Consider the following 272,017-nt stretch of genomic DNA (forward strand, 5'->3'; position numbering starts at 1 on the left):
TAAATCACTCATTCATTATCGGAATAACTAGTAGTAAAACTTTTAGTTTATTTAATATTTTATTATTTATTCACGACAAGAAACTGAAAACTTGTTTAAAATGGTAAATTTGTAGAGCAGTATAGGAGATAAAATTTACCATTTTAAGCATGTTTTCAGTCTTGGAAAATCCGCAGTTACGTGGTTTTTTGTTTATTTGATTTGTCACTTTTTTGTGTAGTTTTTTGTACTTATTTTTGAATTAGAATTTTTTAGAGGCATTTTTTGTGTCCTTTTGGTGTCAGGAAAGATTTTTAATTTTTCGACTCTTCAATTTTCGATTTCTCGATTTTTTAATTTCGATTTCTTAATTTTCCGATATTTCAGTTTCACGATTTTTTCCACATTTCGATTCGTCAATTTTTCAATTTTTTTACTTTTCGATTTTTAACTTTTAGGTTTTTAAATTTTTTTATTTTTAGATGTTTCGATTTCTCAGGTCATCAATTTTTAGATATTTTAATTTTTCAATTTTTTGAATTTTAGTTTTTTTGATTTTAAATTTTTAGTTTTTTGGGGTTGCGATTTCCCGATCTTTTGATTTTTTACGTCTCGGTTTTAGATTTTTCGATTGTTTAATTTCCCGATTTTTCTATTTCTTTGAATTTAAAATTTTTTAATTTCTCGATTTTTCGGTTTTTCGATTCGTCAATTTTTACATTTTTTGACGCTTCGATTTTCCGATCTTTAAATTTTTGATAATTAGTTTTTCGATTTCTTGGTAGTTTGAGATTTGGTTTTTAAAATTTTTCCATTTTTCAGTTTTTCGATTTTTCGCAGCCTGGATTTACCCAGATTTCCACTGTTCAATTTGCCGAGTTTTATCAGTTCAATTTTTGTTTAATTTTTCAGTCTTTTGATTTTTAATTTTTCGATTTTTGAAATTTTTCGACTTTTCGATTTTTAGATTTCTCGATTTTTCAATTTAAACATTTCAGTTTTGGGAAATTTTCAATTTTTCTGTTTATTAAATTCTCGATTGCCCGACCTTTCGATTTTTCGGTTTATCAATTTTACGATGTTTAAAATTTTTGATTTTTCGATTTTTAGTTTTTTTTTTCATTTTTCAATTTATCAATATTTTTTAACTTTAAAATTTTCAGTATTTAACTTTTTCGATACTTCGATTTTCAGCAATTTCGATTTCTCGGTTTTCCGATTTTCCAATTTATCGATTTTCAGCTTTTCGAGTCTTGAATTTTCCGATTTTCCAATAATTCGCTTTAAATTTTGGATTTTTTGATTTTTTATTTTTGGAGTTTCCGATTTTTTCATTTATCTATTTCTGAATTTGATGTTTCAATTTCTCGATTTTTTGGATTTTTCAATATTCCGATTCTTCAATTTTTGTTCAATTTTTCAATTTTTCGATTTCCCGATTTTTCACTTTTTTGATTTTTGAAATTTCAAATTTTTCAATTTTTTGAATTTTAGATTTTTTGACTTCTTGGTTTTAGATTCTTCTGTTTTTAAATTGTTCGATTTTTTAGTTTTTCGAATTTTCGTGCTCCCGATTTGCCGAGATTCGATGTTCCAATTTTTGAATTTTACGATTTTTGAATATTTCCTCAATGTTTTAGTTTTTCAATTTTTCGATATTTCGATTTGCCAATTTTTCAGATTTTCGATTCTTCAATTTTTCAGTTTCGAATTTTTAATTTTTCAATTTTTCAATGTTTGAATTTTTGGCGTTTCTGAATATTCGATTTCTCAACTTCTTGATTAATCGATTTTTTGATTTTTCGATTTTCTAATTTTTGGGCTTTTCAGAAGCGAGGGAATTTCTGTCGAAATAATTTTGACCTGAGACTCAAGTCACCATCTCAAAAATTTAAGCTTCGTTAAAACAGGTAAAAGGGACACAAGTTGGATCAACCCCTTTCTATTTCTGTCCTCGTCAGACACAAGAAAAAATACTAACCAAAATTTTTCAGGTCAACACGAAAGTCACCTCCAAATATTTAATAACCTACAGGTGTTGTTTATGAATCCGTCTTGATTTTGTAACCTAGCATCCAGATTTTTGGGGAAAAAGTTATAGTTGTTATAACATCATTTTGCAATTTAATTTTGAAACTCCAAAACCGAATGCTCCGAAATATATCAAATTTTTAGAAGGAATCAATATGTCAGTAATAGTTAAAGATTGTCCAGAATTATATGAATTTTATGGACTCCCAAAGTTAATTTGTTTTACAGCCCTGTTATCAGTTTTATTGTTTAGCTGAAGAGCGGGGCGAACTCAGGTATAGAAAAGATCGGCTTTCCCCTGACAGGCTCTTTACCTGTACAATAGAATTGACGCCTGAGCTGTGAAACAAATTAACGTTGGGAGTCCATAAAATTCATATAATTCTGGACAATCTTTACTAAACTATGCTTATAGATAACCTTAAAGCCTGAGCAAAGTTTAATTCTTTCTACTTGTCCTTGAATGGACTCAATTAAAATACTTGTCAAGGTCACGTCTACAATTTTCTGTTGTAAACTATTAATAATACTTGGTTAAAAATATGATTTACGACATTTTTGAAAGGATCTCATATCAAAAACAAAATTGCTTTGGAAAGCGTGCCGGTCACTATTTTTAATAGCCGTCCCTAATAGCCGACACCTTGGTGCCTTGGTGTTCCGCTCCAAAACAATAACGGATCTTATTATATACTTCCCTACTCTGAGCAGTGGCGGCTCGTCAGATGAGGCAAGTGAGGCGGCGCCTCACAGCACATATCTTAAGAACAGATTGACTTAATTGGTAATTAAAAAAGAGCTTTCAATGCATTTTTAGTTACAAAAATATGTTGAAATGGCAAATCTGTAGATGATTTTTTATTTTTTACGTTTCTGCTGACATTTTCGGTTGAATACCGTACGATTTATGCCCCTAGTTCTTTAACTGAAGCGGTCAGAACGTCGGTTCACTTGAACCAACGAAGCCCAATCACAGACACGGATTTCCATGACTCAGCCTGGCTCAGCTCCTATACTCCTATACATGCGTTCGCTCGGAACTGAGGCGATATCTTCGGTGCTTCTCGACCATTTTCGGCGTACTCATTAAACCATTTTCCCATTTATTGTACAGAACGGAAGGGTTGCGGGGTGCGTGTGTAATTAGCATGAACGTGAGTAAAAACCCACGTGTTGATGTTTCGTGTTTTTGTCTCTTTCATAGGTACAGGTGAGTGAAAAATGAATCCCGAGTACCATATCGTCATGTTCCATTTTGAAACGCCGTTTTCACGACGAACCGAGCTAGAACGTTGGCAAATTTTGCTAAATATCGAGCAGTCAAAACCGTTAATTCATTTAACTTCCATTAATAAGAGACAGAAACGTTAGTACTCAAGTCTTTTAAATCAACTTGGTGCGAAACATATAAATGGTTCTGCCGTAATATTCGTACGACGTCCCGGGATATAACGATTTAAATAATTTCATCCGAAGTGCAAAGTTACATGAAAGTTCCAAAGTACACATTAAAAATTTTATGGGTCTAAAATCTTTGGAAAGGAACACAACAACTATTCCCGAATCCCTCCAAGAAAGTGCTAGTTTAAACAAAATTTTGATTTATAAAAACATTGTTGATTAAATGTGTTATGGGTGTTATTAATATTATTATTATTATTATTATTATTATTATTATTGGACCTACCACTGACCCGGAAATGACCGCTATTGGGGCAGGACTTCTATCATAATTAATTTGATTAATAATATTATTATTAATATTATTATTGTCAAACTTCTATCATCGCCTCACCACATCAGACAGTCACGAGCCGCCACTGACTCTGAGTGATAATTTATGGTCACCTCTAAGTCGTAATCAAGGATTTATAAAGAGAAGAAAGTTTTGCAAATTGCTCGGTACATTTATAAAGCACAAGTAATTGCTTTTCAAGGCCAAAGCACAATATGTAAATAAATCAGACTTATCGAGGATATTAAGCCACTCCACCCACGTGATAAGTTAATCCTTCCTAGCTCACGTGTGTTTTTAATTTTCTTGTGCTAGTTTTTTTCAGAATGGTTTCCACATTCTTAAAAATTAATTCTTAAACTAAAATTAAACAAAGAAATGCGTTAAATCAAATTTACCAAGTCTGTTACTAACGTGAAAAATGCAATAGATTTTTATTATACAGGGTGTAATTCCCAAAGAACTAGTTGAAAATGTTAGGGTATTAAAAATCAGCAAAATGTTTATGGAAAATCTTAAAGTACCTTTATGTTTCTTGGTATTTAGATATTATTGTTTGGCTGTCTGGTGGTCATCCTTGTTTCCAAAACCGTTTAGACACACAATGGACAATTAATTTAAGCCTTTGATAATATTGTGAAACTTTCTTGGAAAAGGATTTCAACCCCACACCTGGCGGTAATTAGTTAGGGCTTATCATTTTTGACATAAATTTGAAAATGGGGAAAATTGTCTATATAAACCAGCAGAGTGTGCACATCGGCATATTTAACTGGTGACCGACGTAGTGACTAGAGCTAAAATCACTGTGTGAAATAAAAATGGGCGTCCTAGTAAGGCAAATTAGGCCTAAACGAACTTTGCCATTTAAAAAACGACACAAAATGACATGGATAGGGTAAGTAGTTTTTTTTTTTTTTTGTAGCTGTTGTTAGAACTATACTAAATCTGTTCATCTTTTTTAGGGACAACGATAAACAAAAATCTTTAAAGTTGGACGATCTAAAGGTAATCACTACTTTGGGTACTGGAGGATTCGGCCGAGTCAATTTGGTGCAAATTGGAGACGACTGTAGCCGTTCCTTCGCCCTAAAGAAACTGAAGAAATCCCACATCGTTGCAACTAAGAACGAAAAAAATGTTAAAGAGGAACTCAGAATTTTAAGTCAACTGAATTCTGACTTCATCGTTGAATTTTATCAGACGTTTAGGGATGACCACAATGTGTATATGTTGATGGAGTGTTGCTTAGGGGGCGATTTGTGGACGATCTTGCAAAAAGAGGGCTCATTTAGCAATACTACGACCCAATTTTACACCGCCTGTGCAATAGAGGCTCTGGAATATCTACATTCCAGAAATATAGTGTTTAGGTAAGAGTGACAAGTTATTGACATTATTTTTTTAATTTAATCTACTTTGTAGAGATTTGAAGCCCGAGAATCTTATTTTGGATGCCCAAGGGTACGTGAAGCTGATAGATTTCGGATTTGCCAAGAAGCTAGGTATTGACGGTCGAACTACGACTTTGTGCGGCACGGTACACTACATGGCGCCCGAGATCATCCGAAATGAAGGCCACGACATAAGGGTGGATAGCTGGACTCTAGGAATAGTAATGTTCGAATTCCTGACTGGTGACCTCCCGTTTGGCGGAGAAAACAGCTACGCGATTTTTAAGAATATATTAGCAGGCATTGACACCGTGGACTTTCCAGAAAACGTTACCACAAGTGCCATAAGCATAATAAAAAGCTTTTGCCAAGAAGATCCCTGCAAACGTCTGGCGGGAATCAGTGCCATAAGACAACACAAGTAAGTTATAAATAGATTTTTGAAATAATACCTAATATATTTTGTATTACTTTGTGAAATTTTTATAAAGACAGTCGTAAAAACGAATCAATTTTCTCTTTTTTTGTAGATATTTTAACGATTTTGACTGGGATGCACTGGTCGCTAGAACACATATCCCACCGGTTGTACCCAAGATCAAGAACGCAACCGACAGCAGCAATTTTGTCGATTGCTCTTCCGACGAAGACGAAACCCCGTCCGAAGGCATGAGTGGCGACATGGACTGGGACGCTGATTTCTAGCCCTACATAAAAAAGTAGCAGTGAACTAATATGATGTCTGTGATAAGAAGACTTTTTTCTTTTTACTTTATAATATTTAAAAATAAATAATTTAAAACTAAACTTTAAATTGTATTTTTCTTGGTGAATTGTCTATAGCCATTTCGTTGTTCTAATAAATATCTTATTAACAAGTTTGTACTCATTATTTAGTTGCACGTACACATATATTATTTTTGAATGGATAATAAAGAAGATTCCATCATAATTTGCGTGGAATCCATCTACCAACTAATTTTTTTGGGGACGAATGATTAATTACGATTAATACAAAAACTGGATTCAAGAAAGTTTTCTTTTGTCACAGATTACGGATATCCGTAATCTGTGCTTTTGTAAATTGATGCAACCAACATTAGACGCCTGTTGGTTTAATTCCATAATCTGAAAAGCAACCGAAATCTAGAAGACGTACGTTCAAAATCGCACAGCATTCTTTGATCTAAATAATTAATGAACACATTATTTTTTTATTTTTTGCATTGCAAAGATTGTCATGGGCTTTTTTAATTTTGCGTTGAACTTTTCTGCATTGCTTTTGATACTTATTATGTTCTATAAGAGGATACATGCCATACAATTAGCTATATACACTGGGAACGCTAGACGAGAGACAAGTTTGAATTGGGCCCCATTTGTTGCCTTAAAAGCAACCAGCAATTCACCTTTTAATCTACCTGACGCGCTGGGATAGACGACTACCGGACGTGGGTCATAAAAACATCCTAAGCCGATAATGCAGAATAATGATAATTTATGACAGGCGGCCCACAACATACCTTCAGCACAGAAATATCATTACTCGTATTCTTTTGACATATTAATTTTAATATTCCAGATAATTAGTATATTATTCAAACACAATTTAGACTGTAGAGCAAACAAGGCTTATCAAACCCGTCTATTAGTTTATTCGCCTAAATGTATTATTAATACCGTTTTCAAATTACACCAAAATTGAAAAATCGAAAAGTTAATAATTGAAAAATTGAAACATTTTAAATGAAAAAAATCGGTAAACCGAAAAATTGAAAAATCTATAAATCGAGAAATTGAACAATCAAAAATTAAACAATTTAAAAATCGAAGAATTGGAAAACCAAAAAATCTAAACTGAGAACTTAAAAAATCGAATAATCGAGAAATCAAAACATCAAGGAAAACAAAAAAATTAACGGAAAATCTAGAACTTAAAAATTGAAACATTAAAATACCTACCGAAAAATTGAAAAACCGAGAAATCGAAACATCAAAAATTGAAAAATTGAAGAACCGAAACATTGCAAAATCTCAGAACTGAAATACTGAAAAATTGAAAAATAGAAGGAAATTTGAAAAATCGAGAAAGTGAAAAAATTCAAAACTGAAATCTTGAAAAACTGAAAAATGGAAAGAAAATTGAAGAATCGGAAAAGTGAAAAAATCCAGAAATCGAAAAATTGAAAAATCACAATTGAAGAAAGAATTGAAAAATCAAGAAATAGAGAAATGGGAAAATCAAAAAATCAGTTAATCGAAAAATTGAAAAATCGAAAAATTTAGAAACGTCAAAAATTGAAAACTGAAAAATAAAAAAAAATTAAAATCGTAAAACTGAAATATCGTAAAGTTAATATATTGAAAAACTGAAAATTTTTGAAAAAAAAATCGTATCAAAAACTAAAAATTAAAAAAATCGAGAAATTGAACAATCAAAAAATCAAAACAATCCCAGTAAGTTGATAAATAGGAAAATTAAAAAAACAAAAATTTTAAAAATCCAAGAATTGAACAACAAAAAAAATCTAAGCCTGAAAACTCAGAAAATTGAATGACCGAGAACAAAAAATCTAAAATTTAAAAATTCGACAAATTGAAAAATCATGGAACTGAAAAATCGAAAAGTGGAGATAGTGAGAAATCTAAAAACCTAAAACTTTAAAAACTGTAAAATTAAACTATCGAAAAATTTAAAAACCGAGAAAATACAATATCAAAAATTTGAAAAATTGAAGAAACGTAATATTGCAAAATTCCAAAGCTGAAAGATTGAAAAACCCAAAAACGAAAGGAAAATTAAAGAATCGAAACAGTGAAAAATTCACAAACTGAAACATTGAAAAATTGAGAAATGGAAAAATGGGAAAATCAAAAAAATTGGTCTAAAGAGTTTAGACAGTACTTCCCTCGCTATCGGAAACGTGACGACTGTATGCCTATTATGTTTTTTTTCACTTTAGATTTCAATGCATTCGGTTTTGTGGTTTCTGATTAAATTAATAAAATAAATTTGCGCATTCATTAAATTTTTTGAGTCACCCTGTATATCCGAATCCAAAAAATATGAATAGAATGATAAATTACAAGAAGAGACTCATCATATTTTGTAAACTTTAAACAGGATTATACAGCAAACTTTTGAGCTGACGTCATCAATTTTTTGGAGGGGATAACCAAATATATTTTTACTAAAAATTAATTATGCTCTTTATAACCTTAAAACATTTGCAAGATTTTAAAGCATTGGGTTCTGTAGCTCCTGATTAAATCAATAAAATAAATTTACGCATTCATTAATTTTTGGGGTCATCCTGTATATGCAAATCCAAAAAACATGAATGGAATGATAAATCATAACAAGAGACTCATCATATTTTATACAAGATAGGATTTATTCAGCAAAATTTTGAGGTGACATCATCAATTTTTTAGAGGGGATAAGTAAATATATTGTGATTAAAATGGTCCTGGTTTAATAACAAAAAAATATTGTTCGTCTATGTAACAAGCTCGTCTTAGACAAAGTATTCGTAAAAAAAATATGTCGTAAAAAAATTTACGTATGCTGGTCCCGACTGCGATTATGGTTTAAATATTTTTTAGATAATCCTGACATTGATGTAGAAACATTAATGACAACCAAAGAGGTTTTTTTGAGAAAATTATCTTTTAATTTAGACCAAATTGAAATAGACACTAGGCAACAGGCACATTTGGGCAAAATAAAGAGAAATTAGGGTTACGGCTTCAAATTTTGGACGTATTTACAAACTTAGACCGACTACAGCAATAGCTAAAACTGTGGAGTCTCTGTTGTACAGTACATTTAGAGGTAATAGTCATACATATTATGGACAGCAAAGTGAGGAAGAAGCTGTCAAGTGTTTTGAAATAAATAAAAATATAAAAACTGAACGATGTGGCTTGTTTATTTCAAAACAATTTCCTTACTTGGCTGCTAGTCCAGACAGGGTTCTAGAGGATAGGAGTGCAGTAGTCGAAATTAAATGCCCTTCAAAATCGCAAGTTTGTCTCCCGAAGAAGCGGTTAGAAAAAAAATAATCAAATTTTGTACATTGACAGACAGAGAATTGAAACTAAAAAAAAAACATGATTAGTACTTTCAGGTCCAGGGACAAATGCTTGTTGCGGGTATTTCACAAGTTTATTTTGTTGTGTGGACACCCAAAGGAATTAATATAGAAGAAAACGAAGAAATGTGTAAAAAGATGGCAGATAAACTTGGCAAATTTTACTTTGGCACATTATTGCCCGAAATAATTGATTTAAGAAGAAAAAGGAACCTGCTTTTGCGTGAGATTTTTTTAAAATAAATAAAATTTGTTTCTATTTCTATGTATTTTAAGAATTTATTAGGAGTACATTTTTCATCACCAAGGCGTGCATATTTTTATCATAAATATATTTAGAAAATGATCTCTCGGCAAATGAAAACATATACGAGCACTTTTTTCGAGTAAACAATGAAGGGAGAAGTTACTGGTCGTAGGGCTTTTTTAAAACACCTCCTTTCTGGGATAAGTAGTAGATACACTTAGCTACTTATACGTGTTAAACAAAAGCTGTATTTTATATATTTTTTATTATTATTATAAATATGCTTATTAGTTTTATTAATTAACAAAGCAAAATATATATTAACAATAAAATTACAATGAATTTTTAGTAATCATGTGTATTGAATTCAGGATCCTGATTGGAGTAAAAATATTATAGTTCCCCAGTTTTAATTCGGTTTTATGATAGGACCTCATTGCGTAAAGGTTAATTTCCTTAACAATAAATTACTACGGCCGGTCCTGGCTGCTTGTTATAAAACTGAGTTCCTTGCCATAAATTAGAAAAATCAGCCGAGAACGCTAACAATCAGCTTATGGTAGAGCAGACGATAAGGGTTTTACCTGGAAAGTCGCTTCCGTAAATTTTAGCGGCGCTCCTATCGGCAAAGTACTGAACTAACGGCTCAAAATCTGTCGAATTGATACCCATTTTTTTCAATAATTGTTAGTTTTTGTTAAAAACTCTGCTAACCAATAGATCATTAATTTTCCTCTGATATTCCTGTTAAAATTATTCTATGTATTTTGCATTAATTTGTGGTATATTTTGATTTGAATAAACACATTATTATTTAAACAAATTGTACCACTAACAAACATTTAATGACTCTGCGCCCTGTAAAAAGTGATGTTTTATCCATGTGCGAATTTTCAAGCGATTCTATGATGGTTATGACTCAAAAAACTTGAAAAGAAAACATACAATGGTGCTTTTTTTACGATATTTCTCAGCCATATTTTTTTAATTGATTGAACTGGTCTCTGCGCTCTGGAATATGAAAAAAGCTGCAGTTTGATGTATGATACATCTATATTAATATCATTTTTTCGTACAAACAACCAAAAAAATGTTATACCTCGTCTAGCGAGTCCCCTTAAACTAGGTCAACAGAATAGACTAATGAATAACTAAATAAAAAAATACTCCTAATTATTATTTCTAAATATTTCTAAGTGTCGTTAAACGTGTAAATATGAAAACGTTTAATAATTGTAAAATTCTTGTGATTTTACGTTTTCGGGAGCTCGTTAAGTAACATTTTTAGACCAAAAATATTTTTTATGTCAATCTAAATATTATTTTAAACGCATTTGGTCAAAGTTTACTCCATTGTTGATAACCTATTATGAAACACATTACCCACTTATTACACAAAGGAACAAAGGACGTTCTAGGATAACCGATGAATAAAATAAATACTGCAACACAAAAGAGCGAATTTGTAGAATTTTATTTAGGTATATATTTTATCAGATGAGTAACACTTTGAACATTAAGATAATAATAATAGTACTATATATTCAGAAGGCTCGAAAGAACTCGAAAAAAATATTTGAAAATATTAAACTTCAATTTTAATGTGAATTTAATTGAAAATCTAAAATTCTAATAAAATTATTATCAAAAATTTGTAGTGTTCATTTTGAATACAAATAAAATGAATACACTATAAATTTTTTACAAATTTTTATGTTTCTTGTATAAACCTGATAAAAAAATGAGCCACCAACAAAAAATACAATTCTAACATGACCTTCACAGGGACGAGTTTACAATTTTTATAGGTAAAACAAACATATAACAAACTTTACATTACTAGTCACATAATACCGAGTATTTATTCACTAGACACGAATAGTGTTGTAGTACTAGGTCATTTTGTCAATTAAAACGACCTAGTACTACCTGCACCACTATTTAACAAAAGACATTACAAAACTGACGATTGATACTCAATTTTTCTTTTAATTAGCTAAAAACATAAAAAAACCACTCAACAAAAAACGAACATTTTTTGTCGTCGTATTTCTAAAGTCGTTTCTTGCAGATTCCATGTACTAAACCCTCATACATAGCAGTTAGAAGTAACAAGAGATTATCTTCTAGCGCGTTCACAGCCTGACTGACCCTCTTCGTACAGACACCGAAAACGCGTTCTTCCGAAGGTGGAGCTGCTTGTCTGTCGGCAAAAAAAAAATGGAATCAGTAGTCTGGTATCTACGTAGTCATGATTACCTATTTCTTATTCAAGTTGTATCATTGATTTTCAAAAATTATCAAAAATTGATTCATTTTTCCCCAATAATGAATATTGAGGAAGATTTGCCTCCAGATGTGGCCGAAAAGGCACAAATAGTGATTGCAGATCTTACTTCCGACCAAATCGCGTGAAATCTATGAGTTTGCCTCCAAGCGCTTCATGAGATGGTACAGATATAGAAAAATTTTCAAAACTAGAGCGTTTTTGAAAAAATAAGCGGAAGGTTACAAGTTAATGAAATCAAGCGTTTTAACAAATGACCAAATAGAAGATTTTTTAAGCCATGCTCCAGATGAAAAATATTCATTTACGAAAGTAAGTTTACAACTTAAATTAATGAAATGATTGCACTTTATAAGTTGTCCTTCAGGTAGTTGTAATCTTCGGAGTGAGTGGCGCATGCCGTTGTCAGGAATTGGTGGAATTAAGGATAGACAATATTGAAAATGTTAAATCAGGTTTACTTGCCAAAATCATTTACCGTTATGGGGGAAAATATTTTAATATTTACCAGAAATATACAACCTGTTACAGAAAAAAGTACATTAAATTTAACCACGAACAGAACTCGTCAACAGAAAACATTTTTCTATTTGGCATTTTTTCAAAAACGAATTTTTTTGTCACAGTTTTACCCCCCCCCCCATTATTTAACGAGCCGGCCATACATTTCTTCAATTGTTGACCGTGAATTTCACTTTCAATGCATCAGGTGGAAAGTGTTTGTCTTGACCAAATTTTTTGGCGAGTTGGTTAGCGATAACGTTTTATCAGCTTCAAAACAGTTAGTTCCTTTTCGGCTTTCCTTTGCGGTGTTTTCACTTTTCGTCGTGTGAAGTTATGCCCCGATATTCGAACAGTGAATACACGAACATGGTGCTGGTGCATGGAGAATAAGTTTTTGGCGGTTTCAAGGTAGGTCTCCATTAACTATTAGGTACAGCCTTGCATTCAAATGTTTACATTTTTTGTTTCGTGTCGTGTTCATTTCTTATCCCTCTCCGCAAGAAACTGCTTTGTTAGCCATGGGCGGGTAGGTGAATTTGTATTAAATCTTTGACTAATTTTAACTCAATCACGAAAGGGTTTACGATGAAATGTTATTTACAAATTTAATTTGGATTAGTTCTATTATCAGTTAAAATTAATGTACTTTTTTCTGTAACAGGCTGTATAGCTCTTCCGCCAAAACATTGTCATGAACGTCGATTTTTCGTTAAATACCTAAATGGAAAGTGTCAGCGACAAGTAGTTGGGATTCACAAGATTAGCGATGTTCCACGAGAAGTAGCTAAATTTTTAAAATTGGAAAATCCAAATGAATATAGCGGACACTGCTTACGTCGCACGTCTGCCACTCTCCTTGTATAAGGAATTCACGTTCGGTAGATGTAACTAGATTTGGTAACTTTTTTTTTAAGCTGTGTAACTGCGGACATAATTGTTCTAGTGTATAATGTATTACTGGAATGTCAGAAAGTAGCTATCAAAAATGTGACATGTATGTAAGTAAAAGTCAAATATCGAAAATGTGATGGTTTTGTGGTAATCTGGTGAATCTATTTTTGAACCAAGGAGAAAATCGCATCCCTCTAAAAGCCCAAAGAGCAACCCGCATGTAAAATTTTGAATCTTTTCCCTTCACTAGTTTTTTTAGGAGGACAAGCTTTGATGTCATCATCATGGATCCACAATTTCACCATGGATCCGTTCTGGTATATCCATGTCTCATTCAAGAAAATGAAAAGTAAATCTTCACCACAATCACGCAATTGGAGATAGGTACCGCCTTAGAAATTTGATTCTGGCAGCTATAACGTGTTTAAAATGTGAAAAACTTCGCCTTCGGAAACCTAAATTTATACGTGTATTATGTACAATTATTTTCAAAGCCAAGTGTTTTACCTCTTACAAAACAATAACGATTATATAAAACTTAAAAACCAATTGTAGAACGGAACCAACAAAGCATGTAGGTATATAAATCTGCGCAGTCGTCTTTCTGATTCTGATTATAATATTAACGGCACAAGCGCCGCTGTATCTGTATTATTTTAAAATTCGAAAAACACTCGACAACACTAGCGAACTTTACGGAGAATATTTCTGCCACCAGTTTAACTGTTTCCGTTTTACCCAATTTTTTGAAAACCACGAAATATTTCTTGTTTCTTTTCCTTTAAAATGAGCTTTCTCGTGATTACTTTTATGGAAACTGTTTCCACGCTGTATTTAAGGATTTTCTAGAAACGAAGCGTGTTCAAATTAGAAAAACTTCGTTTTTTTCCACACAATTCAGATTTGACATTTGAATTAGAAAATTAGACAGTTGATGCCAACCTTAAATTTCTAGTGATCTTAAGATTGCAACTTAACCACAGAAAAGTTTCTGTCAGTTACTTCTACCGAACGTGAATGCTTATTAGATGCTGGAGGTGACATTATATTACAAATTATGTAATGTGTTTAATTATTAATAAAATTATAAAATATTAAAGAGAACATTATTAATATTTTCAAAATTGACGAAAAAGTATAGTTTAAGATTAATTATTATTTGTTTTTAATTCTAACATTTAAACGATTTTTAATTCCTAGGATTAAAAGTGAATGTTGATTTAGTAACGCAAGTTTTTTTTCCTAATTACAAAAACGTCTACTTTTAGTGTTGAAATTGTCATTAAAAGTGTCATGTTTTAAGACGGCTGAAGACTTTTGTAGACTTACCTTACCATTATGTACTCCAGGAGAATTTCCGTATATAACCTGCTTGGTACTTCTGGAAGCTGTAAAGAGTACATGGAAAGCTTTTGGCTGGTGGTTCTTGCACAAAGTGGTGGTGTGCAAAAATGGAAATATTTTAAAACTAAATCAGTCTCATTTTCCGAAAGTCCACCAAAAATAATTCATTCATTCATTAGTCCTTTCCAAAAGCCTCTGTAACACATTTAAAAAATAAAAATAAGTTTTTCCAAAGCACAAGTGACGTTTGTCGAGTACGTTTTCTGTACAGTTCATTTAACTAAATAAAAAAAAAAAATGAACCAACCTTTTTTAGAGGAAAAAAAATATAAGGAAGGAGGATTTCTTGCATTGTTTGAAAAAGATCTTTTCTTTCTTGGTCTCTTAAATGTTTGCTTTATTTTATGCAACTGACCTACCACTAGAAAAATTTAAGTGAAAATACTTCATCATTTTTGAAAGGTCAGTATTAATTTCTAGATCCATATTTACAACATCACATGAGCTAGTTCTTCCTTGTGCACAACTTTGCTAGAATATTTACTCAAATGAAAACACAAATAACGAGAACATTTTTTCCTTACCTTCACTATACAGCTTCACTTGTACTTCAGTTAAATTTACAATAAATTATACCTTTTTGTTAGAATTTGTGACTGATGAGGTAGTTGAAGAGTCGATTCTGAAAGACAATTTCTGCATTTTGTTTTAATCATATGGTACAGATTTACCTAAATTATTTCTTGGTAGTTCCTTTTCCATCTTACATTCTTAAAATGTCGTAAAAATCAATTGGAAAAAAGACAAACAAACTTTTTGCTGAAAATGTCTTATTTCCATTTTTTCCTTCGTTAGAACTGATCTCCCTTGCTAATATCGCAAAATTTAAATAAAACTTTTATTAAATATTACTGGAGTACTGGACAGCTCAGCTAGCCCCGCCCACCCGCCCTCTATTTTCTTGGAAGGTATGTCATTTGCCAAAAATCATTCGTATGTTAACTAAAAGTTTTATTACTGTATTTATTGTGATAATGGACGTGTGAACCAACATTAAGATCATTATAATTGGACCAAAATGTGAGAAGGATTTTTTTCATACTTTTTCACCAACTGATTGTTAAAGGCGGCGCGAAGAGTTAATCCGCCAATTTCGAGACACCCGGTATATTGCACCAAAGCCGATTAGTCATACGAGTTCACTAGGAACAAAGTTCAGTGAAGCTAACTATATCTGAAGTCTTCTCAATAAAAGCAGCATGACAATATTCAAGTTTCTAATGACATTTTCCTCAAAAAAGGCTCTTTTTGGTATATCATGTAAAATGTATTAAAAAATCAATTTAGTACAAAATTTTATAAATCAGGTCTAATGTATATTTTTTGATGTTAATCACCTTCTTTAATAGAATTTTGCTATTATATTATTCGGCTATTGTAACCTAGGATTAATACTTTTGTTAACATTTTGAAAGCAATAAAGCAAAAAAAAACGTAATAAACAAAAAAAAATTGAATTTGTTGCACTGTGTAATCGGTCACATTATAAATTGATTATTATTATTAAAACACTCTTTTAAGAGAAATAATTTATGGGTCGATATTTTGTCAGAAAAGCATGGGGAAAAGTTAAGATGTTCACAAAACATTGGAGAAACTATAACAATAATAGTAGTTTATTGTCAAACAGAACTATTCCAATAGAGACAATAAAAATAACAGAATCGATGGCTACATTTGCCTTAAATATAAATTAAATGTACTCTCCTTACAATTAAAAATATCTAAATTAACTGACAGATTGTTTATAGCAGTCACAATTTTATTAACAAAAGAGCTATTTAAACCAAAATTAGTTTTTCTAAAGGGACAAACAAATATATCGCGGTTTCTGGTATTAACTAAAGGCGCTTTGAAATTTAAAAGCAACAAAAGCTGTGGACAATTTATTTCATTATGCAACAGTTTAAACCCAAACCGTAGTTTAAATTTCAAAACGCGTTTCAACAGTGCTTCCAATTCCGTTAGATTAAGTCTCTGATCATAATTATATTGCGATTTATTAAGCCCCATCTTGAAAATTTAAAAGTTACACATTTTTCTCTGCACTCTTTCTAGTCTTGTTACGTGGACTTTATAAAAAGGAAACCAAATAATTATGCCGTACTCTAAGATAGGTCTAACTAGTGTAATAAAAAGCTTACGAACAGCAGCAATGCAGTGAAAATTTCTAGTCATCCTTTTTATGAAGCCACTTACACGATATGAGTTATCAATAATATAATCCATGTGGTTATTAACAGGTTTAGCGCCAAGGTAATTCGAACAGAAAGTCACCCTGGACCAAACCGTTTTTTTGACAATTTCTCAGATATAGTTTTATTTTTTATCAAAAAAAATACTTTTCAATTTTTTTTGTTTGCCAATTGACAAAAAACAGACAGCGGACACCGGTGTCCGCTGTGGCCCGTTTACAATCTTAGCGGACACCGGTGTCCGCTGTGGAACGTGACTACCGAGCGGACACGAGACGACCCGAAGTGTCCGCCATTGCAATTTTACAGGTTTTGTCTTAAAATCTGCTATTTATTTGGGTGTTATTAGTGGCGTTGTGTTAATTTTTGTAGAAAAAATGAACAGTCGTGGAAAACGAATTGTAAAACTAGCTTTAGAACAAAAACAGCATTCTGGTGGTAAGTGTCCGAAAATTAGATGTTATATGAAATATCACACTGATAATTTTCAATAGACGAAGATTCACTAAGTGAACCGTACTCAGCAGATTCTGACGTAGATCCAGGTTTTGTTTTACCTGATAGTTCAAACTCAGACAATTATTCTACTGATAGTGATTGCGAAATTCCTGTAAAAAAGACGAAGAATATTTCTTCTTTATCGGTAGGAAATGAAAATATGCCAGGTCCTTCTAACATCTTTCGTGGTAAACGCACCACAAAAGAAATAGAAAGCAAATATCAAGATATAACAAGTGAATCTGAAGAAGATATAGAACGAGAACAGGTGAAAGATAGTTCTGCAGTTTTTATGACTCAAAACACTCGGAACGCAAATGCAGGTTCTACTCATTTTGGAGACGATAATATAGCACATGAAGAATGGATTGAAACAGAAAATGATGCTGATCAAACGCTACATGATTTGACACAATCAGTCTGGGGTCCTCCTGTAGGAAATCATCTTCAATTTGAAGAAAATTTTGAAAGTGGAATAAAACAGGAATGGCAGGCCGCATTGATGGGACACCACCCAATTGACTATTATTTTGCTTTTGTTGATTTTGATATAATTGATGCAATTGTGGATCAAACCAACATTTATGCAACGCAGTTTGTTATGTGTAATAACAATATTTCAAACAAATCTCGTGTGCACAATTGGGAACCAACCACTCGGGCAGAAATCATACATTTGATAGGTCTGCTTTCTTATATGGGAATGGTTCGTATGAACAGCCTTCGCGATTATTGGTCTCAGAAATGGCTTCTAAAATCAGACGTTGCTCGCAACGTCATGAGTCGTAACAGATTTGAAATATTGCTAAAGATGCTACACTTCTCCGATAACGAACAGTGTCCTGAAGGAGATCGTCTATATAAGATTCAACCGCTTATCGATATGCTCACCAAAAATTATCAAACTGTATACACACCTGGTAAGACATTTTGTATCGACGAAACGATGGTACCTTTTCAAGGAAGACTAGTGTTCAAACAATACAATCCACAGAAAACACATAAGTACGGAATAAAAGTTTTCAAACTTTGTTGCAACAACGGGTACACCTGGAACATCAGTATTTATGCAGGAAAAGAGAAAACGACAGATAATCCACTGGCCGTTTCAACACAAATTGTGCTCAAGTTGGCGAAAGATCTCTTAGGTAGCGGTAGACTGTGTATTACAGATAACTGGTACACAAGTCTTCAACTTGCGCACATACTGTTAGATCATAAAACACATTGCTTAGGTACATTGCGGGCGAACCGGAAAGGAAACCCGCCAGAAGTAATAAAAAAGAAACTGAAAAAAGGTGAGGTATTTTCCCAAGAAAACGAAAGAGGAATATGTCTAGTCAAATGGCGAGACAAACGGGATGTCTTGGTTTTGTCCACATGTCATACAGACCAAATGGTAGAAATTCAACGCCGAGGAAAATCTATTCAAAAGCCCACAGCTATCGTGCATTATAATTCAGGCAAAAGTTCGATTGATCTTTCTGATCAAATGGCAAGCTACAGTTCAGCTTTACGGAAGTCCATCCGCTGGTACAAAAAACTGGCAATTGAAGTACTGTTGGGTAAGAAATCATTTAATTTTTTTGTAAATGTTGCGACTTTTATGTATGTTTGATTAGGTACTTCAATGGTAAATGCTCACATCATTTACAAGGATATTGAACAAAGCAACATTCCAATAAACGATTTTCGCTTATTGGTAACTGAAGACTTGTTGAAATTCGAAGATAAACGCGATGTTGCGCAAACTCGTCAGCCAAGACATCAAATTCTTAAAACACATCAATTTACCAGACTAGACTGTAAAGCTCGAGAAAATCGTCGATACTGCAAAGGATGCTACCAAAAAAAGGTGGATGGCATTATCGAAAAGAATAAAGTGAAGAAAGTTACTACCTATTGTCAACAATGCGATGGAAATCCAAGATATTGCCTCGAGTGCTTTAACTTATACCACAATAAATAATTTGTACTAATCATACATTGTATAAATACAAAAATATTCAATATACTATTCAATAAATTTCTTTAAACATAAAAAAATTATGACATTATTATTTTCTAAATAAATTTTGCTATAAAAAACCTGGAACCAGGATGCAGTTTCGCAGGGCCACAGCGGTCACACCACTACGTTAAATAGCTCAAAAGTGCGTCCGCTTGGCCAGGAATGATCAACAAAGTTTAGAAACCAGAGCGGACACCGGTGTCCGCCATGGCCATAGTGGCAAACCATATAGCGGACACCGGTGTCCGCCATGGCGCTAAACCTGTTAAAGCGTAGTTCAGAATCAAAAACTATTCCTAGATCTAATTTCATTCACTCTTTCCAAAAGCTTATTATTTGTAGCGTAGGCGAATACATAGTTACATAATTTTCTAGAGAATGTTATAATCTTGCACTTGTTATTGTTGAGCATCATATTATTATTAATACACCACTTCGTAGCAACATTCAGGGCTGCTTGGAGCCGATAACAATCTTCAAAGGAATTTATCTTGGAAAAAATTTTTAAGTCATCAGCAAAAAGCAGTAGATTCGATGTAGAGAGGGATACTGCAAGATCATTAATAAATAGTAGGAAGAGTATTGGACCAAGATGACTGCCCTGAGGAACTCCGGAAGGTATTAAGAGAGGATCGGATAGAAATCCCTTTAACGAAATTATTTGAATACGATTGGTAATATAAGAGAAAATCCATGTGTGAAGTTGACCACAAATACCGAGATACCAAAGTTTTTTCATTAGAAGAGCATGGTTAAAACGATCAAACGCCTTACTAAAATCTAAATAGACCGAGTCAACCTGGCATCCATCTTCAAAAGCATCGATAATAAATTCATTGTATATAGCAAGATTGGTCACTGTACTTCTGCTAGGAAGGAATCCATGTTGATACGGTGAAAGGATGTTTCTGTACAGTCGAATAAGTTGTTCACTAATAATTGATTCTAAACCCTTACATAAAGCAGAAATAATCGATATAGGTCGGTAGTTAGTAACTTCAGATTTGTCTCCAGTTTTATGCAGGGGAATCACATGAGATTGTTTCCAAATACTGGGACAAATACCAGTGTCGATAGATTTTCTGTAGAGTAAAAAGACAGGCCAGGCTAAGCTACTAGCACACTGATTTAGGAAATAAGGAGGAATTCCATCTGGTCCTGGATTTAAACTAGGTTTTAGAATTGATAGTTTGTTTAGAATCAAGTCAGGATTTAAGTCAATATCATGTAAATTAACGTTATTCAGAAACAAAGAGGGATTTAATTCAGGGTTATGGTTGTTTATGTTTGAATCATATACAGACTTAAAATACTTAGCAAACATATTGGCAATCGTTTGGGTATCAGAGGAGTGTAAATCTTGGTAGTGCATATTTTTCGGTACACTAGATTTAGAATTGCGACTTTTGGAATTTACGCAGTTAAAGAAGACTTTAGTATTATTATGAACGTTATTTTCAACGAAGCATATATAGTTATCGTGGTCTTCTTTTATTGCAGCCTTAGCTAGTCTACGAACCCCTTTAAAATGATTATAATGGGTTACATTCAATGTAGATCTGTATAATGAGAATAATCTACGCTTTTTATTTACAAGTTTAACAGTATTTGGCTTCAACCATATTGGAAAATGAATATTGGGCTTACTAGTTTTAGGAGTAGAGATATCAATAGCCTCATGAACAATGGAGTAGAAAGTTTCAATTGTAGCTTCAATATCTGAATATTGCAAAAGAGAACCCCAGTTTATAGATGAAAAATAGTTATTTAAAAAGTGATAATTGGTTTTTTAGAAGTTATAGTACCAACTGATTGAAGGCACAATATTGGAAGTTGCATGATTTGTGGGGAGAATTATACAGAGTGGAGGATGATGGTCATCCACGGTAACTAATCCAAAATCTTCACTATGAACTTCTGTCGACGAAGACGATGTTAATATTAAGTCAAGAATAACACCGTTTTTATTAATCTCATGATTATGCTGAAATAACTCCAATGAGGAGAAACCATCACAGATAATTTTTTCTTTGTCGCTGACCCCTGCCATACAATTTCTTGAATCATTTGTGAAAAATAAATTTGGTAAGTTGTAATCACCTGCGATGCAAAGGTTAGCATAAGGATATGTTGTTCGGATGAAGTCCATCGATGAAATATTGTCCAAGCAAGAGTTTAAATCGGAGTTAGGTGGAATATAGACCGCACCGCATACTATAAAACTTTGACTAAAACTAATTGATACATATAGTTCTTCACATATTGAGTCAGGAAAGCTTAGTTTACTAGATGACAGATCAGCTCGCACCTCCACCCCTAGTTTTTTTAGTAGACAATGGATTACGATCATGACGAAAAACTGTAAATTTTGAATCAAATATTTCAGTGTCTGTTATATCACAACCAAGTTTCGGTGAGAACAATTATATCATAGTCCATATTTAATGACGATAGAAATGCTGATGATGTTTTAGTTCGAAGTCCGCGTGCATTTTGATAAAAGAGTCGTAGTCCGGAGTTAGAAATTACCTTTTTGGCGATTTTAGGCATGCCATTGTAATACCGTAGACTAAGGTCAGCTTCTCCATTGTCTCGCCGTGTTCGAAATTCGTGTCTAATGTTATAAGCTTGAGTTTGTTGCATCGGGGTGAAATCAGCATTGAGGTAGATGGAGTCTGTCCTACGTTTGGACCGGAGAAGAGAGTTAGCAACACTAGAGTTGTTAAAGATAACTTTAATAAAGCGTGTTCTAGATTCATTGAATTTGCCAAGTCGATTAAGAGAAACTAGAAGGATAGAAGGAATAGTAAAAATGCAGCTTTGGTTTCTATATCTACACCAAGATCACACTAAAAGAGATAATAGTAGGTTTGTTGTCCTAAATGAAGTACTGCATAGATTAGGGTTTAATTTAAAATGTAGATGCCAAAACTGGTAAGGAAGCAAAAAAAAATTTTTATTTCGTAGAATTCCCTCTAGGGTTAGTACACCCATGACGCACTGATTTTACTACATTAAACTACAATGAAACCGTTTAGAGAAGTTCTCAACTCTGGGATTCCTTCTAGAAGCACTGCTTTTATCTAAATGCTCGACAACCTTTTGGTGTTCGTTTTGAGAAGCTATGTGAACTGGTGTACAACTGTCATCGTCATTAGCGCAAATGATCTCGGCACCAACTGTGGCCAAGTATTCAACAACCCTCTCGTGACCCATCTCGGAAGCTACCTGAAGTGGCGTCGAACCGTCATTCATAGCGTAATTGACATCGGCACCGACTCCCGCCAAGTATTCAACAACCCTTTCGTGGCCGTTTTGGGACGCTACATAAATTGGTGTCGCACCGTTACTTCTACCGCGATTGATTTCTGCGCCGACGGCCACCAAATATTCAACAACTTTCTCGTGGCCGTTTTGAGAAGCTACGTAAAGTGGTGTGGCACCCTCTTCAAGAGCGTGGTTGATTTCGGCTCCTGCCGTCGCCAAGTATTCAACAACCTTCTCGTGGCCGTTTTGTGAAGCTATGAAAAGTGGTGTCGCACCGTTTTTATTAGCGCGATTGATGTCGGCACCAACTGACGCCAAGTATTCAACAACTTTTTCGTAACCCATTTGGGAAGCTATGTAAAGTGGTGTCGAACCGTCATTCTGAGGGCGATTGATTTCGGCGCCGACTGAAGCCAAGTATTCAACAATTCTTTCGTGACCGTTCTGGGACGCTACGTAAATTGGTGTCGCACCGGTATTTCTAGCGCGACTGATGTCAGCACCAACTGTCGCCAGGTAATCGACAAGTTTTTCGTGTCCCATTTGGGAAGCTACGCAAAGTGGTGTCCGATTATGCTTATCAGCCTGATTGATTTCGGCGCCTTTTGTCACCAGGTATTCAACAACTGTTTTGTGGCCCATTTGCGAAGCTATGTAAAGTGGTGTGGCACCTTCTTTAGTAACCCGATTGATGTCGGCACTGGATGTCGCCAAGTATTCAACAACTTTTTTGTGGCCATTTTGGGAAGCTATGTAAAGTGGTGTTGCACCTTCTTTAGTTGCGCGATTGATTTCGGCTCCGGCTGTCGCCAAGTATTCGACAACTCTTTGGTGGCCGTTTTGGGAAGCTACGAAAAGTGGTGTTACACCGTTTTGATTAGGACGATTGATTTCGGCTCCGATTGTCACCAAGTATTCGACAACTTGTTCATGACCATTTCGAGAAGCTATGTAAAGTGGTGTGGCACCGTTTTTATTAGGACGATTGATTTCGGCATCGGGTTTTTGTAACAAGTACTTAACGATTTTTAGATGACCACGGTCACACGCCAATAGAAGAGATGTTTCACCATTTTCCGCAGTTACAAATTTTGTTTCGTACCAACGGTTTCGTCTCTTCTTCCCTTCAACTGTAAAAAGTTCACACACTTCGTCGTATCCGAGTAAAGAAGAATAATAGAAAATATTAATTACATCATCAACAGTACTTAATTGATGATTCAAGTCATTTCGTTTAGTTTGAAGTAACTTTATTTCCGCCCCTAAGCTCTCACTTTTCCTGGCATAAGCCAACGGTGTCATGTCTAGCAAGATATCGTGTTCGTCAACAGTACTCTTGTTTTGTAAGCACCCTACAATTTCGAAATATGCCTGAGTTTCTGCTTTTTTATCAAAATTGTTGTCTTCGTGCACTACATGCTCTCTACTTTTACCGGTTACTTTCACACGAGGATGTCTTTGTCCCCATGACGAAATCACGTGTAAAGCACTTCTACCACCTTCATCTTTACGTGTTAAAGTTTCGTCATTATAGGTTTTAAGCAATTCATAATTTTTGTATAACACTGAGACGTGAGCCTCAGAGTTTTTGGCTAACAACAAGTCGAAAAAAAACCGAACATTATTATACTTTGCGTCAAATATTATGTCCCCGAGTGTGTCTCTAATTACATTAAAATTTTTCGAAAAATATGTAGCAACTAAGTATTCGGCAAAAGAACCATGAACAAAATGTGGCACATCATTTTCGAATTCATTTACAAGACCAACTGACGCATATTTTCGTAAAATTTTGTCTCTGTGTTTGTCACAGTCAATATTTAATCGTTTCAAAACGTCTTCTGGAAAGATTACCTTAAACGCCACTCTTTCATAATGATCTAAAGCTTTCCGTTTTTCCTCGCAAATTCTATGTTTCATGTGAGGGTTTGCGTAGTCAAGACTTAATTTACCTTCGTAAAAATTGTTAAATTTTTCTTCGATAAAATATTCGTACAAGTCAGTCAACACAAACATATTTTCCATTAGTTTCAAATATTTGTCTTTGTTTTGACGAAACAGTTCGGTAACCATGAAGATCTGGAGTGGAATTCCTAATATATTAACGTGCTCGATAATCGCGAACGATGATTTAATTTTGTCGATGGCGATCTCAATTTCGTCTACAGAAATGAAAGAAGCTAAACGTTTTCTTACATAATTTTGTTGTTCTTGGTCGTCAAACTGATTTATACTAAGTGCCAAGACACTGAATTTTTTTTCTAGAAGTGGTTTCAAATGTCTTCTACTTGTTACCCACTGAAGGAAACCTTTAGTTGAGAAATTTAGGATTATTTTCAAAATGACTTCTAAGTATTCGCTTACAATTTCGTCAAGCGCGTCCCACACGAAAACAATATTATTTTTCTCTATACACAATTCGCAAAATCTTTGATCTACTGTAGTCAGTGCTTGACATTTTTCGTTTACGATAAATTTTTTAAATAAGTCTGTATAGTTAGTTCCTTCCGAAAACTTACAACTATAAAAAAATGAGTGAACATCTTTAGGAAGAATTATCATTGTCCAATATCTTGGTGAACATTTATTTTTGAAGCTTTTCATTAACTCAGATTTACCCATTCCCGGATCGCCAGTGATTAGATTTATCTTATTGTCCAACCGAGAAAACCATAGCACATTTTCGTTTGTAGAATATTTGCCATGGAACTTATAAACGTCTAAATCACTAACATCACCTTTGCTTTTAATCCATTCTAAGTTACAATCACTGGAAAGTTTAAAATAGTGAAATTGTTTGGCTTCTCTATTTTCATTGTAAATTTGTTCTAGTTCTAAATCACTAAAATCGCTATTACTAACATAAACTACATTAGTAAAATTTGATTTATCATATGGAGGTGATTGATTTAAGGAGTTATTGATATCAATTAGTTTACACTGCTTAAGTTTATCTCTAACTTTATCAAAATTATCGGCGCAATTTAAAATATTAATTGTGTTTTCCCAGAATTTTTCTATATATGTAAGGTTAATAATGTTTCGTGAAAAATAGCGGTCTATGTATGGTTCAGGAAGAACTTCTTTTTCTCCACCTATATGACATGGACCGTTTAGCATTTGCACTAAGTTGTCCGTTGTAACATTTTCTAAAACTTCTTCATTACTCCCGAAAACTGTTATCAGATCAATTTCTTCTTTTCCTTGCACCGATAAGTTAAATTTTTGCATAACTTTTAGGCGCAAATCGGGTTTTCGATTCAAGTTTGATAAATTTTGGAAGACGGAATAATTTTTCATCCACTCCTCATTTTTGACTTCACCAATCAAAATGAACTTTTTGTCTGGACACAGCTGCAGGGCTTTTTTGACATTTTCGCACTCATGTAATATTAGTGGACATTTGTTCATGAGCCACATCACTTGAGAAAATGTCTTTAAATCTACGTTGTTAATATCACCACCATCGACAAAACTGGAAGTAAGTTGATAATATTTTCCCATTCTTTTTAATTTATTAACATCGATGTCTTCTTTTCCAAGATCACCCCACAATCGTTTAACCGTTTCGCATGATTTTTGATCAAATAATGTGACGCCGAAACAGGAAATAGCTTCCCGAAATAATTTCATTTTGTCGTTAACTGTACCAAAAGACAACGGCTCGATTTGGGACGACACAAGCTGGAGAACAATTACACGTTGAATCCACTTTTTATTCAATTTTTTTTTAGTCCCTTCTTGGACGTTCCACTCCGATATTATTTTAAAGAATTTGTCAAAAATTTCGGCACTCGATGAATATGTTGTCGCAAATGTATTAACCGTTGTATTTCGGAGTCTATCAAAATTTTCTTGATCTGCGTAGAGATAGAAATTATCAAAAAATGTCTTATACTCTTGAATTTTCGACGGGTTTTGTACATTTGACAGATCTACTAGTTGGAATTGGTACACGCAATTTTCTTTCCCGGAAATTTTTAAAGTATCTTCTGCTTTAACAAGTTTAATGTAAAACCCTTCGTCTTCGAGTTGGAATTTTTCCTTGTCAATACAGTTAAAGGGTCTGTTAGTAAATAATATAAATTCATCCGCTGACCTCTCTAGTTCTTGGTAACTTTTGAAATATTTTGTTAAGCTGAAGTCCCCCTTTTTTGCTTTTAAATTTTCCGTGGACAACGTTTTTCTCTCGCTATGCTTTAACTGAAATGCTTTCACTACGCTTCCGCTTTTGGTTTCAATTTTGATAACTAAATCGTCAAAGGTGCCGTATGCGTTGTCGTTTGAGGATATGTGAAAATTTATGATGTTAGTGTCGCTGGCTAATTGTAAAGCGATATTAGCAATGACCAAGTCTTCATATCCTTTACCCTTATCAGTTGTACCGGGCCGTTTTTTAAAACTCTGGAAACGAATACATACACACTGTTTTGAAAAGGTGCTGTGAAATTTAATCTATGTATGTGTGATTTAAGTACCACAGATTTTAATGGTGATTAAGTATGTATATTTTTAATTTACCACCAAAATTTTTCTTATACTTGACAGAGCACTATCAAAATACATAACTATATGAACAAACACTCACCTCGACTTCCTCCATTTTTTAATAAAATCACACTGATGTTAACGATTACTTGACATTGACTAAAGTCTTGACCGGAATGTTCTATCTCATGGTAACATGCGCATACGCGTATTAATTAAATTCATTATCACAAATGACCTCACGTAAGGCAACGGTGGAAGTCGAAACTAATCATAAACCATTTTTCAAAACACCGGAGATATTTTGCTATAAAATTTCGTACAGAGTGGAGAGGAGTCTGTCATAAAATTTTAATACAATACAAATGCAGACCACAATGCGTTTCGTGTATAAAATTAAGTTCTGCGGTAAACGATAAAAAAAGAAAAAGAAAATATAACAAAATAAAAGGAAAAATAATTTACGGGCGATCTGAGGTCGGGAAGTGGAAGTGAGTTTTTAAGGGTAGAAAACGGTTCATTACGATTTCCGGCAAAACTACAAGTCCGATCGAAAACAGTTACATAGCAAAGTTGTAGGTAATAAAAAGATCTACAACTTTTGGTTTTACACTTTTTTAACGAAAAGTCAAAATTTATGCGAAAAATGCAAATAACCGAGTTTTTGGTTTTTTATTTTAATCTCCCACAAAAAAAAATCACAAAATTTGATGAAAACTTATCTATTTACGTGCCAAACTCACTGTAATTTTTTTGATTCAAAATATTTATTTTTTCCCCTTATTTTGATTTAATATCCAAAAAGGACCCCAATTTTCAATCGAAAATTCTCACGTCAAAATATCTGCTTTTGTAAAAAATCGGTGTGCTTTTTGTTAGTTGAAATCTCTGCTTTCACACAGGAAATGCAAAAAAAAAACAAAAAAACTCGAATTCAAATTTTTTTTTATGATTATGTAAAATTTGGAGCTATTTATTACAATTTATACTTTAATTACACGAAAAACGTAATATTGTATGTTACATTGATAAACTAAAAAATTGCAAATCGAAATATACTACTATAACTAACAACCAAATAAGTTAATAAACTCCTTCGGAAGGTGGAATTGATTTTGTGTCGATAAATTTCTTATTGTTTTCAGCAGATTTGTGTAATTTTTTGCCCAACTTCCGATGGAGGTTTTTTCTTGTTTCACGAAATGATGCTCGGGATAACCACTCTGGCGGGGTCTCTGGATGTCCTACAAAAAATATAAAAACTAACATTCATAGATTACGAGATAAACAGTTTTTTTAAAAACTATACGTTAACTCAAAGAGTAAATTGTGTGTTTGAAATTAAAACTTGATCGTTTCTTTTACATCCTACATTTTTAAATTTCCATAAAAATCGATCAGGAAAATATTGCGGAAGATTCTAAACGCATTGTGTTTGCTAATAACAAATGTCACCATTTAAACACTTAGCAAAAACAAAAGACAATTCGAAACAGGCGGAATAAATCATTTCTAAAAACTCCATACGCTTTTTGAATATCTAAATACTTTTGTTGAAAAAAATGAATGAAATTGAAAAATTAAGATAAAATATACGATAAAATAAATTCTCTCTAGAACTTCTGTGAGAAAAATGCACTTCACTATACCTTAGGAAAAAATGAAAAAACTGTTTCTTGTAGACTTACCGGTATGCACTCATGGAACAAACCCATAGTACAAGGAGCCGTTTTCATCACTTGAGTCACTTGATGTTTTCTAGAAGATTGGACGTATTTCATAATTTCTTTTTGTTTGTGTGCACCTTTGCTACAATATTAAAGTCAAAGTAAAACTAACAAGGATATCTTTATCTTACCTTCGGTACAGATACGTATACAGCTTTACTTGTAGTCCAATCTATAACAGGGCTAAATTTACGATAAATTGCACCTTTTTGTTACAATTTGTGACTGGTGAGGCAATTCTGGAAGAAACTTTTTGAATTTTGTTTGCGCGATATAGAACATATTTACCTAAATTATTTCTTATTTTTAACTTAAATATTCTTTTCTTGGTTGTTTCTTTTGCGTCTTTAAATTGTCGTCAAAATCACTCAGGAAAATATTGAGGAAGATGCTAAACGGTCTAATGCGTTGCTTTTTGTTCAGTTAATAAAAGAGAAAACACAATTCTATTTTACCTCAAAGACTTATTTTATTCGTAATAGTGTGTGTACGGTTATTAATAATTTTTAATTTTTGCTCAAACTCAATAATACTAGTTGCGAAAAACGTATACAATTGAGTACACTTCTCAGTCGTGAATATCAAAGAAAAAGCAGAGGCGAGGTAAAGGAATTTTTAAGTTCTTTTTTTCCTAATTTTTTCTTTGTTCTGGTATTTATACGCTGACAATACGTTTTCATTGATTTCAGGCTAAAGTAGATTATTATTTTTGCGTTTGGTTTTGGAAAAAACGTTTTTCATTCCAACTCAGAACAAAAGTGTTTGTTATGAGTGTTGCTGTGGTACCGAGTATTTTACTAACATTACCTATCAGTGTGGTCAGTGCTGAGTGAAGTTTTTTGAAGCTAAAATCGATAAAAAATTACTTACGCTTAATAATGCCTGAAACAAGACTTGGCGATTATTTTGATTGAACACGCGACTTAAATTCGGGGGTCCACAAATTAGGTTTTTAAAAACTAAAAAGCTTTATTACGACCGTTACACAAGTGCGACTAAGAGTGTGCTACAATGTAGAAAATACATATTTATATTATTAAGAAATGCTGAGTCCGCCCGCCGTCTCGTCCTTGCATATAGGCCGGATGACCTAACTCGCGTAAGGACAAAACATAGATTATAAAAAACTGGTGAGGGAATTTTCTGCAATTAAAGCACAAAAAGTTTCCTTTTAAATTTTGTGTCAACAGCGCGACTGTGTAAATAACTATAAAGTGTGTACATATGTAATTATCTACAAATAACATTTCAATTTTCTCTTGTGACGATCATCAGTGTATATCTAAAAGTATGTAGTTAAGATACATATATATTATATACGTAGGTATATCTATAAAAAATATAATTCACAAAGTGGAGGGGCGGTATAGATTCACTTTGTCCCGTGCGGTAAAATACCTAGCGCCAGCTCTGATTGTATCTAAGAATATTAACATTATCTATTGGATAAAATCGATCACGTGATACATGAATTATATCTTTTGTAAAATAACCAGCGCTGACTGAAGATTAAAAAAAATTGCAAACACTTTTTGCTACATTCAAACTTTTGAAAAAGTTCTCGTTCGTAGGATTCCTTCTAGAAGGCCCGACCTTCTTTAAAAGCTCGACAACTTTTCTGTGACCGTTTTGTGAAGCTATGTGAAGTGGTGTCCAACCGTCATTCCGAGGGCATTGCAATTGATTTCGGCGCCGACTGACGCCAAGTATTCGAAAACATTTTGGTGGCCCATTTGTGAAGCTAGGTAAAGTGCGGTCACCCCGTCATTCACTGCGCGATTGATTTCTGCGCCGACTGTCACCAAGTATTCGACAACTTCTTCGTGACCGTGGAGAGAAGCTGTGTGAAGTGGTGTCAAACCGTCATTCCGAGCGTGATTGATTTCGGCGCCGATTGTCGCCAGGTATTCGACAACTTTTTGATGACCGTTTTGGGAAGCTAGGAAAAGTGGTGTCGAACCGTTATTATTAGCACGATTGATTTCGGCACCGACTGTGGACAAGCATTCGACAACTTTTTGATGACCGTTTTGGGAAGCTATGTGAAGTGGTGTCCAACCGTCATTCTCAGCGCGATTGATTTCGGCGCCGACTGTCGCCAAATATTCGACAACTCTATCGTGGCCGTTTTGTGAAGCTATGTAAAGTGATGTCACACCGTCATTCATTGCGCGATTAATTTCGGCGCCAACTGTCGCCAAGTATTCGACAACGTTTTTGTGACCGTTTTGTGAAGCTAGGAATATTGATGTCGCATCGTCATTCATTGCGCGATTGATTTCGGCACCGACTGTCACCAAGTATTCAACAACTTTTTCATGACCTTTGAAGGAAGCTGCGTGAAGTGGTGTCCAACCGTTATTCCTAGCGCGATTGATTTCGGCGCCGACTGTGGACAAGTATTTGACAACTTTTTCATGACCCTTGAAGGAAGCTGCGTGAAGTGGTGTCCAACCGTTATTCGTAGCGCGATTGATTTCGGCGCCGACTGTGAACAAATATTCGACAACTTTGTCGTGACCATTTTGTGAGGCTATGTGAAGTGGTGTCCAGCCGTCATTCGTAGCGCGATTGATTTCGGCACCGACTGTCGCCAAGTAATCGACAACTTTCTCGTGACCGTTTCCTGAAGCTACGTAAAGTGGTGTCACAGCGTTTTCATCAGCGTGATTGATTTCGGCGCCAACTGTCACCAAGTATTTGACCACTTTCTCGTGACCGCTTTGTGAAGCTACGTAAAGTGGTGTCACACTGCCATTTTTAGCGCGATTGATTTCGGCGCCGACTGACGCCAAGTATTCGACAACTTTTTGGTGACCGTTTTGGCAAGCTAGTAAAAGTGATGTGGCACCTTCATGCATTGCGCGATTTATTTCGGCGCCTGCTGTCACCAAGTATTCGACAACGTTTCGGTGACCGTTGAATGACGCTATGTGAAGTGGTGTCGTACCGTCAATCCTAGCGCGATTGATTTCAGCGCCGACTGTCACCAAGTATTCGACAATTTCTTCGTGACCCATTTCAGAAGAAACGAAAAGTGGTGTCGCCCCATGTATATTACCTTGATTAATTTCAGCGCCTGCCGCCACTAAGCACTCCAAAGAGCCATCAACAATGCTGTGATTGATTTCTTCACCGACATTCAGAAAATATTCTAAAGCCTTTTTGTGGCTGTTTTCGGACGCAGCGTGAAGTGGTGTTTCACAAAATTTATTGGATTTGTTAATTTTGTCATTTAAATGTAACAAGTATTTAACAATTTTCAGGTGACCACTTTTACTCGCTAATAATAGAGGTGTTTCAGCATGTTCCTCAGTAACAAATGTGGTTTCGTACCCGCGATTTTTCCTTGTTTTATTTTCTTGGACAGTAAACAGCTCGCACACTTGATCGTATCCAAGTAAAGAAGAATAATATAAAATATTAATTATATCGTTAAGAGAAAATGACTGACAATTCGGTACATTTTTTTTTGCTTGAAGTAATATTATTTCCGCCCCTAAACTCTCACTTTTTCTGGCATAAGACAACGGTGTCGTATCTAGCAAACTATCGTGTTCTTCAATATTATTCTTGCCCTGCAAAAATATAACTGTTTCAAAATATGCTTTGGTTTCCGCTTCTTTATCAAAATTGCTATCTTCATGAACAATACATTTTCCACTTTCAACCGTTATTTTTAAACGCGGATGTCTTTGTCCCCATGAAGAAATCAGATGTAAAGCACTTCTACCGCCTTTATCCTTGCATGTTAAAGTTTCTTCATCATAAGTTTTAAGCAGTTCATATTTCTTATACAAGACAGCAATGTGAGCTTTACAATTTTTGACTAACAACATGTCGAAAAAAAAACGAACATTATTATACTTTGCGTCGAATATTAGGTCACCAAGTATATCACAAAAGGTATTTAAATTTTTTGAAAAAAATGTCGCAACTAAGTATTCAGTAAAAGAACCATGAATAAAATGTGGCACATCATTTTGGAATTCACTTACAAGACCAATAGACACATATTTTTGTAAATTTTTTTCTTGATGTTGTTCAAAGTCGAGATTTAATCGTTTCAGTATCTCTTCCGAAAATATTACTTTAAGTGCCACTCTCTCGTAATTACATAAAATTTCCTGTTTTTCGTCGCGAATTCTATTAACCATGTGAGGATTTTTAAAATCAAACGCCAATTTATCTTTGTAAAAATTATTAAATTTTTCTTCAATGAAGTATTCGTATAAATCAGTCAAGAGAAATATATTTTCCATTAGTTTCAAATATTTATCTTTGTTTTGACGAAATAGTTCAGTAACCATAAAGATTTGCAGCGGAATTCCCAATATATTAACGTGTTCGATAATCGCGAACGATGATTTAATTTTTTCGATGGTGATCTCAATTTCGTCTTCAGAAATGAAAGAAGCTAAACGTTTTCTTACATAATTTTGTTGTTCTTGTTCGTCAAACTGATTTATACTATGTGCCAACACATTGAACTTTTTTTCCAGAAATGGTTTTAAATGTCTTCTACTGGTAACCCACTGAAGGAACCCTTTTATTGAGAATCTAAGTATTATTTGATACACGGCTTCTAAGTGTTCTCCTATAATTTCATCGAGCGCATCCCACACGTAAACAACATTATTTTTCTCTACACACATTTCGAAAAATCTTCGTTCGAATTTTTTGAGCGACCGACATTTTTCATTTACGATAAATTTTTCAAATAAATCTGTATATTTAGTTGTTTTAGAAAACTGAGGATTGTAAAAAAATGAGTGCACATCGGTAGGATTAATTATAATTGTCCAATATTGCAGTGAACATTTATTTTTGCAGCTTTTCATTAACTCGGATTTTCCCATGCCTGGATCGCCACATATTAAATTTATGTTATTTTCTAACCGAGAACACCACAGTTCATTTTCGTTCGTACAGTATTTATCATAATATAACTTATAAATTTCTAAATCACCAACATCGCCTCTGCTTTTAATCCATTCTAAATTACAATCATTGGAAAGTTTAAAATAGTGAATTTGTTTGGCTTCTCTATTTTCATTGTAAATTTGTTCTAGTTCTAAATCACTAAAATTTCTGTTACTTATATAAACTGTATTGCTAAAATTTGATTTATCCGGATTAAATTTATTTTTATACTGAGTTGGATTAGATTCAGACACAGAAAATTCATTTGTTTGATTTTCAAAATTCTGATTTTTGATCTGTAAGAAGTAACTGATATCAATTAATTTACATTGCTTGAGTTTGTCTTTAACTTTATCAAAATTATCGGCGCAATTTAAAATGATAATTGTGTTTTCCCAAAATTTTTCTAGGTATTTAATGTTAATAATATTTCGGGAAAGACTACGTTCAATATAGGGTTCAGGAAGAATCTCTTTCTCTCCGCCTATATAACACGTACCGTTTAGCATTTCCACCAAGTTGTCCGTTGTCACACTTTCTAAAACTTCATCGCTGTTTCCAAAAGCTGTTGCAAGATTAAGTTCCCCCTTTTCTTGGATCGATATGGTAAAATTTTGCATGATTCTTTCGCATAAATCGGGTTTCCGAATCAAGTTTGATAGATTTTGGAACACGGAATAAATTTTCATCCATTCCTTATTCTTGGCTTCGCCAATTAGGATGAACTTTTTATCGGGACAGAGCTGGATGGCCTTTTCGACGTTCTCATGTTGACGTATTATTAATGGGCACTTGTCTGTTAACCATAATAGTTGAATAAATATCCTTGGATCTATTTTGTCGATGTTTTTATTATCAATATAACTGAGTGCTGGGAAGTATCTTTTTCTCACTTTATTTAATTCTGTAAAGTCAAAGTTGTTTTCTTTTTTAATGTCATTCCACACTGGATTAAGCTTTTCGTACGATTCTTTTTCCAGTAGTGTAATGTCGAAGAGGGAAACGGCTTCTCGAAATAGTTTCACTTTATCGTTACCGGAGTTGATATTAACTGAGCCAAAATATAGGGGCTCAATATGGGAAGATAGAAGCAGTAGAGCGATTACACGTTCCGTCCACTTCTTATTTAACTTTACTTTGTTACCTTCTTGGATATTCCACTCAGACAGTCTCTTGAAGAATTTTTCGAATATTTCCTGATCCGAATAATACGTTGTTTTGAAGTTTTCAGCCACACTGTTTTTTAGAATTTCAACTTTCTTTTGATCGGTATACAGATAAAATTTATTAAAAAACCTCTGATATTCTCGAATTTTGAGAAGCATTTCAACATTCCAATCTTCTTCTATTATTTTAAACTGATATGCACAATCTATCTCAGCAAGTTCCGAAGCAGCTTTTACTTTAACAGGAACAATAGAAAATTCTTCTTCTTCCAGGTGAAATGATGCATTGTCGTCACACTTAAGTGTTCTATTAGTAAATAATATGCATTCGTCTGCGTCTTTCTTAATTTCTTGGAATGTTTTGAAATATTTCCCAATGCTGAAGTCTCCTGTTTTGGACATCAAATTTTTTGTGGACAATATTCTATTTTCGGTGTGTTTTAGCTGTACTGCTTTTATTTCGTTTCCCTTAACCGACTCAGTTTTAATAACTATGTCATCAAAAGCTCCGAACCCTTCTTCATTCGACGAAACATGAAAGTTTTTTGTTGTGGCGTCTTTTACTAGTTCTAGGATAACAAAAGCGAGAACCACATCCTCATACTCCCTGCCCCTATCCGTGGTTCCGCTTCTTTTTTTAAAACTCTGGAAAAGAATAAAGAATTGGACCATGCCATGCCGGACTCCATAAAACAGCATGAATTTAAATGCGGAAGTAAGTAAAAACCGCATAAAAAATAAATGATAACAAGAGTGTGTATTATTGAACTGAACAACTTTGAATTTTAAATCATCTGTATGATGATGAGTTAGTTTATGATTACTTTCAGTACAATGTTGCTACTATTCATACAAAAATAGATTTTTTGGCTGAATTTTATGACAATAGGATTGTTAGCTGCAATACACTAAACAACTGGCCACCTAGAAGATGTGCTCTCTTTGGGAATTCAGTTTATGCAACACCCATAGGATAACAAATAAAATTAATGAAATTAATGACAATGCAGATGTTTTAGAAATGTGGCCAATGCAGGAAGGCGAAGGGATAGATTTTCTTTACAAAGGGGGGGGGGGGAGTTCGCACTACCAGAATTTGTTGTAATTTAATGTTAAATTGTTTAATAATTTAAAATATAACAGATATCAGTATGTCCGACTGATTTATGCAGATTTTTTTTTAATATTGAAAATTTCCATAAAGTAACGTATTCTTATCGTTTCTTTTACGTTCTAAAAAAACAAATATTTGCATGACGGAACTGTTATAAAGAAGTGACCATTCCAATAACCATTATGATTTTGATTGCTTCCATTTATTTTTTATTTCAAAAGTAACTTGTCAACTATTTTTTTTAAATAAATGAATTTTGAAGCAATGCTAACTAACCAAAAATGCCATTTTCAGTAACCGTCAGTTTTTGACTGACTTTTTCTACATATTAAAGAAGCTACAATCTGGTTTAAATCTAGTTTTTAATTATTATGTAAATTTATAAAAATATAAATATATATAAATTTATAAAAATATAATTTTTTTTTTATACGCGACAATGCAAGTGACCTGGAGACTCCGCGTCGCTCACTATCAAAATACATATTTGTGTGAACAAACTCACCTCGACTTCTTCCATTTTTTAATAAAATCACACTGATGTCAACGACTGCTTGACTTTGACTAAAGTCTAGACCGGAACGTTCTATCTTATGATAACATGCGCATACGCTGAATAGTTAAATACATTATCAATCATGTTGTGAAAAAAAGCCAGCACATATTAAAACAAAAAGGCAAAATGTAAGCCCACCCACCCGCCCTATCCCAATTGTGATGATTTTTTTTTATTCGCTTTGAACCAAGGTGACGGAGGTTAACTGCAAAATACTTATTTCTTTACAAGAAGTTAAAAACATGTATTTGAGTATCGTGTTGTTCAAAGAATACTATCTATATTAAGAAAAAAAGCCAAAATATAATTAATTTCTCGTTGAGACTGTGAATAAAAAAATCATCACAATTGATATAGGGCGGGTGGGCGGGGCTACATTTTGCCTTTTTTTCTTAGTATGTGTAGACTCATTTCGAAAAAAATATTGGTAGTATTCAACTTATTAAATCCTACAATTTTCTTCTACAATCCCTATAAATACGACAAAAATTGAACATCAAAATTACTATCAACTGCAACTTGGCAACGGAGTTTATAAATGACAATTTTCAGCTTTAAAAGCAACGTCAGCGGGAACAGTAACTGCAACGGGAACTTCAACGTCAACAGTAAGTTTATAAATCCCACTGCTAACGTCAACCTAAAAAGATGTTCATAGAATGGTTACAAATCTCACAAAAATCTACGTTAAATTTTTAGAGTTGCAGACAACATAATTTTGGAAATTTTACGACTGAGGGAGCACTTGAAAGCCGACAGCATTTCTTCCCAAGAAGCGGTTCAATGGACTACACTGCAGCTTTTCAGATTCATCGTAAAATGGGGCTATTCGGAGTCTGTTCTGAGTCTAGCGCTATGTCTAAAACTTTTTTAACCATTTTAATCATAGACCTTTTTTCAAAACACCATAGTTTTTTTTTGCTATAAAATTTTGCAGTTGGACGTCAGAATGATCATTGGTTATATGTATATGTACAACATAATTAACGAAAAATAATAATCAAAATTTCGTCCAGAGTGAAAGGAAACTGATTGGATTCACATTTATATGAAACTATTAAACATGGTTGACTACAGAAATGGAGAAATTTCTTTTTGCAATTTTTTTTCCTCTTGGATTATCAGATGCCATTTACTTGCTTATCATCGCCTTATTATGTTATCGTTTTTTAATTTGTCTTTGTTATGAATTGATTTTTTTAATTAATATTTCTGGAAGAATTGGATTAGGTTAAATCCTATAAATATGAATTATTTTATTAATTTAGCAATATTTTCATAAATTTCCATTACATAAAATATGGAATACAAAACCAAACCAGGATAACAAAAGAACGAGTTCCGTGTATAAAATTAAATTCTGCGGTAACCATGGTAAAATGATAAAACGGAAAAAGAAATCTAATCTTATGTGGTATTCATTTTCCTCATGGATAACACTGAAACGGGAAATGAAATTTTTATTTTGAATAGATAAATTTGGTTGAGGATATTCCATTCCAAAAATAGACAAATCTTTGCGGGTTATTTTAATTTTATAATTTTTCAAAGAGGCTGAATCTGTTGGACTGTACTTCAGGAGGTTTAAATAACCTTGCAACAATTTTTTTGTTTTAGGAAAATTCCGTTTTTCTTTAATTATTATAAAATACATTTCTTGCATTACAAAAATTAGGCAAGGTATCAAACAAGAAGAAACAATAGGAAATTATGGCCGTAGACCGTCTCCACTTCCTGTTCTGAGTTTCTGGTTTCTGAGAATAATATTAGTAATAAAATCGTGTCCTCGATAGCAGGCGAGCCGTTAACACTCTACTATTTTCTGTGATATATATTTCTATTATATGTTGTTGTGAGTGACATCTTATTTAGAATAGCTTATGAAAAAAATTGGTCTAAAGAGTTTAGACAGTACTTCCCTCGCTGTCGGAAACTTGACGACTGCATGCCTATTGTGTTTTTTTTCTCATTACATTTTTGTAGTGGGAATTTAAAAAAAAATTGCGATGACGTCATCAACATTTTTGCAAGGACACGTATATCAGTTGGGATAGATGTAGTGTAATACTAAGAATAAAATTATTATATTCTCAAATTTTCGGGAAAATGAATTGGGTCGTTTGAATATTGATTTGTAATAATCAATAAAATAACGAAACAATTTACTCACGTATACCTACGTATCAGAGGCAACTGAAAATCGTGTATGTATAAACATTGTTAATTTAAGATGACAGGCGTAACAGCATACGTGAGAGCCAAACACAGAAACTGTAAACAAAACGACCGTCGGTTTTATTGCTTCGACTTCCGCTTATTATATAAAACATTGGGTTTTATTTTAATTCTTGACGGTGAAATTCACAATTGGTTGATTATAAACATGTCTATTTCACATTCGCGGAATCAAGTGAACGCATAAAACAAATGCAGGTCTGTAATGTTAAAGTCGATGTAAATAAGCGTGCTACCCTTATGTTTCAACCGAGTTTTTCCTTTAACAAATTTTGTGTCTACCAAATTGGGTTGGTTGGGGTGTAATACTAATAATAAGTGTTGCCTTTAATTTAATCAATAAAATAAATTGACTTCATTAATTCTTTTGAACCACCCCTTAAGAAAATCTAAAAAATATGAATGGAATGATAAATCACAAGTACAAACTCATCATATTTTTTGCATTTTAGATAGGATTTATTCAGCAAAATTTAAGGGTGACGTCATCAATTTTTTTAGGAGGGATGAACAAATACATTTTGAACAAAAGTTTACCATGCTTATAATAACTTTAAAATATTCCCAAGATTTCAAAGCATTCGGTTTTGTAATTCCTGATTAAATCGATAAAATAAATTCACGCCTTCATTAATTTTTTTGAGTCACCCTGCATATGCAAATCCAAAAATATGAATGGAATGATAAATCACAAGTACAGACTCATCATATTTTGTACATTTTAGATACGATTTATTCGGAAAACTTTTGAGCTGACGTCATCAGTTTTTTATAGAAGATAACCAAATATATTTTGACTAAAAATTTATTATGCTCTTTATAACCTTAAAACATCTGCAAGATTTCAAAGCATTCGGTTTTGTAGTTCCTGATTAAATCAATAAAATAAATTTACGCATTCATTAATTTTTTTGAGTCACTCTGTATATGCAAATCCAAAAATCCAAAAAATATGAATGGAGTGATAAATGACAAGTACAGGCTCATCATATTTTGTACATTTTAGATATGATTTATTCGGCAAACTTTCGAGCTGACGTCATCAAGTTTTTGGAGGGGATAAGCAAATATATTTTGACTAAACATTTATTATGCTCTTTATGACCTTAAAACATCTGCAAGATTTCAGAGCATTCGGTTTTGTAGTTCCTGATTAAATCAATAAAATATATTTACGCATTCATTAATTTTTTTTGAGTCACCCTGTATATGCAAATCCAAAAAATATGAATGGAGTGATAGATCACAAGTACAGACTCATCATATTTTGTACATTTTAGATATGATTTATTCCACAAACTTTTGAGCTGACGTCATCAAGTTTTTGGAGGGGGTAAGCAAATATTTTTTGACTAAAGATTTATGATGCTCTTTATAGCCTTAAAACATCTGCAACATTTCAAAGCATTCTGGTTAGCAGATTAAAAATTAAATTTCAAAATGTTGTTTTATAATTTTGATTTTTTTTCCAAAAATCTGGACGTTTCGGGTGAAAAGTCGATTCAGAGTTGTAAACTACATGTGTAGGACTATGTTATTTTATACAATTGAAAACCCATTTACTATGTACAATTTTGAAGTGACGTCATCGCTTTAGTGGTGGGGATGATTCGACAAATTTTGGTTAGCGTTTTACCATCTACATGATATTCTTAATATAAGTACAAAATTTCACAACAATCGGTCGAGTACTTTCGGAGATTATCTGTCTAATAAAAATCCGGGACAACAGACGGACAGACGGACAGACGGACAGACGGACGGACAGACGGACAGACAGACGGAAATGGGAGGCCTATTTCTTCGTCTTCTAGGGGTCATGAAAGATCGAGAAAACGTAAAAGTAGAGAGTCGGCCGACGGACTCGATTACAATACTTCCTTTGCTTACGCTCGGGAAGTAAAAACGAAAAAAAAAATGAAATACCGTTATTTTAACACATAGAGATTTTTGGAAAAGTTGGATAAGTTGTACTGTACCTCAAGGGCGAGGCAAGTTCTGTGGAAGTAACCTTCGATCAATTTTTTGAAAAATATACTAGTAGTACAAAACACAAAAACGTAAGCTTTGTTATGCACAAGTTTTCAATTTTTAAACACAAACCAAGCACAATAAATTTTTCTTAAAATTGTGGCTGTTCGTTTTCTAGACGTGAAATTTCTCATATTTTGTTTTTCTCGAAACAACAATACAAAACAAACGCTTCGTACGCTAAGATTTTTTTAAAACTGGCTACAAAAACATATTACCCTTTAACGCCCGAATTTTTCAAAATAGTGCTAAGTTATATTCTTTTGCTTCCTGTGTTTGTTTTGGACGCTTATACTAAAAACTAGTTTTACTTTTTTTCCGTGCTTTGTTTTTGAGAATTCAGCACAACGACGCCGGTTGGAGAATTCTAGTGGTGTCCCATTCCATTCAAACGTATTTCGTAGGAACCTCTACTGCCGATGGTACTCTTTCGTGACACACAAGGACGGCCAGCACTTTTTTGGCAAGCATTGATTTTGCCGCAAAAGACATAACGCAATTTCTCTTCTAAATTCCTAGACCACCACTTTTTTTAACTGATTGAAACCCTATAATAAGATATATTTTCGTCCATACGATCAGCACCAAGAAAAAAAGTGTTGTAATTTGCAAAAAATGTGGGTCTCTCAGTTCGAATATTTTTTCTTTCTTTTTAAGACTACTTCCAGCTTTCAAATTAGTTTCACTTATCATCATTTGTTTAGAAGACACTAGTTGCTCTATGTCTTCATCGCAGTTCCCAGTATCTGAAGTTCGTCCTTACTTATTATCCTCAACAGAAGATTTCTTCTTCAAATTACTTCAACCCCTGCCCTAAGTTGATTGCTACTTAAATTGTCTTTGTCCCTAGAATCTGCGTCTCCTGAACTCCAGGTTCTAGGAGTTCTGTATAAATACAGTTTACTTTTTGAAAATCGTCGTCCTCGATCATAGCTAAGGCTTCGGTCAAGGTTTATTGATGTTAGAAAAAAATACTAAGTTAAAAATATAATAAAACAAATTAGAAACCAAAAACTCTGGAAATAAATTGACATCATGTTCATAACATAAATAAAGAAGCAATATTTTCATATTCATGCTAAGTGTTCATACGATCACAGCAATAATTTACTTCTAATTACAAAAAGTGTTATACTAGCCATAATGCAAGAGAGTTATGTAAACCAATGTAAAATAAGAAGAAGAAGAAAACTTAATCAAACATTGGATAATGATGCATCCTTGTTAAGTCCTGGAGATAGTAGATATGGTGAGAAAAGTACGGTCTGAACTCTTCATACTAATTTTTGGGTTAAATTAACATCGAAAAACTGAGTCTTGTACAAATTAACATTATATTCTTTAAATATATTGACAAAATTTTAGCAACACTACAAAATAGACGATTGATATACGAACATTTTTTAAAAAATAGCTAAAAAAATACAACGTTTGTTGCTGCTTCTACGTATATACTAACAATAATACGACGTTATATAAGTAACGAGAAATTTCTGCTAGCAACCATTATTTTTTGTGGAATCGCGGTCTAATTGGTCCTCTTCGTCCACAACCTCTTCCTGACGATGTGACGTAAGTTTTTCTGCAACTTGGTGATATTTTCTTGTTGAAGGTCCAGTTCATCTGTGGGGATGTTAAAATCGGCCAGTTTTCCGTGCAAGCTTTGCATGTACAAGTAAACATGAAGATCTTTCGAAGTCTTCCTCACCGGGATTGTTGCTCAAGTTCCGAAAAAATGATGCTCTAAAACAAAACAAAAAATCAGTCATAATGTGCCATTTAATCGACAAATTTAGTTTCTAATGGTTTTTAGACAACTAGGATTTCTTCAATTTTGATATCTCTAGTGATTATTATGTGCCTACCGTATTTTTCGTTGGTTTGTAGCTCGATTGAGTTTCTTGTTGATTGAATTAGGTCGTTTTTGTCAGACGGTGGAATTTCGTAGGCTCTAACTGTTCGTGCTGAACCATCTAGGGCTTCTTACGCTCGGGATAACCGCTATAGACAGCTCTTTCAGTGTCCTAGGAAAAAAAAAATAAGTACTGACATTAATAGATTAATTACGATACGATAACGGGAACATTACGTTAAATCACAAAGTCATTTGTGTATTTGAAATTAAAATATTCCAATGTACCTACTCGAGTTGTGTTTTGGTAATATCAAGTGTCTGTTCTTTAGATTTTTTTATGCTAGTATCGTAATGAAGCATTCCAGAATGATAATTTAGGATCTTTAATGTCTGTTGTATGATTGAACAAAAATGTTTGCAACCGAGCATAGACGAACTGTATAAGGAAGAATTTCGTTCAGATTATTAAAAAAAAAGACTTATATAAGCCTCAGAATTTCCGCCGCGTTCCTCTCATCATATCATCAGATTTTTCGCAATTTCGCTATTTAAATCTTTAAACAAAAATTTCATAATTTAGCACTATAGAGTGAAATTTGACATCCCTGTCCTTACGTGAATGAATAACAATTATGAAACACTTAAAATTCAATAAAAAAAGAGTGCGAATGCGTTTAGAAAAAAGACATAACTTTTTCAACATTTTTTAATGTGCTATTTTTTAATAAAATTGTTTTTTTTTATATACCTATAAATAGAAACATAATGTTAAAGCAAATAAAGAATTTATCATATCATTTTAAGTGGATATCTTGTCCTTTAATTTTATATGATTAAAATTGTTCGTTTTCAAGTGAGTATCCTGCAGTTTACGCAACCATTTAAACACTTCGCAAAAGCAAAAGACAATTCGAACGAGGCGGATTAAATCAATGATTTCTTGGACGAATAAATTACATATGAAAGCCTTCTACACTTTTTGGACACCTAAATACATTTGTTGAAAAATATAATAAAATGAAAGTCTTCACGAGGAAGAAAAATCAAAAGGCTTATTAAAGTGAATGAAAAGAAAACTCCATTTCCAAAATTAACAAAGTTAAGTAAGTTAAAAGGACACACATGTTGACGTCGTCATATCATCGATATAGAATATATTACTGAATTTATTCACAACAGCACTTAATATGAAACCGTAACGTTTATCAAGTATGTTTCCTATACAGTTTACTTAACAAAAATGTGTACCAACCTTTCTTACAGGAAGAAAAAAGAAACATTTCTTGAAGTGTTCGAAAAAGATCTCTGGTTTCTAAGGTGATCCTCCATTGCCTAAGCCTATTGTCTAATTTGAGTACTTAGTCCACCACTGAAACACATAGATTATGTTGTTATACACTTAATAATACAAATAAATTTATAATCAATAAAAAAGTTACAGAAAAATGTGAAAATACTAAACATAATTATTACTGATTAGATTTTACTTACACCACGGCGCGAGGTAACAAAATGACACAAAGAAGAATGGCTCATTTTGGAGAGTTCAACTTTTTTACTTGAGTCAGTCGTTGTTTTGTAGAAGATTGGAAGTATTTCATAATTTCTTCTTTCTTGTGTACACCTTTGCTAGAAAGGTAAAGTCAAAGTAAAAATAACGAGAGTATGTATTTCTTACCTTCGTTATAGATATGTATACAGCTTCACTTGTACTGCATTTTACAATAGGGCTAAATTTACTATAAATTACACCTTTTTGTTAGAATTTGTGACTGATGAGGCGATTCTGGAACATAATTTTTGAATTTTATGTTCACGATATGTAAACATATTTACCAAAATTATTTCTTCATTTTCTGGGTTGTTCCTTTGCATCTTTAAATTGTTGTAAAAATCAATCAGGAAAATATGGAGGAATATGCTAAACGGTCTCATGCATTGCTTTTTGTTTATTTAATATTTAAAAGAGAAAACACAATTCTATTTTATCTCAAGGTCTTATTTTATTCGTAATAGTGTGTGTACATTTACTAGTAATTTTTAATTTTTGATCAAACTCAATAATACTAGTTGCGAAAAAAATACACAATTGAGTACTCTTCCAAGTCATGAATATCAAAGAAAAAGCAGAGGCGATGAGGTGATGTAAAGAAATTTTGAAGTGCTGCTTTTCATTGATTTTAGACCTAGGTTGATTGTTATTTTTGCGAATGGTTTCGGAAAAAGCGTTGTACATTCCAACGAAGAACAAAAAGTATAATGAATTGGACTTAAAAATAAAGGATAATACAACTGAATCGGCAGATTACTCGTACATTAACTGCATTTATGAGCAGCATCGAAGGACAGCATATATCTTTAGGGCACATCAAGATTACCAAATGAAGTTTTCAAAGCAACAAAAACAACAAATATATTCCTAATAGTTATTTACCGTATTAGTGTCTCATTTATTAGGCATTCCTCAGTCGTTCACTGTACATTAAGAATTCTCGATCAAATAAAGCTGAAACAGAAGAACTGATTCAAGGACAGGAGATTCTGCAATTAAAGCACGAAAAGTCCCCTTTTAAATTTTGTGTCATTAGTGCGACCTTGTAAATAAGTATAAAGTATGTATAGATTAATATAGATGCGAGATGGAGGTTGATTTTGCAAAACCACCCTCATTAACATTGGAGTCCTCAACCGTTTTGGGTAAGTGCGAAATTTAAATAGTCGATGCCAATAAAAACATTGTTGCACTATAATTGTAATTCGTGTGATTTAAATGAAAGTGAAGGAAACAGTAAGCAGCTTGTAATATTCTGATTAACCTAGTGCCAATTTGTCGAAAATAAAACGCGTCGTTAAAAATATTGTGACATTTCTTCTAGTTAATTTTATTCCTAATTAGAAACAAGCACTGCTACTAACAGAAACTGATGTGTTCTTAACTGTCATTTGATTTAAACTATGACGTTTTTCTATGTCCTCTGGTGTACCTCATCAAGGTATTTCTGAAGTATTTAGGTATATGTATAAAAAATATATTTAACAAAGCGGTATAATATTAGCGCCCGTTCTCAGTGAATTTACAGATATTAACATCTTCTATTGCATGAAATCGCAAGACGTGATACATGAATTATATCCTCTGTAAAATAACCAGCACTGACTTAGTGATACTAAACCTACGCTTTGTTCATGGAGGTGAAAAAATTGCTACATTAAACTACAACCAGACCCTTCGGAGAAGTTCTCGTTAGTAGGATTCCTTCTAGAAGCGCCGACTTTCTTTAAATACTCGACAACTTTTTTATGGCCGTTTTGGGAAGCTATGTAAAGTGGTGTCCAACCGTTTTTATTGGCGCGATTGATTTCGGCGCCGACTGTCACCAAGTATTCGACAATTCTTTCGTGACCGTTTTGTGAAGCTATATGTAGTGGTGTCCAGCCGTTATTTGTAGCGCGATTGATTTCGGCGCCGACAGTCCCCAAATATTCGACAACTTTTTCGTGACCGTTCCAAGAAGCTATGTGAAGTGGTGTCGCACCGATTTTTTGAGCGCGATTGATTTCGGCGCCGGCTGTCGCCAAGTATTCGACAACTTTTTCGTGACCGTTTTGTGAAGCTACGTAAAGTGGTGTCGCACCGGTTTTATTAGCACGATTGATTTCGGCGCCGACTGTCACCAAGTATTCAACAACTTTTTTGTGACCGTTTTGTGAAGCTGTGTAAAGTGGTGTTGCCCCGTTTCTTTTAGCGCGATTGATTTCGGCGCCGGCTGTCGCCAAGTATTCAACAACTTTTTCATGACCGTTTTGTGAAGCTATGTAAAGTGGTGTCGCACCGTTTCTTTTAGTGCGATTGATTTCGGCGCCGGCTGTCGTCAAGTATTCGACAACTTTTTCGTGACCGTTTTGTGAACCTAAGTAAAGTGGTGTCACACCGTCATTTTCAGCGTGATTGATTACGCCGCCGACTGTCGCCAAGGATTCGACAACTTTTTCGTGACCATTATAGGAAGCTGTGTGAAGTGGTGTCCAACCGTCATTCATAGTGGAATTGATTTCGGCGCCGAATGTCGCCAAGTATTCAACAACTTTTTCGTGACCGTTTTGTGAAGCTATGAAAAGTGGTGTCATACCGTCATTAGTAGCGCAATTGATTTCGGCGCCGACTGTCGCCAAGTATTGGACAACTTTTTCGTTACCGTTTTGTGAAGCTATGTAAAGTGGTGTCACACCGTTATTGGTAGGGCGATTGATTTCAGCGCCGATTGCCAGCAAGTAATCGACAACTTTTTCGTGACCGTTGTGTGAAGCTATGAAAAGTGGTGTCATACCGTCATTCGTATCGCAATTGATTTCGGCGCCGACTGTCGCCAAGTATTGGACAACTTTTTCGTTACCGTTTTGTGAAGCTATGAAAAGTGGTGTCATACCGTCATTCGTATCGCAATTGATTTCGGCGCCGACTGTCGCCAAGTATTCGACAATTTTTTCGTTACCGTTTTGTGAAGCTATGTAAAGTGGTGTCACACCGTTATTGGTAGCGCGATTGATTTCAGCGCCGATTGCCAGCAAGTAATCGACAACTTTTTCGTGACCGTTTTGTGAAGCTATGAAAAGTGGTGTCATACCGTCATTAGTAGCGCAATTGATTTCGGCGCCGACTGTCGCCAAGTATTCGACAACTTTTTCGTGACCGTTGAAGGAAGCTACGTAAAGTGGTGTCACACCGTCATTCGTAGCGCGATTGATTTCGGCGCCGACTGTCGCCAAGTATTCGACAACTTTTTCGTGACCGTTTTGTGAAGCTATGTAAAGTGGTGTCGCACCGTCATTCATAGCGCGATTGATTTCGGCGCCAATTGTCACCAAATATGCGACAACATTTTCGTGACCGTTTTGTGAAGCTATGAAAAGTGGTGTCGCACCGTTTTTATTAGTGTTATTGATTTCAGCTCCGACTGTCGCCAAGTATTCGACAACGCTTTCGTGGCCCTTCTGTGAAGCTATGTAAAGTGGTGTCACACCGTCATTCGTAGCGCCATTAATTTCGGCGCCGACTGTCGCCAAGTATTCGACAACTTTTTCGTGACCGTTGAAGGAAGCTACGTAAAGTGGTGTCACACCGTCATTCGTGGCGCGATTGATTTCGGCGCCGACTGTCACCAAGTATTCGACAACTTCTTCGTGACCTTTTTGTGAAGCTATGTAAAGTGGTGTCGCACCGCCATTCATAGCGCGATTGATTTCGGCGCCGACTGTTGCTAAGTATTCTACAACTTTTTCGTGACCGTTTTGTGAAGCTACGTAAAGTGGTGTCGCACCGTCATTCTTAGCGCGATTGATTTCGGCGCCGACTGTCACCAAGTATTCAACAACTTTTTTGTGACCGTTTTGTGAAGCTATATAAAGTGATGTCACACCGTTTTTATTAGCGCTATTGATTTCGGCGCCGACTGTCGCCAAGTATTCGACAACTTTTTCGTGACCGTTGAAGGAAGCTATGTGAAGTGGTATCCAGCCGCTATTCTGAGCCCTGTTGATTTCGGCACCGGCTATTGCCAAGCATTCCACCACTTTTTCGTGACCCATTTCAGAAGCTACGAAGAGTGGTGTCTCACCGTGTTTATTACCTCGATTAATTTCAGGGCCTGGCTTCACTAAGCCACCGAAAGGGCTGTCAAAAGTCCTACAACTGATTTCTTCACCGACATTTAGAAAATATTCTAAAGTATTTTTGTAGCCGTTTTGGGGCGCAAAGTGAAACGGTGTCTCACGAAGTTTCGTGGGTTTGTTCATTTCGTCATTTAAATATAACAAGTATTTAACAATTTTTATATGACCACTTTTACTCGCTAATAATAGAGGTGTTTCAGCATTTTCTGCAGTAACAAATTTGGTGTCGTACCCACGATTTTCTCTGGTTTTCATCTCTTGGGTAATAAGAAGTTCACACACTTGATCGTATCCAAGTAAAGAAGAATAATATAAAATATTAACGTTATCATTAAGAGAATTTGCTTGACGATTCAATTCTTTATTTTTTGCTTGAAGTAATATTATTTCCGCCCCTAAACTCTCACTTTTTTTGGCATAAGACAACGGAGTCGCATCTAGCAAACTATCGTGTTCTTCAACGTTATTCTTGCTCTGCAAAAAGATTACCGTTTCAAAATATGCTTCGTTTTCTGCTTGTCTATCGAAATTGCTGTCTTCGTGCACAATACACTTCCCATTTTCAACCGTTATTTTTATACGCGAATGTCTTTGTCCCCATGAAGAAATCACATGTAAAGCACTTCTACCACCTTTATCTTTGCGTGTTAAAGTTTCGTCATCATAAGTTTTAAGTAATTCATACTTCTTATACAAGACAGCAATGTGAGCTTTACAATTTTTGACTAACAACATGTCAAAAAAGAAACGAACATTATTATACTTTGGATTAAACATTAAGTCACCAAGTATATCATAAAAGATATTTAAATTTTTTGAAAAATATGTTGCAGCTAAGTATTCAGCAAAAGAACCATGAACAAAATGTGGCACATCATTTTCGAATTCACTTACAAGACCAATAGACACACATTTTTCTAAAATTTTTTCTTTGTGTTGTTCACAGTCAACATTTAATCGTTTCAGTACTTCTTCCGAAAATATCACTTTAAGTGCCACTCTCTCGTAATTACCTAAAATTTCCTGTTTTTCTTCGCGACTTCTACTAACCATGTGAGGATTTTTAAAATTAAACACCAATTTATCTCTGTAAAAATTATTAAATTTTTCATCAATGAAGTATTCGTATAAATCAGTCAAGAGAAATATATTTTCCATAAGTTTCAAATATTTGTCACTGTTTTGACGGAACAGTTCGGTAACCATAAAGATTTGAAGTGGAATTCCCAATATATTAACGTGTTCGATAATCGCGAACGATGATTTGATTTTTTCAATGACGATTTCAATTTCGTCTACAGAAATGAAAGACGACAAACGTTTTCTTACATAATTTTGTTGTTCTTGTTCGTCAAACTGATTTATACTAAGTGCCAATACATTGAATTTTTTTTCTAGAAATGGTTTTAGATGTTTTCTACTAGTAACCCATTGAAGGAATCTTTTTGCTGAGAAACCGATGATTATTTTTGTCACAGCTTCTAAACATTCTCCTACAATTTCATCCAACGCGTCCCAGACGTAAACAACATTATTTTTCTCTACACACATTTCGAAAAACCTTCGTTCGAAACCCTTGAGGGACCGAGAATTTTTATTTACGATAAATTTTTCAAATAAATCTGTATATTTAGAAGTTTTGGAAAACTTAGAATTGTAAAAAAAAGAGTGCACATCGTTAGGACTAATTATAATTGTCCAATGTTTCGGTGAACATTTATTTTTGCAGCTTTTCATTAATTCGGTCTTGCCCATGCCCGGATCGCCACATATTAGATTTATGTTATTATCTAATCGAGAACACCACAGTTTATTTTCGTTCGTACAGTATTTTTCATGTAACTTATAAACCTCTAAATCACTAACATCGCCTTTGCTTTTAACCCATTCTAAGTTACAATCACTGGAAAGTTTAAAGTAGTGAAATTGTTTGGCTTCTCTATTTTCATTGTAAATTTGTTCCAGTTCTAATTCACTAAAATTGCTATTACTTATATAAACTGAATTGGTAAAATTTGATTTATCCGAATGAAAGTTATTTTTATATTGAGTTGGATTGCATATATAAAGTTTATTTTTTTGATTTTCAAAATTCTGATTTTTTTTCTGTAAGAAATTATTTACAACAATTAATTTGCATTGTTTGACTTTGTCTTTAACTTTATCAAAATTATCGGCGCAATTTAAAATGATAATTGTGTTTTCCCAAAATTTGTCTAGGTATTTAATGTTAATAATATTTCGGGAAAGACTCCGCTCAACATAAGGTTCAGGAAGAATCTCTTTTTGTCCCCCTATGTAACACGGACCATGTAGCATTTCCACCAGCTTGTCCGTTGTGACGCTTTCTAAGAATTCTTCGCTATTGTCAAAAGCTGTTGCAAGATTAAGTTCTCCCTTTCCTTGGATGGATATGGTAAAATTGTGCATCAATATTTCGCGTAAGCCGTGTTTCTGTTTCAAGTTTGATAGATCTTGGAAAACGGTATAGTTTTCCATCCACTCCTCATTCTTGCCTTCTCCAATTAGGATGAACTTTTTACCGGAACAAAGCTGGATGGCCTTTTCGACGTTCTCATGTTGACGTATTATTAATGGGCACTTGTCTGTTAACCATAATAGTTGAATAAATATCCTTGGATCTATTTTGTCGATGTTTTTATTATCAATATAACTGACTGCTGGGAAGTACCTTTTTCTTACTTTATTTAATTCTCTAAAGTCAAATTTTTTTTCTTTTATAATGTCATCCCACACTGGTTTAAGCTTTTCGTACGATTCTCTTTCAAGTAGTGTAATGTCGAATAAGGAAACGGCTTCTCGAAATATTTTCATTTTATCGTTAACGGAATTGACATTAATTGAGCCAGAATATAAAGGCTCGATATAGGAACATAAAAGCAGTAGCGCGATCACTCGTTCCACCCACTCTTTGTTTAGCTTTTCTTTGTTGCCTTCTTTGATTTTCCACTCAATTAGTCTTTTGAGGAATTTTTCAAATATTTCCTCATCCGAATAGTACGTTGTTTTAAAGTTTTCAGCTACATTGTTTTTTAGGTTTTCAACTTTTTTTTGATCGGTATACAGATAAAATTTACTAAAAAACTTTTGATATTCTCTTATTTTGAGAAGCATTTCAACATTCCAATCTTCTTCTATTATCTTAAACTGATACGCACAATCTATGTCTGCAAGTTCCGAAGCAGCTTTTACTTTAACAGGAATAATAGAAAATTCTTCTTCTTCCAGTTGAATTGTTGTATTGTCGTCACACTTGAAAGGTCCGTTAGTAAATAGTATTAATTCGTCAACCTCTTTCTTTATTTCTTGAAAACATTTGAAATATTTGAGAATGCTGAAGTCTCCTGTTTTGGACATCAAACTTCTTGTGGACAATATCTTATTTTTGTTGTGTTTTAGCTGAACTGCTTTTATTTTGTTTCCCTTATTTGATTCAGTTTTAATAACTATGTCATCAAAAGCTCCGAACCCTTCTTCATTTGACGAAACATGAAAATTCTTTGTTTCGACGTCTTTTATTAGTTTTAGGATAACGAAAGCGCGAACCACATCCTCATACTCCCCACCTCTATCCGTGGTTCCGCTTCTTTTTTTAAAATACTGAAAAGAAGTAAAAATCATGTGAATGTAAATGCGGAAGTACAAACCGCACAAAAATGAAATGCTAACAAGATTGTTTACAATTGAATTGAACAACTTTGAAATAAAGATAGAAACAATAAAATCCGAAAAAGAATTTATATAAATTGTAACCAAAAATTGGTGGAAAATACACTCTCTCTCTTCTCGGGTAGGTGTTCTACTAGGTGTTCTGACTTCTGAATTATCCGACGCCGTAGTTATTTCTTCTCACTTTCCACGTTATGTTATACCACCACAAAACCATAAGGGACAAAGCAAAGCAAAAAAAGTTTATGCAAATACAGCTTAAGGTTAACTACTAAAACATCACAATTAATGGCAAAGAATGGAGGTGGAATAACTAGAATAAGAGTTTAGAAGAAAGGTTGTTAACAAAAGATTAAATGAAGATAATTTCGAAATAATAAAATCAAACCCTCGTCTTTACTTTAACTGAACAATCTTTACTACGATCCCTTTATTCGTTTCAGGTTGCTTGCAGAACTATAGCTCCTCTATTATAAAAATTGTAATTGTACATGAATTTCCTCGAACTGATTTTGCTCAAAGAGTTCAATGGTTTCTAAATATTCGATTAGAATGACTATCTCGAAAAAACGTTTTAGTTGCAATTAGCCAAAACAAAATTATTGGTATAGTTTTTTTATGGTAAAAATTAACCCGTAGTTACTTTCATTTATTTTTTTATTTCAAAAATATCTGGTCAATACAAAACACTTGTCACGTTTTTTTAATAAATGAATTTTGAACCAGTGCTTGCTAACCAAAAATGCCATTTCAATAACCGTCAGTTTTTGACTGACTTTTTCTACACTCTAAAGAAGCCGCCATCTGGTTCAAATCTATTTTTTTATTATACACCCGTTAAAATTTTAGATTCATTTTCTGCATACAGCTTGAAAAAGTTAAGCAACCACAGTGCACAGTGTTATTTATGTTCATAAAAATACATATACTCGGTTTTAGTTTTCCTCATACTTAATTTTTATGATTGATATTAGATATGAATATTCTTGATGTTTTTTTTAATATTTTCTTTTTTATAAAGTGGCATTTAGTCAAGAACGTTCAAACGACCTTTTTGGTATAAGAAACATTTTCCATTTGTGAGAGATATCAAAAATTTTATCTGCGCAATTTTATAAATGACGGAAAGATGTAAAATTAAAATAAATATTTTTTTTAAATACATTTTATGCAAATAAAAATATCATAAAAGAAAAGAAAAACATCTGTAGAATGTTAATTGATCCATACTTTTAGCGTCATACGTTAACACTTAACTTTAGTTTTAATAATCGATATTTTTGTTGTACGAATAAAATAATAAAATGAAAGTAAAATATGTGTGGACAGTTAAATGAAAAGAAATACTCACCTCGATGTTCTCCATTTCTAGAGTTGAAATCACTAGTGCAAAAAAAAACTGTAGCCAGAAAACTTTACTACTGAACTGATATCATCTAAAAACGTTCGCTTACTTATAGGCTGCACTAAATGATGACTTTTTGATAACATAAACACACCTTTAAAGTCACGTAAAATATTCAATAAATATTTGTTTAAAACTAAAATATTTTAGTGGGCACGACATTTCAAATAAAAAAAAAACTTGTTTTTAGATACTGAAAACAAATAAGAACAGAAATAACTAAATGAACATTTTATTTTTTACTTATTCAATTTAATATTAATAATAATAAATAATAAATAATAAATAATAATAATAAATTAATTTTCCAACAGAAAATGAAAATGTCTATAGTGGATACATAGTACAAAATCACATAATATAACAATAAAATAATTATATTTATATGCAACCATTGATACTAAGTCCAAAAATTTAAATTTAAATGTTAACGATATTCTACTTTCAACAATTCTTTCTTGACAACAGGAGTATTGAAATTTTTATGGAAAATATCGAACTGATTATTATTAGTAGAAATACTATCTATATCCGTTTCTAATTCAAACCATCGGGTTTTTAAGTTTTCCAAAATTATTATTGTTTTCTGTGGCTGTTCAAAACATTTGTCATAAAATATGACTTTAGTTGATTCCATTTTTAAGTGAAGACGCCTTTGGGGAATACGCTAGGAAAATTATACGTAATTTTTATTTTTTTTGCTATTTTCGATAACGTACAGCAAATATGACGTAAGTATCGGGTGTTATTTTTATTAAATGTTAGAGGCTATTTAATTTAAGATACTATTTAAGATTAGGTACCTACCTACTTTACGGTTTCGTGTACTTTATCAACATAAAAAAAATTGGGCGTTATTTTTATGTGTATTTTATAAAATTTACTGATAACACTGATTTAATATATGACCACGAGCAAACAAAATGAGCCGTCATTATATGTTTACTATCATTATCATGCTTAAAAAATACATTTTAGGATACTTGTGTCCTGTTCAAAAATAGCTATTAATAAACGAAAAAGTAGAACGCTGAGTGTATAATAGGTACATAAATTGAGTATTATTTGGTACTAAGTAATATTTACTAATGACTCTTGCGAGTAAAAGTGTACAAAACAATGATATAATATTGAGGTATTGTAGATTATAAAAATTGTCGTGACCTTATATGGAAAAGCAAATATACAGTAGGTATGTTAAAATAAACAACTTAGACAAACACAGATAACATTTACATAAATGGTACATTATTTCCCAGTAAATTTTGGGATTTATTGATAACTTTCGATAGTTTTACCCGACGGTTCGCTACTTTTATGTTTTCTTGTCGTTCTAGCAATCACTCATTTTGTCATTTACCCATTTCATTCTTAATTTTGTCGGTCGTTATTTTAGTACTGACAATTGAAATTGAGTTCAAAATGCCAAAATTTCTGCAAATGTCCACGGCTGGCTAAAATAGTATCCCGAACTAGTGTTAGATGAAAATTCTCAATCTGTTTTTTGTAGACTATGCTGTAAAAAGGTAAGTAAGGTATCCAGATTTTTGTTAATGCTATATTTTTGAATTTGTCACTTTTACTTTTATTAGTTCCAATTTCAAACAATTGCTTTAATTTATTGATATCTTATTGCTTTCAATTAAACGCGAGAAGTAAGACATGGAATTGCTTGTTTGTCAGTAAGTTTTTCTGCAACTTGGTGATATTTTCTTCGTCGAAGGTCCTCTTCATCTGTGGGGATGTTAAAATCGGCCAGTTTTCCGTGCAAGTTTTGCATGTACAAGTAAACATGAAGATCATTTGAAGTCTTTCTTACCGCGATTATTGCTCATGTTTCGAAAAAATGATGCTCTAAAACAAACAAAAAAATCAGTCATAATGTGCCATTTACTATACTAAACGTGATATTCCTAAGAGAATAATGTTTCCATTTGCGGAAAATTATTTAAACTATGACGTCATAAACACAGTTCAAGCTGAGCTTACCCGTAGGAAATGAAGCACTGTGCTGCTTTCTTAATGGGCGAACAATCTCCAATAATAATTGTAGATCCGCAATAAATCCACGTGGAATTAGGAAAATACCAATTATTATTAAACACGCTGAATAGAGCATATAGTCCAGTTCCGTACATACATAGGTCTCCCATATTTGGGGCAGGTTGCAGAAATATAATTCTTTAAACCTTTCATCACGTCTGCTGATCTCCTGGAATAGGCTTTTCTCTTAACAAAAGGAAAAGTTTCGCAGAGAACAAAGGCAATAGATACAGTTTTTCCAATATATATTCAAAGCTGTGAGCCTGCAATTTTGCAACTTCCCGAACCATAATCAGGTTCAGTCTCATTTTCGTCATTCGTTGCCCCAAGCGTGATTTTTAAAGCAAGCAGCCAGTAGTCAGTGAGACACATGAAGTGATCTAAGAAGGGCTCCTCTGATGTCCTAAAAAAAATATAAGAACTAATAGTCATAGATTACGAGGCAAACGGTTTTTTAAAAAACTCTACTGGGAACATTACGTTAATTCAAAGAGTAATTTGTGTGTTTGAATTTAAAACATTCCCGCTTACTCGAGTTGTGTGTTTGGTAATAACAAGTGTCTGTTCTTTAGAAGAAGACACATTTATTTATGTAATTATCGTAATGAAGCATTCTAGAATGATAATTTAGGATTTTAATTTCCACAATGTTCCTCCAATGATATCATTAGATTTTTCACTATTTCGCTATTTAAGTGGTCAAATCTTCAAACAAGAATTTAATAATTTAGAAGAAATACAAAGTGAAAAAACATTTTCAGTCCTGTTTTTTAATAAATTGATATATATATATATATAATCATAATAAATCAGTGGCCTCCTGGACGTATAAATCACATGTGAAAACCCTACGGACATTTGGAATATCTAAATACCTACTAGGAAGTAAAATCAAAAGGGGCCAATTCAAAAATTATAAAAAAAGCTTTGGTCTACAGGAGTTTGGGGAGAAAACTGACTTCTTTTTTTATACGAAACAGTAATGTTTATCAAGTATGTTTTCTGTACAGTTTATTTAAAACAAAACAAAAAAAGTTTTATGAACCAACCTTTCTTACAGGAGCAAAAATATAACTATGCAGAACCGTTTCTGGAAGGAGAATTTCTTAAAGTGTTCTAAGAAATCTTTGGTTTCTTGGACATGGTCCGCCATTGTCTAAGTCTCTTAAATGTTTTGTTTATTTTGGGCACTTAGCTTGCCACTGAAACATGTAGACTATGTTGTAGGTACACTTATAACACAAATAAATTTATAATCATTGAAAAAAGTTACAGAGAAACGTGAAAATACTAAACATAATAATTATGTATTAGATTTTACTTACACCACGAAGCGGCGTAACAAAATGACATCAAGAAGAATGGATCAACGTTAATGTCCAACTCCATATTCACATCACTTGAGCCAGTTGTTGTTTTCTAGAAGACTGGAAGTATTTCATAATTTCTTCTTTCTTGTGTACACCTTTGCTAAAATGCTAAAGTCAAAGTAAAAATAACGAGAATATTTTTTTCTTACCTTCGCTATAGATGTGTATACAGTTTCACTTCTACTGTATTTTATAATAAATGCACCTTTATGTTATAATTTGTGACTGATGAGGCGACGTTGGAAAATACTTTTTAAATTTTATTTTCACGATATATGTAGTACATATTTACCAAAATTACATCTTTAAATTGTCGTAAAAATCAATCAGGCAAATATGGAGGAAGATGCTAAACGGTCTCATGCATTGCTTTGTGTTTATTTAATATTTAAAAGAGAAAATACAATTCTATTTTATCTCAAGGTCTTATTTTATTCGTAATATTATGTGTCCTGTTACTAATAATTTTTAATTTTTGATCAAACTCAATAATACTAGTTGCGAAAAAAATATACAGTCGAGTATCCTTCCAAGTCATGAATATCAAAGAAAAAACAGAGGCGATGTGGTGGTGTAAAGAAATTGCGATTGGTTTCGCAAGAAACGTCGTGCATTCCAACACGAATAAAAGCAAGCAATAGGTATGCAATAAGATTTCATCGAAGACCAAAAAGTATAATAAGCTGGACTTAAAAATTAAGCATAATGCATCTAAATCGACATATTACTCGTACAATGTGTTTAAGTGTAGAACTGCGTTTATTGGAAAATTCATTGACATAATTTAATGTCGTGACTACATTCAATAAGTTTTCTTTTCAGAAACATCTGACGGAAACTAACTACCAGTCGAAAAATAAGGACTAATTGCGACTACATGGACAGCATCGAAGGACAGCGTATATCTTTAGCGAGCATCAAGATTACCAAGTGAAATTTTCAAAGCAACAAATAAGTACAACAACTTGAATAGTTATTTATTGTGTGAGTGTCTTATTTATTAGGCATTGCTCGGCCGTTTATTGTACATAAAGGATTCTCGATCAAATAAAACTGAAACAGAGAAACTGATTTAAGGACACAATGTTGAACAAGTCGAAATTCCTCATGCTGATGAAACTGCCCATGAAACTTCAATTCAAGAATGCCGATGTTTTGAACTTTTAACGTAAATATTAATGTAAATGTTAGAAAGCAAATCTTAATAATTCTAACTTATTATTTATATAAGACACGATACAAGACACTAGTGTTTTATCAATTATCAAGCCTATAAAACGTCTCAAAACGGTAATGTTATGGCCTCAAAATCTATCAGTTGTGGATAGATGCTTTTAAAAAGATATAAATTAAGAGAATATTTAGTTGTATAGGAGCATTTTTAAGCCCTAATTAAATGTTAAGATTTGTGTTAATTTATGTTATATTTATATATTTGTTTGTTCTTATAATTGTAATAAATAAATAATAATTTAGAAATTGATCAACAAATAGGTACTCATCACAATTCATGAAACAAGATAAATGGGAGAAGGATAAAAATATTGCGAAGCAGACGACGAATTAATAAAAGATACAAGATTAAAATTAAAAGTTGTTTTTTTTTAAACTCTAGACGTTTCTATTAATTCTGCAAAAGAAAGATTTGAGAAAACAAACTCTAAAACACTGATAAAAATTACTTGCTCAATGATGACCGAAACAAGAGTAGAATACTAGGCGATTATTTCTACTGAGCACCAGTTAGGAGAAAACATAGATTATAAAGAAATTGTGAGAAAATTTGCTGCAATTAAGGAACGAAAAGCTTCCTCTTAAATTTTGTTCAATTAGCTCGAATAAGTGTGAAGAGTGTATATAACTATCCATGAATAATTTTAAAATTTTTTCTTGTGATGGTCACGAATGTATTTCTAAAGGTTGTATCTGTACTTAAAATACATACTTACGTATATATACAAAAAATGTATTTGGCAAAATGGAGAGGTGACATACATTTACTTTTTACCAGGCGAGATAATACTTAGGTTCTGAGTGTATCTAAGGATATTAACATCTTCTATTGGATGAAATCGTATCACATGATACATGAATTATTTTCTCTGTAAACTAACCAGCATTGACTCAACAATACTAAACCTGCTCATTGCTAATGAAGGCAAAAGATTACACACTGTTTTTGCTATATTAATCTACAATCAAAACGTTTGGAAACGCTCTCATTTGTAGGATTCCTTCTCGAAGCGCTGGTTTTCTTTAAAAACTCGACAATGTCTCTGTGGCCGTTTTGGGAAACTATGTATAGTGGGGTCAAACCGTTGTTAAGTAACAGTTATTAGTTCGGACGTTAGCTTTTGGTCACGTGGTAAAAAGATACATGAATCCAACTATATTGCGAAAAGGTGCAGCCGATGGATGGCTCCTTTCGTGTTTTCTCGACGTTTCATGCCCCTAGAGTACGACAAAGTAGCTCTCTGGTTTCCGTCTGTCTGTTATCTGTCATCTGTGTCAATTTGTATTGGACAGATAATTTCTAAAACTACTGGTATTGAAAATTGTGTACTTTTAGTCGCATGTATTGATAAAGAAAGTACTGCCTGGACCGTACTGACACTAATACACAACAAATATTATATAAGTAACAAGAGATTACTCCTAGCAGCAAATATTTTCTTGTGGGATCGCAGCCTAATTGGCCCTCTTCGTCGAGATACGCAAAAATCTTCCTGACGATGTAACGTAGGAGTAGCGTTTCTCCCAAAAGTGAAATTGTTTGCTTGTCGATAAGTTTTCCTGTGTTTTCGTGCAACTTGGTAATACTTTCTTCTGTAAAGATGTTAAAACCGGTCAGTTTTCCTCGCAAGCTTTTCATGTACAAGTAAACCTGAACGTTTAAAGTTTTTCTTGCCTGGATGTTAGGTCGAAAAAGTGATGCTATAAAACAAAAAAAAATCATTAATAATGTGCCATTTAATCGACCAATTTAGTTTAAAAAACAAAGAAGTAGTGTGTAATTATTACTATGTTTGTTGATATTGCTGAGGGAATAAATTTTTCATTCGGGGAAAAATGATTTAAAGTATGACGTCATAAACACATAATTCAAGTTCTGCTTACCAGTAGGAAAGGAAGCATTGTTCTTTTGGACTTTTTCCTTTCGCGTGAAGTTTTTCGCGCAAACGCGCGGGATGACCAGTGTAGAGAGCGCTCTCGATGTCCTAGAAAAAATATATAGGAACCAACATTCATAGATTACAAGACAAACCGTTTTTTAAAAAATTAAATTAGTAACATACTCGTGTGTTAATCCGCAGAGCAATTTGTGTTTTGGTAACAACAACTATCTGTTCTTTAGAAAAAGACACATTTATTTATGTTATTATTAGGGATGTACCGACTAGTGGCCGACCGGTCGGATAAGCCGACTATTCGGCCGTTTTTCATCGTCGGCTGGCAGTCGGCGACTGGTCGGCTAAACAGCCGATCGGTCGGCTTTTTTTATTAAAATTAAAATAGTATATAATACAAGTAAACTCGGTTTACAGAACCTCAATTAAATATGTAATTGCGATTTAATTTTTAACACGGCGTTAAAGTACCATGTGATCGACTCTACGCCAATCAGAAGTCGCTAATGGCCTTGTTAAACGCGCGATCAATTAATCTCAGTTAAAATATTGTATAAACTGGCCCTAAATTGTGTTATTCTTTATTTTTGTACTGAGTTATTAAAAAAAATTAAATGTTAAAATTATCCAAACAAATTTAACACATTCTTTTGGAAAATAAAGGAACTTTGGTTATTCCTTTTATTAAAATAAAACAAATTTTTAAGGTAGTCAGAAAAATAGGAAAAAAAAACACACTGTCTGTTGCATTTATAAACCGGTTTTAGCAAAGCCGAACAGTCGGCCGACTAGTCGGTTTTTACTGGCCGAACAATCGGCTAGTCGGTTAGTCGGCCAGACCTATAGTCGGTACATCCCTAGTTATTATCGTAATGAAACATTCCAGAATGATAATTTAGAAGTTTCAGTGACTCAAGAATGATTGAACAAAAATGTTAGTAATCGAGGATACACGAAATGGACAATGAAGAAGTTCGTTCAAATTATTTCCTTAGAGCATAGCAAGCATCCAAAATGAGAGCTATAACCACGCTCATTAAGTACGAAGAGACCGAGTACAGAATATTTTTAACTTTTCATGTTTAATTATATTCTTTACCGACCTGATTCTAAATCAGAAAGAGGAGGTGTACGCATTTATTTACACCATTATGCGCTCCTAGAACAAACCCATAGCAAAAAGAACCGCAGTCCTGTTATTTTGACGCCTTGTTTGCACACTCCATCCCTATTTTTCTAACAGTGACTTATTAAAGTTACCAAAACAGAGCTCAATTTCCTAAATTAACAAAGTGAAATTAGTTAAAAGGACACACATGTTGACGTTGTAATATCATCGATATAGAATATATTACTGAATTTATTCACAACAGCACTTGATATGAAACAGTAACATTTATCAAGTGTGTTTTCTATACAATTTACTTAAAAAAAAATATATATGAACCAACCTTTCTTGCAGGAACAAAAATATAACTTTGCAGAACGAGTTCTGGAAAGGAAATTTCTTGAAGTGTTCGAAAAAGATCTTTGGTTTCTCGAAGATGATCCTCCATTGCCTAACCCTAAGCCTATTAAAAGTATTGCTGAATTTGGGCACTTAGTATATGTACCACTAAAAAAAAGATGTTGTTGGTAAACTTAATAACACACACAAATTCATAATCATTAAAAAAAAAGAGAAAAATGCGAAAATACTAAACATAATAATTACATTAGTTCACAAGGTTTTGTATCCAAAGACAAAAATGGTTGAATCTAAAGGATTTGGGTTCGGGAAATTCAAATCTGAAAGCAGAAAAAATCCATGACGTCAGGTTTTTGAGATATTTATATAAACATACCCCGTATTTCTTTTCTTTTATACAACTCTTGTAATTTTTTTATTTTTAAATATACATATATGAACATATAGTTCTTTGAGCAAATTTGTATCATTTTAAAAGATCATTTACGTAAATAAATAACATGAGTCAATTTTTCAAGCTACTAGATTGTCATCAATGTTTATTTAAAATTTTTCAAGTATTGATTTTAGAATAATTGGTTCCTTTTGATTTTTCTACAGGAAGTGATAATAAAAATTTGAGGTTGGCCTCACAAAGATTTTTTAAAATGATACAAATTTGCTCAAAGAAATACAGGTTTATCTTTAAGAATAAGGAAGTTACAGGGGTTGTATCAAATAAAAGCAACACCCAGCATATATTATACACATTATGACTGAAAATTAAAAATGATTAACACTAGCGTTTTCTTTATTGGCAGTACTGTCAGTTTCCCTTGTAATAGACCAACAGTAACACATTTTCGTCCCAAAAACCTTGATACCTTCTTTTTAAGCATATTTGAACAGGTCTTCCCGCTTTAGGTACTATAATTTTACCACAAACGTAACAAAACTGATTTGCACTTACTTTGCACGATCTCGAAGACATTTTTTATGCGACAATAATGCATTAACATGAATCAGTTTAACACTAACGTGAAGGTAAAGCAAAGTTCATTATTTTGGATTTATGAAAAAACCTGACGTGATAAGGATTATCCGTTTTTGGATTTGTTATCAGTAAGTAATTTAGACGTAGAAAATATTTTTCTTATTTTTGGATATGAAAAAAAGTTTAAATTTGTAAACTAGTGTTATTTATTAGAATTGATGGAGTTTTACTTACACCACGGCGAGGAGTAATAAAGTAACATAACCACAAACGCATCATTTTGGAGACTTCAGCGTCAATTTCCAACCCCACATTCACAACAATACTTGAGTCAGTCTTGTTTTCTAGAAGATTGGAAGTATTTCATAATTTCTTCTTGCTTGTGTACGTCTTTGCTAGAACGCTTAACTCAAAGTAAAAATAACGATGATATTTTTTTCTTACCTTCGCTATATATATGTATACAGCTTCACTTGTAGTCCAGTTCGTAATAACGCTAAATTTTTGTTACAATTTGTGACTGATGAGGTAACTGAAGAAGCGATTCTGGAAGATACTTTTTTCATTTTGTTTTCACGATATAGAACGTATTTACCTAAATTATTTCTTCAATTTGTTGGTTGTTGTTTTGCATGGTTACATTTTTAACTTGTTGTAAAAATCAGTCAGGAAAGTATTTAGGAAGATGCTAAACGATCTCATGCATTGCTTTCTGTTTATTGAATAAAGGAGAAAACACAAAACTATTTTATCTGAAGGTCTTGTTTCATTCAAAATAGTGCGTCCACTGTTACTAACGAATTTTAATTTTTGCTCAAACTTATAATAACTAAAAAAAAAAACAGAGGCGATGTGGTGATTTCAGACCTAGGTAGACGTTTTATTTTCCAACACGGATAAAAGCAAACAATATCAGATTCCAACGAAGAACGAAAGTGTAATGAACTGGACTCCAAAAAGTATAGTACAACTGAGTAGACTTAGATTACCCATACATTAACAATTTACGTGTTGAACTGGGTTTATTGTAAAATTCACTAATATAATTTACGAATTAATTAACAGAAGACGGTAAATATTTGTATCGGAACATTTTTAAGCACTAATTAAACGTTAATAGATGGCGAAATCGTTTCGTTATCGGTTATGAATTATTACTTTAGTCAAAGTTTCTTATTCCTGTGAATCGACTATACTTTAGTAGGTGCAATCTTTATTCAAAATACAGTGAAACACTGGATACACGTTGAAAGATTAAAATAGAGAAAGAGAAATTCTTCCTTCTATTTCTCTGAAGACGTTCATTAAACGAAACTATTTGAGAAACTTGCATAAAATAGGGACAGCAAATCCTCTCTTGCTTAAAATGTGTAACTGTTCCACAATGAATTCACTTAATTTTATTACGACAATTAAAACAAAATACCAAACGCTATATTTTCTGAAAGATAACTGATTTACTTAATAACACTGACGTACACCGTCTTTGCTACACTAAACTACTACGAAACCGTTTGGAGAAGTTATCTTTGCACCGTCATTGTTAGCACACATTTTAGAAGAAAGAGTATTCTTAAAGGAGCTTGGTCAATACCAGGAAGTGATAAAACCAATCAGATCGAACACATTCTGGTACAAGAAGAGGATGCAAAGATAGTTGCTAAAGTTAAAACTTCCAGAAGTGCCGAAATAGATTCAGATAATTTTCTAGTAGGAATAAAACGGAAAGATTGTTTCAAGCAAGAAAACAAAGTAAAACAGAAACAAGATCCTAAATCCAGTATAGACGAATTAAAAAACCTCGAGATGATGCAGAACTATCAAAAGTATATTCGTGAGGCCTATAGAAACGAAGTAGCGCCTAACGCAAAATCGCTAGTTGAAAAGTGGAACAATTTAACAAATACCATAAAAGAAGCAACAAGGAAAATTCTGCCAAGAAGACTTGCCCTAGAATAGCAGGAAACGAAATTGAAGACTCAACGAAAGAGGAAGTTGAGATTTTGTCCCATTCGACTTTCAATTTGTCTTCACTATATTTCCACATTATTACGGTACGTGAAGACCTGGTTATAATTATTGCATATTTTTCGAAATCACCCTATATACTCTGAAAAAATGGTATATATTACTCTTATATTTATTAAACTACAACGATACCGTTTGAAAAAGTTCTCGACTCTAGGATTCCTTCAAGAAGGGCCGAGTTCTTCTAACTCCTCGGCAAATTTTTCGTGGTCTTTGTCGTAAGCTATATGTTGAACCGTCATTGATATTTCGGCGCCGGCTGTCGCCAAGTAATTGACAACTTTTTCGTGGCCCATTAGACACGCTATGAAAAGCGGTGTACCGCCCATTTTAGTATCGCTATTGATATCGGCGCCGATTGTCACCAAGTAATCGACAATTATTTCGTGGCCCATTTGGGAAGCTATGTAAAGTGGTGTCACACCGTCATTCGTAGCGCAATTGATTTCGGCGCTGGCAGACACCAGGTATTCGACAACTTTTCTGTGGCCGTTTTGTGAAGCTATGTGAAGTGGTGTCGAAGAGTCATTTACAGTGCGATTAATTTCAGCGCCAGCTGTCGCCAAGTATTCGACAACTTTTTCATGGCCCATTTGGGAAGCTATGTAAAGTGGTGTCGCACCCTCTTCAGTAGCGCGATTGATTTCCGCGCCGACTGTCGTCAAATATTCAACAACTTTTTCGTGGCCCATATGGGAAGCTATATACAGTGGTGTCGAACCGTCGTTCATTGTGCGATTGATTTCGGCACCGACTGTCGCCAAATATTCAACAACCATTTCATGGCCATTTAGGGAAGCTATGTAAAGTGGGGTCGCACCCTCTTTGGTAGCGCGATTGATTCGTGCGCCGACCGTCGCCAAGTATTCGACAACTTTTTCGTGACCCCTTTGTGAAGCTACGTAAAGTGGTGTCGCACCCTCATTCGTAACGCAATTGATTTCGGCGCCGACGGTCGACAATAATTCGACAACTGTGGCGTGACCGTTGAGGGAAGCTATGTGAAGTGGTGTGACACCGTTTTCAGTGGCGCGATTGACTTCTACGCCGACTGTCGCCAAGAATTCGACAACTTTTTCGTGACCCCTTTGTGAAGCTGTGTAAAGTGTTGTCGCACCGTCATTCGTAGCGCGATTGATTTCGGCGCCGACTGTCGTCAAGCATTCGACAATTTTTTCGTGACCCCTTTGTGAAGCTACGTAAAGTGGTGTCGCACCCTCATTCGTAACGCGATTGATTTCGGCGCCGACGGTCGCCAAGTATTCGACAACTTTCTCGTGACCCTTTTCTGAAGCCATGTAAAGTGGTGTCATACCGTTATTCGTAGCGCGATTGATTTCGGCGCCGACTGTTGCCAAGTATTTGACAACTTTCTCGTGACCATGGAAGGAAGCTACGTGAAGTGGTGTCACACCGTTTTCCAAAGCGCGATTGATTTCAGCGCCGACTGTCGCCAAGATTTCGACAATTTTTTCGTGACCCTCTTTTGAAGCTACGTAAAGTGGTGTCATACCGTCATTCGTAGCGCGATTGATTTCGGCGCCGACTGTAGCCAAGTATTCGACAACTTTTTCGTGACCGTTGTATGAAGCTATGTGAAGTGGTGTCACATTGTCTTCATTAGCGCGATTGATTTCGGCGCCCACTGTCGCCAAGTATTCGACAACTTTTTCGTGACCGTTGAAGGAAGCTATGTGAAGTGGAGTCACGTTGTTTTCATTAGCGCGATTGATTTCAGCGCCGACTGTTGCCAAGTATTCGACAATTTTTTCGTAACCGTTTTGTGAAGCCATGAGGAGAGGTGTACAGCCGTCATTCGTAGCGCGATTGATTTCGGCACCGACTGTCGTCAAGTATTCGACAACTTTTGCGTAACCGTTGAAGGAAGCAATGTGAAGTGGTGTCAGACCGTCAATCCTAGCGCGATTGATTTCAGCGCCGACTGTCGCCAAATATTCGACAACTTTTTCGTGACCCATTTCAGAAGATACGAAAAGTGGTGTCGCCCCATGTTTATTACAACAATTAATTTCAGCGCCTGCCTCCGCTAAGCAATCGAAAGAGCTGTCAACAGTGCTGTGATTGATTTCACCGACGTTCAGAACATATTCTAAAGTATTTTTGTGCCTGCTTTCGGTTTCACAAACTTTGTTGGATTTGTTAATTTCGTCATTTAAATGTAACAAGTATTTAACAATTTTCAGGTGACCACTTCTACTCGCTAATAATAGAGGTGTTTCAGCATTTCCGGCAGTAACAAATTTGGTTTCATACCAGCGATTTTTCCTGCTCTTCTCCTCTTGGACGGTGAAAAGCTCACACACTTGATCATATCCAAGTAAAGAAGAATAATATAAAATATTAATTATATCGTTAAGAGAACTTGAGTGACGATACAGTTCATTTTTTTTTGCTTGAAGTAATATTATTTCCGCACCTAAACTCTCACTTTTTCTGGCATAGGACAAGGGTGTCGTATCTAGCAAACTATCGTGTTCTTCAACATCATTCTTGCTCTGCAAAAATATTACCGTTTCAAAATACGTCTCGGTTTCTGCTTGTTTATCGAAATTGCTGTCTTCATGCACAACACACTTCCCATTTTCAACCGTTACTTTTACACGCGGATGTCTTTGTCCCCATGAAGAAATCAGATGTAAAGCACTTCTACCACCTTTATCTTTGCATGTTAAAGTTTCTTCATCATAAGTTTTAAGTAGTTCATATTTCTTATACAAGACAGCAATGTGAACTTTACAATTTTTGACTAACAACATGTCGAAAAAAAAACGAACATTATTATACTTTGCGTTGAATATTAAGTCCCCAAGTGTATCACGCAAGGTATTTAAATTTTTTGAAAAATATATCGCGACTAAGTATTCAGCAAAAGAACCATGAATAAAATGTGCCACATCATTTTGGAATTCACTTACAAGACCAACAGACACACATTTTTGTGAATTTTTTTCTTTATGTTTTTCACAGTCGACATTTAATCGTTTCAGAATGTCTTCCGAAAATATTAATTTAAGTGCCACTCTCTCGTAATTACCTAAAATCTCCTTTTTTTCTTCGCGAATTCTACTAACCATGTGAGGATTTTTAAAATCAAACGCCAATTTATCTTTGAAAAAATTATTAAATTTTTCATCAATGAAGTATTCGTATAAATCAGTCAAGAGAAATATATTTTCCATTAGTTTCAAATATTTGTCTTTGTTTTGACGAAATAGTTCAGTAACCATGAAGATTTGGAGCGGAATTCCCAATATATTAACGTGTTCGATAATCGCGAACGATGATTTAATTTTTTCGATCGTGATCTCAATTTCGTCTACAGAAGTGAAAGAAACTAAACGTTTTCTTACATAATTTTCTTGTTCTTGTTCGTCAAACTGATTTATACTATGTGCCAACACATTGAATTTTTTTTCCAGAAATGGTTTTAAATGTCTTCTACTGGTAATCCACTGAAGGAAACCTTTTGTTGAGAATCCAAGTATTATTTGATACACAGCTTCTAAGTGTTCTCCTATAATTTCATCGAGCGCGTCCCACACGTAAACAACATTATTTTTCTGTACACACATTTCGAAAAATCTTCGTTCGAATTTTTTGAGCGACCGACATTTTTCATTTACGATAAATTTTTCAAATGAATCTGTATATTTAGTTGTTTTAGAAAACTTAGGATTGTAAAAAAATGAGTGCACATCGGTAGGATTAATTATAATTGTCCAATATTGCGGTGAACATTTATTTTTGCAGCTTTTCATTAACTCGGATTTCCCCATGCCGGGATCGCCACATATTAGATTGATGTTATTATCTAACCGAGAACACCATAGTTCATTTTCGTTCGTACAGTATTTGTCATATAACTTATAAACCTCTAAATCACCAACATCGCCTCTGCTTTTAATCCATTCTAAATTACAATCTTCGGAGAGTTTAAAATAGTGAATTTGTTTGGCTTCTCTATTTTCATCGTAAATTTGTTCTAGTTCTAAATCACTAACATTTCTATTACTTGTATAAACTGTATTGGTAAAATTTGATTTATCCGGATTAAATTTGTGTTTAAACTGAGTTGGATTAGATTTAGCCACATAAAATTCATTTCTTTGATTTTCAAAATTCTGATTTGTTATCTCTAAGAAGTAACTGATATCAATTAATTTAGACTGCTTGAGTTTGTCTTTAACTTTATCAAAATTATCGGCGCAATTTAAAATAATAATTGTGTTTTCCCAAAATTTTTCTAGGTATTTAATGTTAATAATATTTCGGGAAAGACTCCGCTCAATATAAGGTTCAGGAAGAATCTCTTTTTCTCCGCCTATATAACACGGACCGTCTAGCATTTCCACTAAGTTATCCGTTGTGACACTTTCTAAGAATTCATCGCTATTTCCAAAAGCTGTTGCAAGATTAATTTCTCCCTTTCCTTGGATCGATATGGTAAAATTTTGCATGATTCTTTCGCATAAATCAGGTTTCCAAATCAAGTTTGATAGATTTTGGAACACGGAATAGATTTTCATCCACTCCTCTTTCTTGCCTTCGCCAATTAGGATGAACTTTTTATCGGGACAGAGCTGGATGGCCTTTTCGACGTTCTCATGTTGACGTATTATTAATGGACACTTGTCTGTTAACCATAATAGTTGAATAAATATCCTTGGATCTATTTTGTCTATGTTTTTATGATCAATATATTTGATTGCTGGGAAGTACATTTTTCTCACTTTATTTAATTCTGTAAAATCAAAGTTGTTTTCTTTTTTAGTGTCATTCCACACTGGGTTAAGCTTTTCGTACGATTCTTTTTTAAGTAGTGTAATGTCGAAGAGGGAAACGGTTTCTCGAAATATTTTCACTTTATCGTTACCAGAGTTGACAATAACTGAGCCAGAAGATAGGGGCTCAATATGGGAAGATAGAAGCAGTAGAGCGATTACGCGTTTTATCCACCTCTTATTTAACTTTTCTTTATTACCTTCTTGGATATTCCACTCAGATAGTCTCCTGAAGAATTTTTCGAATTTTTCCTGATCCGAATAATACGTTGTTTTGAAGTTTTCAGCCACACTGTTTTTTAGGATTTCAACTTTTTTTTGATCGGTATACAGATAAAATTTACTAAAAAACCTCTGATATTCTCGAATTTTGAGAAGCATTTCAACATTCCAATCTTCTTCTATTATTTTAAACTGATACGCAGAATCTATCTCTGCAACTTCTGAAGCAGCTTTTACTTTAACAAGAATAATAGAAAATTCCTCTTCTTCTAGTTGAAATGTTGTATTGTCGTCACACTTAAATGGTCTGTTAGTATATAATATAAATTCATTTGCGTCTTTCTTAATTTCTTGAAATGTTTTGAAATATTTTCCAATGCTGAAGTCTCCTGTTTTGGACATCAAATTTTTTGTGGACAATATTCTATTTTCGGTGTGTTTTAGCTGCACTGCTTTTATTTCGTTTCCCTTATCCGACTCAGTTTTAATAACTATGTCATCAAAAGCTCCGAACCCTTCTTCATTCGACGAAACATGAAAGTTTTTTGTTGCGGCGTCTTTTACTAGTTCTAGGATAACAAAAGCGAGAACCACATCCTCATACTCCTTCCCCCTATCCGTGGTTCCGCTTCTTTTTTTAAAACTCTAGAAAAGAATAAAGAATTGGAACATGCAATAATTGTTTATTATTGAATTGAACAACTTTGAAACAAAGATAGAAATTATAAAAACCGAGGGAAAATGGCGGTATTTTAAAGAGAAATAATTTATGGAAATTGTAACTTTACCAAAAATGTGTGTCGGGTCGCTGTTCTGACCCCTGAATTATCCGATGCCATAACTATTTCTCCTCATTTTCCACATTATATTATGCCACGACAAGACCATAAGGAACAAAATGAAGACAGAAAAAGATAATGAAAATGCAGTTAAGATTGAATACTGAAATATAACAATTAATAGCAAAGAATGGAATTGGAATAACTAGAACGAAAGATTCGAAGAAATTGTGATTCATGTGGTCGCAGATCATCGGCATACCTATAGCTCCTCTATTGTAGAAATAATACCTCTGTACATGAATTACTTCGAAATACTGTCAATGGTTTCTAAATAGTCGATTCGGATGACTGTCTCAAAAAAACGTTTTTATTAACTGCAGAGTTATCGGTGGGGTTATTTTATAGTAAAGAGGTCCTTACAGTTTTAACAATAAGATAAGTGATGTTTTCAAAAAACACAAATCCTGCAAGATCCTCAGACAAAATTTTAACTACAATTTTAAATCATCTGTTAAATTGTTTAATAATTCAAAATATAACAGATATCTACAGAATGTCCAATTGATTTATGCAGAATATTTTTTTATTATTAGAATGTATAGAAAATTTCCATAACGTAACGTATTCTTATCGTTTCATTTACTTTCAAAAAAAATAAACATTTGCCTGACGAAACTGTTATAAGGAAGTGATCATACCAATAACCATTACCATTTTGATTACTTCCATTTATTTTTTATTTCTTGTCAATACAAAATCAATGAATTTTGAAGCAGTCAGTTTTTTGACTGACTTTTTCTATACACTACAGAAGCTACCATCTGATTTAAATCTAGTTTTTAATTATTATGTCAATTTATAAAAATATAGGTATTTGTAAATTTATAAAATTATAAAATTTTTCTTATACGCGACGATGCAAGTGATTTGTAGACTCCACTTCGCTCACTATCAAAATACGTATCTGTATGAACAAACTCACCTCGACTTCCTCCATTTTTTAACAAAACCACACTGATGTCAACGATTACTTGACTCTGACTAAACTCTGGACCGGAACGTTCTATCTTATACTCCAAGAGCCCATGACACATGTTTTATGAAGATAGTATATACGAATAAATAATGAACGGTCTGAACCGTGGGACACCAGGTAGTGTGCATAGGGGACAGGTGCAAAGTATGATGAGTCTATAATTGTGATTTATCACTGCATAAATATCTTTTAGATTTGCTTATACGGGGTGTGTGAAAAAAATTATTGACTGAGTCAGTTTATTTTATTGATTAAATCAAGAATTGCAAAACTGAATACTCTGAAATCTTGACATTTTGAAGTTATTGTAAGCGTGGTAACTTTTTAATGAAAATGTATCTGTTTATCAACCCCAAAAAATTGATTACGGCATTTCAAAATTTTGCCGAATAAATTCTTTCCCAAATGTGCAAAATATGAACAGACTTTTGATCATTGCATTCATATTTTTTATTCAATTTATTATAGATTAAATTAAGAACGAGCCACCCATTTCTGGAAAATGTGAGAATACGCTCGTTTTTATAACAATAAAGTAATGATAAGGTAAGAATTATAATAACATTCAGAATATTTTGTTTAATTGAGGCTTATGAATAATTTTAGTCATCTGTTTTGGGGCGTAAACTCATTCAAATCAAACAACTGTCTATGTGACATTCTTCCGATGTAATCTATTCCCGTTGATAATGTGCTGTAAATAACTTTTTTGCACTCATAAACTTTTTTGATGACATTGGAGCATTCAACAGTATGCGGGACGTCGAACATCACGCACAAATGCGTTTTGCTATGACGTCGTTGTTTATAAATAATGCTGCCTTACTCGCTCCTCGCTTTCCAATTGTGCATAATTTTTAATAATTTACAAAAATAGTTTTATTTTCAGCGAGACCGACACTTGAAAATTATTAAAAATATTATTATTATTATGTCGTGGATATGGATTTTAAAATCATCAGCTGACGTTCAGTCGAGCGACTGGTCTGCCGTGGTCCATACGTAGCGCATAAATTTCAACCCCCTAGCCCAATTTTTTTAGTATTGTTACACTACATCTATCCAAACTGATATACTTGTCCTTGCAAAAATGTTGATGACGTCATCGCAAAAATTTTTTAAAATGCTCCGCTACAAAAATGTAATGAGAAAAAAAAAACATAATAGGCATGGCGTCGTTACTTTTCTGACAGCAAGGGAATACGGTCTAAACTCTTTGGACCATTTTTTTTATTAATATCTCTCGAAAAATAGGATTAGGTTAAATCCCGTAAATATGAATTATTTTGTTAAAATGGCAATATTTTCATAAATTTCCATTACATAAAATGCGGAATATATAACCAAACCACGATAACAAATGAACGAGTTTCGTGTATAAAATTAAATTCTGCGGTAATCATGGTAAAATGATAAAACGGAAAACGAAATCTAATCTTATCTGGTATCCATTTTCCTCATGAATAACAATAACACAGGAAATAAAATTTTTAATTTCAGTAGATATATTTGCTTAAGGATATTCGATTCCAAAAATAGGCAAATCTTTAAGGGTTATTTTAGTTTTATAATTTTTCAGAAAGGCTGAATCTGTTGGACTGTACTTCAGGGGGTGTAAATAACCTTGTAACAATATTTTTGTTTTAGGAAAATTTCAATTTTGTTTAATTACAAAATGGCAAGAAATTTTTTGCATTACAAAAATTAGGCAAGATGTTAAACAGGTAGAAACAATTATGACCGTAGGCGGTCTCCGCTTCCTGTTCTGAGTTTATGGTTTCTGAGAGTAATGCAACAATCACAACAATACAAAACAAACGCTATGTACGCTAACATTTTTTCTTGTTTCTTGCAGCTGGGTAATACTTTCTTCGTTGAAGGTCCAGTTCATCCATGGGAATGTTAAAACCGACAGTTTTTCTCGCAAAATTTTCATGTTCAAGTAAACATGAAGATCGTTTGAAGTCTTTCTTGCCGGGATGTTAGGTAGAAAAAGTGATGCTATAAAACAAAAAAAAATCAGTCATAATGTGACATTTAATCGACCAATTTAGTTTTCAAAAAAAAAAAGAAGTTGTGTGTAATTATACTTCTACGTTAAACGTGATATTGCTGAGGAAATAATTTTTTCATTCGGGGAAAAATTATTTAAAATATGACGTCACAAACACATAATTCAAGTTCTGCTTACCAGTAGGAAACGAAGCATTGTTCTTTTGGACTTCTTCCTTTTGCGTGAAGAGTTTATCCGGCAAAAGCTCGGAATAACCAGACTAGAGAGCTCTCTCGATGCCCTAGAAAAAATATATAAGAACTAACATTCACAGATTACAACACAAACAGTTTTTCAGAGCAATTTGTGTTTTGGTAACAAGAATTTTTTCTTTAGAAAAAAACACATTTATTTATGTTATTATCGTAATGAAACATTCCAGAATGACAATTTAGAAGTTTCCGTGACTCAAGAATGATTTAACAAACATGTTAGTAATCGAGGATACACGAACTGGACAATGAAGAAGTTCGTTCAAATTATTTCCTTAGAGCAAGCCACGCTCATTAAGTACGAAGAGACTAAGAGGTCTATTTTGTAACAACTATCGTCTCGTTAGATAGCGATCGCATCGTTAGAATGTCATCGTTCCGGAACGATAGGTTTCAGTTGACCGTTAAAAGTGTCAGAACACGTTAGAAAAATATTTATACAATGGAGAGGAACGTTTTGGTGCAAATATTGGTAGAAGTAGAGAGAAGGTAAGTGTAATTAATGTATTTTTGGATTAGGTTATTATATATTTTTTTTTACTGCAGGGACAGAATGAGAAATTTGTCTCGGTTTTTAAGAGATGTAAACGACCCCTTCTTCGTTCCAGAAGAATCCTTTAGGAAGACCTACCGACTGTCAAGGCAAGCGGCAAGGGATGTATTTCAAGAAATACTGCCCCGAATGGAACGAGGAAGGAGGGCAACAAGAACTCCGTCAGTTGTAAGATTTATGGTTTCCTTACATTTCTTTGCCCAAGGAAGTTACCAAAAATCTGTGGGCAAAGATCAACACTGCGCCGTCTCGCAAAGTGTAGTCAGCAAATCTCTGAAGGAGGTAACAAACCTTTTAGTGGAAATTGCTCCAAGATACATACAGTTTCCCAGAGATATGCAAGAGGCTGTCGCCGTGAAAGCGGGATTTTACGAAAAATTTGGGTTTCCCGGTATAGAGGAATGCATTGACGGAACTCATATTCTTATTTTTCCCCCTCCTGCAGAACATCCTGTTCATCCTGGCAGAGTGTATGTGAACAGAAAGAACAGTCATTCCATAAACTGTCAGCTAATATGCGACTCTAATTTGAAAATTTTAAATATCAATGCTCGTTTTCCCGGGTCAGTTCACGACAGTGCCGTTTGGATGATGAGTAATGTTAAGGAAATTATGAGAAACAACCATATGCAGGCCGATAGAACAACATGGCTTTTAGGAGATTCAGGGTATCCTTTAGCACCGTTTCTTTTGAACCCTATCATTGGAGCCGAAGATAATACACCAGAGGGCCGTTACAACAAAGCACATACTCGTGCGAGGAACTGTGTTGAACGTTGTATTGGTCTGCTGAAATCATATTTTAGGTGTTTGCTCAAAGACAGAGTTCTGCACTATTCACCCGAAGTTGCAGGAAAAATTATATACTCATGTGCTGTTTTACACAATATCTTACGGATAAGAAATTTTGAAAATGACGAAATCAACATTGTCTATGACAATGAGAACTACAATAATGAAGAACTGGAATATGAAGAACACAATTTACTGCATGAAGGGCGCATCACAAGAAATAATTTAATACTACAACATTTTCAATAATATATTTATTTTTTTAAAACAAAATAATTAAACTATTAAACAGAATTGTCCAAAACATCAAAATTTACACTAGGATATTTTAATTTCAATTTCATTTCTTTTAAGAACACTTCACGCTTTTTTAACTCAACCAATTTTTTTAAGTTATTATTAATTTCTTCTAAAGTTCCGTCATTTTTTTTCCAGGACTGAGCAGCAGGAGGTGTATCGTAGGCAGGTATGGGAAAAGTATCTGTTTCAATGGGATCACCAGTATTAAGTTCCTATCTGCAAAGTGTAGCTTTAGTTAAATAAATACCTTATTATTATTATTATTACTTTTTCTAAACTCTTTAAAATTTTAGATGCATTTTCTGTATACGGTTTTTAATGAAAAGGTAAACCATACCCAGTGTCTCGTTGTTCAGAAAAGCTTACTAGTAGATAGAAAAATAGTAAGAGAAAACACAAATTGGGCTTTAGTTTTAGGAAAAATTTTATCGACAAAGTTTATTGACTACGAACACAACAGGAAAAGTTGCATAAGAGGAATTAAAAAAAATTAAATGTTTTGTGAAAATAAAGGATGTCGACAATCAAGGAAAGACATCAAAATATGGATACAAAATGACACTTTAATAACTTGCCGTTGTTAAAAATGTCAAAAAAGTACACGAGAATTTTTTAAGTAACATTCACTTTTAACAATCCAATTAATAAATAAAATATATGTAGTCAGATGTATGAAAAGAAACACTTACCTCGATGTTCTCCATTTCTAGAGTTGGAATCACAAGTACAAGAAAAAATTTTAGCTAGAAAATGTTTCCACTAAACTGATATCAGGCAAAACTGCTCATTTGTTTTTAGTTCGCACTAAATGAGGATTTTTAGATAAGATAAGCACACCTTCAAAGTGACACAATATCCAGTAAATGTTTGTTTAAAACTGAAATATCTATGTGGGAATGATATTTCGAAACAAAAAGAAAAACTTATTTTAGGCTCTCGTATTGAAAACATTTAAGTATATTATAGTACACAAATAACTAGGTTGACAAGTATTTTTTTATAAAATTTACTGAGAAATTGAATTAATCTGTAATCACGAGCAAACAAAATGAACTGTGAGTCATATTTACCATTTATTCTGGTAAAAAATACATTTCAGTGTATCTGTATTCTAGCTAAGAAACTACTGTAATAGGGTCTATCCGACGAATGTCGTCTGTATCGATTTTTATTAGACAGATAATCTCCGAAACTACTGAACCGATTGTTGTCAAATTTTGACGTGTATTAGAAATCTCATAAACAAAATTTTACTAATCCTCTGCTTAATTCAAATTGTCTAAGTTTTACGAAATAATATACTCCGGTATTTGTACGAATCTACTGCGATTTGTTTATTTTCATCATTATATTTGTTTATTATTTACTCTGTCTTGTTCTTTCCACTCCTTTTGCTTGGATGTGTAATTTCAGTTGCAAGCATTGATGAGTGAAGTACTGTCTGAACCTTTCAGACTAATTTTTGAGTTAAAATAACAATGAAAACTGGATCTTGTCCATAAAACATTATATTGTTTAAATACCTTGACAAAATTCTTGTTCTTTGTACATGAACTTACTTATTCCTTAACCTATACAGAAATGATAGAAAAATGAGTTAGCAATACAAAATACATACAAATCTAACATGAACTTTACTGTAGTCAGTTCTTTGCAACACTACAAAAGACACGATTGACACTCAATTTTTTTTTAACTATCTACAAAAAAAATACATACAACAAACGAATGTTTTTTGGTCGTCCTATTTCCTGAAGTCGTTTTTTGCTAATTCTACTACTAACACTATTACAAAACAGTTATACCTAAGTAACGAGAGATTTCTGTTCGCAACCATTATTTCCTTGTGGGATCGCATCCTAATTGAATAAAAATCTTCCTGACGAAGTCTTTCCTTCCGCGATTGTTGCTCATGTTCCGAAAAAGTGATGCTATAAAACAAAAACAAAAAATCAGTCTTATTTTGCCATCTAATGGACAAATTTAGTTTTCAAAGAAGAAGAACCAGTTTGTGATTATATCGCGGTATTAAACGTGATACTCCTGAGGGAGTAATTTTTTCACTTGGGGAAAAATACTTAATTTGAAGTATGACGTCAAAAACACATAATTCAAGTTTTGCTTACCCGTAAGATTTGAAGCATTGTTCTCCTTTCTTAATGGGCGAAAAAGCTCTGATAATCATTGCAGATCCATAATGAATCCACAAATATGCTGAATAGAGGATATAGCCCAGTTCCATACATAGGACTCTCATATTTATGGTGACTATACTAATCGTCCATCCCGATATAGTTGACCTTACACATCTACAGGTTCCAGAAATACAGTTCTTTAAACCTTTCCTCACATCCACTGATCTCCTTCAATAACGTAGACTTTTCTCTTAACAAAACGAAAAATTTCGCAGAAAACAAAGACAATAGTTAGAGTTTGCTGTGAATCAGAAATTCTGCAACTTCCTTGTATCTGTCAGAACGATACAATCGGGTTCGGTGTCATTTTCGTCATTCCTTGCCACAAGCGTGATTTTTAAAGCAAGCAGCCAGTAGTCAGTGAGATACATGGACTGACTAAGAATTTGAAAATCCTTTCCTTTGCACGTTTCGCTAAAATACAACCATCTGTGCCACTTGGTGCATGGTGTCGGATTATGGCAAAGCACCAGGCATCCATAACAGAAGCAACAATCATGGTATCACTTCGTATGGTTTTTCGATAACTAGGATTTTTCCGATTTTGACATCTGTACCGTACTTTTCGTTGGTTTGTAGCTCGATGCTGTTTCTCGTTGACTGAATTAGGTCGTTTTTCTCAGACGGTCGAATTTCGTAGACTCTGACTCTTCGTGCTGAACCGGTTAGGGCTTCTAGGGCTTTTTCCTTTCGCGTGAAGAGTTTTTCGTGCAGACGGTCGGCGTAACACCTCTAGAGAGCTCTCTCGATGTCCTAGAAAACAAAAATAAGAACAAACATTCATAGATTAATTACGATACAAACAGTTTTTTTTTTAACTAAACAATTGGAACATTAAGTTAAATCACAAAGTCATTTGTGTGTTTGAAATTACAACATTCCAAGGTGCTCCAGTTGTGTTTTGGTAATTGTTCTTTAGAAGACACACATTTATTTAAGAAAACTCTATTTCCTAAATTAACAAGTTAAGTAATTTGGGATTGTTTTCCGCCTCTTGAACGTGTTACGATTGGTAACTAACTGTGGTAACTAAAACACTTGAACAGAATGGATCTCCAAAAATTAAAGTTAAGTGAGTTAAAAGCACACACATACTGACGTTGTAATATCATCGATATAGAATATATTACTGAATTTATTCATAACTACAACACTTGGCATGAAAAAGCAACGTTTATCAAGTACGTTTTCTATACAGTTTACTTAAAACAAAAAAAAATGTCTACCAACCTATCTTACAGGAAGAAAAAAAAATTCTTGAAGGTGATCCTCCATTGCCTAAGCCTATTGTCTAATTTGGGCACTTAGTCCACCACTGAAACATATAAATTATGTTGGTGGTATACACTTAATAACACAAATAAATTTATAATCAATAAAAAAAGTTATAAAAAAACCTCAAAATACTAAAGGTAATTATTACTGACTAAATTTTACTTACACCACGGTGTAGCGTAACAAAATGTCATGGATCATTTTGGAGAGTTTAACGTTATTACTTGAGTCAGTTGTTGTTTTCTAGAAGATTGGAAGTATTTCATAATTTCTTCTTTCTTCTATACACCTTTACTAGAAAATTAAACTCAAAGTGAAAATAACGAGAACATGTTTTTCTTACCTTTGCTACAGATATGTATTTATCTTCACTTGTACTGCATTTTACAATAGGGCTAAATTTACGATAAATTACATCTTTTTGTTAGAATTTGTGACTGATGAGGCGAAGCTGGAAGATACTTTTTGAATTTTATTTTCAGGATATAAGTAGAACATATTTACCAAAATTATTTCTTCATATTCTTGGTTGATCCTTTTGCATCTTTAAATTGTTGCAAAAATCAATCAGGAAAATATGGAGGTATATGCTAAACGGTCTCAGGCATTGCTTTTTGTTTATTTAATAAAAGGGAAAACACAATTATTCTATTTTATCTCGAGGTCTTATTTTATTCGTAATAGTGTTTGAACACTTACCAATAATTTTAAATTTTTGATCAAACTCAGTAATACTAGTTGCCAAAAAAATATACAATTTAGTACCCTTCCAAGTCATGAATATCAAAGAAGAAGCAGAGGCGATGTGGTGATGTAAAGAAATTTTGAAGTGATGGTTTTCATTGATTTCAGACCTAAGTAGATTATTATTTTTGCGAATGGTATCGAAACACAAAAAGTATAATGAGCTGGAATAAAAAATTAAGGATTCTACATTTACATTTAGGATTCTCGATCAAATAAAACTGAAACAGAGAAAGTGATTCCAGGACAAGATGTTGAACAAGTCGAAATTCAGCGTGTTGATGAAACTGCCCGTGAAACTTCAATTCGAGCTACGTTTGATGTTATTGGTTTCTCACCAACAAAAAAAGAAAGTGAATATTAATGTAAATGTTAAAAAGTAGATCTAAATAATTCTAACTTATTATTTATATAAGACACGATATAAGACACTAATGTTTTATCAAGCCCATAAAACATCTCACAACAGTAATGTTATGGCCACAAAATATTTCAGTTGTGGATAAAAGATTTTAAGAATAAATTAAGGGAATATTTATTTGTATAAGAGCATTTTTAAGCACCAACTAACCGTGAATATTTGTGTTAATCTGTTATGTATATTTTATAGACCAATTGTCTTATTTTATGTTATATTCGTATACTTGTCTGCTCTTATAATAGTAATAAATTGTTTAATAATTTAGGAATTTGATCAACAAATACTCATTACAATTCATGAAACAAGACAAATGGGAGAAGGATTATTAAAATTCAACGTTGACTTTTTTTTCAAACTCTAGACGTTTCTGTTAAATAAAACAATTCATTATTTGATTTCTCCAGTCTGTTCCTAAAATGGAAATTTTAGAAAAATGTAAAATCCTAGAATATATCCTAACCAGTGAGCAAACAAACTCTAAAGATTTTGACGCCATACAACTTTCTGATGAACTGGAAGTTTTTGCTAGTTCTGTTAAAAAAATACGTCACCGAGGATGTCTTTTACAACATATTATTGAACACATTTTTTCCTAATGTTGATGCACTGAGAATTTTATTATCATTACCTATCAGTGTGGCCAGTGCTGAGCGAAGTTTTTCGAAGCTAAAACTGATAAAAAATTACTTTCGCTGAATAATGCCTGACACAAGACTTGTAGACTTGGCGATTACTTCCAATCAAGCAACGGTTAGGACAAAACTAGTTATATTACAAACACCTTGTGAGAGAATTTTCTGCAATTAAAGCAGGAAAAGTTCCCTTTTAAATTTTGTGTCATCAGCGCGACCGTGTAAATAAGTATAAAGTGTGTGACTATCTACGATTAACTTTTCAATTTTCTCTTGTGAGGATCATCAATGTATTTCTAAAGTATTTACGTATTTGTATAAAAAATATTTTTAACAAAGTGGAAAGGCGGTACATATTTACTTTGTCCCGGGCGGTATAATACCTATTGCCAGTTCTGAGTGTATCTCAGGATATTAACATTTTCTATTGGATCAAATCACAACACGTGATACATGAATTATATCCTCTGTAAAATAACCAGCACTGACTTAGTAACTCTAAACCTATGCTTTGTCCATTAAGGTGAAAAATTTGCTACATTAAACTACAACAAAACCGTTTGGAAACTTTCTGGTTTGTAGAATTCCTTTTACAAGCGGCGGCTTTCTTTAAATTCTCGACAACTTTTTTGTGGCCGTTTTGGGAAGCTGAATAAAGTGGTGTCACACCGTTTTTATTAGCGCCATTGATTTCGGCGCCGGTTGTCACCAAGTAGTCGACAACTTTTTCGTGACCGTTTTGTGAAGCTATGAAAAGTGGTGTCACACCGTCATTCGTGGCGCGATTGATTTCGGCGCCGGCTGTCACCAAGTATTCGACAACTTTTTCGTGACCGTTTTGTGAAACCATGAAAAGTGGTATCGCACCGTTTTTATTAGCGCCATTGATTTCGGCGCCGGCTGTCGCCAAGTATTCGACAACTTTTTCGTGACCGTTTTGTGAAGCTATGTAAAGTGGTGTCGAACCGTTTTTATTAGCGCAATTGATTTCGGCGCCGGCTGTCGCCAAGTATTCGACAACTTTTTCGTGACCGTTTTGTGAAGCTACGTAAAGTGGTGTCGCATCGTCATTCTTGGCGCGATTGATTTCGGCGCCGGCTGCCGCCAAGTATTCGACAACTTTTTCGTGACCGTTTTGTGAAGCTATGTAAAGTGGTGTCGAACCGTTTTTATTAGCGCAATTGACTTCGGCGCCGGCTGTCGCCAAGTATTCGACAACTTTTTCGTGACCAAATTGTGAAGCTATCAAAAGTGGTGTCCAACCGTTTTTATTAGCGCAATTGATTTCGGCGCCGGCTGTCGCCAAGTATTCGACAACTTTTTCGTGACCGTTTTGTGAAGCTACGTAAAGTGGTGTCGCATCGTCATTCTTGGCGCGATTGATTTCGGCGCCGGCTGTCGCCAAGTATTCGACAACTTTTCCGTGACCGTTTTGTGAAGCTATGTAAAGTGGTGTCGAACCGTTTTTATTAGCGCAATTGATTTCGGCGCCGTTTGTCGCCAAGTATTCGACAACTTTTTCGTGACCAAATTGTGAAGCTATCAAAAGTGGTGTCCAACCGTTTTTATTAGCGCGATTGATTTCGGCGCCGGCTGTCGTCAAGTATTCGACAACTTTTTCGTGACCGATTTGTGAAGCCATCAAAAGTGGTGTCCAACCGTCATTACTAGCGCGATTGATTTCGGCGCCGGCTGTCGCCAAGTATTCGACAACTTTTTCGTAACCGTTTTGTGAAGCTACGAAAAGTGGTGTCGCACCGTCTTTAAATGCACGATTGATTTCGGCGCCGGCTGTTGCCAAGTATTCGACAACTTTTTCGTAACCGTTTTGTGAAGCTACGAAAAGTGGTGTCGCACCGTCTTTAAATGCGCGATTGATTTCGGCGCCGGCTGTCGCCAAGTATTCGACAACTTTTTCGTGACCAAATTGTGAAGCTATGAAAAGTGGTGTCCAACCATCATTCCTAGCACGATTGATTTCGGCGCCGGCTGTTGCCAAGTATTCGACAACTTTTTCGTGACCGTTTTGTGAAGCTATGAAAAGTGGTGTCGCACCGTCATTAAATGCGCGATTGATTTCGGCGCCGGCTGTCGCCAAGTATTCGACGACTTTTTCGTAACCGTTTTGTGAAGCTGTGAAAAGTGGTGTTGCACCATTATTCCTAGCGCGATTGATTTCGGCGCCGGCTGTCGCCAAGTATTCGACAACTTTTTCGTGACCGTTTTGTGAAGCTATCAAAAGTGGTGTCCAACCGTCATTACTAGCGCGATTGATTTCGGCGCCGACTGTCACCAAGTATTCGACAATTTTATCGTGACCGTTTTGTGAAGCTATCAAAAGTGGTGTTGCACCATCATTCCTAGCGCGATTGATTTCGGCGCCGTCTGTCATCAAGTATTCTACAAGTTTTTCGTGACCCATTTTAGAAGCTACGTAAAGTGGTGTCTCACCTTGTTTATTACCTCGATTTATTTCAGCGCCTGCCTCCACTAAGCATTCGAAAGAGCTGTCAACACTGCCGCGATTGATTTCTTCACCGACATTCAAAAAATATTGCAAATAATTTTTGTGGCTGTTCTCGGACGCAACGTGAAACGGTGTCTCTCCAAATTTCTTGGGTTTGTTAATTTCGTCATTTAAATGTAATAAATACTTAACAATTTTCAGATGACCACTTTTACTCGCTAATAATAAAGGTGTTTCAGCATTTTCCGCAGTAACAAATTTGGTTTCGTACTCGCGATTTTTCCTGTTTTTCTTCTCTTGGACAGTAAAAAGCTCACATACTTTATCGTATCCAAGTAAAGAAGAATAATATAAAATATTAATCATATCGTTAGGAGAATTTGACTGATGATTGAGTTCATTTTTTTTTGCTTGAAGTAATATTATTTCCGCCCCTAAACTCTCACTTTTTCTAGCATAAGACAACGGTGTCGCATGTAGCAAACTATCGTGTTCTTCAACGTTATTTTTGCTCTGCAAAAAGATTACCGTTTCAAAATATGCTTCGGTTTCTGCTTGTTTATCGAAATTGCTGTCTTCATGCACAATACACTTGTCATTTTCAACCGTTATTTTTATACGCGGATGTCTTTGACCCCATGAAGAAATCACATGTAAAGCACTTCTGCCACCTTTGTCTTTCCGTGTTAAAGTTTTGTCATCATAACTTTTAAGTAATTCATATTTTTTATATAAAACAGCAATATGAGCTTCACAATTTTTAACTAACAACATGTCGAAAAAAAAACGAACATTATTATACTTTGCATTGAACATTAAGTCACCAAGTATATCATAAAAGATATTTAAATTTTTTGAAAAATATGTTGCAGCTAAGTATTCGGCAAAAGAACCATGAATGAAATGTGCCACATCATTTTGGAATTCACTTACAAGACCAACAGACACACATTTTTGTGAATTTTTTTCTTTGTGTTGTTCACAGTCAAGATTTAATCGTTTTAGTATTTCTTTCGAAAATATCACTTTAAGTGCCACTCTTTCGTAATTACCTAAAATTTCCTGTTTTTCTTCGCGAATTCTACTAACCATGTGAGGATTTTTATAAACAAACCCCAATTTTTGTTTGAAAAAATTATTAAATTTTTCATCAATGAAGTATTCGTATAAATCAGTCAAGAGAAATATATTTTCCATAAGTTTCGAATATTTGTCACTGTTTTGACGAAACAATTCAGTAACCATGAAGATTTGAAGCGGAATCCCCAAGATATTAACGTGTTCAATAATCGCGAACGATGATTTAATTTTTGCGACGGCGATCTCAATTTCGTCTCCAGAAATGGAAGAACCTAAACGTTTTCTTACATAATGTTGTTGTTCTTGTTCGTCAAACTGATTTATACTAAGTGCCAACACATTGAATTTTTTTTCTAGAAATGGTTGTAAATGTCTTCTACTAGTAACCCACTGAAGGAAACTTTTTGCTGAGAAACCAAGGATTATTTCCGAAACGGCTTCTAAATGTTCTCCTACAATTTCATCGAGCGCGTCCCACACGTAAACAACATTATTTTTCGCTACACACATTTCGAAAAATCTTCGTTCGAATTTTTTGAGCGACCGACATTTTTCATTTACGATAAATTCTTCAAATGAATCTGTATATTTAGTTGTTTTAGAAAACTTAGGATTGTAAAAAAATGAGTGCACATCGGTAGGATTAATTATAATTGTCCAATGTTTCGGTGAACATTTATTTTTGCAGCTTTTCATTAATTCGGATTTCCCCATGCCCGGATCGCCACATATTAGATTTATGTTATTATCTAACCGTGAAGACCACAGTTTATTTTCGTTCGTACAGTATTTGTCATATAACTTATAAATCTCTAAATCACTAACATCGCCTCTGCTTTTAACCCATTTTAAGTTACAATCACTGGAAAGTTTAAAATAGTGAATTTGTTTGGCTTCTCTATTTTCATTGTAAATTTGTTCCAGTTCTAAATCACTAAAATTGCTATTACTTATATAAACTGTATTGATAAAATTTGATTTTTCCGAATGAAAGTTATTTTTATATTGAGTTGGATTGAATTTAGACGCATAAAGTTCATTTGTTTGATTTTCAAAATTCTGATTTTGTATCTGTAAGAAGTTATAGACATCAATTAATTCACATTGCTTTACTTTGTCTTTAACTTTATCAAAATTATCGCCGCAATTTAAAATGATAATTGTGTTTTCCCAAAATTTTTCTAGGTATTCAATGTTAATAATATTTCGGGAAAGATTCCGCTCAATATAAGGTTCAGGAAGAATCTCTTTTTCTCCCCCTATATAACACGGACCATGTAGCATTTCCACCACCTTGTCCGTTGTGACACTTTCTAAGAATTTTTCGCTATTTTCAAAAGCTGTTGCAAGATTAAGTTCTCCTTTTCCTTGGATCGATATGGTAAAATTTTGCATCAATCTTTCGCGTAAGTCGGGTTTCTGTTTCAAGTTTGATAAATTTTGGAACACGGCATAGTTTTCCATCCACTCCTCATTCTTGCCTTCGCCAATTAGGATGAACTTTTTATCGGGACAGAGCTGGATGGCCTTTTCGACGGTCTCATGTTGAAGTACTATTAATGGACACTTGTCTGTTAACCATAATAGTTGAATAAATATTCTTGGATCTATTTTGTCGATGTTTTTATTATCAATATAACTGACTGCTGGGAAGTACCTTTTTCTTACTTCATTTAATTCTTTAAAGTCAAAAATTTTTTCTTTTCTAAGGTCATCCCACACCGGTTTAAGCTTTTCGTACGATTCTTTTTCAAGTAGCGTAATGTCGAATAAGGAAACAGCTTCTCGAAATATTTTCATTTTATATTTAACGAAGTTGATATTATCTGAGCCAAAAGGTAGGGGCTCAATATGTGAAGATAGAAGCAGTAGACTGATTACACGTTCCATCCACTTCTTGTTTAACTTTTCTTTGATACCTTCTTGGATATTCCACTCAGATAGTCTCTTGAAGAATTTTTCGAATATTTCCTGATCCGAATAATATGTTGTTTTGAAGTTTTCAGCCACACTGTTTTTTAGGATTTCAACTTTTTTTTGATCGGTATACAAATAAAATTTACTAAAAAACTTTTGATATTGTCGAATTTTGGGACGCATTTCTACATTCCAATCTTCTTCTATTATCTTAAACTGATACGCAGAATCTATCTCTGCAAGTTCTGAAGCAGCTTTTACTTTAACAGGAATAATAGAAAATTCCTCTTCTTCTAGTTGAAATGATGTGTTGTCGTCACACTTAAATGGTCTATTGGTAAATAGAATAAATTCGTCAACCTCTTTTTTTATTTCTTGAAAACTTTTGAAATATTTCAGAATGCTGAAGTCTCCTGTTTTGGACATCAAACTTTTTGTGGACAATATTTTATTTTCGTTGTGTTTTAACTGAACTGCTTTTATTTCATTTCCCTTATTTGATTCAGTTTTAATAACTATGTCATCAAAAGCTCCGAACCCTTCTTCATTTGACGAAACATGAAAATTCTTTGTTTCGACGTCTTTTATTAGTTCTAGGACAACAAAGGCGAGAACCACTTCCTCATATTCCTTTCCCCTATCCGTGGTTCCGCTTCTTTTTCTAAAACTCTGGAAAGCAGTAAAGAATTGGAACATGCAATGACAAACTCCGTAAAAGTTCATGTGAATGTAAATGCGGAAGTACAAACCGCACAAAAATGAAATGCCAGCAAGCTTGTGTACAATTGAATTGACCAGTAAAGTAAGGTTAGAATTTAGAATGCGCGGCAGTTCATAATTCAAAAATTCTATTATGGGTTTCTTATGGGAGCTTGATTTTACAGACAAAATACGGCGCATAGGTAGAAATCTTAACTAGTTCATACTACAAGCCATAAAGACTGTACAATTATCTTCCTGTTACTAAAGGTTTAACTATATAAAAAGCTTCTGTTAAAGAAATATTGCAAATTATAAACAACTCTATCCATCGAAGTAACGTACATCGTTTCTAACGTCTTGCGCATGAGTGAAACGGATAATCCAGTAACCCTTGGGAAAGAAAAAGAACGCGAATATTTTGCGGTACTAGTGAGGTTTAGATCGTGAAAATCCCCAAAATATGACAGTTGATTTCGTGATTTAATCACAACAATCATAATCAACTTTTGGGTGATATTAGTTCTGTGATATTAGTTCATATTAGGTTGTATATGTCTGTGGACTGGTTTTTTTGTATTTGTTATTAATAATGACTGAAAGTGTTAACAATAGGGGCAATTACCAATTTTTTTTTTTGTTGAAGATCGGAAATGCATTGTGAACGGAGAAAATTCTTTGCAGTCAAATAATGTAGTGAAAGTCAATTGGTATACTGAATTAAATTAAATGTGCTTGAAGAGTTTATTCGAGCTAGAATGCGAAATAACCAGGTATAAGGTTATGGTAAGTTAATGTATATTGATAAAAGTTCTGTATCAAGTACAATTATGAGGTATTTTGTTTTATTATGTATAGATATTCCTTAAGAGAGGCAACATGTGAAACCCCAAGAGGTGCATTTGTATGTCATCATATGGCTACACCTGCCCTACACGGACGTTATAATGTATGTATTTTGGACCAATAATTTGCGTTCTTGGGACGTACATCTGAAGAAAAGTGAATCAGCTGAGGTCAGAGCCGTGATCTCTGAAAATTCTTTTAATCTCCAAGTCAACATAAAAACAGCTAATGTTGAGGTACAACTTCATGAAAGCTTACGACAAACTGATCGGAGCGAAGCACCACAGCGAAGCACTGCTTTGGCTATTGGGCTCTAAACCAGAATGATCTCAAGAAAATCTATTTCACAGTGTCGAAGGACTATTAGTGTCTGAGGACTATTTAAATGGACCATCAAGACGACAGTTTGTGCGCCAGTTTTTCACCAAAAGTGAATCAGAATTTACATTAGGAAGTGCAATTTTTTATTGTAGAATATTTTTTTTGTTTTGAAATAAATTGTTCTTTAAATTGTGATTTTTTTTAAATGGGTGTTTCAGACCCAATTCGTACTAAAATGAAAGTGATTTTTACTTGTACATGAAAGGTTTAATCAGGAATGCCAAGTTTTTCCTTTTCTAGCAAAAATGTGTGAAAAGAAAAAAGCTTGGGATTGATGATGATTCTTAAATCAAAATTTGGCAATTGACTAAAAACATTTGCAAATATGGGATTTCCTTTATGTATTATTTTAAATTCACAACCGTATCTGTAGCATTTGAAAATCAAAGCCATTTATGTGGAGGGGGAACTCAATGGCAGTATGAACCACTGTACGACATACGTCCGAGGCAAATGTAGTGGTAAAAGTTGAATTTAAATATTTATTAAATACCACCGGTTCCGTTCATGTTTGGTGTCAAGATCAACAGTAAAAATATCAGTCTTCATGGTACAAGTAGTGGGATATATAAGAAAATTACTTTAATGGTAGAATTTAAGCGTTAAAATGACGCCTCGATTTCACCCATAAGGATTACACGGGGAACTGAAATACGGGTCTCGTGTTATGAACTGAGTTCAAATTTCGCGCGTCATTCACTTTACTGGTCAATTGAACAACTTTAAAATAAAGATAGAAACTATAAAAACCGAAAGAGAATTTATATAAATTGTAACCAAAAATTGGTGGAAAATACACTCTCTCTCTTCTCGGGTAGGTGTTCTACTATTTCTCGTCACTTTCCACGTTATATTATACCACCACAAAACCATAAGGGACAAAGCAAAGCAAAAAAAGTTTTTGCAAATACAGCTTAAGTTTAACTACTAAAACATCACAATTAATGGCAAAGAATGGAGGTGGAATAACTAGAATAAGAGTTTAGAAGAAATTGACGAGGTTGTTAACAAAAATTAAATAAAGATAATTTCGAAATAATAAAATCAAACCCTCGTTTTTACTTTAACTGAACAATCTTTACTAAGATCCATTGATTAAATACATATGTATTTAATCAATGTAAGATCCCTTTATTCGTTTCAGGTTGCTTGCATAACTATAGCTCCTCTATTATAAAAATAGTACTTGTACATGAATTTCCTCGAATTGATTTTGCCAAACAGTTCAATTGTTTCTAAATATTCGATTAGTATCTCGAAAAAACGTTTTAGTTGCAATTAGCCAAAACAAAATTATTGGTACAGTGTAATGTAACGATATTGCAAGCCAATGAACACGGACGATGAACCGACAAAAGCAGCACAGTTTAAGGAAATAACTAAGCAATATTATAAGTACCCATCGGTTCATCGACGGGGAAATGGTGAAAATGCATGATATACAGAATAAGCATAAATTGTTGTTAAATAGAGAGAACTAAAAATGTTAGGGGAGTGACGTGTAAACCTCTACGAAGAACACAATAAACGCCTTGTAAAAAATGTAAGTGTTTATGTGCAAGTCCTGGGACACCTAAAGCAAAAGAACAAAAGGAAGAATATTTCAACAGTTTTTTTATGGTAAAAATTAACACGTAGTTACTTTCATTTATTTTTTTATTTCAAAGATCTGGTCAATACAAAACACTTGTCACGTTTTTTTAATAAATTAATTTTGAACCAGTGCTTGCTAACCAAAAATGCCATTTCAATAACCGTCAGTTTTTGATTGACTTTTTCTACACTCTAAAGAAGCCGCCATCTGGTTCAAATCTATTTTTTTATTATAGACCTGTTAAAATTTTAGATTCATTTTCTGCATACAGCTTGAAAAAGTAAAGCAACCACAGTGCACAGCGTTATTTATGTTAATAAAAATACATAAACTCGTTTTTAGTTTTCCTAATGCTTAATTTTTATAATTAATATTAGATATGAATATTCTTGATGTTTTTTTTTATATTTTTTTATTTTTTTATAAAGTGGCATTTAGTCAAGAACGTTCAAACGACCTTCTTGGTATAAGAAACATTTTCCATTTGTGAAAGATATGAAAAATTTTGTCTGCGCAATTTTATAAATGACGGAATAATGTAAAATTAAAAAAAAATAAATTTTTTAAACACATTTTATGGAAATAAAAATATAATCATAAAAGAACAGAAAAACATCTGTAGAATGTTAATTGATCCATACTTTTAGCATCATACTTTAAAACTTACTTTAGTTTTAATAATCGATATTTTTGTTGTACGAATAAAATAATAAAATAAAAGTAAAATATGTGTGGACAGTTAAATGAAAAGAAACACTCACCTCGATGTTCTCCATTTCTAGAGTTGAAATCACTAGTACAAGAAAAACTATAGCCAGAAAACTTTACTACTGAACTGATATCAACTAAAAACGTTCGCTTATTTATAGGCTGCACTAAATGATGACTTTTTGATAACATAAACACACCTTTAAAGTCACGTAAAATATTCAATAAATATTTGTTTAAAACTAAAATATTTTAGTGGGCACGACATTTCAAATAAAAAAAAACTCGTTTTTAGATACTGAAAACAAATAAGTACAGAAATATGATGAACATTTTATTTTTTACTTATTCAATTTAATATTAATAATAATATATAATAAATAATAATAATATTAAATAGAATTTATTTTCCAACAGAAAATGAAAATGTCTATAGTGGATACATATTACAAAATCACATAATACAACAATAAAATAATTATATTTATATACAACCATTGATACTAAGTACACAAATTTAAATTTAAATGTTAACGATATTGTTCTGTCAACAATTCTTTCTTGACAACAGGAGTATTAAATTTTTATGGGAAATATCGAACTGATTATTAGTAGAAATACTATTACATAAACGAAAACAGTTTAAAAGAGGACAATTAAAGTGATGGTGTGTCATATGAAAACCTCAATGGACATCTAGTGCCTAATCTAGATATATTAAAGCTAATTTGGTTATGTAAATCTTGACTAGATATTCTACCACTAACAATCTTTTGTAAAAATATGATACTTGCAGTGCTCCCTCTGTTTATTAATGAAGTATCATTTACCACCCTAAGTAGATCTATTTGATCACAATGTCTTGTTGGATAAGTACCAAACATTTTAAAGTAGAGGTATTTAGTAAGTTTCCTTAGTACGTTCTCTAACAAATCTATATATAATTCTTCAATTATATATAGTATCTTCATACGGCTTCCATACGATACAGCAATACTCAAGTTTTGATCTAACTAAAGCATAGAATAATAATTTAAGACACTGAATATTAGTAAATTCTTTAGTATTTCGATAAATAAAGCCTAAAAGTTTCATAGCTTGATTAGCAAGATGTATAACATGTGGTCTAAACGAAAGCGTATTGTCCATGATGACACCAAGATCTAACAGCTGGTTACAATTTTCAAGAACATAACCCTCTATATTATAGTAAAAATTGAACATATTACTAATCCTACCAAAAGTTATTTTTTTACATTTAGCTTTATTAATTTCAAGCAAATTACTGTCGCACCAGCGATGTAATTTATCGACACAATGTTGTAATTCTAAACAATCCTCCACTCTTGTTATGACTTCCGCTAATTTCAGATCATCAGCATATATAAATGCTTCACAATTCAAATATTTAACTACATCATTATAGAATATGATAAATAATAGTGGGCCTAAATTTGATCCCTGACCCACACCACTGTTAACGTCATACATATATGATTTGAAACCACCATAAAAAACAAATTGCTGTCTCCCTTTTATAAGTGATTTAATAAAGACACCAGTTTATCTCCGATTCCAAAACAGTCCAATTTCTTTAACAGAATGCAGTGATGTACTCTGTCGAACGCTTTAGTTAAATCTATGTAAATTGCATCTACTTGTAAGCGATTATCCAATGCATTCGACACAAACTGCGTAAATTCACAAAGATTAGTGACTGTAGATTTTCCTTTAATGAAGTCATGTTGTTCGGGCACAATCTTAGAAATAGCATGAGAGTACATAATATCTGATATTATACATTCAAATAGTTTCGCAATGTTGGGTAAAATAGCAATAGGTCGATAGTTTTTGATATCGGATTTATCACCTGATTTAAAAATAGGGAGTATACGGGAAATTTTCCATAATTTCGGAAAAACAGATGATATCAAAATTAAGTTAAAAATATGCCTTAAGGGTGGTAACAAACACTCTATACAATCTACAATTAAAAAGGAGGAAGATTATCTACTCCACAGATGTTATTCGCTTTAATTCCTTTAATGGCCTTCAAAATATCAGTCATTTATAGAGATCACATTCAAAATATTACTACTATCACAGTCTAATTTAATATCTAAAAATGGACAACAGTATTTATCACAATATTTACAGGACTTTTCAAACGTATCACAGCATTTAACACTACAAAAAAACATATGACCAGGAATATCAGTTGCTTTCTTCTTTTGATTAATAAATGTCCAGAATTTTCTAGGGTCTTGTTGCAACGACTTTTCAGCCTTTCTTATAAAGTGTACATATTCCACATGAATTTTACGTCTAATATCACGCCTTAGTTCATATAGATGATGTAACGATTTTGTTTTCCTGTAATAGTTATTTATATTATGAGTGCGGTAGGTAACATTTTGCAGGTTGAGGTCCTAATTTGCCACCCGACGCGAAGCGGAGGGTGGCATGGGACCGAAACCTGCAAAATGCCTAACGCACGAAAATTGTATTAAATTTTTTCGCCGACATTGATTTTATTTTAAAAAATATTTGTTTTTAAAAATATTTTTCGAAATGGAAATAATGAAGTGACAGCTTATAGACTTGACGTTTACTGAAGGAATCTATAATACCGGCAGCCACGAGATGGCGCCATGTGATTTTTTTTTTAATAATTCATTTTTTCTCATTCAAAAGGTTTGATCCAACAAAACATGATGTAAAGTAGTATTCTAGTATGTTTTCTTTTATTATTTATACAGAACTTTTTTTATTAGAGCTTCTAGAAGCTAATGCATGTTGAATTACTTTGGCACCCAAAGGCGGTAAAGCAACGGTAAATTGATATTTGGTGCGTAAAGTCATTGCTACGCGGCATGTCAAAGGTGTATGAATGTTTTGTTTACATGTCAGGAGGCGAAAATAGTTATTTACGTGGCAAGCTTAGTAAATTAGCCTTTACGGGCGAGCCGGAATGTTTGCAGGGCGAGCGACGTAGGAGCGAGTCCTGTAATCCGGTGAGCCCCAGTAAAGGCTAGTTGCAAGCGAGCCGCGTACAACGTTTTACTTCCTCTTGCTGAAAATCCTGAAAATGAACAACTTTGGGATTTCTAGAAATTTTACTTGAAATTACAGTCATAGAAATTATAGTCATTTTCCATAGTTTGCTCCGGTAACTATGGAAAATTGAATTGTTTGAAAATAACGCGACTGTCAATTTGTAAATTCGATTAATAATTTAAATGGTTTAATTTTGTTTCTGAGCTCTGTTAATTGTGGAATTCGATGAAGATGAAGAGTTTGAAGGTGATTTTAACGTTAGTATTAGCACAGTATTAGTGAGATTAAGAAAAAGGCCGACGCAGCAAATGTGTGTTTGATTCCGGTGCTGTCATGATAACGTTTTACAGGCAAGGTGCCTGTAAAGCTGCCACGGTAACGCTTTACAGGCAGGGTGCGTGTAAAGGCTAATTTTCCGAGTTAGTTCAGACGACAGTAAACGAGCTTTAACAAGACAAGAGGAAGTAAATATTATAGTGACGATTTTTCAGATTGATCGTCATAATTATGTCTCGCGTAAACCATGCTGGATACCTGGAACGTTGTACTCTTGAGTTAAATTTCGGTACCCATTTCTCAATTGCTTCAAATATTTGTATGTAAAAGTTTTCACAGGCAGACTCAGAATCAAAAGTATTCACAGTTGACACCAGTCTATTTCAGCAATCGTTAAATACAAATCCTCTAAGTTGGCTTTGTAGTAATTAAATTTCGTACGATCATTGACATTTAAAAACGGAATAGATAAATTGCTCTCTTCACAAAAACTCACGTTTAGGCTGGGATGATACTGATCTTCTGTCACCAAAGGAAATTCACTCTTATTCACATTAACATCCAAACCCTCAGTTGAAAAAATTAAATCTAATACTCTTCCATTGGAATTCAAAACTTTGTTATATTAGAGATTACATAAGCTTGAAACAAGACATTCCACCAATTCAGTTATGTTAAAACCCCCACATATAATCATATTAGAAGAATAATCAATAGAATTTTCTAAAAAGTCAAATATCAAGACGTACCTAATCATTTATGCTGAGAGAAGGTGGTAAATAAATGGTAACAATAATAATGTGGTTCTTATTGTTTGAGATTTTAATACCTAACATTTCAACTGATGAGATTGGTGAATTAAAATTAAGTTCCATTACGGAAAATTGATCTCTCACAGCCACTAGAACACCTCCTCCTCGGCCAACTTTCCTATCAGAGCGATAAACATTGAAATACCCAGTTGACAGGACACTAGTATTTAACCACGTTTCAGTTAACACTATTATACAGTATCCATACTACAACAGTTGGTGTAAAATTCAGTAACTTTTGTGTTCAAATTACGTACATTTTTATATAATATATATTAAAACTAATAGATGACGATGACATAGAAGAAGTTGTCTGTTGGATATTCATTCGTTTTTTGTTTCTGTGATTCTTGGTACGCCATTGTAATATTTCAAACGAATCTCATTTTTATCATTCTCCCGACGCCTTTTGAATTCTTTGCGAACAGCAAAAGCCTTATTCTGCTGGGTAACCCTAAGCGGGTAACATTAACTATTCTAAGGTCCAAATCATTTGGAACAGCCGTTTGTATGAGATTTTTAACGGTTTGCTCATCAGCTTGTTTCTGTTGAGCAATTTCACCTTGGTACTCTGGGACGCCTCTTATAATGATATTATGAGATCGCCGTATACGCTCAACACAGCAGCCCCCTCAATTTTTTGTCCTCAGATGCCCGCTGTTCGATTGCCTTTTTCATGTCGTTAACGATAGCCGATAAAGAATTGATGGTTTGGACAAGGTTTTCTTGTATAGGTGGAGTTTCATTATCTGTAGTTGAAGCATTTTGCTCACAGCACTTTTTTTTATCTGCACAGCTCAGATGAGACCATCCACCACAGTCACTACAATAAACTTTTTCTTTTACTGCCGGATTACCACATACAAAACATAACACTTTATCACACTGTTGATTGTACGACAACTTGACGAAGAAAGATATTGTACTAGTATTTTTTTTTTTATTCTTCATGAAATAATAATTAATCAATGTTCAGTTCCGTTTTGGTACTTCTACATATATTCGCTTCTAATTCAAACCATCGGGTTTTTAAGTTTTCCAAAATTATTGGTTGTGGCTGATCAAAACATTTGTTATAAAATATGACTTTAATTGGTTCGACTTTTAAGTGAAGACGCCTTTGGGGAAAATGCTAGGAAAATTATACGTAATTATCACGCTTTTATTAGCTTGGGTTGTATCTATGTATGTATGTAACGGAATCTTTGAGCTTAATTTTCATCGGTTTCTAAAAGTCTGATCATCTTGAAACTTTGCACACGTCTCAAGGATCGATGACAATGCAATAATTTGATAACAGTTTCCCATTATCCTTATTAGGACCGCCAGGATCCTCGATCCTACGGAGACCACTGAGTGGTTCTTTCTAGAAAAATCTAAATAAGTAATTAATTCCCCAATTTATGAATTTGTCGCAGACTAAAAAATGAAAAATAAATAATAGTTTAAAAAACTAAAAAAACACGCTTTTATTGCTAATCGAACTAAAAACTAGAAAATAATTTTTAATGACAGAGTTTAATATTACAGTAGTAGAAGATCAAACAATCAATCATAATAAATCACCTCAAATTAAAATTATAATAAAATTTAAGTTATTAACAGAATAATTCAATTCAGAGTAAAAAGCGTGGGGTGCATTTTACTGCGGTTCATAACTATCCTCTCATAGATAGTTGCCAATAGAATGATTGTAATATTTAAAATATCAAGCACCCCACGCTTTTTACTCTGAATTGAATTATTCTGTTAATAACTTAAATTTTATTATAATTTTAATTTGAGGTGATTTATTATGATTGATTGTTTGATCTTCTACTACTGTAATATTAAACTCTGTCATTAAAAATTATTTTCTAGTTTTTAGTTCGATTAGCAATAAAAGCGTGTTTTTTTAGTTTTTTAAACTATTATTTATTTTTATTTTTTTTTGCTATTTTCGATAACGTATAGCAAATATTCCGTAAGTATCGGGTGTTATTTTTATTAAATGTTAGAGGCTATTTAATTTAAGATACTATTTAAGATTAGGTACCTACCTATTTTATGGTTTCGTGTACTTTATCAACATAAGAAAAATTGCGCATTATTCTTATGTGTATTTTATAAAATTTACTGATAACACTGTTCTAATACGTATATGACCACGAGCAAACAAAATGAGCCGTGATTTTATGTTTACTATCATTATCATGTTTAAAAAATACATTTTAAGATACTTGTGTGCTGTTCAAAAATAGCTATTAATAAACGAAAAAGTAGAACGCAGAGTCTATAATAGGTACATAAATTGAGTATTATTTGGTACTAAGTAATATTTACTAATGACTTTACTCTTGCGAGTAAAAGTCTACAAAACAATTATATAATATTGAGGTATTGTAGATTATAAAAATTGTTCTGACCTTATATGGAAAAGCAAATATACAGTAGGTATGTTAAAATAAATAACTTTAGACAAACACAGATAACATTTACATAAATGATACATTATTTCCCAGTAAATTTTGGGATTTCTTGATAACTTTCGATAGTTTTACCCGACGGTTCGCTACTTTCGTGTTTTCTTGACGTTTCATGACCTCTAGAGTACGAAAAAATAGCTTTCGCTTTACCGTCTGTCATTTGTTTGTCGTCTATTTGTATTGGACAGATAAAATGTTTTCGACCATATAACTTCTTTTTTTAAGCAATGGACTTAAAATTTTCATATTATACTTTATCCAGCAAATACCAAAACATTTCGATAGAACCTTTATCTGGAAAAAACACTAATTAAGACATCTGGAACTGGAGAATTCCGTTTATTGGTATATTGAATAAGCTGCATCAGGCTTAAAATTATCTTAATTCTCCCTTATTCAACTCTTCAGGTAACATCCTCCTAGCAATTACTCATTTTATCATTTACCCGTTTCATTCTTGATGTTGTCAGTCCTTATTTTAGTACTGACAATTGAAATTCGAGTTCAAAATGCCAAAATTTCTGCAAATGTCCACGGCTGGCTAAAAAAGTATCCCGAACTAGTGTTAAATGAAAATTCTCAATCTGTTTTTTGCAGAGTGTGCTGTAAAAAGGTAAGTAAGGAATCCAGATTTTGTTAATGCTATATTTTTGAATTTGTCACATTTACTTTTATTAATTCCAATTTCAAACAATTGCTTTAATTTATTGATATCTTATTGCTTTCAATTAAACGCGTGAAGTATGACATGGAATTCCTCGTTTGTCAGTAAGTTTTTCTGAAACTTGATGATATTTTCTTCGTTGAAGGTCCCGTTCATTTGTGGGGATGTTAAAATCGGCCAGTTTTCCGTGCAAGTTTTGCATGTACAAGTAAACATGAAGATCTTTTGAAGTCTTTCTTACCGCGGTTGTTGCTCATTCCTAAGAGAATAATGTTTCCATTTGCTGAAAATTATTTAAACTATGACGTCATAAACACAGTTCAAGCTGAGCTTACCCGTAGGAAATGAAGCACTGTGCTCCTTTTTTAATGAGCAAATATAGTCCAGTTCCGTACATATAACTCCCATATTTATGGTGACTATAAGGATCCTCCATCCCGATACAGTTGATCTTTCACATGGGCAGGTTGCAGAAATACAGTTCTTTAAACCTTTCATCACGTCTGCTGATCTCCTCGAATAGTGTAGGCTTTTCTCTTAACAAAAGGAAAAGTTTCGCAGAGAACAAAGGCAATAGATACAATTTTTCCAATATATATTCAAGGCTGTGAGCCCGCAATTATGCATCTTCCCGAACCATAATCAGGTTCGGTCTCATTTGTGATCTAAGAAGAGCTCTTCTGATGTCCTAGAAAAAAATATAAGAACAATAGTCATAGATTACGAGACAAATGTTTTTGACGTGATAACGTCTTATAAATCGATGGAGCCGGCTGCACGCTCGAAAAAGCATGACTCATACCGTTACTGTCACGTTCCATGTAAGGCTTGAAGTGCAAGCGAGAACGCGGAACGAGCGACAAAGAGGCACAATCGGCCTTCGCGTTCGGCAGCGTTCGCCATCCGTCTCTCTCCTACTTGAGTGAGCGATGCGTCTGCGTGGACAGCTGCTATATTATAGTACATTTACATGTTTTGGTCGAGTATCAAGTGCAGTGAAAAGTGAATGTAGTGTCAATTTTGACGTGACAACGATAATATTTTAAGAATTTTATTTAAATTGTTTCGAACGACGATTTATTTTGCAGAACTGCTTACAAACGCACCATGGAAAAAAAGCCTGACAAACCAGAGGATGTTACGAATAAGCCTTTACCTTCAATGAGTGAACCCATGGAGGTTCAAGATGCTGTAGCATTTACTTTAGCAACGCCATTCGCGCAGCCAATAATCGCTGCTTCAAAATCAAAAGCCCAAAACCATTCCATCAGTATTTTCTTAAGACGTTGTCACGTTCAACTATCGTCAGTAAACCGACTTTACAGACAACCGAGTTTTTTTTTAAAAACCATACTGGGAACGTTACGTTAATTCAAAAAGTAATTTGTGTGTTTGAAATTAAAACATTCCCGTTTACTCGAGTTGTGTTTTTGGTAATAACAAGTGACTGTTCTTTAGAAGAAGACACATTTATTTATGTAATTATGAGAATGATAATTTAGGAGTTTAATTTCCACCATGTTCCCCCAATGATGTCATTATCTTCAAACAAGAATTTAATAATTTAGAAGAAATACAAAGTCAAAAACATTTTCAGTCCCGTTTATTTATATATATAATCATAATAAATCAGTGGCCTCTTGGAGATATAAATCACAAGTGAAAACCCTATGGACTCTTTGAATATCTAAATACCTACTAGGAACTTAAATCAAAAGGGACCAATTCAAAAATTATGAAAAAATCTTTGGTCTACAGGAGTTTGGGGAGAAAACTGACTTCTTTTTTTATACGAAACAGTAATGTTTATGAAGTATGTTTTCTGTACAGTTTATTTAAAACACAAAAAAAAAGTTTTATGAACCAACCTTTCTTACAGGAACAAAAACATAACTATGGGGAATTTCTTTAAGTGTTCAAAAAAATTGTTGGCTTCTTGGAGATGGTCCGCCATTGTTTAAGTCTGTTAAATGTTTTGTTTATATTGGCACTTAGCCTGCCACTGAGACATATAGACTATGTTGTAGGTACACTTATAACACAAATAAATTTTTATCCATTAAAAAAGTTACAGAGAAACGAGAAACGTAAAAATACAAACCATAATGGTTATTTATTAGATTTTACTTACACCACGACGCGGCGTAACAAAATGACATAAAGAAGACTAGATCAATGTTAATGTCCAAATCCATATTCACATCACTTGAGTCAGTTGTTGTTTTCTAGAAGACTGGAAGTATGTCATAATTTCTTCTTTCTTGTGTACACCTTCGCTAAAATGCTAAAGTCAAAGTAAAAATAACGAGAATATTTTTTTCTTACCTTCGCTACAGATATGTATACAGCTTCACTTGTACTCTATTTTATAATAATTGTACCGTTTTTGTTACAATTCGTGACTGATGAGGCGACGCTGGAAGATTTTTTTTGAATTTTATTTTCACGATATAGAACATATTTACCAAAATTATTTCTTCACTTTCTTGGTTGTTCCTTTTGCATCTTTAAATTGTCATAAAAATTGTTAGGAAAATATTCAGGAATGTGCTAAACGGTCTCATGCATTGCTTTTTGTTTACTTAATAACAGAGAAAACACAATTCTGTTTCATCTCAAGGTCCTATTTTATCCGTAATAGTGTGTGTACTTGTTACTAACAATTTTTCATTTTTGACCAAACTCAATAATACCTTGCGAAAAAAATTTCCAAGTCATGTATATCAAAGAAAAAGCAGAGGCGATGCGGTGATGTAAAAGAATGTTGAAGTGCTTGTTTTCCTAATTTTTTCTTTGTTCTGATATTTATATGCTGGGGATACGTTTTCATTGAATTAAGATCTAAAGTAGATTATTTTTTTTGCGATTGATTTCGGAAAAAACGTTGTACATTCCAACACGGATAAAAGCAAGTAATAAGTAGGTATACAATAAGATTCCAACGAAGAATAAAAAATATAATGTGCTGGACTTAAAAATTAAGGATAATACAACTGAATCGACACATTACTCGTACAATAACTGTTTACGTGTAGAACGGCGTTTATTAGAAAATTCACTGATAAAATTTAATATCGCGACTACATTTCTAAAGGCATCTTAAAATATAATTACCTATATATACAAAAAATGTATTTAGTATTTAACAAAATGGAGAGGCGGCACATATACCTACTGAGTAACAAAAGTAAAAGAACGCCATGAAGAAATGATAATAAAATACTTAAATTTTATATATGAGCTCAGGTTTTTTAACATAAGAACTGATTAAAATTTGAATGGTATGGGTATAGTAGTTTTAAGAAAAAATGTTTTTTCTTGTACATTGAAGAAAACTTTATCATGGTATGTAAGGCTCCTTTGATCATTTTCGCCACGTTATTGTGTTTGACGTGTTTATCACAAGGTCTGGAGTAAATCGCCGTTTAAATTTTAGCCAACTCTGTGCCTCTGATAGGCATTGCTAGGGTCACTGTAGACGATTTTGACAAAATTCTACTGTGATAGTCACGAAGCTACCCAATTTTCCCCGCATTTCAGACTTTTTGAAAGAATTTTGGCACCAAGTATAGGTGGTATAGCATGAAATAGCCCAGAATGGTGTTGTTGAAATCATTAGGTCAATGTCTTGACGTGTTAGGTTATTTCTTCAGTGTACAAGAAAAAAATTCGTACCCTGAAAACCCTTACTCTATCTATAAAATTACGATTCCTTTTTGGTGTTTTTTGCTACATTCAACTACAACCAAACTATTTGGAAAAGTTCTCGTTTGTAGAAGCACCGACTTTCTTTAAAACCTCGACAACTTTCTCGTGGCCGTTCTGGAGAGCTATGTAAAGTGGTGTCGAACCGTTTTTATTAGGACGATTAATTTCGGCGCCGACTGCAGTCAAGTATTCGACAACTTTTTTGTGACCGTTTTGTGAAGCTATGTAAAGTGGTGTCGCATCGTTTTTATTAGCGCAATTGATTTCGGCACCGACTGTCACTAAGTGTTCAACCACTTTTTTGTGACCGTTGAAAGAAGCTATGAAAAGTGGTGTCCAACCGTTATTGTTAGAGCGATTGATTTCGCTGCCCAACGTCGCCAAGTATTTGACCACTTTTTCGTGACCGTTTTGTGAAACTATATAGAGTGGTGTCGCACCGTCATTCTTAGCGCGATTAATTTCGGCACCGACTGTCGTCAAGAATTCAACAACTGTTCTGTGGCCATTTTCGGAAGCTATGTAAAGTGGTGTCGCACCGTTTTTATTAGGGCGATTGATTTCGGCGCCGACGGTCGCCAAGCATTTGACAACATTTTTATGGCCCTTGAAGGAAGCTATGAGGAGTGGTGTCCAACCGTCATTCGTAGCTTGATTGATTTCAGCGCCGACTGTCGTTAAATATTTGACAACTTTTTCGTGACCATTTTGTGAGGCTATGTAAAGTGGTGTCGCACCGTTGCTATTAGGACGATTGATTTCGGCGCCGACTGTCGCCAAAAATTCGACAACTTTTTCGTAACCGTTCTGTGAAGCTTTGAAAAGTGGTGTCACACCGTTTTTGTTAGCGCGATTGATTTCGGCGCCGACTGTCGCCAAGTATTCGACAACTTTTTTGTGACCGTTTTGTGAAGCTATGTAAAGTGGTGTCACACCGTCATTCCTAGGGCAATTGATTTCGGCGCCGACTGTAACCAAGTTTTCGACAACTTTTTCGTGACCGTTTTGTGAAGCTATGAGAAGTGGTGTCCAGCCGTCATTCGTAGAGCGATTGATACCGGCGCCGACTGTCGCCAAGTATTCGACAACTTTTTCGTGACCGTTTTGTGAAGCTATGAGAAGTGGTGTCCAGCCGTCATTCGTAGCGTGATTGATTTCAGAGCCAACTGTCGCCAAGTAATCGACAACTTTCTCGTGACCTTTTTCTGAAGCTATGTAAAGTGGTGTCGCACCGTATTTATTAGGATGATTGATTTCGGCCCCGACTGTCGTCAAATATTCGACAACTTTTTCGTGGCCGTTTTGTGAGGCTATGAGAAGTGGAGTCCAGCCGTCATTCGTAGCGCGATTGATTTCGGCGCCGATTGTCGCCAAGTAACCGACAACTTTCTCGTGACCGTTTTGTGAAGCTATGTAAAGTGGTGTAACACCGTTTTTATTAGAACGATTGATTTCGGCGCCGACTGTTGCCAAGTATTCGACAACTTTTTCGTGACCCTTGAGGGAAGCTATGAGGAATGGTGTCACACCGTTTTTATTAGGACGATTGATTTCAGCACCGACTGTCGCCAAGTATTCGACAATTTTTTCGCGACCGTTTTGTGAAGCTATGTAAAGTGGTGTCGCACCGTCATTCTTACTGCGATTGAATTCAGCGCCGAATGTTACCAAGCTTTCGACAACATCTTCGTGACCATTTTGTGAAGCTATGAGAAGTGGTGTCCAGCCTTCATTCGTAGCACGATTGACTTCAGCACCGACGGTCACCAAGTATTCAACAACTTTTTGGTGACCATTTTGTGAAGCTATGAGAAGTGGTGTCCAGCCGTCATTCGTAGCGCGATTGATTTCGGCGGCTACTGACACTAAAGATTCGACAACTTTATCGTGGCCTTTTTCTGAAGCTATGTAAAGTGGTGTGGCACCATTTTTATTAGGACGATTGATTTCGGCGCCGACTGTCGCCAAGTATTCAACTACTCTTTCGTAACCGTTTTGTGAAGCTATGAAAAGTGGTGTCACACCGTTTTTATAAGTGCAATAATTGATTTCAGCACCGACTGTCGCCAAGTAACCGACAACTTTCTCGTGACCGTTTTGTGAAGCTATGTAAAGTGGTGTCGCACCGTCATCCTTGGCGCGATTGATTGCGGCGCCGACTGTCGCCAAGTATTCAACAATTTTTTCGTGGCCTTTTTCGGAAGCTATATAAAGTGGTGTCACACCGTTTTTGTTAGCGCGATTGATTTCGGCGCCGAATGTTGCCAAGTATTTGACAACTTCTTCGTGACCGTTTTGTGAAGCTATGAGAAGTGGTGTCCACCCGTCATTCGTAGCCCGATTGACTTCGGCGTCGACTCTCGTCAAGTATTCGACAACTTTTTCGTGACCGTTTTGTGAAGCTATAAAAATTGGTGTCACACCGTTTTTATAAGCGCGATTGATTTCGGCGCCGGCTGTCGTCAGATATTCGACAACTTTTTCGTGACCGTTGAAGGAAGCTATGAGAAGTGGTGTCCAGCCGTCATTCGTAGCGCGATTGATTTCAGCGCCGACTGTCGTCAGATATTCGACAACTTTTTCGTGACCTTTTTCAGAAGCTATATAAAGCGGTGTCGCACCGTTCTTACTAGGACGATTGATTTCGGCACCGACTGTCGTCAAGAATTCGACAACTTTTTCGTGACCGTTTTGTGAAGCTATGTAAAGTGGTGTCGCACCGTCATTCTTGGCGCCATTGACTTCGACGCCGACTTTTGCTAAGCATTTGACAACTTCTTCGTAACCGTTTTGTGAAGCTATATGAAGTGGAGTGTCACCGTCATTCGTAGCGCGATTGATATCGGCGCCAACTGTCGCCAAGTACTTGACAACTTCTTTGTGACCGTTTTCTGAAGCTATGTAAAGTGGTGTCGCACCGTTATCCTTAGCGCGATTGATTTCGGCGCCGACTGTGGTCAAGTATTCGACAATCTTTTCGTGACCGTTTTGTGAAGCTATGTGAAGTGGTGTCCAGCCGTCATTCTCAGGTCGATTGATTTCAGCGCCGACCGTCGTCAAGTATTCGACAACTTTTTCGTGACCATTTTGTGAAGCTAAGTAAAGTGGTGTTGCACCGTCAGTGTTATCGCTATTGATTTCGGCGCCGACTGTCCCCAAGTATTCGACAACGTTTTCGTGACCGTTTTGTGCAGCTATGTGAAGTGGTGTCCAGCCGTCTTTGTCAGGCCGATTGATTTCAGCGCCGATCGTCGTCAAGTATTCGACAATTTTTTTGTGACCTTTTTGTGAAGCTATATGAAGTGGTGTCGCACCGTCATTCAAAACGAGATTGATGTCAGCGCCGATTGTCGCCAAGTATTCGACAACTCTTTCGTAACCGTTGTGTGAAGCTATGAGAAGTGGTGTCCAACCGTCATTCGTAGCGCGATTGATTTCGGCGCCGACTGTCGTCAAGTATTTGACAACTTTTTCGTGGCCCTTCTCGGAAGCAATGTAAAGTGGTGTCGCACCGTTGTTATTAGGGCGATTGATTTCGGCACCGACGTTCGCCAAGTATTCTACAACTTTTTCGTGACCATTTTCTGAACCTATGTAAAGCGGTGTCTCACCGTCATTCATAGTGCGATTGATTTCGGCCCCGACTGTCGCCAAGTATTCGACAACTTTTTCGTTACCTCTCAAGGAAGCTCTGTGAAGTGGTGTCGCACCGTTAATCTCAGCGCGATTGATTTCGGCGCCTGATATCGACAAATATTCGACAACTTTTTCGTGACCGTTCAAGGAAGCTATGTGAAGTGGTGTCACACCGTCAATCTCAGCACGATTGATTTCGGCACCGACTGTCGCCAAGTATTCGACAACTTTTTCGTGACCGCTGAAGGAAGCTATGTGAAGTGCTACCATGCCGTCTTTCTCAGCAAGATTGATTTCAGCGCCGACTGTCGTCAAGTATTCGACAACCTTTTCGTGACCGTTGAAGGAAGCTATGTGAAGTGGTGTCCAACCGTCATTATCAGGGCGATTAATTTCGGCGCCGACTGTCGCCAAGTATTCGACAACTCTTTCGTGGCCCATTTCAGAAGCTACGAAAAGTGGTGTCTGACCATTTATATTACCTTGATTAATGTCAGCACCTGCCTCCACTAAACATACGAAGGAGCTGTCAACACCACCACGATTATCGTTGTGGATATTTTCGGACACAACGTGAAGCGGTCTCTCATCAATTTTATTGGGTTTATTAGTTTCGTCATTTAAACATACCAAGTATTGAACAATTTTCAAATGGCCACTCTTGCTCGCTAATATTAGAGGTGTTTCAGCATTTTCCGCAGTAACAAATTTGGTTTCGTTCCCGCGATTTTTCCTGGTATTTTTTTCTTGTACAGTAAACAGCTCGCACACTTGATCGTATCCAAGTAAAGAAGAATAATATAAAATATTAATTATATCGTTAAGGGAACTTGACTGACGATCCGGTTCATTTTTTTTTGCTTGAAGTAATATTATTTCCGCCCCTAAACTCTCACTTTTTCTGGCATAAGACAACGGTGTCGTATCTAGCAAACTATCGTGTTCTTCAATATTATTCTTGCCCTGCAAAAATTTAACTGTTTCAAAATATGCTTCGGTTTCTGCTTGTTTATCGAAATTGCTGTCTTCATTCACAATACACTTCCCATTTTCAACCGTTACTTTTAGACGCGGATGTCTTTGTCCCCATGAAGAAATCAGATGTAAAGCACTTCTACCACCTTTATCTTTACATGTTAACGTTTCTTTATCATAAGTTTTAAGTTGTTCATATTTCTTATACAGGACAGCAATGTGAGCTTTACAATTTTTGACTAACAACATGTCGAAGAAAAAACGAACATTATTGTATTTTGCGTCGAACAATAAATCCCCAAGTATATCGCGCACGGTATTTAAATTTTTTGAAAAATATGTCGCAACTAAGTATTCAGCAAAAGAACCATGAATAAAATGTGCCACATCATTTTGGAATTCACTTACAAGACCAACAGACACACATTTTGGTAAATTTTTTTCTTTATGTTGTTCACAGTCGACATTTAATCGTTTCAGTATTTCTTCCGAAAATATTACTTTAAGTGCCACTCTCTCGTAATTACCTAAAATCTCCTGTTTTTCTTCGCGAATTCTACTAACCATGTGAGGATTTTTAAAATCAAAGGCCAATTTATCTTTGTAAAAATTATTAAATTTCTCATCAATGAAGTATTCATATAAATCAGTCAAGAGAAATTTATTTTTCATTAGTTTCGAATACTTGTCACTGTTTTGACGAAACAATTCAGTAACCATGAAGATTTGAAGCGGAATCCCCAAGATATTAACGTGTTCAATAATCGCGAAGGACGATTTGATTTTTTCAATAGCGATCTCAATTTTGTCTATAGAAATGAAAGAAGCTAAACGTTTTCTTATATAATTTTGTTGTTCTTGTTCGTCAAACTGATTTATACTAAGTGCCACCACATTGAATTTTTTTTCTAGAAATGGTTTTAATTGTGTTCTACTAGTAACCCACTGAAAGATACCTCTTGCTGAGAAATCAAGGATTATTTTCGACACAGCTTCTAAATTTTCTCCCATAATTTCATCGAGCGCATCCCACACGTAAACAACATTATTTTTCTCTACACACATTTCAAAAAATCTTTGTTCGAATCTTTTGAGTAACCGACATTTTTCATTTACGATAAATTTTTCAAATAAATCTGTATATTTAGTTGTTTTAGAAAACTTACGATTGTATAAAAATGAGTGCACATCGGTAGGACTGATTAGAATTGTCCAATATTTCGGTGAACATTTATTTTTGCAGCTTTTCATTAATTCGGATTTCCCCATGCCTGTATCGCCGCATATTAGATTTATGTTATTATCTAACCGAGAAGACCATAGTTCGTTTTCGTTCGTACAGTATTTTTCGCGTAACTTATAAACCTCTAAATCACTAACATCGCCTGTGCTTTTAATCCATTCTAAATTGCAATCATTGGAAAGTTTAAAATAGTGAATTTGTTTAGCTTCTCTATTTTCATTGTAAATTTGTTCTAGTTCTAAATCACTAAAATTTTTATTACCTATATAAACTGTATTCCTAAAATTTGATTTTTCAGAATTAAAGTTATTTTTATATTGAATTGAATTAGATTTAGACGCATAAAGTTCATTTGCTTCAATTTCCAAACTCTGATTTTTTATCTGTAAGAAGTTACTGATATCAATCAGTTTACACTGCTTTAGTTTGTCTTTAACCTTATCAAAATTATTGGTGCAATTTAAAACAATAATTGTGTGTTCCCAAAATTTTTCTAGGTATTTAATGTTAATAATATTTCGGAAAAGACTGCGCTCAATGTAAGGTTCAGGAAGAATCTCTTTTTCTCCTCCTATATAACACGGACCGTTTAGCATTTCCACTAAGTTGTCCGTTGTGACACTTTCTAAGAATTTATCGCTATTTTCAAAAGCTGTTGCAAGATTAAGTTCTCCTTTCCCTTGGATCGATATGGTAAAATTTTGCATGAATTTTTGGCGTAAGTCAGGTTTCCGATTCAAGTTTGATAGATTTTGGAACACGGAATAGATTTTCATCCACTCCTCATTCTTGCCTTCGCCAATTAGGATGAACTTTTTATCAGGACAGAGCTGGATGGCCTTTTCGACGTTCTCATGTTGACGTATTATTAATGGACACTTGTCTGCTAACCATAATAGTTGAATAAATATCCTTGGATCTATTTTGTCGATGTTTGTATTATCAATATAACTGACTGCTGGAAAGTACCTTTTTCTTATTTTATTTAAATCTATAAAGTCAAACTTTTTTCCTTTTCTGTCATCCCACACTGCTTTAAGCTTTTCGTACGATTCTTTTTCAAGAAACGTAATGTCGAAAAAGGAAACGGCTTCTTGAAATATCTTCACTTTATCGTTAACGGAGTTGACATTAATTGAGCCAGAAAATAGGGGTTCAATATGGGAAGATAGAAGCAATAGAGCGATTACACGTTCCATCCACTTTTTGTTTAGCTTTTGTTTGTTGCCTCCTTGGATATTCCACTCAGATAGTGTTCTGAGGAATTTTTCGAATGTTTCTTCATCCGAACAATATGTTGTTTTGAATTTTTCAGCTACACTGTTTTTCAGGCTTCCAACTGTTTTTTGATCGGTGTACAGATAGAATTTACTAAAAAACCTTTGATATTCTAGAATCTTGAGACGCATTTCTGCATTCCAATCTTCTTCTATTATCTTAAACTGATACGCACAATCTATCTCTGCAAGTTCTAAAAAAGCTTTTACTTTAACAGGAGTAATAGAAAATTCTTCTTCTTCCAGTTGAATTGTTGTATTGTCGTCACACTTGAAAGGTCTGTTAGTAAATAGTATAAATTCGTCAACCTCTTTCTTTATTTCTTGAAAACTTTTGAAATATTTGAGAATGCCGAAATCTCCTTTTTTCGAGATCAAATTTTTTGTGGATAATATTCTATTTTCGGTGTGTTTTAGCTGAACTGCTTTTATTTCGTTTCTCTTATCCGACTCAGTTTTAATAACTATGTCATCAAAAGCTCCGAATCCTTCTTCATTTGACGAAATATGAAAGTTCTTTGTTTCGACGTCTTTTACTAGTTCTAGGAGAACAAAAGCGAGAACCACATCCTCATATTCCTTCCCCCTATCCGTGGTTCCGCTTCGTTTTTTAAAATTCTGGAAAGGAATAAAGAATTGGAATATGCAAGAACAGACTCCATAAAATTTCATGTGAATATAAACACGGAAATACAAGCACACAAAAATAAAATATAACAAGATTGTGTACAATTGAATTGATCAACTTTGAAGAAACTATAAAATTCGAGGGAAAATGGCAATATTTTAAGGAGAAAAAAAGTTATACAAATTGTGACTTAACCAAAAATACGATGCATTTTTCACCTTTTATTGTGCCACCACAAGACCATAAGGGACATAGCAAAGACGCAAAAAATTATGAAAATATAGTTAAAGTTGACTACTATAACATAACAATTAATGGGAAAGAATGGAAGTGGAAGAACTAGAATAAGAGATTAGAAGAATTTGGCGATTTGATAGCAAAAGCACAAATACTACCTTTGTTTAGCCTCGGGAAGTAAAAAACAAACTTGGTTTAAATTTTTATAATAATTTTTATGGATTGATATTAGAAATGAATATTCTTCATATGCTATTTTTCTAAGTTTATTTATAAAGTGGCATTTAGTCAAGAACATTTCAACGACCTACTTGGTATAAAAAACATTCTCCATTTGTGAGAGCTATATCAAAAATTTTATCTGCAAATTTAACAGACCACGGAAAGAGGTAAAATTTAAGTAATTTTTAAACACATTTTATGCAAATAAAGCGTCTCGGAATCAAGGAAAGTTGTATCAAAATTTGAATAATTTGGCAAAAGATACCTAAACTTACCGTTAGTAAAAATGTTATCCATTTTTAATGTCAAGAAAGCACTCGAGAAATTCTTTAAGGTAACTTTCACGAGAAAAGTTTTCATAAAAGAAAAGAAAAACCTGAACAATTAGAATGTTAATTGATCTAAACTTTTATCATCACAGTTTAACACTTACTTCTATTTTAACTAGCCAAATTTTTGTTGTACGAATAAAAGAATAAAATAAAAATAAAATATATGTGGACGATGTACGAAAAGAAACACTTACGAGTACCTCGATGTCCTCCATTTCTAGGGTTGAAATCACTAGTAAGCTGTAGCTAGAAAATTTTTTACTAAACTGATATCAACTAAAAACGTTCGCTTATATTTATAGACCGTACTAAAGGATTATTTTTTGATAAGATAAATACATCTTTAAAGTCACGTAAAGGAGGATTCCACTCTCACGTTCGGGACATTTGTAATAATAATTTTTTGTAAAACTTAGTCATATTAGTTTTATCAAGCGGAAATGACCACAATGGCGGCTACCTTAGAAAAATTGGTTTTTTCTTTTAACAATCTTGGTCACCATAATGACAAAACTAAACTTAATCAATAACAAACAAATAAATTACAACGAATTACATGACTTTTTAATATTTTGTAAATCTATAGTAAAGTCTAGAGCATTTTTTCGAAATTTCAGTGGACTGATTCCGAATGCAGTGATATAATCCAATTCCTGCCAAACATTTTGACATAGGTCAATTTATTTATGTGACATCTATGTTGTAGTGACTACGAGTTTTAAGAACTTTTTGTAATTTCCAGTGACGTCAGCAATTGTTCCATAAGTGTCAGGTGTTATTTTTATCAAATGTTAGAGGCTATTTAAGACACTACTTAAGATTAGGTGGTTTCGGTTTCGTGTAGTTTTTCAACATACCAAAACTTGTGCATTATTTAGTAAGTGTTTTAAATAAAATTTCCTGATAATTCGATTTAATCTGTGATCACGATCAAACAAGATGAGCCAAAGTCTTAACGATTTATCATGTTTAAAAATTAATTTTAGGATACTTGTGTGCTGTTCAAGGATAGTTGTTAAAGTCTACAAAACAATTACGTAATACTATTATTTATCATGGTATTATAGATTTAAAAAAAATTGTCTTTAATTATTACTTTTAAAGTCCGACTTTGGCAAATCGTGATCTTATACGGAAATGCAAAGATACAATATGTTAAAGTTAACAATTTACACAAACATAACATTTACTTAAATGTAAAATTATTTCTCAGTAAATTTCGGGATTTGTTGATGACTTGAGATAGTTTAACTTGCCGAGCGTGCGTAAGTTAAGGTAGTATAGTTGGATTCATGTATCTTTTGACACACGTGACCGAAGTATCATACAAGCTCAGACAGAACCTACCATAAGAATCTTTGTTTTAAGGATTATAGAAACGAAGAGCCAGACAAATAGTATGTCTACCGAAATTAGGCCAAATTACGCTCTACGTCAGTTATTCTCTTCCACAAAGTTCCTTGAATTAGAAAAAGATAAAATACGTAATAAATGCGTCCACATAGTGCGACAGGAACTGATGTAGTCAATCTAGTGACTGATACATCGATTTTTCATCAAACGCCACTGTCATTTTTGGTTTTACTCAGAGTGATTAATCGCAGTTTTTCGTTGTTCTATTCAAGTTTTCTATTCAGTTCTTCGTAAAGTTCGTTGGTTGTTAGGATTCTTGTTTTGTTGTCCTATTTTTTATGTTTTGTTATCTTATTTTTTGTTCGTGTTTGGTCTACAACATGACGGGCAAACGTTTGAGTTCCCGTGCCCTGGACATCGTGCCCAACTTTATAGAGTATTTTGCTCTTGAGAAGGAAAACGGTGGTCCTTTAATCTCATTAAATGGTACAGAACGAGTAAGTAAGTAAAAACCACTTGAAGGTTCATGGTTAATAATTTCGCTCAAATTTTTAGCGAGTTGCAGATGCTCTAGGCGTTACTCGCCGAACTCAAAAAGAAAGACTCGGCGTTCTTCCCAGTCCGGCAAAATCACGACCCAATCGGAAAGCACCGAAACCAAAAGACCTGCCTGAGCTTACACAATTGTGTCATGTTGACGTTATGAACATTGTCATCTTTTTGACTAATTACTACAAAGTAACAGTTATTAGTTCGGACGTTAGCTTTTGGTCACGTGGTAAAAAGATACATGAATCCAACTATATTGCAAAAAGGTGCAGCCGATGGATGGCTCCTTTCTTGTTTTCTCGACGTTTCATGCCCCTAGAGTACGACAAAGTAGCTCTCTGGTTTTCGTCTGTCTGCATTCTGTCTGTTATCTGTCATCTGTGTCAATTTGTATTGGACAGATAATCTCTAAAACTACTGATATTAAAAATTGTGTACTTTTAGTCGCATGTATTGATAAGGAAAGTACTGCCTGGACCGTCAAACCAATTTCTGGGTTAAAGTAACATTAAAAAACTGGTTCTCGTTCATAAAATATTATATTTTTTAAATATTTGACAAAGTTTTAAGTTTCTTGTACATACGGTTGCTTGTACCTTAACCTATACAGAAGTGGTACAAAAAATGAGCTAACAACACAACGCACAATCTAACATGAACTTTACTGTGGGCGAGTTTTCTGTTAACAACACTACAAAAGAGACGATTCATATTCGATTTTTTTTTAAATATTAGTTACAAAACAACAACATATTCAACAACAAACGAAAATTTTTTTGTCGTCTTTTTCCCTGGATCCGTTTTTTGTTGGTTGCACGTACTGACATTAATACACAACAAATATGATGTAAGTTACGAGAGATTTCTGCTAGCAGCAAATATTTTCTTGTGGGATCGCAGGCTAATTGGCCCTCTTCGTCCAGATACGCAAAAATCTTCCTGACGATGTAACGTAGGAGTAGCGTTTCTCCCAAAAGTGGAATTGTTTGCTTGTCGATAAGTTTTCCTATGTTTTCGTGCAACTTTTCATGTACGAGTAAACTGAACGTTTGAAGTTTTTCTTGCCAGGATGTTAGGTCGAAAAAGTGATGCTATAAAACAAAAATGTAACATAAATATAAACATGAGATGTAGTTGCAAACAGCGTCTCATCTCCAGGCCAATGAAATGATTTATTAAGGTGGAGCTTGTGCGAGTGGGAGGAGCCTCAGCAATATTGCTTTGTAGATATGATTCTCATCTCGGGTATGCTTATTTAACACCGGCTTAATATTTTCTAGATACTTTGTTTAACAACTGATCTATTTTCTCACCAACGGTTTAAGGATTTGCCTAAGGTTCTAATAAAATAATAATGTTGTCATTAATTAACAGCATTAAGAGTGGTCACCAGAATGAAGAGGGGGTGGGTGGGCGGGGCTATTGCTTTCTTGTAAAAGACGCAGTAAGGGATATTTAAACTTAGCCCCACCCACCCACCCGTCTGTTTTGCCTAAAAAAATGAAGAGAGAAAAAATTGTACAAATAGGTGTCAACAAAAACACAAAAGAAAGGCGAAAAAATATGTCAAAACGTACGAGGAATTGTCAAAATAAACAGAGTCAAAAAATAAAAAGAGTGAAAAATAGGAGGAAAAAGAGGGACAAAAAAGTCAAAAGAATGACAAAAATAGCGGAAAGAAAGGTGACACAAAAGGAAACAAAAAAGAAAAAAAGACTACAATTAAAGGAGGAAAAAGAAGAAATAAATGGTACAAAAAGGTAACAAAAAGAAGACAACTAGGGAAAAAAGACGCCAAAAGTAGATAAAAAAGAAAAAATGCGACAAAAAAGAAGCAACATTAAAGGAGTCAAAAACATTAGCAAAAAATTTGACAAAAGACATAAAAGGGAACAAAAAACACGGAAAAAGCGACAATAATGCCAATGAAAAAAAAAGTAAAAAATACATAAAAAGGCAATAACAAGAGTTAAGAACTGGGGGATAGGAAAGCGACAAAAAAGTTACTGCAAGTTGGAAAAGGATGAAAAAATGGCATTATAAATGGAACAAAATGAAGGAAAGCAAAAGTCGATAAAAAAGCAACAAAAAACACGAAAAAAAGAACAAAGGAAAAGATAACCAAATAATATATGACAAAAAATATGATAAAAAATAACAGATAAATAGAGTAAACAAGAAATGGTGACAGAAGAGGCAAAAAAGGAAGAAAAAAATATGACAAAAATTACATTGAAAATAAGAGAAAAAACAAATGAAAATAAAATAAAAAGAGTCAAAAATGGGAGGAAAAAGAGGGATAAAAAAGAATGTAAATGAAGGAAGTCAAAAAACGTAAGAAAAAAACTGACAAAAAAAGGCACAAGAAAATCTAAAAATCCCAGAACAATAAAAGCGAAAAAAAGGTGACAAAAAATGCCACTGAAAAAAATTGGAGAAAAAATACAAGAAATAAAAAATGAAAAAAAAGTCATAAAAAAACTACAAAAAATAAGATAAGAAAAGTGACAGAAAATACTTCAAAAAGCGGCAAAAAACGCGAAAAACCAAACCAAACTAAAGGGAGTTGTTACCAAAAATTGAGACTAAACAACAGAAGTGAGGAAGAAGTTGATCAAAAGTACGGGATCAAAAAAGACCAAAAAATTTAATTGAATATAAGGGTTAAAACAATGAAACTAAAGAAAAAAAGAAAGCGGGAAAAAAAGGTGACAAAAAGCGAACAAAAAAGAAGAAAAAAGAGTGGTACGTACAAAAAATTGCACTAAAAAAAGAGTAAAAAAACTTAGACTACAATAAAAGGAGTAAAAAAAAAGAAATAAATGGTACAAAAATGTAACAAAAAGAAGACAACGAAGGGAAAAAGATGTCAAAATGTGGATGAAAACGAAGAAATGCGACAAAAAAGAAGCAAAATCAAAGGTGTCAAAACATTATAAAAAAAAATTGGCAAAAGTCATAAAAGGCAACAAAAAAAAACGAAAAAAGCTGACAATAATGCCACTGCAAAAAAGAGTAAAAAACACTTAAAAGGTTAATAAGAAAAAAACAATAAAAGGGTATAAGGAAGGTCAAAAAGCCTCAATGCAAGGCGAAACGAAGGCGAAAAAAATACCAAAAAAAAGCTACAAAAAAGGGAAAAAAAGACGACAAAGAAATGTGATAAAAAATAAGAGACAAACAGCGGTGAAGAGGCGACAATAAAGGCACGAAAAAGAAGAAAAATAAGATGACAAAAAAAGAGTGTAAATAAAGAGGCAAACAACGTAAGGAAAAAAGGTGACAAGAAAGGCCACAAGCAAAAGTAAAAAAGAAAGTAGAACAAAAAACGCGTCAAAAGAGCGCGAAAAAAGATTACACCAAAAAGAGAGTCTAAAACGTCAGAAAAAATGATTATTCACAGGAGAACAATTTAGTTTTCAAAAAAAAGAAGTATTGTGTAATTATACTTCTATGTTTGTTGATATTGCTGAGGGAATAATTTTTTCATTCGGGGAAAAATTATTTAAAATATGACGTCATCAACACATAATTCAAGTTCTGCTTACCAGTAAGAAACGAAGCATTGTTCTTTTGGACTTTTTCCTTTCGCGTGAAGAGTTTTTCGCGCAAACGCTCGGAATAGCCACTCTAGAGAGCTCTCTCGATGTCCTAGAAAAAATATATTTATAAGAACTAACATTGATAGATGACAACACAAACAGTTTTTTAAAAACTAAATTAGTAACATCATACTCGTTAATCCAAAGAGCAATTTGTGTTTTGGTAAGAACAAGTACCTGTTCTTTAGAAAATGACACATTTATCTATGTTATTATCGTAATGAAACATTCCAGAATGATAATTTAGAAGTTTCAGTGACTCAAGAATGATTGAACAAAAATGTTAGTAATCGAGGATACACGAACTGGACAATGAAGAAGTTCGTTCAAATTATTTCCTTAGAGCATAGCAAGCATCCAGAATGAGAGCTATTATAGCCACGCTAATATAGTACGAAGAGACCGAGTACAGAATATTTTTAACTTTTCATGTTTAATTATATTCTTTACCGACCTGATTCTTAATCAGAAAGAGGAGGAGATGTATGTATTCGTTTACACCATTATGCGCTCCTAGAACAAACCCATAGCAAAAAGAACCGCAGTCCTGTTATTTTGACGCCTTGTTTGCACACTCCATCCCTATTTTTCTAACAGTGACTTATTAAAGTTACCAAAAGAGAGCTCAATTTTCTAAATTAACAAAGTGAAATTAGTGAAAAGGACACACATGTTGACGTTGTAATATCATCGATATAGAATATATTACTGAATTTATTCACAACAACACTTGATTTGAAACAGTAACATTTGTCAAATGTGTTTTCTATACAGTTTACTGAAAACAAAAAAAAATATGAACCAACCTTTCTTCCAGGAACAAAATTATAACTGTGCAGAACTGTTCTGGAAGGGGAATTTCTTGAAGTGTTCTAAAAGATCTTTAGTTTCTTGAAGGTGATCCTACATTCCCTAAGCCTATTAAATGTATTGTTGAATTTGGGCACTTAGTATAGGTACCACTATAAAAAAAGTGTTGTTAGTAAATTCAATAACACAAACAAATTCATAATCATTAAAATAAAAGGGAAAAATATGAAAATACTAAACATAATAATTATTTGTTAGAATTGACGAAGTTTTACTTACACTACGGCGAGGAGTAATAAAGTAACAACCACAGATGCATCATTTTGGAGACTTCAGCGTCAATTTCCAAACCCATATTCACAACATCACTTGAGTCAGTTTTGTTTTCTAGAAGACTGGAAGTATTTAATAATTTCTTCTTGCTTGTGTACGTCTTTGCTAGAATGCTTAAGTCAAAGTAAAAATAACGATGCTATTTTTTTCTTATCTTCGCTATATATATGTACAGCTTCACTTGTAGTCCAGTTTGTAATAAGGCTATATTTTTGCTACAATTTGTGCCTGATGAGGTAACTGAAGAAGCGATTCTGGAAGATACTTTTTGCATTGTGTTTTCACGATATAGAACATATTTACCTAAATTATTTCTTCAATTTATTAGTTGTCCTTTTGCATGTTACATTTTTAACTTGCTAAACGATCTCATGCATTGCTTTCTGTTTATTGAATAAAGGAGAAAACACAAAACTATTTTATCTGAAGGTCTTGTTTCATTCAAAATAGTGCGTGTACTGTTACTAACGAATTTTAAGTTTTGCTCAAACTTATAATAACTGAAAGAAGAAACAGAGACGATGCAGTGATGTAGAGGAATTTTTAAGTGCTGGTGATTTCAGACATAGGTAGATTTTTATTTTTGCGATTAGTTTTGGAAAAACGTTTTATATTCCAACACGGATAAAGCAAATAATATAAGATTCCAACGAAGAACGAAAAGTTTATGTTTATGTTTATGTTTACTTTATTTACGGAAAACTCCATTTAAAAATATATATATATATACAGGGTGTCTCAGAAATAAGTACATTAATTTTAACCAGTAACAGAACTCGTGAAACGGAACAACTTTTTTATCTAGCATTTTTTCGAAAACTCAAGTCGAATTTCGAATTTTCCCACCCATATATTCACGAACCGTCTATGTTCACCTTAAATAATAACTTAAATAATAACAACACTAGAACAATGAAGAAGGTACCCTAGCAACCGTTTTGACACTGACAATCATTTTTATGTCAATGTTTTTACTAAACGTTGTCTCTTTAAAGTTTGTTTAGCACAGATTTCTAATTTATAGACGAAATCTGTTGAAATGGCTTTGTTTTCAAATCTGGAATGCACCGATATCGTTTTAACGTACGGTGAAGCTCGGGGAAACGGCACTTGCGTCCAACGAATGTTTTCAGAAAACCTCCCAAATCGTCGTCTGCCAAATGTGCGCAGTTTTAAGAACGTTGCAGCATTTTCGAGAGTACGGATCTTTTAAACCTGTACATCAGGTTCGGGGTAAGTTACGTAGTAATAGAATTGCTAATATTGAAAAGGCTGTTTTGAAGAGTGTCGAAGCTCGACCGGGCACTAGCACGTATCACTGTCTGGTGAGATGTATCGGAGAGTAGTATTTGGAGGATACTCAGAGAACAAATGTACCCCTTTCAGGACCAGAAAATTCAGTTATTGAAACTAACAGACTTACCACGTAGACAAAACTTTTGTGAGTGGGTTAATAGAAAAATAAACGAACAAGCAAATTTTGTATCAACTGATGAGGTCGGATACACGAGGGAAGGTGTTCAACACCCACATTTGGGCCGATGAAATTCCGTACGCCATTAGGGAGCAGGATTTTCAATTTTTCTCTAAATGTTTGTCACATTGACAAGATAAGGAAAATACGTATCCTAGTAACTGTTTTTGACAATAAATTATTAATTATAATAATTATTAGTGTCCATGGGTGACTGAGGATCCATGGGCGGGTAACCTTAATTGGGATATAACTTTAACAATTTTTAACTTGATAATTAAAAAGTTCTTGACAAAACTTTACTAAAAAAAGTTGTTGAGTTCAATGAGCTCTATAACTGATTAAAATTAATGTACTTATTTCTGAGACACCCTGTATATATATATATATATATATAAACAAGGTAAACTAACAAAAGTAAATAATCATTTCCTACCATTACTACAAATACAAAATGATATAAAGAAGTAATAGAAACTATCAAACTGAATATAACAAAAAAGCTAAGCTAAAATAAAATAAAATACAACTATAACTTATTATAATATAATGAAACCTGAGACCTAAACCGAGCTTTCGACAATTCAAAAACAGAAATTTCAGATCGATTTGAATATTCGTTAGCAGCTTTCATCATTCTTTTCAGCGGATGGTAATAGGCCAGAGTTGTACTTGACGTTGGAACCCTAAAAATGTTTTTACTGCGTGTTATCCGGCTACTTATTACAGGCAACAAGAAGGATAATTTTCCTAACAAATATGGTTGATCAATATGCCCATTGATAATGCCGTGAAGAAAGCAGGCATCAGCAATCAATCTTCGTCTAAATAATGACTGAATATCTAACATGTTCATTATCCAGTTGTAACTACCCTTAACATGTCGATGCCCAGATTTGAATTCCATAGTGCGAAGAAATTTGTTTTGGACTTTTTCTAACCTTTCAGAGTCTACCTTATAAATCGGGGACCATACAGGAGAACAATAATCAAAATTCGACCGAACAAGTGAACAATAAAGAGATTTCAATGCTGAGGGTGAAAGATCGCTAGAATGACGCCAAATAAATCCCCACATGTTTAAAGCTTTTTTAATAACAAAAGAGTAATGATTTTTAAACGAAAGGGACGTGTCAAAAATCACTCCTAAATCCTTAATTTCTGAGACACGTGAAACACTATGGTTTTCTAAATGGTAATCATAAATAGTGTGTGTTTTCGTTGTAAAAAATGAAATTACCTGACATTTATTAATATTCAGAAGCAACCAGTTTTTGTTGCACCAGTCAAATAGTACATTAAGGTCCATCTGAAGTTGTTCAGCATCTTGAACCGAATTTACAGATTTAAATAATTTTAAGTCATCTGCATACAACAAATAATTAGAATAACGGAAGCCACAAGTCAAATCATTTATAAATAACAAAAAAAGAACAGGTCCACAGTGTGTGCCTTGAGGAACACCAGATGTGACGCAAAAAGGAGTCGAATTATAATTCCCAATGCGAACTTGTTGAGATCTGCCAATCAAAAATGGAGATAACCACCGAACCGTTTTGTCATTGAAGCCTAATCTGTGTAATTTCATGATAAGTAAACGATGATTCACACGATCAAAAGCTTTCTCGAAGTCCGTATACACAGAGTCAACTTGAAACCGATTAGCAAGTGCTTCATTTAGGAACGTCTGATATTCAATAAGATTGGACAATGTTGATCTACCAGGGCAAAAACCATGTTGTTTATAAGAAATTACCGACCCGGATGCCCATTGCAACTGGGTAGTTACAATAGAATCAAGCATCTTAGGAATAACAGATTGATTACAGACACCTCTGTAGTTGTTGATTTTATCTCGCTGTCCCGATTTAAATATAGGCGCAATATAACTTCTTTTCCACAGTTTCGGAAAAACACCTTCATTTAACGAACTTTTGAATAGAGTGAACAAAGGTCTACACAATGTATACATACAATTTTTAAGGACTATACTCGGAACGCCATCTGGACCCGAACTACAAGACGACTTCAAGTTAGAAATATGCGTAAAAACATCAAGGAGATTAATAGTTAGACCGGCTTCATTAACTTGACTAACAGAATCAAAATCACAATTAAAGTTACGGTTATCATCCACAATATAAACTGAAGAAAAATATTCAGCAAACAAACTCGCAATTTCATAACCCCCTTTTGCTGAACGCTGATCCAGAGACATTTCTTTTGGGAAAGTACTAGCATTACTTTTCTTGTCACGAATAAATTTCCAAAAAAATTTGGGGTTATTAAAAATACTAGCATTAACGTTGGAAATGTATAACTCATAGAGTTGTTTGCTAAGTTCCTTACACTGCGATCTTAACAATTTAAAGTACAGATAATCTTCAAATTTGCCGGATTCTTTATATTTAGAATGTGCTGATCTTTTCTTTCTACAAAGATCCTTAAGCTCCTTATTAAACCAAATAGGATAATTCTGGGCATTATGCTTTACCGTTTTATATGGGATATATTTTTCAAAACCAACAAATAGAATGTCGTAGAAGATTGACACTTTCTCATCAAGATTACTACTAGTCAATAAAAAATCCCAACAAATTGAAGCAAAATATCCATTCAAGAGGTTATAATCGCCCTTTGCAAAATCATAAATACAAAATTCGAAGCGTAATGATGGTGTAACACTGGTGGACATCTGCCATGAACAAGGAGTATGATGAATGCTTTGTACAAATATAGGATCTAGCGCAGGCGAAACTTGTATATCAACCACATTTGAAAATATTAAATCCAAAAAAACGTTTCGACTGTTAGGAATCATGTTAATTTGTTTAAGGTTCAAAAGCGCAGAAGTTGAGCTTATAGCATCGCAATATTCCTGCTGACTAACTGAAGAACAGCTAACATCATCTCCGTTCCAGATAAGATCGGGGAGATTAAAATCTCCGGCGATTATGTAGGATGAATTGGGGAAACGATCAAAGATTGACTCCAGATCACTGCAGTACTCCTCATAAATGGAAAGTGGTGATGCAGGAGGAATATATACCCCACCCACAATCAAATCTATATCGTTATAAGTTAAACGAACAAAAACACTTTCAACAGAATGCCCGGATAGTATAATTTGAGATTGAAAAAATTTGTTAATGGCAATCAACACCCCACCACCACGTAATTTACCTGTAAAATGAACATTGCGATCCGCACGAAAGATGTTGTAATTATTTAAACACAACTCGTTATTACCAATACTACTACATAACCACGATTCTGAAATAATGATAACGTCATACACTGACAAATTAACTTTCGAAGAAAAATCCTTTATCTTAGACCTAAGACCGCCAACGTTCTGGTAATAGAAATTTATTACTTTTTTGGAAAAGTGGTTCGGGAAGTGCCTTTTTTAACGATGAAGGCTTGATTATTTTTATATTGAAGACCTATATCCGTTTCACCATTAGACAACCTTTTCTTAAACTCATCTCGTACATTGTTGTTAAAATCGCGTTGAAATCTCGTTAAATCAGGACGAAAATGATTGTTACGATTACTATTAGCCTTGTTTGATCTAAGAATATTTTTAGCATCGATTTCGGATTCACAAACAATCTTTAAGTGTAGTGAGGTGGACGATAGTACAATTAAATAGACTTAGATGACTCGTACAGTAAGAATTTACGTGTAAAACTGGGTTTATTGTAAAACTCATTAATATAATTTAAGAATAAATTAACAGAAGGCGATACATATTTGTATAGGAACATTTTTAAGTACTAATTAAACGTTAATATATGACGAAATCGTTTCGTTACCGGTTATGAATGATTACTTTAGTCAAATTTCTTATTCCTGTGAATCGACTATACTTTAGTAGGTCCAATCTTTATTCAAAAGACAGTGAAACACTGGATACACGTTGAAAGATTAAAATAGAGAAAGAGAAATTCTTCCTTCTCTTTCCCTGAAGATGTTCATTAAACGAAACTAATTGGGAAACTTGCATAAAATAGGGACAGCAAACCCTCTCTTGCTTAAAATGTGTAACTGGTCCACATTGAATTCACTTAATTTTATTACGACAATAAAAAAAAATACGGAAAACTCTGCCAAGAAGACTTGCCCTAGAATAGCAGGAAACCTAATTGAAGACCCAACGAAAGAGGAAGTTGCGCAAATAGTTAAACCGTTAAAAAACTTAAAACATGGACGATAAATTATACAGGAGCAGCTGGTTGAGATAATCAAGAAAGTATTGAATTCTGAGGATTGAAATAAAACAATTAAAATCCCGATCCAAAAAAAGGGGTTAAGACCGAGTGCAGAAGTTACAGGGGAATATCGTTGTATGGAGTTTTTTTTTACGTATTTGTGCAACCATGTTGCGACGTACTAAAACCTGTATTACTAGACAAGGACTACATTTTCAACATTTGTTGTTGAGATTTTGTCCCATTCGACTTTCATTTTGTTTTCACTATATTTCCACATTATTACGGTACGTGAAGCCCTGGTTATAATTATTGCATATAAGTATTTCAAAATCAACCTGTATACTCTGAAAAATAACCGACATTTACATACTTAGTAAAACTCTATGCATTGTTAACAGATGTGAAAAAAATGGTATATATTTCCGCTATATTAAACTACAACGAAACCGTTTGAAAAAGTTCTCGACTCTAGGATTCCTTCAAGAAGGACCGGGTTCTTCTAACTCCGCGACAAATTTTTCGTGGTCCTTGTCGTAAGCTATATGTTGAACCGTCATTGATATTTCGGCGCCGGCTGTCGCCAAGTAGTGGACAACATTTTCGTGGCCCATTAGGAGAGCTATGAAAAGCGGTGTACCACCCATTTTAGTAGCGCTATTGATATCGGCGCCGATTGTCACCAAGTAATCGACAATTATTTCGTGGCCCATTTGGGAAGCTATGTAAAGTGGTGTCACACCGTCATTCGTAGCGCAATTGATTTCGGCGCCGACAGACACCAGGTATTCAACAACTTTTCTGTGGCCGTTTTGTGAAGCAATGTGAAGTGGTGTCGAAGAGTCATTTACAGTGCCATTAATTTCAGCGCCAGCTATCGCCAAGTAATCGACAACTTTTTCATGGCCCATTTGGGAAGCTATGTAAAGTGGTGTCGCACCCTCTTCAGTAACGCGATTGATTTCCGCGCCGACTGTCGCCAAGTACTCAACCACTTTTTCGTGGCCCATTTGGGAAGCTATATACAGTGGTGTCGAGCCGTCGTTCATTGTGCAATTGATTTCGGCACCGACTGTCGCCAAATATTCAACAACCATTTCATGGCCATTTAGGGAAGCTATGTAAAGTGGGGTCGCACCCTCTTTAGTAGCGCGATTGATTCGTGCGCCGACCGTCGCCAAGTATTCGACAACTTTTTCGTGACCCCTTTGTGAAGCTACGTAAAGTGGTGTCGCACCCTCATTCGTAACGCAATTGATTTCGGCGCCGACGGTCGCCAATAATTCAACAACTGTGGCGTGACCGTTGAGGGAAGCTATGTGAAGTGGTGTGACACCGTTTTCAGTGGCGCGATTGACTTCTACGCCGACTGTCGCCAAGAATTCGACAACTTTTTCGTGACCCCTTTGTGAAGCTGTGTAAAGTGGTGTCGCACCGTCATTCGTAGCGCGATTGATTTCGGCGCCGACTGTCGTCAAGCATTCGACAATTTTTTCGTGACCCCTTTGTGAAGCTACGTAAAGTGGTGTCGCACCCTCATTCGTAACGCGATTGATTTCGGCGCCGACGATCGCCAAGTATTCGACAACTTTCTCGTGACCCTTTTCTGAAGCCATGTAAAGTGGTGTCATACCGTTATTCGTAGCGCGATTGATTTCGGCGCCGACTGTTGCCAAGTATTTGACAACTTTCTCGTGACCATGGAAGGAAGCTACGTGAAGTGGTGTCACACCGTTTTCCAAAGCGCGATTGATTTCAGCGCCGACTGTCGCCAAGATTTCGACAATTTTTTCGTGACCCTCTTTTGAAGCTACGTAAAGTGGTGTCATACCGTCATTCGTAGCGCGATTGATTTCGGCGCCGACTGTCGCCAAGTATTCGACAACTTTTTCGTGACCGTTGTATGAAGCTATGTGAAGTGGTGTCACATTGTCTTCATTAGCGCGATTGATTTCGGCGCCCACTGTCGCCAAGTATTCGACAACTTTTTCGTGACCGTTGAAGGAAGCTATGTGAAGTGGAGTCACGTTGTTTTCATTAGCGCGATTGATTTCAGCGCCGACTGTTGCCAAGTATTCGACAATTTTTTCGTAACCGTTTTGTGAAGCCATGAGGAGAGGTGTACAGCCGTCATTCGTAGCGCGATTGATTTCGGCACCGACTGTCGCCAAGTATTCGACAACTTTTGCGTGACCGTTGAAGGAAGCAATGTGAAGTGGTGTCAGACCGTCAATCCTAGCGCGATTGATTTCAGCGCCGACTGTCGCCAAATATTCGACAACTTTTTCGTGACCCATTTCAGAAGATACGAAAAGTGGTGTCGCCCCATGTTTATTACAACAATTAATTTCAGCGCATGCCTCCGCTAAGCAATCGAAAGAGCTGTCAACGGTGCTGTGATTGATTTCTTCACCGACGTTCAGAACATATTCTAAAGTATTTTTGTGGCTGCTTTCGGTTTCACAAACTTTGTTGGATTTGTTAATTTCGTCATTTAAATGTAACAAGTATTTAACAATTTTCAGGTGACCACTTCTACTCGCTAATAATAGAGGTGTTTCAGCATTTCCGGCAGTAACAAATTTGGTTTCATACCAGCGATTTTTCCTGCTTTTCTCCTCTTGGACGGTGAAAAGCTCACACACTTGATCATATCCAAGTAAAGAAGAATAATATAAAATATTAATTATATCGTTAAGAGAACTTGAGTGACGATACAGTTCATTTTTTTTTGCTTGAAGTAATATTATTTCCGCACCTAAACTCTCACTTTTTCTGGCATAGGACAAGGGCGTCGTATCTAGCAAACTATCGTGTTCTTCAACATCATTCTTGCTCTGCAAAAATATTACCGTTTCAAAATACGTCTCGGTTTCTGCTTGTTTATCGAAATTGCTGTCTTCATGCACAACACACTTCCCATTTTCAACCGTTACTTTTACACGCGGATGTCTTTGTCCCCATGAAGAAATCAGATGTAAAGCACTTCTACCACCTTTATCTTTGCATGTTAAAGTTTCTTCATCATAAGTTTTAAGTAGTTCATATTTCTTATACAAGACAGCAATGTGAACTTTACAATTTTTGACTAACAACATGTCGAAAAAAAAACGAACATTATTATACTTTGCGTTGAATATTAAGTCCCCAAGTGTATCACGCAAGGTATTTAAATTTTTTGAAAAATATATCGCGACTAAGTATTCAGCAAAAGAACCATGAATAAAATGTGCCACATCATTTTGGAATTCACTTACAAGACCAACAGACACACATTTTTGTGAATTTTTTTCTTTATGTTTTTCACAGACGACATTTAATCGTTTCAGAATGTCTTCCGAAAATATTAATTTAAGTGCCACTCTCTCGTAATTACCTAAAATCTCCTTTTTTTCTTCGCGAATTCTACTAACCATGTGAGGATTTTTAAAATCAAACGCCAATTTATCTTTGAAAAAATTATTAAATTTTTCATCAATGAAGTATTCGTATAAATCAGTCAAGAGAAATATATTTTCCATTAGTTTCAAATATTTGTCTTTGTTTTGACGAAATAGTTCAGTAACCATGAAGATTTGGAGCGGAATTCCCAATATATTAACGTGTTCGATAATCGCGAACGATGATTTAATTTTTTCGATCGTGATCTCAATTTCGTCTACAGAAATGAAAGAAGCTAAACGTTTTCTTACATAATTTTGTTGTTCTTGTTCGTCAAACTGATTTATACTATGTGCCAACACATTGAATTTTTTTTCCAGAAATGGTTTTAAATGTCTTCTACTGGTAACCCACTGAAGGAAACCTTTTGTTGAGAATCCAAGTATTATTTGATACACGGCTTCTAAGTGTTCTCCTATAATTTCATCGAGCGCATCCCACACGTAAACAACATTATTTTTCTGTACACACATTTCGAAAAATCTTCGTTCGAATTTTTTGAGCGACCGACATTTTTCATTTACGATAAATTTTTCAAATAAATCTGTATATTTAGTTGTTTTAGAAAACTTAGGATTGTAAAAAAATGAGTGCACATCGGTAGGATTAATTATAATTGTCCAATATTGCGGTGAACATTTATTTTTGCAGCTTTTCATTAACTCGGATTTCCCCATGCCGGGATCGCCACATATTAGATTGATGTTATTATCTAACCGAGAACACCATAGTTCATTTTCGTTCGTACAGTATTTGTCATATAACTTATAAACCTCTAAATCACCAACATCGCCTCTGCTTTTAATCCATTCTAAATTACAATCTTCGGAGAGTTTAAAATAGTGAATTTGTTTGGCTTCTCTATTTTCATCGTAAATTTGTTCTAGTTCTAAATCACTAACATTTCTATTACTTGTATAAACTGTATTGGTAAAATTTGATTTATCCGGATTAAATTTGTGTTTAAACTGAGTTGGATTAGATTTAGCCACATAAAATTCATTTCTTTGATTTTCAAAATTCTGATTTGTTATCTCTAAGAAGTAACTGATATCAATTAATTTAGACTGCTTGAGTTTGTCTTTAACTTTATCAAAATTATCGGCGCAATTTAAAATAATAATTGTGTTTTCCCAAAATTTTTCTAGGTATTTAATGTTAATAATATTTCGGGAAAGACTCCGCTCAATATAAGGTTCAGGAAGAATCTCTTTTTCTCCGCCTATATAACACGGACCGTCTAGCATTTCCACTAAGTTATCCGTTGTGACACTTTCTAAGAATTCATCGCTATTTCCAAAAGCTGTTGCAAGATTAATTTCTCCCTTTCCTTGGATCGATATGGTAAAATTTTGCATGATTCTTTCGCATAAATCAGGTTTCCAAATCAAGTTTGATAGATTTTGGAACACGGAATAGATTTTCATCCACTCCTCTTTCTTGCCTTCGCCAATTAGGATGAACTTTTTATCGGGACAGAGCTGGATGGCCTTTTCGACGTTCTCATGTTGACGTATTATTAATGGACACTTGTCTGTTAACCATAATAGTTGAATAAATATCCTTGGATCTATTTTGTCGATGTTTTTATGATCAATATAGTTGATTGCTGGGAAGTACTTTTTCCTTACTTTATTTAATTCTATAAAGTCAAAGTTGTTTTGTTTTTTAATGTCGTACCACATTGAATTAAGCTTTTCGTACGATTCTTTTTCAAGTAGTGTAATGTCGAAGAGGGAAACGGCTTCTCGAAGTATTTTCACTTTATCATTACCGGAATTGACATTATCTGAGCCAAAAGATAGGGGCTCAATATGGGAAGATAGAAGCAGTAGAGCAATTACACGTTCCATCCACTTCCTATTTAACTTTTCTTTGTTACCTTTTTGGATATTCCACTCAGATAGTATCTTGAAAAATTTTTCGAATATATCCTGATTCGAATAATACGTTGATTTGAAGTTTTCAGCCACACTGGTTTTTAGGGTGTCAACATTATTTTGATCGGTATACAGATAAAATTTACTAAAAAACCTCTGATATTCTCGAATTTTGAGAAGCACTTCAGCATTCCAGTCTTCTTCTATTATCTTAAACTGATACGCACAATCTATCTCTGCAAGTTCCGAAGCAGCTTTTACTTTAACAGGAATTATAGAAAATTCTTCTTCTTCTAGGTGAAATGATGTATTTTCGTCACACTTAAATGGTCTGTTAGTAAATAATATTAGTTCGCATGCGTCTTTCTTAATTTCCTGGAAGGTCTTGAAATATTTGACAATGCTGAAGTCTCCTGTTTTTGACATCAAATTTTTTGTGGACAATATTCTATTTTCGGTGTGTTTTAGCTGTACTGCTTTTATTTCGTTTCCCTTATCCGACTCAGTTTTAATAACTATGTCATCAAAAGCTCCGAACCCTTCTTCATTCGACGAAACATGAAAGTTTTTTGTTGTGGCGTCTTTTACTAGTTCTAGGATAACAAAAGCGAGAACCACATCCTCATACTCCTTACCCCTATCCGTGGTTCCGCTTCTTTTTTTAAAACTCTAGAAAAGAATAAAGAATTGGAACATGCAATAATTGTTTATTATTGAATTGAACAACTTTGAAACAAAGATAGAAATTATAAAAACCGAGGGAAAATGGCGGTATTTTAAAGAGAAATAATTTATGGAAATTGTAACTTTACCAAAAATGTGTGTCGGGTCGCTGTTCTGACCCATGAATTATCCGATGCCATAATTATTTCTCCTCATTTTCCACATTATAATATGCCACGACAAGACCATAAGGAACAAAACGAAGACAGAAAAAGATTATGAAAATGCAGTTCAGATTGGTACTGAAATATAACAATTAATAGCAAAGAATGAAATTGGAATAAATAGAACGAGAGATTCGAAGAAATTGTGATTCATGTGGTCGCAGATCACCTGCACACCTATAGCTCCTCAATTGTAGAAATAACACCTGTACATGAATTACTTCGAAATACTGTCAACAGTGGCGGCTGGTGGGAGTGGGCAAGGTGGGCAGTGCCCAACCTAATTTTTTCGAGGTTTTAAAATTAATAAAATATGAATTTCTCAAATTTTATACAAAATAAATCCAATAACAAATCCTTGCAATTATGTTCCTTAAAATTCCTACGATCAACATGCTCGTTATACTCCTTATTTTCGGATAAAAGTGATCTTCGGGCTAGCCCGAGACGCCTGAATTAATCTGTACGCATCTACCATACCGAGATTAGTCTGAAAAACAGAGAACACCACATAGTCGCAGGCTCTGTTGCGTTGGCTGGCGTGGAGTAGGGATACACCACGAGTGACCAAGCTCGGGCTTGCCCAGAGCTCACATATAAAGCATATAAATAATACGAGTACATACTACACACTGGATTAGGGCTTCGCTGAAAAATGTAGTTGCTATAATGAGAATTTAAAAATGGAATTGAAAATTATAGGTACATAATTTCTTTCAAGTAATCAGTAATATCATTTTTTTAATAAATTCAATTTGTTTTATAGTGTAAATGATACGGACAAAACACGAACTAAAACAATTTTCATTACGGCTAATCGTCATAGTGAAAAATTTTTCCACATCTTGGCTGAAAAAAAAACCGATTTGTGTCAGATTCGTATTTTATCTGCTATTTCGAATGTCGTAACATTGTATTCGGTAATGCACACAGCCACCGCTGGTAAGGCTGACGGGTTGACGATACAGGCTGGGCTTGCCCAATCGGATAGTTTCGTAGTTGCCTCGTGTCACATCGTGAACCGTTAAATATTACAAAATTGTTTAGTGTTCTGAGGGGTTGTGGTGATTTAATTTAATTGTTTTGTAGTGCAATAATCGTAACATAAAAATCATGGCAAATGGTAACAATTTGACAAGCTGTAACAGCAGTATTCTGTCATCGTCATCGCCTTCAACATCAGGTACAGGTATTAGTTTAAATACAAACATCCGGGAGGTGGTCAACAATAATGATGATGTCGTAAATTTCTTATTGGAGACTAAATTTAGCAGACTAAATTATGATGATAAACTTTTTATAATAAAATTGAAACCACGTCCACAAATGAAAAATTTAATAATGAAAAATAAAGGCAGCAGAGGTAACAGAGGGTTTAATAATAATTGGTACGATAAGTATAACTGGCTCACGGGAAGCGAAAAGCGAAACAAACTTTACTGCTGGAGTTGTCTTTTATTTTCTGAGACTAAGCAAAGTCCTTGGACTAGTGGCTACGACGACTTAAAACACTTATCCGAATCGTTGCAAAAACATGGAAACTCAGAACAACATACTCATGCGTCTTTAAAATTTAAATTGTTTGGAAAAAATAATATTCAAGATTCAATAGATTCAGCCCATGTTCAAAGTATTTTAAAGCATAATGAACTGGTTAAAGAAAATAGAGAAATAATAACGAGGCTGATTGATATGATCATTTATTTAGCAACCCAAGAACAAGCATTCCGCGGCCACAATGAATCAAGAGATTCTTTAAATCAGGGAAATTTTAGGGAATTAGCGTCACTGCTCTCCAAATATGATAATAAATTTAAGGTATTTTTGGATGAATCTTCGGTATTCACTGGGCTTTCAAAAACTATTCAAAACGAGTTAATTGAAAGTATTAATAAAGTAATTAGTGAGATTATAGAGAACGAAATTAAAATGAGCCCCTTTTTTTCGTGGCAAGTTGATGAGACCACTGATATTAATTGCCGATCTCAAGTATCTGTAATTTTTCGTTATGTAAAAGAGGGTATACTGTCCTCAAAGATATTTGGCGTTTATGGCTTTGACGTTTAAAGTACTTTACAGCCGACCCTTCATAAAACTTAGTAAATGTAAACCATGCCACGTGCCAGGGACGGTCGAGACGCGAAGGACCGGACTCAGAGTAATTTTGTTTGTTAAAATTTTTAAAAATTATTGTCTTACATTAAATAGTGACAAATAAATAAAAAAAAATAATAACAGGCCATTTAATTAGTATTTTTGTAACAATTTATTTTTAAATACTTTTCGAAATATTGTAGCAAAAAATTTTGCCGGTGATCCCAAAAACATATATTTGTAAGTAGAAATGCGGTTTGTAGCAGAAGCTACAAAACACAGTGCCTTCTTGAAGAATAAATTCAGGAAAAGATTTAATCTATAAATTAATTTGAGTTATCTTCGACATATTGACACACGTGTACTGTTTTAAATGCTTTCAAACCAAACTCAAGTTGAAAAGTAACAGGATAACGTCTCAAACATACTTTTAATACACTTAAATAACGGAATTTCCGAAAATAATAAGGGACCGGATTTAAGTCGTTAACCACTTCCAAGAAATACTTCTCAAACAATATAATCCTTAATGCTTGTACCTACCTGGCTTCGGAGCGAATTTGAAATCTGGTCGTTATTCTACTTGAATTTTGGAAACGTGGTCGACAAGTTGTGTTTTCATGTGCGTTATTATTGTTTTTGTGTTTATTTTCTTATAATCAAAACAGTCTTTTTGAAGACTCTGTTCTTTAGCAATTTTAAAAAGGTATTTCACAAGAACTAAATTTTATAACGGGTGTATTAAATAATTTAAAATTTCCTTACAGAACATGATTTATACTTTGAAGAAAATTACACAAAGACACAATTATTAGAAGTGTTACACACTCGAAAATTTGAGAAACAATATAAAATAGATGCTATGGCGCGAGATCGTGGATTTAGGGTGATTAGACTTCCGCCGTACCATTGTATATTTAACCCCATCGAACTAATCTGGTCGCAAATGAAAAATAATATAAGAAGGAATAATAAATACGGCACCAAAATTTAGTAGTGCAACAATTGACATAATTAGGGAAGAAGCTTCCAAAATAACTGCCGAAATGTGGGCCAATTGTGTACGACATTCCACAAAAGAAGAAGACCAGTACAGGGCACGGTTGATAACACCGTTAATTATTAATTTAGAAGAGTCGAGTGATGATGACAGTGACTATTTCGATCAATAAATAAGCAGTAGTAGTTAATAAGTAAATAGTTGTGCTGTAATAAAAAATGATTGAGTATAAAGTTACTTTGTTTTTACTTAAAATAAAAAACTCGAAAGGCGCAGTTGTCGGTAAATGCAAAACTCAGTCCTGCCCTGTGCTTTTACCAGAAAAGGTCTTTTCAGGTAGGTATCGGTGAGCGGGTTTAAGACATCCGGTTGTGACGGCCTATTGAATTATAATGGGAGTCAAATTGGTGTGAAGTCATAAACGCCAAATACGTTTGAGGATAGTATAAAGCTGTTGAACGCTTTATGGGATTTTTTGACGCTAGTGAAGGTAGAACCGCTGCCGATTTATTTAATTTGTTAACAGAAAATTTTAGTAAATACGATATCACTAATAAGCTGATCGGTCAAACTTATGATGGTGCTTCCGTAATGTCTGGTGAATTGAATGGGTTACAATCAAGGGTTAAGCAGATAGCTCCTCAAGCTCTGTTCACGCACTGTTACGCTCATAGGTTAAATCTCATATTACAAGACGCATCAACATCTATTAAAGAATGTCGAATTTTTTTTGCAAACATAAAAGGATTTCCCACATATTTTTCTAAATCAACAAAAAGGACTAATATTTTAGATCAAATGTGTACTAGGAGAATACCTAGCGGATCCGACACCAGATGGAACTTTAAATCACGTTTGATAAATGTTATAATTGAAGAAAGGGATAAACTTGTACTTGTTTTTGACAAAATTATTGATTCCGAAGATTTTGTAAGAGACGGCGATGCGATTAGAGAGGCGATAGGCTTTAAAAAAATCCTGAAAAATTTTAATTTTTTAATATTGCTTCATATTTTCAGTCTCATATTTGAACAAACAGAATTCATTTTCGATATAATTCAGTCCAAATCGACAGACATATCATACTGTAAGAAAAGAATAGAAAATTTGCAGCAAACATTAAATAATTTCAGATCAAATGACAATTATTTTAATAAAATATATAATACAGTTTCCAATATTACTGAGCCACCAAATTTATCTAAGAAACGTAAGTCGAACTATGATGGAATTGATGATCCTAAAACGTATTTCAAACGCGTATTTAATGAAATTCTTGACATAATAACTACTCAAATAGAAGTTAGATTTAGAGATATGGCAACTTTAGATTTTCTAGATTTATTGAATAAAGACAAATTTATGTCATACAGACAAACGTTTCCCCAAAATTTAGTTAATTCCTTACTTAAGAATTATAAAATTATGTTCACCCAAGCTAAGTTGCAAAGTCAGTTGCGCGTGTGGTATTCAGATATAGACCTACTTGGAGATTCTTCAAATTATGCCGACATTTTAAATTTCATTTTTATTAATGATCTGCAAAATGAGATTTCAGAAATATATAAATTGCTTTGTATCGCTTTATGTTTACCCTCGACTTCAGCTTCAGTGGAAAGAAGCTTTTCAACTTTAAAAAGAATAAAAACTTTCACTAGAAATTTAATGACTCAGACGAGATTATCTAGTTTATCAAAGATTGCCATCGAAAGGGGTTTGATCAAAAAACAAGTCCAAACAACACAATTTTATGACAGAGTAATAGACCATTTTGCCTTACAAAAAAATAGACGCATTGACTTATTTTATAAAAATGTGCCAAATACCAGTTCATAATTTTTTTTATCTCAAGAGTTTCAAAAAGCATCACTCTAGAATATTTTTTATTTTGTTATACTGTTAATTATTATTTAGAGTTTATTTTTTGTTTTTTACGATTTTCTATTTAAGAATTTTTTTATGTTTTGAGAATTTTTTATTTTTATTTTTATTATTTGTTATATTGGTTTTATTATTTTTTATGTAGAGTTTATTTTTAGTTTTTTTTACATATTTACTAACCTTCAATGCCCCACACTAACAATGACCTTTCATTTTTTCCTTCCCCGGCAAGATATCGCTCCGAACCTTCACGTGGTTCTTGCCGAACGGTGTATTTTTCAAATTTTGGAATTATGCCGGCTAAAACGGAGCCCAAACCAAAAAACGTACAGAATAACTACGCTGTAAGAACCTCGTGATACATAAAATACTTTTGATTAGGTACCTACCGCTTCACCACCTTGCCCAACCTACCAAAAATCTCACGAGCCGCCACTGACTGTCAATGGTTTCTAAATAGTCGACTCGGATGACTGTCTCAAAAAAAAACGTTTTTATTAACTGCAGAATAATCGGTGCGGTTATTTTATAGTAAAGAGGTTCTTACAGTTTTAACAATAAAGTGATGTTTTCAAAAAACACAAATCCTGCAAGATCCTGAGACAAAATTTTAACTACAATTTTAAATCATCTGTAAATTGTTTAATAATTCAAAATATAACAGATTGCTGCAGAATGTCCAATTGATTTATACAGAATATTTTTTTATTATTGGAAGGTATAGAAAGTTTCCATAAAGTAACGTATTCTTGTCGTTTCTTTTACTTTCTAAAAAAATAAACATTTGCTTGACGGAACTGTTATAAGGAAGTGACCATACCAACAACCATTACGATTTTGATTACTTCCATTTATTTTTTATTTCTTGTCAATACAAAATCAATGAATTTTGAAGCAGTGCTAGCTAACCAAAAATGCCATTTTCAGTAACCGTCAGTTTTTTGACTGACTTTTTCTATACACTACAGAAGCTACCATCTGATTTAAATCTAGTTTCTAATTATTATGTCAATTTATAAAAATATAAGTATTTGTAAATTTATAAAATTATAAAATTTTTCTTATACGCGACGATGCAAGTGATTTGGAGACTCCACTTCGCTCACTATCAAAATACATATCTGTATGAACAAACTCACCTCGACTTCCTCCATTTTTTAACAAAACCACACTGATGTCAACGATTACTTGACTCCGACTAAACTCTGGACCGGAACGTTCTATCTTATACTCCAAGAGCCCATGACACATGTTTCATGAAGATAGTATATACGAATAAATAATGAACGGTCTGAATGATCTACCGTGGGACACCAGGTACTGTGCATAGGGGATAGGTACAAAGTATGATGAGTCTATAATTGTGATTTATCACTACAAAAACATTTTTTAGATTTGCTTATACGGGGTGTGTGAAAAAAATTATTGACTGAGTCAGTTTATTTTATTGATTAAATCAAGAATTGCAAAACTGAATACTCTGAAATCTTGACGTTGTGAAGCATGTAAGCATGGTAACTTTGTAATGAAAATGTATCTGTTTATCAACCGCAAAAAATTGGTTACGGCATCTCAAAATTTTGCCGAATAAATTCTTTCACAAATGTGTAAAATAGGACCAGACTTTTAATCATTGCATTCATATTTTTTAGCTTTGCTTAAACAGGTGACTCAAAAAAATTAATGAATCAATCAATTTATTATATCGATCAAATTAAGAACGAGCCACCCATTTTCTGGAAAATGTGAGAATGCGCTCGTCTTTATAACAATAAAATAATGATAAGGTAAGAATTATAATAATAATATTCAGAATATTTTGTTCAATGGAGACTTATGAATAATTTTAGTCGTCTGTTTTGGGGCGACAAACTCATTCAAATCAAACAAATGTCTACGTGACATTCTTCCGATGTAATGTATTCCCGTTGATAATGTGCTGTAAATATATGTTTTACACTCATAATCTTTTTTGATGACCTTGGCGCATTCAACGGCATGCGGGACGTCGAACATCACGCACAGATGCGTTTTGCTATAACGTCGTTGTTTATAAATAAGGCTGACTTACTCGCTCCTCGCTTTCCAATTATGTATCATTTTTAATAATAAAAAAAATAGTTTTATTTTCAGCGAGACCGACACTTGAAAATTATTAAAAATATTATTATTATTATGTCGTGGATATGGATTTTAAAATCATCAACTGACGTTCAGTCGAGCCACTGGTCTGCCGTGGTCCATGCGCAGCGCATAAATTTCAACCCCCTAGCCCAATTTTTTTAGTATTGTTAGACTACATCTATCCAAACTGATATACGTGTCCTGGCAAAAAAGTTGATGACGTCATCGCAAAAATTTTTAAAAATGCTCCACTACAAAAATGTAATCAGAAAAAAAAACACAATAGGCATGCCGTCGTTACGTTTCTGACACGAAGGGAAATACTGTCTAAACTCTGTAGATCTTTTTTTTTATTAATATCTCCCGAAAAATTGGATTATGTTAAATCCCGTAAATATGATTTTTTTTGTTAAAATGGCAATATTTTCATAAATTTCAATTACATAAAATGCGTAATACAAAACCAAACCACGATAACAAATGAACGAGTTTCGTGTATAAAATTAAATTCTGCGGTAATCATGGTAAAATGATAAAACGGAAAAAGAAATCTAATCTTATGTCATATCCATTTTCCTCATGAATAACAATAACACAGGAAATAAAATTTTTAATTTCAGTAGATATATTTGCTTAAGGATATTCGATTCCAAAAATAGACAAATCTTTAAGGTTTATTTTAGTTTTATAATTTTTCAGAAAGGCTGAATCTGTTGGACTGTACTTCAAGGGGTGTAAATAACCTTGTAACAATATTTTTGTTTTAGGAGAATTTCATTTTTGTTTAATTACAAAATGCCAAGAAATTTTTTGCATTACAAAAATTAGGCAAGATGTTAAACAGGTAAAAAGAATTGTGACCGTAGGCGGTCTCCGCTTCCTGTTCTGAGTTTATGGTTTCTGAGAGTAATGCATTAATCGCAACAATACTAAACAAACGCCATGTACGCTAAGATTTTTTCTTTTTTCCTGCAGCTGGGTAATACTTTCTTCGTTGAAGGTCCAGTTCATCCAGAGATGTTAAAACCGACAGTTTTTCTCGCAAGCTTTTCATGTTCAAGTAAACAAGAAGATCGTTTGAAGTTTTTCTTGCCGAGATGTTAGGTTTAACAAGCGATGCTATAAAACAAAAAAAATCAGTCATAATGTGCCATTTAATCGACCAATTTAGTTTTCAAAAAAAAAAGAAGTAGTGTGTAATTATACTTCTATGTTAAACTTGATATTGCTGAGTTTTCCATTCGGGGAAAAATTATTTAAAATATGACGTCATAAACACATAATTCAAGTTCTACTTACCAGTAGGAAACGAAGCATTGTTCTTTTGGACTTTTTCCTTTCGCGTGAAGTTTTTCGCGCAAACCCTCGGGATAACCAGACTAGAGACCTCTTTCGATGCCCTAGAAAAAATATATAAGAACTAACATTCATATATTACAACACAAACAGTTTTTTAAAAAACTAAATTAGTACCATACTCGTATGTTAATCGACAGAGCAATTTGTGTTTTGGTAACAAGTATCTGTTCTTTAGAAAAAAAATTAACAAAGTTAAATAAGTTAAAATGACCACATGTTGACGTTGTAATATCATCGAACGAGTTCTGGAAGGGGAATTTCTTGAAGTGTTCGAAAAAGATCTTTGGTTTCTTGAAAATGATCCTCCATTGCCTAAGCCTATTAAACGTATTGTTGAATTTGAGCACTTAGTTTACCACTGAAAAAAAAGATGTTGTAGGTAAATTTAATAACACAAAGATATTTAAAATCATTAAAAAAAATTGGTCTAAACAGTTTAGACAGTACTTCCCTCGCTGTCGGAAACGTGACGACTGCATGCGTATTATGTTTTTTTTTCGCAGTAGATTTCAAAGCATTGGGTTTTGTAGTTCCTGAGTAAGCCAATAAAATAAATTTACGCATTCATTTTTTTTTTTGAGTCACCCGATATATGCAAATTCAAAAAATATGAATGGAATGATAAATTACAAGTTCAGACTCGTCATATTTTTTTATAAAGATTTATGATGCTCTTTATAGCCTTAAAACATCTTTAACATTTCAAAGCATTCGGGTTAGCAGATTCAAAATTAAATTCCAAAATCTTGTTTCATAATTTTGATTTTTTTTTTTAAATCTGGACGTTTCGGGTAAAAACTCAATTCGGAGTCATAAACTACATGTGTAAGACTATGTTATTTTATACAATATAAAACCCATTTACTATGTACAATTTTGAAGTGACTTCATCACATTATTGGTGGGGATGATTAGACAAATTTTAGTTAGCGTTTTACCATCTACATGATATTCCTAATATAAATGCAAAATTTCACAACAATCGGTCCAGTACTTTCGGAGATTATCTGTCTAATAAAAATCCGGGACGGCAGACAGACGGACAGACGAACAGACAACGTGAACTTACGAAAATCGTGGAATGGTGCTATCAACATATACTTATTATTAATATTAGTAAATGTTGCTACATTTCATATTGTCGAAAACTTAATATCGTTGATTTTTCTTATTCAATAGAAGGTACACTGTTAGAACGAAAAACATCGATCAAAGATCTTGGAGTCACTTTTGATAGCTGCTTGACTTTTGATATTCATCTTACCAACATTTGCAATGCTGCAAATAAATGTTTGGGGTTAGTCATGAGAACTTCAAAATTTTTCAACAACATTGACGTAATTAAATCCCTCTTCTTTGCATATGTTCTTACGAAATTAGAGTACGCCTCACTAATATGGTATCCCATATATATGTGTCAGCACATGCTTCTTGATAAAGTGCACAGGAAATTTTTGAAATTCCTTTCATTCAAAATTGATGGTAATTATCCGGCCAGAGGTATTGAGATGGAAAGTCTTCTTCAACGACACAAGATGTCCTCTTTGATGGTTCGAAGGGATTTTCATGCCGCTAACTTCTTGTGTAAGCTTATTCACAACAAAATTCATTGATTATTTATTATCACAGATTCGATTTAATGTCCCTCGGCCAGCATCGAGATATGTTAACACCTTTCATATCTCCACAGCCCGAACTAATATCCTTCGTCGTTCGCCAATTACTGCAATGTGTCGATGTGCAGATAGATATGTAGCTGATATATTTTATTCAAATTAGTTTATACTTGGAATTATGTTTTTGTTATTTTTATAATTTTTGTGTTGGTTATTCATGTAAGTAATTATTTAGATTTGTCCTGTCATTAGGGTAACTTGTTGGACAATAAATTATTATTATTATTAACAGACGGACAGGCAGACGGAAACGAGACATCTATTTCTTCGTCTTCTAGGGGTCGAGAAAATGCTAAAGTAGAGAGTCGGCCGACGGACTCGATTACAATACTTCCTTTGCTTCCGCTCGGGAAGTAAAAAATTGTGAACTAACCTTTCTTACAGGAAGAAAAATATGACTATGCAGAACGAGTTCTTGCCTAAGCATATTAAATGTATTGTCTAATTTGAACACTTGGTCCACCACTGAAACATATAGATTTATATACACTTAATAACATAAATAAATTTATAATCAATAAAAAAAGTTACAGAAAAACGTGAAAATTTTAAACATAATAATTATATTGATTAGATTTTACTTACACCACGGCGCGGCGTAAAAAATGATATAAAGAAGAATGGATCATTCAACGTTATTGCTTGAGCCAGTTGTTGTTTTCTAGAAGATTGGAAGTATTTCATAATTTCTTTTTTCTTGTGTACACCTTTGCTAGAAAGCTAAAGTCAAAGTAAAAATAACGGGGATATATTTTTCTTACCTTTGCTATAGATATGTATACAGCGAGATTACTGCATTTTACAATAGGGCTAAATTTACGATACTTTTTGTTGTAATTTGTGACTGCTGAGGCGATTCTGGAAGATACTTTTTGAATTTTATTTTCACGATATAAGTAGAACATATTTACCAAAATTACTTCTTCATTTTCTTGGTTGTTTCTTTTGCATCTTAAATTGTCGAAAAAATCAATCAGAGATGGACAACGTTGTCCAACAGTTGAAAGAAGCCGAGTTTAAAGCTTCCGCGGCGTTGAAGAGCCAAGCAATTATTGAGTCGCAGTTTGGCGAAGCTCAAAGCGCCTTAGAAGAAGAAACTAGACAGAAATTAGCCTTCACCTAGAAATTGCGTCAACTAGAATCAGACAAAGAAAAAGCAGAGGCGATGAGGTGATGTAAAGAAATTTTCAAGTGCTGATTTTCATTGATTTCATTGCAACACGAATAAAAGCAAGTAATTGGTAGAAGAGCTTGAAGTTTTGAAGAACGAACTTCTAGATTCGCTAGATACCACTGCCGCGCAAAAAGAGTTGCGATCAAAACGTAAACAAGGACTTGCCAATTTGAAAAAGAACTTAGAAGAAGAAAATCAGATGCATGAGGCTACTTTAGTTGAAATGAGGCATAAGAGCACTCAAGAACTCGGAAGTTTGAACGAACAGTTGGAGAACATTAACAAACTAAAAGCGAGCGTCGACAAAGCAAAGCAGTCTCTGGAAGCAAAAAATGCAGGCTTGACCAGCGAATTGAGAAACGTGGGAGCTGGTAGACAACAAGGGTAAAGAACGAGAAAGCAAGCCGAAAGTAAGTTGGTAGAAGTACAAGGAAAATTAGCAGAAGTCGAAAGGGTGGGCGTAAAACTTCAAGAAAAATCGCAAAAATTGCAACAAGAGATGGACAACGTTGTCCAATAGTTGGAAGAAGCCGAGCTTAAAGCTTCCGCGGCCTTGAAGAGCCAGGCAATTATTGAGTCGCAGTTTGCCGAAGCTCAAAGCGCCTTAGAAGAAGAAACTAGACAGAAATTAGCCCTCAGGTCGAAATTGCGTCAACTAGAATCAGACAAAGAAAAAGCAGAGGCGATGAGGTGATGTAAAGAAATTTTCAAGTGCTGATTTTCATTGATTCATTGATACGTTTGAGATTGGTTTCGGAAAAAACGTTGTACATTCCAACACGAATAAAAGCAAGTAATAGATAGAAGAACTTGAAGCTTTGAAGAACGAACTTCTGGATTCGCTAGACAACATATTATACACCTCAGAGACGACTTTATCCATTTTTTTTTTAATAAGCAACCATAGCAATCACAGAAAAAAAATGACAAAAATGTCAATTTCAAATAATGACAAAATTGAGAAAACTAACACTCAATTTATTTTAAAATGCCCCGCTACAAAAATGTAATGCGAAAAAAAAACATAATAGGTATGCAGTCGTCACGTTTCCGACAGCGAGGGAAGTACTGTCTAAACTCTTTGGTCCAATTTTTTACTTCAGTGAATTTCACATGTGTCTTATGTTTTCTAATCGTCGAACATGCAGTTCATGTGATTTTCGCTCACAACTTGAATTTGATAATTCTTCTTCAATCTTGAGATCAGGTAATGAGTTGTCAGAAATATATCCGGTACTTTCATTACTTGTAGCAGTTGGGCCATTGTTGACAGCTACTGAACTATTCAACCTACAAATAAATATTAATCATAGAATTATTGTCATTTAACTAACTAATTATAGCATTTGCTTGCTAGTGTTCATAGGACCAATTATTTTAAAATAAATTCTATTTACTGTCGTTTTTTCCAACGTTGCTTTGCCAAAGTCGTCTTACTTTTTCTTCGAACACCACAAGTTTTGTGCACTTTGCGTAAGCGAAGGAAGTATTGTAATCGAGTCCGTCGGCCGACTCTCTACTTTCACGTTTTCTCGACCATTCATTACCCCTACAGGACGAAGAAATAGGTCTCCTGTTTCCGTTTGTCTCTCCGTTTGTCCGTCTGTCCGGATTTTTATTAGACAGATAATTTCCGAAAGTACTGAGCCGATTGTTGTCAAATTTTGTATTTATATTAGAAATATCATGTAGATGGTAATACGCTAAGCAAAATTTCTCTAATCATCCCCACCACTAATGTGTTGACGCCACTTCAAAATTGTACATAGTAATTGGGTTTTAAATTGTATCAAATGACATAGTCCTACACATGTAGTTTATGACCCCGAATTCAGTTTTTACCCGAAACGTCTAAATTTTTGGAAAAAAAAATCAAAATTAGGAAACAACATTTTGACATTTAATTTGAAATCTACAAAACCGAATGCTGTGAAATCTTGCAGATGGTTTCCTAGTTATCATAAGCATGATAAAATTTTAATCACAATATATTTACTTATCCCCTCAAAAAAAAAAGATGAAATGAGCTCAAAAATTTGCCGAATAAATCCTATCTAAAATATACAAAATATGAGGAGTTTATTATGGAAAATTGTTGATCAAAATGTATTTGCTCATCCCCTCTAAAAAATTGATGAGACCACCACAAAATTTTGCTGAAGAAATGTTGTCTTAAATGTGTAAAGAATGATGAGTTTATACTTGTGATTTATCACTGTATTAATATTTTTTAGCTTGACTTATACGGGGTGTCTGAAAAAAATAAAAGACTGAGTCAACATGTGGTTTTCAAAGAAACTAGTTCTTGCCGTCTAGTAGCACCGGCCGCTCCAAAAAGTAAAATTACCTACAATTTATTAACTTAGATGCTTATATTCAAAATTACGATTAACATACTGTACCCTCATTTGACATACACCTGTTAAAACTTTTATGACTTAAGCGGCTTAAGCCAAACCACCCTTATAATTCAAACTGGCTATTGTATTACTTAACTCAGTTCACAGCTACATTATGCCAACAATGGACAGTAATAATCTTGCGGTTCGGGTCCACAAAGCTTACAATAGCCAATTTGACTTATACGGGTGGTTTGGCTTAAGCCGCTTAAGTCATAAAAGTTTTAACAGGTGTATCTCAAATAGGGTTACAGTACCTAGTTTAACAAATGTTCCTTGTCATCAGCTAATTGGTAATTTAAAAAAACAATCACTTGTCAAACAATTTATTTGCCTGTGACAACAGCAATGCCTACTGAAATTTATTAATGATTTTTAAATGGAGATGAAAAAGTTGCAAAAAAAAATTCTTCTGTTTTTTGTTGGACTTGCCCTTTTTTTAGCCTCGCTCACTTCGTTCGCTCGGCCATAAAAGGACGCGTCCAATAAATCTATGCATTATGTACTAGTAACATAAATGATGTAGCGTACTTACTGTAAATATTTTACATTTTTTTTACGGAATTAGAATAAAGTATAAAAAAACCTTACCAAAATTTAATTTATTTATAAATAAATTACTTATGTTATTATTTCAAAATTCATAACAGACTTTTTGGAGAACTTCGATTATTACGTTACCAACAAATAAAAAAACGACTTTCCCCACTTTTTGCACAGAAACATATTTAAATTAGTTTCCTTGATACAATGACAGCCATAAATAATTTTCAAGTCTGACAAGTTTTACTACTCTGGTCCTTCTAATTACCTGACCGACAGCTGTCAGATCTGTGTAAACTGGGTTGTCTAACTTTCATGAAACTAAAATATTTTCTGACTGCAAAGCAAAACCCAATTTGTTAGAGGGGGCTTGAGTAATAACATGCGATTCTGAACCTACGTGTATCAATGCCCGGAATTTTTGAAACTTGTTCTTACAATCCTTTATTAGAATTATTGCTGTCGATAATACGGCTTGGGGAAAAAGGGTGGATGAACAATAAACTCCACTGGTACTAGGTTGGTTTTCGTTTGAATGAGAGGATTGATCACTATGTAAAAGTGTATTATGTTTCAATTGGCATAATTTACATACCGTAGATTAAAGCCATCGGGCGTATGCGATGGTTTGAGACAATTTTGACATCATTCCAACCGATCTACCTGAGACATTCTTTCCGAAACGTTGAGTTTTAAAAATATAACACAGTTGTAAATAGAATGAGATTTTTTACAAAAATAACAAGTGGATTGTGCGCTATTACGATTTACTGCCGCTGTAAATGTAGACACCCTTTGTGGGAGCCTTGAAAATGATTTCGGTTATATTTTTTGATTATTATTGTACGTATTATTAGCTTTAAATTGCGATTTATTCAACTCCATTGATTCCATCAAATGACACCGTTGTGTCAAGTAATCAATTACCTAATTGTTTTTTAGTTGGTAATTCGTTCGTAGTCAAAGATTCTTCCCAACCCTTGCGGCTGATAAAGTCTAATTTGGATGTTATTAAATAAATGAGTAAGACATCTGATGGATTTATTTCGATGTCAAAAGATTCCAAAGCTTCAAGATTTGTATTAAAACTATTCAATAACTGTCGCATTGAACTAGAAGACTCTTTGATTACTTGCTGTCATAATTTGTCTCCGAAATTGTGAACGGATTTATGGCGTTTGCTGCTTCGTCACACAAAGAATTCTTTAAATGGTGAAATTTCTGTATTTTGGTCAGTCGTGTGTCGTCATGAACCAACGTTTTAAAAGTATTGTAAAAAGGTAGCCAGGTCAAGTTTTCCGATACAGGCGTCGAAATTAGAACTATTGATACGTTTTTTTTTATGGTAGGGGATGTCTTATTATTTTGACAATAGGCGAGAAAGAGCTGATAGTGAGGGAAGCGACAGCAGAGGAGTGCGCCGCACGAGAGAAGACGATTCGCCGCGCAAAGAGCCAGCAAAAACATCGAAAATGGAAGAAAGAGAACAAATAAAGCAAGGACAAGATCCGTTGATGGAAATGATGAAGCAACTGATGGAAGAAATGAAACACTGAGAGAAGAAAATAGAAAGGTAAAAAAAAATTACAGACAATAAATGGAATACTGGAAAGAGAAAGAGAAGAATGGAAAGAAAAGGAGACAAGCTTCGAAGAAAGAATCAATAATTTAGAGAATAAGTTGGAAAAAAAAGAGAGGCAAGAAAGAAGAAACAATTTCATAATTATGGGTATGGAAATAAGGGAAAAAACAGATGCAAAAGAAGTAGAGGAATTTTTGAAAAGCGGAATTGAGGTAGAAGTAAAAGTGTTGGAAACAATAATTATAGGGCAAGAGGAAAGCAAGAAAATACTGTTTAAGACGCTTTGGGAGGAAAAACAAGAGATGATGAAGAATAAAAATAAACTGAGAGGAAAGAGAATATATATTGATAATGATTGGACAGTACAATAGCAAAAAATTCAAAAATGAATTAGGGTGGTAGCTAAAGAGGAAAGAAAAAAAGGATACACAACAAGGGTGGGATATCTGAAGCTGGAAGTAGGGGACAAAATGTATACATGGAATGACAATAAAGGAAAATTGGAAGAAAAATTTCACAAATCAAGTCAGCACTAACCGAAGAAAGAAACACAAAAGGAAGGGGTAGTAATGATAGGACAAATAAAGACTTTAAGTTTAAGAATGTAGATTTTGTACATAATAGAGGAATGGGAAAGAAGAAGAAGAAATACAAGAAAAAATCGAAGAGACCGAAGAAGAATTTCTACTGTTAGGAGGGGACTTTAATGCCAGAATAGGGAACAAAAGCAAGGAAGAAGACGGGGAAAACACACGAAAATCGAAAGATAAAGTAGAAAACAAAGACGGAAAATTGCTATGGGAATTAATTGAAGAAAGAGGTTGGGAAGTCTTGAATGGGTGAAGGAAGGGGACAAGGAGGGGAAATTTAATTTTGGTAAAAGAGGGGAATCGGTAAGAGACTACGGAATAGTAAACGGATTAGCAGAAGAAGAGGTAGAAACATTCAAAATAGGAAAAAGAGTGGACTTCGATCACATGCCACTAGAAGTAAAATTGAGGGGCATAAGTAGAAGGAGCGGATGGTTAAGTAATGAAGTAGGAAAAGAGAAGAAGATATGGGTATGGAATAAAAAAGGAATTGAGCATTATAAAAAAAAAATGTTGAAAGTGCAATTTAAAGAAAAAGGAACTGAAAAGAAAATGGAAGAATTAAAAAGAGAAATTGAAAAAGCAGCCATAAGAAAAGAAATTGTAACGAGAAATTTAGAAAAGAGAAACATGTGGTGGGATAGCAGATGCAGAGATTTAAAAATAGAAGCAAGGAAATGTTTACGAAGGTGGAAAAAGGGGAAAAGTATAAAAGAAGAGTACTGGCAAGCAAAAAATAATTATAGAAAATCATGCAAAGAAAAGAAAAAAGAAATACAGCAAGAAGAAGAAGAAAAAATTAAAGCCATAAGAACTGAGCAAAAGGCTTGGCAGTATATAAATGAAGAACGGCAGAACAAAATCACGATTAATGAAGACATACCTATAATACAGTGGAAGAAGCATTTTATGGAACTGTTGAATGGAAAGGAAGAGAGAATTGTAGCGCAAGATAGTAAAACCGGGAATGGTGGTAGAGAAAGGGAGGCTGAGATTCGAGTAGAGGAAGTAGGAAAACAAGTAGGAGGACTGAAAACAGGAAAAGCACCGGGAAGGGATGAGTTGGTAAACGAAGTGTGGATATTTGGGACGGATGGGATGATTGAAAGATTGAACGAGTTAATGAATGAGGTGTGGACGTGTAAAGGTTTTCCCCGGGAATTGAGAGTAGGGCAAATATGCCCACTTCATAAAAAGGGTAATAAAGAAAAAGTAGAGAATTATCGGGGAATAACTCTCCTAAATGCGGCATATAAACTGTACGCAATGGTGTTAAATGAAAGGTTGGTGACAGAGCTGAACGAAAAGGGTATATTACCGGAAAGTCAAGCGGGATTTAGAAGAGGTAGAGGGGCTATGAACAATGTATACAGGGTGCCGCATCCAAGTCTGGATATAGGGAATTAACATGGGAATTGGTTTTTATTTTATGATATCTCCCCAGATCACTTTAAAGCTATTATTGAGTGATGCCTTTGTGGAGGTCGAAGAGGGCTATCTGCCAGTATTTTTTTCAAATCGTTGCATCGCGCTCATTCACTGTAAAAAGGTTTTAAAAATCGTATTTTGAAATTCGCACCCAATATTTGGAATAGCCATACAAAATCCAAATGTCAAAATGAAATTAGAAATTTCTCTCAGAAATCAACGAACAACTCAAACTGGATTATTTTATCCAGTGTAATAATTAGAGAGCGGATTTTATGAAATTTGCATATCCGTTATTTTTTGCATATAAGTCTCGATATTTAATATGTGAACGAATCATGCTAATTAAAAATGAATACAGCTATAAAAAAATTGCATATTTGCATATATTTGCCTTCTTCTGCATATTTCACGTAACGGGTGCATATTTTGCATTTTTATCAATTTTTGTGCTAATTTGAAAAAAAAAAATGTTATTCTATCGGCATTTATCTAGAAAAACGAAATTTCATGAATCATATTGCAAATATTGTCCTGAGCTTCAAATAACTAGTAAAGGTTTGGGTTTTATGGTAGTTTGGAGAAACCACCGGGTGTGCCATTCTTCCTTCTTCCAGGTAAATTCGGGCTCTAATTACTTTTGGAAATACCGTTCATTCCCAATATTTTTGTTGGATACTTAAGCGTATTAATGGTATGTTTTATGGTGGTCGAAGGGACGTTACTCTATTATTTTTCATCGTGATAGTGGTGTGTCAATATGTCGACGATAACTAAAATTAATTTATGGATTAAACCTTTTCTTGAACTTATTCTTTAAGAACGAACTCTGTTTTGTTGCGCCTGCTGTAAACCGGTAAGGATTTTTATACATCTGTGGACGTAGTACATACTTTCTCTACTTACAAAAGCATATTTTAGTATCACCGGAAAAACTTTTTGTTAGAATATTTCGAAAAATATTGAAAAATAAACTGTTACCAATAGTAGTAATTAAATAGTCGATTACTACTATTTTTCAATTTGTTATGTTTATATATTATTTTTTAGCAAGTATAACAATATTATCTTTAAAAATGTGTTTTATGTGTTAGTGAGAATTATTTAAACACTTTGCAATGTGATTTATGTATTTTTTGTAACAAAACGTAAGCTCGGGAAACCTGTTTTTGTAATTTGTAAATAAATTTAGTTCGCTTATTACGATTTTTTTTTTAATTTTTGGAGCATATGCAACTGCATATCTCTGCATATATTAATAAAGTTACTGCATATTTGCATAAATTTGATGCATATCATATGATCATATTTCCCAAAATTTTGCTGCATATTTTCCGCTCTCTAGTGATAATTATTGTAGGACAAATTAAACGGAATAAATGCACAAATTGATCCATTCATTCGTCATAGTGCGCGACCCCGTTAAACGAGCCATCTCGGGACTACACTCAGACTCAGACCGTATCCAAAAAGCCCGAGATGAAGACTTCGAGCAGCTGGTCTTCCTCAAAACCCCATCAAAGCCCATTGGCAGCATTTTGACATGTACCGGGAGCCCTCAAGCTAGGAATGTACACTCAGGTAATCACTGAACGACTCAAATTGAATTATTTTATCCAATATGACGATTATTGTAGGTCCATTTAAACGGAATAGATGCACAAACTGCACAAAATATTTTATTAGGTTATGCTGCTGGTGCTGGTCGAGTCTTTATTACTAAAATCTCATTAAAATGCCATGTTCTACTGCGATTAGATGAAAATGCGAGGACCCGCTTTTCTTATTGTGTGATGATAAGATTTACCATCAAAACAGCTGGCGCTTTTGAAGAGAACCTTTTAATGAAGCATTTAGATAACTACAAAGAACAAAACTTAACAATTGTAATGAAATATTGTACGAATCTGGAGAAGTATTGCACTATTTTCAAGAATTGCTCAAAAAGACTGCTCTCAGCAGCTGTACAGTAAGTAAGCCGATCTTCAAAACTCCTACGCGTGTCGATCAGCATTTGAGTTGCAATCTGAAGACAATATTGCTGGACTGCTTGTTTTAGCGTTCTCTGTTTGTATAGCTGGTATTGTTTGAATACAGATGGTCGTGAAGAAATCTCCAAAGAAAAAATTTAGATCCGGCGAATTTTTCATTCCAACATTGCGGGAAAATACTAGTTCAAATAGACAACATTTATGAGAGCTCTATGGCTGGAGATTTGGTCCTGGATGTAAAAGACCTGCTGCAGATGCCGCACCCTTCGAGTCTCAGGAAGTATTTGCTGAGCTAGCATATTGTCCTACTTCTTAGCATTCATTCCGGATTCGATGAAAAAAAGTGCAATGACATGATATTCTAGAAGCCCCAGTCATACACTGACAGTTGTACGCCATTGATAACGATACTCATGGACCACAAGAGTTGTGTAATGCTTAAATTTGATCGTTCTGACGATTATAACTTCCCTAAAGACCTAATGAACATTCGTCAGTAAAACAAATGTTCCTGAAAAACGCTCCATCAACCTAGATTCTCTCAAGCGTTTCTTCGTAAAACTCCATACGTGAGAAGTAGTCCTTAGGCTTCAATTTTTTGTCATGATGCTTTTTGAAACTTCTGTCCCATCTCTCTAAGATCCCTAGAAAACGATGTGCCCACCTGATTTTATTTACTTTTTATAACCTTTGAAAATAAATGTAACTTTGTTTTGTGAAATATTATTTTTATTTTTGTTGTTGTTAACAAAATAAACAAATAGAACAGTAATACAAAAGTCTCCGAATCCCAAAACACATTCGTAATAGAGAAAAATACTTTAAAATGTTGATGAATCAATGTTCTACATTTCTCTCTCAAAAATTTCTTGTAACGAACATGCTTCCAGGTGGCAAAACTCCATCCCTGCTTAACGAATGTAAAATCAATTGACTTCCAATCTTTAGTAATTCGAAAAAAAAGTGTGAAATTTACCCAAATTACCTACTAATTAAATTAACCGTTGAAGAACAAGCAGGCCCTCGCTTTTTCATCTAATCGCAGTAGAACATAGCATAACCTAATAAATTATTTTGTTCAGTTTGTGCATTTATTCCGTTTAATTTGTCCTACAATAATCATCACACTGGATAAAATAATTCAGCTTGAGTTCGTTGATTTCTGAGAATAATTTCTAATTTCACTTTGACGTTTGGATTTTGCATGATTAATTCAAACACGCGATCGCCGAACTTCGACAGTGGGACGGAGCACTTCGCGACAAATCGGATCGGGCGCGAATTTCAAAATACGATTTTTAAAACCTTTTTACAGTGAATGAGCGCGATGCAACGATTTGAAAAAAATACTGGCCGATAGCCCTCTTCGACCTCCACAAAGGCATCACTCAATAATAGCTTTAAAGTGATCTGGGGAGATATTATAAAATAAAAACCAATTCCCATGTTAATTCCCTATATCCAGACTTGGATGCGGCACCCTGTATATCCTGCATCATCTAATAGAAAAAGACTTGCTAAAGGAAGGAGGTCGGGTATATGCACTGTTTGTAGACCTAAAAGCCGCGTTTGATACGGTGGACAGAGAGTGTTTGTGGGAATGCATGGAGAGAAGTGGACTGAGTGAAAAGTTAATTGTAGTAGCAAGAGAGATTTATAGAGAGACAGTGACTAGTGTGAGAGTGGGAGGAATAAAAAGTGAAATGTTTTGGACGACGAAAGGATGGAGACAGGGATGCCCATTAAGTCCCAGCCTGTTTGCTTGTTACATAAGCGATATCGCGGAAATGTTTAGAAGAGTACAAGCGGGAGGAATTGTGGTGGGGAGAGAATAGGTATGGTGTTTGGCATTTGCAGATGATTTGGTAATATTGGCGAAGGATGAATGTGGAATAAATGAGATGAAGAAAATCTGCAAAGATACTTAAAAAGAAAGAAACTGGAGGTAAATGTAGAAAAAACAAAAATGATGGTGTTTAGAAAAAAAGGAAGAAAAGGGGAGGAAAAAGTGTGGCGTTGGGAAGATCGAATCATAGACACGGTAATGAAGTTCAAATGTTTAAGATTTAAGTTTACAACAACTAACACGATAAAAGCACACATAAGAGAAAGAAAGGTCAAAGCAATGCAGATAATGGGAATGGTGTGGAGTATAGGTGAGAGAATATTTGGACATGACGTAAGAAGAAGGATGAAAATGTTTGATAGTTTAGTTAGGAGTGTATTAATGTATGGAGTGGAGATATGGGGATGGAAGGAATATGCAGAGATTGAGACAGTACAAGAAAAATATTTGAGGTGGATGTTAGGGCTACGAAAAGAGACGCCAGGCTATATAGTAAGAGAAGAGAGAAGAATGTAAAAGAGAGAAATTAAGAGTATACACTGGGAAAAGAACTGTAAAGTATGATGAAAGGTTGAAAGAAAGAGAGGAATGTAGGATATTGTATGAATGCTGGAAGGAAAAAAAAAGGGAAGCAGGGAAAGAACAGAAGAAATAGAGAGAAAGAGGGAAATGGGGGTGAGTATGAGAGAAGAATTGTGTATGCGTGACAGAGACATAGATAAACAAGAGAGAAGAGCGAGTGTAAGTAAATCTAAGTACAATGCAGACTATAGAAAGATAATAACAGAAACAATACCAAAGTACTTAGACAGAGAAAGCGCGAAACAAAAAAAAAATAAATAATTGGGAGATTTAGGTGTGGAAATGAAGAAAGAAATAATAAGTTTTGGGTAAGCGAAGGTGAGAGAATGTGTAGGATGTGTGGAGAAGGGCGAGAGACGATAGAGCACATGCTGCATGACTGTGAAGAGAGCAAAGAAAGAGAGGAGAGTGTGACAAAGATATTGAATGAAGACGGAAGAGGGGTGGAATGGATGAAAGAAGTGGCGAGGACAAGAGTAAGGCTGGGGCAAGGGGGGATGGGATAAAGGAAAAAAATGTGTTATTTGGTTTTTAAAATGTTTTATTTGGTTTTTGTTAATTAGGAAAAAAAATTGTAGTGTAAATTAAAAATCTTTTAAGCCCGTAGGGCAACAATAAACACTTACTACTTATTATTTTGACAATAAGACAAATGATATTTTCAGAAAACATAAACGCTGCAAGAGACGAAATTTTAACTCCATTTTTAAATCAACTATAGTCTTTGCCATTTCTATTGAAACACCACTTGTTAATAATAAATTTGGCAACGTTTATATTCAGACAATTTTCTAACTAAAAGCCGTTGTCAATCAACTGAAAGCTGTTACCAATCGCTAAATTTTAAGCAAAATCAACAGGTGGTGTTTCGATAGAAATGGCAAAGACAATAAACTATGATGATGATCTTAGTTTATGGTTACTTTTAGCAGAATATATCTTTTTTAATTTATCTAATTTTACAAGAAATTTAATAGTTTGCAGTTTGGTAAATAAAAGCGGTTGGAGAAAAAATATTATGTTTTATTCGTACAAAAAAATGCGTTTTTGCCCTCCCGAAATTAGAATTGATATTCTAGTCCCTCTAAAAATCGGAACTAAATTGGCTTTTTTTGACTTTATGGATAAAAAGTGTTTCCATAAGAACCAAACACTTTTTAACTTAAAGTGTTAATATAAACACATCGAAAAATTCAAAATAGCTCGTCATATTTACAGCCATAGTCTTGGTTACCCGACAGGGTTTACTATCGCGATGCATAATATTTTCGAACATTTTCTTCCAGTTTAAAATTCATTATATATAGTCTCGAGAGGTCAAAAAATAGTATATACACCACAAGACTAAAGTGCGATGTAATCCCCCAAGTAATTATTGCTAATCTCCACTTTGATGATTACATCGTGCACTGTAGTCTCTTGGTATATAATATACTCCTAATATTTTGCACTCATGACCTTTTTTGATGACATTATTTTGTTGTTAAATCCCATTTTCAGTAACCGTCAGTTCTTGACTGAGTTTTTCTACATTCTAAAGAAGCCACCGTCTTCAAATTAATTTTTTATTGTACAGCCTTTAAAATCTTATTAGATTCATTTTCTATATGCAGTTTTTAATGAAAAAGAAAACCAACCACAGTGTTTTTACGTTGTTCGGAAAAGGTTGCTGATATGTAGAAAAACATGTTGTAAAAACTCGGTTTAAGGTTTTATAATAATTTTTATGATTAATATTAATATTAATTATAAATATAATTATAAAGTGGCATTTAGTTAAGAACGTTTCAACGACATACCTACTTAGTATAAAAACCATTCTCCATTTGTGAAAGATATATCAAAAATTTTATCTGCAAATCTAATAGACCAAGGAAAGAAGTAAAATTAAAGTAAAATTTTGAAACACATTTTATGCAAATAAAGGATCTCGATATCAGGGAAAGTTGTATCAAAATCTGAATAGATGGCAAAAGATATCTTAACTTGCCGTTAGTAAAAATGTTATCCATTTAATATCAAAAAAGCAATAGGGAAAATTTCTAAGGTAACATTCACGAGAAAAGTTTTAGCAAAAGAAGAAAAACATGAACATATAGAATGTTAATTGATCCAAACTTTTAACATCACATTTTAACACTTACTTCGATTTTAACTATTCATTTTTGCTGTACGAATAGAAGAGTAAAATAAAAATAAAATATATGTGGAGAGATGTATGAAAAGAAACACTTACCTCGAAGTCCTCCATTTCTAGAGTTGAAATCACTAGTACAAGAAAAAGCTCTATCTAGAGATATTTTTTACTAAACTGATATCAACTAAAAGCGTTCGCTTATATTTATAGGCGGTACTAAAGGTGATTTTTTGATAAGATAAATACATCTCAACAGTGACGTAAAGGAGCATTCCACTTTCACATTCGGGACATTTGTAATAATAATTTTTTGTAAAACTTAGTCATATTAGTTAATTCTAAAGCGGAAATGACTACAATGGCAGCTACCTTAGAAAAATTAGGGGTTTTTCGAACAATCTTGGTCAATTTGTTTTCAGGTTTTTGTTTCACAAATTACAACAAATTCATCACTAAAATATACACCCATGGGACATCAAAAATTCCCACGTTCTAAATGTATCGAAGAAATTTTGCTATACAGCCTGTTATTGAAAGGTACGTACAAAATAAAATCGCCAATTGGTGTCGAAATATGGGTGCTAAAAGTTAAAAAAAGTTCAGGTAAAAGTGTTCTCCTTTTAGAGATAAAAATTATTAAAATTTATGTAAAAAATTCGTTGTACGCCTGTGATAAAAAGATCATCTTTCGTTTCTATAGCAACATTTAGTCTTGACAAAAGTTTTATTGTTACAGTTGCTAGGATTTACTAAAATAAATTAATTTTACGTATTTATCCTTCAGTAGCGTCTAAAAAGGTTGGATAAGGGTTAATTTTCCCCTTATAATTTTGATAACACAAAATAAATTTTTCAGACTTCTTAGACTTCGCGAAAAACTGTCCATTTTGTTGTATGTACCTTTCAATAACACCCTGTATAAGTATTAATAATAAAAGTACAACCTTTAATTTGGGTATTATTTTGAATTATTGTCCTTGACGGTTTTTTCATAAGAGATTCTAATTCACAATTTTAATAACTGGTAAACGCAGAACACACCATAATGACAAAACTAAACTTAAACAATAACAAACAAACAAATAAATTACAACAAATTACATAACTTTTTAATATTTTTTAAATGTAAAGTAGAGTCTAGAGCATTTTTTAGAAATTTCACCGGATTGGTTCCGAATGCGGTGATATAATCGAATTCCTGCCAAACATTTTGACATAGGTGAATTTATTTATGTGACATCTAAACGTTATCGTGACTACGAGTTTTAAGAACTTTTTGGAATTTCCAGTGACATCAACAATTGTTTCATAAGTGTCAGGTGTTATTCTTATCAAATATTAGAGGCTATATATGACACTATTTAAGATTAGGTGCTTTTGGTTTCGTGTACTTAACTACCTACTTTTTCAACATAAGAAAACTTTTGTTCTTTATAAAATTTACTGATAATTCGATTCAATGTGTGATCACCAGTACGCGGAATTTTATCTCACCGCTGCAATCCCCCAGTTGAAGTAAGGTGTGTTTTACGGCGAGTAGCGGGGACGCTTTGATCTGGTCCACAAGGTCGTAGCCAGTGCGTCGCTAGGAGTGTTTACAGCTAGTAAAACAACTACTTCTATATTACTATATTACTTCAAATAATAATACTCGATGTCCTTTTTAATTTTTCAACCACAGGACCACAGATTTGTGATCTTGAAATGTTATATTATGTTGATATAGTCCAAAAGAAAAATATATTTATAATCAAACTATCGCCGGAACACCACACCGCGCGTTGGTGATCACGATCAAACAAAATCAGCCAAAATGTTTACGATTTATCATGATTAAAAATTAATTTTAGGATATTTGTATGCTGTTCAAGGATAGTTATCTTGTTAACAAACGAAACAATAGAACATAAAATGCATATATAAATTTAGTATTATCTTGATACTTATCAGTGACTTTTACTCTTGAAAGTTAAAGTCTACAAAACAATTACGTAATACTATTATTTATCATGGTATTATAGATTTTAAAAAATTGTCTTTAATTAGGAGTATTATTTTTAATGTCCGATTTGTGCAAATCGTGATCTTATACGGAAAAGCAGAGATATAATATGTTAAAGTTAACAACTTACACAAACATAACATTTACATAAATGTAAAATTATTTCTCAGTAAATTTCGGGATTTGTTGTTGATTTGAGAAAATTTAACCTGTAGTAAGTTAAGGTAGTATTGCAAAAGGGTGCAGCCGATGGACGGCTCCTTTCGTGTCTTTTCGAAGTTTTATGCTCCTAGAGTACGAAAAAGTAGCTCTCTGGTTTCGGTCTGTCTGTTATGTGTCATCTGTGTCAATTTGCATTGGACAGATAATCTCTGAAACTACTGGACCGACTGTTACTCGCATTGACTGAAACCTGGTTGAAGGATGATGTACTAAATTTCGAATATTTTAGTTCAATGTTTAATATCTTCGGAGCAAATAAAAAAGACAAAGGAAGAGGAGTTTTGTTAGCGGTTAAATCATCGCCTGTTACGGATGCTGATTTAATTGTAGGCAAGGTGTAGTTGAATTAAAACGTTAGTTTAAAAACATATAATAAGTTTATACATTTTAAGTACTTGGAGAATGAGTGTCTTCTATCTTAATAGCAAGTGACTTTAACATCCCTCAATATTATAATCAGATGATGCAAAAGTAGAATGTTGGACATTTAACAGGCTCGAAAATTCCACTGTGTGATTTTATTAATTTTAATAATTTATAGCAACAGAACTTGGTAACTAATGCCAAATATAGACTCTTTGACTTAATCCTTTGTTCTAAGGATTTGAAATGTAGTGTAGTGCATTCTGATACTCTAGTAGTTAAAGATGCTCACCATCCTCTCCTAGCTATCATTCTAGAATTTCCTTTAGCTAATTTGAAAGAGTCGAATTTCAACTTTTCGAGAATTAAGACTAAATATAATTTTCGTGAAAGAAATTATATAGAGGTTTGCAGATGCCTGAATAACACAGACTGGTTTCAACTTTATGGTATTGGCAGAAACGACCATCAAACACGATTCAAAAAATGAGTGGGCATATTTGAATCAAAAGAAAAATATCTCGAATATCCTAGGTCATGTGTTCAATAACAATAATTAAACTAACCGATCCACAAAAAATGTCAATAATTTCTCGATTTATTTCAGTAACGTCATTACTAGTGATAGTATCGGTGACAGATTTTGAGTCTGTGATAGAGATAGAGAAAAGCCTCGAACTGGTTACCGGAAGTCTCGATTGCGGAGTCCAGAAAGCTCTCAATGCGACGTTCTGACATGCTTGGGTTTAAAATAGAGGCGACCGTCGGCAAGGGATTATTCAGCTAGTGGAATCAGTCAAGTGCGTCCAGTGAAATTCACCGGAATAATTTCTGTACATAATCGTTGCAATAGTTAGTCGTGTAAATAACAGTTATTATAATAAGAAATAAATTGTTGAGTTTTACCTACGCCTGATTAATTATTCGCCCGTCTAACGTAACAATATACTTGAATGACGCTCTTCTAGAATTTAAGTGTCCCATTTTTGTGTACGCTGATGACCTAAAGGTTAATGATAATAATAATAACTTTATTGTCCAACAGGTTCTTCACCCACTTACAAGACAATTATAAAAAATACACATATGCATAAATCAATACTGGGTACAATACTAACAATTAACTATATAATAAAATGTACATGGAAAGTAAAAATAAATAGTAGGAAATACATAAATATAAGTAAAATAATACTAATAACATTTAATAAAATTACTCGCTGCTGGTGAAAAATATCCAAGTATAAATTATTAGCCTCCCGACACATGGTTGTTAAGGCTGCTTTTCTGAGTAAATTCGTCCTCGAAGTTGGAATTCTAAATGTAACAGCATGACGAGCATTTGGATGAGGAACATGAAACCTTAACGAATTAACGATGTCACTGCAGTCCAACCTACCATATATAATCTTCCAAATAAATCTGGCACCAAGTCGTCTTCTTCGAAGGGTTAACGATTCAAGATTGTGTGTATCTTAAAGTAGATTATAGTCCGTACCACATGGGGGATAACTGCCGACAATCTTGAAGGACAAAAACTTTAAAAGACGACGCTATATTTTTTCTAGCACTAACTGGTGACAAATATAATAGGGAGACCAAATGTTGGAAGCAAACTCAGGTTTTGACAAAACAAAAGAAAAATACAAGAATTTTAACACTAGTGGACTGTGAAATAGTCTAGCAGTGAATGAAGCCTAAAGTCTTTGAAGCAGCAGAGACAATACTCTCAATATGATTTACGAAAGTCATATTAGTGTCAAATAGTACTCCAAGGTCTTTAATGATGGTTTCTTTGGATAATGGTACGTCATTGATTTTATAAGAAGAAGGAACACTATGTTTTTACGAGTGTATGGAACTATACGACATTTGTCAGTATTTAATTTTAGCTTATTACGAAGAGTCCAAAGTACAATCTTATTCAAGTTGTGCTGCAGATAATTAACATCATTCACACACGAAATTCTAGAGTAAATCTTCAAATCATCAGCATAGGCAAGTGCATGACAAGATAATGATCTAAGAAGATCATCAATGAACAATATGAACGACAGTGGTCCAAGATTAGACCCCTGAGACATTTTAAGAAGCATTGTTCATGTTTTGATGAGACCATTGTTACTGTTTAATTTTTTTGTAAAAAAATTAAATGTACATATATTAGCGTTTTCTAATAACGTTGATTTTTACAACCATGGAAAAGAAATTAATAAAACGTAAAATCTTAATCAGAGAAGCGGGGCCTGATGTTGAGACATATTCTTGTGACTTATAACCATTGTAGAAGACATAATTAATACGATCTGATAAATATAACATTAAGGAACTTAGTTTATCTAAAAGAATTTGATGAGCCACAGTATCGAAGGCGCTTGAAAAATCGATGTAAACCACATTAATTTGGCCGTTATTATCCAATTCTTCACAAATAAACTGGGTAATTGTAACAAGATTGGTAACTGTTAATCGTCCAGATATAAACCCATGTTGATAAGGAAAAATGTAGGATTGAATATTATTAAAAATTGATTTATGTATAACTTGCTCAAAGATCTTAGCAAAGTTAGCAATTGCGACTGTTCATTCTTCTTGTGGATCGATTATACTAGCTCGTTTCCAACTAACTGAAAAAGTAGAAGTGGATATTCCTTTATTAATGATCAGAACTAAAGCTTTAACTAACACAAATCTAGTATCATGAATGAGAAAACTTGGAATTTGATCTTCACCTGCAATGTTACTAAAACTATTACCACATTCGAAGATTGTTACTCGCTTCAAAAAGATCTTAATAAGTTTATTATTTATATAGTGTTACAATAATAAACTAAATATTACTTAATATAACCAAATCTACAGATATAACGTTCTATACTAATCAACATTTCTATTCGCCGATATATAATACATATGTGTAGAAGCTGCAATGATATCACTCCACTTGTAGACATCTTTTTCCAAAGTATCAATCGTTTTACTTGTCTATGTAAAAAAATGGTTCTCTCCGGCACAGCAGTTGAATTTTCTGCATGTCTCGTTATATCAATTTTTAGTGATTAGTGATTAGTTGTATAATGGTTTTGTATTGATTTTTGTTTTGTTATATGTATTGTGTATACTTATCCGGAGTTGTGTACAAGTATCCACATACATCTTTTGTCTGTTGGATAATAAATTAATAAATTACCATTACCACTACCATACAATCCCAGCCTTAGAAATAATACACTCCTGTAGGTACTTGTGGTTTACGAATCTACCTTGGTTTTGTTTATTATTACATTTGTTTATTGTTTACTCTGTCTTGTGGTTCAGTGGTAGCGTTGCAGATAAACAGTGGTCCACGGTTCAAAGCTTTCATTAAAAAATAAAATTCACAAAATTAATTCTTTATTTATTTTAGTGTGAGTGTATTAAAAATTCTATACTTTTAGTCGCATGTATTGATAAGGAAAGTACTGCCTGGACCCTTCAAACCAATTTTTGGGTTAAAGTAACATTGAAAAATTGGGTCTTGTTCATAAAATATTATTGCTATGGTTCCTAAAGTTTTAAGTTTTTTGTACATGAGATTGCTTGTACCTTAATCTATACAGAAGTGATAAAAAAATGAGCTAGCAACACAAAGCACATTCTAACATGAACTTTACTGTGGACGAGTTTTCAGGTTTTAGCAACACTACAAAACCGACAATTGATACTCGAAATTTTTTTAAAGATTAGTTACAAAACAAAAACATATTCAACAACAAACCAAACGAACATTTTTTTGTCGTCCTTTTTCCTGAAATCGTTTTTTGCTGATTGAACGTACTGACACTAATACACAATAGATACAAGTAACGAGAGATTTCTACTGACAGCAATTATTTTCTCGTGGGATCGCAGCCTAATTGGCCCTCTTCGTCCAGAGCCGTAAAAATCTTCCTGACGTGAAAGTGGAATTGTTTGCTTGTCGATAAGTTTTTCTATGTTTTCGTGCAAGTTGGTAATACTTTCTTCTGTGCAGATGTTAAAACCGGCCAGTTTTCCTCGCAAGCTTTTCATGTACCAACAAGTAAACCTGAAAAACGTTTGAAATCTTTCTTGGCGGTATGTTAGGTAGAAAAAGTGATGCTATGAAACGAAAAAAAAATCAGTCATAATGTACCATTTAATCGACCAATTTAGTTTTCAAAAAAAAAGAAGTAGTGAGTAATTATACTTCTATGTTAAACGTGATATTGCTGAGGAAATAATTTTTCCATTCGGGGAAAAATTATTTAAAATATGACGTCGTAAACACTTAATTCAAGTTCTGCTTACCAGTAGGAAACGAAGCATTGTTCTTTTGGACTTTTTCCTTTCGCGTGAAGTTTTTCGCGCAAACGCTCGGGATAACCAGACTAGAGAGCTCTCTCGATGCCCTAGAAAAAATATATAAGAACTAACATTCATAGATTACAAGACAAACAGTTTTTTCAGAGCAATTTGTGTTTTGGTAACAAGAATTTTTTCTTTAGAAAAAGACGCATTTATTTATGTTATTATCGTAATGAAACATTCCAGAATGATAATTTAGAAGTTTCAGTGACTCAAGAATGATTGAACAAAAATGTTAGTAATCGAGGATACACGAACTGGACAATGAAGAAGTTCGTTCAAATTATTTCCTTAGAGCAAGCCACGCTCATTAAATACGAAGAGACTAAGTGCAGACTATTTTTAACTTTTCATGTCTAATTATATTCTTTACCGACCTGATCGTAAATCAGGAAGAGGAGGAGGTGTATGCATTTATTTACACCATTATGCGCTCCTAGAACAAACCCATAGCAAAAAGAACCGCAGTCCTGTTATTCTGACGCCTTGTTTGCACACTCCATCCCTATTTTTCTAACAGTGACTTATTAAAGTTACCAAAAGAGAGCTCAATTTGCTAAATTAACAAAGTGAAATTAGTTAAAAGGACACACATGTTGACGTTGTAATATCATCGATATAGAATATATTACTGAATTTATTCACAACAGCACTTGATATGAAACAGTAACGTTTATCAAGTATGTTTTCTATACAATTTACTTAAAACAAAAAAAAAAAAATGAACCAACCTTTCTTACAGGAACAAAATTATAACTGAGCAGAACGAGTTCTGGAAGGGGAATTTCTTGAAGTGTTCGAAAAGATCTTTAGTTTCTTGAAGGTGATCCTGCATTCCCTAAGCCTATTAAATGTATTGTTGAATTTGGGCACTTAGTATAGGTACCACTAAAAAAAAGTGTTGTTAGTAAACTCAATAACACAAACAAATTCATAATCATTAAAATAAAAGAGAAAAATATGAAAATACTAAACATAATAATTATTTATTAGAATTGACGGAGTTTTACTTACACCACGGCGAGGAGTAATAAAGTAACAACCACAGATGCATCATTTTGGAGACTTCAGCGTCAATTTCCAAACCCATATTCACAACATCACTTGAGTCAGTTTTGTTTTCTAGAAGGCGGAAGCATTTCATAATTTCTTCTTGCTTGTGTACGTCTTTGCTAGAATGCTTAAGTCAAAGTAAAAATAACGATGATATTTTTTTCTTACCTTCGCTATTTATATGTATACAGCTTCACTTGTAGTCCAGTTTATAATAAGGCTAAATTTTTGTTACAATTTGTGACTTATGAGGTAACTGAAGAAGCGATTCTGGACGATACTTTTTGCATTTTGTTTTCACGATATAGAACATATTTACCTAAATTATTTCTTCAATTTATTGGTTGTTCTTTTGCATGTTACATTTTTAACTTGTCGTAAAACTAAGTCAGGAAAATATTTAGGAAGATGGTAAACGATCTCATGCATTGCTTTCTGTTTATTGAATAAAGGAGAAAACACAAAACTATTTTATCTGAAGGTCTTGTTTCATTCATAATAGAAAGTGTACTGTTACTAACGAATTTTAATTTTTGCTCAAACTTATAATAACTAAAAGAAAAACAGAGGCGATGCTGTGATGTAGAGGAATTTTTAAGTGCTGGTGATTTCAGACATAGGTAGATTTTTATTTTTGGGATTAGTTTTGGAAAAACCTTTTACATTCCAACACGGATAAAAGCAATAATAGCAACAATATAAGATTCCAACGAAGAACGAAAGTGTAATGAGCTGGACTCCAAAAAGTATAGTACAATTGAGTAGACTTATTAGATTACCCGTACATTAACAATTTACGTGTAGAACTGGGTTTATTGTAAAACTCATCGCAACTGTTCCACAATGAATTCACTTAATTTTATTGCGACAATTAAAAAAAAATACCAAACGCTATATTTTCTGAAAGATAACTGATATTTACTTAATAACACTATGGTACACTGTCTTTGCTTCATTAAACTACTACGAAACCGTTTGGAGAACTTGTTGTTGCATCGTCATTCTTAGCACACATTTTACAAGAAAGAGTATTTTTAAAGAGGCTTGAACAACACCAGGGAGTAATAAAACTAATCAGATATACCACATCCTAGTACAAGGAGGGTATGCAAAGAGAGTTACTAAAGTTAAAACATCCAGAGGTGCAGAAATAGATTCCGATTACTTTCTAGTAGGAATAAAACGGAAAGACTGTTTCAAGCAAGAAAACAAAGTAGAACAGAAATAAGATCCTAAATCCAGTATAGACGAATTAAAAAACTTCGAGATGATGCAGAACTATAGTAACGAAGTAGCGCCTAACCCAAAATCGCCTAGTAGAAAAATGGATCAATTTAACAAATACCATAAAAGAAGCAACAAGGACGAATCTGCCAAGAAATAATCGGCACCGCAGAAAACATTGGTTTAACTATGAGTGCAGAGCTGAAATAACGAAAAAGTTAGAATTCAAAATGAAGACGATGCTGTCCCAGAAACAAGAACATGAAGGCAAAAAAAAGTAAAGAAAATGCTGAGAGCCCGGAAAAAAAATCGTACAAATTTGTACAAAGATGTGTACGTGAAGCTCTGGTTACAATTATTCTTTGTTTTTTATTCTTCTAACTGCTCGACGAATTCTTCGTGACCTTTGTGGCAAGCTAGAAGAGGTGGTAAGTGGTGTCGCACCATTATCCGTAGGGCGATGGCTTTCGGTGCCGCCTGTCGTCAGGTACTCGACAATATTACTGTGTCCCATTTGTGAGGCTATGTAAAGTGGTGTTGAACCGTTATTCATAGCCCGGTTGATGTCGGCGCCGACTGTCGCCAAGTAATGGACGACTTTTTCGTGGCCCATTTGGGAAGCTATAAAAAGGGGTGTCGCACCCTTTTTAGTAGCGCGATTGATTTCAGCCCCGACTGTCACCAAGTAATCGACAATTATTTCGTGTCCCATTTGGGAAGCTATGTAAAGTGGTGTCTCACCGTCATTCGTAGCGCAGTGGACTTCGGCGCCGACTGTCACCAGGTGTTCGACAATTTTCCTGTGGCCGTTTTGTGAAGCTAAGTAAAGTGGTGTCGTACCGTCATTCATAGAGCAATTGATCTCGGCACCAGCTATCGTCAAGTTTTCGACAACTCTGTCGTGACCATTATGGGAAGCTATAAAAAGTGGTGTCCCACCCACGTTAGTAGCGCGATTGACTTCGGCGCCGAGTGCCGCCAAGTATTCGACAACCTTTTCGTGACCTTGTTGGGAAGCTATGTAAATTGGTGTCACACCCCCTTTACAATCGCGATTGATGTCGGCGCCGACTGCCGCGAGGTATTTGACAACCTCACGGTGGCCGTTTTGTGAAGCTACATAAAGTGGTGTCATACCGTCATTCGTAGCGCGATTGATTTCGGCGCCGGCTGTCGCTAAGAGTTCGACAACTTTTTCGTGACCGTTTTGTGAAGCTATGTACAATGGTGTCGTACCGTTATTCGTAGCAAGATTGATTTCGGCGCCGACTGTTACCAGGTATTCTACAACTTTTGCGTGGCCGTTTTGTGAAGCTACGTAAAGTGATGTCGCATTTTCAATCACAGCGCGATTGATTTCGGCACCGGATGTTGCCAAGCATTCGACAACTTTTTCGTGGCCCATTTGTGAGGCTATGTAAAGTGGTGTTGAACCGTTATTCATGGCCCGGTTGATGTCGGCGCCGGCTGTCGCCAAGTAATGGACGACTTTTTCGTGGCCCATTTGGGAAGCTATAAAAAACGGTGTCGCACCCTCTTTAGTAGCGCGATTGATTTCAGCCCCGACTGTCACCAAGTAATCGACAATTATTTCGTGGCCCATTTGGGAAGCTATGTAAAGTGGTGTTCGACCGTCATTCGTAGCGCGATTGACTTCGGCGCCGGCTGTCACCAGGTGTTCGACAACTTTCTTGTGACCGTTTTGTGAAGCTAAGTAAAGTGGTGTCGTACCGTCATTCATAGAGCAATTGATCTCGGCACCAGCTATCGTCAAGTTTTCGACAACTCTGTCGTGACCATTATGGGAAGCTATGAAAAGTGGTGTCCCACCCACGTTAGTAGCGCGATTGACTTCGGCGCCGAGTGCCGCCAAGTATTCGACAACCTTTTCGTGACCTTGTTCGGAAGCTATGTAAATTGGTGTCACACCCTCTTTACAATCGCGATTGATGTCGGCGCCGACTGCCGCGAGGTATTTGACAACCTCACTGTGGCCGTTTTGTGAAGCTACATAAAGTGGTGTCATACCGTCTTCCAATGTGCGATTGATTTCGGCGCCGGCTGTCGCTAAGAGTTCGACAACTTTTTCGTGGCCCATTTGCGAGGCTATGTAAAGTGGTGTCGAGCTGTCGTCCATTGCGCGATTGATTTCAGCACCGACTGTCGCCAAGAGTTCGACAATTTTTTCGTGCCCCATTTGCGAAGCTATGTAAAGTGGTGTCGCACCCTTTTTAGTAGCGCGATTGATTTCGGCCCCGACTGTCACCAAGTAATCGACAATTATTTCGTGGCCCATTTGGGAAGCTATGTAAACTGGTGTCTCACCGTCAATCGTAGCAAGATTGATTTCGGCGCCGACTGTTACCAGGTATTCGACAACTTTTGTGTGGCCGTTTTGTGAAGCTACGTAAAGGGATGTCGCATTTTCAATCCCAGCGCGATTGATTTCGGCGCCGGATGTTGCCAAGCATTCGACAACTTTTTCGTGGCCCATTTGTGAGGCTATGTAAAGTGGTGTCGCACCCTTTGTAATGGCGCAGTTGACTTCGGCACCGACTGCTACCAAGTATTCGACAACTTTTTCGTGGCCCATTTGCGAAGCTATGTAAAGTGGTGTCGAGCTGTCGTCCATTGCGCGATTGATTTCAGCACCGACTGTCGCCAAGAGTTCGACAATTTTTTCGTGTCCCATTTGCGAAGTTATGTAAAGTGGTGTTGCACCCCCTTTTGTAGGGCGATTGACTTCGGCGCCGACTGTCGCCAAGTATTCAACAACTTTTTCATGGCCCATTTGGGAAGCTATATAGAGTGGTGTCGAGCTGTCGTTCATAGCACGATTGATTTCGGCACCGACTGTGGCCAAGTATTCAACAACCCTTTCGTGGCCGTTTTGGGAAGCTACATGAAGTGGTGTCGCACCCTCTTTAGTAGCGCAATTAATTTGTGCACCGATTGTCGCCAAGTATTCGACAATGTTTTCGTGACCTCTTTCGGAAGCTATGTAAAGTGGTGTCACACCCTCTTTAAGAGCGCAATTGAGTTCGGCACCGGCTGTTGCCAGGTATTGGACAACTTTTTCGTGGCCCATTTGGGAAGCTATGAAGAGTGGTGTACCGCCCTCTTTATTAGCGCGATTGATTTCGGCACCGACTGTCCGCAAGTATTCAACTACTTTCAGGTGGCCGTTCTGTGAGGCTATCAAAAGTGGCGTAAACCCGTCATTCATAGGGCGATTGATTTCGGCACCGACTGACACCAAGAATTCGACAACTTTTTCGTGACCCATTTCGGAAGCTACCAAAAGTGGTGTCCCACCGTTTTCAGTAGGGCGATTTACTTTAGCGTCTACCTTCACGAAGCATTCGAGAGGATTATCAACAATTGTTGTCTCACCAATTTTATTGGAGTGCTGCTCTATTTCTTCATCAAATTGTAATAAGTACTTAACGACTTTTAGATGACCACTTCCACATGCCAATAAAAGAGATGTTTCACCATGTTCCGCAGTTACAAATTTTGTTTCGTACCAATGGTTTCGTCTCTTCCTCTCTTCAACTGTGAAAAGTTCACACACTTCGTCATATCCGAGTAAAGAAGAATAATAGAAAATATTAATTACATCATCAACAGTACTTAATTGACGATTCAGGTCATTTCGTTTAGTTTGAAGTAACTTTATTTCCGCCCCTAAGCTCTCACTTTTCCTGGCATAAGCCAACGGCGTCATATCTAGCAAGACATCGTGTTCGTCAACAGTACTCTTGTTTTGTAAGTACCCTACCATTTCAAAATATGCCTGGGTTTCTGCTTTTTTATCAAAGTTGTTGTCTTCGTGCACTACATACTCTCCACTTTTACCGGTTACTTTCACACGAGGATGTCTTTGTCCCCATGAAGAAATCACATGTAAAACACTTCTACCACCTTCATCTTTACGTGTTAAAGTTTCGTCATTATAGGTTTTAAGCAACTCATAATTTTTGTATAACACTGAGACGTGAGCCTTAGAGTTTTTGGCTAACAACAAGTCGAAAAAAAAACGAACATTGTTATACTTTGCGTCAAATATTATGTCCCCGAGTGTGTCCCTAATTACATTAAAATTTTTCGAAAAATATGTAGCAACTAAGTATTCGGCAAAAGAACCATGAACAAAATGTGGCACATTATTTTGAAATTCATTTACCAGACCAACTGACGCATATTTCCGTAAAATTTTCTCTCTGTGTTTGTCAATGTTAATGTTTAATCGTTTCAAAATATCTTCCGGAAAGATTACAGTAAACGCCATTCTTTCATAATGATCTAAAGCTTTTCGTTTTTCTTCGCGAATTCTATATTTCATGTGAGGATTTGTGTGATCAAAACCTAATTTACCTTCGTAAAAATTGTTAAACTTTTCTTCTATGAAGTATTCGTATAAATCAGTCAAAAGAAATATATTTTCCATTAGTTTCAAATATTTGTCTTTGTTTTGACGAAACAATTCGGTAACCATGAAGATCTGAAGCGGAATTCCCAATATATTAATGTGCTCGATAATCGCGAACGATGATTTAATTTTGTCGATGGCGATCTCAATTTCGTCTACAGAAATGAAAGAAGCTAAACGTTTTCTTACATAATTTTGTTGTTCTTGTTCGTCTAACTGATTTATACTAAGTGCCAACAAATTGAATTTTTTTTCTAGAAATGGTTTTAAATGTCTTCTACTTGTTACCCACTGAAGGAAACCTTTTGATGAGAAGCCGACGATTATTTTCGAAACGGAGTCTAAATGTTCTCCTACAATTTCATCGAGCGCGTCCCACACGTAAATTACATGATTTTTCTCTACACACATTTCAAAAAATCTTCGTTCGAGTCTTTGAAGTACCCGACATTTTTCATCAGCGATAAATTTTTCAAACAAATCTATAGAGTTAGTTGTTTTGGAAAATTTAGAATTGTCAAAAAATGAGTGCACATCGTTAGGACTAATCATAATTGTCCAATATTTCGGTGAACATTTATTTTTGAAACTTTTCATTAATTCGGATTTCCCTATGCCCGGATCACCACATATTAGATTTATGTTATTATCTAGCCGAGAAGACCACAGTTCATTTTCGGTCGTACAGTATTTCCCAGATAACTTATAAAGCTCTAAATCACCAACATCACCTGCAGTTTTAATCCATTCTAAATTACAATCTTCGGAGAGTTTAAAATAGTGAATTTGTTTGGCTTCTCTATTTTCATTGTAAATTTGTTCTAGTTCTAAATCAGTTAAATTACGATTAGCCATATAAACTGTATTGCTCAAATTTGATTTATTCGAATTAAAGTTAGTTTTATATTGAGTTGGATTAAATTTAGGCACATAAATTTCATTTGTTTGATTTTCAAAATTCTGAGTTTTTTTCTGTAAGAAGTTATTGATGTCAATTATTTTACACTGTGTGAGTTCGTCTTTGACTTTATCAAAATTATCGGCGCAATTTAAAATAATAATTGTATTTTTCCAAAATTTTTTAAGGTATTTAATGTTGATAATATTTCGGGAAAGACTCCGCTCAATATAAGGTTCAGGAAGAATCTCTTTTACTCCTCCTATATAACACGGATCGTTTAGCATTTCCACTAAGTTATCCGTTGTGACACTTTGTAAAAATTTATCGCTATTTCCAAAAGCTGTTGCAAGATTAATTTCTCCCTTTCCTTGGAGCGATATGGTAAAATTTTGCATAATTCTTTCGTGTAAATCGGGTTTTTGAATCAAGTTTGATAGATTTTGGAAAACGGAATAGATTTTCATCCACTCCTCATTCTTGCCTTCGCCAATTAGGATGAACTTTTTATCGGGACAGAGCTGGATGGCCTTTTCGACGTTCTCATGTTGACGGATTATTAATGGACACTTGTCTGTTAACCATAATAGTTGAATAAATATCCTTGGATCTATTTTGTCGATGTTTTTATTAACAATATAACTGACTGCTGGGAAGTACCTTTTTCTTATTTTATTTAATTCTGTAAAGTCAAAGTTTTTTTCTTTTCTAATGTCATCCCACACTGGTTTAAGCTTTTCGTACGATTCTTTTTCAAGTAGTGTAATATCGAAGAAGGAAACAGCTTCTTGAAATATTTTCACTTTATCGTTACCGGAGTTGACATTAACTGAGCCAGAAGATAGGGGCTCAATATGGGAAGATAGAAGCAATAGAGCGATTACACGTTCCATCCACTTTTTGTTGAGCTTTTCTTTGTTCCCGTCTTGGATATTCCACTCAGACAGTCTTTTGAGGAATTTTTCGAATATTTCCTCATCCGAATAATATGTTGTTTTGAAATTTTCAGTTACACTCTTTTTCAGACTTTCAACTTTTTTTTGATCGGTATACAGATAAAACTTACTAAAAAACTTTTGATATTCTCGAATTTTGAGAAGCATTTCAACATTCCAATCTTCTTCTATTATTTTAAACTGATAGGCAGAATCTATCTCTGCAAGTTCTGAAGCAGCTTTTACTTTAACAGTAATAATAGAAAATTCTTCTTCAACTAATTGAAATGTTGTATTGTCGTCATACGTAAATGGTCTGTTAGTATATAATATAAATTCGCTTGCATCTTTCTTAATTTCTTGAAATGTTTTGAAATATTTCCCAATGCTGAAGTCTCCTGTTTTGGACATCAAATTTTTTGTGGATAATATTCTATTTTCGGTGTGTTTTAACTGTACTGCTTTTATTTCGTTTCCCTTATCCGACTCAGTTTTAATAACTATGTCATCAAAAGCTCCGAACCCCTCTTCATTTGACGAAACATGAAAGTTCTTTATTGCGACGTCTTTTACCAGTTCTAGGATAACAAAAGCAAGAACCACATCCTCATATTCCTTCCCTCTATCCGTGGTTCCGCTTCTTTTTTTAAAACTCTGGAAAGGAATAAAAAATTGGAACATGCAATGGCAGAAAAAGATAATGAACATACTATTAAAACTGATTACTAAAACGTAACAATTAATGACAAATAACTAGAACAAGAGATTAGAAGAAATTGGCAAACGAGTTGGGATGTTGATAGCAGAAGATTAAATGAACATGCGTTCGCAATAATAAAACCAAACTTTAGTTTTTAGTTCAACTGAACAGCCTTTGCTATGATTCCTTTATTCGTTTCGAGTTTAACAAATAAATCATCAAATGACCTCATTTTTAAATCAACTAGATTATGATGATGATCTTAGTTTATGGTTACTTATACTCATACAACAACAAAATGTTCGACTGAATTATGCAGAATATTTTCTTATTGTTGAGACAAAAAATTTCAATAAAGTGACGTATTCTTAAGATGTCTTTTACTTTGTAAAGAAACAAAAATTTGCCTGAGGGAACTGTTCTAATAATCATTGTGATTTTGATTACTTCCATTTACCATTTAATTTCTCAACGCAAAACACATCAACTGATTTAAAAAAAAAAAATGAATTGTGAAGCAGTCGGCTAGCAGATAATTTGTGGATGGAACAATATTATAATCATTTATTAAATTTTATTTCAATAATCGACGTTAAACAAAATTGCACTAAAATGAGAAATTTTTTTTTACCTAATATTATTTGCATTTTTCAATAACCGTCTGTTTTTGACTGACTAGTAGTAGTATTAGTAGGAGATTTTAATATTGATTGGGCTGACACTAATGATTTTTACAGAAACAAACTAAATATATTGATTGAGGAATATGATATGCTACAACTTGTTGACAGACCTAGACGTATAACCAACATAAGTGAAAGTACCATTGATCTTGTGTTGACCAATGAAGAATGCAATGTACATGTACTCGATGAACCAAATGTTACTGATCACAGTTTAATATTAATCGAATATTTAGTTAGATCATCTCAAAATTAAACCGGAGAAAAAGAGAACGTTCTACAATAGGGGAAAAATTAACAACCAAAGACTTGCTGGAAATCTTAGTACGGTGAACTGGCAAAGTATATATAAGTGCAATGATATTGATACCAAATATGAAAACTTAACTATCAATATTGAAAAAATATTAGATTTAGTTGCACCAATAAAACACTTAAAACTTCGTAGTAAACCAACTCTTTTGTTTAGTGAAGATATTCGTAAGGCTATTAAAGAAAGAGATACCAAATACAGAGTATTTAAGACCACAAGAAATAAAGAAGACTGGACAGAATATAAAACACATAGAAATAAGGTAGTTAGCTTAACAAGAAGAAAAAGGCTGAATATTATGAAACTGTGATAGATGGAAATAAATATAATCAAAAAACAATGTGAAAAACTCTCAAAACATTATTAAGATCAAGTAAATGTAATGCAGACATAAGTGAAATAATTTTTTCAGAAAATATAATAAATAAAAAAGAAATAATAGCAAAAAAGTTAAATGAATTTTATGTAAATAGCATTGATGAACTATCCAATAGCATTCCGCAACCAACACAAACATGATAAATTCAAGAGTCCATTATCAAAAACAATAACTTCAAACTACTTGACATGCGAGAACTAAAAAACATTATTACATCTTTAAAAAGTACAGATAGTCCGGATAATATTAGTATAGACATTATAAAAATTGCTTTGATGCAGTTGCAGAACCATTACTAAATATAGTAAACACATCTTTATTGGAATGTGTGATACCAAAAAAACTGAAATTATCAACAATTGTACAAGGAACAATCAAACATAATGAGTTTAGACCTATAAATATGTTACCAACAATTGAAAAAATAATTGAGATGGCAGTGTACAATCAGTTACTAGAATTTATCGAGTACGACAAAATCCTAGTTGGAAATCAATCTGGTTTTAGAAAAAACCCAACTGTGATACAACACTACAAAATGTAATAGCAGATATGAAGGAACAAATAGAAAACACCAGAACTACAGTTGCAGTTTTTTTAGATTTCAGTAGAGCTTTCGAAACAATAGACAGAAAAATTTTATTGCAAAAGTTAAAAAGTCAGGAATAGACGGAAATGTAATAAAATGGATAGAAAATTATTTGACAAACAGAACACAAAGAGTAAAATGTGATAATATTCTTTCTGAATCATGAGATGTAAAATATGGGGTCCCCCAAGGAAGCGTTCTAGGTCCAATATTATTCATTTTATACATTATACATAATAAACGCTGTAGACAAATACACTATCCATCTATTTGCAGATGATACCTCAGTCCTCCTGTCAGGCGAAGATTTAAATTAAATATTAGATACATTAGATGAGGGCATGTTAGTGTTAATGGACTGGTTAAAATTTTAGATGCAGTTTCTGTATACGGTTTTTAATGAAAAGGTAAACCATACCCAGTGTCTCGTTGTTCAGAAAAGCTTACTAGTAGATAGAAAAATAGTAAGAGAAAACACAAATTGGGCTTTACTTTTTGGAAAAATTGCATCGACAAAATTTATGGACCACGAACACAACAGGAAAAGTTGCATAAGAGGAATTAAAAAAAATTAAATGTTTTGTGAAAATAAAGGATCTCGACAATCAAGGAAAGACATCAAAATATGGATATAAAATGACATTTTAATAATTTGCCGTTGTTAAAAATGTCAAAAAAGTACATCAAAATTTTTTAAGTAACATTCACTTTTAACAGTCCAATTAATAAATAAAATATATGTAGTCAGATGTATGAAAAGAAACACTTACCTCTATGTTCTCCATTTCTAGAGTTGAAATCACAAGTACAAGAAAAAACTTTAGCTAGAAAATGTTTCCACTAAACTGATATCAGGCAAAACTGCTCATTTGTTTTTAGTTCGCACTAAATGAGGATTTTTAGATAAGATAAGCACACCTTCAAAGTGACACAATATCCAGTAAATGTTTGTTTAAAACTGAAATATCTATATGGGAATGATATTTCGAAACAAAAAGAAAAACTTATTTTAGGCTCTCGTACTGAAAACATTTAAGTATATTATAGTATACAAATAACTAGGTCGACAAGTATTTTTTTATCAAATTTACTGATAAATTGAATTAATCTGTAATCACGAGCAAACAAAATGAACTGTGAGTCATATTTACCATTTATTCTGGTAAAAAATACATTTCAGTGTATCTGTATTCTAGCTAAGAAACTACTGTAATAGGGTCTATCCGACGAATGTCGTCTGTATCGATTTTTATTAGACAGATAATCTCCGAAACTACTGAACCGATTGTTGTCAAATTTTGACGTGTATTAGAAATCTCATAAACAAAATTTTACTAATCGTCTGCGTAATTAAAATTGTCTAAGTTTTACGAAATAATATACTCCTGTACTTGTACGAATCTACTGGGATTTGTTTATTTTCATCATTATATTTGTTTATTGTTTACTCTGTCTTGTTCTTTCCACTCCTTTTGCTTGGATGTGTAATTTCAGTTGCAAGCACTGATGAGTGAAGTACTGTATGAACCCTTCAGACTAATTTTTGGGTTAAAATAACACTGAAAAACTGGATCTTGTTCATAAAACATTATATTGTTTAAATACCTTGACAAAATTCTTGTTCTTTGTACATGAAATTACTTATTCCTTAACCTATACAGAAAAGATAGAAAAATGAGCTAGCAATACAAAATACATACAAATCTAACATGAACTTTACTGTAGTCAGTTCTTTGCAACACTACAAAAGAGACGATTGACACAATATCTTTTGGTCGTTCAATTTCCTGAAGTCGTTTTTTGCTAATTCTACTACTAACACTATTACAAAACAGTTATACCTAAGTAACGGGAGATTTCTGCTCGCAACCATTATTTCCTTGTGGGATCGCATCTTAATTTTTTCACTTGGGAAAAATAATTTGAAGTATGACGTCAAAAACACATAATTCAAGTTTTGCTTACCCGTAAGATTTGAAGCATTGTTCTCCTTTCTTAATGTGTGAAAAACCTCTGATAATAATCATTGTAGATCCAGAATGAATTCACAAACATGTTGAATAGAGGATATAGCCCAGTTCCACACACAGGACTCTCATATTTATGGTGACTATACCAGTCATCCATCCCGATATAGTTGACCTTACACATCTAGAGGTTCCAGAAATATAATTCTTTTAACCTTTCCTCACATCCGCTGATCTCTTCGAATAGCGTAGACTTTTCTCTTAACGAATCGAAAAATTTCACAGAGGACAAAGACAAAGACATATAACATATATTCAAGGCTGTGAATCCGCAATTCTGCAACTCTCTTATAACTGTCAGAACAATAATCGGGTTCGGTGTTATTTTCGTCATTCGTTGCCACAAGCGTGATTTTTAAAGCAAGCAGCCAGTAGTCAGTGAGATACATGGACTGACTAAGAATTTGAAAATCCTTTCCTTTGCACGTTTCGCTAAAATACAACCATCTGTGACACTTGGTGCATGGTGTCGGATTTTGGCAAAGCACCAGGCATCCATAACAGAAGCAACAATCATGGTACCACTTCGTATGCTTTTTCGATAACTAGGATTTCTCCGATTTTGACATTTGTACCGTACTTTTCGTTGGTTTGTAGCTCGATGCTGTTTTTCGTTGACTGAATTAGGTCGTTTTTCTCAGACGATGGAAGTTCATAGGGTCTCACTGTTTGTGCTGAACCGGTTAGTGCTCCTAGGACTTTTTCCTTTCGCGTGAAGAGTTTTTCGTGCAGACGCTCGGGATAACTGCTCTAGAGAGCTCTCTCGATGTCCTAGAAAAAAAAAATAAAAACTAACATTCATAGATTAATTATTAGGTACGATGCAAACAGTTTTTTTAGAAAACTAAACTATAGAAACATTAAGTTAAACCACAATAGTCATTTGCGTGTTTGAAATTACAACATTCCAACGTACTCCAGTTGTGTTTTGGTAATTGTTCTTTAAAAGACACACATTTATTTAAGAAAACTCCATTTTCTAAATTAACAAAGTAAGTAATTTGGGATTGTTTTCCGTCTCTTGAAGTATGTTTTCTATACAGTTTATTTAAAACAAACAAAAAAATTTTACCAACCTCTCTTACAGGAAGAAAAAAGAAAAATTTCTTGAAGTGTTCGAAAAAGATCCTTGGTTTCTTCAAGGTGATCCTCCATTGCTTAAGTTACAGAAAAACGTGAAAATACTGAAGCTAATCATTACTGACTAGATTTTACTTACAGCGTAGCGTAACAAAATGACATAAAGAAGAATGGGATCATTTTGGAGAGTTCAACGTTATTACTTGAGTCAGTTGTTGTTTTCTAGAAGATTGGAAGTATTTCATAATTTCTTCTTTCTTCTATACACCTTTACTAGAAAATTAAACTCAAAGTAAAAATAACGAGAATATGTTTTTCCTACCTTAGCTATAGATATGTATTTATACAGCTTCACTTGTACTGCATTTTACAATAGGGCCAAATTTACGACAAATTACACCTTTTTGTTATAATTAATTTGTGACTGATGAGGCGACGCTGGAAAATACTTTTTGAATTTTATTTTCACGATATAAGTGGAACATATTTACCAAAATTATGTCTTCATTTTCTTGGTTAATCCTTTTTGCATCTTTAAATTGTTGTAAAAATCAATCAGGAAAATATGGAGGAATATGCTAAACGGTCTCATGCATTGCTTTTTTTTATTTCATAAAAGAGAAAACACAATTATTCTGTTTTTTTTTCGAGGTCTTATTTTATTCGTAATACTGTTTGAACTGATACTAATAATTTTTAATCTTTGATCAAACTCAATAATACTAAGTAGTTGCGAAAAAAATATACAATGGAGTACCCGACCAAGTCATGAATATCACGAAAACGCAGAAGCGATGCAGTGATGTAAAGAAATTTTGCCGGTTTTCCTATTTTTTTCTTTGTTCTGGTATTTATACGCAGACGATACGTTTTCATTGATTTCAAACCTACGTAGATTATTATTATTTTTTAAGTTGGTTTCGGATAAAAGCAAGTAATACGTATATGTATAAGATTCCAACGAAGAACAAAAAGTATAATGAGTTGGACTTAAATATTAAGGATATTATTAAGGCATTAACTGTTTACGTGTTTGTTGGAAAATTATATAAAAAATATATAATTTAATGTCCATTTCTTTTCAGAAATATCTGACGTAAACTCGTAAAAAGTCGAAAATGTTTAAGAAGAATCAAGATTACTAAATGAAGTTTTCAAAGCAACAAATACAACAAATTTAATAGTTATTTTTTGTATCAGTGTCTTATTTATAAAGCAATGCTCAGTCGTTCACTATACATTAAGGATTCTCGATTAAATAAAACTGAAACAGAGAAAGTGATTCAAGGGCAGGATGTTGAACAAGTCGAAATTCGGAATGCTAATGAAACTGCCTGTGAAACTTCAATTCCAGCTACGTTTGATATTAGTCTTTCACCACCAAAAAAGGAAAAAATGACAATGTTTTGTCTATTAACGTGAATATTAACGTAACGTTAAAAAGTAGATCTAAATAATTCTAACTTATTATTTACGAGTATATAAGGCACTAATGTTTTATTAAACTCATAAAACGTCCCAAAACCGTAATGTTATGGCCTCAAGCTATATCGGTTGTGGATAAAAGTTTTTAAGGATAAGTTAAGAGAATTTTTAGCTGTGTAGCATTTTTAAAAACTAATTAACCGTTAATATTTGTGTTAATCTGTTATGCATATTTTATATTCCAATTGTCTTATTTTATGTTATATTTATACATTTGTGTCTCAGTGCTGAGCGAAGTTTTTCGATGCTAAAACAGACAAAAAATTACTTACGCCTGAAACAAGACTTGTAGACTTGGCGATTATTTCCATTAGCACCGGTTAGGACAGACCATAGATTATATTATAAACAATTTGTGAAAGAATTTTCTGCAATTAAAGCACGAAAAGTTTCCTTTTCACATATTTGCTTTGCCGTGGACGGTATAATACCCAGCGCTGGTTCTGAGTGTATCTAAGGAAATTAACATACTCTATTGGGTGAAATCGCAACACGTGATACATGAATTATATCATCTGTAATATAACCAGCACTTACTTATAATACTAAACGTATACCTACGCTTTGTTCATAAAAGTGAAAAATTGCTACATTAAACTACAATCAAACCGTTTGGAAAAGTTCTTTCTTGTAGGATTCTCTCTAGAAGCGCCTACTCTCTTTAAATACTCGACAACATTTTTGTGGCCGTTTTGGGACGCTATGTTAAGTGGTGTTGAATTGTCATTCATGGCGCGATTGATTTCGGCGCCGGCTGTCACCAAGCATTCGACAACTTCTTCGTGACCGTTTTGTGAAGCTACGTAAAGTGGGGTCGCACCGTTTTTATTAGCGCGATTAATTTCGGCGCCGACTGATGCCAAGTATTCCACAACTTTTTCGTGGCCGTTTTGTGCAGCTACGTAAAGTGGTGTCGCACCGTCTTTAATGGCGCGATTAATTTCGGCGCCGACTGTCGCCAAGTATTCGACAACTTTTTCGTGTCCGTGGAAGGAAGCTATGTGAAGTGGTATCCAGCCGTCATTATCAGCGCGATTGGTTTCGGCGCCAACTATCGCCAAGTATTCGACAACTTTTTCGTGGCCGTTTTGTGAGGCTATGAAAAGTGGTGTTGCACCGTTATTCTTAGCGCGATTGATTTCGGCGCGGACTGTCACCAAGTATTCGACAACTTTTTCGTGACTGTTTTGTGAAGCTACATAAGGTGGTGTCGCACCGTTTTTATTAGCGCGATTAATTTCGGCGCCGACTGTCACCAAGTATTCGACAACTTTTTCGTGGCCGTCTTGTGAAGCCATGTGAAGTGGTGTCCAGCCGTCATTATCAGCGCGATTGATTTCGGCGCCGACTACCGCCAAGTATTCGACAACTTTTTCGTAACTGTTTTGTGAAGCTATGAAAAGTGGTGTGGCACCGTTTTTATTAGCGCAATTAATTTTGGCGCCGACTGCCGCCAAGTATTCGACAACTCTTTCGTGGCCCATTTGTGAAGCTGTATAAAGTGGTGTCGCACCGTTTTTATTAGCGCGATTGATTTCGGCGCCAACTGTCACCAAGTATTCGACAACTTTTTCGTGACCGTTTTGTGAAGCTATGAAAAGTGGTGTCTCACCGTTATTCTTAACGCGATTAATTTCGGCGCCGGCTGTCGTCAAGTATTCAACAATTTTTTCGTGACCGTTTTGTGAAGCTATATGAAGTGGTGTCCAACCGTTATTCTCAGCGCGACTGATTTCGGCGCCGACTGTCGCCAAGTATTCGACAATTTTTTCGTGACCGTTTTGTGAAGCAATGAAAAGTGGTGTCGCACCGTTTTTAATGGCGCGATTGATTTCGGCGCCGGCTGTCGCCAAGAATTCGACTACTTTTTCGTGACCGTTATGTGAAGCTATGTGAAGTGGTGTCCAACCGTTATTCTCAGCGCGATTGATTTCGGCGCCGACTGTCGCCAAGTATTCGACAACTTTTTCGTGACCGTTTTGTGAAGCTATGAAAAGTGATGTCGCACCGTTTTTATTAGCGCAATTGATTTCGGCGCCGACTGTCGCCAAATATTCGACAACTTTTTCGTGACCCATTTCAGAAGCTACGAAAAGTGGTGTCGCCCCATATATATTACCTCGATTAATTTCAGCGCCTGCCTCCACTTCACCGACATTCAAAAAATATTCTAAAGACTTTTTGTGGCTGTTTTCGGAGACAACGTGAAACGGTGTCTCACCAAATTTCTTGGGTTTGTTAATTTCGTCATTTAAATGTAACAGGTATTTAAGAATCTTCAGATGACCTCTTTTACTCGCTAATAATAGCGGTGTTTCAGAATTTTCCGCAGTAACAAATTTGGTTTCGTACCCGCAATTTTTCCTTGTTTTCATTTCTTGGACAGTAAACAGCTCGCACACTTGATCGTATCCAAGTAATGAAGAATAATATAAAACATTAATTACATCGTTGAGAGAACTTGACTGACGATTCAGTTCATTTTTTTTTGCTTGAAGTAATATTATTTCCGCCCCTAAACTCTCACTTTTTTTGGCATAAGACAAAGGAGTCGCATCTAGCAAACTATCAAGTTCTTCAACATTATTCTTGCTCTGCAAAAACATTACCGTTTCAAAATATGCTTGGTTTTCAGTTTGTTTATCGAAATTGTTGTCTTCATGCACAATACACTTCCCATTTTCAACCGTTATTTTTATACGCGGATGTCTTTGTCCCCATGAAGAAATCACATGTAAAGCATTTCTGCCACTTTTATCTTTGCGTGTTAAAGTTTCGTCGTCATAAGTTTTAAGTAATTCATATTTCCTATACAAGACAGCAATGTGAGCTTTACAATTTTTGGCTAACAACATGTCGAAAAAAAAACGAACATTATTATACTTTGCATTGAACATTAAGTCACCAAGTATATCACAAAAGATATTTAAATTTTTTGAAAAATATCTCGCAACTAAGTATTCAGCAAAAGAACTATGAATAAAAAGTGCCACATCATTTTGGAATTCACTTACAAGACCAATAGACACACATTTTTCTAAATTTTCGTCTTTCTGTTGTTCACAGGCGACATTTAATTGTTTTAGTATTTCTTCCGAAAATATTACTTTAAGTGCCACTCTCTCGTAATTACCTAAAATTTTCTGTTTTTCTTCGCGAATTGTACTAACCATGTGAGGATTTTTAAAATCAAACGCCAATTTATCTTTGTAAAAATTATTAATTTTTTCATCAATGAAGTATTCGTATAAATCAGTCAAGAGAAATATATTTTCCATAAGTTTCGAATATTTGTCACTGTTTTGACGAAACAATTCAGTAACCATGAAGATTTGGAGTGGAGTTCCCAATATATTAACGTGTTCGATAATCGCAAACGATGATTTGATTTGTGCGATGGCGATCTCAATTTCGTCTACAGAAATGAAAGAAGCTAAACGTTTTCTTACATAATTTTGTTGTTCTTGTTCGTCAAACTGATTTATACTACGTGCCAACACATTGAATTTTTTTTCTAGAAATGGTTGTAAATGTCTTCTACTAGTAACCCACTGAAGGAAACTTTTTGCTGAGAAACCAAGGATTATTTCCGAAACGGCTTCTAAATGTTCTCCTACAATTTCATCGAACGCATCCCACACGTAAACAACATTATTTTTCGCTACACACATTTCAAAAAATCTTCGTTCGAATTTTTTGAGTGACCGACATTTTGCATTTACGATAAATTTTTCAAATAAATCAGTGTATTTAGTTGTATTAGAAAACTTAGAATTGTTAAAAAATGAGTGCACGTCGTTAGGACTAATGATAATTGTCCAGTATTTCGGTGGACATTTATTTTTACAGCTTTTCATTAATTCGGATTTCCCCATGCCCGGATCGCCACATATTAGATTTATGTTATTATCTAACCGAGAAGACCATAGTTCATTTTCGTTCGTACAAGATTTGTCATATAACTTATAAATCTCTAAATCACTAACATCACCTCTACTTTTAACCCACTGTAGGTTACAATCACTGGAAAGTTTAAAGTAGTGAAATTTTTTGGCTTCTGTATTTTCATTGTAAATTTGTTCTAGTTCTAAATCACTAAAATTTCTATTACTTATATAAACTGGATTGCTAAAATTTGATTTATCCGAATGAAAGTTATTTTTATATTGAGTTGGATTGAATTTAGACGCATAAAGTTCATTTGTTTGATTTTCAAAATTCTGACTTTTTTTCTGTAAGAAATTATTTACAACAATTAATTTGCATTGTTTGACTTTGTCTTTAACTTTATCAAAATTATCGGCACAATTTAAAATGATAATTGTGTTTTCCCAAAATTTGTCTAGGTATTTAATGTTAATAATATTTCGGGAAAGACTCCGCTCAATATAAGGTTCAGGAAGAATCTCTTTTTGTCCCCCTATATAACACGGACTATGTAGCATTTCCAGCACCTTGTCCGTTGTGACACTTTCTAAGAATTCTTCGCTATTGTCAAAAGCTGTTGCAAAATTAAGTTCTTCCTTTCCTTGGATCGATATAGTAAAATTTTGCATGAATCTTTCACGTAAGTCGGATTTATCTTTCAAATTTGATAGATTTTGGAACACGACATAGTTTTCCATCCACTTCTCATCCTTGCCTTCTCCAACTAGGATGAACTTTTTACCGGGACAGAGCTGGATGGCTTTTTCGACGTTCTCATGTTGACATATTATTAATGGACACTTGTCTGTTAACCATAATAGTTGAATAAATATCTTTGGATCTATTTTGTCGATGTTTGTATTATCAATATAACTGACTGCTGGGAAGTACCTTTGTCTTACTTTATTTAATTCTGTAAAGTCAAAGTTTTTTTCTTTTCTAATGTCATCCCACACCGGTTTAAGCTTTTCGTACGATTCTTTTTCAACTAGAGTAATGTCGAATAAGGAAACAGCTTCTCGAAATATTTTCATTTTTTCGTTAACGAAGTTGACATTAACCGAGCCAGAAGATAACGGCTCGATATGGGAAGATAAAAGCAGTAGCGCGATCATTCGTTCCACCCACTCTCTGTTTAGCTTTTCTTTGTTGCCTTCTTGTATATTCCAATCAATTATTCTTTTGAGGAATTTTTCGAATATTTCCTCTTCCACGTGATATGTAGTTTTGAATTTTTCAGCTATACTGTTTTTCAAGCTTCCAACTTTTTTTTGATCGGTATACAAATAAAATTTACTAAAAAACTTTTGATATTGTCGAATTTTGGGACGCATTTCTACATCCCAGTCTTCTTCTATTATCTTAAACTGATACGCACAATCTATCTCTGCAAGTTCTAAAGCAGCTTTTACTTTAACGGGAATAATATAAAATTCTTCTCCTTCCAGTTGAAATGAATTGTTGTCGTCACACTTAAATGGTCTATTGGTAAATAGTATAAATTCGTCAACCTCTGTTTTTATTTCTTGGAAGCTTTTGAAATATTTGAGAATGCTGAAGTCTCCTGTTTTTGTCATCAAATGTTTTGTAGACAACGTTTTATTTTCGGTGTGTTTTAGCTGTACTGCTTTTATTTCGTTTCCCTTATACGACTCAGTTTTAATAACTATGTTATCAAAAGCTCCGAATCCTTCTTCATTTGACGAAAGATGAAAGTTCTTTGTTGTGACGTCTTTTACTAGTTCTAGGATAACAAAAGCGAGAACCACGTCCTCATATTCCTTCTTCCTAACCGTGGTTCCGCTTCTTTTTTTAAAACTCTGGAAAGGAATTAAGAATTGGAACATGCAATGATAGACGTTTCAAATTTAACAACTAAATCATGGAATGCCCTGAATTATCGTTTGAATAAATGAGAAAATTACGGTCGTTAATGGTAGGGAGCCTCTTATTATTTTGTCAATAAAACAAATGATGTTTTCAGAAAACATAAACGCTGCAAAATACCGAGACGAAATTTTAACTCCATTTTTAAATCAACTCGATGATGATGCATTAGTTTATGGTTACTTTCAGCAGAATGGTGCCACTACTTATACGACAATAGATTTTTTGGCTGAATTTTATGACAATAGGATTTTATTAGCCAGAATACACACAACTAGACGATGATGGGATCTCGCTTTTTGGGACTCTTTTGTGGTCACATATAAAAATGTCAATGTGTACAACACTCTTAAATGACTTGAACAAATTGCGGAATACGATAACGAATAAAATTTATGAAATTAATAACAATGCAGGTGTTTTAAAAAATGTGGCCAATGCTATAAGGCGAAGGGCTAAGTTGTATTTACAAGAAGCGGGTTCCCACTTCCAGTATTTGTTTTTGTTGTAATTTAAAGTTGTTTAATAATTGTTCAGAATATAACAAATATCTGATCCTACAGAATGTTCAACTGAATTATGCAGAATATTTTCTTATTATTGGTCCCGAAAATTTCCATAAATTGACGTATTCTTATGGTTTCTTTTACTTTCTGAAGAAAAAAATTTGCCTGAGTGAACTGTTATAAAGAAGTGATTCTTCTAATAGCCACTATGATTTTGATTACTTCCATTTATTTTTTTATTTCAAAAGTAAGTATCTTGTCGATACAAAACACTTGCCACTTACTTTTTTAAAAATAAATCAATTTTGAAGCAGTGCTAGCTAACCAAAAAAGCCGTTTATAATAACCGTCAGTTTCTGACTGCCTTTTTCTACACTCTAAAGAAGCTACCATCTGGTTCAAATCTATTTTTTATTATACACCCGTTTAAATTTTTGATTCATTTTCTGCATACAGCTTTTAATAAAAAAAGTAAACCAACCACAGTGCACAGTGTTACTTATGTTGTTCGGAAAAGCTTGCTGATAAATATTTAAATTTTTGTTGTACGATAAATGAATAAAATATATGTAGACAGATATATGAAAGGAAACACTCACCTCGATCTTCTTCATTTCTAGAGTTGAAATCACTAGTGCAAGAAAAAACTGTAGCTAGAAAATTTTTCCACTAAACTGATATCAACTAGGAACGTTCGTTTATTTATAGACCGCACAAAATAATGATTTTTTGATAAGATAAACACACCTTTAAATCAATGTAAAATATCCAATAAATATTTGTTTAGAAACTGAAATATGGCATGATATTTCGAAACAAAAAGAAAAACTCATTTTAAGCTCTCGTAGGTACTGAAAACTTATAAGAACCGAAATAAGCAAGTGGACAATTTATTTTTACTTATTCAGTTTAATATTGTAGATACTAGTATTTGTTTTTTTTTTTTTTCTTTTGATGGAATAATCAACGTTCCGTTCCGTTTTGCTACTTCTATGTCCGTTTCCAATTCAAAGCATCGACTTTTGTAAATTTTCCAAAATTATTGTTTTCTAGTCGCTGTTCAAAACATTCGCCAGAAAATACGACTTTGGTTGGTTTGACTTTTAAGTGAAGATGCCTTTGGGCACTAGGTAAACTATAAGTAATTTTTATTTTTTTTGCAATTTCCAATAACGCATAGCAAATATTACGTAAGTTCGGGTGTAGGAGACACTACTTAAGATTAGGTACCTACTTTACGGTTTCGTGTACTTTGTCAACATAAGAAAAATTGCCCAATATTTTTATGTGTTCTTTACAAAATTTACTTTTAAATCGATTTAATATGTGACCACGAGCAAACAAAATGAGCCGTGATTATTTATATGTTTACTATTTATCATGCCTAAAAAATACATTTAAGGATATTTGTGTGCTTTTCAAAGATAGCTATTAACAAACGAAAAAGTAGAAGACAGAATGTAAATATAAATTTCGTATGACTTCACTCTTGCTAGTAAAAGTCTACAAAACAATTATATAATATTGAGATATTGTAGCCTTTAAAAATTGTCTTTAGTCATTATTTTTAAAATCCAAGTTTGGCAAATAATGACCTTATATGGAAATGCAAACATACAGTATGTTAAAATAAACAACTTACACAAACATAGATAACAATTACGTAAACGGAAATTTTTTTCTCGGTAAATTTTGGGATTTGTTGATAACTTTCGATAGTTCTAGCAGAGGATGGCTACTTTCGTGGTTTCTCCACGTTTCATGACCCCTAGAGTACGAAAAAGTAACTTTCGCGTTTCCGTCTATCTGTCGTTTGTTTGTCTGTCGTATATGTCAGATTGTATTGAACAGATAAACTCTTAAACTACTGGACCGACAAATTGTAACATATATTAGAAATCTCGTGTAGATGCTAAAACGCTAAGTAAAATAAGGCTAATCAACCCCACCAACAATTTGATGACGTCCGCTATTTATATTACGTATTTAACGTTATGTAAATTTTACGAAATAATAATTAAGGCTTGGATGGTATACAAATGCATTGCATTCCTTGAAAAGCGGCATATTCAGAAAAAAAGATGTTTTCTGGCCATATAACTTCTTTTTTTAAACAATGGACTTAAAAAATGCATATTTGTGCCTTTATTCAGCAGATACCAAAACATTTCGATGCTTATTATTATGTACACAATAATTCCAACTGGAATGGATTTGACTAGCCTTAACTTCCGTCATTACTGAACTCCACTCGTTGATTGAGACTGAGGCGTTCCCGAAGGTGTCGTCTATTTAAACCCATACGTGCCTCTGGATGGTTCGCGAACGCTGCTTCGTTTTTTTTTTTGGACCCCACAATCGTTGAGAAATTAGTACCATAAATTCTCTAAAATACAGTGAAAACATTAAATTTGCATGAAATGTGAGGTTCCCCAACACTATGGCAAAATAATCAGAAAACGGGATCATAGTGAACAGTAATAAACTCAGGGCCGGTTTATAGAACAGCGAGTTAAATATTTAATCCTCGATTAGTTTAACAGAGAATTAAAATGTGGAATATGAGCCCGTGATTGGTCAAAACATGCGCGTTGCCTCGCAACGGACCTCAATTAAAAGTTAATCGCGAATTAACTTTAACTTCGCTTTCTATAAATCGGGTCTCAGAATTTTATCAACTACAAGGAAATCAGATTAAATTCGTTCCGATTCGGAAACTTCCCAAAAACTGCTATAAAATATCCGTGTCGCTAACGCAAGGGTCGAGTCCGCAAATTGAGGAAACGTTGGATTAATTTTCATAAAAAGCGATCTGTAAATTATCAAAAAGTCCTCCTCGACGACCAAAATCTGACGCAAGACCAAGAGTACCACTCGTGAACGAAAACATCTGTTAACGCTAAAAATTCCATCCGCCCTCGGCGCTATCTATTCACACCAAACGCACGAAACCCTCGACAAAGACGCATAAATTAAACGCTTAATAGATACGACCGAAATCGAGAACACATTATGGCAGAGGGAGAGCGAGACAAGTTAAGTATGACAGCATAGAGATTATTCTATCTTCTTCTCGGACAGAATCTCCCACTGCAACTCGGAACTTGACTTAAAATCACCCATTTATCTTGTATCCTGCGACGTTAGTAAACCATAATTATAATTGATTTCTTTGTTACATGGACCGCGACTTTAGGTCTTATTTTGCTATTTTATAAAGTTTAATTTCGTTTGAAAATGGTTTCGTTTCTAACGTTTTTATGTAACTACTCTGACAATCGTCGGTTTTTTTCAACTTGCATCATGGTTCCTATATCGTCATCGCCACATTGCGTCTGCGTTTCGCCTGCTGCTGTTTTAGTTTGGGTATGAATTCGAATGAAAATAATTGCGATTAGCGGTTTTTATGGGTGTAAGATTCTGCGCATGTTATTCGCAATGCCTGACAACCGCAATGATATTTGCAATTTGCGAGTATGCAAATTTTTGTTCTTACGTTCGGGGATTGGTAGTCGACTTTGAGTATCTGTTTAAGGGCCGGTCTTTTCACCTCCTGATAAAGTTCCTGATAATTTTTATCTGCTGGATAACGTCAAATGGTGTCTTTTCACCACCTGACAAAATTATCTCCCAGATAAATAGCTCTTATTCGGCAGATACACTATTCGGAACTTTGAGTTCCGAATAGTCGCCGATTCCTACAGATATCTGACGGCGACAGCCGATGGCGCAGCGAACTTACGCGATTGCTCACTTGTCGATGACGTGCCATTTCTGCCAAAGACCGTTATAGGTTATGTGGTGTAGGTGTTGTTTTTATTTGAATCGTGAGTGATTTTATTATTTAAAAAAAATGGGCAAACGAAAAATTGAAAATGAAGAAAAACGGAAGAGGGAGCCAAATTACACGAAGGCTGAAACAAGGCGGCTTTTAAAAATTATTGCTACTAGGGCGCATATTATTGAAAATAAAAGAACCGATTCCGTCACGTGGAAGCAGAAAGAGGAGACGTGGAAAGAAATTGCTGCCGAATACAATGCAATAACAGGCAAGTTATTTATTTTACATGTTATATAAATTATATTTTTATTATATATTGTAATTAAAAATAGGAAATGTAATCCGAACACCAGAAAGGATTCGTCAAAAGTACGAAGCGACGAAGAGAGATATAAAACGCAAAGTTGCGTTCAATAAAAAAGAAACGTACAAAACTGGTGGCGGATCTTCCCAGTATATGAGTTTTGAAGATTATGAGACCGAACTGTTAGAGTCCCTAACAGTGCCTGTCAATGGACTTCCATCCGAATTTGATTCAGATGAGGGATTGATTCCTATGGGTGAGAATACATGGGCTGCATTCACATTTTTACTGTCACTATCGCTAATTTAAGCAAAAGCATCAAACATTCCTTCAAAATATGCAAGTTTATTGCTCTACATCAATTTTTTCTTCATAAAATCACAGTAAAAATATGGATATTATATAAATAGACATTAATTTTGAAATATAAACAATTGTTTCAATGTTTTAGCAATGAATGGTGAAACATCAGATAACCCGAACATTGAAATTGGAGTCAATGAGGATCTAACATCAGATGCTCAAGTGCCACAAATAATAATTGATGTATAAGTTCTGCTTTAATTAGTCATTTGACTCTTTGCTAATCGTTAACTTGCATTTGCAGGAGGCACATGTTGATCCATCTGAAACAGAGGAATCCATCGTCCCGGGACTTTTGCAGGTTTGCTCAAAGGACGGAGGAGAGGTAAGGAGCCTATACTCGGTAAAATATCATTTAACAGTTGCAATGATTGTAGGGTTCAAGTACAGGAGTGAACTCAAATATTAAATGGACGGGATGGTCTCCTGCACAACTAAAAACAAAAAAACATCCTCTCCTAAATCAAAAAAAGGCAAAGGGGCACTGTACCAAGGACCAATTAAACGTGAAAGTGGAGAATGTGGTGAACTCACGTCATAACCTTGTAGAATTGCAGAAGAAGTACCTGGAAAACGAGGAGCTTCGTCGAGTTGAAGAACATGAATTAAAAATGGCAATTCAGAAACAGAAATTAGCCGCTTTGGATTTAGAAATCGAGAGGGAACAGAAACTGTATTTAAAAAAAATGGAGTTACTAGAATGTGAATTATCGATTAAAAAAAAAACACTAGAGTTGCTAGAAAAATAAAACATTTTTTTATTTTGCATGAAACAAATAATACATATGCATGTACTAAATTATAAATCCTCCTGCAGTCAACATATTTCGAAAATAATCAATTATTGTTTCCCTTTCTTCAACACCACCATCGTTATTTTCTACACCATTATATACCACGGGCTGATCCTCTTCATCATCCCCTTCAAAAACTTCTTCATTTTGTTGGCAGGCAATGTTGTGTAAAATGGCACATGCCACCACAATTCTCTGTGCTAAATTCAGCCGACACCTTATACCCACACTTAGCACCGGAAATCTACGCTTCCAGATTCCAAATGTTCTCTCCACAACATTCCTAGTTCTTATTTGTGATTCATTATAAAGATTTTCTGCCTGTCCTTCAGGATTATGAATCGGAGTTAAAAGATACCTTCGAGAAGGATAGCCACTATCTCCTAATAAAATTCCATTGCCCATCTCGCCATTTTCAAACCTCATATATACAGATGAATTTTGAAATATGTGGGCATCATGTGTCGAACCTGGCCAACGTGTCACTACATCCAAAATTTTATGACTGGCATCACAAATAACTTGGACATTCAATGAAAAAAAGCCCTTTCGACATCGAAATAATTCCGCACGCTCACCTCCTGGAGATTGTAACTTTATGTGCGTACAGTCTATTGCCCCGATCACTCGTGGAAATTGAGCCAAATTATGAAATTTAATAATTTTCTCGTGTCTTTGTTCCTCAGTATTCGGCATAAAAATATAAATCCTTCTTAACGTACAAATTGCTGTTACCACACGTTGAACTATTTTTGCTGCTGTTGATTTATGGACTCCCAGAAAATCACCTGTACAAATATAAAAATCTCCGGTGGCCAGAAATCGCAACGTTAAAAGTAGTTGATCCATAGGACGAATAGCTCGATCTAAATTCCTGTTTTAAATTAACACAAATTAATAGTACGTCTAATATTTCCTATTTATTTTTACCTTCCGGTCCGATGATGTAAATGCTCTTGAATTTCGTTAAATAATAATTCTACTGTGGCTTTTGAAAGGCGAAAACGATTGAAAAACTCTTGGTCATTCCAAAAGTTGAAATGATCTCTCCTTTCGCGAACAGTATATGTTCGATGTGGATTTATTTCTTCGATCACATTTATTAAATCTGCATCAAATAATATGTCGATATCTTCATAGACATCCATAGCGTAATCAAAACAAAACGATAATATACGAAGTAAATGAGGTTATGTTAGCAACGGTACGACTTCGAACGTCAAAAACTGTTGCGAACCCAGTTGCAAATAGTCTTTCTCTCTTATTCATGTTAGAATACCAATAGTTCCCACTCTCTCGCTTACAGCTGGACTAGCTGATTGTTATCGGAGACCCATGTCTAACAGTTGCAAAATGAAAAGACGGTACGAGCTTATTTAGAAGATAAGACCGCCAGGTAAAGTTATCGGGATGATAGTTATCGGACACTTTATCTGGGACATGAAAAGACCGGCCCTAAATGGTACTATATACAGATTAGGGCATGTGTGTTAAGTAATTAAGATGGCAAATTTGCGAATTTTGTTATGTTCTAGGGATTTGTTATTCGTCTTTTTGTTACGATTTTCTCGTGAACGAATTTAGTGACGGCTCGTCACACTACCTCTATTAAAGAATTTAAAATAATTTTTGCTGAAAGAGAACCGCCATGTTTATTTCAGTTAATTTTTTCATAGTTGCTGATACAATTTTAAAACTTGAATGGAACAATTTAGCACTGGTAGATTCTATTCAGTTAGTCACAAATTGTTTTCAAAACTATCCAATGTTCAAGGTTAAATAGGTGAAAACGTTTTTCAAACATTTAAATCAGTTTTAGAAAAAAATGTCGGTTCTAATACCTTGTCGCTTGTGAGTAAAATTTTGGGAGGAAGATTTGTAAATATGGATGTAGACATGTGGGAAAACATTTATTAATCAGTTGGTTTAATAAAAATTATAGCTAAAATATAAAAAATGTGAAAACAGCATTTCCTTACATACTTAATTTAGTTATAATTCGAATTCTTATATTGTAAATAAATGTTACAAGACCTGTACTTAAAACAATAAATATTTAAAAATGTCATTTTGTATTATTAGACATATTCAAATTAAGTATTTGCATATTTATCTCATAATAAACAAAAAACAATGCAAAACATCATAAACGACTGTAGAAACATAAAGGACAATGATAAGGATAATAGTAAATTTTTGGCTGAGGAATTTAATGATTCTTTCAAAAACATTCCTAACTTAATTTTGGATCAATTAAAATCGACAAGTGTTAATTCAAATTTCATAGACTATTTAACTAATAACGTCAATGCGTTCATGAAGTAGCTTGTATTATTGAGAAAAAGCAAAAACAAATTTGAATAGTAGTACAAAGCATGGTGTTCCACAGGGATGGGTCCTTGGACCGCCCCTGTTCCTCATTTATATAAATGAATCGCCTAATGTTAGTGACAATAAAATAATTCTCTTTGCCGATGACACAACTGTCCTTGGAATGAATGCAGGTATGACATGCTTAGAAGATATCAAAGAAATTAATAGAAACCAAATAAACAGCTGCGTTTATGTTTTGATGTATTTCACACATTTATTTACGTTTCAATTGTTACGTCTTTTTTGACGATTTGTAAGCTGGTTTAGTTCTATTAAATATAATATAAACTTACTTAACTTATCTAAACTTGTGCATGTTTTGCATATTTTTAATAAAGTGGTGCATATTTTGACCAAAAATGTGTACATGTTATGCGCATATTTCTTCGATATTTTGATTTCGAAATTCGCAAAAATAATTTTGTAATTTATTTAGCTGGAGCACTTTGAAAGTTCTGTACTTACCTTTAGTTGCATGTATTGGTGAGGGAAGTACGACCTCAACGCTTCAAACCAATTTTAGGTTAAATTAACATTGAAAAACTGGGTCTTGTTCATAAAATGTTGTATTTTTTAAATATTTTGAGAAAATTTTAAATTTCTTGTACATGAGATTGCTTGTACCTTAACCTATACTTACAGAAATGATAAAAAAAGATAGCAACACAAAACACAATCTAACATGAACTATACTATGGACGTGTTTTCAGTTTTTATCAACACAACAAAACAGACGATTGATACTTGTAATTTTTTAAAAATGCGTTACAAAAGAAGATACTTAACAACAAACAAACATTTTTTGTAGTCCTTTTTCCTGATTTTTAAGCAAGCAGCTAGTAGTCAGTAAGATACATGATCTGATCCAATAAGGACAAAATAAAAGTTTGAAAATCCTTTTCTTTGCACGTTTCGCTATAATACAGCCGTTTGCAACACTTAGTGACTGGAATCGGGTTATGGTAAAGCACAAGGCATTCATGATGGTCTAGAATAGCGATAGGGCTGAAGTTCCACTTCGTATCGTTTTTCGATAACTAGGATTTCTCCGATTTTGACATCTGTACCGTACTTTTCGTTAGTTTGTAGCTCGATGCTGTTTCTCGTTGGCTGAATTAGGTCGTTTTTCTCAGACGGTGGAAGTTCGTAGGCTTTGACTGTTCATGCTGAACCGGTTAGGTCTTTTAGGGCTTTTTCCTTTCGCGTGAAGAATTCTTCTAGAGGAATCTCTCGATGTCCTAGAAAAAAAATAAGAACAAACATTCATAGATTAATTATTACGATACAAACAGTTTTTTTTTTTAGCTAAACAATAGGAACATTAAGTTAAATCACAAAGTCATTTGTGTGTTTGAAATTACAACATTCCAAAGTACTCCAGTTGTGTTTTGGTAATTGTTCTTTAGAAGACACACATTTATTTAAGAAAACTCCATTTCCTAAATTAACAAAGTTAAGTAATTTGGGGTTGTTTTCCGCTTCTTGAACGTGCGAGGCATTTCATTAGGAGACTGATTGGTAACTAAAACACTTGAACAGAATGGATCTCCAAAAATTAAAGTCTAGTTTAGTTTAGTTTATTAACGGGAAAACCCCACTTACAAAAAAAAAAAATAATTACACTCTTAAACATAATTAACTAAATATATATATGTACATGTATACTAATAACCACCTCATATCATTAAAAACCGAAGTACTTTAAAATTTGCTTCCTGAACTTAGACACTGAAGAATTGAAGATCTCAACTTTATCATCATTTGTATAGCGGTTAGCAGCGTCCATCATTCTTCGCAAAGGATGATTTTTTGCTAAATTTGATGTTGCCAATCGAATTCTAAATATATTTCTGCTACGAGTAGTGCAGCTTCCTGATGCCGGTACCAAAAATGTCAATCTCCTTAGTAATTCAGAATTATCAATACGGTCATTGATAATGTTGTGAAGTGTATGCGCGTCATTAATACATCTCCGTATGCCTAGTTCCTGAATGTTGAAACAACTCATTATCCAACTATATTCACCTCTAACATGTCTATGTCCCATCTTAAACTCAATTGTTCTAAGAAATTTCTTCTGAACCTTTTCCAGTAATAAAGAGTCTACATTATAAATTGGACACCAACAGAGGAGCAATACTCCAAATGTGACCGTACTAACGAACAATACAGAATTCTCAATGCTGACACTGACAAATCTTTGCAATTTCCCCAAATGAAACCCCACATGTTTAAGGATTTATTAAAAATATAACCATAATGATTCTTAAATGTGAGACCCGAGTCAAATATCACACCCAAATCCTTTATCTCAAAAACACGAGTAACAGCATGACAATTAATTTGATAGTTAAACTCAATACGAGATTTTAAATTAAGAAATGATATAACATAACATTTTTACTTCCCGAGCGTAAGCAAAGGAAGTATTGTAATCGAGTCCGTCGGCCGACTCTCTACTTTTACGTTTTCTCGATCTTTCATGACCCCTAGAAGACGAAGAAATAGGTCTCCCATTTCCGTCTGTCTGTCCGTCCGTCTGTCCGTCTGTCCGTCTGTTGTCCCGGATTTTTATTAGACAGATAATCTCCGAAAGTACTCGACCGATTGTTGTGAAATTTTGTACTTATATTAAGAATATCATGTAGATGGTAAAACGCTAACCAAAATTTGTCTAATCATCCTCACCACTAATGCGATGACGTCACTTCAAAATTGTACATAGTAAATGGGTTTTCAATTGTATAGCATCATAAATCTTTAGTCAAAAAATATTTGCTTATCCCCTCCAAAAACTTGATGACGTCAGCTCAAAAGTTTGTGGAATAAATCATACCTAAAATGTACAAAATATGATGAGCCTGTACTTGTGATCTATCACTCCATTCATATTTTTTGGATTTGCATATACAGGGTGACTCAAAAAAATTAATGAATGCTTAAATATATTTTATTGATTTAATCAGGAACTACAAAACCGAATGCTCTGAAATCTTGCAGATGTTTTAAGGTCATAAAGAGCATAATAAATGTTTAGTCAAAATATATTTGCTTATCCCCTCCAAAAACTTGATGACGTCAGCTCGAAAGTTTGCCGAATAAATCATATCTAAAATGTACAAAATATGATGAGCCTGTACTTGTCATTTATCACTCCATTCATATTTTTTGGATTTGCATATACAGAGTGACTCAAAAAAATTAATGAATGCGTAAATATATTTTATTGATTTAATCAGGAACTACAAAACGGAATGCTCTGACATCTTGCAGATGTTTTAAGGTTATAAAGGGCATAATAAATGTTTAGTCAAAACATATTTGCTTATCCCCTCCAAAAACTTGATGACGTCAGCTCGAAAATTTGCCGAATAAATCATATCTAAAATGTACAAAATAATACAGTCTGTACTTGTGATCTATCACTCCATTCATATTTTTTGGATTTGCATATACAGGGTGATTCAAGAAAATAAATGAAAGCGTAAATTTATTTTACTGATTTACTCAGGAACTACAAAACCGAATGCTTCGAAATCTTGAAGACATTTTAAAATTATCATAAGCATGGTAAATTTTTGATCAAAACGTATTTGGTCGTCCCCCCTAAAAAATTTATGATGTCACCACAAAATTTTGCTGAAAAAATCCTATCTAAAATGTACAAAATATGGTGAGTCTCTTCTTGTGATTTATCATTCCATTCAAATTTTTTCGATTTGCATATACAGGGTGACTCAAAAAAATTAATGAATGCGTAAATTTATTTTATTGATTTAATCAGGAACTACAAAACCGAATGCTTTGAAATCTTGCAGATGTTTTAAGGTTATAAAGAGCATAATAAATTTTTAGTCAAAATATATTTGGTTATCTTCTACAAAAAACTGATGACGTCAGCTCAAAAGTTTGCCGAATAAATCGTATCTAAAATGTACAAAATATGATGAGTCTGTACTTGTGATTTATCATTCCATTCACATTTTTGGATTTGCATATGCAGGGTGACTAAAAAAACTTAATGAAGGCGTGAATTTATTTTATCGATTTAATCAAGAATTACAAAACCGAATGCTTTGAAATCTTGGGAATATTTTAAAGTTATTATAAGCATGGTAAACTTTTGTTCAAAATGTATTTGTTCATCCCTTCTAAAAAAATTGATGACGTCACCCTTAAATTTTGCTGAATAAATCCTATCTAAAATGCAAAAAATATGATGAGTTTGTACTTGTGATTTATCATTCCATTCATATTTTTTAGATTTTCTTAAGAGGTGGTTCAAAAAAATTAATGAAGTCAATTTATTTTATTGATTAAATTAAAGGCAACACTTATTATTAGAATTACACCCCAACCAACCCAATTTGGTAGACACAAAATTTGTTAAAGGAAAAACTCGGTTGAAACATAAGGGTAGCACGCTTATTTACATCGACTTTAACATTACAGACCTGCATTTGTTTTATGCGTTCACTTGATTCCGCGAATGTGAAATAGACATGTTTATAATCAACCAATTGTGAATTTCACCGTCAAGAATTAAAATAAAACCCAATGTTTTATATAATAAGCGGAAGTCGAAGCAATAAAACCGATGGTCGTTTTGTTTACAGTTTCTCTGTTTGGCTCTCACGTATGCTGTTACGCCTGTCATCTTAAATTAAGAATGTTTATACATACACGATTGTCAGTTGCCTCTGATACGTAGGTATACGTGAGTAAATTGTTTCGTTATTTTATTGATTATTACAAATCAATATTCAAACGACCCAATTCATTTTCCCGAAAATTTGAGAATATAATAATTTTATTCTTAGTATTACACTACATCTATCCCAACTGATATACGTGTCCTTGCAAAAATGTTGATGACGTCATCGCAATTTTTTTTTAAATTCCCACTACAAAAATGTAATGAGAAAAAAAACACAATAGGCATGCAGTCGTCAAGTTTCCGACAGCGAGGGAAGTACTGTCTAAACTCTTTAGACCAATTTTTTAATATTCAAAGGGAGCCAATTGTTATCACACCATTCGCCAAGTGAATCTAGGTCTACCTGAAGTTGCACTGCATCTTAAACCGATCGTATATTTTTAAAAAGCTTTAGGTCATCAGCATATAGTAAGTAATTCGAATAATTAAAGCATTGAGTCACATCATTCACAAATAAAAAAAAAAGGATAGGACCACAATGGGTGCCCTGGGGGACACCTGACGGAACATTAAAGAAAGAAGAAAAGCAATTCCCAATGCGAACTTGTTGCATTCTACCCAACAGAAAAAACGATAACCATTTAATCGATAGATCCTTAAAACCTAATCTTTGCAATTTCATAATAAGCAGTCTATGATTTACTCTGTCGAAAGCTTTGGCATAATCAATATATAGCGAATCAACTTGACATCTATCCGTGAAGGCCTCATTTAAGAACGATTGATATTCTAACAAATTTGAAAGCGTAGATCTATTAACACAGAATCCATGTTGTTTAAACGAAATAACCGAAGAGGAACTCCACTGTAACTGTTTGGATACTATACTGTCGAGTAATTTAGAAATTGCAGATTGATTACGATTACATACACCCCTATAGTTGTCAATTTTATTACGCTGACCGGATTTAAAAATTGGAATTACGAAACTTCTTTTCCATATTTCCGGAAAAATTCCTTCCCTCAATGAGGATTTAAATAAATTTAGCAAACCTAGCGAAAGAGTAAATTTGCAATTTTTTATAACTATGCTAGGTACACCATCAGGACCAGGATTGCAAGACGATTTCAAATCAGATATATGATCAAAAACATCGGTTAGTGTGATATTTAAACCTACATCATGAACCTGAGGTGACACCTCAAAATCACACACAAATTTTCTAGAGTCATCCTTAACATACACCGAAGCAAAATAATCCGCAAAGAGATTAGCTATATCTTCACCCTTTTTTGCCGATTGCTGTGCAAGTATCATTTCATCAGGAATACCATCATTCGCCTTCTTGTCCCGAACGAACTTCCAGAAAAATTTGGGATCACTTGAGATACATAAATTTACCTTAACAATGTAATCAGCATACAGCTGTTGATTAAGCTCTTTGCATTGAGATCGCAAAGATTTGAAATAGAGATAGTCACCTAATTTGCCTGATTTTTTATATTTGTAATGTGCTTCACTCTTCCTTCGACATAGATCTTTTAGTTCCAAAGTAAACCACTTTGGGTAATTAGAAGGACTATATTTTACAACTTTATATGGAATATATCTCTCAAAACCATAAAATAGAATATTATAAAAAGTTGAAATATTCTCATCCAAGTCATGACTAATTAATAAGGAATCCCAATGAACTGAAGCAAAAAATTCATTTAACATATTATAATCACCATTAGTACAGTCAAAAATACGAGATTCATAATATAAGATAGGAAGATCAACAGAAGATATAAACCACGATAACTGAGAATGATGAAAACTTTCAGAAAATATAGGGTCTATTCTCTATTGCATGGCAAATATCTATATTCACTATATTAGAAAAAATAAGATCAAGATAAACACCTCTGGAATTTGGAATACTATTAACTTGTTGCATGTTCATAAATGCAGCAGTTAAACAAATTACCTCACAATATTCCTGAAAATTACCAAATGAGTTAAACTGCATATCATTCCTATTCCAGTTTGAAAGAGGGAGATTGAAATCACCAGCTATAATATAAGGGGAATTAGGAAACTTTTCAAAAATACACTCCAAATCAGAACAATAATTTTCATAAACATTCAAATGCGATGCAGGCGGATTGTAAACTCCACCAACTATAAGATCTAAATTATTGTGTTTAAAATTAATATAAATACTTTCCACAAACCGACCAGATAAAATCACAGATGCCCTAAAATCCTTTTTTACTGCAATCAACACACCACCCCCACAAACTTTTTCACTGGTATTAGAGTTGCGATCAGCCCGAAAAATATTGTAATTGTTTAAATTAAGCTCTTCATTAGAGATATTTTGACAAAGCCAAGACTCAGGTATAATAAGCACATCATATACACTAGAATTGACATTAAGAGAAAAATCTTTCAATTTTGACCTAATACCGCCAGCATTGTAATAATAAAAATTTATTACTTTTTTGAAAGATCCGCAGAAAACCGTTTCTTAGTAATATGAAGTAGATTGTCCTTATATTTTAAAGCTACATCAAATTCACCTTTAGAAAGTCTGTCATGAAATTCATCCCTAACTTTATTATTATAGTCGCGTTGTAGTTTAGTTAGATCCGGCCTAAAATGGTATTTACGATTCGGATTAATCTTATTTGAGCGAAGAACATCCTTAACACTGGCTTCATTGTCATAAATAATCTTAAGAGGACGTACAATATTGGGTTTCGAGTGCCAAGACGGATTACTTTATTAGGCTTAGGAAAAGAACCAAGTGGGGCAAGTATGGATGCAACTTGTTTGAGATCATCTTCAATTTTTTGTGCAATAATAATAATAATAATAATAATAATGTTTATTGACATCCAGCAGACCATTGGTCCAAATAGGACATAATATAAACAAAAATGATTTCTCACAAAGTAAAGAATAACATAACAGTTGATTTTTTGCTATGTATATACATCATGACAACTTAATCAAATATCTCTTAAACAGTATGTTAAGTTATAGAACAATGAAAACTAAATGAATATGTAATTAATTAAATAATAAGTTAACAGTCGCCGAATCACTATATGTATAATTTAAAATTTTAAGATTAAGCGTTTACAATTATTTTGAAATGTATTAAAATTATTACCAAATATATCGAGATCAGTATGTTCCTTACTAAGTTCATTATATGTTTTAAACAGATTAAACATTGGAGAATACATGTGTTGATTAGTACGTGCAAATTCACAATAAAATAATGGAAACTGTCTTAAACTAATATGCGGTACGCTCAATTTAACATAATTCAATAATGAGGGAGAGTTAATACTTCCATTAAGGATCTTATATAAAAATACAATTGAGGCATAATTTCTTCTAGATCTTAAGGTGTACAAATTAAATTCCTGTAGCAACTCTGTATTTGAATAACCCTGGCAAGGATATACTCCATATATTTTAAAGTAAAGAAATTTACAAAATTTGCGCTGTATTCTTTCCAAATCGGTAATATGAATCTGATAAAAAGGATACCACACATTAGAACAGTATTCTAATTTAGGCCTAACCAAAGAATTAAACAAAGTAATAAAGCAATCTACATTTTTAAAACTAGACGTATTTCTTTTGATTAGTCCTAGTGATTTGTAGGCATCGTTACAAATTTTATTCACGTGTGGGACAAACGACAATGACGAATCCAGAATAACACCTAAATCACGAATTTCGGTACAGTTCTTTATTACCACACCATCTACAGTATACTCATAAGTAATTGAATTTTCTTTGCGTGAAAAAGTCATTGAAAAACACTTTTTATGGTTAACTTTTAATTTGTTCTGTCTACTGTAATGTGTAAAATTATTTATATCTCTCTAAAGTGCAAAGCAGTCATTAATGTCTTTAATTACTCTAACTATTTTCAAGTCATCCGCATAAAGAAAAATTTTACTGTTTATATACTTTGTTACATCATTTATAAAAAGAGTAAATAATACTGGACCTAGTGTGGATCCCTGAGTGACCCCACTAGCTGTAGCAAAATGTGAAGATTTACATCCTCTATATTCCACATATTGATTACGATCGGCAAGCAAAGACTTAAAAAGTGTAATCAGACCATTACATAAACCAAAATGATTGAGTTTTTCGCAGAGTAAGTCTATATTCACAACATCAAAAGCCTTCGAAAGGTCTGTAAAAATTACATCAACCTGCAAAGAGTTGTTCATTGCATCCGATACGAACTGAATAAATTCGCATAGGTTCGTACAAGTAGATTTTCCTTTGATGAAACCGTGTTGTTCGTCAATAATTAAAGATGATGTGTGGCTACGCAAGGCATCGGCTAGAATACTATCAAAAATCTTAGCAAAATTGTTTATAATAGCGATAGGTCTAAAATTTGTGATTTCTTCCTTACTTCCAGATTTAAACACAGGTGTAATTTTAGAAGTTTTCCAACATCCAGGAAAAGTCGAACTACGCATTATTAAGTTATAAAGATAGCAAAGTGGCTCACTTAAACAAAAGATAGTGTCCTTAACAAAAAATGCCGGAATTCTGTCGGGTCCCGCTGTAAAGTTCGCCTTAAATTTTCTGACAGCCTTGAATACATCTTTGGAAGACACTTTAAACAAGTGCAAAACACAGCCATATGAAGTAGGACATTTGTTATCAATATCATACGTTGAATTTTTTATATCACATTCGTTACTATTAGAGGGCGTATCATTTTCTTTAACATCACATAACGAATTTGAGACATATACATTCCCAAAATGTTTAGCAAAACCATTGACTATTTCTACTGGTGATATTAGTTCTTGATCTCCATAGTTCATTCTTCCAGGGATTCTAGACGAGTTTTTCTTTAGATTAATATATGACCAAAATTTACATGGATCAGTGCGAATACTGCGTTCAACAACTTCAATATATCTGCTATAGTCTCTTTTCATCATCAACTTGATATCTTTACGAAGTTTGTTGGCCATGTCTCCATAATAATCGTATTTGGTTTTCTTAAGCATTTTCCTAAATTGTTTTTTCTTATTTATCTTGTCAACTAATTCTTTAGAATACCACTTGGGAAAAGTAGACATTCTAGGTTGCACTACTGGTACATATGATGCAATTATCTTATTCAATTCATCATAGAAGTAATTACAAGCATCATCGATATTATTTATGTTATATAATACATTCCAAGACATATTAGCTAGCGCACTTCGTTGCAATAGAGGAGGCAGTCGATTCAGCGATATTAAATAACAAAACATTAGCACTGCGCAGTTTGCCCTCTTCAATTTCCAATACCACACTATTGAGATCATAAATATTATCACTATTAGAGTTATTATTAGAATTTTTGAATTCCTTACATTCCTCTTGAATAACTCGAACATCGTTTTCAACTACCGTCAACCTGTCCATAATATTCTTAAAATTACTATCAATTGACATTTTCAATTCATTTTGCATAATTATCAGTTGTTTTTTTATAATTTCTTCAATTCGTTCAGCTGAAATCATATTACTAGCAGGACCTGAGCATTTAGGGCATATCCAAGAAGATTTATCACTAATTGTATCATCAATCTCCGCTTCTGTTACTCCCAAACATTTTAAATGCAAATACTTCTTGCACACACCACTACATTTAATAGATGGTGTAGTCGGTGTTATAGCACCTTCACAGTTATTGCAGGAAACAGGCATAGTGAACAAGGACACAATTTTTCACACTAACGCGGTCCTTCGTAGTGACTTACAGTAGAAACAAACAGACTGGACCAGGGAAGGGTATACAAGAGAAACACTTAGGTACTGTGGGAATTATAATACCGTGTGGGCTAAATTATTTGATACAGAGGGCCCCAAATAACGTTATCAGTAAAGCAAGAAAAAGTTTCAATCATTCAAAGATAACCAAGAAAAATGACCCGTTATCATACTAGTAGCAGACTTATACAATTCATTTACACCACCAACTATCCGAAAATATGTGTACTTCAAGCTATAAACCACTATCAAAAATTTAACTAAAAACTACAAATTTGAACCACCAAAATCAACAATAAAACATTGAGTATATACAACTACTTTCGTTGCACCTTGAGAGTTAAGTGAGTTAAAAGCACACACAAGTTGACGTTGTATTATTTATTCATAACTGCACTTAGCATGAGACAGCAAGGTTTATCAAATATGTTTTCTATACCGTTTACTTAAAACAAAAAAAAAGATGTGTACCTACCTATCTTACAGGAATAAAAAACAAAATTTCGTGAAGTGTTCGAAAAAGATCCTTGGTTTCTTGAAGGTGATCCTCCATTGCCTAAGCCGCTTGTCCTAATTTGGACACTTAGTCCACCACTGAAACATAAATTATGTTGGAAGTATACACTTAATAACACAAATAAATTTATAATCAATAAAAAAAGTTGTAGAAAAACGTGAAAATACTAATAGATATTTATTTTATTAGGAGTTTAAGTGATACTTTATGTGACGGAGTTTGGACGATTAAACGCCGAGCGATAGCGAGGCGAATTAAGTCCATACGAGTCACATGAAGTCGCTTAAACTCCGAATGAAATACAATATTTTATTTTCAAACGATTAATCTTCTTTTGAAATGATTATTTCCCATCTTCTTGCTTCATTAAGGAATTGCCTTGATTTCACTTACCATGGTTCCTATGGTTGACAACCACTATGATTTTCACATATTTATACTCCGGCGGAGTATAAATGTTTTATTTATACGCCGGCGGAGTATAAGTAGTACTTATGCGCCGCTCAAACACGGTGTCATAGAAATGACACTTAAACCCCGGTAAGACCGTCATATAAATGTCAGTTATATGACGTTCGAAAATAAACATAATTATAAGTACTGATTAGATTTTACTTACACCACGGCGCGGCGTAATAAAATGACCTAAGGAAGATTGGATCATTCTGGAGAGTTCAACGTTATTACTTGAGTCAGTCGTTATTTTCTAGAAGAATGAAGGTATTTTATTATTTCTTCTTTCTTGTGTATACCTTTGCTACAAAGCCAAAGTCAAAGTAAAAATAAAGATGATATGTTTTTCTTACCTTTGCTATAGATATGTATTTTTACAGTTTCACTTGTACTGCATTTTACAATAGGGCTAAATTTACGATAAATTACACCTTTTTATTATAATTTGTGACTGATAAGGGGATTCTGGAACATACTTTTTGAATTTTACTTTCACGATATAAATAGAACATATTTACCAAAATTATTTCTTCATTTTCTTGGTTGATCCTTTTGCATCTTTAAATTGTCGTAAAATCAATCAGGAAAATATGGAGGAACATGCTAAACGGTCTCATGCATTGCTTTTTGTTTATTTAATAAAAGAGAAAACACAATTCTGTTTTATGTCGAGGTCTTATTTTATTCGTAACAGTGTTTGTACTGTTACTAATAATTTTTAATCTTTGATTAAACTCAATAATACTAAGTAGTTGCGAAAAAAATATACAATGTAGTACCGGACCAAGTCATGAATATCACGAAAAAGCAGAAGCGATGCAGTGATGTAAAGAAATTTTGCCGGTTTTCCTAATTTTTTCTTTGTTCTGGTATTTATACGCAGACGATACGTTTTCATTGATTTCAGACCTACGTAGATTATTATTATTTTTTAAGTTGGTTTCGGATAATAGCAAGTAATACGTATATGTATAAGATTCCAACGAAGAACAAAATAGTAATTTACGCAACTAGTTCGGGATAGCCTGCTTCCCGCATGAACGCTTGTTTGAGGCACGACCGAAGGGAGTGCCGCATTTGCGTGAATGCGGGAAGCAGGCTCACGAACGTGTTGTGTACAATATTTTTTGCGACGAATAAACCTTTAAACTGAAGAGATTAACTGTGAGTAATGAGTTGGACTTAAATATTAAGGATATTATTAAGACATTAACTGTTTACGTGTTTGTTGGAAAATTATATAAAAAATATATAATTTAATGTCCATTTCTTTTCAGAAATATCTGACGTAAACTCGTAAAAAGTCGAAAATGTTTAAAAAGAATCAAGATTACTAAATGAAGTTTTCAAAGTGTTGCGCGTAGGGGTTGGCAATTCAAACAGATTGGGCAGTATATCAAATTTATTAGAAGAAAATGTCGCTGGTACGGGTGTTGGTTACAATTATCCCTTGTCTGCTACAACTACAACTACTTCTTCAACTACAAATACAAATACGACTAATACAACTAATACAACTAACTTCTTCAGGTGTGAGCCAAAAGTTATATATTGACAACTATAGTCATGTGACCGGCCATAGTTGCGGAGTAATGACATGACCTCCTTAATTTTGATTGAGTCGATACTTAGCAATCGCGGAAAAGGAAATGCAACTCAGCTTGACTTCGGACTCGCTTCCTTCTAACAACGCTTGCACATGCTGCCGCAGCAACCCCAATTAAACAGGATATTTCACAACAAAAGCAACAAATACAACAAATTTAATAGTTATTTTTTGTATCAGTGTATTTATAAAGCAATGCTCAGTCGTTCACTATACATTAAGGATTCTCGATCAAATAAAACTGAAACAGAGAAAGTGATTCAAGGGCAGGATGTTGAACAAGTCGAAATTCGGAATGCTAATGAAACTGCCTGTGAAACTTCAATTCCAGCTACGTTTGATATTAGTCTTTCACCAACAAAAAAGGAAAAAATGACAATGTTTTGTCTATTAACGTGAATATTAATGTAACGTTAAAAAGTAGATCTAAATAATTCTAACTTATTATTTACGAGTATATAAGGCACTAATGTTTTATTAAACTCATAAAACGTCCCAAAACCGTAATGTTATGGCCTCAAGATATATCGGTTGTGGATAAAAGTTTTTAAGGATAAGTTAAGAGAATTTTTAGCTGTGTAGGAGCATTTTTAAAAACTAATTAACCGTTAATATTTGTGTTAATCTGTTATGCATATTTTATATTCCAATTGTCTTATTTTATGTTATATTTATACATTTGTGTATCAGTGCTGAGCGAAGTTTTTCGATGCTAAAACAGACAAAAAATTACTTACGCCTGAAACAAGACTTGTAGACTTGGCGATTATTTCCATTAGCACCGGTTAGGACAGACCATAGATTATATTATAAACAATTTGTGAAAGAATTTCCTGCAATTAAAGCACGAAAAGTTTCCTTTTCAATTTTGTGTCATCAGCGCGACCTTGTAAATCAGTATAAAGTGTGTAATGACTGTCTACGAATAACAGCTCAATTTTCTCTTGTAAGTATCATCAATGTATTTCTGAAATAATTACGTATATGTATAAAAAATATATTTAACAAAATGAAAAGGCGGCACATATTTGCTTTGCGGTGGACGGTATAATACCCAGCGCTGGTTCTGAGTGTATCTAAGGAAATTAACATATTCTATTGGGTGAAATCGCAACACGTGATACATGAATTATATCATCTGTAATGTAACCAGCACTTACTTATAATACTAAACCTATACCTACGCTTTGTTCATAAAAGTGAAAAATTGCTACATTAAACTACAATCAAACTGTTTGGAAAAGTTCTTTCTTGTAGGATTCTTTCTAGAAGCGCCGACTCTCTTTAAATACTCGACAACTTTTTTGTGGCCGTTTTGGGACGCTATGTTAAGTGGTGTTGAATTGTCATTCATGGCGCGGTTGATTTCGGCGCCGGCTGTCACCAAGCATTCGACAACTTTTTCGTGACCGTTCTGTGAAGCTACGTAAAGTGGTGTCGCACCGTTTTTATTAGCGCGATTAATTTCGGCGCCGGCTGTCGCCAAGTATTCGACAACTTTTTCGTGGCCGTTTTGTGCAGCTACGTAAAGTGGTGTCGCACCGTCTTTAATGGCGCGATTAATTTCGGCCCCGACTGTCGCCAAGTATTCGACAACTTTTTCGTGTCCGTGGAAGGAAGCTATGTGAAGTGGTATCCAGCCGTCATTATCAGCGCGATTGGTTTCGGCGCCAACTATCGCCAAGTATTCGACAACTTTTTCGTGGCCGTTTTGTGAGGCTATGAAAAGTGGTGTTGCACCGTTATTCTTAGCGCGATTGATTTCGGCGCGGACTGTCACCAAGTATTCGACAACTTTTTCGTGACTGTTTTGTGAAGCTACATAAAGTGGTGTCGCACCGTTTTTATTAGCGCGATTAATTTCGGCGCCGACTGTCACCAAGTATTCGACAACTTTTTTGTGGCCGTCTTGTGAAGCCATGTGAAGTGGTATCCAGCCCTCATTCTCAGCGCGATTGATTTCGGCGCCGACTGTCGCCAAATATTCGACAACTTTTTCGTGGCCGTTTAGTGAAGCTATGTGAAGTGGTGTCCAGCCGTCATTATCAGCGCGATTGATTTCGGCGCCGACTACCGCCAAGTATTCGACAACTTTTTCGTGGCCGTTTTGTGAAGCTATGAAAAGTGGTGTAGCACCGTTTTTATTAGCGCAATTAATTTCGGCGCCGACTGTCGCCAAGTATTCGACAACTCTTTCGTGGCCCATTTGTGAAGCTATATAAAGTGGTGTCGCAGCGTTTTTATTAGCGCGATTGATTTCGGCGCCGGCTGTCGCCAAGTATTCGATCACTTTTTCGTGACCGTTTTGTGAAGCTATGAAAAGTGGTGTCGCACCGTTTTTATTAGCGCTATTGATTTCGGCGCCGGCTGTCGCCAAGTATTCGACAACTTTTTCGTGACCTTGTTGTGAAGCGATGTAAAGTGGTGTCCAACCGTTATTCTCAGCGCGATTGATTTCGGCGCCGACTGTCGCCAAGTATTCGACAACTTTTTCGTGACCGTTTTGTGAAGCTATGAAAAGTGGTGTCGCACCGTTTTTATTAGCGCTATTGATTTCGGCGCCGGCTGTCGCCAAGTATTCGACTACTTTTTCGTGACCGTTATGTGAAGCTATGTGAAGTGGTGTCCAACCGTTATTCTCAGCGCGATTGATTTCGGCGTCGACTGTCGCCAAGTATTCGACAACTTTTTCGTGACCGTTTTGTGAAGCTATGAAAAGTGGTGTCGCACCGTTTTTATTAGCGCAATTGATTTCGGCGTCGACTGTCGCCAAGTATTCGACAATTTTTTCGTGACCCATTTGTGAAGCTATGAAAAGTGGTGTCGCATCGTCATTCATAGCGCGATTGATTTCGGCCCCGGCTGTCACCAAGTATTTGACAACTTTTTCGTGACCGTTTTGTGAAGCTATGAAAAGTGGTGTCGCACCGTCATTCTGAGCGCGATTGATTTCGGCGCCGGCTGTCACCAAGTATTCGACAACTTTTTCGTGACCGTTTTGTGCAGCTATGAAAAGTGGTGCAGCACCGTCATTCATAGCGCCATAGATTTTGGCGCCGGTTGTCACCAAGTATTCGACAACTTTTTTGTGACCCATTTCTGAAGCTATGTAGAGTGGTGTCGCACCTTTCTTATTAGCGCGATTGATTTCGGCGCCGGCTGTCACCAAGTATTCGACAACGTTTTTGTGACCAAATTGGGAAGCTATGAAAAGTGGTGACGCACCGTTTTTATTAGCGCCATTGATTTCGGCGCCGGCTGTCGCCAAGGATTCGACAACTTTTTCATGACCGTTTTGTGAAGCTACGTAAAGTGGTGTCGCACCGTCATTAAATGCGCGATTGATTTCGGCGCCGGCTGTCACCAAGTATTTGACAACTTTTTCGTGACCGTTGAAGGAAGCTATGTGAAGTGGTGTCCAGCCGCCATTCCTAGCACGGTTGATTTCGGCACCGGCTGTCGCCAAGTATTCGACAACTTTTTCGTGACCCATTTCGGAAGCTACGTAAAGGGGTGTCGCACACTGTTTATTACCTCGATTTATTTCAGCGCCTAAATACTTTTTGTGGCTGTTTTCGGACGCAACGTAAAACGGTGTCTCTCCAAACTTCTTGGGTTTGTTAATTTCGTCATTTAAATGTAACAAATACTTAACAATTTTCAGATGACCACTTTTACTCGCTAATAATAAAGGTGTTTCAGCATTTTCCGCAGTAATAAATGTGGTTTCGTACTGGCGATTTTTCCTGGTTTCCTTCTCTTGGACAGTAAAAAGCTCACATAGTTTATCGTATCCAAGTAAAGAAGAATAATATAAAATATTAATCATATCGTTAGGAGAATTTGACTGATGATTGAGTTCATTTTTTTTTGCTTGAAGTAATATTATTTCCGCCCCTAAACTCTCACTTTTTCTAGCATAAGACAACGGTGTCGCATGTAGCAAACTATCGTGTTCTTCAACGTTATTCTTGCTCTGCAAAAAGATTACCGTTTCAAAATAGGCTTCGGTTTCTGCTTGTTTATCGAAATTGCTGTCTTCATGCACAATACACTTGCCATTTTCAACCGTTATTTTTATACGCGGATGTCTTTGTCCCCATGAAGAAATCACATGTAAAGCACTTCTACCACCTTTGTCTTTGCGTGTTAAAGTTTTGTCATCATAACTTTTAAGTAATTCATATTTCTTATATAAAACAGCAATGTGAGCTTTACAATTTTTAACTAACAACATGTCGAAAAAAAAACGAACATTATTATACTTTGCATTGAACATTAAGTCACCCAGTATATCATAAAAGATATTTAATTTTTTTGAAAAATATGTTGCAGCTAAGTATTCAGCAAAGGAACCATGAATGAAATGTGCCACATCATTTTGGAATTCACTTACAAGACCAATAGACACACATTTTTCAAAATCTTTTTCTTTGTGTTCACAACCAACATTTAATCGTTTTAGTATTTCTTCCGAAAATATCACTTTAAGTGCCACTCTTTCGTAATTACCTAAAATTTCCTGTTTTTCTTCGCCAATTCTACTAACCATGTGAGGATTTTTATAATCAAACCCCAATTTTTGTTTGAAAAAATTATTAAATTTTTCATCAATGAAGTATTCGTATAAATCAGTCAAGAGAAATATATTTTCCATAAGTTTCGAATATTTGCCACTGTTTTGACGAAACAATTCAGTAACCATGAAGATTTGAAGCGGAATCCCCAAGATATTAACGTGTTCAATAATCGCGAACGATGATTTAATTTTTGCGACGGCGATCTCAATTTCGTCTGCAGAAATGAAAGAAGCTAAACGTTTTCTTACATAATTTTGTTGTTCTCGTTCATCAAACTGATTTATACTAAGTGCCAACACATTGAATTTTTTTTCTAGAAATGGTTGTAAATGTCTTCTACTAGTAACCCACTGAAGGAAACTTTTTGCTGAGAAACCAAGGATTATTTCCGAAACGGCTTCTAAATGTTCTCCTACAATTTCATCGAGCGCGTCCCAAACGTAAACAACATTATTTTTCGCTACACACATTTCAAAAAATCTTCGTTCGAATCTTTTGAGTGAGCGACATTTTGCATTTACGATAAATTTTTCAAATGAATCTGTATATTTAGTTGTTTTAGAAAACTTAGAATCGTAAAAAAATGAGTGCACGTCGTTAGGACTAATTATAATTGTCCAATGCTTCGGTGAACATTTATTTTTGCAGTTTTTCATCAATTCGGATTTCCCCATGCCCGGATCGCCACATATCAGATTTATGTTATTATCTAACCGAGAACACCACAGTTTATTTTCGTTCGTACAGTATTTACGAGTATCATGTAACTTAAATACCTGTAAATCACTAACATCGCCTCTGCTTTTAACCCATTGTAGGTTACAATCACTGGAAAGTTTAAAGTAGTGAAATTTTTTGGCTTCTCTATTTTCATTGTAAATTTGTTCTAGTTCTAAATCACTAAAATTGCTATTACTTATATAAACTGTGTTGGTAAAATGTGATTTATCCGAATGAAAGTTATTTTTATATTGAGTTGGGTTGAATCTAGACGCATAAAGTTCATTTGTTTGATTTTCAAAATTCTGATTTTTTATCTGTAAGAAGTTATTGACATCAATTAATTCACACTGCTTTACTTTGTCTTTAACTTGATCAAAATTATCGCCGCAATTTAAAATGATAATTGTGTTTTCCCAAAATTTTTCTAGGTATTCAATGTTAATAATATTTCGGGAAAGATTCCGCTCAATATAAGGTTCAGGAAGAATCTCTTTTTCTCCCCCTATATAACACGGACCATGTAGCATTTCCACCACCTTGTCCGTTGTGACACTTTCTAAGAATTCTTCGCTATTTTCAAAAGCTGTTGCAAGATTAAGTTCTCCCTTTCCTTGGATCGATATAGTAAAATTTTGCATGAATCTTTCACGTAAGTCCGATTTATCTTTCAAGTTTGATAGATTTTGGAACACGGCATAATTTTCCATCCACTTCTCATCCTTGCCTTCTCCAACTAGGATGAACTTTTTACCGGGACAGAGCTGGATTGCTTTTTGGACGTGCTCATGTTGACGTATTATTAATGGACACTTGTCTGTTAACCATAATAGTTGAATAAATATTCTTGAATCTATTTTGTCGATGTTTGTATTATTATCAATATAACTGACTGCTGGCAAATACCTTTGTCTTACTTTATTTAATTCTTTAAAGTCAAAGTTTTTTTCTTTTCTAATGTCATCCCAGACTGGTTTAAGCTTTTCGTACGATTCTTTTTCAAGTAGTGTAATGTCGAAGAAGGAAATGACTTCTCGAAATATTTTCATTTTATCGTTAACGGAATTGACATTAACTGAGCCAGAAGATAACGGCTCAATATGGGAAGATAGAAGCAGTAGAGCGATTACACGCTCCATCCACTTTTTGTTCAGCTTTTCTTTGTTGCCTTCTTGGATATTCCAATCAGTTATTCTTTTGAGAAATTTTTCGAATATTTCCTCATCCACATGATATGTAGTTTTGAATTTTTCAGCTATACTGTTTTTCAGACTTTCAACTTTTTTTTGATCGGTATACAGATAAAATTTACTAAAAAACTTTTGGTATTCTCGAATTTTGAGAAGCATTTCAGCATTCCAATCTTCTTCTATTATTTTAAACTGATACGCACAATCTATCTCTGCAAGTTCCGAAGCAGCTTTCACACTAACAGGAATAATAGAAAATTCTTCTTCTTCCAGTTGAAATGATGTGCTGTTGTCACACTTAAATGGTCTATTGGTAAATAGTATAAATTCGTCAACCTCTTTTTTTATTTCTTGGAAGCTTTTGAAATATTTGAGAATGCTGAAGTCTCCTGTTTTTGCCATCAAATTTTTTGTGGACAACGTTTTATTTTCGGTGTGTTTCAGCTGTACTGCTCTTATTTCGTTTCCGTTATCCAACTCAGTTTTAATAACTATGTCATCAAAAGCTCCGAACCCTTCTTCATTTGACGAAACATGAAAGTTCTTTATTGCGACGTCTTTTACTAGTTCTAGGATAACAGAAGCGAGAACCACATCCTCATACTCTCTACCTCTATCCGTGGTTCCGCATTTTTTTCTAAAACTCTGGAAAGGAATAAAGAATTGGAATATGCAATGACAAACTCCATAAAAGTTAATGTGAATGTAAACGCGGGTCGGTGTTCTGACCCATGAATTATCCGACGCCGTGGTTATTTTTCCTCACTTTCCACGTTATATTATGCCACCACAAGACCGTAAGAGACAAAGCAAAGACAGAAAAAGATTATGGAAATACAGTTGATATTAACTTATAAAACATAACAATTAATATCGAAGAATGGAAGCGGAAAAACTAAAACTAGTCTAAACTAGATTGGAGGATGTAAAATAAAAAAAAAAATTAAACACATTTTATGCAAATAAAGTATCTCGATAATCAGTTGTATCAAAATTTGAATAGGTATATGGCAAAAGATTTCGTAACTTGCCGTTAGTAAAAATGTTATCCATTTTATATCAAAAAAACACTCGAGAAATTTTCTAAGGTAAGATTCACGAAAAAAATTTTCACAAAAGAAAAGATAAACATGAACCTGTAGAATATTAATTGATCCATACTTTTAACATCATGCTTTAACACTTACTTCAATTTTAACTATCCACATTTTTGTTGTACGAATAAAAGAATAAAATAAAAACAGAATATATGTAGACAGATATATGAAGAGAAACACTCACCTCGAATTTTTCCATTTCTAGAGTTGAAATCACTAGTGCAAGAAAAAGCTGTAGCTAGAATTTTTTTCTACTAAACTGATATCAGCTAGGAACGTTTGTTTATTTATAGACCACACAAAATGATGATTTTTTGATAAGATAGACACACTTTTAAAGCGTCATAAAATTTCCAAGAAATATTCGTTTAAAACTGAAATATTGAAGTGGGCATGATATTTCGAAACAAAAAAAAACTCATTTTAAGCTCTCGTAGGTTAGTACTGAAAACATTTAAGTACAGAAATAGCTAGGTGGACAATTTATTCTCTACTTATTCAGTTTAATATTGTACTAGTATTTGTTTTTTTTTCCGTTTTGATACAAAGCATCGAGTTTTGTTGTTTTCCAAAATTATTATTTTCTGTGGCACTTGCAAAATACGACTTTAGTTAGTTCGACCTTTAAGTGAAGATCCCTTTGGGGAAAACGCTAGGAAAACCATGCATAGTTTGATTTTTTTTTTTTGCAATTTTCAGTACCGTACAACAAATATTACATAAGTATCGGGTGTTATTTTTATCAAACGTTAAAGGTTATTTAAGACAGTACTTAAGATTAGGTACCTACTTAACGGTTTCGTATCCTTTATCAACATAAAAAATTGCGCATTATTTTCATGTGTTTTTTATAAAATTTACTGATAAATCGATCTAATCTGTGATAAGTGATCAATTAAATATTATTTTTAAAATCCGAGTTTGGCAAATGTGATCTTATATCGAAATGCAAACAGGGCCGGCTCAACACGGTAAGCGAAAGATGCACCGCATCGGGGCGCCCGTGACAAGGGGCGCCGGGCGCCGCCTATGCTTTTATATTAACTCGACAAAAATAAATTAATATTAGATTTGCACTGCATCACCACGTACAAAACATTATAGCAGGAACAGACCAAGGCGCCAATCGAAAGCTTTTCAGAAAAAGCTACATTTTAACTGTCCACTGTGAGGAGTGGTTCACCAAAATAGTTCCTAAGAAATCAATTCCTGGCACTTTCTGACTGTAATAATTGAAAAAGAGTGCGCCTTTCGGTTGGATGATTGGACTTTTAGATCAATACCGACAAAAAATAACCATAAGAATTACGATTGTATTATCAGGGTAACAATTTGACGAGACATCGGTGTGACCAAAACCAGATGTTTTTCCTAACATTTGTCACGTTTGTTTTTACCATAAAACTCCATGTTGGCACATACTTAAAAAAAATATTTTCCAAGTCTAATCGGCTGGTTGTGGTAGTTGTTCAACAGTTTTGCTATATTTTTCACTGTTCCTGTTTGTAGCAGAATTTGGTTCTGTGTATCATTCCGTGGGTCTTTGTCATCATTAATTTTAAATTTAAATTTCGATTAACATTGAGGTGAGTCTAAATTAAAAATAACTTTGAAATAGTATCAATTTTACAATATTAAAAATTGAGAAACTTTTGCAATGTAAATATTTTTATACTTATACTATGTAGAAGATTGTTGCCAGCAGCTCCGCTTGCGCGTAATTCGCGATTAGGACACATCATTTTTCATCTCGTTCACTCCCCCCTCCCCAGTGAACCCGTCTAACTTAAAAACTCACGGGATTCCTACACAAATTTTCATCCCCTATTTTGTCCCCGTAGGGGCGGAATTTCCAAAAATCCTTTCTTAATGGGTGCTTATGGCACAAAAGGAACCTACTGTCCAAATTTCATGTTTGTAGCTTCAATAGTTTAGGCTTAGAGTTGATGAATCAGTCAGTCTGCCAGTAAGGACAAACACTTTTATAGCTATCCTAGCGTTTATAAGGCACAAAAGTTGGTAAATAGCTGTAGTTTATAGTTACTTATGTATCAAGAGTAGGTATTATGAAGTAGTTGATAGTTCGCCCGAGGGTATAAACTTCAAATAATACCCGTGCTAAATTCAAAATTTTATATCTGACCCCTAAATTTTTGATGTTTACAAAAAAAAGTCTACATTTACTGTTTCGGACTTTTCTTTAGAACTTTTAGAGGGAAACAATTTCATCATACATGATTTTTAAGCAACTTTAACCGTTTAAGCAGAGTAAGCAACGGAAGCTGTCAAATGAGGAATATTTTTCCCGTTATTCCGAATTTTTCATTGCTACTTCGCTCCTATTGATCGTAGCGTGATGTTATATAGCCTATATGTAGATACGATAAATGGACTATCGAACACAAAAAGATTTTTTGAATTCGAAGCAGTAGTTTCGGGTTCAACTAAACAAACTCTTTCTTTAGCTTTATAATATAAGTATAGATTAAGATGGATTCATCAAATTTCATGTATGTTTGTTACTAAAAAGTATCTCTCCACAAAAAATGTGATTACAAAATTTTATTTGTTTTTTTTTTACAAAAATTTTTTAGAAGGCGTTGAACAGTAAGTTGCATCGGGGCGCCTGGTCCCTTAGAGCCGGCCCTGAATGCAAATATACAGGAAGTAATCAACTTACACAAACACAGATAACGTTTAGTAAATGGAAAGTTATTTCTCAGTAAATTTTGGGATTTGTCGATAACTTTCGATAGTTTTACCCGACGGATGGCTACTTTCATGTTTTCTCCACATTTCATGATCTCTGGAGCGTTTCCGTCTGTCTGTCGTCCGTAACAATTTGTATTGGATAGATAATCTCCGAAACTACTGGACCGATTATTGCCAAATTTTAACGTTTAACGCCATTTATATATTACATAATTAACGTCAAACAATGGACTTAAAAATGCATATTTTGCATATTTTTCAATTTAACTGCATATTTATCGATTAAGTGTATATTTAGGTATGCATATTTTTGTAAAATTTTCATATTGTACTTTATTCAGCAAATACCAAGACATTACCTGGAAAAAAACAGTAATTAAAACATCCTAATCCGAACTGGAGACATTCCGTTTATTGGTATGTTGAATAGGCCGCATCCGGCTTGAAATTATCTTAATTTTCCTTTCAGGCAGCATCCTTCCACCAATACTCATTTTGTCATTTACCCGTTTCATTTTTAATTTTGTCGGTCTTTATTTTTGTACTGACAAGTGAACTTCGAATCCAAAATGCCAAAATTTCTGCAAATGTCCACAGCTGAATAAAAAAGTATCCCGAACTAGTGTTAGATGAAAATTCTCAATCTGCTTTTTGTAGAGTGTGCTATAAAAAGGTAAGTAATGTATCCAAATTTTTATCATTGCTATATTTTTGAATTTGTCACATTTGTTTTTATTAGTTCTAATGTAAAAAAAAAAGTCTGCTCGCAAATTGTTTCTCCACCACGTAGAAGATGACAGATCAAAAAGAATATTGTTTCCAATGTAAAGCATTCCTCAGTGCCGATATTCGTTTATCAAAACTGAATAACCCCAAGCTATGATCATTTCTTAAAAGGCGTACCATGAAGTCAGTTCCCGATGAGAGTACCTTAGAAAAAACTATATGGTCAAAGTGTTTCAAAAAACAAAGCAAGCTATTCGTCAAATTATAGGCCATAACCTAATTTATTTTCATGTCGATGAAACAACCGATTCATGTGCACGTTATGTCGCAAATTTGTTAATTTAAACTTTTACCAGTAAAAAATGTGGCACTTCATTGATTAGCACAAAAATTTTGGAAAAGACAAATAATAATTTTATTTATGAAGGTTTAACGAACTTTTTCTTTAGGAACCAGTTTCAGATGCTGCTACATACATCTAATTTTTTTTCCTCATTTTATCCATATTACTTTTACATAGTTGACTCATGGTATAAAGATTGGCTGAGGAAATTGAAATTTATTTCCAATAGTAGTAACAGTAGATTTAATCACCAATCTTGCAAAATTTTTATTAAATCACGTTTGAGAGTACAATTTTATAGAAATGCATTGCCCAATTTACCATTACCTTCACAACTTCTTGTAAATAGGTGGGGAATATGGTTAAATGCAGTTGTATTTTATACCAAAAACTACAATGCAATTAAGAATTTTATTGATGAGGTGTCAGATGTTGCTACTGTCGTGCCCAAATTGTTTTTGACCACGGCCGAGCATTTGGAGACTAACGAAATTATTTATTTGGGTGTAGGCCCATTTCCTTGGAAATGGAAGAGCTAAACTGCATGTGGGGGAAGAGGTAATAATCAAACGCTCCTAACATTTTAATACATATATTGAAAGATAAAACTACAAGCATAATAAAAGGATAAATAAGTAAATATGTAAATGAAGAATGGCAAAATAAAACATGAGATCAAACTTACATAACTAAAACATGCAATTGTGTTCCAATATTGAAAACCTTAAAATCTACGAACACAACCCACGAAACTAATCAAAATTAATCCTGAAAAATCCTCATCCAATTAAAAACTTGAAATTAACCCAGTAAATCCCTAATTATATGCGATACCTTCTAAACCATGATAAATAAACTTGGAAAACTGTTTAATATGAATTCGAGTAATGCATTTAAGTATTTAATAAACTGCGACCGGGCATTTACCCGCTAATTGAGTGCCATTAAAACAGATAGAAACAATTCAAACTAATAATTCAGTAGAATTCAACAAAATCTTCCATTGAAAATGAAGAAAACAACTAAAATTAACCAATTAAAACATGCATTTAGATCTACGCTAACTTGTGAAATTAACATGCAAAGAGAACGATAAATAAATTTTACTTTATTTAATTAGCTAAATACGCCAAGCGGGAACACTTGTTCACGAGAAAATCAGCGGCTACGGGATGGTCAAATAAAAACAAAAATGAATAGTCAGTCTTTAAGTACAGCTAAACGTTGAGAAATTAGTACCATAAATGCTCTAAAATACAGTGAAATCATTAAACTCGCATAAAGTGTAAGGTTTCCCAAAACTATGGCAAAATAATCAGAAAACGGGATCATACTGAACAGTAATAAACTCAGAATAAAATTATCAACTACAAGGAAATCAGATTAAAACTCCTCTAAATCTTCCATGTCGCGAAAGCAGGGGTCGAGTCCACAAATTAAGGAAACGTTGGAAAAAAAATCCTCCTCGACGACCAAAATCTGACGCAAAGCCCAAAGCCAAGAGTACCATCCGTAAACGAGAACATCTGTTAACACCAAACGCATCGAAACCCCCGAGAAAGAAGCATAAATTAAACGCTGGTGTTGTTTGTGTTCTCTCGTGTGACAGGGATTTCTAAGTTACTTTTTAATTTTCTTGATCGAAATTGATCTTTCAGGAAATATAAACTTTTATAATGAGGCCATGAGGAACAACTTTCTTCTCCTCCTGAGTCACCCGAATGAGGGATCTTACGTTTGGCAAATTCTTTTCTAAAAGTATCTCGCAACGTTTTCCACTTACTTCTAACTGCCTCTTCTGTAAATAAAAATATGTATCTTAAAATTCTACACTATACAGTTTACTTGTCTGTTTTGTTACAGATATTTGGCTACAGGGGCTTCGTTCAGAAGTTTGGGTTTCCAGTTTAGGATGGGTTATTCTACAGTCGGAAAAATTGTTAAGGAATGCGTTGAAATTCTGTGGAATGAATGATATCCCCTACACATGAAAATACCAACAAAAGAAGATTTTAAAACAATTGCTAACGACTATTACAATATATGGAACTTTCCTCACTGTCTAGGAGCTATAGATGGTAAACATGTTCGCATAATTTGTCCAAAACATTCTGGTTCTTTCTATCGAAATTACAAACAGTTTTTCTCAATTGTACTCCAAGGAGTTGCAGATGCTAACTATCGACTAACATTTATTGATGTGGGTGCTTATGGCAAGCAGAGCGACGGTGGTATATTTCGAGAAAGCAATTTGTATCACTTACTACAAAGTTCGAGTTTGAACATTCCCGAAGAAGACAGCTTACCAGGAACACAAATTCACATGCCATATGTTTTAATTGGTGATGAAGCTTATCCTTTGCTAGAGAATCTGCTAAAACCGTATGCTAAAAATCAGCTGACATTAGATGCAGAATACTTCAACAGAAGACTATCACGGGCACGAAAAACAATAGAATGCACATTTGGAATACTTTACTCCAAATGGAGGTTACTGTCTAAAGGTATTGAAACTAATGAAAATACTGCCGATAATATTATCAAAGCCATTTGTGTACTACACAATACAATATTAGACAGAGAAGGTTTCGAACGACATCTTAGCGAAATTACTACTCTTGCAACCCCAAGAGGCTCTAATATCCGCTGCTCTCATATTGGACGTCCTACAGAAAGTGCCAAAAACATCAGAGACACCTTTAAACAGTTTATTTGTCATAATCGTATAGCTTACACCGAATAATAACAGCAAATTGCCTTATTATTATGAATGTAAGTGTTATGTAGCCCTTTGTATTTGATTATTTGCAATAGAAAACATTACTACCAACTTACTAGAGGTTTGCACTTCCCTGGCTACAGCATCCCATAATTTATCCAGAATGTACCTGTTATGGTACGCGCCCATTGCAATGTATTGTTGCAAAATCGCTGCTATCAGCGCAGCGTTGCTCACTGCGTTCATCACAGCTCCAACATGTTTGCACCCTAATAGATACGGCCGAAATCGAGAACACATTATGGCAGAGAGAGAGCGTGATAAGTTACGTATGACTGAAATTCAGACTAACACAGATGAAGCATACATATTTACTCATTTATCTTGTATCCTGCTACGTTAGTAAGCCATAATTATAATTGATTTATTTGTTACATGGAACGCGTGTAGTGTAACGATATTGCAAGCCAATGAACCCGGACGATGAACCGACAAAAGCAGCACAGTTTAAGGAAATAACTAAGCAATATTATAAGTGCTCATCGGTTCATCGACGGGGAAATGGTGAAAATGCATGATATACAGAATAAGCATAAATTGTTGTTAAATAGAAAGAATTAATAATGTTAAAAAAGTTACGTGTAAACCTCCACCAAGAACACAATAAACGTCTTATTAAAAATGTAAGTGTTTATGTGCAAGTCCTGGGACACCCAATAAAAGAACATAAAGGAAGAATATTTCATGGCGATCCTGCCAGTCCTGGCTAAGAAAATTCAAGAGTGACATCAAAAAACCGAAAAGGAAAATGGGGCAGAATCAGTCAAAAGAAGAGGTCATAATTGCACAAGCTGGTTACAGTGACGGCATAAAGGATGGTGTAGATGCTTCTCATTCACAGACCGTGAAAGACTATGTACAAATTGCCTTGTGTGGATTGGCGGTTTTGGTGTTGGTGGCAGTGCTTTACAAATACTGCAAGAAGCGCTTACAGATGAAAATCAGAAGAGAAATTTGTCGTAGTCGAGAGGAGGTTTAACGTTCTCTACATGTGGGTTTTTGACAGTCAGTGGAAATGTGCAGTGTTGTGAATGTGTTTCTGGGCAATTCTAGCATTGTCTCATGAAAAGGTTTAGGGTGACATGTGTACGTGCGGGAGTGTTATGGGCATTTCCGAAATAGTGCTGTGTGGTGCATCAAACACTAAAATGTCATGTCTGACAGCACCGCTTTTAGGCATATGTATGAAGAGCTGAAGGTCGTTCATCGCAACCTAGGAAAGGACTCATCTGCTAGACGTCAGGATCCAAAAGCAATACGTAGTAAGGTTAACAAAATAAATAAATTAAATGCGGATTTTAAAGACATTAGAGACAATTTTAACAAACATGAACATAATGATGCTTTGAAAAAAGAAGTTAAGGCTCTTCCTTACAGTCATTAAAATCTGCCGAAATACGGCAAAACGCCACTTCCAATATCATCCTTACTATAGCACTTGAAGATTTGTGCGACATATCTATTTGTTCGTGATACAAAAATCTTCATGGAAATAGTTTTTATATTGCATTAAAGGCTTCCGTTTTTTTAATAAAAAATAAAAACAGAAAAACTTATTTTTCTCTTTGAGCCAAAACTATAACGTATTTTGGCTTAAAAAAATCTGACAGTGTAGATAATATTATTGCTCACCTGGGGCTAATAATCATTTTTTCGTTAAACTATCCATTTTTTAGTTATTGTTGATTAAAGCAAGACCTAAAAAGGGCATTTTTTCTAAATGTAGGCAACCAAACATCTTCTTTCGTCAAGAACGAGCCAAGAAAGTGTATGATTTACGATAGGGGTTGGCCACTATTGAGAGATTATACGGATTTAAAACCTTTGCTGAGAAAATATGCAAATGAGGTGACCGTAGTGTGTTCTACCTGAAGGTTGTGGAATCGTACAATTATGTAGGAGTATTATATTAATCTAATTTCAGAATAACAAATAAATAACCGAGTTTGGATTTTTTACAAAACTGCCTAACTTGTTTCAACAGCTGTAATTACTGCTGATCCCAAGTTAGACAAATTTCAAAATTATCAATATTATCATGAATCAATGAATATCAATAGAATAGAATAAACTTATTCAAAGCAAATTATGATGATTAAATAGTTATTTGGCACTAATGAAGTTTCAGATGATGTAGCATCAATGCCAGATATGGTTCCAAAAGTGTATGAAGAAAAAAAATCTGATTTTTTAAAAATCTTATCACAGTGTAATGCTGTGACAATTGAAAAAACAACTCGTGGCCAGCGACTTAGTAATGACTGGAAAAAAGAAAGATCAATTCGTTTGACAGCTAGCAAGTTTGGAAAAATTTGCAAAATGAAAAATACCACGAACACTGCAAATACAGTTAAGGAAATTGTATATTCAGATACAACGTTCTCCAAAAAAATACCCGACGCTATACAGTTTGGAATAGTTCATGAGGAACAAGCCAGAATTAAATTTGAGTGTTTGACAGGTTTAAAGGTGTTACCATGCGGCTTATTCATCGATAACGCAAAAAAATATTTGGGAGCGTCTCCAGACGGAGTAATTAATAATGATACAATTATAGAAATTAAGTGTGCTTTTTCTGCCCGAAATAAAAAAATTAAAGATGCCATAAAAGACGGTACCATTAAATTTTGTGTCATCAATGAAGCTGACGACTCGATTGTACTAAAATATAAGCACGATTACATGTATCAAGTGCAAGGGCAACTTCATATAACACAAAAAAAATGGTGTTATTTCATCATATATACTGAGGTTGATTTACAATATTTTTTAATTGAAAGAAATGACGATTTTTGGGAGAAAGAAATGGAAAATTATTTGGAAACATTTTATTTAAAAGCCATGCTCTCAGAAATTATTGATTCACGATGGAGTCGAAATCAGCAACTTCGTCCTATAATAAAAAAAGATTTATGATTTACAGACCATTATTTATTTTTATATCATTATATTTATTAGAGGCTACAATATGTATAAAGAATCTTCATAGTGTGCTTTGGAAAAAGTTGTTCTATTCTTTTCTTTTTCAGTGATAATTTTAAAATTTGTCTAAGTTATTTCACATTTGGGATCAGCAGCAATTATAGCTGTTGAAACAAGTTAGGCAGTTTTGTAAAAAATCCAAACTCGGTTATTTATTTGTTATTCTGAAATTAGATTAATATAATACTCCTACATAATTGTACGATTCCACAACCTTCAGGTAGAACACACTACGGTCACCTCATTTGCATATTTTCTCAACAAGGGTTTTAAATCCGTCTAATCTCTCAATAGTGGCCAACCCCTATCGTAAATCATACACTTTCTTGGCTCGTTCTTGACGAAAGAAAATGTTTGGTTGCCTACATTTACAAAAAATGCCCTTTTTAGGTCTTGCTTTAATCAACAATAACTAAAAAATGGATAGTTTAACGAAAAAATAATTATTAGTCCCAAGTGAGCAATAATATTATCTACACTGTCAGATTTTTTTAAGCCAAAATACGTTATAGTTTTGGCTCAAAGAGAAAAATAAGTTTTTCTGTTTTTATTTTTTATTAAAAAAACGAAAGCCTTTAATGCAATATAAAAACTATTTTCATGAAGATTTTTGTATCACGAACAAGTAGATATGTCGCACAAGTCTTCAAGTGCTATAGTAAGGATGATATTGGAAGTGGCGTTTTGCCGTATTTCGGCAGATTTTAATGACTGTAAGGAGGAGCCTTAAGGAATATGTAGAGTTAATATTAAAATTGTTCGATTTAATCAATAAAATATTGGAAAGTAGATTAAAAGAGGTTACTGATTTAGGTGAAATCACAGACGTAGATGATTCTGATTTAGAATTGGATAGTGTAGAAATTATTAATAGTAATCTTAGAGTAAAAATGGGAGAAAAATTTAGTTTAAGGACCGCGGCGAGCTTGTTGCCTCTAATGGATGGTACCGAAGACGTCACAAAACGACTAATTGATGCCATCGAGTTGTACGATACTTTACTAGATGCGGATAGTAAAAAATTATTAATTACATATGTTTTAAAAACGCGCTTAACGCAAAGTGCAAAAATTAGATTACGGTCCACTTATACCAATTGTATTGAATTAATAGCAGACCTCAGAAAATATTTTCTTACAAAAAAAATCGGCAGCTGTCTTGTCAGTCCAGTTAAATAGTGCCCGGCAAAATAATAACACAATAGATGAGTTTGGAAAAACTATAGAGGAATTAGTAACAGAATTAACTATTGCGCAAGCCGATGGTGACCAACAGGTGCTCGATGTGTTAAGATTGGCTAATGAAAAAATTGCTATCAATGTTTTTTCAAATGGGCTCCGAAACACGGAATTGAGAACTATCGTAAAGACTCGAAACTATTCTAAATTGTCCGACGCCATTAGAGGGGCGCTGGATGAACAACCTTCAACGTCGTTGTCTCAGCAAATTTTTAATATGAGAATTAATAACCAGTTCCGAAGGAATTACGGCGACAGGGGTAATTTTAACAGCAATAGGTCCCATTTTCAACCAAATTCAAATCGCAACTATAATCATAGCAATAGTTTTGTTAATAATAACCAAAGGGCGCAAAGCAATACTAATCGCGGAAATAGTAGCACATACTCAAATAGCAATTATCGAGGTACTTTTAGAGGTAATAGAGGTGATCGCGTTAATTATAGAGGAAATCAACTCTCGAATCGGTCAAAGCGCGGCCAGAGAATTAGCAACAATCAGTTAGGAAGGTATGATGGCAGGCCTCGCGTGTATGCAGCCGAGAACGGAGAAGAGCAAGCTACAGAAGAAGAAAATAGTTTTTTTCGTGCCAACTAAAATACATAATAATAAATTAAAATTAGTTGCTAGTGCAAATGGGGTAAATTTTGTACAAATGTATTACAGGGGTAGAAAACGAAAATTTTTAGTAGATACGGGTGCTACGATAAGTGTTATTTTAGAGAATGGGTACATAGTAATGATGAAATTCGAAAATCGAAAACCATTACAATTAAAGGAATATCTGCGTCAACAAAGTCGCTGGGATCAGCATGTCTCAAGTTGCAGATTGCTAACCTATGTATATCCCATGAGTTTAATATGATGAATGCGTTTGAAACAGATGTGCACGGTGTGCTTGGGTCAGATTTTTTGCAGAAATACTCAGCGGTAATCAATTTCGAGAAATATATCATTTCATTAAATATAAACGCTACAGAAATATCATTGCCAATAGAGTCAGAAGGTAGTCAATATACCATTTTGCCGCCTAGGTGTGAAATAATTAAGTATTGCAGTGTATGTACAGAATTAGAAAAAGATTGTGTTGTTTTACCCGATGAAATTTGTGATGGAGTATTCGTAGCGGGAATTTTGGCCACACCAGAGAAAGGGAAAATTCCTGTGAGAATACTAAATACTCGAAACGAGCAGGTAACACTGAAAAATTTTATTCCAAAAATTAATAGGCTAGATGAATATCAAGTTTGCAGTTTTAAAGAAAATAAAACGATTACGGTAAATAGGGTAGATCAAGTTTTAGATTTAATTGACACCCATCATTTAACAAAAAATGAAAAATTTTCATTACAAAGAGTTTGTGCTAAATATGCCGATGTGTTTCACTTAGAAAATGATCCATTAACAGTTACGAACGTGTATAAACAAACTATTCAATTGCAAAAATCTGCGGTACCAGTATACGTAAAACCATATCGAATTCCACAGTCGCAAAAAGAAGAAGTGCAAAAGCAGATTCAAAAAATGTTATCTGACGAAATTATTGAAGAAACCAAATCTCCATGGTCAGCACCACTTCTAATCGTTCCTTAAAAACCGGACCTAACCGAGAAGAAAAAGTGGAGAATAGTTATAGATTACCGGTTATTAAACAAGCAAATCGAGGATGATAAATTTCCGCTTCCGTGTATTTCAGACATTTTAGATTCTTTATCCGGTGCGGTATATTTTTCACATTTAGACTTATCCCAAGGTTATTACCAAGTAGCACTAGATACCGATAGCCGTAAGTGTACAGCATTTAGCACGGACAGGGGACAATACCAAATGAAAAGACTTCCGATGGGACTCAAAATTAGTCCTAGCGCATTTTCACGGGTAATGACCATTGCTATGACGGGTTTAACGTATGACAAATGTTTTGTGTACCTTGACGACTTAATCGTTTTTGGAAATAATCTTATTAATCACAACAAAAACCTTACAAAAGTATTACAACGCCTGAGAGATGTAAACCTAAAATTAAATCCGTATAAATGCGAGTTCCTAAAAAAGGAAATATTCTATCTAGGTCATATAATTACAGCTGATGGCATTTCTCCTGATCCAGCAAAAATAGAAGCCGTCCAACAATATTCAACACCTAAAGACGCAAATGACACCAAACGTTTTGTTGCGTTAGCAAACTATTATCGGCGTTATATAAAAAATTTTGCTCAAATCGCGGCACCACTTAATAATTTAACCAAAACATATGTTCAATTTAATTGGACCAAAGAGTGCGAAACTAGTTTTGAGAAATTAAAAAATGCACTAACAAACCCGCCTGTCCTACAGTATCCGAACTTTACACCTGAAAACTCTTTCATTTTAAAAACTGACGCGTCAGGATTTGCTTTAGGCGCCGTTTTGTCAAACGGAGATGACAAGCCAGTCGCATCTGCGAGTCGTGCGTTAAACAAGAGCGAGAAAAATTATTGCACAATAGAAAAAGAATTGCTAGCAATTGTATGGGCCGTGAAGCATTTTCGTCCTTATTTATATGGTCGGAAATTTACAATTTTTACAGACCACAGGCCACTCATTTATTTGTTTGGCATGGGCAATAAATCAAATCGACTCACAAAATTCCGTTTAGTTTTGGAAGAGTACGATTTCGTGATAAAATATGTCAAAGGTAAGCAAAACGTAACGGCGCCGGCGGATGCTTTGTCCCGTATCGAAATAACTTCCGATGAGCTAAAAACCATGAGTGCTCAAATAGAAGGAACTATGAACGTAATAACCCGGTCAAAGTCAAAAATTACGGAAAATGAAGTTAAAAGTATTAACGACGTTCGTCACGACAGGCTTGATCACCCTGGCGTGGTGGAGTTGCTGAAACGCCCAACTGATTCAGCTAAGTTGATACTAGTTTCCCAATCGACATTTAATGATATTTTAAAGTCAGAAAATTATGATGTTAAGAAAGGTAGCTACATATATGTAAAAGAGTTGCAACAAATTTATTTTAATCAGGACCCTCGATCAACGTCGTCACTAGTTGAGTCGTTGAGAGACCTGGAATATATCTGCAATGAGTATGGAATTCCAGAAATCGTTATAATAAAAAATAAGGGAAGCGCGCCCCTATTAAAGGAAGTTATAAAAATGATTAATAAAATAAAACAGTTAAACATAAAAATTTCTGTACTTAAAAATGTCCAACGTATAACCGATAAAGACACAAAGCAATTGGTATTAAATGACTTTCACATGTTACCAAGTGGAAGTCATGCAGGTATTAACCGCATGTATAATAACATAAAACGGTACTATTTTTGGGTAGGCTTACGGAAAGATGTAGAAAGTTTTGTCAAAAAATGTGACGATTGCCAAAGATTCAAACATTTTCGACCGAATATCGAACCGCTAACAATCACTACAACTGCAACATCTGCATTTAAAAAAATTTATTTGGATTTGGTAGGACCACTAGATCCGGATGTTGTAGACAATCGATATATTCTGACATTACAGTGTGAATTAAGCAAATTCATAGAGGCATATCCCATTCCTAACAAAGAGGCAATAACGGTAGCTGACTCGTTTATAAAAAATTTCGTGGTACGGTACGGTATTCCAAATGAATTGGTCACTGATCAGGGTACCGAATTTTTAACTTCAACACTAGAGGAAATTTGTGAACTTCTAAAAATTAAGAAATTACATTCTACCGCATATCATCACGAGACACTTGGAGCTCTCGAAAATTCTCACAAATATTTAGGGGCTTATCTTAGAATGCAAATAGCCAAACATCCTGACACATGGAGCTCTTGGGTGCCATTCTGGTGTTTCGCTTATAATAACACTGTTCACACAGAAACGCGATACACACCGTTCGAACTAGTTTTCGGCAAGACTTGCAACATTCCGTCAAATATTTCCAATAAAAGAGACCCTTTATACAATTTCGATAACTATCCAATCGAGTTAAAGTATCGTTTGCAACAAGCATGTAACGACGCTAGAGAAAATTTGTTAAATGCTAAACATAAGAGAAAACTTAATTATGATAGGAGAACTGTAGTTGTAGATTATAAAGTTGGAGATAAAGTGTTATTAAAAAATGAAGGGGGTAAGAAAATGGATCCTCTATTTAAAGGACCATTTGTTGTTGTAGCCATCAACTCGCCTAATATAGTTATAAGAATAGATGGTAAGTTACAAGAAGTTCATAAGAATAGAGTAAAAATGTACTACAGTTGAGGGTTACATTGTTGTATTAGTATTGTCTTTGTTTTAAATGTATTTTGATTATATTTCTTCTTAACTGTATTTTTGTTGTATTGTATGTTTTGTGTTGTTTCTTTATTGAAAAAAAAATTTTTTTTGTAAAATTTTATTTTTTGTGCTCCCCCGAGGGAGGTGTAGTGTAACGATATTGCAAGCCAATGAACCCGGACGACGAACTGACAAAAGCAGCACAGTTTAAGGAAATAACTAAGCAATATTATAAGTGCTCATCGGTTCATCGACGGGGAAATGGTGAAAATGCATGATATACAGAATAAGCATAAATTGTTGTTAAATAGAGAGAATTAATAATGTTAAAAAAGTTACGTGTAAACCTCCACCAAGAACACAATAAACGTCTTATTAAAAATGTAAGTGTTTATGTGCAAGTCCTGGGACACCCAATAAAAGAACATAAAGGAAGAATATTTCACGCGACTTTAGGTCTTATTTTGCTATTTTACAAGGTTTAATTTCATTTGAATATGGTTTCGTTTCTGACGTTTTTATGTGACTACTGTGACAATCGTCGGTTTTTTTCAACTTGCATCATGGTTCCCATATCGTCATCGCCACACTGCGTCTGCGTTTCGCCTGCTGCTGTTTTAGTTTGGGTACGAATTCGAATGAAAATAATTGCGATTGGCGGTTTTTATGAGTGTAAGATTCTGCGCATATTACTCGCAATGTCTGGCAAGCGTAGTGATATTTGCAATTTGCGAGTATGCAAATTTTTGTTCTTACGTTCTGGGATTGGTAGTCGAGTTTGAGTATCTGTTTAAATGGTACTATATACAGATTAGGGCATGCGTGTTAAGTAATTAAGATTATTTGCAATATTTTGTTATGTTCTGGGGATTTGTTATTCGTCTTTTTGTTACGATTTTCTCGTGAACGAATTTAGTGACGGCTCGTCACACTACCTCTATTAAAGAATTTAAAATAATTTTTGCTAAAACAGAACTGCCATGTTTATTTCAGCTAATTTTTCCATAGTTGCTGATACAATTTTAAAACTTGAATGGAACAATTTGCCACTGATAGATTCTATTCAGTTAGTCACAAATTGTTTTCAAAAACTATCCAATGTTCAAGGTTAAATAAATGAAAACGTTTTTCAAACATTTAAATCTGTTTTAGAAAAAAATGTAGGTTTTAATACCTTGTCGCTTGTGAGTAAAATTTTGGGAGGAGGATTTGTAAATGTGGATATAAACATTTTGGAAAACATTTAATAAATCAGTTGGTTTAATAAAAATTATAGCTGAAATATAAAAAATGTGAAAACAGCATTTCCTTACATACTTAATTTAGTTATAATTCGAATTCTTATATTGTAAATAAATGTTACAAGACCTGTACTTTAAACAATAAATATTTAAAAATGTCATTTTGTTTTATTAGACATATTCAAATTAAGTATTTGCATATTTATCTCATAATAAACAAAAAACAATGCGGAACATCATAAACGACTGTAGAAACATAAAGGACAATGATATGGATAATAGCATTGTTTAGGTATATTATAGTTGGACAACCTAATACAAATTTTACTTCGCCTAAATAGTGAGCTTTAGGACAAGGAATCCAGGGGGCGTGGGACAAATTTTTCGTCAACGCGCATTTTCACTACAGTGAGCGAACGTATTAGGTTTATTTTACTCTACTTCAGATGGCGCCATCAAACATTAGCAAAAGCAAACACCCTTCGCTCTGCTCTTATACGAGGAGTTATCCATAAATCCATAACTAACATTGTTCCGTAAGGAGTAATGTGTATAGACATATGTTCATAAAGTGGGCTTTTCCGCACATTTTTCGAGTAAATTTCAGTCAGTTTGGCATATTTTGTGCACTTTCGCACTGGTGCCAAACTACCACCGCACCCGCTCGGCAGTTCGGCAAGAGATTTGGCAACATGGTAAAGGCTCGACAAACATGCAACAGAAAATCATTAATTGAAAGCAGAATTTCTTCTCTCCACAGGTAGATGGCAATATGAGAATATTTATCATAAGCAAAATCGGAAAATAGTGAATAATGCCAAAGTTCGGCGTGCGTAAGTGTTTGACTTCCACCACTAGTCCTCAGTCCAGGTACAATTCATATTGCAGAAATACTTTGTTTTGAGAAATGTGAAAATTTGAACCAAATACTGCGCAGTACTACGTGTAGAATGCTCAAAATTTTCTTACGTATAACGCAAGGCCTTTTGTTGTAGAAAACCAGTTCTTTTTTGAATCCATAATTTTTTGGAAAAAAAATGCGAAACTGCCTGTTGAATTCGTAGGTAACGTACGCTTGCAACACCCAGATTGGCACACACGTACACACCCGTCACCATAAGCAAAATACGAAAATAATTAATGACACTTAATAACACATTTAGCTCCACAATACCCCCTGTGTGCTAAAGATGGCAATTCCCGTTTGAATTGGGCTGCTGATCGATTAAACATTCTTAGCATGACCAGATACAATCTATACTGCAAAAATGGTTTGTTTCAGAAAAAAAAAAAAGTAAATGCTGCAGTGTAATGTGCCCAGAATAATATTATGCTTAACACAAGGACTTTTATTGTTGGAAACCACTTTTTTTGGATTTACAATGTTGTGGAAAAATTAAAATCATTCGAAACTGCCTGTTAAATGCGTACCGTACGCAGGTAACAAGCATTTTGGCACACACATATATACCTGTCAGTGTCAGCAAAATTCGAAAATTATGACAATTTATGATGTTTTTACTTCCCTAATATACCACTGACAAGGCTAATGCCAACGTAAGTAGTAACATTGGACTGGAAATATTAGTAAAATTTTTATTTCTAAAAAAAATTAATTATGTAGAAGTTCAGTTTCTTTCCAATGTATTAACAATTTTATGGCATTTTACAACTTGGACCAGTACAATAAAATAGTAAATGTAAATAATCGCCTCTTGGATCTTGTTTTAACCAACAGTGGTCAATGCGTTGTCTCTAAATCACAAAATCCGTTCTTAAAGGAGGACAACCATCATCCTGCCCTCGAAATTGAAGTTGGTATTTTTAAGATTCATCAAAAAAAAATTCCAGTTTCATTTGAATCTGAGTATAACTTCCGAAAATGTAATTTGTGTTCATTATATGAGGCCTTGCTATCAGTAAATTGGTCCTTTCTTGATGAATATTCTGATATTGAGAATGCATTGTCCCATTTCTATTTTGTACTGGATGGAATTTTACAGATCTATGTACCAAAGAAAAAAAATGCTACTGGCAGCTATCCGGTCTGGTTTGATAGTGACATCATTAAGGGTTTAAAATACAAAAATCTGGCCTTAAGAAAATATAGAAAATCGAATTCTCCAGATGACTATCTATTGTTCAAAAATTTGAGAACACAATTGAAATCAAAAATAAAAGAGAAGTATAAATGTTATTTACAACAAATGAATAATTGCATTAAGTCTGACCCAAAGGTCTTCTGGTCATTTATGAAATCGAAAAAAAGCTCTGTTAATATTCCATCAGATATGACCTACAACGGTATTAATTTGGCTGATCCGAAAGAGATAGTCGACGGATTTGCGAAACATTTTGTCCAGTCATTTATAAATACAAATAAAATTCCATCTGATTTAAATTGTTCGAGTTTGAATAAAAATCTCTTGATTTTAAAAAGTATTACAGAAGAAAATGGGTATTTGGCAATCAAAAAACTGAAGCCTAAAATGACTAGTGGTCCTGATCAGATGCCAGCTTTTGTTGTAAGGGATTGTGTGAATGTTTTCGCGAGACCATTGACTACTCTGTTTAATCTTAGTATAATAAAATCTTGTAAGTATCCAGATCAGTGGAAAACTTCAAGAATTTGCCCAGTGTACAAACAGGGGGATAAGTCCAATATAGAAAACTATAGACCAGTTGCCATTATTAGCAATTTCGCTAAAGTATTTGAATTAGTATTACATCCTTTCTTCTGTTACGAGCCAAACTCACAGCTCGTTGCCGGCCTGCTAGTGGAGAAGGGGTGAGTTCCTGCGGGTGCAAAGGGTTAGGTCGCTAGAGGTTCGCAAAGAAGAGAGAGCACACTGTTTTGTGTAGCGACGTCGCCAGGGCGCCACCAGTTTTTATTAAGACACAATTACAACAACAAAAAACCGGAAAAATATTTAACTATTGTAATTGCAAGCTGTTACTTAAAATATTTGATTACAATAAAACCTAAGGTCACTAATTAAAAAGAAAAACAAGTAAGAGTGAGAAATAACTAAATAATTAAGCAAAAGAAAATGAGTAAGATATTAATGATAACGATTTAATGCGACTAACGGTTTACGATAAATACGAGCAATACGAACGATAGTTTAATTACGAAAGGCGACGAACTAATTAACGATAAATACGAGCGATACGAACGATGTTTACGAAGCGAACAAATTAGTTGGAGTCGTAACGAATAACGATTGGATTAATTATTTCGAGGGCTATGAGATAAACGAAGTAGGCCACACGCTCGGTAGTCCTAACGAACGTACGAAGGTATCACGTAGAGCGGAGCGTCACAGTCTTACCGGTTGTTATTACTAGGTTATGTGCGAGTGCTAGTTACGCCGAACTTCGAAACGTTTTGCGATACAATAAAGAAAAAGGTAAGGCGACTAATACTTAAACTTAATGAGATGGAATGGAAGTACCATGGGCACCTGCCTCCTTCGATATCCACGACGAGATGTCGAAACACAGCGGCGTCGCAGCGAATTTCCAGTCGATGTCGAGTCGAGGTTTTTTGCGACGGCCTGTCCAACCGATGGTAACTCTCCAGCTGTTCTGGGAGGGCTCACAACTGCCCACGACAGTTGGAATTCATAGAATTCGTTCTCCCACTCAAAACTGGCTCCAATTCTCGATCACGGGAATAACAAGATCAGCGACAAAACAAAAGAGCTGCAAGGAGAGCAAAGTCTGAGAAGATGTTCGAACTCAGTCAACCCCAAGGGTTCCACATGTCACATGCACTTGGTAAGTAGTAAAATATTATCGTTAACATGAAAATAACCATAACCACTGTTCGAAGGGATGCCAGGGAAAAGCTAATCAAAAGATTTACCTGCGGATCGACTGCAGCTTCTCCGATTTTATCGGGATGGTCTAGTGCTCTTAATCAACAAAAAATCCGACGAAGTCGTAGTGCTCGAACGCACTATTTCTTTCACAGCTCACAAATGCGCTCCCAGCGATAGCACCTTTTAGGGGACCCAACAGATCAGACGAATGCGATTCCAAACGTAACACCAAATAGAAGGTTGCTAAAACGAACTGCAAAAGAGGAAAGCACTAACCCCCAACACCATTCAACACGGAGTACCAAAGCAAAATGGATTCCCTTCCACCTGCGATGACGTGGCAAGGTAACGAAGCGAGAGTTCACGGAAGTTTGGCCCTCTAGTGGCAAACTTACGAAAGGTCGAATTCCGACGAAAATCCCTAATCGATGTAACTAATGAGTGGATGCGATGGTTATTAACAAAAGAAAAAAAAACAAACAAGACTATCAAGATTCCAGAAATGACGAAGACTCTAGGGGACGCTCCACGGCGTTTGTTCCCACCTAGGTAAGCAAATGAAATTCGCGAACAAAAATAACAAACAGAACGAAAATCGAATTTCAGAGTGAAGCTCTGGGATGGCGCGATCCATCCAGTTCCTTATAGCAAGAACCAAGCTGAAACGATCCAGAAGACCGATCTACAAACAGCGAGGCTGAAACACTCATCTGAGCCCCTCCAAGCTCAGAATCATCGCGACAGTCTTGCGACTGGGGGAGTCAAAAGCTCGGGACGAACCCTCCACCAAAGTTGTCCTTCATTGCCACCGTGCCCAACCCAACCACCCATTGCACGAAATGACGAAACAAAAAAAAACGAGTAAACAAAATGTAATCCGATCCGAGAATGCCAATAAAAAACCGAAATAGCTACTGCGAATTTTCAATTCGTAACACTTCTCTTTCCATATTTCACAAATGCTTTGCCCAAACCAACATGGATTTATCAGAGGACGTTCAACTGAGACCAACCTTGTCTCCATAACTCAGTTCTTGTGCGATTCGTTGGATAATCAACGTCAAGTTGATGTTATTTATGCTGATTTGTCCAAGGCATTTGACAAAATTGACCATCAAATGTTACTTCAGAAATTGCAGTGGTTTGGATTTTCAGATTCTTTAATTTCCTTATTAGGTTCATATTTGTCTAACCGTTATTTGTTTGTCAAACTTAATGGATTTCAATCTGAATTGTTTCATCAGGAAACGGGTGTTCCTCAGGGTTCGGTTCTGGGCCCCTTACTCTTCGGTCTTCGATATATTCATTAATGATATAGTAGAAATTGTAGATGTGCATGCACTTTTATTTGCGGATGACTTAAAGATTTATAGTGTCATAAATACTCATGATGATTCACTACGATTACAGAAATGCCTTGATAAAATCTTTAATTGGTGTAAAAACAATAATCAGGTACTGAATTAAAATAAGTGTTATGTTATGACCTTTACGAAAAAAGTAGCACCTGTTCTCTTTGATTATAATATAGATGGCACTCTTCTTACTAAACCTGAAGTTGTACGTGATCTTGGTGTAGTGTTCGATTCAAAATTATCATTTGCCTCACATATCCAATCTGTTACTGCATCTGCCTTTAAGTCCTTAGGTTTTGCAGATATAGAGACACTGAAAATTTTGTATATAACTTATTGTAGATCTCGTTTAGAGTATCCTTCAGTTGTATGGTCTCCTATTTATAACATACATATCTCTGCTCTTGAGCGAATCCAACGGAGGTTTCTGAAAACGGCAGTGTACGTATTAGATGGTGTTTACCCACCTAGAGGTCATCCTCAAGAATTCCTCCTCAATCGACTTAATATGTCTTCTCTGCTCGCCAGACGTATTGAGCACTCTGTTGTATTGTTATTTAAAATAATTATTGGAGTCCTAGAGTGTCCTACAATACTTTTCAATACTCAATTTAAGATCAACAGAATAAATGCACGCACTAAAAACACTTTCTCCTTCGAAACACCACGTACGAACAGTGGAATCAGTTCGCCACTTACACAAATGCTGTCTAATTATAATAATATTGAGAACAAAATAGATATTTTTAACTGCTCAATTAACCAAATTAAAAGATGCCACTCAACCATTTGTTTTAGCCATGTTTGAACCTTGTCCCATAATTGGGCTACGGCCTGTAGGACATTGTATGTAATAATAATAATAATAATTAGAATAATAATAGCAGTACAAAAAATTATGTACATAACTTACGCCAAAACCGAGTAGCATAATTTGCTTACATGCAGTTCTTCGGCTACTCGGAACTTTCGGCGATTGTAATGTAAACAAAAACCTATATCTTCGTGTTCTAGGGGCCACTAAAAATCGACAAAATGTAAAGTAGAGAGTCGGCTGAAGGACTCGATTACAATACCTCCTTCAGTTACACTCGGGGAGTAAAAAGAATTGGTTTTCAACAATAAAAGTTTTGGTGGTGTTAGCGTACGAACATTCTGAGCATGTTACACTTAGTATTAGTATTAGGTATTTGCTTCATTTTATCAACAACATGGAATGTCTGCAGTATAGATTGCATCTGGGCAAGATAAGTGGTTTTTAATATTTCAACAGACCAATTCAAGCAGTAATTCAAATTTTTAACAAACAATTCTAGTACTGTTTAAATACTATTAACTGTTTAAATTTTCGTATTTTGGTGACTGACAGGTATTTTCTTGTGTGCCAAACTGCCTGTTGCATGCGTACGGTACGCATTTAACAGGCAGTTTCGAATAATTCTTATTTTTTCCTAAAATATTTAATTTACAAAAAAGTGATTTTTAACAACAAAAGACTTTATATTACGCGTAAGAATGTACTGAGCAAGTTAAGTGTAAGTATTTTGCAGTATATATTTTATTATTAAAAAAAAATATTTCTACACTATGAATTGTGTCTGGACATGTCAAGTGGTTGCTGAAGTCCTAACAGACAACTCCGTCGCAAATTGACATCTTTAGCAAACAGAAGTGATTGGAGAAGTAAAAACATAATTAAGTTTCACTACTTTCGCATTTTGCTTAAGTTGCCAGGGATTTACGTATTTATTGGACAGACTATAGCCCCTAGAAATACATAGTACCATCATCCATTGTTGTTCGAGTGGAGCAAATGCAGTTGGTAACGCAAAAAAATTCCCCTGGTTTGGAACCAAATTATGTCAGCAGAGAGTTAACAGTGTGTAAACCGTTGTTGTCACGTAGCCTTGGCGTGGTCTTTTTGTTTAAAGTCAATTAATATAACTAATCATTATTAAATAAGATTTTATTGATTAAATTTTATATTTTATTCAAATTGAAACTCCATATTTTGTATATAAACTACAAACTTTAAATTCGACATAAAACCATTTTAAATTTCGCGGTCTGTCAAATGGTGTTTTTAATTTTTATTTTTGTTAAGTTTCCGCCAGGTTTGCTCCACGGTGACGATACTATGTATTTTCTAGGGGCTATAGGACAGACTAATTAGTGGTTTTTAGTGGTGCAATGGTCCAATTCAAGCGAAAATTTAAAATTTCAAAAAAAATGATGTACTAGGAAAGTAAAAACGCCATTAATTGTCATTATATTCGCATTTTGTGGACATTGACATTTTGACAGGTTTTAACGTGTACGTCAAACTGTTGCTGCTTGCGTACGGTACGCATTATGCAGTACTTACACAATTTTTTCGAAAACAAGCAACTTCTGTAGTAAAGGATATATCTGGATATGATAATCAGTAGAGAGCGGAAAATATGCAGCAAAATTTTGGGAAATATGATCATATGACATGCATCAAATTTATGCAAATATGCAATAACTTTCTTAATATACAAGGTGATTGCGAAATACATGCAAAAAAAAAAATGGGGAATAGCTCACAATATGATTGTGTCACTGGGTAAAATTCACGGTCCTAAGTTGTAGCAGTGTCTAGAAAAAATTATTTGAAATTAAATGTAAATTGTTGTAAGCGCCGCTGGACTGTTTTGTGACCTACATAATTACTACAATGAATGGAACAGAGCGAGTCGGATTAAGAACCAAAAAAGTGACTTTATCAGGCACTTTTTTAATCGCAACGTGAAAAACACGAAAAGGACCAGTTAGCATCGAGCGGTCGGTGAAATCGGTTTATGGTGGAGTTTTCCCATGCAGATTGTGTCGATATGGTAATTGGTGTGGGCGAACATTTGCATGAGTGGTACAGCAACTCCGAGATCATGGTACCTTCAACTTCAAACTCACGATCGTGGCCGTGATAGGACAGAAAGAAGAAGTTGGATTTTCACAGCTTGTAGTGCATCCTACATTAAAAGAATACGGCCACATCCATACCATCTCTCCGTTAATGGAGAAAAGACGAAACTAATCCTGTTCACCAGGAAAAGGAAAATTGGTACACTACAGATGCCAAAAATATTTAACACAACGCTCCAACTTTCGGACGAAGTCAAATACCTGGGAGTTGTATTGGACTGGCGACTGAATTGGAAGAAGCATGTAGATGATAAAGTAGAAAAGGCACGCTCGGCTCTTTGGCAATGTCGTAGGGTGGTGGGAAGGTCGTGGGGTTTGAATCCCAAGATCGCCCTCTGGATCTACACGGCAATAGTCAGACCGATGCTGTGCTATGGAGCTTTAGTTTGGTGGCCCAGAGCCAGACAAAAAACAACAGCCCTGCAACTTGAACACGTTCAGAGAATGGCGTGTCTCAGTGTTACAGGAGCAATGAGGACCACTCCCACAGCGGCTCTGGAGACTCTTCTTTGCTTAGCACCTCTTAACCTTTACATAGAGGAAGCGGCAATGACGACGTCTCTAAGACTTCACTCTCTGGGAGTATGGAACAAGCAAGGCCGCACAACGAAGCACACTCGGATCTTAACGGAGGCGTTCAACAGAATACCCTTGTTAAGGATGGGGTGTGACCGAATGGGCACAAAATTAATATATGAGAAGGCATATAGAATATCAATGAATGATAATTCAGAAGGACGAGCCGACATAGAAATCTATGTCGATGGTGCCAAAACAGATAGTGGTTCAGGAGCCGGCATCTACTCCGAACAACTGAACGCACAAATCAGTGTACCTCTCGGCACCCACACGTCTGTCTTACAAACATAACTGATGGGAATAATACTGGGAGCTAGAATCATTGCTGAACGTGAAATCGGCAACAAATCAATACGCATACTTACTGACAGCAAGTCTGCACTACTAGCCCTGGACAGCTGTATGGTTCGATCCGGGCTGGTTTGGGAGTGCAGACAAACGCTAAAGTATGTAACGCAGAGGAATAGTGTGGAACTTTGTTGGATCAAAGGACACAGTGGCAACGAAGGAAACGAGAGGGCAGATGAGATGGCGAAGCGAGCCGCGCGCATGCCCTTCTGGGGACCCGAACCGGCAATCACGCCTTCGGTCGCCCTCTCGAACGAACTCGTAAAGCAATATACCCAGAGACGCCATGAGCAGATATGGGTGAAATTGAGCAGCTGTCGGCATAGTAGAGCTTGTATGGCGACACCAGACCGTAAGTTGACGAAATTTTATCTCTCACTTTCAAGGGACAAACTGCGTAAACTGGTAGGATTCCTTACGGGACATTACCAGTTTAACAAACATCTACATACGATAGGGGTGGTAACAGACCCAATCTGTCGTGGATGCAATGAAGAAGAGGAAACAGCTGAGCACATTCTTCGTGAGTGTCCAGCCCTAGCCTCCTACAGGGAATCCATACTAGGGGACATCTGGCCTAGTATGGCAAATATCAGGGAGTTTCCACCCTCTGCATTACTCAAGTACATTCAAGCAGTTGGGTGGCTTGACGAGTAGAGGAGCGGGAAAACACCCTGATATGGACTTGGGGAAGGTACAATGGGCCCAAAGGCGAGGCCTAAGTGCCGGCTGGCTACGGTCAGCCCCCATAATTTAAGAATCCAGAATCCAGAGTGGTACAGCAACTCCGAGATCATGGTACCTTCAACTTCAAACTCACGATCGTGGCCGTGATAGGACAGAAAGAAGAAGTTGGATTTTCACAGCTTGTAGTGCATCCTACATTAAAAGAATACGGCCACATCCATACCATGTTGACAAAGTAAAGGGTTTGGAGCCCGCTGATTGTCCACGTTGTGTAACTCACTTTTTGTCCGATCAAACTCCACATGTTCGTCAACAAGTACGATTGCAAGAGACGGTTTTCGATAAATGTGTATCGGTTGGATGAAACAGTTCGTTTGTGGAAATCAACAGTGTCCAGAAATTATCGAAGAGCTTCAACAAGTGAAAGTGGCAGCCGCTACTCCGGTGTTTTTTTACCTATCAGCAAACCTCTTGCGACGCTCTGACGCCTGTATTGCTAGTCAAGGACAACATTTTCAACATTTCTTGTAAAAAGGTAGTAGCATTCTAAGTTGCTCTTATTTCTGTTCCAATAAACAATCTAAAATCGTTGTGACAAGGACCAAACATCCATCAGAATCAAAATTACCAAAAAACTTTCACACTGACCTTTAACGATGAATGAGTAAATGAATGAAAGAATGATAAGCAGCAAAAAGTCGGTTTTACTTTTAATTGAAACTGAAAGTGTTTAGGTCGTTTTTATTCGAACGTTTTTCCAACTCTGTTTACAAGGTGGCTCAGTGCCTTCGTATCGAGGGTGGTTCATGGGGGTTTTGCCCCATTCGATTTTTAATTTGTTTTTTCTATATTTCGGCTCTGCTAGGGTGGGGGATGCCGTGGTTAAAATATTTGCACTTATTTCGCAGTCACCCTGTATGCAGAGATATGCAGTTGCATATGCTCCAAAAATAAAAAAAAGCGAACTAAATTTATTTACAAATTGCAAAAACACCTTACCTTTTATTACAAAAAATACATAAATCACATTGCAAAGTGTTTAATTAGATCTCACTGACAAATAAATGACATTTTTTAAGATAATATTCTTATATTAAAAAATAAATATAGGTAAACAGAACGAATTAAAAAATAGTAGTAATCGACTATTTAGAGCTTATTTGAAACCAGAAGTACATCGAGCGGGAGGGATGAATGTGCGAAGCGCGAAAATGGGCGAAGAGTATGGACGACTCAGTGGCGGACCATTAGTGTTGTTATTGGGGTTTACACGTTGCACGCGTTAGTATAAGAACGTACAAAACAGGTCCAAAGAGTAAAGGAAGTTCGTTCTCGATGCCGCTGATTCTGAGAAAGTAGTGCTCATGCGTACTGAATGGTGTTTCAAATACTGGTATCTGCGCTCTTTTATTGCTGTGTACTTCTGCTTTCGAATAAGCTCTAATTACTATTTTGGTAACAATTTATTTTTAAATATTTTTCCAAATATTCTAACAAAAATTTTTCCGGTGATTCTAAAGTATGTATTTGTAAATAGAAAAACTGCGTACTGCGTCCACAGATGTAAAAATACTTATCGGATTAGAGCAGGCACAACAAAACACAGTTCCTTCTTGAAGAATAAGTTCAGGAAAAGGTTTAATTCATAAGTTAATTTGAGTTATCTACATATTGACACACATCTCTATCGCTTTAAATACTTAAATGCAAACTCACGATGAAAAATAATAGGATAACCTCCCTTCCACCACCATAAAACATACCATTAATACACTTAAGGGTCCCCAGTCGTCGGCCGCAAAATCGGTTTCAGTGAGAAGAATTATTTTTTGTAACTATGCAACCCAAAGTACGGATGCACGGCAGGTAGCGACCCAAGAGAGGAGAGATTATGGTCACTGTAGGGAGTCCGTCATAAAATGCAAATCGGTAAACAACACCAGATAAGCTTATTTATTTTGGAATGAAGGGTACAGGGAAATAACCATCGAAATCCATTTCTATCTATTTTGAGAGAAATTGAGTTGAAAGTTTAAAATGCGGAAAATAGATTGAGAAACCCACAAGGTTCAGTCTAACACAACTTTTTATTTTCTTTATAATGTTTTAAAAAGATATAAAATAAACTGTTTATGTTCAAATATAACAGCAAGAAAAATTGGTGGAAAGTTGTTTCGACAGAACTTCCCTCGCCCCTAAAATACAATGAAACATATCCAGCATTTTCGAGTTAAATTTTTACTTTAGGTACACAATTTTGTGATGAAATCATCAACATTTTGCAACGACACGTAAATCAATGTGGATTAGACTAAAAATAACAGTATTCCAAAAATTTATGGGAAAATGGAGTGAGTCGAGACTGATTTAATCAATAGAATAAATTGACTCATTCATTAATTTTTTGAGCCATCTAGGTATATAAGCAAATCTAAAAAAATATTAATGCAATGATAAATTACAATTACAAACTCATCATATTTTGCACATTTTTAGTAGAATTTATTCAGCAAAATTTTGAGATGATGTTATCAATTTTTTAGTAGCATAATCCTGAGATAATTATTGAGATTTTTCGACTTTTCGGTTTTTCGATTTTTCAACTTTTGATGTTTCAATTTTTCAGTATTTTAATTTTTGACATTTTCAATTTTTCCATTCTTCAAATTTTCGATTTCTCCATTTTCTTATTTTTCGATTTCTCAATTGTCCGATGTTTCACTGATACGATTTCGCAATTTTTCAACTTTTCGATATTTTAATTTTTCAATTTTTAAAATTCTAGATTTTTCGATTTCTCCAGTTTTTAGTTCTTCTATGCATATTTCAGTTTTTCAATTTTCGGAATTCATTATATTTCTGATTTTCCATTTTTTTTTAATTTTTGGATTTTCCAGTTTTTCGATGTTTCGAGTTTTCAATTATACGATTGTTCAATTTCTCGATTTCTAAATTTTAGATTTTCCGATTTTAATTTTTTTTTATTTTTTCATGTTTGGACTATTTGTTATTGCTAAAAATAAAAGTAAAAAATAACTACCAAAATTGTGACTAAAAATATGTACCTAAAAATTAATAGAAAATAGAACACATTGCTGCTAAAACATAAAAATTAACTGTACTTTCCCAAAAAAATCCATTGCTTGATTACTGTTCCACTAGTATTGCTAATTTAGGACGTTAGTATCAAACGCAGTGAAAGTATTAATTCTTAGTTAAACAAAAAAAAATAGTTGAGTGTCAAAGTCGAGTGAAACATGTGAGACGTGTGTAAACAAAAGCATCTAAATAATAACTATTTCCCGCAGAATTTCTGGAGGCTTATAGAGTCGACATTGGCCTGAACGCGCTCCGGTCTCTGGATCATACAAGTTCTCGGGCGACGATGTATCTAATAACGAGGCAGTTGAAATACCTGATATGTCACAGCGCAAAAAGTATTTCTCAAAAAACTTTCAAACCTTGATGTCTTTTTAATCGAACAAAACACAATTTGCGAGCGCAATAATCCAGAATGGTGCGCAGAAAAATCCTTTAAACTAACCGAACGTTATTTTGGTAAAATTTGCAAAATGAGAGAACAAGTAACACGGCTAATCCTACTGTACTGTGAAAAACATTTTACATCCCTGCAAATCTAGTTCAGCATGTACTCTCCCAAAATCTTTGCATAGAAAATGAAGCAAGAGCAACTGAAGCATTTTGCAGTAACACCAAACTGACAGTAAGACAATGCGGTTTGTACATTTTTAGCGGCATCGCCAGACGGCTTCATAAACAAAAACGCTATCTTAGAAATATATAAAATGTCCAATTTAAATAATGCTTAATTCAACGGGATGATAAATTTTGGGAAAATAATATGATAGAGCGAAATAGATAGAGAGAAAAATTTTATTTTATGCCTTACTTCTGGAGAGAGTAGATTCTCGTTATTAAACAAATCAACCCATTAGACAAATTGTAAAGAAAAGATTGTACAATTAAAATTTTTTATTTGCATTCGCGTCATGTGTAGTTCATATAAATATTTTCCCCTTCTACTATAAACACGCACAGGAATAAATAGTAATATTGGAATAGGTTTACTGGAGACATCACGTAAAAAACGTGCCTATAATACTCTACCTCATAGGTGGTGCGGAAAAGAGTATCAAAAAATTAAATTTAAATAAATATGATTGTTCAGGTAAATAAGTGGTTAGTGAAGTGATGAGAATCTAAATCTTGCCAGTTTTGTGTATTGATTTATATATAGAATGACAGATTAGTAAAAACTACTGGAATAATTTTTTGTAAGAAAATGTTTTAGTAGAATGTATAAAATTATAAAAATTTGCATACTTTTAATTCAAATTATGTTAGCAATGAAAGAAGTCGACTTGTAAAAGAGTTTCAACAATGTTCGTAAGCTAAAAGTATTTATGAGTTTTATGACCAGTAGGCGGAAATTTATCTTACGGATGCAATTCCCCAGTTGAAGCAAGGTGTGTTTTACGGCGAGTAGCCGGGACGCTTTGATCTGGTCCACAAGGTCGTAGCCAGTGCGTCGCTAGGAGTGTTTACAGCTTGTTAAAAAACTACTTCTTTACTACTATATTACTTCAAATAAAAATACTCGATGCCCTTTTTAATTTTTCAAACACAGCACCACAGATTTGTGATCTTGAAATGTTATATTATGTTGATATAGTCCAAAATAAAAATATATTTGTAATCAAAGTATCGCCGCGACAGCACTGGATCTAGCGTATGAAACACAATTCCGCCCGTTGTTTATGACGGTTTATGAAAGTACCTGGACGGATTACCTGAAAGGGTCGGTCGGCAAAGCTCCCTGCTGTGTCAAACTCAACCATTTATGGAAACGAATCCTTTGTAAATAGAGTTGCCTAGTTTCAATTTGATTTCATTAGTCAGTATTTTTTTAAAACGCAAATATTTTGATAAATATAAATTTTAATCAAAAATGACCGGGTCTTCCCCATAGAGCTCAATGTTGTCTTTGCAGTGATATAAAAGCTGAAGCGAAAAATGCTTTCTCTTCGTCTAAAAATGCAAATTCCTTCGAAGAATGAACGATTAATTAAACACTAAACAATCACTTATTTTAAAAAATATTGTGTGTTCCCCAGAGATTTAGACATAATCTATCAATTGAAATGTCGATCTTTTTTTCAATGTTGAAATTACGGCCGTAAAATAAAAATCTATTTAGCTCATTTTTCGGTCTGCTACTGGGGACCCTTAAGTAACGAACAAAAATATTGAAATGAACGGTATTTCCAAAAGTAATTAGGACCCGAATTTACCTGGAAGGATGGCTTAACACCCAGTGGTTCCTCCAAACTACCATAAAACCCAAACCTTTCCCAGTTATTTGAAGCTCAGGACAATATTTGCAATATGATTCATGAAATTTCGTTTTTCTAGAAAAATGCCGATCGAATGGGATTTTTTTTTCAAAGTAGCACAAAAATTGATAAAAATGCAAAATATGCACCCGTTCCGTGAAATATGCAGCAGAAGGCAAATATATGCAAATATGCAATTTTTTGTATAGCTCTATTCATTTTTAATTAGCATGATTCGTTCACATATTGAATATCAAGAGTTATATACAAAAAATAACGGATATGCAAATTTCATAAAATCCGCTCTCTAATAATCAGTTTATTAATGCTTCAATAGCCTAATGCAAATTGGAATTGACATCTTAAACAAACAAGAGATACTAGGGAGGTAAGGGCATAATTAATTGTCATAATTTTCGTATTTTGATGACTTTGACAGGTATTTTCTTGTGTGCCAAACTGCCTGGTGCATGTGTACGGTACGCAATTAACAGGCAGTTTCACATGATTTTTATTTTTTCCTAAAACATTTAATCATTAAAAAAATGATTTTTGATAACAAAGGACTTTGTATTACGCGTAAGAATGTTCTGAGCAAATTAAGTGTAAATATTATGCAGTATATGTTTTATTATTAAAAAAAAATATTTCTACTTTTTGAGATGTGTCTGGACATGTTAAGTGGGTGCTGATGTCCTAACAGACCAACTCAGTCGGAAATTGACATCTTTAGCAAAAGTGATTAGGAAAGTAAAAACATAATTAAGTTTCACTACTTCCGCATTTTGCTTAAGTTGCCAGGGATTTACGTATTTATTGGACAGACCTAGGAGGATAGAATTTTAGGAGAAGGGACTGTGTATGCGCTCTACGTAAAATGTTGACGCCCGTTACTTTCCGCATGTTTTGGCGGCCCGCTAGAGGCGCTGCGTGATCGGCACCCGACTTTCAAACAGCCTAAATAGGTAGTTCAAAGAAAAAAGTAAATTAAATTCTACTAATATACATAATATCAACAGAAAACAATTGAAATTGAGAAAGAGTGCGTCAGATCCATCTATATTATTTTTTTACTCATATAAAATGTAGATGAGTAATACTAGAGGTTTATTGATTACTACTTAACAAATATTTCTTTTAACTCTTAATGTATCAAAATTATCAATTAATTATCAATTATTAATCAAAAGACTTACCTTGTTGTTGCATTTTTTGCTGGTGTGTACCTGTGTGAAGAAAAAAATATATCTTCTTTTGAAATGAAATAAATTTTTAGGAAATTCATTTATTCTTGCAGTAGACATACAAATTACAAAACATGGTACAGTTTTGGACGTTGAATTTCGGGCAGACTCATTATTCAGCTGACACATACTCTAAAATAGCCTTTATTTATCATAACCAAATTTTAACTTTTGACTTGCAGTGTGACATGTGATACATTAAAATAATAAACTGAAGTGTTACTTGTATAGTGATTTTTTTCAAACGTCAATCATAATGACAGTAAGGTATAGACTACAGTGGATTTTTTTAAATATCAGAAAATTACTGCCGAAATTCAATGTCCAAAACTGTAAAAGGCAAGCAACTGATTACATTTTAATCAACTTGGCTTGTTTTTTTAATGTGGCGGCTTTATTTTCGGTACGTTTTTCATATAAGTCATTAAAGAGAGTGCTAGTTACAGATGATGACTCTTCCTCAAAAATACTATTTGATGTACTTAGAATTCCTTCAATCATTAGAGGATTTTTTTTGTTTACTAAAGTTCGTGTCGGTAGTTTCCGTTTGTTTTTTTTAATTTTTGTTAGGTAGCTGGGGCAATTGGGAAAAATTGTGGGTACCGAGTTATGTTTCAATTTTGGATTAACATACGGAATCACTACCTATTAAAACAAACTTAGTGATGAAACTGCTAGGTGCCACAAATAACAATAAAGGTGGATTTATACACATCAATTTAGCATTCAAGATTTAATTTAGTCTAAAATTTACTGTATCAGTACGACTTTAGATAAAAAAAAAATAACTTAAAATTCACCAATAATACAAAACCCTGAATTTTCACGTGCGTTCTCTTCAAAAAAATATAAAAAATATTCGTTAAATTATATTTTAAATGTTATATTGGTTTGCATAAATTCACCCTAAGACATTGTTCATGAACTCACCGAGCCTGATTGCCATTCTCTCAAGATACAATCCGATGTGAAATGTTTCTCACATAAAACATCTCGAACTGACAATTGCCTATCAGCCCGGGGAATATTATGTTGCCATTTCTTTAATAATTCTGGATCTTTAGGGGCACGAAACAAACTACATTTTTCGTTATTACTTTTGTAGCCACTTCTACAGTTTGGTGCGAAACATTTATTGTTTTTGGGGCTCATCTTCAAAATATAACCTATAAAAATCGGACTGTACTCATCATTTGCGTTGACTACTCACGTTACACTATATGCTGTTAGCTTTGTATATGATAACTATTGTTTATATGGTTAAATAGCAGCTCAACAATCGTTTTTTTCATAAAAATTAACACAAATACACGTACCAACTACGTTAAAGTCGGGTGCCGCTGTACCACTAGCGCCGCGGAAACTCAGCGGCACAATGTGAACTACGTAGTCCCTTCTCCTATTTATTTATCCTCCTAGGACAGACTAATTAGTGGTTTTTAATGGTGCAACGGTCCAATTCAAGCGAAAATTTAAAATTTCAACAAAAATGATGTACTAGGAAAGTAAAAACGTCATTAATTGTCATTATTTTCACATTTTGTGGACATTGACATTTTGACAGGTTTTAACGTGTACGTCAAATTGTTGCTGCTTGCGTACGGTACGTACTATGCAATACTTACTTAACTTTTTCGAAAAGAAGCAACTTCTGCAGTAAAGGATATATCTGGATATGGTAATCAGTTTATCAATGTTTCAATAGCCTAATGCAAGTTGGAATTGATATCTTAAACAAACAAGAGATGCTAGGGAGGTAAGGGCATAATTAATTGTCATAATTTTCGTATTTTGATGACTTTGACTGCTATTTTCTTGTGTGCCAAACTGCCTGGTGCATGTGTACGGTACGCAACTAACAGGCAGTTTCGCATGATTTTTATTTTTTCCTAAAATATTTAATCATTAAAAAAATATTTTTAACAACAAAAGACTTTATATTACGCGTAAGAATATTCTGAGCAAGGTAAGTGTAAGTATTATAACTACAGTATACCTGCTTTTTTTTTATTAAAAAAAAAAATACATTATAAATTGTATTTGGACATGTTAAGTGGCTGCTGATGTCCTAACAGAACTACTCAGTCGGAAATTGACATCTTTAGCAAACAGAAGTGGTTAGGGAAGTAAAAACAAAATTAAGTTTCACTACTTTCCATTTTGCTTAAGTTGCCAGGGATTTACGTATTTATTGGACAAACTAATTAGAAATTTTTAATGGTGTAATGGTCCAATTCAAGCGAAAATTTAAAATTTCAGCAAAAATGATATACCTGGAAATTAAAAACGTCATTAATTGTCATAATTTTCTCATTTTGCTGACTATGACATTTTGATAAATTTTAACGTGTGTGTCAAACTGTTGCCGCTTGCGTACAGTACGCATTATGCAGTACATACTTAATTTATTCGAAAACAAGCAACTTCTGCAGTAAATAATGTATCTGAACGTAATAATCGGTTTATTAATTTTTTTTATTTATTTAAAAAGATGAAGACATCAACCGCACAGGGTTATTAGTCTCCGGTACAATAAGGTTGAACAAAAAACATATTAAATTTGTGAGTACAGCTGGGTTGCCTTAAGAAAACTAAGGGCTCGATCTTCTGCTGAAGAAGAGTTCGCTAGCAGACCCTCGAGAGTAAGATCCGAGCCTAGGATGGTTCGGTGCGTAGTGTACTTGGGACAGAGGGTTAACAGATGCTCAACCGTGAGAGGCACATTACAGGTTGAACAAGATAAAAAGAGGTTGCCAATGAATCGGCAAGAATGCGTAGGTAAGTCTGGTGTGCCCTAGTCGAAGACGTGCCAAGACAATTTCATCCCTTCGTGAGTGAGGGCAGTGCATCCAGTTAGTAATGCAGGGTTTTATTCTCTTGAGCGGAGAGGTAGTGCTGTTCCAGGTGATTTGCCAGTTGTGATAAAGACGCTCCTTGAGGTGTAATTTGACATCGGAGCCCGTAGCATGTGGAATCAATATAGAGGTTGGATGGATGATTGCGAGTTTAGCAGCTGCATCGGCTTGATCGTTACCATCAATACCTTGATGAGATGGAGTCCAGAGGAAATGGATGTCTTTGCCGGTTTGGTGGAGAAGAGCAAGTTGGTAGTGGATTTGTTGTACTAGAACGCAGGTTGGATACATTTGGCCCAGCAAGTTTAAGGAGTTCATGGAGTCAGTACAGATGACGATGTTATGATGTGGCGTGTTACGCAAAGAATCATCTTGGACCGCAGCAGAGATGGCAACGAGTTCCGCTGTTAGGATGGAGCTAGTGGCTGGTAGACGATAAAGCTGTTCACCTGATGGAATAGCATAAGCTGCACCAACCCCTTCTGTTGTCTTTGAGCCATCCGTGTAAATGATGAACGAATCAGGAATGTGTGCCAGGATGGCTTGGAAGCGCTCAGCAATTGTGCAGTCGTTATTAGAGGTGACCGAGGAATCACCAAGATGAAGAGTAAATTGGAGGTAGCCGCGAACCCAAGGAGGGAAAATTTGGGGCGGTTTAAGAAAAAACACAGGAAGTGAATAGTTCAGCTCACGAAGGAGCAATGAAAGACGACGGTAAGCAGGAGAGCATAGGGACGTTTTTTTAGTAAAGATGAGCTGTGAGCGTCGGGAAAAGAGGAGTTTACGGAATGGATGATCTACATCGGCAGCTATTTTTAAACTATAAGATAGCAAAAGGAAGTCACGACGTAATAAGAGCGAAGGTTCGGCAGCTAAACAGTAAAGAGAGGTGACAGGGGTCGTGCGAAAAGCTCCTGTTGCTATACGTAGAGCAGAGTTGTGTAAAGAATTTAGGGGAGCCAGCACAGATGATTTAGCAGAGGAATATGCGAGACAGCCGTAGTCTATTTTGGAGCGAATCAAACTTCTGTAGAGCCTCAAAAGCATTTCTGAGTCGCTCCCCCAGTGATGATGAGCTAGAGTCTTGAGAAGTCCTAAGGTTTTGTGACATTCTTGTATAAGCGAACGAGTATGATCTTTCCACGTCAACTTCTGGGTTTATTAATGTTTCTGTGAATACTACTGTAAATACAGTGGAATTGGCCAAAAATAATTGAGGAGAATAAACTTGTCTAGCTTTATTGAAACGTCTTCTTGCGACGACAATCAGAGACTTACTTCGACTACATTCCAACGACATAAAACAAAGAGTAGGGAGCGAGACACCTGCATCCGCTTTGCAGCGTCTGACGTCATTCATCTCCCAACAAAAACAAGCAAACATAAAATTCACAAATACAAATACTTATTCTAACAGTTTCAAAAGCCTAATACAAACTGCAATTTACATCTTAAACAAACAGGAGATACTAGGGAAGTAAGGGTGTAATTGATTGTAATAATTTTCGTATTTTGATGACCGACCTTGACAGGTAACTTTGGTGCCAAACTGCCTGTTGCATGCATACGATACGCATTTAACAGGCAGTTTCGCATGATTTTTATTTTTTCCTAAAATATTTCATCGTTAAAAAAAGGGATTTTTAACAACAAAAGACTTTATATTACGCGTAAGAATATTCTGAGCAAACTAAGTGTAAGTATTATGCAGTATATGTTTTTTTATTAAAAAAAAAGAATATTTCTGCATTATGAATTGTGTCTGGACATGTTAAATGGATGCTGATGTCCTAACAGACCTACTCAGTCGGAAATTGACATCTTTAGCAAACAGAAGTGGTTAGGGAAGTAAAAACAAACTTAAGTTTCACTATTTTCGCATTTTGCTTAAGTTGCCAGGGATTTACGTATTTATTGGACACACTAATTAGAGATTTTTAATGGTGTAATGGTCCAATTCAAGCGAAAATTTAAAATTTCAGCAAAAATGATATACTTGGAAATTAAAAACGTCATTAATTGTCATAATTTTCGCATTTTGCTGACTATGATATTTTGATAGATTTTAACGTGTGTGTCAAAAATGGTTAAACTGTTGCTGCTTGCGTACAGTACGCATTATGCAGTACTTACTTAATTTTTTCGAAAACAAGCAACTTCTACAGTAAATAATGTATCTGAACGTAATAATCGGTTTATTCATGTTTCAAAAGCCTAATACAAACTGGAGTTTACATCTTAAACAAACAGGAGATACTAGGGAAGTAAGGGTGTAATTAATTGTAATAATTTTCGCATTTTGATGACCTTGACAGGTATCTTGGGTGCCAAACTGCCTATTGAATGCATACGGTACGCATTTAACAGGCAGTTTCGCATGATTTTTATTTTTTCCGAAAATATTTCATCATTAAAAAAAGGGATTTTTAACAACAAAAGACTTTATATTACGCGTAAGAATATTCTGAGCCAGCTAATTGTAAGTATTATGCAATATATGTTTTGTTATTAAAAAAAAAGAATATTTCTACATTATGAATTGTGTCTGGACATGTTAAGTGGGTGCTGATGTCCTAACAGACCTACTCAGTCGGAAATTGACATCTTTAGCAAACAGAAGTGGTTAGGGAAGTAAAAACAAAATTAAGTTTCCCTACTTTCGCATTTTGCTTAAGTTGCCAGGGATTTACGTATTTATTGGACAAACTAATTAGAGATTTTTAGTGGTGTAATGGTCCAATTCAAGCGAAAATTTAAAATTTCAGCAAAAATGATATACTTGGAAATTAAAAACGTCATTAATTGTCATAATTTTCGCATTTTGCTGACTATGACATTTTGATAAATTTTAACGTGTGTGTCAAACTGTTGCCGCTTGCGTACAGTACGCATTATGCAGTACTTACTTAATGTTTTCGAAAACAAGCAACTCCTGCAGTAAGTAATGTATCTGAACGTAATAATCGGTTTATTCATGTTTCAAAAGCCTAAAACAAACTGCAATTTACATCTTAAACAAACAGGAGAAACTAGGGAAGTAAGGGTGTAATTAATTGTAATAATTTTCGTATTTTGATGACCTTGAGTGGTATCTTGGGTGCCAAACTGCCTGTTGCATACATACGGTACGCTTTTAACAGGCAGTTTCGCATGATTTTTATTTTTTCCTAAAATAATTCATCTTTAAAAAAAGGGATTTTTAACAACAAAAGACTTTATATTACGCGTAAAAATATTCTGAGCAAGTTAAGTGTAAGTATTATGCAGTATATGTTTTGTTATTAAAAAAAAAAGAATATTTCTGCATTATGAATTGTGTCTGGACATGTTAAATGGATGCTGATGTCCTAACAGACCCACTCAGTCGGAAATTGACATCTTTAGCAAACAGAAGTGGTTAGGGAGATAAAAACAAAATTAAGTTTTACTACTTTCTCATTTTGCTTAAGTTGCCAGGGATTTACGTATTTATTGGACAAACTAATTAGAGGTTTTTAATGGTGTAAAAGTCCAATTCAAGCGAAAACTTAAAATTTCAGCAAAAGTGATTTACTTAGAAATTAAAAACGTCATTAATTGTCATAATTTTCGCATTTTGCTGACCATGACATTTTGATAGATTTTAACGTGTGTGTCAAACTGTTGCCGCTTGCGTACAGTACGCATAATGCAGTACTTACTTAATTTTTTCGAAAACAAACAACTTCTGCAGTTAGTAATCTATTTGAACGTAATAATCTGTTTATTAATGTTTCAATAGCCTAATACAAACTGTAATTTACATCTTAAACAAACAGGAGGTACTAGGGAAGTAAGGGTGTAATTAATTGTAATAATTTTCGTATTTTGATGACCTTGACAGGTATCTTGGGTGCCAAACTGCCTGTTGCATGCATACGGTACGCATTTAACAGGCAGTTTCGCATGATTTTTATTTTTTCCTAAAATATTTCATCGTTAAAAAAAGGGATTTTTAACAACAAAGACCCTATATTACGCGTAGGAATATTCTGAGCAAGCTAAGTGTAAGTATTATGCTGTATATGTTTTGTTATTAAAAAAAACACTGTCAGGTAAATAAGTTTGTGCCAAAATGCCTGTTGCATGCATACGGTACGTATTTAACAGGCAGTTTCGCATGATTTGTATTTTTCCACAAAACTGTAAATCCAAAAAAAGCGGTTTTCTCTACTTTTACATTTTTTCTACCTTCCGTGACACCTACAGTACGAAGGTGTCCCGTTTCTGTCTGTCTGGCCGTCTGTCTGTACGTCTGTCTGCGGTCTCGGATTTTTATGAATTATGATACAGATAATCTACGAGCCACCGATTGTTGTCAAATTTTGTATTTATATTAGGAATATCTTGTAGATACTATCAATTCCCGCTTGAATTGGGCTATTGGAACCATGGTAGAAGGAGACATGGTATAGGCATCCGATGTACCAATTTAAAAATGGTCTGCGCATCCATTTGTGACGTTAGGTGGCATCAACGACCTTGTGACTCTTGTGAGCTTCGCTAGGGAAGTCTAGGGAATTTCGGCTTGAATTGTCATTGCTCCGTCAATTAGTTGTCGGATAACGAATTGTATTTTAAATTTCGCGCTAATTTCACCCCACTTGACGTCACACCCGATGCGTATGCCTATACCATGTCTCCTTCTACCATGATTGGAACATCGAAAACCATTAGCACACCCAGATACAATCTATCCCATAGAAATTCCTAGTTTTTTAAGCAAATATAATATAATCAGCGTGCTTAGAATATTCTTATGAGTAACACAGAGTGTTTTGTTCTTAAAAATCATTTCCTTTTTTATTTAAAATTTTGGGGGAAAATAAATGTCATGCGAAACTCACTGTTAAATGCGTACCGAACGCATACAACAGGTAGTTTGGCACACACTTTAGTCCCGGTCACTGTTAGCAAAATGCGAAATAAAGACAACTAATAATACCTTTACTTCCCTAGTATTTTCTATTTGTTAAAGGTTTCAATTTCCGCTTGACTTGGGCTATTGGAACATCTAAAACCACTTTGAATTTCCAGATACAAACAATTGTGTCGAAATGTTTTATTTTTTAAAAAAGTAATTCTAAGGGTGACGTACTTAGAATATTCTTATACGTAACACAAATCCTTTTGTTTTTTGGATTTACAATTTTGTTGAAACGTACCGCAAACTTTATTAATTATAACATTTTAAATATAAATGCCAAAGTGCCTTTTAAATCTAATTAAATTTTGTTTGGCCATCTATCATCGAGGGGCTGAACTATGCCGTATTTTCCGTATGTGCGAAACTGACTAATTTATGTGTTTGGTCTACTACAGTGTTGCCATAGTGTGTCGACCGTGCCAAAGTTCCGGGATTATATACATATATGAAAATATACTTGACATAAAAAATATGAAGCAACGCTTTGTAACGTGATACGAAAGAATTGTATTTAAATGAATTTGACGCCTATTTTTATTTGACTATATCTGAAGACTGACAGAAACTTTAAAAAGGGTTTTTAAACCGGTATAACTGTTTAGTTTTACAAGATTTAGTAAAATTTTGATTCGTGGTGTTACAAAAATATTAACACAAAATGAAAATATATTTTCAAATTAAATAATAGAATGACATAAACTTTCGGCGTTGACATTACAAATAATTACAAGACAGAAAAAAAAAACGCATGTTTGTAATACCGGGTTGTTAAAGGCTGCTTTGAAGACTGTTTGTTTCTATGAAAAACAATTGATGAAATCCGACGTTTTGGTAGATTTTGTTCCAAAAATACGAGATAACTAATTGTTTCTTGAACTAGTTTCCGTAACTTTTAAAATTTAAAAAGAATACGCCATTCTGCTGTAATAAAATCTAGAATAAAAAAAAAATATTATTAAGTTATTAAATCAGATGAAATATTAATTACATCTGATTTCGTCAACCACATGAATATAATTTACATTAAAATAAGTTACAGACATTGTTTGAAATGTTTACTATATTTCGAAAACAAGATAAACAAATAAATAAATAAAATTTGCAGTTTATAAACTTCAGAATTTTAGTATAAAAATAATCATGTTTGAAGCTTTATTTGTGTTCCATTTTATTGGGTGTACTCTGTACTAGTGTTGGGTTGTGAAGGAACAGTCTGCTACTTTGTCACTGTTCCTCACATGTCACCGTTCCTCGTGGTGACACACGTTTAAAAGTAGCAGTTACTCTGAGGAACAGTCACTTGTATTACAGCGGAGTCGAATCACAGAAATACGTGGACCTAACCTGCTGGAACTGTATATATGCAATTCAGTGACGGCTTGGAACCATTGCAGACATTTGATATCACATGTGGATGGTAATCGACACTTTCAGTACGTGCTTTATTATATATATTACATATCAGAAAAAATAGTCAATGTCCGCTAATGTACCAGTATCTAAGTCAAGTATGTCATCAAGTTAAATTATGCCCATGAAAAACATTTTTAAACAACGTTTTTGGTTTTCGTTTGGTTACATTTTTAACAAATATAAAAAGTGCTGTGGAAAAAATACTTTATAACATGTTAGAGTTCTTGTCGAATTGCTCTAATTGACGCCCACATTCGTCTACCCCTGGCGCCGATCTGCGAAATATGATCCATGTGTCGAAGGCCAAGTTGGCGGATATGTGCGATATATGCATAATGAGTCAGTCTTATGGTTGGTCTCTCGAATGTGAGACGCTGTCTTGTATTATCCTTAATATAAAAGTATTGATTGCTGAACTGTTTTTTTGATTGACTCTTTACGAAATCTAACAAGTCAGAAGTGGGATTAGAGACCCTTGTACTAGTAGTTAATTAGTGTACGATGCCAAATAACACAAAAAAGCGAAGACGCGGTAGTACTTCGAGTTCGAGCACGAGTTCGCGTTCGAGGTCTACCTCTAGTTCGAGTTCGACTTCGAGTTCGAGTTCGAGTGTAGTGTCAAAAAGAGAAGTGCAAAAATTGAAGCGTCAGGTGAAAAAGCTGAAAAGACACCGATCAACGACATCTACGCCCCGGACAGGTGACGAAAACCTAATTCCAATCTTCGATCCAACACGCCCTGAAGCAGTTGTGAAGAAATGGGTGGAAAAAGTCGACAATCTGGCCCGCCGTTACAACTGGGATGATAATGCAGTTATCCGGCTCATCCCAAGTCGTTTGCTGGGTAACGCACGTCAATGGTACGACGAAAGTGTCAAGTACGACGCAACATGGAAGAAACTGAAACTCTCTCTTATTGAACAATTTAGTAAGTCCGTTCCATTTTCGCTATTGTTAAAAGATGCTGCTAATTATGAAACAACACCAGGTCAAAACCTTGGAGATTATTGTTTCCAAAAACTATCCAAATTGAAAGCTTTGCAGTTGAAAATCCCAGATGAATTTTTGATCGATGCAGTAATTGGCGGCATTACAGACAATAATATTGCTCGTACAGTGCGGTCGGCACGTCATGCTAGTGCGAATGCTTTGTACGCGTACTTGAACACAATGGGGGACGCAACCGCCGCCGCTGTCGCGGTACCGAAATCCGATACCAGTGATTCGCGCCGGTTTCAAGATAAACAGAAGGTCAGGATTGAAAATCTTAAACCGAGCACGTCATCCGAATTATCCAAAACGATTACGTGTTTTAATTGTGGCGGTCCACATCGAGTGCGAGATTGTACCAAGACGATTTTGAAGTGCCACTCATGCAATAAGTTTGGCCACTTAAAACCAAACTGTCCGAATGAAACGTCCAAAAAATAGTAAAGAAGTTCGACAGTTTCTGGGGCTGTCGGGATACTTCCGCAAGTTAATCCAAAACTACGCACGATTAGTAGAACCTCTTACACGATTGACGAAGAAAGATGCTGTATGGTCATGGCCAGATGAACAAGATGGTTGATCTGATACATTTATTTGGTGCTCCGTAACGTGTGATTACTGATAGGGGAACTGCCTTCACTGCCGCCAGTTTTGAAAAGTTTTGCCAAATATACGGTATCGCTCACGTTTTAAACGCTGTAGCCACGCCGCGAGCGAACGGTCAGTGCGAGCGGTATAATCGAACGGTTTTGAGTGCTATCGCTACTAGTGCTGCTGGGCTCCCCGAAGACAAATGGGACACCGTTGTGAAACAAGTGCAAAGCGCCATGAACTGTACTGTCAACAAGGCTACAGGTGTTAGCCCTCTTGAAGCGTTGGCAGGTTATCATCCGAGAAACCCAGCGAATGCAAGATTAAGTATTGCTGTCAGTGATGCGCAGAATCTCCATCGCTTGGACTTGCAAGCTCTGAGAAATACGATAAGCAGTAGAATTACTGAAGACCAGCGGAAACAAAAGGCTCGATTTGACCGCAGCAGGACCATTGCCAAGCAGTATACAGAAGGAGACCTCGTTTTGGTCCTCATAACTGGGCAGAACAATGATGGGAACAGCAAGAAACTTCTCCCAAAATTCAAGGGGCCTTTCCGAATTGTAAAGGCATTGGCTAATGTCACTGTGGTAGCAGAGGACAAAATCAAACCCTGGATCTCACTGAAGGGTGAGTTGAAATTCAGTGGTTGAAAAGAAGTCTATCAGTGAAGGGGGTGTTATCAAGTGTCAGGCTCAATTATTTATTGAGGTAATCTGAGATGGGCATTATGTTTAAACGCCGGGTTCACGGACTATTGACAGAAAGCTAAATGAAGGGGGTAATGATAACATGTTGGGCTCAAATACCTAAGAGAGGTATATTGAGATGGGCATGATGCAGTACCGGGTTTATGGCTTGAAGATACAGTAATGTGAAACATGAAGGGGACGTGGCTAATTGTCAGGCTCAACTGTCCAAGGGATGGATTGAGATGGACAAGGCTAAACGTCGGGTTCATAACCACAAGTTGTGGAACATGAAGGGGACGTGGCTAATTGTCAGGCTCAACTGTCCAAGGGATGGATTGAGATGGACAAGGCTAAACGTCGGGTTCATAACCACAAGTTGTGGAACATGAAGGGGACGTGGCTGATTGTCAGGCTCAACTGTCCGAGGGATGGATTGAGATGGACAAGGCTAAACGTCGGGTTCATAACCACAAGTAAGGCAAGTGTTTTCAGTAAGTAGTTGGTCGTTTGTTTCAGATCCTCATAATTGTTAATGATGGTCTGAGGACAGACCATTACTGCAGGATGGCCGACTGTTAGAGTTCTTGTCGAATTGCTCTAATTGACGCCCACATTCGTCTACCCCTGGCGCCGATCTGCGAAATATGATCCATGTGTCGAAGGCCAAGTTGGCGGATATGTGCGATATATGCATAATGAGTCAGTCTTATGGTTGGTCTCTCGAATGTGAGACGCTGTCTTGTATTATCCTTAATATAAAAGTATTGATTGCTGAACTGTTTTTTTGATTGACTCTTTACGAAATCTAACAAACAAAATGAAATACCTTACTTTTTGTGTTGATTATAGAAATAAAAAAAATAAAGTGTATAACATACTTTCTTTACTTAAATAAAACGGATTTATACATTAAAACTCTGCCTCAAGTCTTCATACATAAAGGTTTCGTGCTGTTGTTATTCCCAGAATAACGTTTGGAACAATAAGGCTGAGCGCTGTTGGTCGAAGAACAGTGACAGAAAGTAGCTGCTATTTGTAACTGTTACTGTGGTGTCACAGGAACAGTCAGTCACCGTTCCAGAGAAGTAGCAGTTTTTCCCATCACTACTCTGTACTGGGCCCCTCTCGGGATATAACACCGACATCAGTGCACCGACCCAACGTTCTTCAACCGATGGGATGATTTATTACTTCCGTTATGCTAGCCCTACACACAGCGATCTGGTTTTCGGATTTTCGGCTAGATCTGCACAGTTAGCTCTTGGCGCACTGCACACTGACACAGACATAGAGTATTTTGTTCACGCCAACATCAAAAATACTAGGTACGCCGAAAGCACTTCTTCAAGTGTTAATTTTTTTAAGATGTAATATTTATCAGCGTTTCCAAAATTTTCCTCTTTGCACAGGTCAAGTCATTTTTCGTAAATCGCATTTTAAAATTTTTGTTATTGTATTTTTTACTTTTTAATTTTCTAAGGCATGAAAAAATCCCATATAGGTTTCTATGAATTTATTAACGAAATCAACTTGCGCGCCATTTTGTGTTAATTAATATCAATAGTGATTATGATAATTTTAATCCATCTGAATGAAAATCCATCTCTCCCAAATATTTTACACCGACATAAATTTATTACTTTCTTGGCACGATTTGTAATCCGAAGTCTCCCTCCACATGCAATTCTTCGTCGCATGAGAACTTGTTTGATCCACAGACCAAACCACACTCAGGCCAATATCGGCTTTAAGCGATCTATCTATAAGTTGACATTCGTTAGCGTTGATCTGATACACATCCACTACGAAGAACTAACCCGTTTCGACCACTTTACAACGAATAAGTAAACAAAGTTCTTGAACATCTTAACGATTTAATACATAATGTTTCCGAATGACAAAATTTACATTTCAAATTGTATTATCAAATGGTAAAACACTCACCAAAATTTGTCACCAACAATGAAATGACGCAATGTCCAAATTTTACAATACTATATCCTCCGTTTACGGTTTATGCATCCGTATTGAGTTTTCACCTTGGACGTCAAGATTTTTGGAAAAAAAATTAACATTTTGCAATTTATAATGTTATTTAAATTTTAAAAATAGCATAGTTCTGATCTTGTGATTTATAAATACGCTATTGAGACTTTTAGGCTTTTCGATTTCTCGATTTTTCAACTTTAAATGTCTCAATTTTTCAATATTTCAATTTTGGGCTTTTCCAATTCTTCCATTCTTCAAATTTTCCATTTTTCGATTTTTACTTTTTGGATTTTCAATTTATTGTTAAACTTTAGATTTTTCAATTCTTCGACTGTTTTATACTTCGATTTTTTTTCGATGTTTTAATATTTCATTTTTTAAAATTCTAGGTTTTTCGATATCTCGAGTTTTCAATACTTTTGTATTTCAATTTTTCAATTTTTCCAATTTTTTAATTTTAATTTACAATTTTCCAGTTTTTCTTTTTTTAAAATTTTTCGATTATTCAATTTTTTAATTTCTCAATTTATCGAATTCAGATGTTTCGTTGTTTTGATTGTTCAGTTTCTCAATTTATCAATTTTTCAATTTTTAACTTTCCTTTTCGACTTACGACTCCTCAATTTCTCGATCCTTCGATTTTTCGATTTCTCGATGTCTCAGTTTTTGAATTTTTTGATGTTTCGATTTTTGGATTTCTCGGTTTCTCGATTTTTTTCTTTTGAACTTCTCAATTTCTGGATTTTCGAATCTTTTAATGTTCCGATTTTTCAATTTTTCAATTTTTTAAATTGAATTGGATTTCTCGATTCTTCAATTTTGCGATATTTTAATTGTTCAATGTTTTAAATCTTAGATTTTTCGATTTCTCGATTTTTTGACTTCTCAGTTCTTCAGTATTTAAATTTTTCAATGAAAAAATTTTGACGTTAAATTTTCAGTTTTCTGATTTCTCAATTAATCTATTTTTGATTTTCCCACTTCTCAAAGTTTCGATTTTTCAGTTCTTCAATTCTTCAATTTTTCGACTTCGCTTTATTGGTTTCTCGATTTCTCAATTTTTGAATATTTCTTTCAGTTTTGATATTTTTCAATACTTCGATTCTTTGATTTTTCGACCTCTAGATTTTTCGATTTTTTATTTTTGGGTTTTCAGTTTTTCGTTTTTTATACATACATTAAATTTTTCAACTTTTCCATATTTTAATTTTTAAATTTCTAGATTTTTCGGTTTCTCGATTTTTCAGTTCTTCAGTTCTTCAATTTTTTGATCATTCAGGTTTTTGATTTTTCAATTTTTCGATTTTTTAAGTTTGCGATTTTTCGACTCTGCTTTTTTGACTTTTCTGTTTCTTAATTTTTTAATTTCCAAATTTTTGGATATTTCGTTCAATTTTGTGATTTTTCAGTTTTTCGATTTCTCAATTTTAACTTTTCAATTTTTAAATTATTAGTTTTTTCGATTTTTTGAGTTTTCAGTTCTTCTATATTTTAATTTGTTCAATTTTCGGAATATTTAAATTTTCGATTGTCCAATTTTTTTTTTATTTTTCGATTTTCCAATTGTCCGATGTTTCGATTTTTGAATTAACCGATTGTTCAATTTCTCGATTTTTAAATTTTAGATTTTCCAATTTTTATTTTTTTGATTTTTTTATGTTTCGATTTCTCGATTTTACAATTTTCCCATATTTGAATTTTTCAATGTTTTAAATTTTCGATTTCGGGAATTTACTGTGTTACAGTAGTCATCACTCATCAAGAATGATTATTGCTGTGCGTTCAAATGCATACATACTGATAAGCACGTACATACAAGACGCATTTAAGGCTGTTTTAAGTCTGCTACATTTAATTTTTGCCATTTTAAATTTATTTCTTGATGTCTAAATCTTTAAATGGTGCTAACTATTTTGTGATAAAATTCATTTTAGTTTCAAAGATAATATGTATTTAGTGATTTGACTACTGTTAATAAAAAAAATACGTAAGATGTTCATACTGAATTAATTTGGTGTTCATAGTTTGATGATAACCCATAGTTATTCTGGAGGCAAATTAGATTACTTGTTACTTATTAATTAAAGTAGTGGTGTTCATGGACAATATACTACGATAATATTAAATTTTTGTTACCTTAACCTTTATTTGTTTTTGTGCAAATATACGTGCTACCACACACATGATACAGGTATGCACTACATATAAATATATTACATGTATGTAGTCTTCAACACGTACGTTCGCTTATTTTGTGACTGCTCCCCGTACAACGTACTGACCATAGATGTTAAATTAAGTTAGAGAGAGTATAAGGTTAAAATCTATGGTACTGACTAATACGTCCGTTTACTACCTTATCGACATCACCTGCTTACAGACTATTTTTACCTCCTTTCGTAAGGTACCGCCACTTCACAGTGAAGCGAGTGAGATGTAAAATATACGTATGTTCATTCTTTTCTACATGGGAAAGTGATTCTCCGTATAGGTTGTCCAACTATAATATACTTAAACAATGATAATAGTAAATTTTTGGCAGAGGAATTTAGTGATTATTTCAAAAACATTCCTAACTTAATTTTGGATCAATTAAAATCGACAAGTGTTAATTCAAATTTCATAGACTATTTAAATAATAACGTCAGTTCGTTCATGAAATAGCTTTTATTATTGAGATAAAGCAATTAAAAATTTGAATAGTAGTCCCTACTGTGACGCCTTTGGTGTTAATGCCTCTATGGTGAAACAAGTGGTAAATATATGAACTGTTGGACTGTTGCTTAAAAATCAAATGACCAGTTATTTTGAATCTAATTTTTTTTTTTTTCCTAGTCAATACGCTTTTCGTAATACATTTTCAATTACTTTGGCAGTAAATCAATTAAGTAAATTTGTACTAAATGCTCTTTTGAATTAAAAAATTTTGCATATGCTTGCTTTTTCGACTTAACTAAAGCGTTGTCTCCCAAAATATTTGATAAGATAAATTCAATTATTACAAACTAGCTGACCCCGTGAACTTCGTTTCACCTACAATTTAATTTTGAATCTGCAAAATCGAATGCTTTGAAATCTTGCAGATGTTTTAAACATATGATAACCATAATAAATTTTTATTCAAAATATATTTACGTATCCCCTCCAAAAAATTGATGACTTCAGCCCAAAATTTTGCCAAATGAATCCTATCTAAAATGTCCAAAATAGGATGAGACTATACTTGTGATTTATCATTCCATTCATATTTTTTAGTTTTGCTTATAGGGGGTGTCTCACAAAAATTAATCACTGAGTCAATTTATTTTATTGATTGAATCAACAATTGCAAAACTGAATTTTGAAATATTGCAGACGTTTGGAAGTTAATGTTTGACATGGTAGGTTTTCAATCAAAATATATCTGTTTATCAAACCCAAAAACTTGAAGACGTTATTTCAAGATTTTGTCGAATAAATCCTATCTAAAATGTGGAAAATATCATCAGTATATTTTCGTAATTTATCATTGCATTCATATTTTTTAGATTTGCTTTTACAGTGACTCAAAAAAATATATGGACCAGTCAATTTATTTTAGTGAATAACTCAAGAGTTGCAAAAATGAATACTTTGAGATCTTGCAGACGTTTTAAAGTTATTGTAAGCATGGTAAATTGTTAAGAATATTTATTTATTGCCCCCCAAAAAATTGATGGAATGGCTCACTCGATTTTCGCAGATAATTTTGGGAATACAATACAGTTATTTTTAGTATTACATTGCACCAATCCAAGGTGGTATAGGTGTTGATCGTAAATGTTGATTAGGTCATCACAAAATTGTGTGATGAAAAGACTCAACTCGAAAATGCTGAATATGTTTCATTATACTTTTGGTGCGAAGGAAGTTCTGTCGAAACAACGTTCGATCAATTTTTTGACAATGGTTGATATAAATAAAACTCAGTAGATGCTCATACTCGAAATACGAAGTATCTACTCGAATATCAAATCATAATATTTCTAGTTTTTCTAGATGATACTAATACTTCAGTAAGTAACAGTTGATGCTCAAGTAGCATCTCGATACAACAAAAAAGGAAAACAGTGACAGTGTTCAACCATCAAGGCAAAAATCGAGTCACCAAAATATAAGTTAGTATGGGGTAGACACCTTGAGATGGGAATCTCTATGGCCAGTGTTAGAAAAAACGCACTGCACAATTTATGCATAAATAAAAGTTAATTACATGAAAAGTTTTCGATATTCCTGCTCCTAATGTGTTTTTCAAACTGAATGCACCTTTTGACGACGTTCCACGTTCATGAAAGTCACCATGTTTAGTTAAAATTCACTCTTACAACGATCCTACTCGTTTTCTAAGCTGCTTTACAGACAGCTCAGTTATTTGCCATGCCGATGCTCATTTCTAGATTAAATGCTCACAAAACGCGTAAATGTTCAATTTGTGTCCGGGGAGATACAATGTTTCCAAGTAGGTACTCAGTACTCAGTACAGAGATGCTCAGGTATATAAGAGTAATAATGAAGTAGGTACTTCGTACTTCGAATATGAGTATCTACTCAGTTTTATTCATGCCACCCAATGTCTCGCTTCAATGTTTGATTATGTTGTTTATGAGCACAACGCTGATCAACTTCCATATCCGAATTACCCATGAAATAAATCATTGCGGTTTGCACCTGAGATAGTTCGTCGCACATTTGATTGACTTCGTGGACCTATGTGAGCTTGTCGTCTTCTCGGTATTTTAATGAACTTCATAAAACGACACAGAATTATTTTCACAACCAATCAAATCTGTAAATTTTGTCTTGAGAATTTTAAAATATTGAAAACTTCAAATTAAATCCTCGAATAACAGTAAAGTTTGAGGTTTTGTCGAAACCAACAAAGTGAATATAGGTAAATAGAATGGCAGATCAAAATGAATAAGAAACTTTCGCAATGTGTAATTAAATTCACTTTAACCAAGACTTTTCTTAAAATAAACGACGTTTTTTTTTACGAAAAAACAAAGAACGATTTAAAATGCAATATACTTTTCACAATCGCACGGAAGAATTAGTTTTGTATGACACGTCAGTTAGACGACAGGTCCGTCAGAAACGCCAACTATTGAAATTAATTCGAAGTGGCGATACCCATACAGAATTTTTAGAATTTTTTTATTTTTTAACTGTTCTTTTAATTAGTTATCCTTATTTTTTTATTTATAAACCATCCCCGTAATATAAAAAATTTTTCAAATCGGTCAAGCCGTTTTTGAGTCTTAGCAAGACTAACAGGAACAGCAATTGATTTTTATTTTATAGACGATTAAAAAATGGGGGTTGGTGGTAGAAAGTTGAAAATTTAGGGTCATGTGTATTGTTTGATGCCAAATTTTGAAAAAATAAAAATTAAAAATTTTGTCCAAAAAATAGACAAACATTTTTTAGGGTGGGCTATCCTTATCACTTAGGAGTGTAAAAAATAGTTTACAACCTATTGTCGGACCTACTGAATATACATAAAAAATTTCATACAAATCGGTCAACCCATTTCGGAGAAGTTCGGTTACAAACACTGTGACGCGAGAATTGTATACATAATGCATTGTTATTTTAGAACAAATTTCATTACCATAAAAATGGTTATACTGAATAAATCTTAAAAGATAGACATATGCTGTCGCAGACTTTTCTTTAGAACTTTTAGAGGGAAACAATTTCGTCATACATGATTTTTACGTAACTTTATAACCGTTTAAGCAGCGTAAGCAACGGAAGCTATTAAAGGAGGAATAATTTTCCCGTTTTTCAGAATTTTTCATTGCTACTTCGCTCCTAATGATCATAGCGTGATGCTATATAGCCTATATGTAGATATGATACATGGACTATCCAACACAAAAAGATTTTTTGAATTTGAACCAGTAGTTTCTGAGATTAGCGTGTTCAAATAAACAAAAGCTTCAGCTTTATTATACAGGGTCATTATAAAATATTGTAGTCGAAGAAGGCCATGACTTTGGTGACATTGTGTGCCGCCTTTTTCAGTTTTGTGGAAAGGATTACACTAATATTGGAATTTTTATTTTTAACGCCACATTAGTATGACATTAGCGGCTGCACTGTTTCAACGGTGCAAAGGCGAATTATGGCCAGATTTAACGGCACTGGTAGCGTTTCTAAGTGAAAACCGACGGGAAGACCTCAAGTTAGTGAAGACGTTGTTGAAGATTTAAGGATGAGAATGGAACAAAGTCCGAATAAAGCTTTGTCAAAAATCTTTAGTGTCCGGAGTACCATACAGCACATGTCAGAAAATCGTAAAAGAGAAGTTACATATGCATCCATACAAGATTTCGTTGGTTCAGGAGCTGCAACCAGCTGATTTTCCTCGCCGCGTTGGGTATTTTCGTTGGTTTCAAGCTGGTATGGACGATAACGGGATTCTCGATTTGTCTTTTTTTTCTGATGAAGCCTGGTTTCATCTGTTAGGCTATGTCAACTGACAGAACTTCAGAATTTGGTATAGAAAATACTCACGCTTTTGAAGAAACACTCATCACACGCAATGAAGGTTGGTGTGTGGTTAGCTGTTTCCAGACGACGATTCATAGGCCTGATACTTTTTCAAGTAAATGAATGTGATCAATAAACAAAATTGGATGTAGAAAATGTATGTAGGTACTGCAATAAAGTTTTATTTTCAGTAACTTTCATTTTTCTTTCGGTGTTAGTTGCATTCTCTTATTTTAAAACTTACTTCAACTTACTGTTTAGTAATAATTGTAATTTTACTATTAGGAAGGTTAAAAATCTTTATTAAACATTCTGTTGTTCCAAGAGGTCTCGTAATCATCTACAGAACTCTTAACACTATGCTCCTGAAATTTTATTGGTTTTTTCATCTTTTTTGTTATAGAAATTTTGAAAAATCTTGATATTAGGATCGCCATGTGGGCGTGTTTTGGGTAGAACCTCTTTGACATTCCTGTTATGCAGATCTGGCATGTTTCAGATATCTAGAAACTGCAAAGCTGAAGGTAATGTTTGGACATAGCAGTTTTCACCTATTGTAGGAATGAAGATCAAGGCTTTCAGTTGTGTTTTTTCAAGAGAAAAGCACCGGTCACAAACCATGTCTGCACAATATTTTGACGATTCCTTACAATTTACAAACAGAACTTTCGCGGGATCACAACTTTGGCAAAATTATTTACTGCAAAAACTCATTAGGTACTCATTGTCATTTTAAAACAGTGGTAGTGTTCGTTAACTGTGATAAGACTTGCTCTGCCATTGTCCATTACGTGATTTTTCACAATTTTTACCTTCAGGGTACCTATAAAAATGTAATTTTTTAATTAATTACCGTGTTCATTGGTTTCGCCATTGATTAAATACATATAGATAGACCCATGCTATTGTTTGGAGCGAACAGGCCAACGGCCGGCGAACAAGAGATGGCGCACCAACAGTCGGTCGTCAAACGCCGGCGAAAAGCTTGGACACCAATCACGCATATAGGTAACACAAATCACACCAACAATACATTTAATAAATCTACCACTCGATAGAGGGCGACGAAAAAAATGTGTAAAAATCTCATTGTCAGCATTTAGATAATTTACAACGTTGCCAGATGAGCCTAACACAAGTTTGCCGTTATTTCTAGCCAAGTAGGTTTTATTTCGTTTAAAAGTTTCTGATAAAGAAATGGGATTATTATAATGAATAAAAATAAATAAAACAAACAAATTATTACTTGTTATTTTAAATACTTGTTAGTGCTAACATTATTATAAATACGGTCCGGTAACTCAAATTTTACAGTACGAGTGAGATGTTTCAGGACGAGGCGACTGTAGGGAGCCGAGTCTTTAATTTCGAAACGAGTACTGCGAAAAGAGTTACCGGACGTATGTCGTTATGGATTTTATTTCATACTATCAACATATTTTTTTATTCGATAAAATAATTACTATTTTGAGAAAAAGTTCAAATCGAGTCACTTTTTCTGACATCGTCAGCAACCGCTGTTTGGTAAATGTTTTAATTTGTTTATTCGTGCAAATCAGCATCAAAAATGGTGTTTAAACACATAGGAACACTTTACAGGACTTGTTCTTTTTAGCTCAATTTTACCGGACTTGTCCGTTTTTTTTTATTTTACCGGACTCCTTCGAATCCAGTAAAACGTGAAATTTGACACAGTATGAAGTAAAATAAATGTAAATAACACATTGGAAATTTTTTCTACGCTTTTATGTGCTCTCTTTTGTTACTAATAATACAAAGGAAAATGCTTTTAAATGCGTTTTCTCAAAACTTACTATATTTTTTTAGAAAATTTATTAGACTAGAGACGGACAGATATATACTAAAGACAAAACATATGCATTCATATATATCTTAAAAAACGGGTAACATATGCCGCATAAAGTCAAAAATCAGACATTTTCTTTCACATTTTATGATGTAAATACAATTAAGTATATCGATAACTCGCTACTGAAAATTTATTGAAATATAATTTGTGTTAAAATAGTATATTAAAGAACGAGTTTCATAAGGCAAATATTGAGGCACGAATCCAAGTCTATTGAACGAGCGGCGAAGCCGCGAGTTATATAAAGGATGAGTGCCTCAATGGCCTTATGAACGAGTTATTTATACTATTTTTTCTACCGCACACGTTTTTTCCCAAAATTTAATTGAAATTTGCATTTTTTTTAATCTGGGGAATTTTGTCGTGGTTGGTGATGGGTTGGTCTGACCCTAACCAGGAAATGTTTGAGGTTCGAATTTTCACAAAAACAACTGTAATTCGAATCAATTCGAGTTTTTGTAATTTAAAATTGGTTAAAATGTCTTGCGAAGAAGTTACGCGTCCGGAAACATGGGAAATTTTAAGTTTACATTTGCCACAGACATTCACCTGACATTTCTCGTCATGGCTGCCAATCTTACCGATCTAAATTACACCAGATCTATTAAAGAACGCCTTTCCGCTATTAACGAACTGCTGTGACGTCATTTGCGTGCGTTAATAGCTCTATTAGAAAACCGAAAAACGTGGGCGGTAGAAAAAAAGGTTTTTGTGGTTTTATGGTTTATTAACATAATTTACTTATTTAAATTAAATATTTTTAATACATAGCACAAGTTCTCGATATTCTTTATTTTTATTCCAAGTAATAATTGTGTTTCCTTTAGTTTTAACCAAGAAAATTTTTCGGTTATTATCTAACATACTTTTGTCCATTCCACGTCGCAGGACGTTACAGGACAATATTTAAATAAATAAAGAAGTCGTTTTTATGTGTTTTAAAATTCACTCTGATTTCCGAACTTTAGACTTTTTGGTGTTTCACTTCGGCACAAGAACTACTCGTATCTCAAAGAAAACAAAGAGTGGAAAAATGGAACAGCTTTAGAAACTATTCTTTGATTTGTTCTGTCTTGCAGCGAGAAAAGAATATGGCGTATTGTACCTATATTTCATAGTAAAATTGTCGAACCGGTTTAAAATTCTACCCACCTAATTAGGTAATTACGTTAACAAACTAAAATTTTCATTGAAGAGACAGACTGTTCTAGGAAACTTCACTAATAAATCTCTTTATTTACGAGCTATTCAAAGACCGCCGTTCTCACTGATATTTCTTACCTGGCTCCTACGAATGAAGCGAAAAATGCACAGATTGGAAATATAGTAAATGGGGTAGTACCTACATATGTATGTATGCGTAATATGTCGTTAGACATTAAGTATTTTGCAAATAAAATTTATTTCATTGAAAACAGAAGCATTAAAAAACATATCTGTACAAGTTTGGTATCGATATGGCCAGTTGTTTAGAATATGCAAATATGCTTTTGTTCGTATTTACAATCATTACGAAACAGGATATCAAATAATCTATTTTTACAAGGCTGGACTTTCAAGCGGCAGAAGAGTTAAAAACCATAAATTTTCATTGAAGAAACAAACTCTTCCAAGAAAATTTACCAAATCTTTTAGTTTACGCACTATTGGACGAGCACTTCTTAAAACGGTCAGTATACCTAATCGCATTATTGCATTTAGAAGGTACTGGTAAATAAATGGGATTATTATAATGAACAAATAAAACAAATAAATTATGATTATTATTTGTTGTTTTAATCCATTAGACGCTTATAGGCTTATAAGCATACTTTTCTTGAAAAATCGGTAATAAATTCAGTGAAGCATCTTTGTGCCTTAATTCCTCTTGGTAAATTGGGATTTTGAATAGAGGTTGCAGGAAAATTTTGTATGGTTTTATGGTTTATTTACATAATTTTCTTATTTACAAAGAATGTTTTTAATATATAATACAAGTTCTTGATATTATTTATTTTAATTACATTTAATAAACCATAAAACCACAAAAATCTTTTTTTAACACAAACTAGAAATTATATTTCAATAAATTTTCAGTAGCGAGTTATCGATATACTTAATTGTATTTACATCATAAAATTTATTTTTCTACCGCCCACGTTTTTCGGTTTTCTAATAGAGCTATTAACGCACGCAAATGACGTCACAGCAGTTCGTTAATAGCGGAAAGGCGTTCTTTAATAGATCTGGTGTAATTTAGATCGGTAAGATTGGTAGCAATGACGAGAAATGTCAGGTGAATGTCAGTGGCAAATGTAAACTTGAAATTTCCCATGTTTCCGGACGCGTAACTTCTTCGCAAGACATTTTAACCAATTTTAAATTACGAAAACTCGAATTGATTCGAATTACAGTTGTTGTTGTGAAAATTCGAACCTCAAATATTTCGTGGTTAGTGTCAGATCGACCCATCACCAACCACGACAAAAGTCCCCAGACTAAAAAAAATGCAAATTTCAATTAAATTTTGGGAAAAAACGTGTGCGGTAGAAAAAATAGTATAAATAACTCGTTCATAAGGTCATTGAGGCACTCATCCTTTATATAACTCGCGGCTTCGCCGCTCGTTCTATAAACTTGGATTCGTGCCTCAATATTTGCCTTATGAAACTCGTTCTTTAATATACTATTATTTTACTTCATACTATGTCAAGTTTGACGTTTTACTGGATTCGAACGAGTCCGGTAAAATCAAAAAAACGGACAAGTCCGATAAAATTGAGCCAAAAAGGACAAGTGTTCCATTTCCGGAAGCGACCACTGACCCTTTTGGGTCTCTTTTGCTTTACCTATCATTGTAAATACAAATGTAAATTTAGTACTTCTGTATTCTGTAACCGTCCTGTATTAAACATCGAAACCGAACGCTGTCTATTATTTCGCACATAACAAAACAAAGGTCCTTCGAGCAATATCAAAGTACAATTCGTTATTACATTGTCGTATCAACCAGATTACAAAAAACACTGGTAGGACGAGCCGAGTTGCACAAACATTGGTCCTTCGAGACGGATTGCACAAAACATTGGTCCATCGAGTCGGATTATACAAAACAATAAGTCCTGTAACGTGTTATACTATGTGTTTAAACATATGATGCTGACTTGCACGAATAAACAAATTAAAACATTTGCCAAACAGCGGTTGCTAACGATGTCACAAAAAGTGACTCGATTTGAACTTTTTCTCAAAATAGTAATAATTTTATCGAATAAAAAAATATGTTGACAGTATGAAATAAAATCCATAACTACAAACGTCCGGTAACTCTTTTAGCAGTACTCGTTTCGAAATTAAAGACTCGGCTACCTACTCGTCCTGAAACATCCCACTCGTACTGTAAAATTTGAGCTAGTAAAGGATACAGTCGTTGGCACCTTTATGTATCTCTTGTTCTTGTATACATCATATATTTTACTGCAATAACAATATGATCGCGATTTTGAGCTGTATGGTACATGGAAATAGTAGCTACATTTCTATACCTCTGTTTTACTTTGTATCCTTCTCTATCACACAGAATTTTATATTTTGCAAGCAATCGTTACTTTTCATAGTCGTTGGCACAGGGAGTATAGTGATTGGCATTGCAATACACAGTGGTTGGCAAGTAAAATTATTAAACACAGGGTGAATATAAAATTCATTTAAAAGTATTTTTGTATATTTTATTATTATAACTATTCAATAAAATTCAAACATGTACCAAATTTATATTTTGCATTTACAGCATACATAAATTTGTGCAAAAAAATCCTCCTTTTTTTCACATTTTGAGTGAAAAGTTCTTATACATTTCGAACATTTCCTTCCCATACGGTCCAGTGTAATGTTTTTCGTACACAGGAAACATAATCCTTTGGATATAAATTTTTTCCCTTTTTCTGCAAAATTTGTTTAAATAAAGAAAAAACAAGTGTAAATATTCAACGATCTTATGAATCTCTCACCTTTTTCTTCCATTTCCGCCGAAATATTGTTGGCTTCCTTTGCTGTAATTAATTAATTAATTAATAACTGTGTCATTGTACGGGTTAATTATTACCGTTATTTTCTATGTCGTCAAAATCATTAACTACTTCATCAGAAAGGTTTTCCGGAGGTTTACTTTGAATGTCACTCAGTATGTTTATGCCCTTATTTAATTTTCTTTTCTTAACATCAACGTTTTTCTTGGTCTTTTGCTTCACTGCTTTAACTTTTTCTACTTTTTTTGCTTCTCTTGCCTTTCGTTTTCTCTCTTTTTCCTCCAATTCAAACTTTTGTTTCTCGTCTTTCGCAGTCTGCATTTTTTTCCAATTTTCAGATGTTATTACATAAGGCATTCTTTCAATTACTTTTCTCTTATTTTTCCTTTGTTGTGGTTCTGGCCAAAATAAAGTTTGGGCAATAGGTAGACAATTACTATCAGACTCGATCAAAGTTGAAGGGTCGTTGGCACAAGCCGAAATGTTTTCAAAATTGTCCGTCTTTGAATATTCTTTCAGAGCTTCAGCAAGTTCAATATCTTCTGCTATAACATGACATGATGTCTGTTGTTCAGTATCATTTCCTGATTCTAACTCGCTCAAAACGGGTTCTTCAATATTTTCCGAAATATTTTCGTTGATATTATGTATTATTGCTTGGTTTTCGCAATTGTTGGATATGTTTATTCCTAAAATATCGACAGGCATTCTAGCGATATCAAATGAAAGAATATTATTACTTGAGGAATCTTCTCCTCTAAAATATTCCCATATTCGATGCAAGCACTGTTGCTCTGCACTGCTAATGCTCTCGCTTTTAGTTTGCAGTTTTTCAGTTAAATGAGACCCTAGTATCTGTTTGAACTTTGCGAAATCTAACAGTCTATTGTTTTCTTCATGATGCACCGGATCTGCGGCAACGTGTTCTGATTGTTTATCTAATTGCTTTCCCAAACATTTGGAGTAATCCAAGGCTTCTGCATCCCATGGAAATAAACCCGTGGTCCTAAAGCCACTTATAATGGTAGTTGGCTGAACATATTTTTCAACCACTTTTTCGAGCAAAGGAGCAAACTGTTCTTTGTTAAATTGGAAATGTGGATGCATTTGTCTCCATTCTAAGACACCCTTTTGCCAGCCTGATTTTATTGGTTTAAACGCTGCTACATCCGCGGGCTGTAATAATCTAGTGGCGTTTGGATATAAAGCAATTAGTATAATACCCAACTTTTTACACAGTTCATGAACTTGTAGTGTAAGATGGGTTTTATGTCCGTCAACAAATAGTATAACAGGTTTCTCTATCCTGTTTTCTACCAGAAAGGTGTTGAAAACATTAGCTATGTATTCATAAAATAATGACGATTTCATCCACCCATTGTCTGAATATCCGACACCCCATTTGTCTGGAACAGTTTCTAATATATCCTTGGGCGGTTTTCGTTTGTATGGATATATGATCATGGGAGGAGTTACGCTACCGTTAGCTCCAAAAGTGAACATTACTGTGATAGCTGATTTTGCAGGAGCTTGGTCAATTTCATAAACATTCTTTGTGCCCCGTAAAGCAATAACTTTTTGGTTTTTGGGGCACAACAAAAAATTAGTTTCATCGCCATTATAGACTCTGGAACTATCGTGCAAAATGGATCTATAGTCATTGCGACTAAGTTCCTCCTCAATGTTTTTAAACCAATTTCTAATATCATTTGCGCTTACGCACGCACTTGCTTGTGTAACAGCCTCTGGCGTCCGCATACACAATTCTGGATGGCGTCTGTTGAAAGCGCGATACCATCCTTTTCCAGGCTTCCCGTTAGAAAATGGAGTTTCGCGATTGCTGTTTTTTATGAACTTTTGTACACTTGTCAGCACATCGTCAACCCTTCTAGGAAATCCCCTGCGTTGGCAGGTTAAAATCCATCTAAAAAGTTTTTTTTATTTGTATTTACATATTTTTATGTAAACAACGCCAACATACTCAACAAGGGTATGTTCTTCTTCCTGTGTCAAATAGGTCGATGGACCATAACCCGGTTTCTTAAATTTCGAGCTCATACGGAACTGAAGCGTGGATCTAGGCACCCCAAATATTTTAGATGCTTGATTTTTAGGCATGCCGTCATTTATGGCCTCTATTGCCGCATTTATAATTTCTTCTCTTTCAGTTGCCATTTTTATTTCAGAAAAAGGGTTACTGCCAACAATTAAAACAGTAAAAAAACAGCAGGATCAGTCGTTGGCACTCATATGCCAACCACTGTATACGAAGCGATATTCCGATTCCAGTGGTTGGCACCCAGTTAATTTGAGGTTATAATAAAAACAAAATCGTTTCATGCATAGAAAACAACGAATATTTTAATATGCAACCAAGTGGATCATAGATTTAATTGATCAGAGATTCCTGCTAATTGTTAAAAATAGTTTTCGAACTTACCGATTTCACATACACTGAATAAAAATCACTGATGTCAACTAACAATCCAACAACCCGCCAAAAACAGTTGCGCATCTACGTAGAATAACACACACAAGTCAGTCTAACCAACTGATGTTGAAACTGAATAATCAAACCTGACGACAAAATAAACACCAAATTTATTAAAGATCACCAGATAATGTAAATTGAACTTAAAATTTACACTGCCCAACACTGTGGGGGTGCCAACGGCTGTATCCTTTACCCTATTTAGAATAACTTTAATAACTATTTATGTTTTCATCAACACTAACAAGTATTTAAAATAACAAGTAATAATTTGTTTGTATTGTTTATTCATTATAATAATTCCATTTATTTACCAGAAACTTGTAAACGAAATAAAATCTAATCGAATAGAAATAACGGCAAAGTTGTGTTAGACTCATCTGGCAACGTTGTAAATTATCTAAATGCTGACTATGAGATTTTTACACATTTTTTTCGTCGCCCTCTATCGAGTGGTAGATTTATTAAATGTATTGTTGGTGTGATTTCTGTTACCTATGCGCGTGATTGGTGTCCAAGTTTTTCGCCGGCGTTTGACGGCCGACTGTTGGTGCGCCATCTCTTGTTCGCCGGCCGTTGGCCTGTTCGCTCCAAACAATAGCATGGGTCTATCTATATGTATTTAATCAATGGTTTCGCTAAATTTAACCTCACTTTTTGGATTTCATTATTTGAAAGATTATTGCTTCTTTGCAAAACAGACCAGATGATTTATTCTGTTCAACTCCAATCGACTTTCCAAGGTGTAATTCATGACAAAGCCCTTAAACGTTTTTCTGACAATTTACAATTTTTGAAACTGAAATGTATTGCAGTGGCGTTCACAAATGCTCGATAACACTGCAACCCTTAATGCTCTGGCCTGGCGTATTTTCGTGTCTATTTAAAATGAAATTAAATCGCAAACCTGGCATATCACTTTTTTGACACATTTGATAGATTTGTTTCGACGTTCGTGACATTTCAAAAGAGTTGAAATCATTTTGGTGATTAGCGGCACGAGAAAAATTTCAATTGTTTTTCATAGGTGAGTTGACTACAGTATTTTATAATGACCCTGTATAAGTATAGATTTCATCAATCCAATATTATTAACAATAACATTATAAAATCTTATCTAACAACTAGACAGCAA

At 34.2% G+C, this 272,017-nt stretch overlaps 14 protein-coding genes across 46 annotated transcripts; 4 read left to right on the plus strand and 10 right to left on the minus strand.

Annotated features, from left to right (window-relative positions):
* Positions 1-4,629: 4,629 nt before the first annotated feature.
* On the plus strand, positions 4,630-5,844 carry LOC135123228 (cGMP-dependent protein kinase 1-like). The gene is made up of 4 exons (XM_064047722.1): positions 4,630-4,643; positions 4,711-5,118; positions 5,171-5,560; positions 5,670-5,844. Exons 1-4 carry the CDS (start codon positions 4,630-4,632, stop codon positions 5,842-5,844), a joined length of 987 nt encoding a protein of 328 aa, XP_063903792.1.
* A 5,385-nt stretch (positions 5,845-11,229) lies between these two features.
* On the minus strand, positions 11,230-27,198 carry LOC135123373 (uncharacterized). 4 transcript variants are annotated; one of them, XR_010279599.1, is made up of 5 exons: positions 27,126-27,174; positions 15,091-15,188; positions 14,814-15,037; positions 14,492-14,701; positions 11,230-11,683 (listed from the first exon to the last, which is right to left on the minus strand). XR_010279599.1 is itself a non-coding variant. In XM_064047971.1 (2 exons), the coding sequence occupies exons 1-2, from the start codon at positions 27,138-27,140 to the stop codon at positions 22,280-22,282; spliced, it is 4,677 nt and encodes a 1,558-aa protein (XP_063904041.1). In that variant the 5' UTR covers positions 27,141-27,198. The 4 variants fall into 4 exon arrangements, 1 of the variants encoding a protein (XP_063904041.1); XR_010279600.1 differs by lacking the exon at positions 27,126-27,174 and adding an exon at positions 15,238-15,422 and having other exon boundaries at positions 14,497-14,701; XR_010279598.1 differs by lacking the exon at positions 27,126-27,174 and adding an exon at positions 15,238-15,422.
* LOC135123229 (piggyBac transposable element-derived protein 4-like) lies at positions 17,139-19,228 on the plus strand. Its single transcript, XM_064047723.1, has 3 exons — positions 17,139-17,199; positions 17,256-18,824; positions 18,882-19,228. The coding sequence occupies exons 1-3, from the start codon at positions 17,139-17,141 to the stop codon at positions 19,226-19,228; spliced, it is 1,977 nt and encodes a 658-aa protein (XP_063903793.1).
* Positions 27,199-27,997: 799 nt separating the features above from the next.
* LOC135123371 (uncharacterized) lies at positions 27,998-36,538 on the minus strand. Of its 2 annotated transcripts, none has more exons than XM_064047970.1 (5): positions 36,461-36,538; positions 29,041-35,486; positions 28,884-28,991; positions 28,714-28,829; positions 27,998-28,269 (listed from the first exon to the last, which is right to left on the minus strand). In XM_064047970.1, exons 1-2 carry the CDS (start codon positions 36,473-36,475, stop codon positions 30,390-30,392), a joined length of 5,112 nt encoding a protein of 1,703 aa, XP_063904040.1. In that variant the 5' UTR covers positions 36,476-36,538; the 3' UTR covers positions 27,998-28,269; positions 28,714-28,829; positions 28,884-28,991; positions 29,041-30,389. The 2 variants fall into 2 exon arrangements, with proteins under 2 accessions (XP_063904040.1, XP_063904039.1); XM_064047969.1 differs by having other exon boundaries at positions 28,714-28,834.
* A 5,554-nt stretch (positions 36,539-42,092) lies between these two features.
* LOC135123364 (uncharacterized) lies at positions 42,093-53,406 on the minus strand. Of its 2 annotated transcripts, none has more exons than XM_064047950.1 (7): positions 53,344-53,406; positions 44,469-51,923; positions 44,311-44,418; positions 44,124-44,256; positions 43,885-44,001; positions 42,643-42,801; positions 42,093-42,520 (listed from the first exon to the last, which is right to left on the minus strand). In XM_064047950.1, the coding sequence occupies exons 1-2, from the start codon at positions 53,356-53,358 to the stop codon at positions 45,837-45,839; spliced, it is 6,102 nt and encodes a 2,033-aa protein (XP_063904020.1). In that variant the 5' UTR covers positions 53,359-53,406; the 3' UTR covers positions 42,093-42,520; positions 42,643-42,801; positions 43,885-44,001; positions 44,124-44,256; positions 44,311-44,418; positions 44,469-45,836. The 2 variants fall into 2 exon arrangements, with proteins under 2 accessions (XP_063904020.1, XP_063904019.1); XM_064047949.1 differs by having other exon boundaries at positions 44,124-44,261.
* A 1,678-nt stretch (positions 53,407-55,084) lies between these two features.
* Positions 55,085-182,348, minus strand: LOC135123361 (uncharacterized). Of its 17 annotated transcripts, none has more exons than XM_064047946.1 (7): positions 171,528-171,635; positions 160,924-168,747; positions 116,244-116,551; positions 115,961-116,116; positions 115,609-115,787; positions 115,101-115,203; positions 112,073-112,643 (listed from the first exon to the last, which is right to left on the minus strand). In XM_064047946.1, exons 1-2 carry the CDS (start codon positions 171,540-171,542, stop codon positions 162,184-162,186), a joined length of 6,579 nt encoding a protein of 2,192 aa, XP_063904016.1. In that variant the 5' UTR covers positions 171,543-171,635; the 3' UTR covers positions 112,073-112,643; positions 115,101-115,203; positions 115,609-115,787; positions 115,961-116,116; positions 116,244-116,551; positions 160,924-162,183. The 17 variants fall into 17 exon arrangements, with proteins under 17 accessions (XP_063904010.1, XP_063904016.1, XP_063904015.1 ...); XM_064047937.1 differs by lacking the exons at positions 112,073-112,643; positions 115,101-115,203; positions 115,609-115,787; positions 115,961-116,116; positions 116,244-116,551 and adding exons at positions 156,197-156,709; positions 159,051-159,252; positions 159,495-159,595; positions 160,283-160,439; positions 160,566-160,723 and having other exon boundaries at positions 160,773-168,747; XM_064047934.1 differs by lacking the exons at positions 112,073-112,643; positions 115,101-115,203; positions 115,609-115,787; positions 115,961-116,116; positions 116,244-116,551 and adding exons at positions 156,197-156,709; positions 158,953-159,252; positions 159,495-159,595; positions 160,283-160,439; positions 160,566-160,723 and having other exon boundaries at positions 160,773-168,747.
* LOC135123368 (uncharacterized) lies at positions 64,044-152,734 on the minus strand. Of its 2 annotated transcripts, XR_010279596.1 has the most exons (3): positions 134,308-134,361; positions 122,324-127,975; positions 64,044-64,480 (listed from the first exon to the last, which is right to left on the minus strand). XR_010279596.1 is itself a non-coding variant. In XM_064047961.1 (2 exons), the coding sequence occupies exons 1-2, from the start codon at positions 152,711-152,713 to the stop codon at positions 122,468-122,470; spliced, it is 5,523 nt and encodes a 1,840-aa protein (XP_063904031.1). In that variant the 5' UTR covers positions 152,714-152,734; the 3' UTR covers positions 122,457-122,467. The 2 variants fall into 2 exon arrangements, 1 of the variants encoding a protein (XP_063904031.1); XM_064047961.1 differs by lacking the exons at positions 64,044-64,480; positions 134,308-134,361 and adding an exon at positions 152,699-152,734 and having other exon boundaries at positions 122,457-127,975.
* On the minus strand, positions 64,473-76,048 carry LOC135123369 (uncharacterized). 3 transcript variants are annotated; one of them, XR_010279597.1, is made up of 3 exons: positions 75,849-76,042; positions 73,441-73,543; positions 72,885-73,250 (listed from the first exon to the last, which is right to left on the minus strand). XR_010279597.1 is itself a non-coding variant. In XM_064047964.1 (2 exons), the coding sequence occupies exons 1-2, from the start codon at positions 75,861-75,863 to the stop codon at positions 64,572-64,574; spliced, it is 5,520 nt and encodes a 1,839-aa protein (XP_063904034.1). In that variant the 5' UTR covers positions 75,864-76,048; the 3' UTR covers positions 64,473-64,571. The 3 variants fall into 3 exon arrangements, 2 of the variants coding, with proteins under 2 accessions (XP_063904034.1, XP_063904033.1); XM_064047964.1 differs by lacking the exons at positions 72,885-73,250; positions 73,441-73,543 and adding an exon at positions 64,473-70,076 and having other exon boundaries at positions 75,849-76,048; XM_064047963.1 differs by lacking the exons at positions 72,885-73,250; positions 73,441-73,543; positions 75,849-76,042 and adding exons at positions 64,473-70,076; positions 71,196-71,246.
* On the minus strand, positions 76,650-90,232 carry LOC135123367 (uncharacterized). Of its 3 annotated transcripts, none has more exons than XM_064047958.1 (7): positions 90,172-90,232; positions 79,134-86,559; positions 78,973-79,080; positions 78,796-78,923; positions 78,585-78,669; positions 77,286-78,107; positions 76,650-77,090 (listed from the first exon to the last, which is right to left on the minus strand). In XM_064047958.1, the coding sequence occupies exons 1-2, from the start codon at positions 90,184-90,186 to the stop codon at positions 80,962-80,964; spliced, it is 5,613 nt and encodes a 1,870-aa protein (XP_063904028.1). In that variant the 5' UTR covers positions 90,187-90,232; the 3' UTR covers positions 76,650-77,090; positions 77,286-78,107; positions 78,585-78,669; positions 78,796-78,923; positions 78,973-79,080; positions 79,134-80,961. The 3 variants fall into 3 exon arrangements, with proteins under 3 accessions (XP_063904028.1, XP_063904029.1, XP_063904030.1); XM_064047959.1 differs by having other exon boundaries at positions 78,973-79,090; XM_064047960.1 differs by lacking the exon at positions 78,585-78,669.
* LOC135123358 (serine/threonine-protein phosphatase 6 regulatory ankyrin repeat subunit A-like) lies at positions 100,692-107,297 on the minus strand. The gene has a single exon (XM_064047928.1). It carries the CDS (start codon positions 106,978-106,980, stop codon positions 101,143-101,145), a length of 5,838 nt encoding a protein of 1,945 aa, XP_063903998.1. The 5' UTR covers positions 106,981-107,297; the 3' UTR covers positions 100,692-101,142.
* On the minus strand, positions 139,176-210,161 carry LOC135123365 (uncharacterized). 7 transcript variants are annotated; one of them, XM_064047952.1, is made up of 7 exons: positions 210,086-210,161; positions 201,227-209,449; positions 174,187-174,302; positions 174,004-174,132; positions 173,861-173,941; positions 172,723-173,555; positions 172,330-172,664 (listed from the first exon to the last, which is right to left on the minus strand). In XM_064047952.1, exons 1-2 carry the CDS (start codon positions 210,098-210,100, stop codon positions 203,525-203,527), a joined length of 5,940 nt encoding a protein of 1,979 aa, XP_063904022.1. In that variant the 5' UTR covers positions 210,101-210,161; the 3' UTR covers positions 172,330-172,664; positions 172,723-173,555; positions 173,861-173,941; positions 174,004-174,132; positions 174,187-174,302; positions 201,227-203,524. The 7 variants fall into 7 exon arrangements, with proteins under 7 accessions (XP_063904027.1, XP_063904022.1, XP_063904021.1 ...); XM_064047951.1 differs by having other exon boundaries at positions 174,004-174,137; XM_064047953.1 differs by lacking the exon at positions 174,187-174,302 and adding an exon at positions 201,062-201,173 and having other exon boundaries at positions 174,004-174,137.
* Positions 185,259-186,868, plus strand: LOC135123360 (uncharacterized). The gene is made up of 5 exons (XM_064047930.1): positions 185,259-185,718; positions 185,783-186,010; positions 186,206-186,300; positions 186,362-186,442; positions 186,495-186,868. The coding sequence occupies exons 1-5, from the start codon at positions 185,523-185,525 to the stop codon at positions 186,864-186,866; spliced, it is 972 nt and encodes a 323-aa protein (XP_063904000.1). The 5' UTR covers positions 185,259-185,522; the 3' UTR covers positions 186,867-186,868.
* LOC135123359 (putative nuclease HARBI1) lies at positions 186,852-188,099 on the minus strand. The gene is made up of 2 exons (XM_064047929.1): positions 187,842-188,099; positions 186,852-187,785 (listed from the first exon to the last, which is right to left on the minus strand). Exons 1-2 carry the CDS (start codon positions 188,057-188,059, stop codon positions 186,912-186,914), a joined length of 1,092 nt encoding a protein of 363 aa, XP_063903999.1. The 5' UTR covers positions 188,060-188,099; the 3' UTR covers positions 186,852-186,911.
* A 5,508-nt stretch (positions 210,162-215,669) lies between the features above and the next one.
* Positions 215,670-216,425, plus strand: LOC135123231 (uncharacterized). Its single transcript, XM_064047724.1, has 2 exons — positions 215,670-215,760; positions 215,854-216,425. The coding sequence occupies exons 1-2, from the start codon at positions 215,670-215,672 to the stop codon at positions 216,423-216,425; spliced, it is 663 nt and encodes a 220-aa protein (XP_063903794.1).
* Positions 216,426-272,017: the final 55,592 nt, after the last annotated feature.

Source organism: Zophobas morio, unplaced genomic scaffold, assembly GCF_036711695.1.
Source record: "Zophobas morio isolate AGI-343-1 ecotype UQ-CSIRO unplaced genomic scaffold, CSIRO_AGI_Zmor_V1 ptg000006l, whole genome shotgun sequence".
In the NCBI taxonomy this organism is placed as follows: Eukaryota; Metazoa; Arthropoda; class Insecta; order Coleoptera; family Tenebrionidae; genus Zophobas; species Zophobas morio.

Excerpts from the sequence above, each read along its gene's own strand:
- LOC135123228 (XM_064047722.1), top strand. Across the intron at positions 5,119-5,170 it reads TCCAGAAATATAGTGTTTAG|AGATTTGAAGCCCGAGAATC; the intron begins GTAAGAGTGACA and ends TCTACTTTGTAG. Across the intron at positions 5,561-5,669 it reads AGTGCCATAAGACAACACAA|ATATTTTAACGATTTTGACT; the intron begins GTAAGTTATAAA and ends CTTTTTTTGTAG.
- LOC135123229 (XM_064047723.1), top strand. The coding sequence starts at position 17,139 with ATGAACAGTCGTGGAAAACGAATTGTAAAACTAGCTTTAGAACAAAAA. Across the intron at positions 17,200-17,255 it reads ACAAAAACAGCATTCTGGTG|ACGAAGATTCACTAAGTGAA; the intron begins GTAAGTGTCCGA and ends AATTTTCAATAG. Across the intron at positions 18,825-18,881 it reads GGCAATTGAAGTACTGTTGG|GTACTTCAATGGTAAATGCT; the intron begins GTAAGAAATCAT and ends ATGTTTGATTAG.
- LOC135123358 (XM_064047928.1), bottom strand. The coding sequence starts at position 106,980 with ATGGGGAAATCCGAATTAATGAAAAGCTGCAAAAATAAATGTTCACCG.
- LOC135123360 (XM_064047930.1), top strand. The coding sequence starts at position 185,523 with ATGGGCAAACGAAAAATTGAAAATGAAGAAAAACGGAAGAGGGAGCCA. Across the intron at positions 186,011-186,205 it reads TGAGGGATTGATTCCTATGG|CAATGAATGGTGAAACATCA; the intron begins GTGAGAATACAT and ends TCAATGTTTTAG. Across the intron at positions 186,443-186,494 it reads GCTCAAAGGACGGAGGAGAG|GGTTCAAGTACAGGAGTGAA; the intron begins GTAAGGAGCCTA and ends CAATGATTGTAG.
- LOC135123359 (XM_064047929.1), bottom strand. The coding sequence starts at position 188,059 with ATGGATGTCTATGAAGATATCGACATATTATTTGATGCAGATTTAATA. Across the intron at positions 187,786-187,841 it reads TTACATCATCGGACCGGAAG|GAATTTAGATCGAGCTATTC; the intron begins GTAAAAATAAAT and ends AATTTAAAACAG.
- LOC135123231 (XM_064047724.1), top strand. The coding sequence starts at position 215,670 with ATGAAAATACCAACAAAAGAAGATTTTAAAACAATTGCTAACGACTAT. Across the intron at positions 215,761-215,853 it reads CTGTCTAGGAGCTATAGATG|ATGCTAACTATCGACTAACA; the intron begins GTAAACATGTTC and ends AAGGAGTTGCAG.